This window comes from Helicoverpa zea, chromosome 18 (genome assembly GCF_022581195.2).
Source record: "Helicoverpa zea isolate HzStark_Cry1AcR chromosome 18, ilHelZeax1.1, whole genome shotgun sequence".
NCBI lineage: Eukaryota > Metazoa > Arthropoda > Insecta > Lepidoptera > Noctuidae > Helicoverpa > Helicoverpa zea.
In genome coordinates this window covers 10701516-10941256 of record NC_061469.1, presented here as the reverse complement: position 1 = coordinate 10941256, position 239741 = coordinate 10701516, and the positions used below count along the sequence as shown (strand labels likewise).

General features: G+C 35.7%; 2 protein-coding genes and 1 non-coding gene across 4 annotated transcripts; 2 read left to right on the top strand and 1 right to left on the bottom strand.

The window, feature by feature from the left end:
- Nucleotides 1-36657: 36657 nt before the first annotated feature.
- On the top strand, nucleotides 36658-230573 carry LOC124638915. 2 transcript variants are annotated; one of them, XM_047176068.1, is made up of 11 exons: nucleotides 36658-36940; nucleotides 41399-41432; nucleotides 103916-104125; nucleotides 115924-115969; nucleotides 211289-211497; nucleotides 213343-213515; nucleotides 226607-226779; nucleotides 227640-227859; nucleotides 228083-228422; nucleotides 228643-229777; nucleotides 230269-230573. In XM_047176068.1, exons 3-11 carry the CDS (start codon nucleotides 104060-104062, stop codon nucleotides 230463-230465), a joined length of 2559 nt encoding a protein of 852 aa, XP_047032024.1. In that variant the 5' UTR covers nucleotides 36658-36940; nucleotides 41399-41432; nucleotides 103916-104059; the 3' UTR covers nucleotides 230466-230573. The 2 variants fall into 2 exon arrangements, with proteins under 2 accessions (XP_047032024.1, XP_047032023.1); XM_047176067.1 differs by lacking the exons at nucleotides 36658-36940; nucleotides 41399-41432 and adding an exon at nucleotides 73058-73306.
- On the bottom strand, nucleotides 109908-112636 carry LOC124638916. The gene is made up of 2 exons (XM_047176070.1): nucleotides 112386-112636; nucleotides 109908-110921 (listed from the first exon to the last, which is right to left on the bottom strand). Exons 1-2 carry the CDS (start codon nucleotides 112567-112569, stop codon nucleotides 110368-110370), a joined length of 738 nt encoding a protein of 245 aa, XP_047032026.1. The 5' UTR covers nucleotides 112570-112636; the 3' UTR covers nucleotides 109908-110367.
- Nucleotides 230574-235338: 4765 nt separating the features above from the next.
- On the top strand, nucleotides 235339-235410 carry Trnad-guc. Its single transcript has one exon. It is a non-coding gene; the product is annotated as a tRNA-Asp (tRNA).
- The last annotated feature ends 4331 nt before the right edge of the window (nucleotides 235411-239741 follow it).

Genomic DNA, 239741 nt, shown 5'->3' with positions numbered 1-239741 from the left:
AAATGAATTTTCCTACCACACTTAGCTTTTCAAAAAACTCCTTAAATACTAGGAAAACTTGGTGAAAATTTATAAGTAAAGGAGATTGGGCAAGAATGTATGAAGTTTGGTCCAAATGTCCACCACGAACGAGACCTATATAATTAAATAGTCCACTTAATTTAGAGTAACTTTTACTAAGAAAGTAAAAAAAAACAATGCCAAAAAAAGTTATAGCCAAAAATGTATTCTTAATTTTCGGTAGTTTTTGTATGTTATCATTATTATTTTTTATTTTATTCCACTTCCATTTCCGCACTTTATCTAAAACTAAGATGAGTTATTTAATTTGCATATAAACAACCCATATTTTTTGCCCGATGGATGACGAATCACTAACCAATTGAGGCGCCAGAAGTGCTTGAATATACTCAGCGGTGCCTGGATCTAAGAAAGTTCGATGTAACTGGCGGTATCTTCTCTCTAATAGTGAACAATTGTATTTTGTCAGAAAATACGAAAATCGAACATTACGAAAAGTAATTGAAAAAATGAAATTGATAAAATCTATGCAATGAGTTTTTTGATTTTGCTATAATTTTTTTCTGGCATTATATTTTTTTTTACTTTCATAACAAAAAATGTTCCTTATTTAACGGGCTATCTAGCCATATAGGTCTCGTTCGTGGTGGACATTTGGACCGGAATCGCCCATTGTCCAATTTAAAGACCTTATCTTTGTTTTAGTAAAAGAAACTTTACATCCGCTTCTATTCCGCATACGATAACCCCATACATTTGGGAATTATGAACGCTTGAACCTAATTGTTCCTGGGGCTGTGTCGCTACATAAATCAATTTCAGACACGAATTATAGTTTCTCAACGACTTAACGAAATCCTGCCATTAACATTGAAATTACAACCCTTTGTCTAGCGTCATAAAGTGCATTTTTAACTGCCGTCACAACAATGGAGAGACTGAAAATGAAATGATCATTTTTCATTAAATTCAAAAGAGATGTCAAGTAAACACAGAGGGATATTATATGTATTAATTAATTAGGGTGCCATTTTTACTGGAAGGTTGAAAAGGGTGATGGTATTTTGGGAAATATGGCAGTTATTTCAGCTTTATCTATCAACATTTATCGCTTATTTTCTCGTTTGTCACACACCCAAAAAATACAGCTAAGAGTTTCCATACGAGTCTGTTTTCATCATTGTTTTCACACAAAAACCCTCTTGAATAGATTCAAAAACCCTTACAGACTGTCCGATGTATGAAGTGCATTGCACAAGTCAGTATTTGACCTACTTCCTTACACGACAGTCAGGATGCAAGCCTGTCTTCCACCCTACTTGTCTTCAATAAAGAACCTCACACGACCAGGAAACATCTGCAGTTCACAACGCCCTTATACCAAAGACATAAGGGTGATAATCCTCTGAGCGGCAAATCAGTAAGTTGGTAAAACAGAATTTAATTTTCGATTCCAGTTCGCTTTGAAAGGATCTCAATTTGATGCAGTTTACGTATTTTCGATTCGGTTTTAGGATTTTTCGGGTTGTAAAGCCGTTGTTTTTGGGTTTGATGAGTTCATTTTTGGGGGAATAAGGAAATGGGATTACGTCTACTGGAAATCTGTGAAGGATAAAAATAAAACTTGTGGCGTAAATTTTCACAGTTTTGAAAGGAGTGACAGGAATTGACGTAGAGCAAATTGTAATGAATATCATTAAGGCGTAATTAGTGCTCAGTGCTGTGTGTATTTAAAATAAGGCAAGTGTTAATGAATAAGTGTTTTATGTTCTGTGTGTTGTGTGTTGTGTTTAAATATGCTTCCGCTCGCAGCTTCGCCCGTACGGTGTGTTAAAAAAAAGGTAGGTACTGGTAGCCTATGTGTTAATCCAGGGTATCTATATAACAAATTTCAACCAAATCGGTCCAGCCATTTTTGCATGAAAGAACAACAAACATACATCCATACATTCTCACAAACTTTCACATTTATAATACAAGCAGGCAGTAGGATTAGTAGGATATAAGAATATTAGTAGGAAGTTGGATTTAAACATACTATAATGATGTGGCTATATCTGTATCTATGTATTTCTTATTTCCGAAACACCTTGATGTCCCATCCCACGTCCACTATAAACCATGTTACTTTACACCATAGGAAATAACATAAACATTTTACAACACCATTAAATCCCATGTCAGCTACCGTACTGGACTAATGCAGTCTTCATGTAACAATAATATGAATTAGGAGGTCAGTTAGAGGTCATCTTTATGGTGAGGCAATCCCATAAGCCGAGTTTATGGTGTTAACTTTTTGACAGATATGAGTTACATGGTGACTGTCCGTGGTGGGGTTTTGAACTGAATATGATACTAGTGTCCAATAGTTGTTTTGACTAAGTGGATTTTTTAATTCAGGCCAGATCTATGGGCTGCGGGATTGTTCGAAAGAGTTATCGCGACCCTGGTACCTACATAAAAGGCCCACGACGGAACACGACGGTTTTTTAGTCAGTAAGAGTCTGACACTCCCTAACCGCTGCTAACCCACAGCGGGAGGGGTCATTTGATGATTTTTGACGTCGTTAAAAAAAAGGCCAGATAAAGATCTATAGGTAAATGGGATATTGTTTTTTTGTTAATGCAAAAGATGATATCTTTATCTATGTGCACAGTCTGAACGTGATTTTAGTTTAAGTTCTGCGAAATTTTGATAAAATCATCTACTTTTGCTATCGTCATTAGTATATGCATAAAATATCTATACACACTTTAAAGACACAAATTCAAATAAAGAATTTGCCAATTCATCTACAATTTCAATGACTTAACTTGCATCTTAAAGGAACTAAACTAAATGCATCGAATAACAATTATACTAACTCCCAAGATTCAATCTATTTCCATCCCAAACTAAATTGCTTTAGCAATTTATCCGAGAGAGTATTATAAACACGTAGACAGTACCTACTACTTTTACATTAAATATTATATTAAAGTAACATTAAATAAAATACAGACTGAGCAAAAATAATCCAAAGAATTGCAAAGATAACAAGCTACGAGTACATTTTCAAAAGAGAAATACAAAACATTCAGTCAATTTTATCCGTGTGCTGGAAGATGCATGTTCCGACGTACACGCGACAAAATATAATTCTTTCTCATACAAAACTAAGTTATCGCGCTCCTAAATCGCATTACTGTCTCAAAAATGAGTGCGAGGCATAGGTGGAAAGCGATTTGGCGTGACGTAGTGATATTTGTTTTGGCTGTAAATTACTATACTCTTCAAGACAGTAGAATTTAGATGCATTTTTTCAGTTGCAAAGTTACATATAACCTATGAACCGTAAAATTTGCCTAGACACTTATGCAGATAGTCAGCCTTTTTATTGCTCCGTTGCATTTTTTACGTCTAACGCATTACGAGCCACAAACAATTATCTATCGCGGTTTCACGTATCGTTGTTCGAAACGGTAGCGGGTTGTACGGAAGGTCTCAAAAAACAAAGTGGAAATTCCACTAGTGTGAAAGTGGTGTAAGTTTTTCTGTATGTTCTTTATCTTAAACACAGACAATAGACACAACTTACGAATGAATCAAGAGTATAAATCGCTTCATAATTTTCAATATTTCTGCCCGCTGTCCGCTTGAACCTTAAACCACATCCTATTTATATACCGCCCAGCTTCTTCAGGCACTGCATACGAACATCTGTAGTCTGCAATACCGCGTTATTAGATCCCCAAGCCGAACAAACCTGGCTGCAGGTACTAGCGAGATTGAATGTTCGATTCAATTTGCGTTTTACTGCAAGCGTTTTAGTTAAGAATGCTATTGTGTGCATTGTGCAAATTGCGTGGATTTGTGAGTGTAGGTGTGTTGTGTTGTTTTAGAATTGGCTCGACTTTTCGACAGGTCTATCCGTTCTGGTGCCAAAATTCAATCTCTAACTTCAAGTTGACGGATTCATATTTAGGTTATAGAAATACACACACCGTCAGTTGCACAAAGCTCCATTAAAGTTAAAACTTCATTAAATCTGTTGCTGACACTTTTTATCTTGGTGACAAAGAAAGAGTCAGCAATAGATTAAAAGAAGCTTTAATTTTAATGGAGTGTTGTGCAACTGACGGATAGTGGGGTTAATTCAATCTTCGGCTTGATAATGTCATTGTATTTTTGTGTGGGTATTACAATTTATTCTAGGCACGATTGATGATTAAAAGGCCGTGAAGCAATTTCGTCTGGGTTGGGGAATTGAACCCGAGAACGGCACTGCATCGCCCTTAGATCATCATCTAATAACTGTGTTATATAGAACCTAACATATTTCCTCCCTAGTGGATTCCTAAACATTTCAATTTAAAAACTTAACACAAATAAACAATAAAAACCCAGCTTCCCCAATTCCCATTTTCATGAAAGAAATAAAATAATCTGTCACGTTTGACAATATATTTTGTCGGCAAATCAGCGAGCGAATGAACGAATTGAATGACAAGCAAACGTAAAAAGGCAATACAAATTCACCTCAATAAGCCTTCCAATAAATCTTACAAGTCTGCCGACCCCCGTTAGGAAAGGTTTTATGAAGGCAGTAACTCTTTATACTGGGTAAAAAAATTAACAGAATTACCACTCTGAAAAACATCTCTCGGCTAAGTAACAGCCACACGGGACGGAAGGTTGAGCCAGTCGGTCCGTAGATAAGTGACAATCTTGCCATTGCGAGTTCCTCTGTCTTTCGGAAAGCATGTTAAATTAGAGAGCTGGCTCTCTAATTTCTGCTGCTTGTCTTGGCCGGCTTGCTTGTGTGTGTGCTTTTGTTGGCTGTTTTGGTTACCATTTGAACATTTTTTGCCATCTTTGGAGGTAGAATTTCAGAAGTCAGAATTTCTTACAAAAAGTCTTAATAAGGGTTTCGGGTTGCCCAGGCTGGGTTGAGATCAGATAGGCAATCGTTCATGTAAAACACTGGTACTCAGCTGCATCCGATTAGACTGGAAGCCGGTCCCATTATGGTTGAAAAAAATGCGGATGATGAAGTTAATCGCTGATAAAAGTAGTGAACCTTCTGGCTTATCGAGTTATGTAACACAGTGACCCACATACGGGGTTACATAATTTTGTATAGAGATGCTCTGATTGATTTAGAGGTGACATTGATTGTAAGTATTTGAGTAATGATTTACTATTGTGGAGGTCTGAGTATTATGGGTCCCATATAATTGTTTTGAGGCCCTTGGTAAACGGGGGCCCTTTATTGGATTTTGGGCGAAAGCTGTCAACATGTTTGGGAACAGAGTTTTCAATTTATGATAGGTTGTGGTGGCCTTTTGGTTAAACCATCTTCCTCTCAAGCCTTCGTCTAAAGAAAGTACCGACCTTTCTAATTCATTTGTTAAGAGTAGGTATCTTTTACACCAATGACTGACTAAAACTGAAGGAAAACATACTTCTAAGGAAACTTTGTGTGACAAGAGGCCTTAACCCTTTTTCCTCGTAAGTATATCTGTTTTAATTTTATCAGAATCACGAAATAATTTATTTGCAGTCAAACGTTAAAAATGTAAACCAGCACAATCGATTAAATTTCCTGAATTTTCAATAAAGCACTACATACCTTCGAACAATAGGGTGAAAACCCCAGTTATAGACAATAGGTGCGGATAATCTTATGAGAGATTCTTGTCGGGGCGCGAATATTTCCCGAGCTGGCTTCTCGCAGCTCAAATATTTCCTATTTGAACGAATGATAGGAGAAATATGTTCAGTTGGATCACGTCGCGTCTGTGTTTTGTTTTTAATTTTTATTGGTTTGGAGTTCTGCGGGTATTACATGTGATTTTGAAAAGGTAAGATCATCCTTCAGCAAAGCCTTCTGCTTTAATTTCATTTTTAATCCGCTAAACATACATTAACTTGAATATAATGGAGATATACGTATTGTATCTGAATTAAAAAAGTTTTATTATCAGTTATGTTTAATATATAAAAAATACAAAAGCCAAGATCAAATCACAAAAAAACTATAATAACACACAAAAGATATAATGTACATACAATTCATAAATCTCAAGTTTCAAACAAGCGGATTTAGTACTCACTACCTAAATATTACCGAGTAATTACCCAACAATTCACCAGTCATGTACCTAATTAGTATAAAAGCTATCAAAAGTCGTAATAAATCAAAGCGCTAGACGTAATGTGACGATTTAATGCGCTTGTAATGTACGCGTCTATTGTTGCACTTTGGTTGCACGCTTGCATACCAATTAGTAGGGTGAGAGAGACTGTTGTCTTCAGTGAAGTTATAATTTGTTTATATTAATTGTATTTGTATGTAGGGTTTTGTACTACTGTGTTAAGTCTGAATTTATTGTCTTTTTTTTTAGTTTGGACCAAGTACTTAACTTATCTGAACAGGCTACTGAGACAAACAAAATCAAAACAAGGTCAATAAAATGTTACCGTTTTCATTATTTGTGCACAGTCTGAAATCGGAGATAGCTGCTATATTTTTTACGACAGCATTTGACAACGTAAACAATGATTGACAATATATTTTTTTATATCTAGACTTTACTTTTTAGGCTAGACTTTTGTCTAGACAAGCCATTGGTAGGTAATACATTATGTAATGAAATAAAAGAACCTGCAAAGTCTGTTTTATATCCTGCGAACATATTCATATTCAACCCTATATCTTTTGCTTAATACGTTTTAAAAAGAATTGGACCAAAAAAGTATAAATGTTTACCGGCCCGGAAGAAAACACAGAAAATACACCACCTGATTAAGAAAAATCACTCACATATCAAATCTGCATAACTTACAACTTCTACTCCACCAAAAATACAATTATAAAACGTTTCAAAAAATTTTGTCACCCTAAGGCCGACAACAGTGTCACCCACCCTATCTCCGTATCCCGCTATTACGACACCGGATGCATTTGTTAGAATCAAAGCGGGAAGGGACAATGGCGTTATAATATGATAATTTTGTGCATTTTCACCTTCCGACATCCTTTCACCATGGTCCAGGTGAAAAGAGAAAGACATGAGATCGAAGCGCCTGAATAAAACTTACCTTATGAAAAATATGACCTTTTTGGGGGGGGAAATCATCAAATCACCCCGCTGTGAGTCTTGTTTGTACTGTTGCCCATCAAAATGCAATCCAAATATCAGAGATTCTTTTAAGATTTAAGAGCTTTTTAAGACATTTTAGTTTCCACCAGCGATTTCATCAGCGTCCAGGGACAACTTTCCCGTGCACCAGATAAACAGCCTTCCTTCATGGATAATGGTTCCTACTAGTTATCTAATACTGAAAAAAATCAAATTAGTTCAGGATTTCCTGAGTAGCTCGTTCAAACAAACAACCTAATAGACTCTTCAGCTTTATATTATTAGTATGTCATTATGATTATGTATGTGTCACAGACAGACGACCTTATAAAGGTCGCCGGAAGACGCTGGATGCAGGTCGCTTCCAACAGGTATCTGTGGAGATCAAAGGGGGAGGCCTATGTTCAGCAGTGGACGTCCTATGGCTGAGATGATGATGATGATGATGTGTCACAAAATCGCTCCCGCTTATAACTCACACCATTTTCCTCTTGCACGTGTCTACATTTATGTTTAAAACATACATTTGTATCGAAGTGATATTAAGCTGTTTCTAACCGAACCTCTATATCGATGCATTATTAATGTCTGTCTGTAGTATTGTTTGTCTCATTACCAGTGAGATATAAAAGCTATTGTTTTGTATGGAGTATCATGGTGATGATGATTAGCAGGTATTAACAGGCTCCTCAGGCACGGTGGAGTGATGACTTGCGCAAGACGGCTGGCAGCAGCTGGATGCAAGAAGCCGAAAATCGATCCCAGTGGCGTGCACTTGGAGAGGCCTATGTCCAGCAGTGGACTGCGATAGGCTGATGATGAACAGGCTCCTATAAAAAAACCACTCGTTTTGCTTACGGATGGTTGTTTTGGATCAAACGACATGTCCATCGTGTGCGAGTATAGGTAAACCCACGGAGGCAGTAGTCCAGTAGTGGATCTCTTTCGAGTGTGACGACGATAGTAATATTTTTTGTGACAAGCCTCACAGAATAAGAGGGCACAACACCAGAGGAATCAAAAGTGCTTTGTATGGCTTTAAAAGTACGCTCATTTCTTAATCTATAGGTAAGAAGATAAGGAAGTAGCGAAGGCTACAATTAATTGCACAGTTTTTTTCTTTCTTGTAAAAGGAACGTTTTTTCAGCCTCAAAGCTAATGTAACTACATGGATGGAGCTAGATTTTAGTTCTAAAAGGTCATATAATTTTCTGGTCAAGAACAAAAAATATGCATTCCTTATACTACTCGTATTCTATAAAGTAGAATATCCTCAATATGTTTACATACTTAGTTCTTCTCTTTTTCATACTGAAGTCATTTCAGTCTCTCCACAGTGCAATTTAAAATCGATAGCAATTCCAACAGACAATAAAATGTATAGATCTGCAAATAACGACGGAGTATTCCGCGAATGAGTTGAATGGATGAACGAACTGAACGAATGAACGATACTTTGTAAATAATGTGGGCCTTTTTGTTCGATGACAGGGTTAAGCGGGCTCAATTTTACGGATGCGTTTTTTATTTTTTTTTTATATTTTTTGTTTTTGTCAAAAGTGATACATGGATATGATGCTGTTTATCAATAGGGATAGATTTAACTATTAAATGAAGATAAGATAATAGGTAGATAAGAGAGTATGTTGTAACATATCTTTTAATGCAGTAATTAATCTGTTGCTTCTAAGAAAAGTAAGAGAAAATTAAATCTCTGTAGACTTTACTTACTTACATGCCAGAAATCCAATACAAACCGCCATTTAGTTGTAATAACATTAACATCACAGCTAAAACTTTGACGTTATTATTTAGTAACAAGACTTTTATTCGTCAATGAACACTTCTAGGAAAGTGCATTATGACACACGATACTTTCTCCAAACATACCGTCCTATTTAAATTCCCCTACTTTAATATACTCAATAAATCTTCAATATAAACATAATTACAGTCTCAGATGGTTTCAAACAAGAAATCTAATAAGAAAAAGTTTCCGGAAGCTGTCTATCAGATCAACAATGAAGTGTTGTGATGGACGTGTAATAGGGGAGTGGAGATAAAAATAAAAGAAATAGATAAGAGAGATTTAGTTGATAAATGAGTAGTGTTTATTATGGATAGGTGAAAATATAAATTAGTTTCACTGGTTTTGCGTAGCCTTTCAATGTTTTTGCCAAATTTTCTACGACTATATTTTGTTGTTTAAGTTACCAGTCACTCTCTTTAAAATCTAAAATCTAGAGGTCAAAGTCAAATTATTTATTTGATTTACGCCTTTACAAGCAATTAATAAATAAGGTTTATTCTACAAAAGTAGCTAGCTATAGAAAATAACGGGCATGAAACTCCATTTAAAGGCGAAAAAGACTTGATTATAACTGTTGTAATTTAGTGTAAACTTTGATACATACATATGAATACAATGATTTGATTTGATTTTGATTTTGAAATTATTTGAACTCTACTTTCACAATCTCACTAAACACAACATTATTTCAATTACAGACTTTTCTAAAGATCTAAAAATATCTTTGGTAATTAATGAGACAGATTTACTTTATTACTGACTTAGACGGATGATCCACGATATCTGAAGATCAAGACATATGATTATCATTAATTATATCGTAATTAGATTTTATATCTGTCCATAAATTCCTGTCTGGCATTAATATGATCTAATTGTGTATCATCTACTGAAGCTGGGTCTTTATTGAAGTTATTTTTGGCTAACTACTCCTGTGGTTTATTCTCATAAAGAGAAAAAATGTGCGTTAATCACAAAGAAGTCTTCTAATATCTAAAGTAAATAACCGTGCTTTCTCATGTCGGATTGCAGTCTTACTTAAAGTCATGAAAATTACTATATGCGCCCATTATTTTTGTACTGAAATCTCAAGAGATGCTTAGAAGAAATAGGATAATCATTCACGTATAACCATTAAGACAATAAGTGGTAAAAAACGCATGTAAGTAAAGGCCGCACTTTCCTTATAAACCGATGAAAACTGAAAAAAAAATCTTGTAAAAACCTTTACTTGAAATCAAAGTTTTCGCCCACAATAAGTAGAAAGTTCAGACATAAAATAAAACACCTTGGAAGTTTTTAACACACCCTTCTATAGTGCCTGTATTTTATGGGATGATTCAAGTTTTTAGGGAATGTCATTCAACCCTTAGAATTTAGGCGAAAGTAAGAAATGCACGGTCATTTAGAAAGGTGGATGTTTTTATTCTTTTGTTATCATGGACTAGATGTTTCTGTAGCCCAGCACTATGCTTTGAAGTCGATTTATTTCATGAACTTGTAAATCTTTAAGTACCTGCGAGGTTCCATTTTTCTATAAAACTGCTAGTCTACCATTTCTAAATATCCATCTTTACTTAGAAAAGAATATGGGCTACTTTTTGTGCGGAATGTACATTCTTCAACTAACTAGTAAGTTTATAGGGCAGTAAATACGACTTTGCTATTATACACCCGGCCAGGGTAAACCCCCATTCAGATTTAACACCTGTTAAATTTTAATTGACTGAAACAGAAGAAAAATATATAAAAAACGGTCATGCTAAACATCATCTCCATTTATTTTATAGCCCGTAAAAAACACGCAACAAAGTATTTTACAAAGACCAAAAGAAACCTCAAAGAATGCACTTCTGAACAATAAACTAATGTGTTACAATTAGTTATAACAAAACTATTTTCACGGTACACCAATAACGATAAAGCACTTCCGTTTCACAGATGGCTGGTAGTGCTGAATGATCTCTTATAAAAACAGATTTAAAAACGTTTTATACTAAGAGCATTAACCTAGTGGACACGCCATTATCAACCTGCACTGAGCATTGAGCTCACGTGGTGATTAACGCTCAATGCTTCAAGTGTGAGAAGGCCTAAGTATGCCCCGCAGGGGGACGGTAAAAGGTCTAATGATTATGAATTGCTACCTATATGCCTTATCAACTGCCAAAGTTGGAGACTACCAGTCATATTCGTACATATGTGAAAGTTGAATTATACATGTATGTTGAAGATTGTGTTTGTCAATTTTATTGAGTCGTGTGCGTGCCTAAAGATGTGATTGAAAATGCAAGAATGAGCTATCACTATTTATTGCTTTACCCCACATCTACTCCTAAACTGGGAGACTTTTTTACGATAGAGATTTATGCTTACAACGGTTCCAGTCGGTTGAGTACTCTAAGGTTTTATGTAATGCATTTTTTGTTGTTAACTGCCAGTAGTTTGTTTATGCTTTTCAATGTTGTTACAAAGTACTCGCTTTAGTGTTTACTACAATAGCAGAGTGCTCTGTTGTTGTTTAGTTTTTAGTGCAGGAAAAACTGAAACTGCATGTCAATTGTTTTGACTACTACTTACTTGACTTTACGTGACTAGTGGCTAAGGTTAAATAGCAAATGGGATAAATAAACTACGGATTTTGGCTTTGTTTCTGCTTGCCAATGGTAATAATACTTTGTACACTGTTGTGAACGAAGAACGATTCCTTCAATGCCTTAAAACTTTGGACTAAAGATTAAGAAATCGATGACAATAATACAATACCGTGAAGACAACAGCAGTTGTTATAAACCACATAACTAACGATCTTAACATACTACAAAATATTATCAAAATTAACAAATACCACCACTAGACAAATTGTCCGTCACTATTAGATTTCTAGTCCCCAAAGCGAGTCTTGAATCTTATTGACTCCGCATAGCTAAGTGTAAGACGCAGACTCAGAAGGTACATTGATATCCCTAATCCCAGTCGTGTACTTATACACGTACTTGTACGTATTTATGGCAAACAAAAATAAATAAATAAATAAAACTAACCTAACCTAATACATAAAAACTAATCGAACTTAACTCATAACACTCAGTGTATAATGCTTATTAAAATCAAAACTAACACATCATTCTCAATTACAACGTACAGTCAAGCAAATAAAAAAGTTTTTACAAAAAAATAAAACCGTCTCCCAAAAACACTGAAAAGCAAAAAAAAACTATTCTTAGGTGCATCGGCCTAGACGTCAGTGTCTAATGGATGTACCTGAGTGTATACGCCACCGATTTCTAGGCCGATGCACCTAAGAATAGTTTTTTTTTTTTTGCTTTTCAGTGTTTTTGGGAGTCGGTTTTATTTTTTTGTAAAAAGTTTTTTTTTTATTTTTAGCTTTCCAGTGATAAGCATACTTTTAACTATTCGCATAAGTGGAAAGTTCTCATCAATACGAATAATATAAGCCCAAACACGAGGTAGTTTACATATTCAGTTGCCAAGTTCCCTCGACCTTCTCTGGTCTCCATCATCAGGTCAGCTCCAAACCTTCACCATTGCATAGTGTTATCAGACATACGCCTTAGTGCCTAGTTTTTACCCTGCGTATGCCTACAATTTTCGAAAGTTACCCTCGATTTCTCAGGGTTTCCATCATCAGATCCTGACCTGGTGATTATGGGACCACCTGGGAGGTAAACCCTATCAAACAAAAAAAAAATTTGCAAATCGGTCCAGGCGTCTCTGAGTCATCGGTGAACATACATAAAAAAAAAAAAAGATCCCGACGAATTAAGAACCTCCTCCTTTTTGGGAAGTCGGTTAAAAATACAGAACATCACACTATTACATTGCACATCTCCAAAGCTACAGTCTTGAGTCTTATTGACTCCGCATAGCTTAGGGTCCGTCTACACGGTGCAAGTAGCTTGCGCGTATTGAGGCACATGCGCAGGTTACATGCATTTTAAAAACATCCAGCGACTCGAGCATGTACCAAAGCAAGCTACCCACTCGCGTGCTGTGTTACGTGCGCCATGCAAGTAATAATGGCGATCACGGCCGATTTCGGCCACGGCGGCTGTTTTCATATAAGGAGATCAGCCAGCTACGCAGGACATATTATAGTGCACGAGCATTTGCGCAGACACAGGTGCACTCACTATTCCTTCACTCTCATAGCCCGATGGGACGGCAATCCGACACGACTGGAAAGAGATCAGGTGCAGGACCGACATTAACATGCTCTCCGATGCACGGGTGAATCAATCACCAACTTCCAGACTACTTTATGAAAGTTTGTAAAACCCATAAAGCGGTTTCAGCCCGACCCTGCAATCGGACACAGCAGCCGCGCTAGCAACAGCTAGACCAATGTGGCAGTTAGCCAAAGCAAGCTACCCACCCGCGTGCTTTGTTGAGTGCGCGCAGGTCACTTGCGCATTTTAACTTGCTCCAGCTACATGCACCGTGTAGACTCACCCTAAGTCTAAGACGCAGACACTAAGTTACATCGATATCCCTAAGCCAAAGGGCTGGTGCACACGGAACTAACCGCTGTCTGTAATTCAATTCCGACGGCTAAGGAGTATTGCATAAGACGGCACGATGCATGTGGGTACAGTTAGCTAGATATTAAGTGAACATGTTGTGGAAGGAGATTTTGAAATAACAATTTAAGTGGGATAAATGATATGACAATTGGTGGACAGTATTTTGTCTCATTTTATTAACTTTCAAAGGTAAAGTTGCAGCTTTATGTCTAACTCTAACACAACAACAACAAAATTCTTTAGATTAAACACATAGGAATTGTATGGGATTTCAAGATTATAGAAACTGCTGAAAGTAATGTTTCAACAGTGCCTTAACCTATTATGAAGAGCTCATAGAATCTCTGGACCTTCAGGACCAATAGTATTATTTATATGATAATTTACTTATGAGTCCAAAATTTTCACCTACGTCCTTTTCTTTTCTCTCGACTGTACCTAAACAGTATGTCGTGACGTTCTAAATGTCAACCGCAACAAATCGAATGTTAATGCCTTTTGAAAGTACAAAACTTCCTAATACTTCCTTATTTGAATTAACCTGTGTTGCACAAATATGTAAGCACAGCTTGACCCAGGACTACGTAATTTTATTCCTAGTGTATGTAGTTAAAAGCGGTTTTAAATACAACATGAAAGAACTTCTGAATATTTTTTAAATACAAATACATGTTCATATAGCAATATTAAATATGTACTTCTTTTCCCCTGAAATCATCCCAAATATGCATATAAAGTTATTTTCAGAGGACGGCATATTAATGGCCGTAACGGAGCCTCGAAAAACTTCTTCGATCTTCTGTATATCAATTATTTTTTTCCGTGTGTTATACGTTACCCCAATTTAGCCAATATTTTAACTATCCATCAAATTACAACTATCAAGTAAACGAACGCTGTAATAACCAACTGCAGCCTAAACTGTTAGACAGTTACAACGAAACCGAACTCCTAACTGCTCGTAGTTAGTAGCCGTTACCAGCAGTCAGTCTGCCAAGTTCCGAACAATCGACAACTCGGAGACAGTGGCTGTCAAAGTTGTATGGATATGAACTGTACCGTTTATACCAATTGCTGAATGAAACTCGTATGAGAGGTAAAATAGCAACAGTTTTGAAGGTTTTCCTTCACCATTAGTTAGTCGTTTAATCGTAGTGACAAAATGTCAGTTGCTCATATCTTAGGACTATATTGGCTTGAGTGATGACGTTGGTAAGTACATTAACAAATCCACAACATTTTTGAAGGTGCAACGCACGGTATGACAGATGGCGTTAAAAACCGCACGACCGATTTTTAATGGTCTGTACCGAGTGATACGGACCGGACGCCAAAAATTGCTAATATGATATTAAGAGTATGATTTCTTCTTCTGCCATATAATTTACTTACATCCTATAATCCTTATACCATCCTTATTTTCCTCCCCTTCAAGGTCCATATTTGCACCCAACCAAAGTTTGAGAACCCCTGCACTAAACTATCAATCAGTGTTTCAAGGAGCTTCGTGGTAGGAAAGTTTACGCTTAGCTTTGTAGATTTAAGCTGTATTGTACTTAAGTGTTTAATTCTAGTCTATGGGAGATGTGTTATTTAAGTTAGAAGCAGTTAAGTTACATGGTCTTAGACTTAGGCGAAATTCGTTGGTCCAATAATTGGTCATACTATGATCAAATCAGATGGCTTGAGTGACAATATGGCTATATGTTTTGCAGATATGCAATACATATGTTCAGGTCAAAAGCACTTTTGGTCACTATCTGTTTATAAGACTTTTAAGGGCATGATAATAATATCAGATATATTTTTACTAAGTAGTGCCTACTAGTATCTCTTAAATAATAATTTACATACATCTTAAAAAATAAATTACCCAGATATTGTTCGATAATATTTTATTTCACTTTTCATACTGATTGCCGAACATCTAAAATTAAATTAGTACTGCCAACAAAACAATAATAGCTACTAGCAACAAACAGTACGGTGTGCAAATAAAGCTAGTTTACATTAACCGGCGTGTAAATCTGTTTGTTTTGCCCCCATTACATGCGGAACCGTGTTGCTTGTGTTGTTTTTGTTCGGGAATACGGGCTCCTGATTTTCTGTTAATAGCTTTATATGTAGATATTTCATGGTTTTAATAAGATTTATATAAAATTGTACATTTAAATAAAGACACTTTATATCTAGCTGCTATTCTCCGAACAGGTCTTTTTTAAATTAGTAGTTTACTTATAGGCATATTGACTAACCTTAAATGTTAAAGATTTTTGCTTTATTGTTTTTACAAATTATATGTTATTTATTGTTTTATGTGATAAAGATTTCTCTTAATTTGATGGTAACCAACAGGCAAACAAATATTATTAAAACTGCTTTCAATGATTTTCAGTTTATTGATAGGACCTCAAAGATCTTTTTTTAAAGCAAATCACGTAAAAAAAAGAAAGCAACCACCCTCGTTTCGCCATTCTTCTTTCAAACATCAAACTGCAATCCAATATTTATATTCAGAAAGTTCCAAATTCAAACGCAATAAACCGGGCCGCAAGATGGCGCCCATAAAACATACGTCATAAAGTTCCGTTGAAAAACGCAATGAAAACTAACTTAGCGTCCTACGATATCGTAAATCAATAGTTTACTAAGTTTCTTTTGGTATACTTATTTTGTTGCTATAGCTTCCCAAAAAAATGTAGAAAGGCGATATAAATGGCTCAGCAGTCTATATGTGAAGCAAAAATACAAAAAAATCAGTCTGCACTTCGAATCTTCCTGTTTTTATTAGTGCTAATTCCCGCTAATTATTAAAAGCCTATATTAGTATTTGAAGGTCACAAACTGCGTAAGTTAGAACTTCAATACCAATCTGTGTTTAATAATCTTAGCAAACTCGGATTGGTCTCACATAGCTTAATCTCATAGTCACCCTATTATTAGAAAGAGACAAACGGCCTCCGTACTAACTGTTTCACTCGGCTCGTTTTTTGGTTAAAAGTGCGCAGTCCTGTTTACTATATTATGTCTATGCATAAAATGGATTTGGATTTGGATTTCTTGTTGTTAATTAGGTGCTGTTGCGAATTGAGTGTTCAGATACTTTTGAAAACTAGAGTTTGTGTGTATTAGTGTCTTTATGGACGCTACTTACTTAATTTTTTTTTTGGATATGTGTTCATCGACTTTTGGAGTTAGACGTAAGTTCATACTAAAAACTCACTTGTGCCTATGTACTAAATATTATCATATACTCTTGCCTGAGTTGAGCAGGTTGTCATATACTCCAAGAATCTACCTACCAGTCCATGATTAAATCGTGGATTACTATTAGTTTATTTTTTATGAATTTTCTTTTTAACATTGAATGAAGTTTCCCACACAGGAAGTTGTGCCCACGCGCAAACAGTACGTAGTAAGTATATCCTTAAGTAACGATAAGTAGGTCATTGTTGACTTCCTATATCCAAAATCGGTCAGTAACCCGAGCTGGGCACTTGGATAGTGATAACGTATGGTCGTATGCGTTGGTTGGTGCAACCGCTAACGGTTGTCTTTATCAATATTTTAAATAACGATAACTGTAGTAATGTTGATAAAAATAGCAGGTTCATTGATTTATTTGTGAATTCACTATTTTTTGTATATTGTAAGTAAATTCAGATTTTTATTTCATTTCATTCAGGTTTATTGAGCTTAAATGAAGAATGATATTTTTTTTCTTTTAATAAGAAGGTTATTTGAAGGGAGATCTGTGACGAAGAGTAACAAAAAAATTGAGCGATGTGAATTGCCACAAGCTTATAGGTAAATTATTCACTAATGAATTTCAGCCAAAGTATAATTTTAATGTGCATCCGAACACGAGTGTTATTTAAGCCTTTTAATTAACATAATGAATTTAATGATATCGTAAAACACGCGGCTTGGGCCTCATAAAATATTTATTCAGTAAAATATAAATTGTATGATGAATTACTGATGATAAAATGACTATGTAACATTATATTAGCATTCGGGAATAAATTAAAATGATGGGTTGAGTTGCAGAATGCCATAATTTCATACGTTTCATTGGGTATTATTTAAACGAAGAGTTTGTTTCTTCTTTTGCTTGAACGCACGCGCTAATGTCAAGTACTAGTGGTCCGATAAAAAAAAACCTTCAGTGTTAGTCAGCCCGTTTATTGAGGAAGATTATAGGCAAATGTAAATTATTCGAGTGAAGGCTGATTGGGGGCTAAAAGGAAAAACTATATAGAAAAGGCTAGCAAAGGCTTTTCCAGTGGTAATTGAATTTTAAATAGATTTATGAATAAACTAATTTCATCTCAATATTCTATGAGTACAGTCACGTACTATTAAACTTCGTAAAATTCAAAAATCATAATGCAGCAACGAAACAGCGCTTCAATACGGGACGATCATTTATCATCTCTCGCTGGTAGATGTCGCTTCAAGCGCCGGCGCTGTCAAAATATTATAATTGATAGATCGAAAAATGGAAGATACAGCTTTGTTGTTAGATGTCTGCTTTCTAGGATGGTTACGGGTCCCGAAAATTATCATCAGAAAGTTGTATGGGAAGGATTCTGTCATTTTAATTATATTAAGAGTTTATCTTCAACACCAGTGATTGGTAAAAAAGAACGCATCTTAAAGAAACCTGGATTTAAAAATTCTGAAATCACATGTCCGTCTTAAGCGAGGGTAGTGATTAAATTATTCGCTCATTCCATCTCTGTATAAGAGACCTAGGCTCTGCAGTAGGGCAATTTATAAGGCTTATAGAAGAACCAACTACCAGAACTGAAGAACCATGTTAAAATCTAGACAAGAAATTCTTAAGATTTTTTTTATTTTTAATGACTTTTTTTTACGCAGAACGCACTGTGTGGTCGCCCACACGGTTAACGATCTAACCAACAGTTAAGTTAATCCCCAGATAAGCGTCGCGTGTCACAACTACCATTGTTCTAACAGAATAGATAATTTACGCTGACAACGTTCCCGGATTACTGAGGTTAACGTTGTGTAATACGAGCACGGTGGCTTCCTAGCTAAGGAGAAATACGCAAACGATTACGGTTGTAATTTCTTGAGATTCAGGAGCTAGGAACAGGATAATGTGAAACGTGGACCGAATTATGGATTTATGATAATTAGTTCCGAAGCCAGTTTACCAAAACTGGGTACTAGGACTTGATACTGTTGTAAACGGGAATCGAAAACGGTAAACAACAAATTAAAAAATAAAATACAGATTATACAATTCACAACTAGAGAGATAGACAGAAACACTGTAGGTATACTTCATGAGGAATGAGAAATCTAATTTCATACTAGCCGTATTCTCGCTGTTTCACCCGCGCCTACTGCCCGTATCAGGATAAAATATAAGCTATGTTACTAAAGTGGAGCCGAACTGTATAGTATTGATGAAATTAGGCGTAAATAACCAGATTTATTAGTTAATAATGATAATGACTTCCATCATGCTTAAGACACCGTCAGTAATCTTACATCACAAGCGTCTCCATCTGCAGTAACTACACCTCAGCTTATCATGAAACAATGGCAGTCAAGTGAAATAAATTGATTACCTTCAGTGCACGGGGGCGATGTCACAGCTATCAGTTACTAATTCAAGGGGATGGCATATAACACAGACAGTAAGAAAGATGGACAAAGATAAACACTGAAGAAAAAAATATTTCCACCCTAAAGACTCCGAAACTATAGAAAGGATTTGAAAAAATTGTTTCATTGTTGAAAAGCAGCACTGTTCCCGAGTAACATAGGCTTTATTTTATCCCGGTACGGACAGTAGGTAGTTCCTACAAGACGCGGGTGAAGTAGGGAATACAGTATCAAAATAGCCAGTTTAGGAGCCAACAGTCAGTTGTTTACCCCTATCAATGTTAATAAGATTCAATATGATCACTCAATCTTTACAAGTATCTTCATCTGCAGAAACTACTCCCAAATAAGACAACAGTACGTTATCATGAAACAATGGCAGTCAAGTAAAGTAAATTGATTACCGTCAGTGCACGGGGGCGATGTCACAGCTATCTGTTACTAATTCAGGGGGATGTCTTGTGATGATCCCAAGCCGTTGCCGTGTCTATAATAAGATGGGTCACTTCATTAAGCTTTTGGGTGGAGGGTTTGTCAATTGTTTTGGTTTTAATCTGAGTTTTGTCAACTTTTTATTATGTTTCATTTCTATAAAGACACTTCTTAGCTGTTTTCACTTCTGTGCTCGGATATAGCCTATGTTACTCGGGCATAATGTATCTTGTCAACAGTGAAATAATTTCTTATCGGTTGAGTAGTTTCGGAGCCTTAACAAACAAAAAATATATCTTTTTTATTGTATAAATGTAGAAGTAAGTACCTAAGTATGTACATAAAGTATTTTTGTTGACTTATTTTGTTTTTGTTTTTCCAATCATTAGCTAACCATTTCTTCCTGCTCTTTTTCCAATCCGAATTCGTGTCGAACGTTAATACAACCTACACCATCATCCATGTAACAACATCCTACAGAATTAACTAGCCTGAAACAATGATATTATGCATATCTTGAAACCATTACAAAATGAAACTAGCAACTCGTACAAACAACATAAATCATTAAGCGATCGAACGCCTTAAAACGATTGTATCAATTAGCCGCCATTATCGTGACGTGCACAAACATGGCCGCCGCGCGGGAAAATATGCGACGCGTTCATATTTACGCGTAATACGTGGCCATCTTTGTTGTTTGAAGTTTGCTTCTTTGAAAAAATAAACATACCGGCTGAATTGAAAACCTCCTCCTTTTTAGGAAATCGGTTAAAAATAATTTGTGTATAGAACTTTTCGAAAGCTTGAAGATAAATCTATTGTATACTTATAAATCCCGGTACTCTCCTACTGGCTGTAGGTAATTGCTGTGCAAGTTGAAATAAATATACCTACTCGTATTTATCTACATATTTCTTGATCAACGAACTTACAGGTACCCAATATTATAAACACTCTGACAATGCGCGAAGGGATGTTATCACTTTTCTTTATTTAATATGTATTACATTTTTTCCTGTTCATTTTTCAATTTTATTCTATCATTGCATTACAGACACATAATTTTTTTTGTTACAAAGCATACAAGTTTGTTATATCCATAAACGAAATAGGAAGCAGACAGGGTATACCATAAACAACAAATTACAATTCCGACCACGGCATCTATAACGATTGACGTCTTTATTATGTTATTAGACAAACGCAATAAATCATTGCAACGATCAATTATCATAAAGTCACGCTCGATCAGTTGTTTCAATTAGTGGCGGCCATTACTGTGACGTCACAATATGGCGGCGAGCGGGAAAATTTGCAATAGCAATGCTGTCTATGCAATGTATATGATTTTCATTTTTAACCGACTCTTAAAAAGGAGGTGGCTATCATTTTGGATATTAGTATTTTTTGTCAGAGTTTATGTTCTTAACTTTGGAGTAATAACATAGATTAGTAAGGTGGGAAACGCTCGTAAATTTTAAGACCAGTAAGGTCGAAATCCACAGACAAAATAAGTACCCGATTTTCTTAAAACAACTCCTTACTTCAAAAATCTAAGATTCAAGCAAACTGACGTTTATATTGGTCGAAAACTTGACACGAACAAAAACATGAATCCTCAATAATAAAAATTGAATCAAAATATTAAACTCCCATAAAAAAATAATCCTTTGTACCACGGTAGTTGGTACACTGATAAATAGCTATAAAATTATCGTTACGGAAGCATTACATTCATAAAGTAGTATTACCTGAAAATATTTCAATAAATTATCTTTTTACGATGACACAAGTTAACGGGCACGGTAAGATTAAAGTCATTGTAGAAATCTGTTTCGAATATTTTGAGTGGTTAAATATGAAATATTTTGGTTTTGAAAAAGGAGTTCCTATTGATAGAAATAGGTGAAAGTTGGAATTACATTATGAGACAATTCTTGACTTTTACTATCACATTATTTACTATAACTTGTTTATTTTAATATATTCTATATTTCTTGAATATGAGTTATTGTCATCTTTTGCTAATTTCTATGGTTTTTATTTTTGACGCTTTTTAGTTTTAGTTTTTTTAACCGTATAATTTTTATTGTAACAATGTGTTTACACAGTAAATGTGTATGTTAACAAATAAATAAATAAGTAGACATTTTCTATGTACACAATAAAAAAACAAATTTTGAAATCCTAACTCAAAAATTTTAATCCCTTTTAAACACAAAACCAATTTCAACTTATCAAAATCACTTGGAATCCAAAGTTAACCGAACAACAAACCCAGTTGAACGGATTTGAACAAATGAGAAGCCAAAACTTGCGCAATAATTCAGTCCGCCATTTTGTTTACGAGTGTACGTCAATATTGGAACACCTGGTTATTGGAGCAAGTTTGTGGTCGACTGTACTTGAGGCGTGTTTGGTTACGATGAATTGATTACTATGGATAATAACTTGTTAGTAGTATCTATGTGTGTAGTACAGAAAGTTGACCTTTTGATATTAAGTGTAGGTTTCAAATATTGATATATATTCTTCAGAAGAGTAGCTGTTTCATATATCGGGTGTGTCGTTCACAATCACATTAAATGAAATGCGTTAATATACTGGTTAATATATGTCGATTAATACAAACAAAAAAGAAAAATACGTAAAAATAAAAAAAATGATTTTTTCAAACAAAGTAAATAGAATAAAAATGTGTGAAAATTAGAACACCATATAAAAGCCAATCATTACAAACAACTGAAATTCTGAAGAATTTCTAATTTTCTTTTGGGTACATTACCCAGTGACAGCGATGAGGAGCAATTTTTTGATGCACTGTATTAGTTTTAAGTTGTATATATATATATAAGTTTATTTTATTTTCAATTAATGTAAATATATTCTGAACAAATAAATCACAGTAGTTCAGATTTCCACACATTTTTATTCTATTTACTTTGTTTGAAAAAATATTTTTTTTTTATTTTTACGTATTTTTCTTTTTTGTTTGTATTAATCGACATATATTAACCAGTATATTAACGCATTTCATTTAATGTGATTGTGAACGACACACCCGATATATGAAACAGCTACTCTTCTGAAGAATATATATCGATATTTGAAACCTACACATAATATCAAAAGGTCAACTTTCTGTACTACACACATCTCACATATTGCAATATTTTCAAGGACTGGTCAAACCGGTCAAAACATTCGCTTCTCCTAACTTTATCTCTGCTTTACACATGATGTTGTAAATTATAAAAACGAAAAATGACTCCTGTGGTTAAACCACTGAATGGATTAGGTTATTTTTACAATTCGTCATAGAATATCATAAATTATATGCGATAGGATTTAATGTGATTGTGAACGACACACCCGATATAAGAAATCCTCAGTTCGCGAGGCCATCACTGAAATGAGCTATGCCCCACGGTTCCATCCAGATTTTTAAAGCAACTACTTCCCACGCCTAGATAAAAAGTAGTCTAGATCTTTTCACAGGATCTGTCTCTGTTACAAATTTCATTTAAATCAGCTCAGTAGCTTTTCGTGTGAAAGCCAGACAAACAGATAGAGCTACTTTCACATAAGTTATTGGCGTGGCGTGGTAGCTGTGATGCTTTTATGCTTATTTTTACACTTTTAGTCTATTTTAGCTTTACTCATATAAAAATACACAAAAAAAAAACAATAAATATTACTAAAATTGACAAGTAAACTGGCGTTACCTAATAAATTCAATCGACGGTTTAATACGATACGCGAACTATTAATTTTCGCGGTTCACGAATAAAAATGATTTTCATGTTGCGTACAAAAATCCATTTTGGATTTATCTTTTGGAAATTGAAATGAATGACGTTGAGGTCTGAATGTATGTAGATTAGTGGTGTTTATATTCCTGGTGATTGGTTCAACTCTTATCTTAAACATCTTGGTATAAATAAGTTGGATAGATGTTTAATTAAGCGAGAGCATGTGGGCCATACCTACCTACTTGTGTGTGTAAAATGTTCTTGCTTTGTACTGCGACTCGGCTGCTATTACTACGAATACAAAGACTATGTGCAAGTACATTTACGCACATAGGTGATATACACCATGTACCATCTCGTTCCCTAACCTTTCCTTTAACACTTATGTCCTTAAACTCTATCTACGTGATAACAATGATAACGTTATCAAAACAAAGACGTTCTAAAAATAAATCAACAAAGCTGCCTTTGGTAACAGTTTAACTTGTCAAAGTACTAACAAACGTATTATCTCATTTATCAACACGACCTACCCCAACATTGTTTTATAGCCCTTAATCATAATCAAAGTTACAACATTAATTCTAGTCACAAAAACTACCAATATTGTGCCTTATCACAAAGGCTTTAAGGTTGTAGTCGACTGCACTACAATGTTGGGTCAACACAAAATGTGACGATGTTTATATTTGTAACCGGGTCAAGCTAAAATAGACGTTATGAACTCTGGGCTAAGGTTGAAAACGAGATAAAGATACTGTGTTATTTTTTAGGATTACAAAAAATACTCTAAAACCAACATTGACATGTCATAAAGTATTTTATCCGACTAATGAAAAATAGTAGCTGTGCCACCCAAGTTTTCTTGTGTAAAATTGATTAAGTATATCTATACTAATATTACGAAGCTGAAAAGTTTGTTTTTGAACGGTCTGATCTCGGGAACTACTGGACCATTTAAAAGCATTCTCTCCATAATAGATAGTGGAAAGCTACAGACTACTCTTTTATCCATGTGGGTAAATTATGCTCTCGAAACACAAGTTAAACCGCAGGCACCAGCTAGTATTGTATAATTTAACTCTTATTTGATAATAAAACATCCAGAATCAAAAGTAATCAATCACAACCGACTTATAAAATGATTGAGCAGATTGATGATCAAATAATTACGTCGTTGCTGTCATGTTATCGTCAGCGTTGTTCGGTCAATCTGTCTTTACAACGTGTTGCCTTCATTGTAATTAATTATATATTAGGCCATGTTTTGTCTTTAATTTGGGTCTCTTGATTAAAAAGATAACAACGCTTCACGCGATCGCGTCGATGCACATCTTCAGGCAGTCAGGAGCCAGAAGGTAAGTCAATGTTAGTGAATACATATTGGTTACTTCTTCTTTTGATTTTATACTTAAACTTAAAAAGTGGATAGACTCACTTCTCTTCTTTATTCTATTTAACAGAACGGCGGTTATACATAAATTGAAAAATAAATAAATAAGGTATTATACAACGGTTCTTACCAAAGGGTAACATCGTGGAAGCTATACTACTTTTTATCCGAATGCGCGAAATAGTTCTCGCTCAAAGCTGATAAATACAGTTTTACAGTTAAAGAAATAAGTCGCGCCACCCAAAACATAAATCTTTTTTTTTCGAGATTTTACCACAGAGATATAGATTATCACAGAGAACATCAGTACCCGTATCTGTCTACAAGTTCATTAGGTTTAACTATAGATTGTCAATAGACACCGTGACACAAATGTCTCAATGTCATTACGTGTGAATGAGGTGTCGCGACAGACGCCTTGTAGATACATAGATAGTTTAATGGAAGGAGCTTTAGGATAATGGGGATAGTAAATGGATGGTACTAATAGATAGATGGTTTTAATGTGTGATATGTAAGGCTATTTATCATAGCTTTTGACATCTGGAATTAATACCTTGAACAACTATCAACCGTCTCCAAAAATATAGATGGTTATGACATAGATGATAACACTGCCACTAGTTGAACTATCCCAAGTTTAGCTTAACGTTTCATCGATCAACCCGTGTGGCTACTACTTAGCCATAAGTTCCTCAGCAGTGGCCAGGACGAAAATTTTCGGTCAGCGAGGGGGGCTTCCATTCCATTCCTTTCTGTCCGCCGTCGTACTAACAACTTTCATTTCTTTGCCTGTGCCTTACTATTCAGTCTTTGTAGCATACCTTACACCGTACCGCGAGAAACGCCGATCTTTCATTTTTTCCTTCTATTTTTTCTCAAGCTGAATCGCTATCATGTCTTCAAGTCGTAGTACTTAAGAAATATGCCATAACCTCCGGGCCACCATCACTTCCCATAGCTTACCATCAGTAAACACATCTTAAGAGCGTGTCATATGAACACTCCGCCTTATCTAGCGGGGTGAGTGTCATGGTGACTGATTGACACTTGTCTAGTCTTTATCTTCGTAGGTCCTTATCTTTCAGAGACGGGAGGATCTGGGGAAGAATGTGCTTTACTAAACATAGCTTATATATTGTACCTACGTATATGAGCTTTTGGTTTTAGGTGTTAATAATTTCGTAATATAGTGGACCTTCGGTATCTAAACTAATGTTTGCAGAGTATTGTTGGTTATCGAATTTGTTCGACTAAATGCTACTGAGCTGCAATGCCTTACTGTCCAGAATTTTATGAATGGAGTGTACATTATTGTAATCTGGCAAACTACAATTCAAAATAGGTACATAATGTTCTAGGAAAAATAAGCTTCTATTTAATTCAAGCTGAGCAAAAAAAAAAGTCAAATTAAACCTTTTTCATGTTGTTTAAAAAGTTATTACTTACAATTAGGAACGAACATAGTTATTATCATTTACCTGAAAATGCATGCATTAAAATAAACAATTAACAACAATTACTCAAAAACTAAACTTATCTTCCATATTAAACAATAAATAAAATATCCTTGCTTGATAGAACTCTGGCGCCCCCATGGCGTGCTATATAGCAGGTCGTTAAGATACAATACATTAGGACCTGATAGTGTTAACTATATGATAAGCTGGTTTAACGTTAATACCATGGCTTATGCACCACAATACTGTAATAGATTACTTGATGGGTGGTCTTGGGTCGAAAATAGGTCATTAGAGGTTCATCTAGGTATGTGTTAGGTAAGTCGTGGTGGCCTAGTGGGTAAAGAACCAACCTCTCGAGTACGGTGTGAGTTCGATTCCAGGACAGGCAAGTGCCAATGCAACTTTTCTAAGTTTGTATGTACTTTCTAAGTATATCTCGGACACCAATGGCTGATAAAAAGGCGAAGGAAAACATCTTGAGGAAACCTGGACTATAAAGTCTGAAATCACCAACCCGCATTGAGCAAGCGAGGTGATTAATGATCAATCCTTCTCCGTGTGAGAGGAGACCTGTACCCAGCAGTTGGACGATAAAAAGGCTGTAACAGTTACAGTCATAGTGTTAGGTAGCTGGTGGAATAAAACCTTAGCTACTAACGGCTTAAAAAAGGAACAACGGAAAAAGTATTAAGAGATCGACAAAAGCGAAACGAACGTAGTACAACATTGCTATTCAAAATTATTTAGGAGCACACCAAAAACGATATAGAGCAGTGAACATTATAATAATATGTAGGAGAAGTTAATTATAAGCGAACAGTTCAAATAATTTTTTGATGAAAGTATTTAAAACAAAATGCAAAGTTCTATATCTATATATTACTACTCTTATGTACTCTCTTATGTACTCCTCTTATTAACTCTCTTATGTACTCTCTTATGTACTCCTCTTATGTACTCCTCTTATGTACTCTCTTATGTACTCTCTTATGTACTCCTCTTATGTACTCCTCTTATGTACTCTCTTATGTACTCTCTTATGTACTCCTCTTATGTACTCTCTTATGTACTCTCTTATGTACTCCTCTTATGTACTCCTCTTATGTACTCCTCTTATGTACTCTCTTATTTACTCTCTTATGTACTCTCCTATGTACTCTCTTATGTACTCTCCTATGTATTCTTCTATGTACTCTCTTATGTACTCTCCTATGTACTCTCTTATGTACTCTCCTATGTATTCTTCTATGTACTCTCTTATGTACTCTCTTATGTGCTCCCCTTATACAAGCTGTTGATTTGCATCCGTGCCATATTCAAGGACGTATTTATGCTAATGATTCTCGATCCAAATCAAACGTCAATGTCTTCTAGTCGTATTTAAACTTGGCACGTGTGTAACTGGCCTTAAAACCGTGCTGCGCCCTCACACAAACGCAAACACAAAGTATACGCAACGATTATTCATAAATTTCATTCATAAAAATGGATTACTTCTGAAATACTACCACATTACAATGACAAAAAAAGCAGTGCATATTAGCTTTTTACCGTCTACTGTAGTTCCAATCGATTATTTATGTATTTTTATGTCCTCCTTCTGAAGTATGGCACAAATGCAAATCAACACCTTGTATACTCCTCTTATGTGCTCCTCTTATGTACCCTCCTATGTACTCTCTTATGTACTCTCTTATGTACTCTCTTATGTACTCTCTTATGTACTCTCTTATGTACTCTCTTATCTACTCTCCTAAGTACTCCTCTTATGTACTTCTGTACTCTTATGTACTCTCTTATGTACTTTCTCATGTACTCTCTTATGTACTTGAACATCAGGAATTTACATAAGACAGCCCCCAAAACGCCCACCCTTCACCACTTCCTATGTGTTTTGCTGGGAAGAAGTGGCGCAACAAACTCCCCAGCAACACAGGTCTGTCTGTAGGTTAGAAGAACCTTAAACAATATTTGAAATGTACATTTGTATACAATGTAATTTCTATTTTACAATAGAGGACGATACACTCTCCTATGTATTCTCTTATGTACTCTCCTATGTACTCTCTTATGTACTCTCTTATGTGCTCCCCTTATATACTACTCTTATGTACTCTTCTCATGTGCTCCTCTTATGTACTCTCCTATGTACTCTCTTATGTACTCTCTTATGTACTCTCTTATGTACTCCTCTTATGTACTCTCTTATGTACTCTCTTATGTACTCTCCTATGTACTCTCTTATGTACTCTCTTATGTACTCTCTTATGTACTCCTCTTATGTAGTCCTCTTATGTACTCTCTTATGTACTCTCTTATGTACTCCTCTTATGTAGTCCTCTTATGTACTCTCTTATGTACTCTCTTATCTACTCTCCTATGTACTCCTCTTATGTACTTCTGTACTCTTATCTACTCTCCTATGTACTCCTCTTATGTACTCTCTTATGTACTCAAAATCAAAACAAATAAAAAATCATTTATTCAAACTTAGCTGCAAGACAGCACTTTTGAGCATCAGGAATTTAAAGACAGCCCCAAAACGCCCATCCTTCACCACTTCCTATGTGTTTTGCTGGGAAGAAGTGGCGCAACAAACTCCCCAGCAACACAGGTCTGTCTGTAGGTTAGAAGAACCTTAAACAATATTTGATATGTACATTTGTATACAATGTAATTTCTATTTTACAATAGAGGACGATACACTCTCTTATGTATTCTCTTATGTACTCTCCTATGTACTCTCTTATGTACTCTCTTATGTGCTCCCCTTATATACTACTCTTATGTACTCTTCTTATGTGCTCCTCTTATGTACTCTCCTATGTACTCTTTTATGTACTCTCTTATGAACTCTCTTATGTACTCTCCTATGAACTCTCTTATGTACTCCCCTTATGTTATTCTCGTATGTACTCTCTTATGTACTCTCTTATGTGCTCCCCTTATATACTACTCTTATGTACTCTTCGTATGTGCTCCTCTTATGTACTCTCTTATCTACTCTCCTATGTTCTCTCCTATGTACTCTCTTATGTGCTACCTTATATACTACTCTTATGTACTCCTCTTATGTACTCCTCTTATGTTCTCTCTTATGAACTCTCCTATGTACTACTCTTATGTACTCTCTAATGTACTCTCTTATGTACTCTCTTATGTGCTCCCCTTATATACTACTCTTATGTGCTCCTCTTATGTACTCTCTTATATACTACTCTTATGTACTCCTCTTATATACTCTTTTATGTACTCTCCTATGCACTCCATTATGTACTCCTCTTATGATCTCTTATTTACTCTATTATGTGCTCTCTTATGTACTCCCCTTATGTTATTCTCCTATGTGCTCTCTTATGTACTCTCTTATGAACTTTCTTATGTACTCTCTTATGTACTCTCCTATGTACTCTCCTATGTACTCTCTTATGTACTCTCTTATGTACTCTCCTATGTACTCTCTTATCTACTCTCCTATGTTCTCTCCTATGTACTCTCTTATGTACTCCTCTTATATACTACTCTTATGTACTCCTCTTATGTACTCTCTTATGTACTCTCCTATGTACTACTCTTATGTACTCCTCTTATGTACTCTCTTATATACTCCTCTTATGTACTCTCTTATGTACTCTCTTATGTACTCCTCTTATGTACTCATGTACTCTCTTATGTGCTCCCCTTATATACGACTCTTATGTACTCTTCTTATGTGCTCCTCTTATGTACTCTCCTACGTACTCTCTTATGTACTCTCTTATATGCTCCCCTTATATACTACTCTTATGTACTCTTATGTGCTCCTCTTATGTACTCTCTTATGTACTCTCCTATGTACTCTCTTATCTACTCTCCTATGTTCTCTCCTATGTACTCTCTTATGTACTCCTCTTATATACTACTCTTATATACTCCTCTTATGTACTCTCTTATGTACTCCTCTTATGTACTCATGTACTCTCTTATGTGCTCCCCTTATATACGACTCTTATGTACTCTTCTTATGTGCTCCTCTTATGTACTCTCCTACGTACTCTCTTATGTACTCTCTTATATGCTCCCCTTATATACTACTCTTATGTACTCTTCTTATGTACTCCTCTTATGTACTCTCTTATGTACTCTCTTATGTACTCTCCTATGTACTCTCTTATGTACTCTCTTATGTACTCTCTTATGTACTCCTCTTATGTAGTCCTCTTATGTACTCTCTTATGTACTCTCTTATGTACTCCTCTTATGTAGTCCTCTTATGTACTCTCTTATGTACTCTCTTATCTACTCTCCTATGTACTCCTCTTATGTACTTCTGTACTCTTATCTACTCTCCTATGTACTCCTCTTATGTACTCTCTTATGTACTCAAAATCAAAACAAATAAAAAATCATTTATTCAAACTTAGCTGCAAGACAGCACTTTTGAGCATCAGGAATTTAAAGACAGCCCCAAAACGCCCATCCTTCACCACTTCCTATGTGTTTTGCTGGGAAGAAGTGGCGCAACAAACTCCCCAGCAACACAGGTCTGTCTGTAGGTTAGAAGAACCTTAAACAATATTTGATATGTACATTTGTATACAATGTAATTTCTATTTTACAATAGAGGACGATACACTCTCTTATGTATTCTCTTATGTACTCTCCTATGTACTCTCTTATGTACTCTCTTATGTGCTCCCCTTATATACTACTCTTATGTACTCTTCTTATGTGCTCCTCTTATGTACTCTCCTATGTACTCTTTTATGTACTCTCTTATGAACTCTCTTATGTACTCTCCTATGAACTCTCTTATGTACTCCCCTTATGTTATTCTCGTATGTACTCTCTTATGTACTCTCTTATGTGCTCCCCTTATATACTACTCTTATGTACTCTTCGTATGTGCTCCTCTTATGTACTCTCTTATCTACTCTCCTATGTTCTCTCCTATGTACTCTCTTATGTGCTACCTTATATACTACTCTTATGTACTCCTCTTATGTACTCCTCTTATGTTCTCTCTTATGAACTCTCCTATGTACTACTCTTATGTACTCTCTAATGTACTCTCTTATGTACTCTCTTATGTGCTCCCCTTATATACTACTCTTATGTGCTCCTCTTATGTACTCTCTTATATACTACTCTTATGTACTCCTCTTATATACTCTTTTATGTACTCTCCTATGCACTCCATTATGTACTCCTCTTATGATCTCTTATTTACTCTATTATGTGCTCTCTTATGTACTCCCCTTATGTTATTCTCCTATGTGCTCTCTTATGTACTCTCTTATGAACTTTCTTATGTACTCTCTTATGTACTCTCCTATGAACTCTCTTATGTACTCCCCTTATGTTATTCTCGTATGTACTCTCTTATGTACTCTCTTATGTGCTCCCCTTATATACTACTCTTATGTACTCTTCGTATGTGCTCCTCTTATGTACTCTCTTATCTACTCTCCTATGTTCTCTCCTATGTACTCTCTTATGTGCTACCTTATATACTACTCTTATGTACTCCTCTTATGTACTCCTCTTATGTTCTCTCTTATGAACTCTCCTATGTACTACTCTTATGTACTCTCTAATGTACTCTCTTATGTACTCTCTTATGTGCTCCCCTTATATACTACTCTTATGTGCTCCTCTTATGTACTCTCTTATATACTACTCTTATGTACTCCTCTTATATACTCTTTTATGTACTCTCCTATGCACTCCATTATGTACTCCTCTTATGATCTCTTATTTACTCTATTATGTGCTCTCTTATGTACTCCCCTTATGTTATTCTCCTATGTGCTCTCTTATGTACTCTCTTATGAACTTTCTTATGTACTCTCTTATGTACTCTCCTATGTACTCTCCTATGTACTCTCTTATGTACTCTCTTATGTACTCTCCTATGTACTCTCTTATCTACTCTCCTATGTTCTCTCCTATGTACTCTCTTATGTACTCCTCTTATATACTACTCTTATGTACTCCTCTTATGTACTCTCTTATGTACTCTCCTATGTACTACTCTTATGTACTCCTCTTATGTACTCTCTTATATACTCCTCTTATGTACTCTCTTATGTACTCTCTTATGTACTCCTCTTATGTACTCATGTACTCTCTTATGTGCTCCCCTTATATACGACTCTTATGTACTCTTCTTATGTGCTCCTCTTATGTACTCTCCTACGTACTCTCTTATGTACTCTCTTATATGCTCCCCTTATATACTACTCTTATGTACTCTTATGTGCTCCTCTTATGTACTCTCTTATGTACTCTCCTATGTACTCTCTTATCTACTCTCCTATGTTCTCTCCTATGTACTCTCTTATGTACTCCTCTTATATACTACTCTTATATACTCCTCTTATGTACTCTCTTATGTACTCTCTTATGTACTCCTCTTATGTACTCATGTACTCTCTTATGTGCTCCCCTTATATACGACTCTTATGTACTCTTCTTATGTGCTCCTCTTATGTACTCTCCTACGTACTCTCTTATGTACTCTCTTATATGCTCCCCTTATATACTACTCTTATGTACTCTTCTTATGTGCTCCTCTTATGTACTCTCCTATGTACTCTTTTATGTACTCTCTTATGAACTCTCTTATGTACTCTCCTATGAACTCTCTTATGTACTCCCCTTATGTTATTCTCGTATGTACTCTCTTATGTACTCTCTTATGTGCTCCCCTTATATACTACTCTTATGTACTCTTCGTATGTGCTCCTCTTATGTACTCTCTTATCTACTCTCCTATGTTCTCTCCTATGTACTCTCTTATGTGCTACCTTATATACTACTCTTATGTACTCCTCTTATGTACTCCTCTTATGTTCTCTCTTATGAACTCTCCTATGTACTACTCTTATGTACTCTCTAATGTACTCTCTTATGTACTCTCTTATGTGCTCCCCTTATATACTACTCTTATGTGCTCCTCTTATGTACTCTCTTATATACTACTCTTATGTACTCCTCTTATATACTCTTTTATGTACTCTCCTATGCACTCCATTATGTACTCCTCTTATGATCTCTTATTTACTCTATTATGTGCTCTCTTATGTACTCCCCTTATGTTATTCTCCTATGTGCTCTCTTATGTACTCTCTTATGAACTTTCTTATGTACTCTCTTATGTACTCTCCTATGTACTCTCTTATGTACTCTCTTATGTACTCTCCTATGTACTCTCTTATCTACTCTCCTATGTTCTCTCCTATGTACTCTCTTATGTACTCCTCTTATATACTACTCTTATGTACTCCTCTTATGTACTCTCTTATGTACTCTCTTATGTACTCTCTTATGTTCTCTCTTATGAACTCTCCTATGTACTACTCTTATGTACTCCTCTTATGTACTCTCCTATGTACTCTCTTATGAACTCTCTTATGTACTCTCTTATGTACTCTCCTATGTACTCTCCTATGTACTCTCCTATGTACTCTCCTATGTACTCTCTTATCTACTCTCCTATGTACTCTCTTATGTGCTACCTTATATACTACTCTTATGTACTCCTCTTATGTACTCTCTTATGAACTCTCCTATGTACTACTCTTATGTACTCCTCTTATGTACTCTCTTATGTACTCTCTTATGAACTCTCTTATGTACTCTCCTATGAACTCTCTTATGTACTCCTCTTATATACTACTCTTATGTACTCCTCTTATGTACTCTCTTATGTACTCTCTTATGTACTCTCTTATGTTCTCTCTTATGAACTCTCCTATGTACTACTCTTATGTACTCCTCTTATGTACTCTCCTATGTACTCTCTTATGAACTCTCTTATGTACTCTCTTATGTACTCTCCTATGTACTCTCCTATGTACTCTCCTATGTACTCTCCTATGTACTCTCTTATCTACTCTCCTATGTACTCTCTTATGTGCTACCTTATATACTACTCTTATGTACTCCTCTTATGTACTCTCTTATGAACTCTCCTATGTACTACTCTTATGTACTCCTCTTATGTACTCTCTTATGTACTCTCTTATGAACTCTCTTATGTACTCTCCTATGAACTCTCTTATGTACTCTCCTATGTACTCTCTTATATACTCTTTTATGTACTCTCCTATGCACTCCATTATGTACTCCTCTTATGATCTCTTATTTACTCTATTATGTGCTCTCTTATGTACTCCCCTTATGTTATTCTCGTATGTACTCTCTTATGCTCTCTTTTATGTGCTCTCTTATGTACTCTCTTATGTACTCCTCTTATGTACTCCTCTTATGTACTCCTCTTATGTACTCTCTTATGTACTCTCTTATGTACTCTTATGTACTCTTATGTACTCTCCTATGAACTCTCTTATGTACTCTCCTATGTACTCTCTTATGAACTCCCTTATGTACTCTCTTATGTACTCTCTTATCTACTCTCCTATGTTCTCTCCTATGTACTCTCTTATGTGCTACCCTTATATACTACTCTTATGTACTCCTCTTATGTACTCTCTTATGTACTCTCTTATGTACTCTCTTATGTACTCCTCTTATGTACTCTCTTATGTACTCTCTTATGTACTCTCCTATGTACTACTCTTATGTACTCCTCTTATGTACTCTCCTATGTACTCTCTTATGTACTCTCTTATGTACTCCTCTTATGTACTCTCTTATGTACTCTCTTATGTACTCTCCTATGTACTACTCTTATGTACTCCTCTTATGTACTCTCTTATGTACTCTCTTATGTACTCTCTTATGTGCTCCCCTTATATACTACTCTTATGTACTCTTCTTATGTGCTCCTCTTATGTACTCTCTTATATACTACTCTTATGTACTCCTCTTATATACTCTTTTATATACTCTCTTATGTACTCTCTTATGAACTCTCCTATGTACTACTCTTATGTACTCCTCTTATGTACTCTCTTATGTACTCTCTTATGAACTCTCTTATGTACTCTCCTATGAACTCTCTTATGTACTCTCCTATGTACTCTCTTATGAACTCTCTTATGTACTCTCTTATGTACTCTCTTATGTACTCTCCTATGTACTCTCCTATGAACTCTCTTATGTACTCTCCTATGTACTCTCTTATATACTCTTTTATGTACTCTCCTATGCACTCCATTATGTACTCCTCTTATGATCTCTTATTTACTCTATTATGTGCTCTCCTATGTACTACTCTTATGTACTCTCTTATGTACTCTCTTATATACTCTCTTATGTGCTCCCCTTATATACTACTCTTATGTACTCTTCTTATGATCTCTTATTTACTCTATTATGTGCTCTCTTATGTACTCCCCTTATGTTATTCTCGTATGTACTCTCTTATGCTCTCTTTTATGTGCTCTCTTATGTACTCTCTTATGTACTCCTCTTATGTACTCCTCTTATGTACTTCTCTTATGTACTCTCTTATGTACTCTCTTATGTACTCTTATGTACTCTCCTATGAACTCTCTTATGTACTCTCCTATGTACTCTCTTATGAACTCCCTTATGTACTCTCTTATGTACTCTCTTATCTACTCTCCTATGTTCTCTCCTATGTACTCTCTTATGTGCTACCCTTATATACTACTCTTATGTACTCCTCTTATGTACTCTCTTATGTACTCTCTTATGTACTCTCTTATGTACTCCTCTTATGTACTCTCTTATGTACTCTCTTATGTACTCTCCTATGTACTACTCTTATGTACTCCTCTTATGTACTCTCCTATGTACTCTCTTATGTACTCTCTTATGTACTCCTCTTATGTACTCTCTTATGTACTCTCTTATGTACTCTCCTATGTACTACTCTTATGTACTCCTCTTATGTACTCTCTTATGTACTCTCTTATGTACTCTCTTATGTACTCTCTTATGTACTCTCTTATGTGCTCCCCTTATATACTACTCTTATGTACTCTTCTTATGTGCTCCTCTTATGTACTCTCTTATATACTACTCTTATGTACTCCTCTTATATACTCTTTTATATACTCTCTTATGTACTCTCTTATGTACTCTCTTATGTACTCCTCTTATGTACTCCTCTTATGTACTCTCTTATGTACTCTCCTATGTACTACTCTTATGTACTCTCTTATGTACTCTCTTATGTGCTCCCCTTATATACTACTCTTATGTACTCTTCTTATGTGCTCCTCTTATGTGCTCTCTTATATACTACTCTTATGTACTCCTCTTATATACTCTTTTATATACTCTCTTATGTACTCTCTTATGTACTCCTCTTATGTACTCTCTTATCTACTCTCTTATGCTCTCTCTTATGTGCTCTCTTATTTACTCTATTATGTGCTCTCTTATGTGCTCTCCTATGTACTCTCCTATATACTTCCCTATGAACTCTCTTATTTACTCTATTATGTACTCCTCTTATGTACTCTCCTATGTATTCTCTTATGTACTCTCTTATCTACTCTCTTATGCTCTCTCTTATGTACTCCTCTTATCTACTCTCTTATGCTCTCTCTTATGTGCTCTCTTATGTACTCCTCTTATTTACTCTCTTATGTGCTCTCTTATTTACTATATTATGTGCTCTCTTATGTACTCTCCTATGTACTCTCCTATATACTCTCCTATGAACTCTCTTATTTACTCCTCTAATGTACTGTCTTGTGTACTCATGTCATTGTGTGCCACATGAGAGCACACGCACGCCATTAGGGTCGGGAAGTGGTCACCGCTACCGAAATCGATGTGGAAGACATTGCTTGATACCTACATCTACACAGAACTGCAGACCTTACTGGCGGATAGTGAGTATTCAATGCACTTTTTCATGCATCAAATACGTACCTTAATATGTTTCAGCTGTTGCCATCATCTAGATCGGTATATCGCTGACAGAAACAACCTATAAAACACAAAACAAACTTTCACAATAACCACCGTCTTTACGCCGCACGAATCCTTTCAATTTCGATACCACAGATAATATCAATCGCGATATAACTAATGGAATAGAGCTGCACTTTCACGGGATTACACGTTTTTTAACGTTGTTAGCAAAACCGTTATTTATCGAGTTCTGTCACGCTAGGAAAAACCGATGTGTTACGAAATTGGGAACGCCTCGATGTAAGTGAGCGTGATAATATTCGTATTAAATGCTGTTTTGTTTTCAGCGTCAGTTGTCTAGAAAATATATTTTTTTTGTTTGTTTGTTTGTACCACAAAGTCTCCGAAACTACTGAACCGATTTGGAAAAATCTTTCACTGTTGGAAAGCTACACTCTTCCCGAGTAACATAGGCTATATTTTATCCCGGTAAGGTTACCAGTTTCCACGGGACCCGGGTGAAACCGCCTGAAATCGGCTAGCTTGACATATTTGTTGATATAAAAAGCTAATTTACTGAGTGGTGTGCTTGTAAAATGTGTCTGCGGTAATGTAAAGAATATCAGATTGTCATTGTGAACAGACATGCATGTTGGACATGCAAATATGCGTGACATGTTTATCGGTCGATGAACATTATATTTTAGTCATAAAGTCTATACTCATATTATAAACCGGAAAAGTTTTTTTGTTTGCTCGAAAGTGCTAATCTTAGGAACAAATGTGTTAGTTGTACCATTTATCAAGGAAGGCTTATTTAATTTGGGTTAATTCATAAACAAAATATTCTTGTCTGTATGTAGTGTGTATGTATGTATTTTAAATTGTAACAAATTATTAAGATCAAGAAACTCGTATTGTCGATTATTTTAAAAGACCTCATTAAAACTATTCCACAAATGATTTCAAACAAAAATAACCGAAACCATAACAATTAAACAAGTTCAAATATCCCATTGAACTAAGAACATCTGGTACTCTCACTACCCCACGGGGTTGGGGGTAAAAAATACCCCAAAAAGCGTAAGACAGATTACGTTTCAAATGACAGATAATTACTTGGGTAAGTTTTGAGTCTATATTTCTTTTATTTGGGGTTTTACACGTGATTTTTTTGTTGTTATCATTTGTATATGCACAAAAAAAGTCGTGGTGACCTAGTGGGCAAAGAACCAACCTCTCGAGTATGAGGGCGCGGGTTCGATCCCAGGTCAGGCAAGTACCAATGCAACTTTTCTAAGTTTGTATGTACTTTCTAAGTATATCTTAGACTCCACTGACTGTGTTTCGGATGGCACGTTAAACTGTAGGTCCCGGCTGTCATTGAACATCCTTGGCAGTCGTTACGGGTAGTCAGAAGCCAGTAAGTCTGACACCAGTCTAACCAAGGGGTATCGGGTTGCCTGGGTAACTGGGTTGAGGAGGTCAGATAGGCAGTCGCTTCTTGTAAAGCACTGGTACTCAGCTGAATCCGGTTAGACTGGAAGCCGGCCCCAACATAGTTTGGGAAAAAGGCTCGGAGGATGATGATTTGTATTTGCACAAACAAACAAAACCTTATTTATGTGGTAGTGCAGAAAAATTACTGTTTATGATGTGTAGGAGAAATTATAACTAAAAATATAATCATAATATTATAATTATATCATTCAAATCATACTGAGTCAACAAAAAATACTCATATTTACCTAAAATATTGCTGTAGTTTTTTTAACAACCACCTTCTAAAAAAAAAGTGAGGAAGTTTTCAATTTGTCATCTTGTTTTCTTTGATTTCCTTCAAATAAACCATTGTATCGTATTAGGGAAGCATAGATAAATAAACTAGAATGAGTACTTTCCACTAGTTTTACAAACTATCAGTAATATTATGATCTATCAGTGAAACACTGCAGGTACGGTTAATGTGCACATTACCCGGCTAATGTGCGAACTAATAGCTGGCGTCCATTTATGTTAGAATATAGTTTGACAGTTTAATTTCTGATGAACTGGTGTTGTTAGATATGTTTAGTTTAATGTCGATATCGTTGAGATATCGGTGAGATATTACTGCAAAACTGTATTATTTGATGATGAAAAAAAATTTTTTTTTACAAAAAATTAATAAAAAGTCTTCAATAATATACCTAAGGAGAAGGTCTCCCGAGTCTCAAATACTATGCTGAAAACGTGAGATAATCGTACATTTGAAGCAATTCTTGTCAATTATACAAACATGTACAGGTCAAATCGAGAACCTCCTTTTTGCAGTCAGTTAAAAATAGCCTATATGTAAAGTATGTAGCTTTCTTTTTATAAAATAATTTTCAAAATCAGCTCTGTAGAGCCAAAGATTATTTCTACAACGTCACAAACTCACAGAACCTCCATATACCTGCCTAGTATGTTTTTAATAAAAAAAATAATAATTGATGAGAATAGTGTAATCCATTCCTACATAGAGGTACAACAGTAAGTACATTCGGCATCTGTGTAGTTTGGTACCGTTGACAAAAAAATTCAATCAAGTGCCCTCGTCCCGGTATCGATTGCACGCTGCGCTCGGTAGCATTCATTGCCTACAGTTGCAAGTAGGGATAGCAAAAAAGTCACTAAACGTTTTTGGATTTTAAAATAGAGTTTAGGTATTAGGAAAAATTTTGTTTTGTCATCTTTGCCTGGAGTTTATGGGTATAAATAAAAAAATAACTTAAACTTTTAAAAATTACTTTTATCGACACTAATTCGTATAATCTATTATGTGAAAAGTACCCATCTGATTGGCCTAATTTCAATGAATGATTATTACTTTGACTTATTAACCTGCAAGCAATAAAGCATTTTTTTACGAAATAATGTGAAAAAATGTCATTGTTTTAAACAGCAGTTACTTGTACTTAAAAATCTACACTTAAAAACAGTTTTTTTTTTAATTGGATATCTAGCATATAACAAACAATTTAAATAATTCTATGAACAGACCCACAAAAAATTATAAGGAAAATATAAAAAGTTACGTATCAATACTAAAACATTTCTGTTAACGCTACAATAAAGGTTTAGTGGTAACGAAAAGCCGAAATGATTTATAAAAGGCTCATTTGAATCCGAATAGGCTATCGGCCTAACCACCCACCTTTGACAGATAAATAGGATATTTTTCACATGTAAAATAGGCAAGGTTATAAGATATTGAATTGTTGGAAAAAGTACCTACAGAATAACCACGGAGGAAAAAAAATAGTGTAGATGCCATAATGATGTCCTCCTAGCCGATTATCGGCTACGGCGGATGTTCTCATGTAAGGAGATCAGCCAACTGCGCATATTGTAGTGCACAAGCATTTGCGCAGACACAGGTGCACTCCCTATTCCTTCACTCTCATAACCCGATGGGACGGCAATCCGACACGACCGGAGAGAGATCAGGCGCAGGGCAGACATTTACGTGCTCTCCGATGCACGGGTGTATCAATAAGAAAGGTAGGTCAGGCTCCTTCTTGTAGGTCAAATAACTTACAGTAGGCATAATTCGTTTCTAGAACTAAAGAAGCAGTCGGGTTCCTAGTCAAATCAAAAGCAATCTGTCAAAGATTGGTCTTGATTGATAGGTGACTTTATTTTGAAAACATTGGGCGGGTTGCATAGAAGCGGTATGTAAAGTCGGAGCTATGTATGTATATACTAACGTTCCTCGTCCCCCGAACACCCTCATTTTGTGACATCTTTTTAACGACGTCAAAAATCATCAAATGACCCCTCCCGCTGTGGGTTAGCAGCGGTGAGAGAGTGTCAGACTCTTACCGTCTTACCACAAAAACTTTTTAACGTCAGTTTAAGACTTGTCTAAAAAAATGTCAAATTATGACGTTGACATAAGGTTCATTTTGGAGACACATTTTTTTTAGACAAGTGTAAAACAGTTGTTAAAGTTTTTGTAGTAAGGCCATTACTGACTAAAAACCGTCGTGTTCCGTTATAGGCCTTTTATGTACCAGGGCCGCGGTAACTCTTGTATGACATCTCTGCTAGTCATTTTGTTCTCCATGAGAATAACCCATCGCTTGGGATTACGGTGGGAGATTATGGGTATGGAACCTTTGCGAGGGTAGATTAATGGTTGTTTGTGGAAATATAGGATATTTGGAAAGTATTGGACAGTGGTATCTGAGGAGTTTCTATGCTCGTTGCTTATTGTAATTTTTTGCTAACGATATTAAGAAATGAATAGACGGCAATTGGCTGATATAATGATGATCGCGAAATATAAAGTTTTTTAGTGTCAGAAGACGAGTTTCATTTAAAGTCTCAATTTAGGCTCTAGGGACTTTGAGTACGATTTGAAGTATTTTAGAAATCGGCCATTAGTTAATATTTCGTTTTCGTCGTTTCAGCCAAAAGACGTCCACCGCTGAACAAAGGCTCAAGGTACGTCACTTTTCGTTAAAATATTTACAATATTTTGCAATATTTTTTAATTGATGTACCTAATATAATACCACATTGCTAAAACTTCAACCTCACCCCACACTACATACATTTGCCCAACACATTCACCTATCATAATAATACTCAACAATCCCCCAATACACGAAAAGACTTTTAAACTCAAAACCCAGACCATCCGTTCAATGGATCCGTAACGAGTGTTCATTTGACCACCAGTTATATAATGACGTCACGACGGCACGTGTTAGACGCACGTGCTCTGTCGACCGCAGTGGATGTGCTCTCCTAGGATTCTGAAACTAGGTTTAGACTGACTTCGGCTGTGTTTAAGGGAATGTGTTGACAAGGGGTATAAAGTGTTGTAATGAATGGTCTCCTATGTAATTAAAGTGTGTGTTATTGTTTTATACAGATCCGATTAATAGTTTTGTAGAGTTGAAATACCTTAAAAGAGACAAACAGTCTTTCTGCTGGGTTATCATGAAACTAGATACTTTACTTGCTAAGGCCTGATAATCTCAGATGATCTATTAAAATCCTCAATTTTATTGCATTCCATTTTGCAACGTTTTAGGTTAATGGACCCCTTAGATGGCTGCTTAAAATTGCCATTGGTGATTTAAGATATTTTATGTACCTAAATCTTCTTAATAATTCACCTACATTTTCTTTTTTTATAATAATTTCATTGATGACATATTTACAATTTATTTTTGGCTACCTTCTAACATATGTCAATGGGCCATCGTTGTCCCATCATGATGTAAGTTTGATGTGATCCTTGAAGGGATTTATAATTAATTCATAATATTTACCCTTTGAATAGTTAAATAGCTCTCATCGGCTGTCAAGAGTTCTTGTCCTCTCAATATGATGAACATAAGCTGGAAAATGGAGCATCTTAAAAATAGGAAAAAATAACAATAAATTTACTTTTCTACAGTTTATTCAATACTAGAATATTAAAGACTTGTAATCATATAAGCAAATCGTTTTGATGACAGACGATAGCACAGGCACAGATTTCTATATTGTAGTTATTTCGATTGTTTAAAAACAGTAGACAACTGCTATGACTAGAATGAAAGCCTTATCCTTTATTTAATACCTAACTTTTAAATTGAACCACTAGTTCCTTAGATAAGACTTCTCAAACAAATAACTTTACAAGAATACTTATAACTTAAATAAAAAGCACATAATCTGAAACCCTTTAAACTAGATCTTTACGAAATTGATGTTGTTTTAATCAGATTGGAACATCTGTTCTCGTACAAGCCCGTCCTTATGTGAGTACATCTTAGTCTTAGGATATTAATATCACAGGATCGAAATGTTTGTTATGTTGCACTCCTTGGCTCTGAGTGACAGACGACGTACGAGTATGTTTGGAAATACGAAATGATGGGGAGTTTTAATTAGAATTGAAATTGTAATCAGTTTTTTGTCAGAAGTTTTGTTATTGGATTCGAAGACTCTTGAATACGATGAAATACGAAAAAGGCTGTAGGCGGTTAACTTGATGTAGCTGATAACCTTTATTTGTGATATCTAAAAAGTTTACTTTAGTGCTTCTCTATGACTTTAAAGAAAACACGATAAATATCGTCAAATTATCACAAGCATCGAAATCAAAACTTTAAACCAGAAGCAAAGGGTACTTATAGCTCGAGATATGGCAGACTCTTTTGAGTAGTCTGCAGTCTCTTGTAAAACATGGCACTGGTTACATGATTCCAACGACAAGAAACATCAGAATCACAGAATGAATCTTTTTGAAGCAAATTGTACACTTGGCTTATAACCTTTCCTCTAAGACAGCCCAGACCCCCACAGGAAAATGTCTACCATATCTCCTACAGCCAAACACAGCAACATACAGTTCATGTTATTTATTTACAAGTAACTGATTGGCGCATATCTCCGTCTGGGCTGCACTTAGACAGAGACGCGTTGTGAGATGAGTATGCAATGTGCTGACTCAGCTGTGTCTGTAGTTTGTATGTGAGTTGGAGTTTCATGTTAGAATTGTAGTTTCATGTTAGATGATATTGTTGCGATGGGTATGAGAATAATCTTATGTATTTCAAGTATGTACTATCCTAATGTACTTTCTTCAATACTTCCCTTTGTAATCCCTCATGTCCTTCCTTATATACCCCGTTATGTACTTCGCTATGTATTTCCTTCTGTTCTCTCTCATGTCTGTTTAATGTACTTCCCTATGTTGTTCCTTATGTACTCCGTTTCGAACTCCCTTAAGTAGTAACTTATGTACTTCCCCTTTATTCGCCCTTGTATATAAGGGCGAATATGTAATATACAACATGTAAGTTAATTAACGCACATCCTGAAATTAGTTTGTTCAGAATCGTTTACTGAATCGATTTATATCATTTTTAATATAGGTAATTTTTTATCCCAAAAATAATTTAAACTACGGAAATTATTGTCATATTAACCCTGTACAGTCAAAACAAATTCAAATAGACCGTAACTCAAAGTAATAAGACTTCGTGTATTGTCGGCTTTTTCCGTAGTTTCGTTATGTTGTGTCGAGTCGAGCGGCGCGCGGCGCGATATTTGCGTGCGTAGTAGTATGACCAAAAAGTTCTCCAAGAATTGGTATAAATAATTTAGTAAATAACAATGCATATACATGTTAAATTAAAAATTCAGTGTATGTATTATGATTATAACATAATATTCTAATTGGCGTGTTTGAGGGTGTGCGTTAATTACGTTACATGTTGTATATGTCTTATGTAATTGCGACATACACACAGAACACAATATCATACAACATGTTATTTATTTACAAGTAACTGATTGGCGCATATCTCCGCCTGGGCTGCAAGTAGACAGAGACGCGTTGTGAGATGAGTATGCAATGTGCTGATTCAGCTGTGTCTGTAGTGTGTATGTGTGTTGGAGTTTATATTAGAATTGTAGTTTCATGTTGAATGATATTGTTGCGAAAAATGAGGATGGTGTTATGCACTTGCTTTATGTACTCCCCACACCTATCTTACCTTGGGCTGGTCCTTGTGTGCTTCCTCAAGTACTCTCTTATATACTTCCGTATGTTCTCCCTTATGTACTTTCTCCAATACTTCCCTTTGTAATTCCTGATGTACTCCGTTATATTATTTCCTTATATGTATATATCCGTTGGATATTCCCATATGTCTCCTTTATGTTATACCCCATGAACTCCCTTATGTAATTCTCTGTGTTCTTGCTTATAAACTAACTTTTGTAGTCGGTTATTTACTACTGCTATGTATTCTCTTATGTTCTACCTTTTTGTACTACCCCTATGTTCTGTAATGCCCTTATGTACTATCCTTTATGAAAATTTCACTAAAACATGAGCACACTAAACTCATATTGTAAAGAGATAGGCGCAGCAATTGATATAAGTTATTCAAGGCCTCCATTCCTACAGTCACGTATGATCGTTAACCTGAAATATAAATAGGGAGATGCAAATACTAGCCATTTTGTAGGTACTTGAATGTTATTGCTACTATAAAATAATGTAGGAAAATGTTGGAACTATCCGCTTTCGGGTAAACTACTTTTTCCGCGGGGTTTCACTTATGTATCTTGAGTCAATAGAAGAATTAACACACCTATATCACCCGTTAAGCATTTTCTCAACTATGTTTAGATAGGCTGTTTTATATGGAGCGACTTCTTATCTGAACTTAGCCCGATTACTCCGGTTTCCTAATACCTCTTAGTAAAACTGGTTATCAGACTTTCTGGCTTCCTGTAACAACCCCAAACCCCAAAGATAACCCGTATCCCACAAATTTACTGGCCTTCCGAAACACGGAGGAAGCCATCGCGCGACCTTAGGATACATTTACCTATGAGGCTGTTACTTAGCCACGAGCTCCTCAAAATACCTCAAAAAACTTAAAATCAAACGAAAAATCTCACCAGAATTCAGACAACCTTATAAAACGGTATTGATTCGTTTAGTTCCTCCTATATTACGTAGCCACGCCATTTGGCATGCACCCACACTCGCATTTGGCATCATATCGGATGCACGTGCGATGCAGGTTCGATGCCCGTTTCCGTACATTTGTTTAGGCTATCGGGATGAGGTTGGCCTAATATTGGTTTGTAATAGGTTTTTGGGATCCTGTTTTGGTTAAATGATTTATGGTTGTGTTTTTAATAGTTGAGTGATGTAAATATTTGGTATGATTTTTGGTGAAGGGTTGTGTTGTTAAAAGGACCACCATGTTCAGAATATTGAATGGATTTGTACAACTTCTGTTAAAGTATTATCTTTGTCAAAGAGTTTGTGGTAATCTTGCAACACGATATATTATTACTGCTATATTATTTTAGGTGTATACCCTCATTAAGGTAAAGAAATACCTGTACCTATATTTATAACATGAAATTGAAGTATAATTTTAAAGTCACGTGGGCGAATTTAGCTGGTTAAAGATATATTTAGAAACAAAGAAGTTGCGTGGTAATACTAAACAACAAACAGACTAATGAACCTCCTCCTGTTTTGAAAAAGGTTAATGTGGGCATGAAATGTGGCAGTTATATTTGTAGGTGCTTAAAAAAATTGTTGTAATTAATACCTACTGGATGTTTAACGTAGCGTCTTTCACATTTTTGTGGAAACTTCTTCGTAAGCGAAAAGAATTATATTTTTAAATTGCAATACCTATATCCTATCCTATCCACGATGTTTTGTGCCGTAATGTTGCCTTTAGGGACACACATATCCTCCCATTGTAATTGAAATTTCATTAAAAGTGTCAATCTAACAGCCTATCATAACCACTCCAATACAGTCATTAGCACACTCACCATCCAGGGTCCATAATAATTAAAATTGTAAATCATCCCTCTTCATCATATAATCACATCTGTAGGGGTGCCACGCCACCCAATTAGGGGTTAGTCGTCCGTAGCGAAAGATAAGCAACCCTGAAATGGGGATGAGCGTGACTGCTGTGCCATATGCTGGGTATAATGACATGACGAATATATATTTTGAAGACTTTCTTTCTTTTTATCTCGTTTTAGCAAGGAAGATTTCAGTTGTTTATTCAACGTCAGAGACTGTCGGGTAGATAAAGACAACGATTAAAAGTCATTTATTCAAAGTAGGCTGAAAATCAGCACTTTTTGAAGTTCTCAAAAGACAGCACCCAAAACGCTCGCCCTTCACCATTTCCTACGTGTTTTTGTTGGGAAGATATGCTGGAATAAAGTCCCCAGAAATTTGAGCAAACTCTGACACTAGGGCTTGTTAGGTACTTAAACTTGCAGCTCACTCATCAAGTGTTCGTTAAGTCGTCTTGTTTTCAGTTTGTTACTTCTTTTAAGGCACATTTGAAGCTTATAGAGTTCTTTAAATACTGCCTAAACACAATCTGTACTAATATTATAAAATCTGAAGTTTTTTAATTAAACGTATATCTCAAGAATTTGATACGGATCAGATTTAAAAATCTGTATCAGATATCCCATTTATCGAGACTACAATTTTCCACTTCTGGTCCCGGTCCAGCCACTGCCTGCGGTAATATCATCTGATGATTTCCCTATATCCAAAATCTTCTTTCTATCCGGTTGCGCAAAGTAGGACAAAACCACGAGTGGAAAGCCACTAGCAAATAATAGAATATATAATAGAAACAGAATATATCCTGAACAATATAACTATAATCCACTAGCACAAACTACCCACAAATGAGACGTGTTAGTCTAAGTCTAAGATAGCTTGAAGTCAATTTTAAGTTGAGCGCTTCCCAACTTAAGTTAGCAACTTGTTGGCTTGCACTTATGTGAGTATTCAATTCTACATAGTATCAATTTGTTAACTTGCTGTGGTATAGCTTTGTGTTGGAGTTGTAAAAACATTAATATATTCGTGTGGCTGATTGTTCTAACAAAATGATTTATGGTATTTCGTTTCTCAATTGTCTGTCTATCACACCATCTGCATAGCTTTTTCCCAGCTATGTTGGGGTCTCCTTCCAGTCCAACTGGTCTCAGCTGTGTACCAGTATGTTACCCGGGCAATCCCGTACCACTTCGTAAAATAGACTTTCTAGCTTCTGAATACCCATAACGATCGCTAAAAGTGATTGATCGATTCCCAGCTGTTAAGCCGGGATCGAGCAACTTATTACGGCTTCTGAAAGTCGCCTGTCTTCCATATCTCCCTATAAAAATAAAAATATTCTTATTTTCTTTGATATCTGCGGTATCTAGAAGTTTGTAATCATTTTCAATAGCAAGTTTCATAAATTCTGTAGCATATAAAACAAGCAGCTTCTTTTTTTTATTTTCGGTACTTATGAGGTCAAAATGTGACAAAATGATTGTTCGACCACTATATCTCAATTCCAAACACACTTTGATCCCTGCCCACAGTGCCCACCCCAAATTGGAAGTTGAACCGTGAAGATAAATAAAAACAATGTCATCTGTCCCCCATGTAGTTAATAAAGTCGTGACAGACAGACATTTGTTGTTCATGTCTTCATATTAGACATTTTAGTGATGTCGTACATTATGGTCATCATTGTTTTACGGGAATGATTGACATACCATTGTAGCGGTACTACATATAAACAAAAACCTGTTAAATGAGTAAAATAATTTGTAAATCCAACGAATAGTTGATCACACTTATTATATTTCAGACTGGCTTATTATTCAATAAGATTCACTCGCGATTCGTAAAATCTACTGCCCGTACCGGAATAAAGTATAGCCTATGCTATTTCCACACAATAATAAAACAGTGAAATATTTTTTCAAATGGGCTTAGTAGTTATGTAGGCTTTACGGTTCTAAACAAAGAAACAAAACTAAAACTTTTGAAAGTGCCTGTTTGACAAATATGCATGCAGAAACTGGACACTAGCCTACAGATTTTTAAAACACAAGTTAAAAAACTGGTTCTTTTAGGTAAAAATGGCCGTGCCTTTGTCTTCTACTCATCTCGTCGTCTAAAATGTGTGACAAAGAGATGTTTGTAGCTAGAAATATGCCTACATTTTAGACAACAGACGTATAAGGTGGCTAGGAACAATTTATTTGTCACTTGATGTTACAATTTCATACACACATTTATGTTCTTCACGAGTGGCTAGGCTTGGAAGGAAGCTGAAGACTCTATTGGAATCTTCTGTGATCTCTCAAAAGCGTTTGACTGTGTAAATCACGAAAAGCTTTTGCGAAAGCTAGAGCATTATTTACGGAATAAAAGATACTTCTCTCCAGCTGTTAAAATCATATCTAAATGGTCGGCAACTTAAAGTTCAAGTAAACGGCGTAAATTCACGAGGTTCAGTGATGGCAATGGGCGTACCACAAGGTTCTATATTAGGTCCGTTCCTCTTTTTAGTTTACATAAATGATTTGCCCTACTTATTTGATAATCAACCTAAAATGGTGTTGTTTGTCGATGACACTTCTCTTATTTTTAATATTGATCGACGTAGACGTATCTTAAACGACGTAAACAATTCCATTCTCCAGGTTCAAAATTGGTTCAACGCAAATAACTTGGCTCTTAATGCAAAAAAAAACAAAATGCATGCGATTTTCATTGCCAAATGTAAAAAGTAGTGAATGTGACATTATACTTAATAGTGAAAAACTAGAATTTATAAATCAAACAGTTTTCCTGGGAATCACTCTGGACAAAAAACTACAGTGGGGACCCCACATTACATCTCTTGCGGGTCGTCTTAGCTCGGCCGCCTATGCTATTAGAAAGATGAGGCAGCTAGCGGACGTAGAAACAGCTAAACTGGTATATTTTAGTTACTTCCACAGCATCATGTCGTACGGCATTCTGCTGTGGGGACGAGCTACTGACATTGAATGCATATTTGTCTTGCAAAAGCGAGCTGTCAGAGCTATGTACAACTTACGTGGTCGTGAATCTCTTAGGCAACTGTTTAAAAAAATTAATATCGTGACCGTACCTTGCCAATTTATTTATGAAAATATCATGTATGTTTGGAAAAATCTACATTTGTTTGATAAAATATGTGATAGACATAATTATAACACTAGAAATAAAAATAAGATAGCTATCCCGCAGTTTAGATTATCTAAAGTACATCATCTTTCATGGGATATTGTGTCAAATGTTATAATAAAATACCAGACAACATTCTGGAACTGAATGACATGCGGTTTAAAACTCGCCACACTTTGTAAGCAAGCATATTATAAATTAGAAGATTATATTCAAGATAAAAATGCTTGGAAACATGCTGGTCCTGCTCCATAGGACATACTGACTATATCTAATTAATTAACAAGTTAAAATTACACCAGCAAGTAAAATTGTATTCATCTTTTGATTATTTGTTTGTAACTTTGTACCAAAATATAAACCAATTTGTAAATGTGAACAACCTGTAGCATTTTAATTGTCATTTTATCCTCATTTGTCTTTGCGATTCTACATGATCTTCGCATGCTGTTACTGTATGTATCAATACATACAAACTGTAATACCATATTATTTTTAAAAAGAGTAACCATGGAGTTTCTTGCCCGTTCTTCGCCATAGGAAGCTACTTTTGGAATGGGCAACTAGAATCAAACTTAGTTATAATTTTGACGTTCATAAGTGCTTGTAAAGGCCTAAGTGAAATAAACGATTTGACTTTGACTTTGACTTTGAGTGGTAATGTGGGCTGTTGTCACTTCACAGTACAATTTTGGTTAGTAAGGGCTTGTCTCCACAGTAAGTACAATTCGTTATGATTTCTATACTAAAATCAGACTGTAATATAGTTTTCGTGCTATCGTGGTGTACCGGGTACGGTGTACCTAATCACACTACCATTTTACTTTAAGGCGAAAGTATGTGGGTGTGTATGTTTGCTACTACTTGACGAGCAAACGGCTGAATGGATTTTATTTGAACTTGGACATCAGGATACATAAATACGGTAATTTTTAGGTACGGTACGGTAGTGTTAGGTACGGTAGGTAATTTTTTATCCCAAAAATAATTTAAACTACGGAAATTATTGTCATATTAACCCTGTACAGTCAAAACAAATTCAAATAGACCGTAACTCAAAGTAATAAGACTTCGTGTATTGTCGGCTTTTTCCGTAGTTTCGTTATGTTGTGTCGAGTCGAGCGGCGCGCGGCGCGATATTTGCGTGCGTAGTAGTATGACCAAAAAGTTCTCCAAGAATTGGTATAAATAATTTAGTAAATAACAATGCATATACATGTTAAATTAAAAATTCAGTGTATGTATTATGATTATAACATAATATTCTAATTGGCGTGTTTGAGGGTGTGCGTTAATTACGTTACATGTTGTATATGTCTTATGTAATTGCGACATACACACAGAACACAATATCATACAACATGTTATTTATTTACAAGTAACTGATTGGCGCATATCTCCGCCTGGGCTGCAAGTAGACAGAGACGCGTTGTGAGATGAGTATGCAATGTGCTGATTCAGCTGTGTCTGTAGTGTGTATGTGTGTTGGAGTTTATATTAGAATTGTAGTTTCATGTTGAATGATATTGTTGCGAAAAATGAGGATGGTGTTATGCACTTGCTTTATGTACTCCCCACACCTATCTTACCTTGGGCTGGTCCTTGTGTGCTTCCTCAAGTACTCTCTTATATACTTCCGTATGTTCTCCCTTATGTACTTTCTCCAATACTTCCCTTTGTAATTCCTGATGTACTCCGTTATATTATTTCCTTATATGTATATATCCGTTGGATATTCCCATATGTCTCCTTTATGTTATACCCCATGAACTCCCTTATGTAATTCTCTGTGTTCTTGCTTATAAACTAACTTTTGTAGTCGGTTATTTACTACTGCTATGTATTCTCTTATGTTCTACCTTTTTGTACTACCCCTATGTTCTGTAATGCCCTTATGTACTATCCTTTATGAAAATTTCACTAAAACATGAGCACACTAAACTCATATTGTAAAGAGATAGGCGCAGCAATTGATATAAGTTATTCAAGGCCTCCATTCCTACAGTCACGTATGATCGTTAACCTGAAATATAAATAGGGAGATGCAAATACTAGCCATTTTGTAGGTACTTGAATGTTATTGCTACTATAAAATAATGTAGGAAAATGTTGGAACTATCCGCTTTCGGGTAAACTACTTTTTCCGCGGGGTTTCACTTATGTATCTTGAGTCAATAGAAGAATTAACACACCTATATCACCCGTTAAGCATTTTCTCAACTATGTTTAGATAGGCTGTTTTATATGGAGCGACTTCTTATCTGAACTTAGCCCGATTACTCCGGTTTCCTAATACCTCTTAGTAAAACTGGTTATCAGACTTTCTGGCTTCCTGTAACAACCCCAAACCCCAAAGATAACCCGTATCCCACAAATTTACTGGCCTTCCGAAACACGGAGGAAGCCATCGCGCGACCTTAGGATACATTTACCTATGAGGCTGTTACTTAGCCACGAGCTCCTCAAAATACCTCAAAAAACTTAAAATCAAACGAAAAATCTCACCAGAATTCAGACAACCTTATAAAACGGTATTGATTCGTTTAGTTCCTCCTATATTACGTAGCCACGCCATTTGGCATGCACCCACACTCGCATTTGGCATCATATCGGATGCACGTGCGATGCAGGTTCGATGCCCGTTTCCGTACATTTGTTTAGGCTATCGGGATGAGGTTGGCCTAATATTGGTTTGTAATAGGTTTTTGGGATCCTGTTTTGGTTAAATGATTTATGGTTGTGTTTTTAATAGTTGAGTGATGTAAATATTTGGTATGATTTTTGGTGAAGGGTTGTGTTGTTAAAAGGACCACCATGTTCAGAATATTGAATGGATTTGTACAACTTCTGTTAAAGTATTATCTTTGTCAAAGAGTTTGTGGTAATCTTGCAACACGATATATTATTACTGCTATATTATTTTAGGTGTATACCCTCATTAAGGTAAAGAAATACCTGTACCTATATTTATAACATGAAATTGAAGTATAATTTTAAAGTCACGTGGGCGAATTTAGCTGGTTAAAGATATATTTAGAAACAAAGAAGTTGCGTGGTAATACTAAACAACAAACAGACTAATGAACCTCCTCCTGTTTTGAAAAAGGTTAATGTGGGCATGAAATGTGGCAGTTATATTTGTAGGTGCTTAAAAAAATTGTTGTAATTAATACCTACTGGATGTTTAACGTAGCGTCTTTCACATTTTTGTGGAAACTTCTTCGTAAGCGAAAAGAATTATATTTTTAAATTGCAATACCTATATCCTATCCTATCCACGATGTTTTGTGCCGTAATGTTGCCTTTAGGGACACACATATCCTCCCATTGTAATTGAAATTTCATTAAAAGTGTCAATCTAACAGCCTATCATAACCACTCCAATACAGTCATTAGCACACTCACCATCCAGGGTCCATAATAATTAAAATTGTAAATCATCCCTCTTCATCATATAATCACATCTGTAGGGGTGCCACGCCACCCAATTAGGGGTTAGTCGTCCGTAGCGAAAGATAAGCAACCCTGAAATGGGGATGAGCGTGACTGCTGTGCCATATGCTGGGTATAATGACATGACGAATATATATTTTGAAGACTTTCTTTCTTTTTATCTCGTTTTAGCAAGGAAGATTTCAGTTGTTTATTCAACGTCAGAGACTGTCGGGTAGATAAAGACAACGATTAAAAGTCATTTATTCAAAGTAGGCTGAAAATCAGCACTTTTTGAAGTTCTCAAAAGACAGCACCCAAAACGCTCGCCCTTCACCATTTCCTACGTGTTTTTGTTGGGAAGATATGCTGGAATAAAGTCCCCAGAAATTTGAGCAAACTCTGACACTAGGGCTTGTTAGGTACTTAAACTTGCAGCTCACTCATCAAGTGTTCGTTAAGTCGTCTTGTTTTCAGTTTGTTACTTCTTTTAAGGCACATTTGAAGCTTATAGAGTTCTTTAAATACTGCCTAAACACAATCTGTACTAATATTATAAAATCTGAAGTTTTTTAATTAAACGTATATCTCAAGAATTTGATACGGATCAGATTTAAAAATCTGTATCAGATATCCCATTTATCGAGACTACAATTTTCCACTTCTGGTCCCGGTCCAGCCACTGCCTGCGGTAATATCATCTGATGATTTCCCTATATCCAAAATCTTCTTTCTATCCGGTTGCGCAAAGTAGGACAAAACCACGAGTGGAAAGCCACTAGCAAATAATAGAATATATAATAGAAACAGAATATATCCTGAACAATATAACTATAATCCACTAGCACAAACTACCCACAAATGAGACGTGTTAGTCTAAGTCTAAGATAGCTTGAAGTCAATTTTAAGTTGAGCGCTTCCCAACTTAAGTTAGCAACTTGTTGGCTTGCACTTATGTGAGTATTCAATTCTACATAGTATCAATTTGTTAACTTGCTGTGGTATAGCTTTGTGTTGGAGTTGTAAAAACATTAATATATTCGTGTGGCTGATTGTTCTAACAAAATGATTTATGGTATTTCGTTTCTCAATTGTCTGTCTATCACACCATCTGCATAGCTTTTTCCCAGCTATGTTGGGGTCTCCTTCCAGTCCAACTGGTCTCAGCTGTGTACCAGTATGTTACCCGGGCAATCCCGTACCACTTCGTAAAATAGACTTTCTAGCTTCTGAATACCCATAACGATCGCTAAAAGTGATTGATCGATTCCCAGCTGTTAAGCCGGGATCGAGCAACTTATTACGGCTTCTGAAAGTCGCCTGTCTTCCATATCTCCCTATAAAAATAAAAATATTCTTATTTTCTTTGATATCTGCGGTATCTAGAAGTTTGTAATCATTTTCAATAGCAAGTTTCATAAATTCTGTAGCATATAAAACAAGCAGCTTCTTTTTTTTATTTTCGGTACTTATGAGGTCAAAATGTGACAAAATGATTGTTCGACCACTATATCTCAATTCCAAACACACTTTGATCCCTGCCCACAGTGCCCACCCCAAATTGGAAGTTGAACCGTGAAGATAAATAAAAACAATGTCATCTGTCCCCCATGTAGTTAATAAAGTCGTGACAGACAGACATTTGTTGTTCATGTCTTCATATTAGACATTTTAGTGATGTCGTACATTATGGTCATCATTGTTTTACGGGAATGATTGACATACCATTGTAGCGGTACTACATATAAACAAAAACCTGTTAAATGAGTAAAATAATTTGTAAATCCAACGAATAGTTGATCACACTTATTATATTTCAGACTGGCTTATTATTCAATAAGATTCACTCGCGATTCGTAAAATCTACTGCCCGTACCGGAATAAAGTATAGCCTATGCTATTTCCACACAATAATAAAACAGTGAAATATTTTTTCAAATGGGCTTAGTAGTTATGTAGGCTTTACGGTTCTAAACAAAGAAACAAAACTAAAACTTTTGAAAGTGCCTGTTTGACAAATATGCATGCAGAAACTGGACACTAGCCTACAGATTTTTAAAACACAAGTTAAAAAACTGGTTCTTTTAGGTAAAAATGGCCGTGCCTTTGTCTTCTACTCATCTCGTCGTCTAAAATGTGTGACAAAGAGATGTTTGTAGCTAGAAATATGCCTACATTTTAGACAACAGACGTATAAGGTGGCTAGGAACAATTTATTTGTCACTTGATGTTACAATTTCATACACACATTTATGTTCTTCACGAGTGGCTAGGCTTGGAAGGAAGCTGAAGACTCTATTGGAATCTTCTGTGATCTCTCAAAAGCGTTTGACTGTGTAAATCACGAAAAGCTTTTGCGAAAGCTAGAGCATTATTTACGGAATAAAAGATACTTCTCTCCAGCTGTTAAAATCATATCTAAATGGTCGGCAACTTAAAGTTCAAGTAAACGGCGTAAATTCACGAGGTTCAGTGATGGCAATGGGCGTACCACAAGGTTCTATATTAGGTCCGTTCCTCTTTTTAGTTTACATAAATGATTTGCCCTACTTATTTGATAATCAACCTAAAATGGTGTTGTTTGTCGATGACACTTCTCTTATTTTTAATATTGATCGACGTAGACGTATCTTAAACGACGTAAACAATTCCATTCTCCAGGTTCAAAATTGGTTCAACGCAAATAACTTGGCTCTTAATGCAAAAAAAACAAAATGCATTCGATTTTCATTGCCAAATGTAAAAAGTAGTGAATGTGACATTATACTTAATAGTGAAAAACTAGAATTTATAAATCAAACAGTTTTCCTGGGAATCACTCTGGACAAAAAACTACAGTGGGGACCCCACATTACATCTCTTGCGGGTCGTCTTAGCTCGGCCGCCTATGCTATTAGAAAGATGAGGCAGCTAGCGGACGTAGAAACAGCTAAACTGGTATATTTTAGTTACTTCCACAGCATCATGTCGTACGGCATTCTGCTGTGGGGACGAGCTACTGACATTGAATGCATATTTGTCTTGCAAAAGCGAGCTGTCAGAGCTATGTACAACTTACGTGGTCGTGAATCTCTTAGGCAACTGTTTAAAAAAATTAATATCGTGACCGTACCTTGCCAATTTATTTATGAAAATATCATGTATGTTTGGAAAAATCTACATTTGTTTGATAAAATATGTGATAGACATAATTATAACACTAGAAATAAAAATAAGATAGCTATCCCGCAGTTTAGATTATCTAAAGTACATCATCTTTCATGGGATATTGTGTCAAATGTTATAATAAAATACCAGACAACATTCTGGAACTGAATGACATGCGGTTTAAAACTCGCCACACTTTGTAAGCAAGCATATTATAAATTAGAAGATTATATTCAAGATAAAAATGCTTGGAAACATGCTGGTCCTGCTCCATAGGACATACTGACTATATCTAATTAATTAACAAGTTAAAATTACACCAGCAAGTAAAATTGTATTCATCTTTTGATTATTTGTTTGTAACTTTGTACCAAAATATAAACCAATTTGTAAATGTGAACAACCTGTAGCATTTTAATTGTCATTTTATCCTCATTTGTCTTTGCGATTCTACATGATCTTCGCATGCTGTTACTGTATGTATCAATACATACAAACTGTAATACCATATTATTTTTAAAAAGAGTAACCATGGAGTTTCTTGCCCGTTCTTCGCCATAGGAAGCTACTTTTGGAATGGGCAACTAGAATCAAACTTAGTTATAATTTTGACGTTCATAAGTGCTTGTAAAGGCCTAAGTGAAATAAACGATTTGACTTTGACTTTGACTTTGAGTGGTAATGTGGGCTGTTGTCACTTCACAGTACAATTTTGGTTAGTAAGGGCTTGTCTCCACAGTAAGTACAATTCGTTATGATTTCTATACTAAAATCAGACTGTAATATAGTTTTCGTGCTATCGTGGTGTACCGGGTACGGTGTACCTAATCACACTACCATTTTACTTTAAGGCGAAAGTATGTGGGTGTGTATGTTTGCTACTACTTGACGAGCAAACGGCTGAATGGATTTTATTTGAACTTGGACATCAGGATACATAAATACTTTTTATACAGATGTGGTGAGAACACACTTCCCTCAAAAACAGAAGCAAGTCCCAGAAAAAATTGTTCACCTAACACAATATACCACAGCCTAACTCCTCCTAAAACATTATGGGTGATTTTCTCACAGCTGGCCATCGCCACTGCGTCTAGGAATGCGGTCTCTTCCGTCCAGACGTGTCTAACTTATAGCTAGGACTAGTTTCCCAGTGGCGCCACCTATGGGAAAATTGATGGCGATATATGGTAACTGGTTGGGAGATAGTCTAATGTGATGTGTTCACTGATTTGTGTGGTTTAATGAATGAAGAAATGTACCTATTACCTATTCAATAAAACATCAGGAATTAAAATAGATACTTACCTACTAAATACTAGCTTTTTCCTGCGGTTTCGCCCGAGAAAACTATTTGCTTCGCTTAGCCGGAAAGAAAATAAGTAACTTTAAACTTAGCTTTACGAAATGGGATATATAACACAGAAATATGTTTATAAACTAACCCTTGCTTCCTTAGATTAAAACGTTCAACCAAACTAACAATCTCTTCAACTTTATAATATAGTAAACAATGTATTAACATTAATCCTGAAAATCCAATGACCCGAAACTAAAATCTATTAAGTTACTGTTACTGTTACAGCCTATTTATGTCCCACTGCTGGGCACAGGCCTCCTCTCACGTGGAGAAGGATTGAGCATTAATCACCACGCTTGCTCAATGCGGGTTGGTGATTTCAGACTATATAGTCCAGGTTTCCTCAAGATGTTTTCCTTCACCTTTTTTTATCAGCCATTGGTGTCCAAGATATACTTAGAAAGTACATACAAACTTAGAAAAGTTGCATTGGTACTTGCCTGACCTGGAATCGAACCCACACCCTTATACTCGAGAGGTTGGTTCTTTTACCCACTAGGCCACCACGGCCAATCTATTAAGTAATTTAACATTATTTCCATTTAATCTACTGTAGAAAACTACTTAAGTACATACACTACAAATTAATGGTATACGTCTGTCGACATGCTGTTCGTGTATTAATTTACCGAACAAAAGCACCCCACTGAGTTATTCATTAAATGTCATTAAGTTCTATTAATTTGTTCGACATTTATTTATTTGTGTTCAATGGTAGAAGTGATACGTATCAAGTTGCTGAGGTCAAGGTCAATAAAAACAGACAATAGACATGTTTTTCTGAAGGGTAAACTTGAAACCGATTTAGTAGATCTGTTCGAGCAGAGGTTGTCTGAAAGAGAACTCCCTAACGGCCAGTTTCTTCATCAAAAGTTAAAGTTAAAGTAATGTCTAAAGTAAAAGTAACGGTCAAATTCGTTTTTTCATAGCTAAAGTGACAGCAAAACTAATAGAAAAATTGAATTTAACCGTTACTTTTACTTTAGACATTACTTTAGCCATAACTTTAACTTTAAAGGTAGAATTCCGTGGGTCGCGGCTTACGCAGCCGCGCGCGGCTTACGACAGTCGTCGGCCGCGCGCGACAATAGTCAACCTATGAAAATGTATGGCGCCGCTGCCGAGGCTCGCGACAGTCGCGCGCGGCCGACGAAATTCGTAAGCCGCGCGCGGCATTGTGTTGAAATTAGTAGATTTTGTTCGTCCGTTCCCTCTAGTCGAAGTGCTAATTGATATCCTTGAAGAAGAAGAGGATGACGTATTGTTGTGGCTGTATTATGAAAATAGATTACCAATCGACCCTATTTTTAAAAAGTAGAAATGATGAAGGATACTACCCAATACTGATTCAAAAGCATTTGTATTGTAATGAAAACAAAAGGAAGTTTTGCCGACTAAATAAAAAACGATTCAATTCTGGTTTTACTAAAATTATATAGATGTTACTAAGCGCTAGACCATGTTGAGATGCATACGGCCGCGCGCGGCTTACGAAATTCGTCGGCCGCGCGCGACTGTCGCGGACCTCGGCAGCGGCGCCATACATTTTCATAGGTTGACTATTGTCGCGCGCGGCCGACGACTGTCGTAAGCCGCGCGCGGCTGTCGTAGCCGCTATCCACGGAATTCTACCTTTAGAATGCAAGAACATAAAACACTTAACCAAAATTCAATAACCGAAGCAAATGCACTGAAATTTTCAAAATTACTCGAAAACCATTAACAAAAGAGCCGTCACATTACTATGGACATCTCGTCTTCCGAACGTGGCTAAACACAATATTATAACAGAATTCCTAATCGATTTAAAGAAGTATTTACATTTTTACACAACATCTTTGCATTCAGTAATCCAACTTTTAACAACATTTGTATTATTCACTGTTGGTTAATCTAAAGGAGAACAGCCGCCATGGCTGATAAATAGACTAGAAACTACATCATCATCAAGTCATAGTACAGTCACCGGCACAAAACTTGGCAAGGGCTCATCTTATTGTTATTATGAGAACAGGCGCCATGGCTGATAATCGGCTAGGAGGACATTATCTTCATTCATATTATAGTCACCAACACATAACTTGGCAAATACACTCTTTTGCAAAAAAAACGGGCACCTATGCGAAATCATAGTTTTAAGGACTTTACGTGCATTTCAAAGGGTTTTAACGATTGTAGTATGTTTCTAGCATCAAAAGAGTTAGCCGAGCATGCGTGAGAGTGTATTCTAAATTTGAATTTTGTACAATTGCTAAGAAATTGGTTTAACCTTGTTTTGGACTAATTGCTGGCAGAAAGTTCGTCGGTATTTTGAAAAGTTTTTGAAGTGATTTTCAGGAAAATGATAATACAGTTTTAATTAATGATTAATGTACCTACTTTTTTGTTAGATCAAAACATTTTTGAAAAACTATGCGTATTGGATTAAATTTTCACCTGCTCTAAATGGGCTATACTGATGATTGATGGCAATGTTAAGAGTTTCGGTATTTTAGTGTAAAGCGTTCTATTATTTAGATATTGTACCCACGTGTTTTAAAATATCGCTTTTTCATAAATAAGCACTATTTAGAAGAGTATCAGTACTTTGAGCTGCTACAAAACCAATTTAAAGTAAGCAGTGCCCATCACAACTCGCCTCCTATCGGACTTTGACATTTTTAAAAGTCTTGTAATTCTACAAAATACAGGAAATAGACTTTTTAGATAGCTTTAACCCTCCTCATCATTTTTCATATGGTTAATTTTAACATTTATCAAAAAGTTTGGTATTTTTTAAATGTCAAAGTCCGATAGGAGACGGCTTGTGATCGGCACTGCTGTGTCCTTAAAACTAAGATTTCGCATAGGTGCCCGTTTTTTTTGCAAAAGAGTTTATTTGGAGTTTTTGAATGACAGTAAGTTCGCGCATCCTTTTATTCATGACACAGAAAAGTGGTCCCTTTATTGACCTATACTGGTCATTCATTTTTAGTCATGTCTATTTGGAAGAAATACGACTTGATTTCATCTAACAAATCTTGCCAAGTTATGTAGTAGTATTAGTAGTTATGTAGTAGTATACTTGTTAGTATGTAGTCTTCCAGTAGTCTTTTACATAGCAAATGAAACAAGATTGAACTCACCAGATGTTTAAAAAAAGTCCTGAATCGTTTATTTGTTTATTTGTCAAGTTCACCAAGTTGCATATTATTACCATGTCAACATAACAGTGGTACTTCTGACCACATTACTCATTATCACCAAGTACGTTATGCTAACATATTCACGGCGTCTAACTAAAGGGACGAGCAGAATACTAAGACTTGAACATTCCTGCGTGTGACTAACAGCTTAGGATAGTAATCTCACTGACTGTCCCTGTGTATGGACCACATAGTTCTCAGGTGAGGTGGGAGCAAGATCTAATAAATGTATTAGATTTGGATTTAGGAACAATTACATTTGCTGTTTACGGAAGATATTAATAAATTCGCAAATTGTTTCAGAAAAGGTGTATGTCAAGTAATTGATAGCTGTTATTATGCTGACGATGAAAACTGTCAGCTTCCAGTCTTAGCGTTTACAGCTGATCAACTGTGTTTTGCATGAAGCGACGTGCCTGTCCAAATTTTTTGAAGTGAAAACTGTATGTTAATCTGTATCAAATTCCTAGAATCAAACTCGACTATTATTTGAAACCACTAACGCGCATTGAGCAAGCGTGGTGATTAACGCTCAATCCTTCGGTGTGTGAGAGGAGGCCTGTGCCCAGCAGTGGGCCGATAAAAAGGCTGATAGTGATCATGAAGTTCCTAGGATTATCACCTGCCTTAGAATAGAGCGTCTGAACCCTCTTTTAAATAAACTTTAGTCCTTATAGGATAAACTCGAAACTACAAAGCCTTATACAGCCTATTCTAAAAATCACTACTAACATAAAATCCTTGCAACAAACAAACAACGGCTAATGCATTTACCTTGTATCCCTTAGTACCAACATAACGGCTCACATCCGCTTCCTGTATTTAACTTATGCTAATGTTGGCAGTCCCGAATTAGCCACATTTAATTGCAGTTAACTAAATTTTGTTTTTGGTACGTGAGTTTTTTTCTTTAATAAGTTTTTAGGACGAGTGTTTTATAAGGTCTAAAGGCTTGGTATTCTTTTGAGTTAAATTCTGTCTAAGAAATGTTTTTTTTTTTGTTTGTTCTTAAATTCCATTAATTAAGTTTTTAAGCGATTTTACGTCGCTGCGTTCATTACAGACAAAGACTATGTATATAACCCTTATATTATTGATGACATATTAATTATCCGTCGTGGTAATTTCTCCGTTTGTAGAGTTTGCTAATGTTACATTTCACAATCGTTTCACAATTTCAAGGATACATTGCTCTGGATTCTCTTATATGTATAAAGATAAAAAGTCATTTGTTTGTCGGCCTTAAATTTTTAACTTATTAAGGTCTAGACCGCCACCAATGCCTTCTCCACTTACCATAGATTTTCGCTAGGTAATATAACTCTCCGGAAGATTTGCATAACCACAGCTGACGTTATTCAAATACTCATACTAATACTCTAATACTCATAGTACTCAAATACTTGATTGGCTTGGCTTGGCTTGGCTTGATCAGCCACACTTAACAAAAACATGAACCCTGCATTTACCAAATCGATACAAATACATTTCAATTTAATAACATCAAAGTTATGCCTCCCTGGGCGCCGACACACAACAAATTAATTGCTAGTTCCCCTTCTAATAAACAAACGTACAGACATCAATTAATTTCTTTGTGTACCACTTTATATGGCTCGAGTGATGTGACTATTTGGTTCGCTAGTAATTCTTGGTATAAGCTTGATCAATACAATACTTAGTAAGGACACTTTCATCTATATTTCTATAATTATACGTAATAATAAAGAGGAAACTTTTTGTTTGCACTCTACAGGTTCCGAAAGTACTGATACAATTTGAAAAATTCTTTCATTGTTTGGAAGGACCTCACAGTCAAACCATTGCAACGGTTTTGTGGGGCTTACCATATAAGATGATTACTATGTGCCAAAAGATAAATAAATAAATAAAGTAAATTATCCCCGAGTAACATAAAATATACTATCTTTAATGCGCGTGTCTCGGGGAAACGGCTTGTGTGTAATAACAGCCTATTTGTCGTCCTACTGCAGGGCACAGTCTCTTCTCATACAGAGAAAAAATTAGCTTTATCACCATCCATTACTAACACAAGTATGGCTCACCTGCTTTCATGAAAAAAAAAAAACATCTATAAATGCAATAAAAAGCAACAAACCAGAAAGCCATAGAAATTAGAAACGCTTTGAAAGCGGGGACCATTAAGCTTATTAATTTATTATTTAACACGCCCTTTAAACGAGATATACCGCCATTAGTGACAAAACCAGACGCTGGAAGTCCTTAAAATTATGTATCTTGGTGAATAACTCCCAGTTTTACTAAACTCTACAAAAGTAGATTATTTGACTATATCTAAGCTAATGTTCTACTTAGTATAGAGAATTATACATATCCCTAATTAAAGAAATCATACTCATACGGAATAAAACAGTCAGATTTTGTTCAAAGGTTCAAAGGAAAGGACAAAGAATTTAGTTTTAACTTTTTACTATCCTGCACTGAAATATTTTTCAGTTGTATGGTTACGACAACATTATGCCTTGGTTGCCGTGAAGAACAAAAACCGCCAAAGGCCTTTACACATTTCAATTGTTCTTACAACGAGCTCGATTTTCCCATCAAAACAACATGAAATTTAAACAGCAATTCTACTAAAATAGGCCCTCTACATCACACTATACGGCACGCGTCCGTCACAGTCGGAGTGACAGACAAACGAACAAAAACAACGGATATTGGTGACACGTGCCCTCATAATTTGTTCACCCCCACTGTTCTGCTAGAGCAAGGGGAACTAGGTGCATGGGAAACCAATAAACAGTCTCGAATGGGGTGGAAATTAATATTGTATTGTGAAGTTTTTGATGTATTGATATTGGTTTAAAAAGTTGAGAAATAGCCACATCCACTGATCCTTCTTATCCTGCTTTATGCCAAATGGTGATGGGGTCAGCTTTCCTTATCATCCTTCTCCATTTCCCTCTATCTATGAACTCTTAGTATAAAGGCAACTTATAAATTATAACAGATAACATACGGGCCATTCGGGTACGTACTTTCTCTAAATGCAGAAAAAACTGAGGTCTGGTTAATGTAAAAAATAAGTTTTTTTTTATATATTCCTTCATTTTTTTTTTCGTTTTACTTATCGAAGTCTTCGAAAACATAATCACTTCGATTGACTTATTACATATTTCCTGTCAAGTCAAATACTGGACAAACTCCTCTCATGCAAATAAAATCCCATGTAAGTCGGAAATTGCTAGCTACCCGATTGGACACAAAGTCAGACTAGGAATTATAACATCGAAAACTCAATTACACTTTGCCTAATTCGGAAGGCTGAAATGGAGCTTCATTAGTCGAAGTCATCCCTAGAATCAACTGATACTCGTAGTTACCTCTAGAATTCAGTTGAAACTATTTTGATACCTACAAAATATTGCCTATTGCATACTGTATGTATTTCCTCAATCATGTTGGGGTGGCTTCCACTCTAATCAGATGCAGAGTACTAGTGTTTTACATGGACTCTATCTGAATTGTGGATGTCTATCTGAATTCACTTAGCAGTAAGTTACCGGGGCAGTCTAACTCTTTGGTAAGATTGGTTGTAAGACTTTCTGGTGGTTGCCCAGGTCAGTCGCTCCTTGTAAAAGACTGGTACTCAGCTGCATTCAGTTAGACTGGAAGACGACCCCAACATAGTGGAAAATGCTGAATAGAAGATTCTGTTGTTGTCTTATTTATTCAATCTCAAAAACACTCGATATACAAATTTTCCTTTGATGTGACGTCAAGATTTGGTTTTTCCGTTACAGATCTTTTGACGAGGACGTAAGTAGGTGAAATTGGCACGTTTAAGTACTGGAGAAGTTTTGCAAGCCGCCTATTGTGTAGCAATAAGTAGGTATTTTTCTACTGTTTTCCTCATGGGGTGAAAAAAGTTTTTAATAAAAATTCTAAAAGTAGATACTTACTTGGCTATTTTTGATTATCAAAATATTTATTGTTATGAAAATTACTTTATTGCGACTATTTTGGTTGGAGGAAGATGTTGTCTTCAGTTATCAGAAAATCTATAAGTATCTTCCTCATCACTTTACTACACTACCCTCTTCCAAACTTAAAATTAAAACAAAAACCATTAGTGATAAATACTCCCTAAAACAAAAGTAAATCTCAAGCATTTCTTTTCAAAATAATTTAAAAACGTTCTACTAATGGAAGTTCTAAATTTGAACGACAATGGATGCGCACGAGTCATCACAATTGCGTTCTATTTCTGTCGTGCGCAAGCGCATATCCGCCCGATTGTTTACGAGGGTAGCTAGGGTTGTGCAGTGTCGAATATCCGCAGCTGGCGGATAAAGTATATTGGAATGATTAGCGGATATTTTGTGTTACCTGGTTATTATGAAAGGTGAGAGGTCGTATAGTCGATAGGAAGTTAAAGCGATTTCTAAACGGTTTATGATCGAAAGTTCAGTCCGTTGAAATTGAATGGCTAAACTAATATTGACTTCTATTTTTAATTATGCTAGTCTATTTTATCCATTCTGACTGATAATCGATAGGAGATGATTAAGAATTTATTTGTAATTAAGATTATTTTCTGCCTTTCACAATCGCGAACTTATTGATACCTAGATTGCTCTTTAATGTACATAGGTATCCACAGCTTAATTATAGACCACTTAGACATAAACAAAAATGGATTTAATACTACTACTATGCTTGTGAAATCGAAGGTAAACCGATATCGAATAACTGACAATCCTTCCACATATCTTCACGTAACGATAAATAACATATTACATTGACAACTTCCCTGGTTTCTTTTAATTGATCGATTATTTAGAAAATCGATAATTCCTTATTAATCGATTCTGTGATTGCATTTCAAGCAATATGAGCTCTTTAAATAGCTACATTAATACCTCCGTCCTAGCTATTGATAAATACAGTAATATAGCTTCAGTAGAATTTAACTTAAAGTTACAACCATATTTCTTTTTAAACAGATTTACTTTGTCAATCTTCTTCTTCTTATCGAGTGAGCAGGATTAATCACTTAACAAGCCCTAGTATCAAGAGTTTCCTCAAAACCTCTTGACGTGGAATTATAACAACGACCGCTACTGAGTAGCATTCGGGGACGCCGGCTTTACGAGTCCTCCCAGGAGCGGAGGTAAAACACCGCCAACTTCCCGACTCCAGGCTACTTTGAGAAAGTTTCTAAAACCCAGAAAGCTATGTTGTGACCTGGGAATCAAACCAGAGACCTCGATATGCGAGTACGATGCTCTGTCAATGACGATTTCGAAGTGCAAATTATGAGTGCCCATCAATACCCATAATTTCTTGAACCCCCTTTGTCTATAAATAACAAAAAATCATTACAATAATCATTAGAGCCACATGTAAATGCGCACGCGACGAATAGGGTGCGTGCCCCATTCATACGCCCGTAATTAGGGTTCCGTTTGACCAAAACAATTTATTATCGCACACCTGGGGTCCTTGATAAATAGTAGTATTGTAATTAGTTTTAATGATTAACTAAATTAACGGGATCGGGTGAAAATGATAGGGTTGGTGAGTTTGGTGAATATGTGGTTGAGGTGAAGATGGTAATTGGGAAAGTTGGCGACAGCTGGTTTTTTTACTATGTATTTGTTAGTAGGTGAAATGGGGTTTTTCGTTTGCTAATGTTTGTGGGCGGTGGAGGGTTAAGTGTGCTGTATTATTTCAAATTTGAATCGACGTTGAGACCGGTAGGTAGAAAGATTATAATACAAGTTTGCATCTCTCTTATTTTTCTAACTGCCAATATGTAGGTATCTCTATGGGTGATTTCAATTCTGTACTGAAGTTGTTAGGATGTCTATTTTGATAAAAAATGTTATATTCCGGAGTAAGCTGTAGACTAGGTCCTTTAACCCTAAAATAAAGACCTTACTTTTTTATAATTCTTTTGGCACGGTACATGGGCACGATAAGAATTTAGTTTCCAACAACTCTCCAAATGTACTTAAAACTTTTATTCAGGAACAAATACATCCCCAGGATAAAGTTAATAATGAATGATGTAATTTCAACTACCATAAGCTTTTGACATAACAGTCATTGTCTATGTATGCGAATTAGTTATTACTTACTAGTTAATACGTGTTCGCATCAATGTGCAATTAATTACAAATAGTCATCTACTGGTAATCCCACCATAGTAAATTGGATATGCCGTATCATCTACATCACCTATATAATATTAGCTTCTGCGGTTTCGCCTGCGTTCCATAGAAAGTAAAACGTGCATCTGGATTAAAAAATGTGCAGCCTTTCTCGATAAATGGACTAGGTACTTATCTATCACTGAAGGATTTTTTAAGACAGTCCAGTAATTAGCGCGATCACACAAACAAACTCTTCGGTTTTATAGTATTAGCCCTATATTTGCAGTAGACAGCTACGCAGAAGGCAATATTTTGCTGATAAAAAAATTCTAAGTTCAATAACTTCCTTCTTTATTTTGGGTTATAGGTTTGACAATAATTTTTACAATGATACAGAATTTTACTCTTGGCTATTTTTGTTATACCGTAAAAGTATATGTATAACTGGTAAAAAAAGGTACCTTAAAAGTTTTAAATTGCAAAGGTCTAAAAGATTTTCACTCGAAAGCACTCGATTTTCTTACTTAGGTATTAGTAGAATATCCTAATCTTATGTCGATATATCACGCACCAGTCTTCAGTCACCACCTCGAAAGCAAAAGGGCGTAAATCTATAATATCCCGATGTAGCCAATAATATCGACTACAGATAAACTCCCCGAGGGATATAAGTCATTATTACTATTAGATAGTTTTATGGCTTTTCTTATTGTGGCACTTCGGCTGCATTCGGGGATGTTCGGCAGTTTTCATCGTAGTTTTGTGCTGTAAGTTGGTGTTGTTTTATATAAAAAATGATAGAAGTTTTTAATCCTTGGGAACTTATTTCATAACACTTCGGCAGTAAAGCTTGGGTTTCCTAGGAAAGCGGTGCCGTCATATAGCGGCCGTAATAAAGCGGTGAATGACGTCACTAGAACGTTGTCTATGTAAACAAAATGGGGCGGTTTCCTAGAGAGCGGTAACTGACACCGTAACTTCAAACAGCGGAGCCGCCATTTGCATGACGGCCGTCTTGACGGTGTCAGATAGTTTGGTGAACGTTTTATTGAAAGCGGTGAAGCTTTTTTATACGCACCTGTGTTTTTTTTTTTCAGAACAACGTCAAAAATGAGTTCCAACTCTTGGAGCAGCGAGGATGACGAAATTTTAATAGATTTCGTTCGTTACCACGAAGAAATATATAATATAAAAAGTAAAGATTATATAAAAAGTCGACTAAAACAGAATTGGTGGCGTGAAATTGGAGAAATATAAAATGTTTATAATAATTTAATTTTCATTTTACATTACAGTACTTAATTAGCTACATTTATCTTATTTAAGAACAGCCTAATGATGTGACGGTGTGTTAAAACGGCCGTGGAACTTTCCACATGTCATCACCGTGAAGACGACCGTCTAATTGCGCCCGTAATATTACGGCCGCTATATAACGGCACCGCTTTCCTAGGAAACCAAAGCTTAAGGGGCAGTAAGTAGTTCTATTTAAAACGAGTGAAACGGTATTTATTAAAATTTCAGCTGAATGTTTTCCCTTCGGATTATTTTTCGGATTATTAGTAAATCTGCTGAATAGATATGCATATGTAAATAGATTCATTCATTCTCCTAGTCATTATTTTGTAACAACAAGCAAAATGAAGATGAAACTTATTCATTTGTTTTTTGACTGCACATACATTGTTCAGTTTTTCCCCTATCAAATCGGACACTTTAGGAGAACTGCTGCTCATCCCATGCCATGAAAATTTCCTACGATAAAATTGACTTTGCAATACATATTTGGAAAATGCTTTAAAAGAGGCCGGACGCTTCACTGAGCTGCGTTCGAAAGCACTTGAAACTATCCATTCAAAATATACAAAGAAAATTCAACCTTATCTATATGCATTTTAGAGGCCTTTTCCCAAATTTCAGGAATCTAAACTTGTCCAATACGCATTGGATTTTGTATTCTATTACAAAGCTCGTAAGGTCTATTTTCAAATGTGATCAAGTTTATAAGCTTTTCGACGCTTTAAGGCCTCACTTTAGACAGGATCAGGTTAATTTTACATTTTCTTATGTTTAGATAGTATTGGATTTGAAATAGAACCTGTTTGCTACCAGTTTGAAGAGAATGAGGAAATTGTTTGAAAGGAAAAGTCGCTTCTAAGAGTTATTGTTCAGATACATAGATTTAAGTTTTGTTTAAAGAACTTACTCTAATTGTGTGTGTAAATGAAAATTATTTGTAATATGACGACTGATGTTTTCCCATAGATACCAGTTAGACTACTAAACCTTTCAATTATTTCTACGAAACAGTCTGATATCAAATTCAGAAGTATAATAGAGTCAAACTCAAAAACGTTTATTAAAATTAAGCTGATCAGCACTTTTCGAACATCAAAAACAAAAGACAGCCCTAAAAACGCCCACACTTCACCACCTCCTGTGCTTTTGCTAGGAAGAAAAAGTGGCGCAACAAACTCCCCAGCAACCAAAAAATAGAAAACCTACCTTAACTCAATCAACCTAAAAAACAAGATCTACTTACATCACTCAAAAAGGACAAGTTTCTCTTTGAATCTGAAATAATAATTTGAATCTAAAAAAACAAGAAAGCCGTGACTATAAATATCTTCAACTTCCAGGCTATTTGACTAAACGGATAACTGAAACCCGCAAAAGGAAAGCCTACAAATTGATACATCAATAATTACATCGTTAGACTTGAAAACACAGGCAAATCTCAACCTTGTGTCCTAGGAAATAGGGTTTGAAATCGAGGTGATGTTTTCGATGGTAGAAAAGACATTATTCAAGTAAATAGCGTGGGAGAGACAAAAAAACTTAGCAATAAACAGGACGCGGAGTAATAAATTATTTTCATTTGCTCTCACAAACGATGAAAGTAGAAATGTTTTCTCTACAAGCAAAAGTGGTTTTAATGTCTGTCTGTATGTGCAGTTTTTTAACCGACTTCTTCAGACGTACCGACGTATAAATAGGGACTTTTTAAAATTGTTACCCAAATGTAAGAGAATTAGAAATAACGACTTCACTACATATTAATAAACAGAGACAGAGAACACTATGTATCTCTTACCCCCGCACTCAGAGACATTTTAGGATTACTTAAGTCACTCCTTAGTGACAAATTCTCATAGAAATTCTGCATTAAGGAACGGCTTAAGTAACCATCAAATGTCGCTGAGAGTGTCCATAAATCTATGTAATAAACTCAAAAACTATTGGTACATATTACCAGCTAAGTACCGAATCCGGGATCAAATAAGTGCTGGAAAAACGCTCACAAAAAATCTGATAGCGAAGTCGGGTTTCATCCTAGTGTTATCAGTACTGGGTTCTTAAGAAACTGGAAGATTTGTGTACACACACTCGTATTGGCCCGCCCTTTCCTTTGGTTAAAGCAGAAAATATTACTCCTGTACCTAGCACAATAAATACGTAACTTTATCAAGAAGTACTTCAAGAATTCTTTTCCAAGAGAACCTCCAAGTTTCAGGCAGACATTATGTACTGTGGCTTCTTGGTATTATTTTTTTCAGGTATGCCTAAGTTATTAGTAACCTCTCTTTGCCATATTTTTTACCCTTTGGAGGTTTAGACTCCTTTGAAAATGTCTTTTCCTTACCCAGTTTTTTAACGACATCCCGTTATATTTTTTTTAAGGAATCTAGGATTACTATTTTATATAGAACCCTTACCACTGTAACTACATATATAAGTTTTTAATAAAAGTCCAATTTAAAAGTTTGCATTACCAATTCTTCTAATAACCTTGCAGGCCTTCTTACATTTATATCGAAACTATGAACTATAACACCTCTATGTAACAAGAACACGATACTACATAAGCGTGTGAGAGTAACTCGCACGCAACACTTGCACACTCTAGTACGTACGTAACGCTCAAAAGTCTGTGCAAAAAGCTTTAAACGACGTACAGTTGGGGTGAGGATGTGTTGATAAGAGGTAGCGATTTGGTTATACCTAAGTTAAGTCCTACTTAAATATAATCTCTTTTCATTTCAGACGGGAAAGACATAGCTTGAGATGAAAAGAGAACCTCAGAAAAATAGATTTAGTTTCTTGCCAGTTCTTCTCCATGAGACTTACATTTTGGAACCATATACCGTGCCTGTAACGCTTCATCAAAACCTATGAAATGTTTGTTTCTTTGCTATATAGAGCTACTACTTGTCATTGGTGATTTGTCATTTTACATAATCCATTTCTTTGAGGAAAGTTACAACCTAATTCTCATACAGTGAGGAATAGTTCCCATGAGCCCTGTTGAACTGGGCTGTAGAATGCTTGTTTGTCGTAAAAATCTTTGATTTAGCCCGCTCCCGCTCTGCTTATCACCAAACCCCGGTTCCATAGTAAGAGGCTGAAGCTTTGTTTCAAAAGGCTCGCCTTTGAAGCTAGTTGGACATTGTTCTTTTGAGAATGTCACGTCACTAATCACATAGTGATGTACCTACTTTTGTTTCTACAAGCCTTTAATTAAATATTATGTTTTAGAAACTTTAAGTTTAATTTACGTTTATGTGGGGGTATTTGAATAGAAACGTTATATCTTGATGTACTGTTAGTCAAACATAAAATACTTTATCTAATTGATAAAGCATCTTAAAATAATGTCGCTTTCTTCTATCGTTTCGCATCTTAGAATATTATATTTAATTTATCGTTTCAGTGAAGAAAATGTATTTCACTTATAAGCAATACAAAGTAAAGTACAATGCAATCGGAAAATCTGTGATGTCATTCCGTTCGCATTTTCATAAAATTGTATAGAAGTGTTCGTTTTTGACACCTCATTACTAAAACTATTATTTGACTGGTTGTAAACTACCGTATTATAGGCAAAAACGTGTGTGATTCATTCAACACAGAACAAATTGTAACAGAATATTATCGAGGTAAATCGCTGTCATATTAATAGCACTCAAACTATTCTAATATCAATGTCATTTGCATAATAACTGCGGTATGTGCGCGTCATATGCATTTACAATGACACACATAAATAGTTACCAAGCAACATTACAGTTTTATTTTTAACTATAGGCAATTGCACAAAAAAAACTCATGATTTTTCTCACATTTTCACCAATTCTAGCAGTGTAGATAAATATACATACCTAGTTTGATATTGAAATCGTAACTAAGTGGTCGTAATTGTAATAATATCTACGGTCATATAAATTAAGTTAAATAGGTCAGCCATTACCAATCCCAAACAATTTTAATATCAAAAACACAAAAAAAAAACAATGTAGGTAGCACAGCAATTCAAAACATTTTTCAGCCAACAACAGAAGTTACACAACTCAGAGATTCAAAAAAACTCGCCGTCCCGAACGGACTCGAAAGCGAAATAAAAACGTACATAAAACTTTTTTTTTCTATGTTTTTGCCAACGATCTCCCGTTCCGTATAATATTCATGGGCCGTTTTTTACACCTTACGCCTTTTACCCGGCATAAATGTGAATTATATCATTTTTACCAACATTTTTGTGCAGAAATATCGGAAAATTGGGCCGCTTGGGACTGGTAGGAATGACCTGTAGCTCGTCTATTTTATTTGGCAAATACTTTTTTTGTTCGTACCCCTTTGTTTGTTCAGTATAGATAATAATAAGCCTAATTTTTAATCAATTTTCCATCTTCTTATTACCTAATTATGAAAATGGAAAATTGTTACGCAATAAAGTAATTAAGGAAATATAAGGTCAGAGTTTACTTTTTCCCATAATTAAATTGTTCGGAGGTTATGCCAACATTTTCATGAAGAACAATCTTCAACAGGAAAGTCCTACGGTAAAGTGAATGCATGAAGGAAATGAGCTCAGATAATATGACGACGCATAATTTTGTACTTATATTTTTTACTTTATCTTTACGCGTTTTATTAAAAATATGTAAATTAAAAATCCCCCTTGCTGCAGACATCGTAAAAATTATATGAAACGCTTTTTATACGCATTAAAAAGCCCAAGAGACTTAAGTATCCACTTTGACAAACAAAAAACACTCGTCGAAGTAATGTTTTTATTTATAAAACATATTTCAAACACGTGGCCCTAAACAAAAACGCGCCAACTCACAATTTGTGCAATGATTGTACTAAAAGTAAATGCGTGCCATGTGGTCATTCCCGGTCAGACCGTCGCGGCTCCGCTAACTTCATTCTGATCTCTCCATCTCTCTCACGCCAATAGTTTCCCATTCAAATGTTATCTGTCGTTTCTCTCGCTCTCGCGTGGCCGCCAGTTCGCATCGGAGCGTAGAGCACGGTGGACGTACGTCTCTTTGCCGGCACACGTGACAACTTTCGTAAAAAAACGTTGTAAATACTTTTTTTGAAAGTACCGCGGTGTTTGCGCGAGTGTCAACACGGTTTCTGTGTTCAGTGCATTGAATTTTCGTGAGAAAAATATTTTGTTTGTGTGCTTATTTTGGAATGTTGCAAAGATCACAGGTAGTCGCGCGGTAGTGAGCGCGAAGTGAACGGATTTCTATACGGTTGGTATTATTTTTCTCTTATCAATCCATTGTCAGTACTGTTTCTACGTGGCTGTAAAAGTTTTTTCGATAAAACATACGGTATTATCGCTATCGAGCGAATTTTTTGATACGCTCTGATGTAAACTTATCTGTTTGGACAACTGCACGATACGCAATACAAATGCGAAGGTACCCGCATAATGAGTAGGTATTATGAGAAAATCCAAGGTTTTCCATCAATCGATTAGTGGTTTCACACAATTGTGTAAATTGTTAACTTGATTTAAACATTAGATTTGAGTTACAAAAGTAACCGCTGGTAAAAACTTCAAGGTTGATGTAAAAAGCCTTATTTGTGCCTGTTCACGCAAAAACTCCTGGCCATTCACGATGAGACGTTCCGAACTAATTGGCTGGTATAATATTCACGTCATTGGGTATTAGTAAAAAGTAGTTTATTGAGTGTCTATGCATAATATTAATCTATTAAGTACAAGGGTAAATAGTCTGTGGAAGTTACCCAGTGCCCACCTGTTTGTTTGTTCGTAATGACATTGACTTCTGTATTTAATAAACAATAGCCCATGCTGAAACCATTTTGCTGACTTTCGTATGTGCTGAAAACACGCAATAGTTATGTAGTAAGTACCTTCTACATATACAATACCTTACTAGGTAAAACTTCTATTATAAATACCTATTGTATGACTGTATGTACCTACTTAACATTTTCAACACAAGCAATCCTGAAATATCTAGTTGCAACTAGTTTTACGCTTTTGTTTTCACTAAAATATTGCAACATTAGCGTAACTGAAAATAAAAACAAAAGCTAGCTTTTAATTTCAAATTACAACATTTTATTTTTCGCGGCACTGAAATAAAATCGACTGCAATGCAAATGGCGTAAGTCCAATTTTGAAATATTCGCTCACTTGTTTTTTTTTTAAGAAAAGTAACCATTATGATTGTTGGTATGTTTAGAAGATTGATTTTTTACACCATCATACTTACACAGCTTTACGGATGTTAATACAGTTTTGCATACGTTTGTTTTCTCAAATTACCGAGCTGCAAAGATTCGAAGATTATTGAATAGCCGCTTATAATTGAAAATTCTTTGTACCTTGTTATTATAACACACGTTTTCTTATTTTGTTTTCATATAATTAGAAGAGATTACTACATAGTCACAGCCTTGTCTATTGATTTGCGATAGGCACGTCTTATAGATAACATCGGCGCCGTAATTATGTTCTCGTTAGTTTTAATTGTTATACGATATAAGTACAACGGGTAATTGGATGAGAAATTACTACAAAATGGACACCTGTATACTTTTATGAAGATTTTCTAAAAGACCAGCAGTAAAACTTCAAATGGGAATGTAATGAATACTTAAGCTTTTAAACTGATATAGATTTATGAGTGTTTTGGTTGAAAGTTGAGTAATTGCTCATTGTACCTATGTAGGAAAATTACCTGTACATATATGTTTTTTTTATTGTAGACTAAAGCTAATGTAGTTTTTAATTGCCATAATTATGTTAAAGACAAGCAATTTCTTCGCCGTCCATTACAGAGATGATCCTAAGAATAACTTTGATAACACACGAAAGCAGAATAATCTGAAACAAGTTATTTATCTTAAACCCAAACTCTCAAACCCTAACTTAGTCCCTAACCACGCGAAATTGAAACTTCACAGAATCCTACCAAGATACACACGTACAAAATCTATTTAATAAAGCAGAGAAGCCAAATACTAAGTCCTCATATTAGGGTCTACGGCCATAATACAGGAGCCGGCTTTGTAATTAGTTTTCTTGCTTCCCACCCATATACGTAGGTACCATGGAGAACAAAATGACTAGGCATAGACTAGCCAGAGGTGTCACAGCAGAAAATCGTCTAAGAAAGTAGCGCCCCAAAATGCGGGACGAGGAACGTTACTGTTTTCGCCCTACTATTGGACCCGACAATGTTTGTAATACCAAAAATCGTTGACAGATGTCTCAAAGAACCTGAAAGCCTTGTTAGTTCACTCGTAACTGCTCGTTTTGGTCATGCCCACCGTACGAATTTGACCTAGGAAGAGGCGCCTAACCTACCTGCATTATGGTACCTCCGCCCATCTTTGCTTACTCAGTGGAAGGTACCTAGTTAACCGTTGTAGTGAAATAAGGAACAGTCAGGGGCTTACTGGATGTCAGTCAAAATTTACGACTGGTGACAAGATGGTGTCTTCAGTGTTTATGTTTTGGGTCGGTATTTGCAATTTTTGATGAGAAATGCAAGATGATATGGAAAACGGTTGCCTCAGTGGGACACCTTTTTGATATTCTTGGTAAATATGAGTATGAGTACTGACAGAAATAAACTACCACCTTTAAAACGAAAGACTGAACAAAGTTGAAATTAGAACGATTTTCTCAAATTGTGAATGCTTTTTTGCACTGGATATTCTTTATGGTAATCAAGTGTACGCCATAATTTAAGGAACCGCGTTGCAACTAGAAATAAATAATTTATTGGCTAACTTTTCAATAACGTTTTGCTTTCCTTAAATATTGAGGTCTTGAAAGTTAGAATTCTCGTAATTTATCCTAAAATATCGAAATCTCGTAACATCATACCTACAGAAATAGAGTTGCCTAAGGTGTTAATATCAAAGAACACACCTTGAATGTTGTATTCAATTAACCACAGAGGTTTTGCGGTCAAATCGCCGATCAATATGTAGTACCACTCCGAGAGGAAACTAATATGCCTTTATTGCTTCTCTGTTATTGCACTTTACATAATATGCTATGGGATGTCACTGTTATGTAAGTACTCAGTTGAATCTGCAAAGTACTCGAGCATTTCAGTATATTTGTAAACGCTTCGGTTTTGGTCCAAAAAAGTTGAGTAACCCTCTTTAAACTGGATATCAAAATGCAATGGAAAATGTACTTTCAATAAACTACGAAATGTTGAAATGAAGGTACTTAACTGAAACGATAAAAATATCCGATCTAAAGTTGAGATATAATAAAGTTTGAAAAGTTGATTGAAAAAGATTTGAGAGTTGGCGAGATGAACTTAAAGATTGGTCCCAGATGGCAGTGGATAAAAATAAGTGAAAGAATAGAGGGATTTATGCTGCATTTCAATGATGGATTATTAAAGAAAAAAATGGGATTTTAATTTACTAGTAAAGGACCAAAGTTCCAGATACTTATTTTTAATGTTAGATCCAATAAACAGTCCTTCATAAATTCCTGACTACACACAATCGTGTTACAACTCGAACAGAATTACAAACAGCTGATTCGAATTCTACAGTTAAAAGAAAAAAAAAACATAAAAATTACATTATAGGCATTTGCAAGAATTGTGACGGACTTTTATTGAGTGTTTTTCTATAGAAACAATATAATAACAGTTCTTTGAAACAAGTGGTCAGGTAGGCGTTCCGAGAATCTCACTCGGGTCGTATTTCTAATGTAAATGTGCAATGTAATTTATTAAGTCCCGACTTTGTTTGGTTTTTGGGCTAAGCTAGGGACTTTCCTGTGGTCTCGTTGGTAGAAGTCCATTTTGTTTGTAACTTCATTAATAACGGTCACCTTATATTAAATGTCATTTCGCCCGCGCCAGCTTGCAAAATGGCATAAGTGTTTTTCATATTTTTTCTGTTTTGCATTTGTTTATATAAAATTTCAAATGAATTATGTTGTTTTTTTTTTATAAAGTATTAAAGTGCAGTTGCTTTCAGTTTTATTCACAAATAACACGTAACGTGAAGCATGTATTACTGATAAGAAGTTACTCGTGCGCATACAATTTTACGGCTTTAACACTTTTATTTTATTTTAATTTCTGATTCAATGCTATATGTTATTGTCTCATTTAAGCCTAGTTTAAGCTGATGTAAGAAATACATACTTAAAGAAAATAACACCTGTAGGTAATAGCAATTTTAAACACGGACATATGGAAATTAATAGGTAAGTAACTGGTAATATTATACCTATATAGATATTTCCTTGCAAATAACCTCAATAACTCTTTGAAAATAGTACATTTCTTTGATAAATAGGTATGTAGCTGTGTAAGGTTAATTTTTCCTCTAGGATAATTCATTGGTTACGTTTTATGATTTAGGTGCGTTCACCTCTTTCTCGCCATTGTTTCACCGAAATGACGTTGTTCGTTCCTTATCGCTGATTGAAAGAAAAACACACTTTATTAGGAGTTCATCGCCCTAAGTCATGGTCTGTCGACTTATTTCGAGTAATCTTTAAATAAACACCTTATTTAAATAATAAGTTAAAACCGTTTCTACCTTCATCCACTTGTTACCTCTTTGTACAGTGAACAATCTTTTCTTTTTTTTTTCAAATACTGTTGAAAGTATTTAACTTGAGAGTAAAGTAGGTGACATGAGTATTCATTGAGTAAATACAGACGTCCTCATTTACATAATGTGGTCTGATAGACTATAAACATCACTTTTAAATTGTGTCTCGTGTTTCGATACGATACAATCGAATTTAATGAAGTTTGTTAAAACTGCTTGTTTTAAAAAAACGTTGTTCAATATTAGTTTTAAATTCAGTAGGACTTACATAATATCATAAAATACATTTTACTTTCTTTGTTATTATTTTTTTGCCCAGTATAAGTCATCGAACATAATCGTGATTCTCACAATACCTAATCTCGCAATATCCACGTACTGTTTCACAAACACAACGCTTATCGCTGATACAAAAATATAACTACACTCGCTTATCTAATGGCTTTGATGACGTCACATAACATGACCAAAGGTAATGAAGGTCACTTAATTGTGAGACCCACAAAGGTTCACGGTATAATCGCTGCTACATTTGCTTTTCAAAGGGCTTACAGTACCCATCACTGCAAACTAAATAGTGGGCCCACAGTTGACCCGATAGTAACCAAAATATTTAAAAGAAAATCTTGATTAAGTAGACTTAAAGTTGTCAGTCGGTCCGATACCGGCTAAATACCTGATCTTTGTAATGTGCGTACTACCATTCATCTTCATACTGATTTATGAGCCCAAGGTATCGGCCGACTAAAAGTTTGCAGTGTGTGTACTCTAGGCCCTTTGAAAAGCAAATGTAGCAGCTATTAATACTGGATTACGAATATATGTAGGTATAAGGATTTGCATATGGAGGAAATTGATTCCGATATTTGTGGATACATATCAAAATATGGATGCCATGTCAAAACCATGTTTTTCGTGTGTTGGTATGTTGGGTACACGAAATTGGTCTGCTTCTTATGCTTCTAAGAAACCGTTGACCTTTTTATATCAGCTTTAGAAATTGTGAGTAATGCGAAGTTGTGGGTTTGTATCAAATTAGTTCATCTAAAGTCTCGTTTTACCTACTTGCTTTATAACATCAATGCAATTTCAAGACTGCAGTTGTAGAGGATGACAAAAGCTATGCAATAAATGCATAATAATCTTTAATTCATTTTTACTCGATTGCAGGAAATGGCTCTCACAGGGACGTGGGTAAAACCGCGGTAAACAGCTAGTTAAATACTAACACGATTTATCCATATGTTTGCCAAAGACAAACTGAGCATTTAATCCTTTAGTACTTAATACAGTTGTTAAACATAATCCTAACAAAATAGTAACTATACAACTAAGTTCAAGTTATAAACTAGACTTAACAGTTAAGTTCTAAGTAAATATCGCCTCGGTATCTGTCGGATATCTATATAAATCTTTCAGATTATACCGTTTACCTACCGCAGAGAGAAGCTGCGAAGACGGCTATTAAAGATCGTCAATATTTAACTGGGATTCTTATTGATAAACTTCTGAAGTCTGAAAGAAAAATATTTTCAATTTTGAGACGCTTTTTGTCTTGTTCCGCGTAATGGACACCATCTTTGAAATAATTACTTCTATTACTTATTTAATTAGTTTCTTTTTTATTCGATCCGTGCAATAAATACAGTCCAGCAATTACAACAGTCAGACTCAAAGCCAATTCTAGCACGTGGAACATTAGAGGCATAATTAATTCATCCTCATTACCATAACAAAAGAATTAGCCAATAATTACCATCTTACACTTAGACTAGCGTGAAAAATTTAAAAGCAATTTGATGAATCGTCGTTTTAAGACTTAAACATGCGAAGTTTAACAGACGAAGACATAAAAACAATTCATTGAAGAGGTTCGAAGCCATAACCGGTTTTAGCGGAAGAAGCAAAAAAGGCTAGTACCCTAACTGGTTGGGCTAAGTTAATTAAGAAATGACATTGAAGATTTTATGCAATCAACGAAAAGGTTTTGCTGTTTCTAGATAACGTGTTAGGAGTTTTTGCTATGGCTATTTTTGGGATATGAATTAATTTATGACATGGAATTGCTAGAATTTTCCTTAGCAATCATTAGGGTCCACTAAGTTGTTTTAGTGACAGTTACAACTTATTATCCTGAAAAGGTACACAATTTTACAAACTTTTCATTCCTCCTAGGTGTATGAAAAAACGATGAAACTGAATTATTTTTAATTTACTTTGTAGCACCTAACAGCAGGCTGGGTTTCGGAGCGGATACGGCACCATAGACCACATCCACACAGTGCGGCAGATTATACAGAAGACCGAAGAGTATAATCAGCCCCTGTGTCTAGCATTTGTGGACTATGAGAACGCCTTTGACTCGGTTGAAATCTGGTCTGTTCTGGAGTCCCTGCAGCGTTGTCAAGTAGATTGGCGATACATCCAAGTGATGAGATGTCTCTACGAAGCCGCTACAATGTCCGTCCAAGTACAGAATCAGCAAACAAGGTCCATACCGTTGCATCGAGGAGTGAGACAAGGGGACGTTATTTCCCCGAAACTGTTCACTAACTAATGCAATGGAGGATATGTTCAAGACGCTGAACTGGAAAGGACGCGGCATCAACATCAATGGCGAACACATCTCTCACTTGCGATTTGCTGATGATATCGTCATCATGGCGGAAACGCTGCAGGACCTACAACAGATGCTGAACGACCTGGCTGAATCTTCTCTACGCATCGGCCTACGGATGAACTTGGACAAAACCAAGGTCATGTTCAATGAACATGTTCTACCGGAACCGATTGCGATACACGGCGCCGTTCTCGAAGTTGTTCGGAAATATGTATACCTCGGGCAGACATTGCAGTTAGGTAGAAACAACTTTGAGGACGAGGTGAATAGGAGAATTCAGTTGGGTTGGGCTGCATGGGGAAGCTACGTCGAGTCCTAACATCGTCGATCCCACAGTGCCTAAAGACAAAAGTCTTCAATCAGTGCGTCCTACCTGTCATGACTTACGGAGCCGAAACGTGGACACTGTGTCGGTACGGCTGGTTCACAAGTTTAAAGTCGCTCAGCGGGCTATGGAAAGGGCTATACTCGGCATTTCTCTGAGGGATCGCATCAGAAATGAGGTAATCCGTCAGAGAACCAAGGTCATCGACATAGCCCACCGAATCAGCAAGCTGAAGTGGCAGTGGGCTGGCCATATTAGCCGAAGAACCGATAACCGTTGGGGTAAACGAGTTCTAGAGTGGAGACCACGCCTCGGCAAACGTAGTGTAAGACGTCCTCAGACACGGTGGAGTGATGACTTGCGCAAGACGGCTGGCAGGAGCTGGATGCGAGAAGCTGAAAATCGATCTCAGTGGCGTGCACTTGGAGAGGCCTATGTCCAGCAGTGGACTGCGATAGGCTGATGATGACCTAACAAAGTAGCAGAAACAGTTACTAGAAAAATGATCTCATAACTCTCGCGCAAATGTTACTTAGTACACAATTATGTGTATTAACGCTATATTATTCAGCAAAGTAATTACGAAGCTCATAAACTCGACTATTTAGAGGCTCCAAAGGCTATGTAATTAATTTTCTTCTTTATTGTATTGTGCAGAGAAAATAAAATCGAAAATCGTAAAAAAATACTTGGGCCGTTTTATTTCACGGCTGGTCGTTAGACGGAGAATTTGTTTGCATAAAAATGGCAACATTTAATTACTGTGCAGGCAATTATTTTGTGTGCTTAATAACTATGGGTTTAAGTAATAAATTACAATTCATACTTAGTGATAAAATCACACATAAGATTTTCTATTTTAAATCGAAAATAACATGTGAGACCAATTTTTTGGTTATTAGAGAAATCTTAATTACCAACTGAAATATGTTAAACAAAACATTTAATACCAACCTAATTTGTATAAAAAATGCACTAGTTTTCCAACATCCTGTTACCTACGGAACAATTAATTACGATTAATTAAACACTACATTTTAAACTTAAAAAAAAAAAAACAAATTAACCAACAGCTGTGTGCTGAAAATATTCATTAACAATACACAAATAATTGCCGCCGTAATTAGAGACAAACCCGGATATCAAATACTAGAGTATTATTAACTGCTTATTATATAACGATTGATAAGATTGAGCAATCATTGTTGATTGATTGACAATATCAATCGTAATAGAAGCTGTTAGAATTGTACCAGGCCTCTGTCACTCGACGTACTTGCGCGCGATAAATGCCTACCGCTCGCTGGGTTACCGGTAGCCCCACGCGGCTCAGGGCGCACAACAGTCACACGCGCCGCGCGCGCTCCAATATTATTATTTTTATTTCGTGGCATGTTATGCTGTTGGTTTTTATTAGGTTTTTTAAGCTACCTCACAAACTGATGGATTATTTTGAGTTGTGTTGGTTTATATGCGACTATTGTAATATTTAGAAACATTTTATATGTATGAACTTATCTAGTAATTCTATTTTTTTTTAAATAAATTAATACTTATCTACTTTATGATTTTAACAACAGAGATCATTAGGTACTTATTTTACTTTAGATACCTACTTAGTTATATGAACTGTATTGTGAGTTTTGTAGCTCAAAACACATCTCGAGTGTAAGTAGGTATAGTTCTGGTCCAACTTAATGACGACTCGGAACATTACGCGTGTCGCTAAGCAGAAACCAATTTTAGGTATGTATCAACACTCGACGGAGTTGTACCATATGGGGTATGGCATTTGTGCTCGAAAAATAGTTGAAAACCGCCTTTGATTTTGACGAAAGCTTTACTTAAGTACTTACCTATGCGTACGTATTAGGTAATATTTAGTAATATGTACCCATCCTCCATTTTAGTAGGCAATACAATAGTTAACTAAAGAAAAATATTCTTGATATTACTTTTTATTTAAAAACTCAGTTTTAAAAAAGGCTATCTTAAAATAAGCGTAACTTTGTTTTCCTACTTAAATATTAATAAATTGTAAGAAGCAACCCTAAGCACGGCCACGGCACGGTTGCGGTCACTGAACCGTGCGCTATCGCATTGGAATAACAATCAAGCACTCGAGCTTTTAAGGTTCATTTTATAACGCAGCTAGGAATTTGTAGGTAGTTGGGGAACTTGTAGGTGCTTATAACAGTAGGTATGGATTTTTATGTATGGAGTGATTTATCTGTTACGTAGTAACTATTATATAATCTGTGATTGTACTATTTGTTGTCTGTCTTGAACAATATACGAGAACATTCATGATAGTTTTGGTTATGTAAGACTGTTTTGTATGGTCGAAAATTCTAGACAATATCCCCTGATGTCATTTCTTGTAAAAACACTGGTACGCAGCTGCATCTGGTTAGACTGAAAGACGACCCTAGCTTAGTTGGAAAAGACTAGGCAGATGACGATGAAGGGTAAAATACTATATGCCCTTGATTTTAGATAAAGCTTCGTCATCCGTCTTTTTAGGGTTCCGTAGCCAAAATGGCAAAAACGGAACCCTTATAGTTTCGTCATGTCCGTCTGTCCGTCTGTCCGTCTGTCCGTCTGTCACAGCCGATTTACTCGGAAACTATAAGTACTACAGTGATGAAATTTGATGGGAATATGTGTTGTATGAACCGCTACAAAAATATGACACTAAATAGTAAAAAAAAGAATTGGGGGTGGGGCCCCCCATACATGTAACTGAGGGATGAAATTTTTTTTTTCGATGTACATACCCGTGTGGGGTATCAATGGAAAGGTCTTTTAAAATGATATAAAGTTTTCTAAAAAACATTTTTCTTAAAGTGAACGGTTTTTGAGATATCAGCTCTCAAAGTCGTAAAAAGTATGTCCCCCCCCCTCTATTTTTATAACTACGGGGTATAAAATTCTAAAAAAAATAGAGGTGATGCATGCTAATTAACTCTTTCAACGATTTTTGGTTTGATCAAAGTATCTCTTATAGTTTTTGAGATAGGTTGATTTAACTGTAATTTACGGAACCCTTCGTGCACGAGTCCGACTCGCACTTGGCCGGTTTTTTTCATGATCTTTTTGTAGCCAAGTTTCATGCCAAAAGGGTGCTAATGCAAATGGGTGGCGGTCTCCTGATGTGGAATTAAACAAATTCTTTATTACTTATAGGCTACTACATACTCCTAAAATCTATCAGACAGCATCCTCTTTCAGCATCATCTTTTCCAAAGCTTTTCTACTTCAAGAAGCTAGAAAAACTTCTACCTTCTTACACTAAGATCCCTTAGAACAGCCATTCGCTGCTATAAAGGTGGAAACAGCTAAAAAGTCCGGTAATGACCTCATTAGCACGTGCACGACTAAACTTAAAGAAACTGCTCGTGAGCTCATTATCGACATGACACTTAATCAAACAAAAGTCTTTTAGTTGTTTATTTTTACTATTAGAAGGGGACTTACCTAGTTGCTTGGAAAAATGGTTTAAGATCTTCGTTTTTTAGTGTGAAATTGGCCAGACTTGTAATCCGTAATCATAATGTTTGTTACACTTTAATCGCGAAATTTCGCAACCGGTTGAGCTAAAATGTCGAGTAAACCTACAGCCTTTTCATACTGGTAGATTCCCAGAGCAGGAAACAATTGACAACTGCAGGCACAAAAATGACGTTAAAAATGGCGCGAAAACGCAAAAAAAATGCCAGTGTGAAAAGCCAGTTACTGCAAAAAGTCTTAATGCAAAGGCAAACACGACTGCGAAGCACCCATTCCCGGAATAGAGCTTACACTAAACGATTCTACATTGACAAGGCAAAAACAATCTCTTGATTAACATAACATATTCAATACACAGCTTTGTGAAGGAAATAAAATTACATATGTATATCATAATAATGTCCGTATAAGTAACATCGATGACGTCATCAGATCCTAGTATTCTACCTGAGGTCTGTTTGTTGTTACGTCATCAGTCCGTTGTAAAGTCCTTAGACCTTGCTTATGATGAATTCATAATTCCCTGTAATTTGGTTCAAAGGAAATTTTATTATGCGTTTGTAACTCTTATATTGTTCTGTTTTGAAGGTTTTTCCCCTGGACCAAATCTGGTGGATTTTAGGAGTAGGTATTGTAGCTGACATTGTACATTTTTAATTTAAAGAGTTGCATTTAATTTGCTCCAAATAACTTTACCGAGTCTGTTCAGCTTACTTTAGCAAAGCGTACGTATGTTTGAAACCACAGAGGTGGAATTCCAAGTACAGACCAATGTTGTTCGCGAAATATACGAAATAAAGTTGTTTAATTAAATCAAACATCTTTGATCATTCATGTGTACTAAATAAATAATACCTTCATGATACAAATGCTACAGAAACATTTGATAGTCAAACAAACAATGTCGATAACATTGCAAGGTAAACTAGGACATTATTAAAATGTCAGTCTATCTAACGGTTATCTATCTAAAGTGAAGGCAAAACTGCAAACCCAAGTCCCGGAACTCAGGTAGAATATAATAGATTTGTCATGGGTATTATAGACACCGATTTCTATCAAGCTGGTGACAATGAAATTTGTCTAGACATACACCTTGTGGCTAATTAGTTCCTGGTCCAAAATAGACAAGTTTTTGAAAAGGTACCTGTGATATTGTTACTTGTTAATAATATTGTTTTTGGTAATTAGAATATAAAAGCAGATTAGCTCCAAAATATTACTACTTATTAGCACTTTATAAAACAGGTTTCAAATGATCCCGCTGAGAAGGATGACTAAAATCTAGTTATTTAAATTGTTAAAACCAAGGTCTTGATTATAATGAAATATTACTAAGGAAATGAAATGAAGACGACCATATCTTTTTAAACACAAACTGTAGAAATATGTAAATAGGAAGAAACAATGCGTCTATACATAGATTGAAATCCCACGAAGGTCGTTTAGACTCCCAAACTGGGAAACGATCGAAAAACTATAATTAACTCGATAATTGTAAGAAACGAAACAGCAATGTGACACCGAAATAACTCCCTCACGCCTCGACTAATGGGTATGCACAAAAACCATAAGATCCTCACTCAAGGTAAACCAAACCCTAATTCTAGCAATTTAAAGTACATTATCAAATGGCTGGTGTTACATTCTTGCGAGGAAGTACAGCTCTTTGAATACCAACTCTATTCTTGAGCGGCTAAAGTTGGAATTTGATTGTTGTGATAAAAAATTCTCATGGGAGAAATATCGCCGTTTCCCGAATCTTGGTCTCCAATGTTTAAGTAAATAAAACATGGCGAGCCGTGTTTGATCATGTGTGCCATGGTATACATGTGTCGCTATCGTATTTGCTTTTATTGGCTACCTGTGTAACCGGAATATTTATGGTATACTTACTAGAAAAACTGTTGGCAAATATTTTGTTTGAAAAAGATTGTTTTGGCTTAACTTGTCTCCATTGCAGGGAGGGTGGCATCAGTTATTTTTCGCATGCCATCAAGGGATATATCTCTATAGACTATTTTACATATAAAGCTGTTGTCGTCAGAACCGAAACTATAAAAAGCATAAAAGATGGGAGCTTGTATGAAAATACATTGAGCTCCTTCTGTCTCCATCCTTGCAGTATTCAACATGAATAACCAACTCTTTTTCTTTCCTATTGTAATGACCGTTTTACAATTTACAATCGGCCTTACTTAATTAATAATCCCACCGATCCCAAAATCTTAACACATTCCCACAATGTAACAGAAATGAAGCATAAAGGCCTTCCAGTTATGCCCACATCGCTCCCATGTCTTGGCAATCCTAAGTCAATAGCAACAGCCTTGGAACTTGGCTGTTCAAACACCCAACAGGTGTAACGAAGCTATACATAAATATCATGGAGAACAAAATGACTAGCGGAGATGCCATAACGGAAAATCTCTTAAGAAGATAGCGCGCCAAAATACCGGGTGTTGGGAAGACGAGGAACGTTAACGAACGTCGTCTTCGCCCTCGTGCGCCTTCCTTGGACCCTCCCATTTTTTGGAATACCAAAAATCGCTAACAGTCTCAAAGAATCCTAACGCCTCGTTAGTTCACTCGTAAATGGTAATTTTGGTCATGCCCATCGTACGTATTTGACCTAGCAGAAGGGGCCTGACCTACCTGCTTTAAGGCATTTCCACTCATCATTCCTTATTCCGTGATACATACAAGCTATGCTATGCAAATTGTGAGAGAAGTTACGAAAATATAACATTGTTTTTGTAACGAATGACGCCGGATTTCACCCTTCAAAAATTTTGGATGAGAAATGCTGATGGATGGGGAAATTGTTTGCTGGGACAGAAGGGTTTTGTTAATGATCCTTATACATATGTACTGATTTGGAAGGTTTGGGTGTGTATTTTAAAACATTGAGCTTTATAAAACCCGTTGTAGCTGAGTTGTCAGAAATTTTCTGGAACCAGTATCAACTTTTAAAGATCCCAGTTTTACTCAATATTTTAGCAGATTTGGTTCAAGTAATACGTTGACATTACATTAGAAAGATAAATTGGAAACATAGCAGAGATTCAACAAATGCCATTACAAGAGTACTATTCGATCCACACATTACAATCTCAATGCATTAAGTAATTAACGAACCATTCCATAAATTCGCTTCTTTACTCACCAGAGCGGTAATTACTCCATTACTGACTAAAAAACAAAGACACATCAATAAATAAAATACCGAAACGTGCCATTTAATTGTCCAAAGAAGCACTTTCACATATTTTCACGTAATAACCAGCGCAACTGTTCTCGACGTAATTGATGTAAGAAATCGAAAGTGATCAACATTGGTCGAATCCGTTGCAATGTAAATCAAACATAATCTTAAGCTGTATAATTTAAAAGATCTAACCAATTCTAACTTCATAAGTACTGTTTCCCCAGGAACCTAACTATAACATCAAAAGTAGGCTGACATCTTCATACTGATTAATAGCCTCTCAAAGAATTGCCCGATTGGAGTTTGTTATCCGTAAAGAGTCTAAATATTCTTTACTGCAAAAGAAAGTTGGTGATTTAAGATCTCAGACACATTAAGTTAGGTACTTCGCCGATAGCTATAAAACCTTTAGTGCCAGTGGGTGTTGCTCCGAATACGACCTTTAGATAGACTTTATCTTTAGTTGTAATAATTATAACTAACGAGTACATAAATGTCTGTTATGTCCTCTTTAAATAACTTACTAGACTTTAAAGGCCTGGATTGGAAAACGACAATATTCTTCCTGTGATAATATAGTTCAGACGGAAAACTTCTGTCTAGATAGTAAATCAGAAATGTGAGCAACTGGCATACGTAAATTCCGTGTAGGTATAACCTTCGTTTTAAAGAATATATTTCTCAAAAATCCTTCTAAGCGAGCTCGCACAAAACCAGGAAAAGACATTAAAAATATCACTTTTAGGCTTCTTTGAGGCCATTGTACCATGACGTCACGAAGTTGACTATATCTTCGTAATATAATTAGTCTTTTATAAGCAAAAATAATGATCAATTCAGACCTATGTAGAAGTGAAACTGCACATTATAACAATAGGGACTATTCTGTAAATTATTATGAAGACATAAATCACGTTCTTGATTTGATCTCTTTCAATAGTACTAGATAAGCCAAGATCTTTGTTTCAAGGCTGCATCATAAAATATTCATATTTACCTGTATCTATCTACATCTGAACGTACCGATCGTTTGCTAATCTTGTGGGGGACAAACCTGGAATGTAACTAAAGCAATCACTTTTTACACCCAGACAAAGTAAGTAACTTTTTAGTAGGCTCTTATTATCGAAAATTCTGATGTTTCCAAGAAACTGGCCTTAGGCTAAGATGATTGCGTCTGATAAGAAGGTCAGAGGTGCAAATCCGATTAAGTTGAATTATATGGCCCAAGCGTATTCAGCTTGGAGGCCAAATGTAAATCATGTTCCTAGGAAATTATGATAAGTATTGGGAATATGGTAAAGAAGTAGCTGTTGTTTATGTTACAAACCCAGAGAAGTCCGTGAAATATATTTCTGTAGGTAATCTACCTATAATAACAGGTAAAATCAAAAGAGAAAAATGCAAAGTCTCGAAGGAAATTTACCAATAATTCATGAATTCCAAACAATGCAAATTGCAGATGTAAATGATAGTCAAACAAAGCCGTCTGTGTGACCTTAGCTACCAAATAAGACTTTAAATGGTTCGTTGATAAAATTGACACTTTTAAACATTACTTTAAATATTGATCAAAAGAAGCATCATATAACTAAATTGCCCATCACCAATAAAGCCAAAAGTCAATCCCTTACAAAGCAAGCTGTTGACTCCATAATACATGAAGTCACAAAGATAAAACAAAAACAAGAAAACAGCATCCAAAGTACACCTGTTGCCATAAAAACGACTACCATCGCAGGTGTTCCTCAGTGTCGACTTCGATGCAAAAAAAGCCTACCACCTGGTCACAGTAACCGGTTATATGGTGGTTAATCTGTGACTACAGTTAACTTGTGAGCTGTTAAAGGTAAATTAAGTGTACGAGATGTTACTGGTGTTGAGAAAGTTTTGTTAGATGTACGCGGTGAGACTAGTTTTTTAACTGCAATGGTTGTTTCAATCTTAGTTAAGACATCTTCATCTGTATGTTGACGATTTCATTGAGGTTTAACAACTTTTGTCGTGTAACTTTCAATACCATTTTAGTCAGCTTTGAAAGGACTTATTGAGAACCGAATTTATTAAAAGCTGTTCTGAATCTTATTATCATCATCATTCTCCTGCCCTACTTATCTATGTGGGATTATGTTTTCTACTTTCATACACTTGTATCTGTCATCATCTTAGAATTATGTCCTTGCTAGTCACACCTATTTTCACACAGTAATATGTTTATTCTGTTCTGAGCTTACCATTGCATAATATACAAAGTGTGATACATGATAATGGCCAAATGTCAATACCCTTCTCATTCCGCACATTATTACCAATCTATAATACTTTGCATCAATCACGTTCGTATTACGCTCGATCATATATCTATCAATCATCATCACATTTATAGCAATCAGCTCGCTTAAACCTGGGACATCTATCTTGCGAACTAGAAATTATGGAGATATAAACATATCAATCATTGAAGTATAGCTTTAATTAGCTTTGCTATTAGGATTTATGAGATAATGGAAGATCTTGCTAGATGTTCTAGCTAATATACTTAGTATAACCAGTTCTGTATGAGATAAAGAAGCAGGTTTTCTTGGTGACAAATAGTGGTCATCATTTAGTATTTTTACACGCTTTTTATTAGCTTCACCTGTATGTTTGTATGTTTGTTTGTAACCGACTTCTTTGGGCGCGATTTTGACCCACTTTAAACGGCCAGATTTCGTTCAAACTTTGTAGATTTATTGAGGACCGATGACAATACACTAATTTGATAAAATTATTCCATTTTAACCGACTTCCCAAAAAGGAGGAGGTTACACATACACATCGATTACTCCGAGGTTTATAGACCGATTTACGTGATTCTTTTTTTGTTCGACTTGGAATAGCTGCCAGTTGGTCCCATATTCATCAGGTCAGGATCTGATGATGGAAACCCTGAGAAATCGAGGGCAACCTTCAAAACTTGTAGGCATACATAGGGTAAAAACTTGACACTTAGGTGTACGCCTAAAAGCACTATTCAACTGTGAAGATTTGGAGCTGACCTGATGATGGAGACCAGAGAGGGTCAAGGGAACTCGACAACTGAATATGTAAACTACCTCGTGTTAGGGCTTAAATTATTTGTATTGACAAGACCTTTGCAACAGTGAAGGTTTGGAGCTGACCTGATGATGGAGACCAGAGAAAATGGAGGGAACTCGACAACTGAATATGTAAACTACCTCGTGTTTGGACTTAAATTATTCGTATTGACAAGACCTATGCAACAGTGAAGGTTTGGAGCTGACCTGATGATGGAGACCAGAGAAAGTCAAGGGAACTCGACAACTGAATATGTAAAATACCTCGTTTGGACTTATATTCTTTGTATTGATGAGAACTTCCCACTTGTATGGATAGTGACAACTATTCGTATCACTGAAAAGCTTTAAATAAATAACCTTTTTACAAAAAAATTAAACCGAGTTCCCAAAACACTAAAAAGCAAAAAAAAAAAACTAATTTTAGGTGCATCGGCCTAGAAGTCGGTGGCAAAATTAACATAGTAACATCCATTAGACACCGACTTCTAGGCTTTTCAATTTGCAAAATATGATCTTTGTTAATTTATATAATTTTCATCTGTAGTCGATAAGGTAAGAAAATTAATTAAAATTTTCTAGAATTTTTCTCTACAGTCGATAGGCAGGACTCGATGTTAATTTTTATTTCCAATAATTATCTTTAGCCGTTTTCTCTAATATTGACAAATTTTTGTATACTAAAGAGAATTTTAATTCTACAAAACAAATAATAGTTTGAAAACAAACTAAAAAGTAGAAAATAAATAATAGTTTAAAAAACCTAAAAAACACGCTTTTTATAGAAAAACGAACTAAAAAATAGGAAATAAATTTTAATGAATTTAAATTAAGAAAACAGTGTTAAAAATTTCAATGAATATAAATTAATAATAGTGTGAATACAAAAAAAAATATTTAAAAAAAGCGTGGGGTGCTTTTTAAGATATTATCGAAATGAAAATCACTGTACTCATATCTGTCAATAAAATATTTATAACTATTGACACCATGCACCCCACGCTTTTTTTACATAATTTTTTTTGTATTCACACTATTATTAATTTATATTCATTGAAATTTTTAACACTGTTTTCTTAATTTAAATTCATTAAAATTTATTTCCTATTTTTTAGTTCGTTTTTCTATAAAAAGCGTGTTTTTTAGGTTTTTTAAACTATTATTTATTAGCTTTGATATAGGTATTTTTTCTTTAGATTATAATGTTGCCTCACTATTGGTTGTCTCTATTTCAATCATAGCTATGAGCTGAGCACTTGGCTTTTAAGTAAAAGAGACACCATAGTTTAATGTGAGACAGCTTCGTAAAAGTTGCGAACTTTAGATTGACAAAAAATATTCAAAACACACACTTGCCGAAGTGCAGAAAAGTCACAGTATCACATCAATGGAAGGTCATCATGAAATGAACATGATTATCTCAGCTTTACCTCGATCAATTATCTGTTACTATGTTCTTTGTTTATAAATACCCATTCCACATTACATCTAGACACACGGCAGTGTGTCCGCCAAGTTCGAGCAAAAAAAGCGACACACCGGCCGTGGGTTATATTACACGAACCATTTCGGGCCAAATTCGACCCCCCTGTAACTCAAAATCTATTTTATTTACACATATAAAATTTCTAGTATCTGTTGAGACCCCTTCACTTATCTAAAATACAAAATTTCATTAATATACCTATTGTAGGTCTTGAGATATTGACGTCAGAAAATCGCTATTTTTACTATACACTCACTGACTGACTCACTCACTCATCAAAAACCTAGACCACTTCCAATGGTCGTATTGACTTGAAATTTGGCATGGAAGTAGGTCTTTATGTCAAGGTAAAGGAAAAAATCTGAAAATGGCCAAGTGTGAGTCGGTTTCAAAATAATGAAGGTGTATACCCCTAAGGAACTAAAACGAACTAAATTTATCTATATTTATATAATATATCTTCGAATGGTCGTACCGATCTGAAATTCGTTACAAAAGGTTTGTATTTAGTCAAAGTAAAGTAAAAATCTGAAAACGGCCAAATGTGAGTCACTTTCGAAAATAACGAATGTGTAACTTTGATCCACTAACATAATATATGATAACATGTCATGTCAGTCAGTCGGTAAATCTAGTCCATTTAGTTATTCTAGTTCATTTCTTTGTAAGAAGCATAGTGCATATTCAAAAATCTGAAAGATAGTATAAATGAGACATTTTCTTAACTAACTTAATCATAAGAAAAAAGTAAAATAAACAACCTTTCAAAAATAAATGAAATCCCACCCAAAACAAAAATGTGAAAGACTGCCAAGTTCGATAATATGGGAATGCTTCGCCTATAAAAGAAGTGAGATCTGAATAAGTACCAAGTTCCATACACATACCTCAGTCAAAAATAGTTACTTTTTAATGATGTTACTTGGCAAGTTTTAATAGAAATTAAATACTTGATTCCCTGCGTTTAGTAGGTTTTTTAACAAGGTGTGTGAAAACTTGCCAAGTAACATCATTAAAAAGTAACTATTTTTAACTGAGGTATGTGTATGGAACTTGGTACTTATTCAGATCTCACTTCTTTTATAGGCGAAGCATTCCCATATTATCGAACTTGGCAGTCTTTCACATTTTTGTTTTGGGTGGGATTAATATCTAGCTATCATTGACAGTTCACATACTTCTTAAATGACGTCTTCTCTTAAGCTTGGGTTTCCTAGGAAAGCGGTGCCGTCATATAGCGGCCGTCATATTACGAACGCAAATAGACGGTCGTCTTTACGGTGATGATATGTGGAAAGTTCCACGGCCGTTTTAACACACCGTCATAAACTTTTTGTTAGTTGTATCATACTTACTAACCTTTTATTTAAATAAAACTTAATATTTCTCAAATTTCACGACACCAATTTCTGTTTTAGTTGACTTTTTCTATAATCTTTACTTTTTATATTATATATTGCTTCGTGGTTACGAACGAAATCTATTAAAATTTCGTCGTCCTTGCTGCTCCAAGAGTTGTAACTAATTTTTGACGTTGTTCCGAAAAAAAAAAACCAAAATACGTATTAAAAAAGCTTCACCGCTTTCAATAAAACGTTCACCAAACTATCTGACACCGTCAAGACGGCCGTCATGCAAATGGTGGCACCGCTTTTTGAAGTTACGGCGTCAGTTACCGCTCTCTAGGAAACCGCCCCATTTTGTTTACATAGACACCGTTCTGGTGACGTCATCCACCGCTGTATTACGGCCGCTATATGACGGCACCGCTTTCCTAGGAAACCAAAGCTTTAGCGTCCATAAATTATTACCTCAACACAAGATTATCAGGTTTAGCCAGTTTTTGCAGTGTTTAATACTTAGCTACAATGTTAATAGTCAAGTTCACATCGAGTTATGTTTTATTTATTTTTAATGCATAAGCTAGAAGCTAGGTAAGAAGAAACTTTTGTATCTTTAGGAATCGAGAGTGCCGAATACCTATCTTAGAAAGGAAATAGACAAAGAAAAACAAATATAGGTGGTAATAATCCTCCTCCTTTTTGGTCGGTTAAAAGTCTTCGGCCGCGACTGTCCATTTTCTAGTAATATAAAATTATAATATCCCAATTAAGTTAATGAATAATAGTTAATTAAGAAATCTTACTTTATTATAAAAGACTCTTTAATGCTCAACTGTCTGATAAAATAACCCATTAATAACCAAAACCTAATCAATGGTATTGAATAAGACATCTTAATATTAGAAAACCAGACATGTATTATGCCTTTGTATGTATGTCTGGTAGCATTATTACCGACAATGAATCATATTAGTTTATGATTTGTGTTCCGGTGAGAGTTGCATAAAAACATACGGTTTCTAAGCTCTCATTATATATTTATTAAGGTCAAAATGATATAGGGGAATTTATGCATGATTTATGACATATTTCATGTTTATTTTCTTTTATGATTTAGTTATGTGATTGATAAGTGAAAGCAGAAAATTTGATGAAAATATAATTGGGATGTTTTTCTTGATTGGTTTTCTTAATGAAATTGGCGTATTACAAATTGGCTATTCTATAACTGGTGAAAATCTTTTGAAGGCAACTTGTATAATTTTCCATTAAAATGGAACTACAATGGAACACTATCCAAAAACTTTGTTAAATCCTATGAAATCGTGACACTAAAACAACATAACTCGTGCAAATACATTGACGAAATCAATTTCAAAATTCCGGACAAAAGTCGTGACGAACAACCATGCTATAACTTGTCATAATTTCTATATCAACCCGATTCTGACGCAACCATAGTTGGTTTAAACTATGAACCAACTTCCATGGAGAACAAAATTAATAGCGGAGATGGCATAACGGAAAATCTCCTAAGAAAGTACCGCGACAAAATGCGAGTGAGCGGGGGACGAGGAGCGTTATTGTCTCCGCCCTTTGTAAACCACCCATTATTTGGAATACCAACAATAATTGACAGATGTCTCAAATACACCGAACGCCTGTTTAGTTCGCTGGTAACATCATGATCGTACCACCCATAGCTATTTGACCTACAAGAAGGCGCTCGACCTACCTTATGGCATCTCCGCTCTTTCTCTACTCCGTGGCGATCTTCACACCGGTAATGAAGGGTTAAGTCCGTCGAACCAATTCGTCAGTGAGGTAAGCATAGTTAATGGAAAAATATCGCTTTTATGGTGTTGAGATACACGCCATAATAGTGCTATCGGTGTTGATGTTGTAATTAATGGGGTTTTAATTTTATTTGATGTTCTATAATCATAACAGTAGATAATGTTATAAATAAACGGTTTGGATGTGTGGAGATTAATAACTAAGTATATAGTTACGGAATGGGTTTGATGAATCTGAGAATATAGCTAACATATTGGGTACTTTCTTATCCATTTATTGGAAGTAGTTTCCTTAGGGATTGTTTGGGTTTGAAAGCCTATGGTCCTATCTCATTTTCTGGTGCTGTGTAATCAAACATCGCATCGGTTCAGTAGTTTTCTTGTAAAAGCGCGACAGTCGGACAGACAGACTGGTACTTAAGTATAATTATAGTATTAGTAAGGATGTTGAACTTCTAAAAGTTATAGTAACATCGAAGACGTCATAAGCACGTGTAATCACTATGATTAGCTAGTTTTTGTTATTGCAAGTAGCTTTTAACATGTTACATGTTGTACTTCAACTAACTGAAATAACCTTTTATTAAAAGCATCCATCATATTTATTAACACGCACCAAAAAACAAAGCCTGTATATAAAAAAGTAGCATAAAAATATTATCATTTTTACGAACAAGCCAGCGAAAAAAACACTCAAAATGATTATTGTACATTAAAACATTATGACTTGCCCAATGGGTGCTAGCTAGCTTGCCAAATCGTTTTCTTACACAATATCCCTGTTTATTTCTGCTCCAAATTTTGTATTTTTCACGTAATCTCGAAAACTGCTGGGCCGTTACGTGCGATTACCTCGTTAAGATTGGTAAACTTTGTAAAAGTTAAAAGTTTTCTTATAAAATGTTTGGTGTTTTTCTTCCGTTTCTTGCAAACTTTTTGTTTGTTTTGTTTCAAACTGTGTGAAAAGTATGGGGTGAAAATTGGTGCTTGGATAAAACAGAATATACTTTTAATTTGGAGTTTCTTAGAGCGCTATCAGACTTGCTTACTTTCGACAACAAGGTATGAAGCTTCCTCAGAAAACTAAGAGGATAGGTACCCAGTAAACCACCGAAAAGTATCCATTACAACCATTTGTGATAAAACCAATTACATAAGTACTTTTGAAATGAATACCGTATGTACGTACATACTAAATTACCAAGTAAGTACCCTTAGATATGTTTGTGTTAACTTTTTCTTCAAGGGCTCTATTTAAAACTGCAAAACTTCTAATCCTTTGTACCCACTATTACTAATTCACGATTGAGTAGAGGTAATGGTTAGACCCTCTGTAAAACGCCAGTGTCCATTATAATGCACTCTAATTATCCTGTGGCTTGGCTCGCTTGCCAAATCGCTCGCTTCGAACATCTGTGTGGTAGGAGTCATAAGCGTAAGCGATTTAGGATGGGATATACCGATTTATTAAAAAGGAAAGCTTTGTTAAATTCGTATTGTGTCATGAAAATGAGTGAGTGCAGGGTGCGGCTTCTCACAATCACTCATACTGTTGATATTTACATATTGTGTAATTCTAGTAGATATACCAAGTTCTGACCTTTATATTTGTTAATCTTTTGAGCTGTGGTCAGCTGTGTTTGAAGATGTTATTAGTCGATGGGATATTATCAAATCCGTTGTGGGATGGAGTACTGCGAGAGGATCTAAAATCATGTCTGTTCTTTCTAGGGTATTACCACAGATTACTATAATAGTTGTATTACTCCCTTTGAGTATTAGGGCCGCGGTAACTTATTCGAACAACCCCGTTCGGACATGCAATCCGAAGAATTTCCTTCAGATTCTCTTACAGCCCAAATCAACCAAGATTTCTCGCTTAATCTTCTGAATGACACCACAAAAACGAGCATAGACATGTTTCTGCAATGTCTGTCAGTTAATGAGGTGTAACGCGGATTGCCAACTTAACTTCATTATGCAGTCGACAATACACAACATCATTACTATAATGTTGCCTTTTTGTTCGTGTAATAATGATCTTGATATTGTCTATGAAGGTTTTTGAGTGAGATCGAGTGCTTGTTTTGTTAGAAACTGGAAGTTTTGGTTTAGAAAATTGCCTATGTATATGGGTCGTACGTAGAATCTAGTATATTTTGTCTCACCAAAGTATTTGTGATACTAGTTTGTCAAATACTTTTAATGGTTCGTTTGTTGTTCTGATACTATATCTAATTGTATTTTGGTATTTAGATATTTTGGTGTGAACCCAGTTGTGAGAAATCTAAATATTTGCAGCTTGTGTTTTCCAAAATGTATGCAAGTCATAACAATTCCTAAGTGCTTCGATTTTAATTCATGCTGTCAGTTGTATAATAATTTTGGAGTATGTACATCAGTAATTTTATTTGCTTTTAGAAATTTTCTTATGAAAAAATCGAAGTAGGCACCTACTCGAGTTGAGTGCCTAACCCGAGAATCGAACTTATAACATCATGCCCATTACAATGTTTTACAGTCCACTAATCTGTCTTAAACGACACAAAATACATCCACATTTAACGAGCTTCAATCTACCCACAGATTGAATCAGTAATAGTTTCAACTGCACCACCAAAATTCAATATCCGGCAACCAAGAGCTGGTAACCCGGTTAATTCCGGATACCACCCGGGTATAGACCGCAGACGTTTAATTGACGCCCTAGAATATTGCATCTATGACGACATTTTGTAATTGGCGCAAAGTTGCATGGTGATTGATTAAAGGTGATTGATCAATTTTTGCGGTAGTGGATTTTTGTTTACAGGTAAACTAACTTCATCCGAAAATAAACTAATCCGCAAATGGATGAAAAGCCTATAAAGTATATTCAGCCATTCACTGTCAAGTTTCATCAAAATCGATTCAGAAGTTTTTGTGTAAAAGAGTAACAAACCTACAATACATTCACTGATCCTTCCAAAGTTTCGGTTTCATAATTATTAGTAGGATATTGTTTTAGGGAATCGTGTAGTTACCTATATGATAGTTATTGAAGTCAATAATATCGTCTAAACAGCTTGTTAAACCTGGCATTACAGATGAGATAACAGAATTATGAGATTACATACAAATTCCTATACCTATGACAGTATCAAATCAACTGAAAATCAACCCTATAGACTGTCAACAAAGTCCAATTTAGGACAAACTAATCTGATCCTGACCGCAGAACAATTTGATCTGCCGACGGCATATGGTTGACGGGTCGGATTTTGTATGGTTTTCGGTTTTTGATTACAAAATCATATTCAGTACATTGTATTGTGTGACCAGGTAGGCTTGGATAGTTTCTGAATATTGGTTACTGGTTAGTCATAGAAATCTAATATCGTTGTTCCAAGGATAGAAAGACCAACTGTGTGAAGAAAAGTTAGAATTTTAATTCTTTCAACGATTTCATGATACCTATCGCCTACAATCTTTAGAGCGCAAAAAAGATGTATCAGGGCTATGTGTGGTTTACATAGCACAGATAGTTGCCAACCGTTCTTCCGGCGTCTAAAGATTCTGACCTTGCCATCGTTGTATATATACGAAACAAATGTATTCGTTAAGTCCAATTTATCGCTTTACAAAATCGCTACCAAAAGCTACTACAGAAAATTACGGGATAAAAATAAATCAGAACTCGAAGTGACCTACGGCAAAACAGCACTAATGAATAAAAGTACATTCGTAATGGCCGTCAAAATATTTAATAAACTACCTGAACAAATGAAAACGCTAAACATGGACAATTTCAAAAAAGTGCTTTTCAAATTGTTGATAACAAAATGCTACTATTCAGTTAAGGACTATTTAGATGACAATTCTATAATTACTTCCCCTGACAATTTTTGGGGGTGAAAGTTTTGGGGGTAATAATTTATGATATTATGTTATGTAGACTGGGATAAGAGCAGGGGAATGACAATTATGTTAAATAAATATATTTGTACACCTTTGGGTAAAACATAGAGACACTAAATCGTACTTGTAACATCTCACATTGCTGTAATTTGACCTATGTTTACAAATAAAGCATTCTGATTCTGATTCTGATTCTGACAATAATAATAATCCTCGAATCTATTTTTTTATTGCATCAAGCAGTAAGTAGGTAGCATATTTTCTAATTGCTTTCCTCTTCATATCCATTTGAAATTAATGAAGTGGCAAAATATTATTTCTTCAAAGTTATTTAAAAGAAAAAATTTAGCATCCCAGTCAGTAAAGGTTCAACTAATAACATTATTAGTCCTAAATCCTAAGCCAATAAATAAAATACCCCAAGGGCTACATTATACATTATACCAGATACTTTAGAATCGAAAATGTATAAAATATTAAATAATAATATGAAATCGGTACCACGCGCCGGGCAGGTGGTCTTTGTGAGCGAATGAACAGCCTACGAACGTTGTAGGGTTGTCAGTCAAAAGTTTTTAATGTACCACGTGGTGTTTTAATGAGGACATTGCCTATTGACTATTAATACATTATTTGTAGGTCATAGGCAATGTTCCTATTGAGAGGATTTTTGTAAAGATTTTACTAGGAGTATAATTGAGATTTTTAATTAGGTAAATTCTTTCAGAGTTTGTTGTTCTAACAAACCGATTGATCGTTAAAGATTTTGATTAAATTACTAGTGGTTATTTTTCAAAACTACAAAGTTGATTTAACGTCTTGTCATTAAATGACTGTATTTTCACCTAAAGGAGTATTTATCCAACTCACAAACCGATACTTAATTTCTTACTTTTCGATACACAAGACGCTACAGAACTGTAAATTACCACTCTTAATTTCATAACCACCAACCATTACTGCTAAATATTGCAAAAACTTCGATTACGGAACATTACTTCGCTCTATTAATCGCAAGTGAAGCGATATTTCATGTAAAAAAAGCAGAAAATTGACATTATATTTCTTATCTCAGCCGTGACAGCCCTGGACATCTGCCTGCAGTTGCAAAGGTGCCTTATAAAAGGTATCTTTGTACCAAAAGTGGGTGCGAAGTTAACAGTTAACCATTGAAAAAGTATCTACCTCTTGTGAGAAGCAGATGTTCGAATCTTCGAGTCCAGAAAAAATATTGGCGAGCCAATTATGTACAGGCTTTCAACTTGGTTTTGGTTTTTGGTTTTCAATATTCGGTCCCTTTTTTGCTTAGTGTCCCGTCTTAGTGATATTTATTTATTGTTTTAGGGGATATCTTACTTTCATAAATATTGAATACGATAAACAGTTTTGTTTTATATTTGTTCTTCTACATCCAGGTACATGCTATCAAATTAAAATTAAAGTTAGTATCATACGTATTAATACCATCTACAGTCTTCTATGACCTTATTTAAAGCATATGGCCTTAATTTATGACCTTAAAAGCGATGAACTAAAGCTGAAAGTATTATAATTATTACAAATGGCATCTAGCCGTCATTATCCTACGTCCAAATGGCCGAACGTTAGGGGAAAATTAATATTATAAATGATATTAGGGAAGATATTAATAATTTCGTCGAAACGTTAGCCGAATATAAATAAAGTGCTAAATATTTTATATATACAGGGTGTCGATTTTATTCACTTATTTCTGCCAAACATTTTTTTTTTCTATTTAAATTATTCGCCATTTTATTTTTTATAAAAAAACTTGTGAATGCTGCATTTTATTACTGTAGAGGTATTGTAAATTAATGTTGGTTTAACAACAAAAAGAAACATCTATCCATTATGTTTTTACGGGCATTTCGAGTATCGATCGATTTCCCATAAACACAAATTATTTCCCTCTTGAGCGCGTGATACACGCAAATGTTGGACTTTTTACAACTTCCCTGACAAGAGAAAGTTGTACTATTACGTGTATATGTAGATTATCGTTTTGTGTTCCAATTTATTGTTTGATATGATAGTCCTGTGGTTATGGTTGTGGCACGAATGTAAATCGTGCATCGCCATCAATTTTATTCGTTTTTAGTCACGACCGATCCGACTGTACCTAGGAATTTGAGATTATAGATTCCACTAAAATATAGCAATAACTTATTGCTCTAATTCACTTATTCAGTAAGTGTTAACATATTATCGAATATTCCAGAAGAATCCCCAACAAGTACGCCAATAAAAAAACTGTAATTAAAACGCCGTAACGCAATCGCTCATTACTCCAGTGACACATTTACACCAATCCTTATGAATACCACATGGCTATCTGTAATTAAACTTACTGTATAAACATTATGTAATTTTTACTGGCAATAAAACACCCTGTATGTACAATCAATAAAAGCAATATTTACAAAGTGTATTAATGATGGAAATCCCCCTGTATGTGAGCCCATCTGCAATACATTTTATTGTCCACATGGGTAACATTTGTGTATGTTATTGAATCCGTGGCATTTTAGCTGCCCCGGGGTGTGGATTAATTTTTTCTCGCCCCTTTTGAGGCGATTTTGTGTTTGTTTGGGTGAAATTGTAGCAAAAAGGTTGGGCTTTGTTTTTCTGCTTGATTTTGTTCATGTTAATAAGAAACATAAGCCAGCTACGATTTTACCCATGTGACTGAAAGTAAATCTAGCTTCAAGTTGAAATACTATGAATAACTTAGACATAACGTTGAAAGCTAACGTTGCAGAAGAAAATACAGATTCAAGTTTCGATTAAGAAAAAACTTAGCGTGTACTTACGAAGTCACCATTCCTTTAAGCGTTAATACTTACTTGATTCCATCCCAGTCAGTTGTTTTTCTTTTACTACTTAGTTCTTCGTTCACAGCTGTTAAGTGTCTAGACGGGAATTTATTATTCACCAGGGTGAACAAACCATGTAGATTTTGACTTATTTTCATCCAAAAAGGTACTGTTTGCTCCCCTCGATAATCCAAAAAGTTTTTTTAATTTCAAACTTAAACGCTTTCGCCAGGTCAACATACGCTAAACAAATCTTCTTGCTGTAAATTTAGAAATTTTCAAACATTGGTTTCAGGGGGTTTTATTTCCAATTTTGAGTTTTATTAAAACTAGTCGTAAAATCCTTGTGAAAGGATAGATAACCCTCTTGATATTAAAAATGGAAAATATTTGTAAGTATCTCACCTTGAAATTACTGTTGGGAAGATTCCAAGTTTTGATTACAAGATATCCTGCAAAATTAAAATATGGGCTTAAGGCTATTTTGGACAAAATAATGGAAGAGTTTTCCCTCACCAAAACGTGTGTCTGGTTTTAATCGTTGAATTACCAAAAGACAGTACCTATTATCCTTATGGATCTTTTAACGAAGTCTGCATACCTGAGTGTTTATAAGTCTTTTTAACCATAATAAAATGCTGATCACAGATGTGCAATTTGGGAAAACCTTGCAAAATACAGGACTCAGATAGTTGAAGAAGTAAATAAGGAAAGCAGTTGTGTGGAACCTAGTCTTCCGTGCCATAATTTTTGTTACTATGACATGTTACAAAAGAATTTTCCTTTATATATTTTTCTACGATTTTCACAGGTGTTTAAAATTGTATTCTGCTTGATGTAATTTCTTTAATTGCCAGCCTTTGATTGTTGTTGTGTCAATTTTCCGTCTCAAAGGACCAGAAAGCCGTCTTTGCAGAAACTTCTTATAAGTAACAGCACTGAAATTAAAAGTTATGTTAAATGGTGCCCGCATAAACCCGAAATAAATAATTCAAAGTGAAAACTTTGACGGGAACCGACCCCCACGTAACTTAACCTTTACAGTCGCTAAGTTAGAAATACTTAACTAACTCCTAAGTTAGGGCTTACCTAAGATTTTCGAAGCTTTGAACATGTCGACAATATCTTGGGTACTAGATGCATTTCAAAAGCAACAGAAAGTTGCAAAATGATTTTCGTTTTTAAACTGCAGACGAACTTCCGACAGTTATTAATATTCTAAAAAGTACAAGTACCTATATGGTTAAGTTCTTTTTCCACATTGGTCTTTAGATGTTTAGTAAGTCTTCTTTGGACCTCACCTGGCCATCAAGACCGTAGTTGTGAATTTGGGTTAACTGGTAAGCAGATGGAAACGAGTCGTTGTGGATACTTCTTCATTCGCTCATTCAATTTATTTCCAACACTTAAATTGTCATGGGAACCTTTTCTAACACGATTATCACAGTCCAGATTTTTTATCGCGTCATAAAACCTCAAAAAGTTAGAACGAAAATAGCCACCAATTATTTTGAAGAAAAATTCGCCAGTTACCAGTTTTTTATAGACATTTTAACAATTAGGCTGTTGTTGGCGTAAAATCGTTTGGAATAAGGCTTAGCCAAAAAATCTAGACGTGACCAATGGCTCTTGAAGGTCGACTCTCATTGCGTAACTCTTTATTTAGCTCTTATCTTCAGGTGATAAAGTTCAAAATTCCTTGACAGTCGTCGTCATAGTGACCGAGTGTAACATTTGGTAGCAAATTGATAACATTAATCACATCCTTGATTTTTATAATTATACATGAATATTATTTAATGGGATTTTATTTACGAGTCTATTTTATATTTATTCTTAAGTCTATTCAAAAATGCACTGTGTTACTTGTACATAAGGTTGATAATCGCTTCGTGGGTCCATATAAGTCCTTTGGACCAGTTTTGCGTTCAGATAGTCTTTTGTTGAGAACGTTTTGACAATTGACAAAATGGCTTTGCCCTCGTATCAACGCGATGTGCAACTGTCGCAATGCAATTGTGACAATGCAGCGCAGTTTGACAATCATTCGCCGAATACGATGACTAACTATTCAAAGTCTAGTAAACATTTATTAACTTATCATACAGTCTATAACCACAGGCAATACACCCGTACACGTATTAATAGTTAACTTTTAATTAATAGAAACTTTTTCTTTGTTACAGATTTAAGTGAACCCAGTGTACAGTGGTGAATAAGAGTTTTAGTTCCGAATTAATTATTATAAATTGAAAATGTGTAAAATGTGCTAGTTCACGATGTCAACACGGCGGCGCTGCGGTCGCATTACGTGACGTTTATAATCCAATATGGCGGACTTGGGTCCCGCCAATTCTATCATCGAGGGTACTGTGAAGTTTCGCGATGGAAAAAAGGTGAGTTACAATTTAAATTAATCAAATTACTGTCTTTTAACATTGAAATTTTAGATATTTTTTGTGATAAAAAGAATTTCGGGTCTGTAGGATTTATTCTGCCTTTATCAGGTCACGTTCGGAGCAGCAAAGATTTCATTAACATTTGAAATATAGGTAACATTAATTGTCATAATCAACTTCTATAAAGCAAGTTTTAGTAGCTTATTTATCGAGGAAGACTTCTTATAGGCATACGTAGGTAGAAATCAGTTGTACTTTCTATGTACCTATTTCATAATTATTTGATTAATCCATTTATCACCTCGTCATAGTTCTCAAATCTAATATTAGATATCAAAATTTATCGGAACATTCAAACTAAGTAGCTAATAGAGACGCGCCTATCTTATCGATAACCAGAAAATGTGTCATGTCGATAAAATGTTTACGCATTTTTACTACGAGCGGTAGTTTCTGGGAACCTCTTCACGGATATCCTTATATGCCGACCGTTATTTTAAAGGTGATACACATAGGTTATAAATTAGTGGGGGACAGGAGAAACACGTTTAATGTCTAATCAAGTTATAGGTCTGGACTGACTGTTCTAGGACAGACAAGAGCTTTTAGCTTAGAAAACTTTTAGTCCGCCTGTAGTTTGATCGGGCTTATAAATCAGTAAAGAGATGAATAATCAAAGATTAGGTTTCCAACGATTAGGTATCAGACCGACAAAAAGTTCGATGTTAACCAACGATCGGGCTAACTATCGGCCGACAATTTGGTATGCAACATACTCTAATTGTACTAGTTTTTAGTATTTTTTTACTTTAATAAAGCGGCTGTTCTTTAGCCTCTATGCAAAACTACTTACCATAGCTGGAACATCTTGTCCCCAACTAATGAGTGTTCATTATTAAGCAAAAGTCTTTGGCTATAAGCCAACGAGATCTTATAGCAGACAGCCTATTATTACTCAGGAATGCATTAACTTATACAAATATTATGGCTACAGTGTTATGGGAATCTTCGACGTCTTTAATAATATCGTTATTAGTGGGAAATAACTTTGTTTCGCTAAAGCTATTAAACCGTTTAATAGATAGACGTAACATTATGTACAGTTCTCGTGTATAACTTTTCCGTTCTAAAGTTTGCCTTTTGCGTGACTTTTGAGTTGGTAAAAATTCTGTAAAACACGTGAGATGTCAAACTTACTTACTTTGGAGCCGAGAGATTGTTATAAAATATCACCAAGTTCGATAGTTCTCTGTGCTGTGGCGTTATTAAAGTACATCTACTCAATAGAAATGGACTCGTGGACCTTCTGTTACCCATAGCATTTGGCAGATGAATATTTAAAAAAGCCTCAATTGACACTTACGTGTCAGTAAAATTCCTGCGGATTGACCATGATCTCCAATTTCTTAATCATGCCTGTAGCAGGTACATATACCCGTACATATAGGAAGCCATAATAAGCGATAGATATTTTTTTCATCTAGTACTAGGAAACGGTTCACAGCATACGAGTAAAACAGCACGTCACCCATTAATGATAAAACAATGTAATTTGTTTTGACGATAGTGTGAATCAGTCACATTAGTTCTAATGCGCCCTTTGATCATATCTCTATGCAAATAATTATGAGTCATAACTTCCTGGCTATGAGTGGGATGCTATACTAATATGTCATTATTGTTTTGTGAGGACTTATTTAGAAAATAATGAGTTATCAAAACTATCAGAATACATTGATTAATAAAATAAAAGATTCAATTACGCAATGACAGATAGGTAAAATGCTTTCAATGTATGGTAACTTAAACATTATTTCTTGTCCCATTTTGAAATCTGGTCGTTTCGTACGTAATATTGGCCCTTCTGTACATAAAATTGGTCCTTTTCTGTACATAAAATAGTTCCTTCTATACGCATACTTACCACTTTTTCCGAGTTGTGCTATCTCAAAAAATATTCGGCAAAACATTTTCATATCAGTCGAGAGCTCGGTGATAACATGATATCAACGCCCTACATACAAATATAATGCATTACTTTCGAGTGACGATTCACCTATGTAGGCGAATGTACATATACATACGTAGAAGTTACCGGGTTAGGTAAATTACACCATATATTAATATGTAGCAAGTTTAATAACTAGATGTTTCCCGCGGTCTCAAGTCCCGTAAAAACTCACTTCCCCGATAAGTAGCTTGTGTCATCTGAGGATTAGTGTAACTTCACAACATTGAAAGAATTGTTCAAAGCGGTCCAGCAGTTTTGGAGTATTTTGATACAATCAATTTTAAAAAAAGTTTCCACTTTATAAGTATAGATAACATTATAAATCTTTACGCCTACTTTTCCCGTAAGATCAGGCAAAAAATGAACTGGTATGTCCAGTTCACACCGGACAAAAGGTTGTCAGATTAAAATGCCATGTACTAGTGACAAAGTTATTGCCACTTCTCATGGCAAAAGTCCAACAGCGCAAGAACTGAGAATCGTAAGTTCTTAGGACCTAATACTTATTCATATTTACTTGTAAGCAAAGGACTAGGAACACTATACATTCCTTACACCCGGATTCAGCAGAAGTTTGTAATTCTGATTAATTTGACAGTCCGTCAATCACTGTCTGAAAATACAATTTGAGAATTAAAAATATAATTGACTTAGGAATTTCCGGAACATCTCGTGTTGTGATGATTTAAATGATATCATATCCGGATTCTTGATTTATTTCCGTCTACAATACTAATCCCTTCATACTATTGTTCACGCTTAACGGCTGAACCGATTGTGATGACGACTTAAACTACTTAGGTATTTTTTTTTATCCAGGGGTCCCATAGTTCTTTGGAACGTGGACGCCGGACGTAGTCGCGGGCGACATGTAGTAAAAAATAGTTTTGCAAAATTTCGCAAGTTTGTTTGAAGCAAGTACAGCAAATAAACTAGTACGTCTATGAGTATGAGATCAATCTTAGTGGAGAAATGAATAAAATAAAAATTTTACAAACCCATTTCAATAGCTTACTTAAAACCTTCTCGCAGAGTACAAATGATGATGATGTCCTCCTAGCCGATTATCGGCTACGGCGGCTGTTCTCATGTAAGGAGATTAGCCAACTACGCAGGACATATTATAGTGCACGAGCATTTGCGCAGACACAGGTGCACTCACTATTCCTTAACTCTCATAGCCCGATGGGACGGTAATCCGACACGACCGGAGAGAGATCAGGCGCAGGACCGACATTTACGTGCTCTCCGATGCACGGGTGTATCAATCACCAGCTTCCAGGCTCCGGGCAGCTTTGTGAAAGTCTTCTAAAACCCACAAAGCGATTTCGGCCCGACTCGGGAATCGAACCCGAGACCTCGTGCTCAGCAGCCGCACTAGCGACAGCTAGACCAACGAGGCACGTCGAAAACCGCAAACTGAGAACTCCTGTTTTCTTGAAGTCAGTTAAAAATTAACAGAACTTTCCAATAAAAACAAAGAAAAATGGCCACTACACCCATAACTCTGCAATTTTATCAGGCAATTCACTACGACAAATTATAATGGCAAAAAATGTTTAATGGGTACCAATTTGCGGCGATACGAAACACGAACGCAACAGTACGCCGTTGTCATCGCGTTAATTAAAACGCCAGTGAGCAATACGCCGATCCGATACGCCGAACGGTCAATACGCCCGTGGCTATTAATTTTGTTACGGTCCGGTTAAATAGAGATAAATAGGAAGAGAAAATTAAAACGTGGTAGTTTTAAAAAGAGAAGTGCTGCTAGATTGAAGACTTATTTATAACGTACCTATGTACCTATAGCGGTCGATTCTGTAAAAAATATGTAAACCATATAGGTATTATTAAGTATCTCATTACGATCAAACAAACTTAATTTTATAGGCGTTATGAGTCCCTTGTGTAAATACATAATATTTCGTTATTTCCCAAACAGTCTTATGGGTGGGTAATCTTACTTTATTTATTAAATCCTTAACAATTGTATGAAAACGTCTAACAAAAGCCTCTAGGTATTCCAAACTCCAAAAGGACCCTAAAGGCTAACCAAAACTTGGCCACAAATGCACAAACACCCGAAAAGTAATTTCCTTAGCAAAACCAACTCTTATGCTAATGCGCATTGAATGCACTCATGTTTACATAGCCAACACAGAACTAAAGCGAGTGGAAACCCACGGCGCTGTGTGATCATCACGCTGAGCGCACTTGGGCTTTGATTAGTAGATTAAAGTTGCAATGTCTGAGCTGAGGATGACAATGAATAAATTAAATTAAAAAAAAAGTTTTAGATCTAAAAGACTTGAATATTTTTTTATAGCAAGGTCATTGGTAAAGCTGAGATTAATAAAAATATTTTTATTTCGTCTTCAAGTTCACTGGGGGCACTAAAGCTTTGAATACTAATTTAACATTAATTAAAAATTAAACTTCAACTAAAAAGTTATTTTATCTTAAAAAATATATTCAAAATTCTTGATTCATTTAAGTCCATCCATTAATTAAAATTCTATCGTTGTTCTATGAATAAATTAATATTAGTATCGCAAATAGCTCTTCTAGCTAAGCCAATCCAATGTCGCGATTTAATTAAAATTTCGTATCGATTTTCAGTTGTTCCTTGAAACCGTAAAAAGTTTTATGTTTCAATTTCATCTTATAATGGACTGAGTAATAACTGTGAAGTACTCGATACAAGTCGTTTCAAAGCAGCTGAAGATTAATGATACAAGCCATGGAGAACAAAATGACAAAACTAAAAATAGATAATAGGTATAATATTTTCTGCAAAGGCATCAAATATATATATGCCAACTTGTAAGTCTGTATGTCCAAAATAAATCAAAGATACTTAGTTCACTCGTAACTGTTCGTATTGGTCATGCCCACCGTACGAATTTGACCTAGAAGAAGACGGCTGACCTACCTGCATTATGGCATCTCCTCTCATCTTTCCTTACTCCATGGTACCAACACACTGCAGACTAAACAGTCGGTCGACAGTTCATGCAAAGGATGCCAAAAATGTTTTAAAGAAAATCTTGGTTCCAATCTTTTGAGTCGGTCTGATACCGGCTGAATATTTACCTGATCTTTGTAATATGTGTACTCAGTAGGTACTTTTATTATCTTCATACTGATTAACGAGCCCAAAGTAATTATCAGCCGAAGACATGTTTGTAGGGTGCTTGCTGGTATCCCCAAAGATACATTGAATTTGGAATTGTTTTAATTTTTTTAGAGTACACAATCGTTCTTACCTCTAACCACATTGTTAGTGGTAACAGCACAACATGTACCGTATTCACGAAGGGATAACTTACCTAACCATTGAACAAGTGAATTTCTGAATTTGATCCTCAACCAGAGACATACAAACAAATTAACTTTCCATCACTCGTACAATGACAGTAATAAAAACTTTATCTTTTTATATAAATGGTCACTATTTGACAAAAAACCCACTGCGGTTCATAAGTTCCGTCTAAAAGGACCATAACTCGTTACACAAAACCTATTACACATTCGGAGTTACAACTTTAAATTTTTCGGTGTACAAACGATTATTTAGTTTCCCATTTGGCGTTTTTAGTGTCAGTACTAAACTGAAATCACGTGCTCAGTTTTTAGAATGAGCACTATCATTTTTACGTGCATTGGGTCCAGTATATTAAAGGGTGAATAAACGGGACCATAAAACCTTATGGCTTCAGGATTCCAGGATATACGGGACGGTATTGGAATCAAAAAACACTAAAGTCAAATTACAATTTCGGTTTTATTTCAACAGTTTTTTGAAAACATACGTACAGTTTATGAAACAGGTGTTGGGTTAGTAAAAAAATATTATATGCTTACCACAACCAGAAATGTTCGTAGCAGGTATTTCATAGAGGATTAAAAAAATATGAAAACATTTTCAAGAAGAACTGGGTCATGTTACTACATGACCTAATTTCCAAAGCAAATACTCTAAACTTTTACCCAAATGCTAACCTAATTAAACTGAGTATCTGTACAAGTTTATTTCACACTTCTGTAACTCTTGGAGCAATTATCAAAACATTTGAATTAGGTTTTGATAATTTACTCATCTCTCTAGGCCTAAAAACAAATAAACAACAAAATAAAGAAAGGAGTTTCTTCGTTATTCTAAAGATAACAATAAAACTTGTTAATTATCTAGAACTTTACTTAATAGTTTATTACATCTGAAGAGTTAAACTTGTGGTGGATTGTAAGTGTTCGCCTTAGTTTCATCTTCGTTTCGAAATGTGATATCCTTCAATAACTTCATAATCTCAATTCTAGCTTCAAACTTCTGTTTAGCTTTCAACCTCTTAAAAGTCGGAACTAAAGATAACATGAACTGTCTGTCCTCATCACCTTCGTCCTTCTTAAGTTCTTTAAGCATATCCAGTACCTTATCTTCTAGATTTTCACTACGTTCAAACATCGGTCTTAGATAAGTTTCATTTCTTTCCGGTTCCACTTCTACGTCAAAATGTGAGGAGTGGCTAACATGCGTTGTTTCAAAACCTGAAGGTTCGTTTTTTATGCTTTCCAAAGGATCTGATCTTGAATCATCAGAATCCCTTTCTCCATTATTTTCCTCTGGCTCTAGGAGAAACAACATCATGTTGAAATATTCGTATCTCTTTCTCCTTTTATAAGGTTCATTCCGTTCTCTTTTCACCTGTTCTTTCTTCTGCATCCCTAGCTCTCTTGTGAAGCATGTTCGGAGACTCTTCCAGCGTCGCTGAAGCTCGTGGCCTGAAATTTAAAGATTTCCTTGGAATAAATGCATGAAATAACACTTATGGTCTTTGTAAATGGTAGCAAGAGCTTCGTAAATGCTAAGGTACGGTTGCAAAACATGTTTAGAGGACTCTCTAGATAAGGCTTGATTATTATTGATAGTTTATTCAATTTTACTGTCGGTGCAATAGGTAATGTTGTGTTCATTGAGTTATTTGTTCATAAAGCCAATTCAGTTCAATTGTTTTGAGTTCTATGTATCACCTTGATATGCCTAGGCGTTATATCAATTAAAGCAATGTAAGTAGACTGATGTAGGCTGGCTAGTGTTTGCCCTCTGGGTGCCCTCTTTGTCCTACTTTGCATGAACTCCTGAGTACTCCGCACATATAAAGCTTAACAACACATTTGTGATTTACATTTGTAATGTCAGTCGTATTTGTGCCTAAGTATTAAAGATCATGAAGCAAGTTGACTTTATTTATAATGATTTTAGTGAAGTAATGTGGTTTAATTAAAATGGATACCTATAGCTTGAATCCAAGACTATAGTTCATACAGTAAGGACGAAGTTCATCGACAACTGTTTACTATAAATCACGTTCAATGTAAACAGTGGTGTAAGAAAACTGACGTTTAGTCGGTGAAAATGGGCCAAAGTGCTATTTCTCTATTTACATCAAGTTTATTAAAGACGCGAGTAAAGCCGAGGGAAACAGCTAGTCGTTCTACAAATTGTTTACTACTGAAACACAATGGACTGTTTCTAAAACATTTTAGAGTCTAAACTTTGACCGGAGATCGAACCCGCTACCCGTCTCAAAAGTGTCGGACTGTCTCATTAGGGAAATGGCGCGGACGCGGGTTCAATGAATTCCATCAATACTCAATTATTTGCTGATGATGTTTGTTTCCTTCTAGTTAAAGGAATATTTAAGATAAATACTGTTTATTACCATTTCAATGGTTATTGTTATTTATTTTGCCAAAAAAGACCACGTGTCTCTTGCAGTACACTTTTTGCGTTGAGACCTTTATAATTGAGTTTTGACCACTTTTAGATGGCTAGATATTCTTATCTACTATCTTACCACATAATTTGCATGATTATAATGCAACCTTTGTAATTTTGTTCCTACAGATAGCATACTATAAAAGATACCGGATCTTAACAAGTTGTAGTAAGCGCAACCCAATTAAATAAAAGCTAACGGATTTTTGTCAACAACAATACTTTTTACCTGTCAAATCTACTAACAATAACATCTCCATTTCAACTCATTCTCTACGTTGTTACCAACACAATCCTTAACTTTAATTTCTAGGCAATAAAGTTCAATTTGCAATACCCGTTAGCTAAAGTTGCATTCGCACACCTAAAATGTACAATACAAACGAATCTCACTTTTATTTTAGACACACATAAGTAGCAGTATTGCTTGAATAAGTGTTATGTTATTTACAGTTGTGATTGCTCACCGTTTTCCACTTTATCTTGCGGTCTGAATTGCTCCCAGCCAGCGTAGACTTCTCTACACACTTCGATCCACAGTTTAGACTTATGTTTCTTATTACTGTAGTAATTGGGATCATTTTTGGTGTACAAAGCCGGGCGTTTTTTCACTGCTAATATCAGTTTTTCTGGGTCAATTTCTGCTGCCATTTTGGCGCGAACGGGCGTGCGGTTTAGTTGAGACGCGACGGGCAACTGAGGGGCGCCGCAGTGGGGCGACGGTTGCGCGATGGGTCGGGCGAGCTGGCAACGTGTTCAACAAAGTTTTTCGATCGATTAGGGTGTCTGTGATTTATGGGCGTTGTAAACTTATTCGAAATGTGGGAGGATTTTTGTTGAATTATTTGAATTTTGTTAGAAAGTTAGAATGTTTAGCATAAGTATACCTAAGCACAGTAATATTTAGTAAATAACTACACGTTGAAATAATATTTATATGAAGTTATAGGAAGTAGTTAAAGTGCTTTGTTGCAGGCTTTGTTGCAGGCCTGAATAGGTACCTACTTATTTATATAAAACACTTATCTATTTTACATGTATATAAACTGCTACTATCTTTACTTAAGCTTAGCTATTACCTTCTATTCTTAAGACACTTAACTAATAAGACATTACTAGATACAAACCTAAAAATGAAAATAAATCTCAAAAAAATCTATCCCACTGCAGTCCACACACAAAACAATACACAGACACTCTACTCAGACTTTGCTTTGGCGCGGTCGTCGAGCGCGAACGAGACGGCGATATACAAAAATAGCACAGTTAGAGCGAGACGAGTATATTGTTGTGTGTTTATCGCGTAACCGCTCGCTGACAGCTTGTGGCGTGATGGTGTGCCGACTTCAGCGTTGGGTTGTAGTGGCTGAGCAGCAAACTATTTCATTGCCGAATTACATATTTTTTGTTTATTGCAATTTACGTTTGTGCTTAGGTATGTTATTAAACAATTTTGGCAGTCGTTACTTGTAGTCAGTGGGTCTGACACCAGTCTCAACAAGGGGTATCGGGTTGCCCGGGTAACTGGGTTGAGGAGGTCAGATAGGCAGACACTCCTTGTAAAACACTGGTACTCCTGCATCTTGGAAGCAAAGGCTGGGGAGATGATGATGATGTGTAAACAATAAATACGACAGCCATTTAAATAATAAAAACATAGTGAAATTGTAAAGTATAATTGGTTTCGCTGACATTACAAAGCGTTCAATCACAGTAAACGAATAAAATGCTGTACCTATTAGCGTAAACAGTAACTTTCTAACCCTTAAAACAATATATTTAGGTACTTAAACTTAATTTGTTCTTGGTTTACACTTCATTTACCTATAGGTTATCATTGGTGGCTTGGTATACATTACCCCTTAAAAATACGTAATTCATGTTTTACAAGAAAAATCTAAAATACTAGGTTGGTGAATAGTGAGATTTACTCAATTTTTACATTTCTGATCTCAAAAATACACTGGACCACAAAATAGGCAAACTTCAGACAAACTTAAGATTAATTGAGGCTTTATATTTTTTTACGTAAAATGCTTTCGAATACTTCATTGAAAGACAAACCTTAATAAAACCAGTTAAAAAAGGTAATCACAACTTGTCCTAGACTGACACCTAATCAGTTACTGTAAGAACGTGCATTTCAATTTCATAATATCTATAACACTAGTTTACAAAATCAAACTTTTTGCCTGTTGCCGTGGATTTAATGGCTGGTAACATTCACTTATGTTTAGTTTTTATTAATTACACCCGAAAAAATTTTTTTGTAGCTCGACTTTACTTGTTATTGACTTTCTCTTTTCTGAACCTTTTTCAGTCGCTAAAGTACGTATTTTATTGTAATTATACAAATATGTGAAGTTTTTACAACACGAGTAGTTCAAGGAGGCGTTGTTTGAACAATCCAAACCATGTTTGTTACTTATGTGGAGAATATGTGTTTGAGAAGTCTAGAAATGTCATCAGAGACGCTTAAAAATACTTATTTTTTATATTTTGGAATGTTGTTAGATAAAAATGACAGATCTTGGGCTCCTGATTGTGTTTGTAAATCGTGCGTTGAATACTTAAGATTATGGAAAAGTGGTAAAAGAAGTACGTTTAAACTTAAAACACCAACTATTTGGAAAGAATCGGAAAATCATCTCGACGACTCTTACTTTTGTAGCGTGAACATAAACAGCTTAAACACCAAAAATCGAGCTAAATGGCAAAACCGAAGTAGTACATGTGTTCAGCGTCCAGTGCAGCATTCACCTGAACTTTCAGAGAACAAAAATTATATTGAATTTTGAAAAATTATAATGAAAATTATGTTGAACTTGTCGAAGACCTGCTCTTACAATTAAGAGATATGGGATGCAATTTGAGCATAAACTCACTTCCTCTTCAGTCATCTGGACAGATTTCCGGAAAATTTAGGAGATATGAGCGAAGAGCAGGGAGAACGTATGCATCAAGATTAACGTGTCATGGAAGAACGTTATCAGGGTTTCTGGGATGTAAATATGATGTCTGACTATTGCTGGTCTCTGATACGCCATTTCCCAAAGTCTACACATAAGAGAAGAGCTTTAAAGCCAAGTTTTTTGGAACTTAACAATTAATATAATTTTTAAACAAATATTCTTTTAAGGTAAATACACGTTTTTTCTCTTTAAACCGCACTTAGCTGAATCTCAAAAACTAGAGCTGATAAAAAAAAACTACTAATGGTTTTAAATATGGTTAAATATGAGTAGTCAACAACAGCTTAAAAAATCCCAGCAACAAATGTACTGTAAACTAGTGTAATAAATTCATAATGTCTAGTTAGGTATATGCAGGTCATTATGTATCTAATTATAATTAATAAGTACCAAGTTACTGTTCACTTGTAAATAAGCTATTAGTTTTTACCATATCTGCATAGTGGTTACGTGTTAAATCTTAAACGTCTAATTTAATTAATTGAATAATATCAATTTTATGCACTTTACTATTACTACCTGATATCCTTGGCTTCTTCGTTCGCATTTATTATTTTAAATATCATGTTTATGATAATATTATTAAGTATATTAAAAGACTTGCCGTTTTCCCGCGGTTTCACTGGTGGGAACTAGTGCTCGTACCGGGATAAAATAAAACCTACTTTATTCGGATACTTTATAAGAGTGTGGCTTTCCAACAGTGAAATAATTCGTCGAATCGGTTCAATACTTTTGGAGCCTTTTTGGAACAAAAAAAATTTTTTTCTCATTATTATATTAGTATAAATTAATTGACTGCACAACGTTAGTTGCTAGATCAATATTCTTAATTATTGATCACTTTGACAGGTCATTTGCATAAAAACCAGCTTTTGCTCGTTTGAATGTAACTGTTAAATAAAAAAACAAATATGTTTATTTAATATACGAACATGTTGATTTTTTTTATTTATTAATATTAGGTGCTGTCATGTTTTAGTTAATTTGATTAATTTTTTTGTAATTAATTTTGTTTTTATTTTGTTCACAGTGGAAATCGCGATGGTGCGTCATGCGAAAGTTGTCACCAGTTGCAGGTAAATTATGGACACCCTATTCTTATTTAATACCGTTTTATTTTCTGTAATTCTTAAATATAAGTTGGTATACCTACTACACTTTTATAAGTTGGTCAATTACTACCATTTCGTTAAAAAATCTGTCTTTAAAGTTTCATATGCACAAATTGATTGCAATTCAAAAGCTTCATAGTAACCGGACAATTTTACAAGACGTTGCATTCTCCTATTTTCCAAGAAAGACAGCCTAACTCAATTGCAAAAAAAGGAAGTTCTCACGGACACCACAAGGCCACTATACCATACTTTTAACTTACCTGTCCACAACTTACCATATACAAGACAATTTAGACCTTATTTCTTTCAAAATAAAGGTTATTTAGGCTCTGAATATTAATTGCATGAGGTACTTGTATATTTTTCCATAGAAATGATGAGTCATCGAAGGGAAATTACGTCCATTCATGGCGTCTTGCTAGGAATATTGTTGTGTTGTATTTTGTTGTTAGTAATTATGGGACAGAGGATCGGTTTATTGTACGACTAAAAATACTGAGGTAGGCTTTTTTTCTACTTTCATAACTTAGGAACGATCCAACTCCATACGATCCAGTAAAAAATGATGGAAGCACCTATGCTAAGATTCAGACAATTAGGTATGGGTTAAACCGTGGAAAAACTGATGTTTTACTAAACATAACCTAATCATTGATAAACATCAGTACTTATTTGAAATTAAATAAAGGCTTGATTCTAAAACTTGACTATACAACAGCTAGTAAAAAAATAAAATTTCACAATGATTTCGCTACAGTACGTACCTATGAGTAAGTCTATACTTAATCTATTGTCAGTTACCAGACTAACTACCGACTGCTAACTAGAATATTAATATTAAAAGATTAGAGCCGACAATTAGTGTCAAGCCGTCAACTTATTATCTCCAAGTAAAAAAGAAATAAATAACTGTAATACATTACAATAATGACAGCGTCTAATTAGATGAAAAAACTACAATCGCGAACTCGAAGTATCTAACACGCGTGACCATGCTACAGTTGAGAAACAAAAGGTACAAACAATACAGATATCATACAGGAAAATCTTACTTCGTTTGTTCCTCTTTGTGGCTAAAACTTCTGGATGGATTTTAATGAAGGGTAGTAGTGTAGCTTATTAGAGAATAACATATCTGTAAGTGGGCTACTTTTTATGCATACGACGAGAAATAATTTTGTTGTGTAGTTGAAACTGCCTCGTTGGTCTAGCTGTCGCAAGTGCGGCTGCTGAGCACGAGGTCTCGAGTTCGATTCCCGAGTCGGGCCGAAATCGCTTTGTGGGTTTTAGAAGACTTTCACATAGCAGCCCAGAGCCTGGAAGGTGGTGATTGATACACCCGTGCATCGGAGAGCACGTAAATGTCGGTCCTGCGCCTGATCTCTTTCCGGTCGTGTCGGATTGCCGTCCCATCGGGCTATGAGAGTTAAGGAATAGTGAGTGCACCTGTGTCTGCGCAAATGCTCGTGCACTATAATATGTCCTGCGCAGTTGGCTAATCTCCTTACATGAGAACAGCCGCCGTAGCCGATAATCGGCTAGGAGAACATCATCATCACGCGTTTGTGGACAAATAATGCTGACCGCACATCAAAATTTAATATACCTACCTATAATGGGTTTTCTTAATCACTAGCGAGTTCTTAGGAATCTTAGGAGCTGCTAGTGCGATTTCAAAAATTCCTACAGTGATAGATAGCCCATTTATCGAAGAAGGCAAGACTACATTATAATGCGATATGATAGTTCCCGAGTGAACCGCATCTCTATCGTTAATCGTACCTACTTGGCAAATAAATCATTACGTTACTTTTAAGTTAGTATTCTGCCTATATTACACGTTGGTAGGTACTCCTTATGTAGGTATAGTTTGATATCTAAATATGACGTCACGCTCCCAGTTCAGACTTCTAAGAAAGCAACCAAGGCGAACCGGTCGACTCACTTTAAACTTTGTCTCCTTGATATATCTGTTACGGGTAATGCTAGAAGGTGGAGTAAACCTAGGTTAGCACGGGTTTACTTAGTATTACCCAAGCTTCTTGGGTAAAGTCCGGATAATAAGTAAAGTAAATTTTAATTCGGGGTTTACGCATGCTCACCTAGGTCTACCCAACTCTGACTGGGTAATGTTAGGTGTTGCGTAATTTTCGAGCCCGTGGCGTAATTCTAGGACGAACGTGGTACTATTGAGGACATGTTCTCAAGGAATCAATTTTTATTAAGTTTTATAAACTTTTTGGCGCCTTTTCTCAAAATAGCGTCTGACTATCTATAACTGCAATAATAATATTAAAGTTCTAGATATCCAGATTATTATTAAGAATTAACTTAATAAAGCCGTCATTGACCTGAATTACTTTATATCCAAAAAATTTCATTGTGTAGAGTGCGTAGTCAGGCGCCCGGTTCCTATTTACAAGTAACGTTTACTTTTCTTTAGTAATAGAAAATTACAAGACCCTCATTAGTATTATATCTAGAGCATTTTGCCTTGGAATTATATATTAAATATTATAAATATACTAGATAAGCTGATATCATCAAGAACAAGACTTAACTAGGTTAATGCATTCAAATACGCATATGCAAAACAGAATCAATAAATACTATTTCTTAATTGTACCTAAGATTTAATTATATTTATTAAACCAACATACAAGCTAGTTAGTGTCATGTTATGTAAGCTAGAATATTAATTATTATGGTTCTAAGTTAGAGCTAAGTTGTTTGCAGTGCTTGTTAAGTTATAATCTGGGTAATAGAGATCAATTGGTTGGTATTTAGTTTAAAGTTATACCTACTAGTAACAATTAAGTAGTCTGTGGGTATATGCTGAGGATTTAGATGAGTTTGCAGGCTTCTCGAGAAATAGACAGGGTTGTCCTTTAATTACATGTTAAGTATATTTAACATGGATATTTCATTAAATAAAACCTAGCCATTTCAGGTGTATCTTTTTTAATTTGAACTTTTTAATCCAATTTCCGATGAAAATCATCAAAGTGCCCATTATTTTTAAGAACTGCAGTAACATAATCATGACTATCGCGTTTCCTATGCTTTTATTATTTATTTGTGTAACAGATAAGAACTTATGATTTTTCTTATAAATATACGCAAATCTTCAAGACAATCTGCTCATCATAAATTCACGCTCTAAACTGCAAACATTTTGCCCCGGTAGGTAATATCCTAACGGTTATTATCTTTCAGCCAAATCTTAATTACTAAAATATCATAGTGAGCTCATCTCGCTAATTAACTACAGAAATGAATTTTATATTAAAAACTTTTTCGTGTATTTTTATTTTATTACATTTCGCGAAATTTTGGTGAAAGTTAAGTTTGTGGCCTAGATTTCGGTAGGAAATATATTGTGAAGGTAAACGGTAGGTGTAGTTAACTACTTATATTTCACTACTAACCTGTAATTTTACAGAATTTTTATACAACGAAACAAAAACATGAATCTTGTAACACCAGAACCACAGTTGACTAAAAAGTCGCCATTTTGTCTCCACACATATCGATCTTTTGAGTGAAATAAAAAAAGTAAAAAAAACACCAATAAAATATGAAATTATTTTCCAAAGATTAATCACGACCGGACGCAACACCAGACAGGGCACGGGCACCATTACTGCCTAATTACCATAAATCCATCACGCTGTGACGTTTTACTATAATTCCTTCGTATTTACGGAGCAAATAGATGTGTCAAGTTGTTTGCCGACGGCTTCACATGGCTTCACCCACTGACTTGTTCCGACAAGATGCGGGCTTGTTTGAACAGGCTTTTCGGGACAATTTGAATGGAACTTTTTGAAATGTTGGTTTAGCTGTTTGTAGGTTTGGGTTTTCTGGAAGTTTGGGCCACATGTGGGTTCTGAAAGACGAGGCGAATTATGAAGGCTTAGTGGTTGTAAATGTGATAAAACTAACTTTTCCCCGCGTCCAGAGAGAACACTATCGCACCTGCATAAAAGCCTATGTCTTTTCTCAGATCTGTGTACCTATTTTTTTTTTTTCAAATGGTTCAGTCGTTTTGATATGAAAGCTGAACAGACTGACAGAGATACTTTTGCATTTATAATATTGAGTAACCATTAAATGTGTGCACCCATCAGACTGCATTATCTACATGTTTTCTTTCGAGTTTCGTCAAATAATGAACCACTTTTGTCATTGTTATTGCTGCTCGTACAATATTAGGCTTTGACTGTACTACAGTAAAGGAATTTTCTACCAAACTAAGCATACAAGTATTCTCACAGTCCTCCAGCCAGGTCAAGTCATAGAAAGTGCAACAGCCGATAATTGCAGTGCAAATAAACGGCGACATTTTACCGACGCCGCAGTTTCGCAAGCTCGCCCGACAAAATGACAGCGGCTCGCACTTGACACGTTTATGCGCACGCAAATACCTGCGGGCCATAGAGTAAGGGGTGAAGAGGGGACTCGGACTGTTGGTTTACTGAATAGTTTATGTAAGAGAATTGTTGAAATACTGTCTTTTGTTTTTAGGTACTCGTTGAATTGAATGAGCGAAAATGGGTCGTGACTGTTTTCGTTTAATATTTTATTGTAGTTTTTGTTCCATTTCTGTTTCTTTTTTGACGTATTGCTGGCCTATTTTGTAAACGTTATTTTTTTATCTTAGTAGTAATGATTCTTGTTCCCTTAAAATAACGATCTCTAACACTAACAATTCTTTAAAAGACCATAGATTTACCTCCTAAATTGTTGAACTACTTGTTTCATTAAAACCAAGAAACTTATTAGGTAAATCTCTTTTAGCTCACATTCTATCCCCACACCAAATTCCATCTGAACCAAGTTATCAATTCTACCGTGCAACTGACGAACAATAAGTATGTAATGTAAATAAGCATAGCAAGCATGAATAATTCGAGCCAATAAATCAAACCGCAATATTCTACCTACCTTCATATCTGCACTAACTGATCTATGATCTAATAGGGCTAATACTGAGAAACATGACTGACATCAGATGCTAAGAATCTGTGACATAACTCTCAGCTGAATAGAACCCAAGTTTCAACTGATGCAATGGTAAACGTAATTGTTTATTTATAAGTTTAACTGTAAGAGGGCAAAGATTATCTAGAATTCAAGAACATTCCTTTAATTTAGGAATCTGTTATATATTTATGATTGGTTAGTATTTTATGTTGTATCAAATCCTTATGCATTAGCAAAAAGATTTTTCAATTATTTTTCAAGTTTGTAAGTGAAAATGCCTAACCCGTATTTTGGTTCGGGTAATAACCACGCTATCACTATATTAAAGTTTTCGGAGTTCGTTTTCGGCTTTTTGTGATATGTATGTCAAAGTTTCGTTCTTAACCGACTTCCCATAAAGGTAGCTGTTACTAACTAGTGTAAATAGGGTTCATCGTTAGAAATAACAATAAAACCATCACAATATCTTCATTAACTTACAATCGTCCTTATAAACACTAATAAAATGATCTAAGACCTTATAATACATAGTTATAATAACAGACTTGAAGGCGCTGCAGTAATCTATGTAATTGCTCTGTTTACATTAACGAGTGACCTGCTGGTACAAGGATATATTATTATGTACAATACTTATTACATTTAGAGCATATCGACTGCATTCCTTAGGTTATATCTAACAGACAGACAGACGTGGTCATTGACATTTATGAAGGACTAGTTTCCGACCGCAGTTTTGCCTGTGTCCCGTGGGAACTCTGTATAAGAAGTCTTCCATGATAAATGAGAACACAGAAATATTTTCTGTAATCGGTAAAGATGTTCCTGACATAATATTCGTTTAAGAATCTTTCAAATTCTAGTTTTTTTTTATGTCACTGAATGATAAATCTAAGAGACTTTTACCTCTATATAGTCTATAAAACTACATACTTTATCTTTTCTCTGTTTATCTGGCCATAAAAAATAAAGCATTTAAAAGGAAAAACGCGGAAATGTAATGGAACAACCTTGCTTCTAAACATTTTCAGTCAAGAATAACATACGAGTACATACCTATTTAACTAAGTATATCCTGTCTAACTTTTGTTTATTTACAATGTACCTGTACTGTATGTGTAGTGTCTGTACCAATACAATTGGAAATCGGTTAAAAACGTTTCCGTTCAGACTATCACATTACATACTTATTAATTTCACTACGTAATTATACTGCGAAACAAAAAACAAACAAATAAAACAAAACACGATCGTTTCAAAAGCTTTCTCATATGACTCATCAAAAACACTAAGTAATTAAAACTGCTTTACTTCTCAAAATAATTACATTTAAAACTGCGCTTGCGCATTCAAATCACACGCTTATTTCGATCCCTTTCATTTGCAAGAATGAGATAGTATTATTGAGAAGGAAAGGTTTCCAATTAAAGATATTGTTTCAGAAGGCACACTAGTTATATTATTAGACTTGAAGATCAAATTGAAGACAATGTTCTAATATTTTAAAAGAATTATTTTACCCACTGCTTTCATAAGAAAATATATTATTTTAATGTACGGCACAATGATTTGGCGAGTTGTATTGACGGCAGTTGTCAGATTTTGGGCCAAATATTTTGGGGTTCTCTTAACTTCCTATGAAACCCGCGTAGTACTCATAATTTAGGCAATAGTACTCAAATAAAAATCCTGCTATCTTTGGCGCCTTGCACTCTTAAGAGGACGAATTGGAATTTTTGGCGCCAAGGATGTCAATTTTTCTCAGTAAATACAAAACGGATCAAAATACAACTTGGTTACCTGAAAGTTCATGATATAAACCTTATTTTGTTAGTTGTAGAAACATGATTAGGTAACTTTTATAACAGAGAAAAATATATCAAACATACCTCTTTTTAAAAAGAGATTCACATATTATGGGCAAACGGGACCGATTAAAGCCTCTTAACTTTTTTAGTAGTTGAGTATATACATACTCTTTAAAATTGTAGTAGGATTTTTTATCAAATTATCATTTCTAAATAATAAAATTACAAAACCATTTTGTCGCTTACGACTTTTAGTTATAAGCTAGCGCGCGTATTGTTATCCTCGCCCCGCTCAGACGCTCCGACCCCTTTTGGCGCCTTAGATGCGCGTGCCGGTTATGGAATTATTGTTGACCACTTCCTCGCCTTAAAGCAAAGTATTGGAGGGAACTTGCATCAAGAAAATATTTTGTTTCCCTATTTACTTTCTTATGACATTGTGGTCTTACACAAGAAAAACCATCTGAAATACAACAAATTATATGAACATGACAAGAGTCACATACATTTAAATTCACTTTCCCCATCATTTTCACCATACCTCAAGAATGGTCCTTCTGCCCACCAACACGGCGGCAGTCCACTCGAGAGCGCATGCGCGGTGCAGCGACCGCTAATGAATGCACTCCTTGTCTGTCCGTCTGTTTGATAGATACCACTCGTTCTGATGCACGATTGATGTTTCCGTGTGAATATTATGTGGGACTCGGCTATGGGACTGAATAGTTTATGAAAGAGGATATTCAGGTACCTGTACATTATGTCTTTCATCGGCTTTCGAATTTGGATAGTGAACTTTAGCTGTTCCATAGAGGTTGAGTTTCTTCCAACTGTTGTAAGATAGAAGAGGGAGAGAGAAGAACGAGGTATAAGCAACATATTTTATTCACATTTTAATATAAAATTAATATAATATATAAATTTATATAAAATTATATAAAATTAATATAATATATATATTTTAATATAATATTAGTATATTATCTAAAAAGTACTTTGAGGTATATTATCAGGCCTGAAGTGGAACTTATTCAAAATATGTATAAAAAAATAAACATTTTGTATTTGAAATTCCCGCTAACATTCACCTTAACGAGTAATAACCAATTCATAAAAGCAAGCCAAGCTTTTGTCTTTACGATCGCCTCGTCAGAATATCCATGATCTTAATATCCACAAACAGATACACAGACAGGCAAACAGTTACTGCTATCTGCTAGTATCATAAAAATAAATGCAAGCCTCTCCAATTAAAGTTTATCGGCACTGTAATAACGCTGGGCCACGAAAACAGCTGAAAGCGATCGTGGAACCAACTTTTTGCTACAAAGTTGTTTGTTGCATAAATATCGTTACAAAAATTCGGCATGGATAAAAACATAAATACTCTTTATTCAGTTATTAACACCTGAACCCATTAATATAAACGACTTTTAAAACCTATCAGGATTAAAATTCACATTGAATAAATATCAAGAAATTGAATTGTAATAAATCTATTCTATGAATGACAATTGTGTGAGTCTATTAAAAATAATTAAGTTAAACATATTTTAAGATCGTATCAAAATTCAGTTTTAGAGAACCCTAAGTTTTAAAAATACTTTAGAGGAAAAAATTGCCTTTTATGGAAAGCAAATTGCAATAGTGTTGTGAAATGCCTACACGTATCACACATTACAACAGTCGCTTGTTTTGAGGCCCCAAACACATTCATCCCACATAAAAAAGTAATTCGCCAAATTTTTGCTAAACTAGCCTCAACAATGCAAAACAAACTCTATTTTTACGTAAATAAGATATTTTTTGTAATATCGTTTCTTTTGTTTTATTATTAACGGTTTTTTGTTTCACATTCGCACACGGAAACCCAAAACGGTAACGTTGGTAGTGATGGGGCAAGATTTTATCGATATGTGTTCAAGTTTGTTCAGTCAAGTTTTTCTACCGTTCTCTAGAAAGTGTTGGGACAATAAATACTTAGTTGTTATACGACATTTTTTTCGGGAACAAATATAATGACCACCATAAAATGCTTTGATACCCTTAGTTTTGCAACCAGAAAAATCTACTGAACACCAGAAAAATAAAGTCTAAAAATGTAATAGTACCAGCTATTTTAGTCACGACTTCACTTTAAATTGTATTCGACCACCAAATTTAGTAAATGATCACCAACTCTTGACGACCAAATTAATGTATTATTTTTGCCTAAATAAGTCACTGTGATTGCCATAAAATGTAGGCTTATTATCAAATAAAGTATTATGATGCCATATTAAGTTATGTGTCCGGCTTGCAATGCATGCGTGAGTGTCAGTATAACGAGTGACAGGGGAAAATGGAAGAAAATGACATATTGCGCCGACCCCAAGTAAAATTGGGAACAGGGCAGGAGAAAGAAGAAGAAGAATGTGTTTCTCAATACACTCCCTCGAAAACACACTCTTATCGCACTGTTTAGAGGCATGCAATAGACAATTTTCCACCCTAGTGCAGGAAAAGGGTCCCCATAATGTAATTACATTTATTGTATCAGGCCGAACTTATTTTTTTGGAGTCAGTTTACTTAAACAGGATAGCAAGATGTAAAAACTTTGATTATCATTTTACTTTAAAATGGTGGTTTAATTTTGGTGATCATTTACTATTTTTGGCTTGCGCATGATTTATTTTGGAGTAATTTCACTTAAATGGGATAGCAAAGTGTTAAAACTTTGGTTATCATTTTACATTAAAATGCGAGTTTCATTTTGGTGATCATTTACTATTTTTGTCTGCTATTTGTTACTATTTCTGGTGATCAGTTAAACATAAGCCATTTTTTTCTAATCTTAGATCAAACCATTAGGAGACTGCTTGGTACAATGTTGCGAAATTAAATACAAGTTTTTGTCGTTGTCTGAAGTCTAGTAGTTTCGTAGTAAATTGTATAAATATGTAATTACATGTTTAAAAAAACTGTGTTTTAATTTAGCTTAATACTAATCAGACTGCTATAATTTCGCCATATGACTTGCATTTATCACTTGCATAAATTAGTTGTGAATGAAAAGTAAGTTTCACAAAGATTTATCGATAAAATTATTAAGTCGTGGCTCCTCACTATGGCTGTATAAACACGTTATAGTGTTGTTGACTTGTCGACAGGTGGAATCATGTAGGACAGTTTTTGTCTTCCGCGAGCACACAGACTAAGAGATTATAACCTTTTTTGTGAATACCTTATTTGTTTTCCAACTGGCTTTTGAGGATATCTATGAGATTAGTGTTTTGTTTTATTAACTTAAAAGCCTAGCCTTTTCCCAACTATGTTGGGGTCGGCTTCCAGTCTAAGCGGATGCAGCTGAGTACCAGTGTTTTACAAAGAGCGACCGCCCTTCTGACCTCCACGACCCAGTGCCCCGGGCAACCCAATACCCCTAGGTAAGACTGGTTGTCAGACTTACTGGCTTCTGACTATCCGTGAAAGGGCTCCAGTAGGTACTTACGCTTTATAATATTAGTACAAATCCCAGTAGCTAAAACTAATATGTAAACAAACCATTCTACAGTACGATACCCACGCGAATTACACTCGCATCTATTCATAAACTATGACTACTCTTGCCATATTTAGAACTCCCTACTCAAACCATATTTATTTATGTCCCGGTGAAACGACTGGTAATCAAAACTACATTTAATAAAAAGGCCAAACTTCACTAACAACATAAACTTTGTTTATACAGCTTTTTTATATGGGAAATCATCTTCAGACCCTTCCCGTGTCAAACTGTTACTGACTTAAACCCACCATGTCCCTTATTTTTAAACCCTTTATGTACCAGGGCCGCGGTAACTCGAGCGAACAATTCTGTAGCACCGGCTAGCTTTAACTAATAAAGCACATTAAAAAATTGGTCCTCATCTAGACACACGGCAGTGTGTCCGCCAAGTTCGAGCAAAAAAGCGACACACCGGCCGTGGGTTATATTACACGAACCATTTCGGGCCAAATTCGACCCCCCTATAACTCAAAATATATTTTATTTACGCATATCAAATTTCTGGTATCTGTTGAGACCCCCTCACTCATCTAAAATACAAAATTTCATTAATATACTTATTGTAGGTCTTGAGATATTGACGTCAGAAAATCGCTATTTTTACTATACACTCACTGACTGACTGACTCACTCATCAAAAACCTAGACCACTTCCAATGGTCGTATTGACTTGAAATTTGGCATGGAGGTAGGTCTTTATGTCAAGGTAAAGGGAAAAATCAGAAAATGGCCAAGTGTGAGTCGGTTTCAAAATAATGAAGGTGTAAATTTATACCGCTAAGGAACTAAAACGAACTAAATTTATCTATATTTATATAATATATCTTCGAATGATCCTACCGATCTGAAACTCGTTACAAAGGTTTGTATTTAGTCAAAGTAAAGTAAAAATCTGAAAACGGCCAAGTGTGAGTCACTTTCGAAAATAACGAATGTGTAACTTTGATCCACGAACATAATATATGATAACATGTCATGTCAGTCAGTTGGTAAATCTAGTCCATTTAGTTAATCTAGTTCATTTCTTTGTAAGAAGCATAGTGCATATTCAAAAATCTGAAAGATAGTATAAATGAGACATTTCCTTAACTAACTTAATCAAAAGAAAAAAATAAAATAAACAACCTTACAAAAATAAATGAAATCCCACCCAAAACAAAAATGTGAAGGACTGCCAAGTTCGATAATATGGGAATGCTTCGCCTATAAAAGAAGTGAGATCTGAATAAGTACCAAGTTCCATACACATACCTCAGTTAAAAATAGTTACTTTTTAATGATGTTACTTGGCAAGTTTTAATAGAAAATTAAATACTTGATTCATTGCGTTTAGTAGGTTTATAACAAGGTGTGTGAAAACTTGCCAAGTAACATCATTAAAAAGTAACTATTTTTAACTGAGGTATGTGTATGGAACTTGGTACTTATTCAGATCTCACTTCTTTTATAGGCGAAGCATTCCCATATTATCGAACTTGGCAGTCCTTCACATTTTTGTTTTGGGTGGGATTACTTTTACTGGATAATGCAACCGGAAGGCTGACAGCATTGCCACGTTGGGATGGCAATGCTTAATCATACAAAAAAAATCTGCCTTTGGATTACGGGAACATAAAAACCTGTTTGCTATGAATTTTCACGTTCAATTTTCAATCTAAACAGCTGTTATAAGAAGACGGGCGTTTATATTGTCGGTGAACTACGGTTTCGGGTCAGCACACGTCTGGAGCTCATCAAACTGCCGTTTCTGCTGATACCCTTAATGATAGGGTTATCGTTAGGTAAGTGTTCGCTTTATCAGCGCTGGTGCTGTGCCAAATTCCGTTTGTTTTTTTAAGATAGGTATTAGGTAATCAGTTCTTTTGAAACTTAGGTATTATCAATTGAAGATTGTAAAAAATCTAGACAACACAAAATAAAAAAAAAAAACAAATCAGTTAAAATGGCAATTTTTGCATCTTTTGAATATTGAAATATTTACATCCAAATTGTACCTTCTCCTTTTTTTGAAGTCTTTTAAAGAAAAATTATATTTACTTTCCAAATCGCAAAGCATGCTTTGTAGCCTGCGGATTGAAATCTATGAAAGGACATATCATTTTTTTTCATGCAGGAAGTGTCCCTCACAACAGAAACCAAACTCCAAAAACCCACCAGCAACCAAGTCAACTATAAAATGAACATTCCTTTATAAAGTTCTGTGGGGTCCTATGATCCGTTCCCGGATGCTCACCGGACTTGCCGTCAGGTGGTCAATAAACCGGAGTTGTCCTCAAGGATTACCGGATTAACGGATCACTGAGTACGGCTTTCGGATTCCGTAATGTGTTTTGAGAAAGAAGATCAGAAAAAACATTGTCGCTTCTTGTACAATGGGTCTTTAGGTCTGTGTTTATTGGTCTGAGAATATTATGGTCTATGGGTACCTAATATTTTTTGTATTGAATATTGGTTTTAATTACCCTTCATTAAATAAATAAAAAATAAAAAACTTTACATGTCGATTTTCTTATTGCTGAATTACAGTGAAGAAGAATGATGAAAAAAAGTTGATAAAATACGTATTTATGAGCGAAGTTGCCTACTTTAAGTACATCAAACAGTAATAAAAAGCTTCATTTTCAAATTAACACAAAAGTACATTTACCCAACATCTTGTAACTAGGACAGAAAAAAATGTCGTTTTGTAACCCTACACTTTGATAATCACTTTATTTTTATTAAGAAAAAAAATCTTACAATATTACACTTACAGTCTTACTGAGCCAAAACAATCCTTATTTCTTTGCAATAAGGAATATTCGATGATATGTGTGAACTTTGTTTTTGGATGTCACGGCTCAAATCACTCGGGAAGTGAACTTTTATCTTTTTTTAATGGATCGACTCACGCGCCGATTGTCACAGATTGTGTTACAATATACAATTATTATATCCGATTTCTTTAGGAACGCCTTTTGTATAGGAATAACTGTTTCCCGCGGTATCATTTGCATTCTGTTAGAATGGCTGAAAAAAAAGCGTTTGATCGATTTTAGGCAAAACTTTTTGCAACAAATCAACTTATCGCTATTAAAATTTGAAGAGTTTGTTTGCTTAAATGTCCATATTTCAGGAACTACTGGATTGATATTAAAAAGCCCTCTAGCAGGCCTCTGTCACTCGACGTACTTGCGCGCGATAAATGCCTACCGCTCGCTGGGTTACCGGTAGCCCCACGCGGCTCAGGGCTTTCAACAGTCACACGCGCCGTGCGCGCTCCAATATTATTATTTTTATTTCGTGGCATGTTATGCTGTTGGTTTTTATTAGGTTTTTTAAGCTACCTCACAAATTGATGGATTATTTTGAGTTGTGTTGGTTTATATGCGACTATTGTAAGATTTAGAAACATTTTATATGTATGAACTTATCTAGTAATTCTATTTTTTTTTAATATTTTAATACTTATCTACTTTATGATTTTAACAACAGAGATCATTAGGTACTTATTTTACTTTAGATACCTACTTAGTTATATGAACTATACTAGCTTCCGCCAGCGGCTTCGCCCGCGTGTTGTGTTGATAAAAAGTAGCCTATGTGTTAATCCAGGGTATCACCTATCTACATACCAAATTTCAATCAAATCGGTCCTGCCGTTTTTGCGTGATTGAATAACAAACATACATCCATACATTCTCACAAACTTTCACATTTATAATATAAGTAGGATAAGTAGGATTGTGAGTTTTGTAGCTCAAAACACATCTCGAGTGTAAGTAGGTATAGTTCTGGTCCACTTTAATGACGACTCGGAACATTACGTGTCGCTACGCAGAAACCAATTTTAGGTATGTATCAACACTCGAAGGAGTTGTACCATATGGGGTATGGCACTTGTGCTCGAAAAATAGTTGGAAACCGCCTTTGATTTTCACGAAAGCTTTACTTAAGTACTTACCTATGCTTACGTATTAGGTAATATTTAGTAATATGTACCATACTCCATTTTAGTAGGCAATACAATAGTTAACTAAAGAAAAATATTCTTGATATTACTTTTTATTTAAAAACTCAGTTTAAAAAAAGGCTATCTTAAAATAAGCGTAACTTTGTTTTCCTACTTAAATATTAATAAATTGTAAGAAGCAACCCTAAGCACGGCCACGGCTAGGGACACGGTATCGAAGCAAAAGTATCGATATCGTACTCATGAGTAGAATCGATAACAAAGTATCGTACTCATTAAAGTATCGAAACAAAAGTATCGATACTTCAAGGTATCGAGTACTTTTTTAGATCAAAATTTGCTTGGTCAATATCAGTCAGTAAATAATGTCAGTTTTACTTCAGTTCAGCAGGACATAAAAAACAAATGGTATTGGTACACTTTAATAGAATAATAGAAAAATGGAAAATGGAATGAATGAAACAAATCGAAAATGTAGCAAAAGGAAACAATATTAAGTTATTTGAGGTATACTAAAAACTAGCAGTGTCCCACAGTTTCACCCGCGTAGTAGATTAAAGATCCCATTCCTCCTCCGTACAGTCACTTAAAAATAGAAGTTTGTTGAGCCTTTTTGGAGATAAGCGGTTTCGAATTTTTGTGATGGTACTTCCTGCTTTAGAAAATAATTGTTCTGAAGGTACTGACGTCGCAGGGATTGATATATATTCTCGTGCCAATTTATATAATTTTGGGAATACTACTTTCATATCTTCCCATTATTTTAAGGGATCTACTGAAAGTGGCGAAACCTGTGCCGATAAGTAGTAGCTTATAAGTCGTAGTGAGCTAGAAAGCGCTGTTAAATTAAATTCTTCATTCGATACGATACCTGGAAAAAAGTACTTATTGAGTAAAAGTATCGAATGCAAAGTATCGAGTACAAAAGTATCGGTATCGAACTGGAGTGTACTCGATACCACAAAGCATCGATACTTTTTTCGTGTCCCTAGCCACGGCACGGTTGCGGTCAATGAACTGTGCGCTATCGCATTGGAATAACAATCAAGCGCTCGAGCTTTTAAGGTTCATTTTATAACGCAGCTAGGAATTTGTAGGTAGTTGGGGAACTTGTAGGTGCTTATAACAGTAGGTATGGACTTTTTTGTATGGAGTGATTTATCTGTTACGTAGTAACTATTATATAATCTGTGCCTCTAGTGTTTCATAGCCCATTTATCGAAGAACGCTATAGTCTATTTTTTTACCCGGGTGCGCTTAGTAGTTCCCTCATGACGCGGGTGAAACCGTTGGCTAAAGCTACATAGTATTCTAGAAAATCTGTCTTTAAGATTCTGCGCATAAATCGTTACGAAAATTTTCCTCTACCACTCAATCTAAGATAAATATGCCAGTTAACAATGATAACATACAGAATTGCAACTGATGTTATCAAGATAACAACATATGATGCACTAGTGTTGTTTGTCAGATAGTTATGATAAACTAGAATTTTCCTAGAATAATGTGACGACAGTCAGCTGTTTGGTTTTGTGATTAAAAAGTAATCTGTTGCAGTTATTTGTGGTCATGAAGGTCGTAATATTTTAATGAATGGATGTATGTTTGTGATAAAACGAGAAATCTATTTGAAAAACAATGCGTGGTTACATTTAGCAGAATAGTAATACCTAACGCTATGTTTAGAATAAGTTGTCTAAACAAATAGTATATGGGAATACTTAATGTAAATGTAGATATTATCTATGTTTTAATAACTTCGGTTCATCCTCGTCCCGTGCGAACTCCGCACACCTGGATAAAACGTAAGCTTCCTCAACAAATGGGCTCTCAAACCCTGAAAAAAATTGTTAAATCGATTCTTTACTTTCAACTAGTGATGTGAGAGAAAATAAATAACCTAGGTTCAGCTAGGTAAAGCCTAGGAACATATCGTGCTTCGTGCCTAGACGACCTTTAGCTAATTCTAGGTTGAAACCGCTGCAGGGTAGGCAGAGAAAGCCATATTTACTTTCACTGAGTTTTCTATGAACAGATTATTGCGTTCGTGTTATTACTGCGTCAAATATTTACTATTCATAAAATATATTACTAGATACTTAAGTTTAATACCGTTACTTATATTCTCAAGCTGAAAGGTTTGTTTAAACTCGCTTTAGAAACTTCTGCATTGATTTTTATTTTTGTGTTATAGCATATTTATCGAGGATGGCTACAGGCTACCTTTAATTGGGGTGCACTAAGTAGTTTCCTAGGGTGGCAGATGTAACTGCTGATGGAAGCTGGTTAGTTTAATATTGGGCAAAGTTGTAAATTGTATAGCCTTTCCTAAGAAGAATTAACTTCAAGATCAGTGACACTTATATAAGATTATCTAACTATCAAAACAATTGTTAGAAGCTATCAAAATAAAACTCTTTTAAGACTAGTTGAAAACCAATGAAAAACAAAAGAGATCTCAATCTTGCCCCTATCTCCAAGAAAAATGGTTATTTCACCTAAATCCTTACTTGAAAGAAAAGCGAAAGTCTAGCCTCAAGGGAGGCTAACAACGTACATGACGGCGGTTACCAAAAGGTCATGATTGAAGATTATAAGTGCTGAATATAAAGCTTTAAAAAGGTAGGTTTTACTATTTCAGAAGAACCGATATCTATTTTCGAAGGTGGTTTTCTGTGTCACTTTGATAATATTTGCTAGACACTATACCGTAGTAAATAAGTTAATAAGTTAAAATATGTACAAACATACCACTATTGTGCATACCCGATGTGGTTATTCAGAAGGGCAAAGTTGTTTGAGGAGAATTTCTTTTATAATTGATATTTTTTTTTAATGTATTTCTATGTTATGTAGAGTTTTGGAATTCAATATGGCTGTTTGCCACGGTTTTTCTTAAATCCAAATGTCATGTTCCACATAGCCTATCACGGGTCTGAAAATTATCTTTTTACCGTACTAAACATCATTTAGTCACTGCGATGATTACTCAAATTATTCCTATACTTTTATTAACTTCCACAGCCCTCGTAAACAACACATTTTCGTTGCTCCCTTTACATAATAGGTTCCGTATTAATATTGGAAAATTTTCGCAAATGTTGCCTCTTATTGGTAAACATGATGTTTTCGCCAAAATGCATGTTATTAGTCTGAATACAAGTTGATGTACAACGGTACTTTCAAAACATATTTATCGTTGTCAGTTTTCAGGTCGAGATACAGCTGAAATTGTGCCTGAAAATTAAAAAGGGTAATACACAATTACCCTTTTTAATTTTTGTTAGGCTTTTGTAGTGTTCAACTGATGTTGGCCTATTTTACTCTTTGTTAAATAGCTACGTTTTGCTCCATTTATGTGACTAGTTTAAATGGTAAATTAGTTAAACTAACAAAATTCTCTATCAAGTCGATTGAGAATACTATCAACGTAGATATCAAGCTAAGTAAATTTTCCTTTACACGCCACCAGTTTATTGACCAAGAGCGAAAATATTTGTCAAAAAATCTTCGGATTTTCGAAACGCATGACATATTGAGTTGTTATTATCAAATAAATATTAGTATGGCCTACTGCCAGTAGTTCCGTTTCTGTTTGTTTGTGTGAGATTTGTTTGTATAAGCACCCACGATACGATACACGAGAAAAGTTAAGATTTACCTTATAAGAAATTAGTAAAATTAAGGTGAGAAGTGACTCAGTTTAATAGAAATGTGAAAAGTAGTATGGGTTTCCGAATAAGGAAATTTTTGACCGGCTTCCCAAAAAGGAGGTTCTCAATTCGGATGTTTGTATTTTTTATGTTTATTAGAGAAAGCAACAGGCAGCAAAAGGTTTCATTTGACGTGTTGTCATGCCTGAAAAAAAAAACTTATTCGTAACTTCAAAATCGTCAAAAAATATTATATTATAATTTCTTTAAAAACTGAACAGCATAAAAACACTCAACTAAATATGAAGGGCTATTAAAACCCAAAATTGTCTTCCAACACCACACAAAAACTTCACAAAATACCAACAACAACAGTGTCCCAATAAGTTGTCAATACAGCGTAGGAACAAAAAATAGCAATCTGTTCGTTTACCACCTGCCATCGAGTACAGCTGTTGACCATCGCAAATACGTTACAAAATACCTTTTTTCTGAACACTTCGGATGCTAAGGTTTTTATGAAAAGAAACAAAGTATTACGAAGTTTGAAGAATGCAATTTGATTGGTTGTTATTATGTTGCGTATTGACAAAAGGGTTTCCTGATTGGAAAAGAATTGACAGTTTTTTTTTTTTGGGATGTAAGGAGTGCCTTTTTAATTAATTCAAGAATTTTTGCTGCAGGCATCTGCAATGATTCTGATCTTGCAGCTGTCAATAAGTGGTTTGGGGTACTTAGTACCAGATGGGCCGATTGACTTGGTTGCCATATAATGTTACGAAGGAGTTTAAAAGCAAAACGATTGTGGAACAAGATAGGTATGTAGTGCTACAGAAAGAAATGGGTGAAGCATTATTTAGCAAGAAAAGAGTTGCTAAGTTTATTGTAGAACTAGCGCATGGAAAAGTACATAATAATAGTCGGCCATAAATAAAGTATAAACAATAGCAAAGTCGCTTAAACGCTAATAAATGTCGTAACGTCAATAATAATTCAGTTAACAAAAGGATTAGAGCATTCATGGGGAGTTACATAAATTGACTGGACATAGACGTAAAACGGACAATAGAATTCACCATCAGTTTACTAAACTCTGTAACAAGTTTACAACTCTAGTAAGACGCATAAAGCTATGTCTACACGCGCGAGCGGATTTTGCAAATGGGAAAATTCTTTGTAGATGCATCTGACGTTGCTACTGACAGCTGTCAGATGTTGTATAATACAGCGTTATATGTGGATAGATACATGTTTTGTACCGGTGTCAAAAGGCAAATCGAATAAATTAAATGCCTTGCTTGGATATGGTAGAATCTCCGAACCTAAGAAATATTCCACACTGCGCTTAAGTACATCCATGCCCAGCGCGGGGAATTCCCCCAGCTTGGGGAAGTTTTGTACGACTTTGTCCAGTAGTTTGTTAAAGCTTCGACAACGATGATGGTATGTGATGAGCCTGTAGGATAGTGATGAAATCAGAGGGGCTGCTTATCTGCCAGTGCTTCAAGGTTGTTTGAAAGAGTTACGATCATTGCCGCGTCGACAAAAGACCCGCGCGTTACACTCTCATCCCATGAGCACTCACCCTAATGTCTATGGTAATGGAATAACAAAGTTGCGCCGTCCCCCCCGAGGCTAAGTCGTGAAGATACCGTCACGAACAGATTACTAAGCTCAAAATAAACTGGGAGTCGACAATTTGTTGTAAACAGTCAAGTGCGGGCTGGCTTGTGACGTGATAAGACGTAAACCGTCGCATAGAATTAAGTAGAACAATTATAACTGGTATCTAAGATTTTGTGGTAGGCCTGAGTTAAGTTATTCAAATGTTTGTCTTTAAAAAAGTACTAAACTATTATTTACATTAATGATTAAGACAAAAATAATTGTTATACGCGAGATTCGATCTCGCGTCACACGCTATGAACAGTCTTACATTTTGAAAAGAGACATTTTTTTTGCTCGACTGAACGAAATTATGCAAATAAATATTGACTCGAACTTAACCAATACAGCGTAACTAATCAACAATAAATATTGAACAGCATAAAGAACAAAGAAATAATATTTAATGATTAAGCAACGCTCAGAGGGGTCATTGAAATTGACCTAGAATTATGACAATGGTAAATATTATAAGAGGTAGTTTGTCTTAGCTAATATTTAAGTTCACATCTATACATAGCACACTTTTGCGGTCAAACCGTTGAACTTCTGACCTCCATAGACAATACGGCTAGACAGAAGTCAAGGTTATTGAGACAACATCTTTTGTCTTTAATTTATGTTAATCTAATCTGAGATTCTTGGAAATTCTCTTTTTAACAATGTCGTAGAGTCTAGCAATTAAATGTTGGTATAGTGACATGGTTTCTCAATCGGTCAGTTACTCTCGTATTCAATCTATTACTTTGCCTTCCATTAATTTAGTCCATAGCTAAACATTTGTTGAGTTTCTATCTAAGGAACAACATAACTGGCCAGTTTCTAGCAAATTATTTAACATCAGAAATTACATTATCATAAGCAATTTTAAGGACAATTTCCATATCGTCGTCTTAGAATGAAAACTTCGGAAATGCATTTTTTTTCAATATTTTTTTATTGCATTTCTTGGAAGATAATCGTAAAAAATATCTAATACTAATCCTTATCCTGAAAATTTATCTTTTGCACTATCGAGGTTTTCGTAATTTTTGTATCAAGCAGGTTATAAATAAACCTATCAATAAATAAAGTTATGGTTGACTAATTTGTAATAAGTACCCAAACCCAGTTCACAGTCGCGTGCGCACCTTTATGACAGCAGCTGTCAAGTGACCCTTTGGATTTTATAACATTAAGCCGTCACGTATTCAGGCCTTGTCGGTCACGAATTTATATTTGGAGTTATGGACCCCTAATATACAGGATGTTTTAGTAATTGATAGCTTCTGATAATAGTAAAAATATATTTCTTTTATAATGTTATTAAAATATAGTATTATGTATTATGTAAAGTAAATGGACCCTCCATATACTTGCCCTTCCTAAATGTCACTAAAATAAAAACAAGTAAATAAAAAGAAAAGAATTTCTTTCAAAGTTATAATTCCTTCAAAATCAATACCTACCTAAAAGCTGTAAAATTAATAAACGATGGTTGGAGTCATCCCATTCGCCTAAAACCCAACGACATGACTAATTTTATAAAAATAACATGAAGAATGCAAATTTATCAGACGCCATAATCGACCCCTACTTTATTAACATGTACTTACAAATCCCACCTGTTAAATAATCCCTTATACTTTTTTTTTTGTATTACATTCCACAACCATCGTTTTACAATGTTATGGAAATGTATTACAAGATAAAGTTCCCCCCAAAACTGACAGCCCTTGCGCGTGCGCTTTCAACACCACCTGTCAACTGACCTATTATGCTCAGACCGACTCATGCACTGTTGTTTGTATGAGCACTCAATGTTTAGTTGTTGAAGATCTGTTGTTGAATGATGGTGTCATCAAGTCATCTGGGGGTTAGGAAGTGAATATGGTGCATTAGAGAGCTAGAGGTTTTTATATGTACACATGGGTAGATAAATTAATAAAAACAATCGTGTTGATTGTTAAGAAAATGATTTTAAAAACCCATAAATATCCGTAAAAAATATATTTCTATTCTTTATAGTTTTTTAGGGAAAAGACAAATTAAACAATAGAAACTGACTCTCCATGATTATGTCCTGCCCTCATTACCCAACATACTAAAAAAGAACTCATGAAGATACAAGATACAAGATACTACACGATCCAAGATTTCTTAAACTGTTGACCAAATATTAATTGTAGTGCCAATACCTACCCATGTAAATTATTGTATGCCTATTAGGCAGGACATATTGATACTCAAATATATTGTTAAGATCTGTAACTTACATATGCCCACAATAAAGATACTTTGACTTTGACTTTGACTTTGAAGACAAGTTTGTTAACCTTTCTTCTCAACCACACGAAACCCTATAAAACCCCACTCTACAACAAAGTTATTTATAACCAAAAGAAAGTAATTCTTTGTGCACCAAGTTTACATTACGATCTCCACTTAATTATAAATAAATCAACGTGTGCGCGCGCGCCGTATCCATCGACAATATCTGTCATCCAGCGCATTATGGTAACACGATTATACCATAGATACGGTAATAGAAAACCGTGTTTCTGTCACGATTGGTAATTTAGTGAGATTTTAGGGTATTAATCTCTTTTTCAAATATTTGTTAGTGTATAGAATGGTATTAGAATATTTTATTTGTGTTTGGAGTTTAGTACTTTGAGGCTATTTTGGTCAGAAAGGTTGTGCTATGCTTACCGCTGTCGGTAGATAGATGGGTGGGTGAGTGGTGAGACCGTTTCAATTATCAGGTCCCAGAACCATAACCGAAGCTTGTGATCTGAAAACTAGTTTTTAATTGTGTTATCATCTCGTATTATACGGTGGTTCGACAGGCACGCCAAAAAGAATATAAAATATTAATATAAATGACTCAAAAAGTCAGCGTATTCTATAGTTGGTGTAATTTACTTTATGTAAGTGATTAATCTTGAGTTTTGACCTTAGTAAGTAGCATAACATTAAATGTTAGCTAGTTACTATAATTATTGACTATCGGACTGTCTAGTAAATCTATTTTAATACTCATTTATCTAAACAAGGTTATTTAATAATATTCTTTTGTTTTGACTCTATGCAGCTTTATTCTTGTCTTACAAAAGGACCAAGACTAGAAGGACCAACAACAATTTTATTAATGACCTTAATTAAATAGATGTGTAACATGCTTAAATAATTTATATCCGTAATTAATAAAAACCGTTTTATTTTGTTACAGGTATGCATCGTTTTATAAGTTTTTTTTCTAACTAAGCTATCTTGGTAAGTTACGATACTTAATTTTTTAAACGAGTTTACTTTTAATGACATGGTTGTACCACAACTGGTTTAGTTTATGAATTTATGACATCGAGATCCCGAAGGTAGGAAGACAATTTACTGCTTTGTTATAATTACTTGCTGTGTCCTGCGGTCTTACTCAATTCCTATGGGAATTTCTTTAGCTGAGATGAAAGTGGATACGGGAGCGTGGGGCGTGTTGTTACAATTCTTAGAAAAGTTAATATATTTTAGAATTAGGTGGGATATGTAGTGGAACTGAAGTCTGATTTCCGCTAAATAAACATTGATTGATTCGCTGTTTTATCGAGTAAAAAATATCTGTTGAATCATCAAAAGGTATTTTTTTCATAATTAAGTCATTTTGCTACAAACCCACGGAAGTTAGCCCGTGCTCCTTTCATATTACATTAGTTTGAAAGGCTAGTGTTTAAGCTATTTATTTTACTTCAATACAGAGACAACACAGAAAGGCAGGAAAAAAACATTATTGTTTATTTTATGATGTTACTTAATTAAAATTAAGTAACATCATAAAATAAACAATAATGTTTTAACAATAATGTTATAATTTACGCCACTAACTAAACTCTTTAAAGCCTATTATTTTGGCCTAATCCCTAAACACTCTTTTAAGCGCAAACTAAGCGAAGTAGAACATAAATAGCGCTTACTTACCCAACATAAAGTATATTACTTAAGTATATATACTTAAGTATAACTTTGAGACAACTTGCAATAAGTTTAACTAATTTCTTAACTTGAAGTTGAACGGGAAAGTTGTCGTAAATCTCTGCGTGTGGTCGCATTCAATGCTCGTAAATATTTTACGGTGGTGTATGTTTATTTTGAGATGTAATAATATTGTGTCGTGGTGGCCTAAAGCAAGTTAATGATACAGTACAAAATAGCACATTTTCCGTTATAATCTAATATTATAAAGATGAACAGTTAGTGGACAGACGACCTTATAAAGGTCGTCGGAAGACGCTGGATGCAGGTCGCCTCCAACAGGTATCTGTGGAGATCTAAGGGGGAGGCCTATGTTCAGCAGTGAGATGATGATGAACAGTTAGTTTGTTTGGCTGAACGAGAAGGGACTACTTGTCTGACTTAAAAAAAATATGTTTTAGTGTGACATGGCCTATTTATCAGAGAAGGATGTATGCCATATCTTTTACCCGGCTGCGCGAAGTAAATTTCATCAGGCGCGCGTAAAACCACGGACGGGAGGTCATGAAAATATATTGTCTTCCTGAAGTGTCGAGGACTTGAATTCAAAACTAAGCTCTGTTTTAAAAGTTCATACGTGCATAATATATCTTGGTCACCGCGTACTTACACTGAATAAAAAAAGTGCAGAAAAACTTCGCGTGGAAACTTGGACTTTCAAACTAGAAAGTTTAGTAGAAAATCTTGAATTTTATTGTTATATCGTACTGTAGATTTAAAACGAAAGCAACATTTTTTACACGAAACTGAAATCAGATGAAACAAAAGCCTTGAAAAACAATATAAAAATATGTATTAAGCAATAAACGTTTTTGACTGATTACCTTTTTACTTTGAAATTCTACACTGTATTTTTTTCATATATTTTTCTTAACTGAAAGTAAATAAAAAATATCGGTCGTGTCAAAGCAATACCGACATTTCGCAACTCCGTTAAAAAATCCATGTCGACACATCAATTTGCATCAATCAACATCTATCGATATATTTCCATACACACCTATGAAACAAAAATAACCTCTATTCCTTTAGCGTTAAGGTTGGTTTTTGTTTGTAAATGTTGGATGTATATAATTCGTCAAGCCACACTGTAATAAATGATTGAGTTGAGGCTTATGCGGTTGTGGTTCCGTAGGATTAAAGTTTGTTTGTTTACAGTATTAGCAAGTTATTGCGTCGTTATCGGATTTTGTACTTACCTACAGAGAATTGTAGTTACATGGTAAATTAATTATTTGCGGTTTTTAATACTTACTGTATCCTGCTAATATATTATGCTTGTATTTTCCAAATAAGATTGCTGATCTGTAGTCCTACAATCGTATGTAGATAGGTATATGGAAGATTTCTGAAAATATTTATTGTTATATGGGTTAAACATGTATAAGCCTAAGCAACATCCTTATATAATATACAATATACTTTTGACAAATTAATCTGCACTAAATTTATCAGATACCTAAAATACCATCACATATATTTCTCTGTATTTTATCATTTACTTATTACCCTTTACAAAATATAGAGTCATTAAACTTCAACTTTTCTTCCCTAAGAGTACTTACGGAACCCTAACTCAGGCGCAGATGTCTGAACTCCCAGCTCCCACTTCCCACCTGTTCAGCTTCACGTCCAGACCTGTTCAAAGTCACTTGTTTTTGTGTCTTTTTCATTTTAATATTTTTAATAAAAGAATAAAACGACTGTATAGTCACGTAGACAAAGGAGCATTAATTGGGATATACAAGGCAAAAGCACAGGTTCTTATCAAACTGAAAGACTAATATTTTTGGAATAATTTAATTTTGGTTTTTAAAATATTGGATATGTATAAAAGCACCCTTCAAAATAAAAGCACCTCTCCACCCAGTCAGGTGTTCTTTTTATTTCCAAAACTCAGTCCTACAATTTCAAGAGTGTTTTTAAACAATAAATTAATCCAAATAAGTCATTTTTGAGATACATAAAAACAATATTTTTAACACATAAATAATACCTTTTAATTTCAAAACACTCATAAAGTATGTAGATATCCTCGAAAGTCGGCAAAGTCATAAAAAAAAAACTTGCAATCTTGACTTGAAGCTACCGACTTTGACAACTAAAGAAGTTGAAGGCGAGGCGAGTCACATAATAAAACCAATTGATACCTTCACTGCAAGTTGATGACATTCACCAAATACCTGTAATATTGGAAACAGTTACTGAGATCATGAAATAGGCAGAAAGAACAAACATTAATGGGGATTAGTCAGTATAAGCCCCCTTGGGTTACAAGGCTCATTAGAAGATCATCTGCCTAGCTTTTTCCCAAGTATGTTGAAGTCGGCTTCCATTCTAACCGGATGCAGCTGAGTACCAGTGTTATCAGGACAACCCAAGGGTCATTAGAATATGTCTTCAAAAAAGACAATTTCCATAAACGTGCTGTCTTGGAAGAACTGCTATTTCCCTGAACAAAAGATATATATTTATGTAATTTTCGAGGAAATCTTTGTTATCCCAATTGAGCCTCCCAGGAACTTTACAAGGAGTTCTGGGTGTACTTATGTTTATAACATACTATCCATACTACTTATTAAGTACATGACTAAAATAACTACGCAGCTTGTCACTCATACGTATAAAGCTAATCTTTCAACAGATAGATGTATTCTCACAGATAAATTCCTTTCGCTGCTCACGCGCACCTCTTGTTAGCGTGCTCAAGGTCTCGTTATGTAAGTCTAATAAAATGTACATATATGTACATACAATATACGTTTTTATGTTATTTCCAAGGCCATTGTAATTTACTAACAAGTTTTATTTGGGTGTGTTGAAAGAAACAATTTCTTTAAAGTTTGTACTCGATTAACATGATCATCGTCATGTATCTGCCCTTATGCCCTGCCCTTATCATAGTTACATCTTTCATACTTTTCTATCTAACACCATCTCAGAAGAAGCCTTTCTAGCTTGCTTGCACACAATCCTCTCTTCTTATCTTTGGTCCTATACATATGTCTATTCATCCACGTCAATTGTTAAAGTCCTCCCTACGATATATTTATTTACGTAATTAACGGACAGTCTTTAAAATCCTAGGACGTTTTATTTCATAATTTTAAATTAATAGACACAACATAAGCACAAAAACAAAGAAATAACCTTCAAACAAAACTTCAAATCACGGCACTACCAACATTACCAAACAGACATAAATCTGATTTAATTACAACCACGTCGGCCATTGTTACTGTTTACCTGCGCAGGAGTGGCTAGAAGTCACGACCACAGATAAAGGCAGCTCTAGATGAATGTTGCAGATTATACCGACGTGATTAAGTAGGTAAGCTGTTCATGTGAGTACTTAGATTCTGCTGATGTTACTTAACTTAATAAATAGGCGTTTTATGCCGAGTAGATAAAGTGGGGTATCTAGCTTTATAATCTTTACTTAATAATGTAGATGCGAATGTAACTCCGTCTGTAGCGCTTTCACGTCAAAATTACTGAATGATTTAATTGTTTGGTACACTGATATTTTAGAGCCTGTGAAAGGACCTGCTCATCATCCAGATGCCGGAAGTAGTTCTTGCAGGACGCGGTTGGAACCGCGGGGGACAGCTCGATCTTCTTTCAGTTCATCTTCAGTTTCATCTTTAAAATAACAGGGATATTATCTAAAGAAACTTAATTTGTGACGAAAAAACAAAAACTTATTCTTACAACTCATAATAATACCAGTATTTTAAGTATTAATTAATTTCTTAGAATATTGTAACACTTAAGTTATTATAATAAGCATGATATCCTTTAGATCAGTGATGCGAAACGTTCATTCAAGATTTTTAAATGTCAGGGACAGCTAACGACTTCTAGACACTTGTACCTAGGTATCTTTTACATTAACTACTCTCATTAATTTGCATTTAAATTGTAACACTATATCAGTGTAATCTAAAATATAAAACATTTAATAATATCTTTATAGTTTTCTATTTCAGTTTTTAAATACATTTTACTGTACCAATGTTATAAAAGCCAAAGTTTGTTTTAAAAAATCGAAATAAACAATCACATACAAGTAGACAGGAAAAAGTATCGAATTGACGTTATATTTACCTCACGATAAATAAGGCTGATTTCTACTCTTGCAAATTACTTCCTGAATTTCAATTCACTTTGTATAAATGCTATACCTTTCATCTTATTACTAATTAGCGGTCCAAAAATAAAACCCAAAAATGTATTTTTTCAAAGTCAGTCACACATACTTAACAGTTAATTATCTACTTGTAAACAAACAAATTCTCACTTACAATAAGAAGGGCTAAACTTCAAACAAGTTTTCGAGTTAACTACAAAAACCTGCGGGATAAACAAACTTACAACTATTTTAACGCCTCCATAACTGAGTTTAAACAGTCATCAAAGGAAGTTAACTGTTTATAGTTAAAAGTTATTTTTAGGTTGGTTGGACAGTGGGCCTTTTCGGTAATGGGCCGGACAAAAATGTTGAAAGTGTGAATGATTTTTTTCGTGTGTAGGTAAATTGTTTTTTTTTTTATGCACAAATCGCGTAATCAGTTCCTTTTTTTTCTAGGTTAGTTTTAATAGAAAATGCAATTTTATAAATGGTTACTTATCTACATCACATCTTAAAAAAGATTAAAGTGGCGTATGTAAGCAAATCATTAATTATATATTCATGTAATTCAAAATAATTACAATACCTACACTGTACATTTCTTTTAAAATGTTAATTATCTCTATTTTAAACAATAGGTATTTAAATAATAATAACAAGTTTCGACGACATGCGATTCCACTCAAAACAAGTTAATTAAATAAATTCGCTTTCTATGAGAACTGTTACAATATGACAACTGGCAAATGAAATTATTTCATTGTTTGACAGAAACAGTGCTGTGTTTGAAAAAACCAAAAACATCAACACTATTGTTATTCTTTATTCCCAAGCTCCAAATTTTCGCAAAGAGAGTAGATTTGGCATACATTTGCTGAAATGTCAACTGATCTTTTTCTTCATATGTCTGCTTACTTGGTACTCAAGTCGCTCAGGAGTGGTACTTCAATTTTATACAAACTCTCTCACAAATGCTCTTTGATGTTCCTTTGATATTTTATACTTCGTTAGACACATTCATAGTTAGAAGTTTCTTAGGAAATAAGGTTACGTAGTTTATGTAGCTGTTGAGAAGTTATAAATAAATAATTTTCATTAAGTGAACTTTTATGTTCCAAATCATTCTTTACTGAACATATTCTGGGCTCGGGATCGAATACTTTAAAATTAGTTCGGAATTTCATTTTTATAAAAGACAATTCTCGTATTTTTTTAAATTACGTCAAACTTATTGATCGTCTCCCCACAGACATATGAAATAAAAAGCTTGCATTTTCCGTGATCCTGCAGTTTTCTCAGCCTACCGCTACGTGCCCCTGCTTACAGAAACTAGTCGTGTACTCATTATCAAGTGTGCGACCGATGCCAACACGGAATGAGATGGGGTGGCCCATTTAACGGGAAATGTACGGGGAAACTAAGGACCTATGTACTGTACCTATGTGTTTGTAGTCAAAAGACACAGCCATTATTGAGGTATTATACTGACAAAGATATTAAATGACAACCAGTACCTACAGTTTATCGTGCCCTCCGAAACACAGTCATTGTTGTCCAAGATATACTTAGAAAGTACATACAAACTTAAGAAAGTTGCATTGGTACTTGCCTGACCAGGAATCGAACCCACACTCTCATAATTGAGAGGTTGGTTCTTTACCCACTGGCCACCACAACACCTTGTAATGTTATGAAGTATAAACTAAAATCGATGCTATGCAGGTGTAGAATTTTAACTACGTCATGCAAATGATCATAAAACTATTGATAGTAATGTGTCCTACTTGCGTGGAGGCCAAACCTATTTTAAAGCGTGATGAATTAAACGACCCTATAAACACATTTACATTTATTTAAGTGCCATCAAATAATAATAATCATAACTAACTTAGCAAAAAATATCAACTATAGGTTGCCAAGTTTTGCTGTTCTATCAAGCAATCCTCAATCACAAGGTATTTTACTCCACAAAATAATGCTTTACTCACTCTTTCCCGACTGTTATTGATACTTACATAAACATACCACGTTGCATCACTTAAAGGGAATAAGATATTTCTAACCACTGAACAGTGCATATGAGGTCAACTTCGACTATCTACATGCGAATACACTTCTATTGATATGTTAATAACTAAGCGAGAAATGTAGAACGGACCCACTATTATTGTCTTTACGTACAAACGTACTGTAATGCTAATTTCGTCCTAGATAAACACTATTTCAGACGTGAGTCTGTCATTTTTCGTTTATTGAAGTGGAGATTTGTCATTATTTTTGTCTAGCTTCGTTAATATTTGGCCCACTGTGCACGGTTATGAGGAACTGTGTTTTTGTTTTAGTAGTTCAGCGAATTTCACTTTTTGATGGTAATTCGTGTTTTGCTAGTTTGCGGTTTACTATTGTTGTAGTTTATTGTATGAACTGATTTAAGTATAAACTTTTATATGTTTATCTTCGTTTGCTTTTTTCAGTTACTTTCTAACGTTGTTTCCTTTTCGTTTCAACCTCCGTGTTTATTAAATTCATGCCATTTACACGCCCGTCATCCAAACCTTCACTCCCTTGCTACTCATAATATCCTTAACGAAATCCATCCATCTTGTTTGGGTGTTCCCTTTTCCTACTTACATTTTTTTTTTCAAATACATGGTAGAATATCATTTAGTAGATAAATAAATAAGTATATTTCTAACCGACTTCGAAAGGAATGAAGTTCTCAACTAAGCCTCGTATATTTTTTCACATCTACATATACCTATATTATTTTCTGAAAGACAAATGCTTATCTACCCCAACAGTGACATTGGCAATAACGACCACTGTAACAAAACTTCGAAATTCTGGACAAAAAAAAAACGAATAATGGCCCATTAGAAATAATAACCAACAATAGTAGGTATTTAATATTCCGGGCAGACGGTCACATTGAATATTCTTTACCTTCCTTTTACGTTTCAAGGAAATTGTAAAATCGCTTTTTGGCGACCAAATCGTTGCCCTTGGGTAAAGGCTAATTGTGGGGACGACAAAAAGGAGAATTTGATCCTATTGTATTGAATTTTTTACTCAATCATAAAAAGTTGAATGTTTTCAGTCAGTCTATAGTTCATTCATTGTGAAGTTCTTTTATTTATATAGAGATCTATTCATAAGACACGCCTTTCAAATAAAATTTCGTAAATATAAGACAATTTCATAGACAAAAAAACATTACGTTGTATTCCATTGTTTTAATGATAATATAAAGTGGATGAAATAAAAAAACAATAATTACGTAATTTAAATGCAAATCTGATACATTATTTGACATTCAAGGCGGAAAAATGGCAATCCAAATTGATTTCGATTACCATTAAAATTACATTATTATATGTTCCTTTCCTAATGGCTTTCTTCTTTTTATGAATACTTCAATTCAAGTAACGATAGGTCACGTAAAACGTAGAAATCGTGTTTTTGAGAGGATTTGTTGAAATTAGATTGAAGTATGAAATGCTTGGTGGCCTTAAGGTAAAAAACATTAATTGCGATTGCGTAAATTATTCACCTGAATATAATCTATCCCTGAAGATTTTTTAAAATTCTAAACAACAATCCTTTTACAGCAAAAAAACTAAAGCAACCAAAAAGCTCGAATAAAAATCTCCTTATCACGCAATAAAAGGAACAGATTTTCCTCAATAAAGTACATAGTCCAATCAATAAGGAGGCGATAGGAAAAAAAAAGTAATTACCATCAGACCCGCGATAAAACCTCGTTGGATAACGGTCCTTTTGAAACCTTTCCTAAGTCCCTATTGTTTCAAATCCCCGACGGTCTGGCCAAAACATTCTTACAATGACTGCGTCGTTTGGGAAGCAGACAATAGGCACAAATTGTTGCGTTTTAGACGAATTTTCGACGTTTCTGAATGTCTGGGGAAAAATTGCGGACAATTTTCGTTGTTTTCCCTGCATGATAATATTTGGGTGCGAGTATTCGGGAAAAAGGTAATGGCATTCACTTATGTGAGGTTTGACGGTGCGTGTTCTTTTGTTTAATGCTTATTTCCTTAATCAGTTTTATTGGACATTGGACCCTGAATCACCAAACACAACAAACATTATTTATTACATTTTGTGACTGCAGAAAATTTTCCTTTGTTTATATCCAGAATTTTGCTATTGCAACTTACTACCAAGACTTTAGTTTAATTGCAATTATAGACAGTGCCACAGTATTATTCTTCTTTTCCAAATAAGCCAGGCCTGCGATTTATCCCAAAACCCATAAATACGCCAGACGCTATTAAACCCTCAACCGACTCAATTTCCGTCCATCCTGACCTCAGTAAACACTATTAGCCATCCAAAAGAGGTCTTAAACTAGTCTATGAATAAATTTCTTCACATCATTATCGAGTAACAAAAATCCTAGAAAAATATATTCAGTATCCGTCCATTCAGTTCATTCATCATGTTCGAACGTGGAGTGAATGTGTTATTCAAATTCGGAACGGGTGCCGGCAATTTGGTGCTGTCTGATTTGAGTTTTTTGACTTCGTGAATATTTCTCTCGTTCTTCGTGTTTATCTGGTTATGTCAAGGTAATTTCTGTAGTTTACGGCGTCTTTTTGAAGCTTAAAACTGGAACTTGTTATCAGAATTTTTCATCATATTTCTTGGAACGTATCAGTTTTACACCTCAGAAGCTTCTTTGCGTGTGGAGAACGACGTCTCTCGATTTTTAAGTAAATCACGAATTTTATGTCTGCATCGACGGCAGAAAAACATAAAACTACGAACTTTTGCGAAAGAAGCCTTAAAATGTTTCATAGAACTGTTGCAATTCAATAATATCTTGAAGATTTCTCCCTATTGGGTTTTACGACGGGCGTATTTTCTATACAGGCAGTAAAAGACTTGATTGTATCGGAATGGATTCAGACTGGAACTACTTTCGGCTTCGTCCGGGTAGATGCGGAAGTAACCGATAAAACACGAGGCGTTTCCTGCGTTTACGAGCCTTCCGATGGCTTGCCTTGTGTTAAGTACGAACGTAACTAAGTATTGTAAGGGTTTTTTTGGTAGTTTGTAGGAAAACTAGGGGTCTTACCCACGTCTCGCACGGGATAAAATATAGCCTGCGTCACCACGAAATAGTGTAGCTTCCCAATAGTGAAAGTATTTTTCAAATTGGTTCAGTAGTCTTGGAGCCTTTCAGCTACAAAATAGAATTCCAGGAGTACTTAAAAATCTGATTCAAATCTGACTCATAAAAATAAACAAAAAAATATTATGACCTCATAACATTTTGTCCAAAAAGTCAACCTTTTGACCCACCGTGCGACTCGAAGGACCAAAATCCGTTTACTTAATATTCTCAAGTCAAATTTTCCAAACAATATTAAACTTGTTTTTGATAAGAAACTCAAACAGAATAAATTAATTACTCTGTAAGTACTGTTTATTAACTGTTAGTAGTATACCGAGTTATTAATAACGGCAATGGAACGAACACTAATTATAATTATTTATAATTAAATGCTGGCTTTGGGTTTGCTGAACCCAAATTTTGTATTAGATATTAGCTATAATGGGAATAGATAACGATCAAACGGCTGGTTAATAAAATAGACGCCTCTTTTTGAAATTGTTCTTATTACTGAATAAACTTTGGAAATGATAATGAGAGTTCATTGAACCCTTAGTTTCTTAATAACTGAATAGGTTTGGGATTTTTCAATAATGTTCAGCGTCACTATAGAACAGAAAACCCTCAAAATTCAACGCGTAAGACTTTGCAAGAAGAGGGTTGATGTCTTGTCATCATCAGCCTATCGCAGTCCACTGCTGGACATAGGCCTCTCCAAGTGCACGCCACTGAGATCGATTTTCGGCTTCTCGCATCCAGCTCCTGCCAGCCGTCTTGCGCAAGTCATCACTCGACCGTGCCTGAGGACGTCCTACACTACGTTTGCCGATGTCTAAAGAAAGAAAGAAGTGTAAAGAGAATAAAAAAGTAAAAAAATGTGACTTAAGCACACTGAAAAGCTTTTGACGTGGCTCTAGAAGTCTAATAGACTAGTTTTTAAAGTCAATTTTTAAATACTGGTATAGATAGTAAAAAATGTTCTACAAAAATTGTTCCAAGATATTTGAAATATGAGAATTAGATCATTGTAAGTCCATGAAAGTTCGTGGAGTAGTTTTAGCGTGATTGTGATCCCATTTGGGGGTCGTTTTAGGGCCCCCACTTCATTTTATGATCGTTTCGGGGTGGGGAGGAATGTGACTTGATGGCATCGGATAGCTTCGTAAAAACTTACTACGTAAATATAGGGATGCATAGCTGTTTATGAGCTTGGCGTGTAAAACGTGATGGTAGGTACAAATTTTGTGGGTCCTTTGGGAGTTTAGTCTGTGTCTGCTAAATATTCCTTATAATGAGAAAGTAAAGTAACTCTGTCCGTCTGTCTGCCCGGTGTTTTATTTAGAGCCAGGACCAAGGCTACTTTTTATCCAGATGCGAGAAGTAGTTCAACTGGGAGACGGTTAGAACCGCTAGCGGAAATTACTATTTACATAAGGAAGATCATAACATATTTCAGGTGAATTTATTTACAAACAAAATCGTTCAAATCCTTTTGTCATATGTGTCCAAATCAATTTAAAAACACATAAAACTCAGCGATAGCCGAAACGTTAGCATTCCAATCGGAAATTGGAACAAAACATTGAATTCCAAATCTAAATCGATTCCAATGTTGGCATTCAATGAATCAAATAAAAATAACAGTCAAACGAACTTCTAAATTCCTAACTCCACTAACAGGGTGAGCTACCCAAAAATCGGTATCGAAAACGCAGCAAAAACAATTCTCCCGTCACAGCCCACGGCCCAATCGAGCGAAAATAGTTTATAGCCGACATTTGGTACATTCACCTCATTCGGTAACGCACAGCCATTGCGAAATCACTGCTACGCTTCTTTCAGTAATCTAGTAGATTTAGTGGGTAATGATATGTACTGAATAGTGTAAATGTCTCCTTTTTCTAGGTTAAATAAGCGTTGGAAATAGGCTGAGGTTGTTTATCGCGAATTTTGTGCTGTCAAATTGGGTTGGAACTAAAATATCTTAACTGTAGTTAAATAAAAGTATGTGTAAACTAAATTCTTATGTTATAGAATGAAGATATCTTAATTAATATTATAAATGCGAAGGTTTGTATGCTTCGATGTTTGTTCCTCTTTGACGCAAAACTTGGATTTGGATTTTGATGAAACTTGGCATTGATATATGTAGAGGCTCTACACCAGAGTAGGTAACATATAGGCTACTAACTGTGTGAAACCGCTGTAAGCGGCTAGTGATAAATATCAACTTATTAATCACTAGCTGCTTCCAACCAAATTACCCATTTTGGTTATATTATAAAAATACCTATTACATAACACTCTCAAACGAAAGTAAAAAAAAAAACTGCAGATTCAAGATAGCAATTTCAAAAAGGAAACACTAATGACACTAGAGTGTTTCTTGAAAGTACTAATCGATATATCTGGCACAGGAAGTCGGAAGTGCGATGTCTTCAATGTGCCGGCGAGACTGTAACTAAGAACATCTATGTATCAGACTAAAGGGCTTTTGTTTCCTAATACCCTATACAATATAATGTGCTGGGATTTTAGTTTAACTACCTATTAGGGAAGATAGACTTAACTAATTTAAGGCATGGGGCGTGAAAAAGAGTTATTAGTTCGTCCCTTAGATAAGTCAAAAATAATGGACACGTATTTTTTCTTTTCTCTCACCAACAAATTGTAAAATTCAAGGAGTTTTTAATGTGAAAGTAGATATGGTATGAAAGCATGTTACTTGTGAGATAATGTTGATCATGAGATGATGAGCAGATAGAAGAGCATGAAAGGAGAAAACATGCTGCGCCGACACCAAATAAAATTCGGATAAGGGCACTATTTTTTAAACTTGTGATTACTCCTAATATGTGATTTCTGATGGTGAAGATTGACAAAGCGAAATACTTCCATATCTTAGTACAAGTTCATAACTCTGTCTTCAAAAGTGGTGATGAAAATGAGATTCATCATGACACGCAGAATTTTAAAAAGCAAGTGTGTATGATTTTGCATAAACAGCATTAAAGCTATAATTTATAACCTGATCTTCAACTCAGTCTAAAATCCAATGTCCAAATATTTAAGTCATAATCACCGCAGCATAAATGTGTAACCGAATAAATATGGTCATCGTCTGCCTAGCCTTTCCCCAACTATGTTGGGGTCGGCTTCCAGTCTAACCATATGTAGCTGAGTACCAGTGTTTTACCTAAAGTGACTGTCTATCTGACGTCTTCAATCCAGTTTCCCAAGTAATCTGATTCCCAGTCACCCAGATACGGTTGTCAGACTTTCTGGCTTCTGGCTCCCCGGAACGACTACCAACGATGTTCAAATGACAACCGTGCCCCAAATTATCGTGCCTTCTGAAACATGTAAGAAGTCGTTGTGATAAGACGGTCACCCATCCATGGACCGATCGCGCCAAGCGTTGGTTAACCTTATGATCGATCAATTTAGCCACGAGCATTTTACATGCAGCAGACATTTATCGGAATAAAAATAGCCGTTTCAGCGAAAATCAAAACAAAGACATTTTTGGTCCAATCGTAACAGCGTGTAGGGTCGTTTTCCAATTGTGTTATTATTACAATAACACCTAACAATAAGCCGGTTATACGCTGAAACAAAACACGCTGTAATATCGTGACGTCATATGTTATGACGCCTGAAATGTTTTGTAATAATATCTTTGGGTTACGCGATAAAGTAAGACTTTTTTTCAACATATTTTAGAGGTGTTTTCTTAGAAGTGTTATGGGTTTGAAAGTAAGTTAACATCTAACATTTTAATATAAAATTGCAAAATGCAAACCAATTCATTATCATCATCATATCAACTAATTTACGTCCACTACTCAACGTAAGAAAACCAATTTGCTTGTCAAAAATATTCAGTGTTCAAGCATGTCGAAAAGAATGAGTTGCTCTAACGCTTGGAATTTGGTAAAGAAGTATTGCAAGTCATTTAAATACTTGTTAAGTAAGTAAACTTCCTCAAGAATTTACTCAGACACCGTAATCTCAGTCCAAATACATTATTCTGCACTCAAAGCACGCTAATCAGGCAGTGTAAATAAAAATGAGATAGCTTAAATAGACATCACAACATTCGAACATGTTTAAGCATGCGACTATGTCTGTAGCACGGAGTAAGGTAATGAGTGGAGATGCCATAATGCAGGTAGGTCAGGCGCCTTCTTGTAGGTCAAATATGTATGGTAGGCATGATCAAAACAATCAGTTATCAGTAACGAGAAGTTCGGGTTCTTTGGGATATGTGTCAATGATTTTTGGTATTACAAAAAATGGTCTGGTCTTAAGAAAGCGTATAAGGGCGAATACGGAAACGTTCCTCGTCCCCTAATCACACGCATTTTGCCACGCTAGTTTCTTTATTTTCCGTTATGGCATCTCCGCTAGTAATTTTGTTCTCCATGGTCTGTAGAATTTATTACTTCTAAATCCAGTCGTCGCGTCGGACTACACAGGCGGAATCCGTGAGTGGTCTTACAGTTTTCTTTGTTGCCTAAAATAGAGTAGTGTGGTGAGGGCCTCGGGTTAACTTTAAATACACTGCACTTAGTTGGTGCACATGTTGATTTATGAAGAAGATTTTTAAGCTGGTAATTCTTATTGTGAACGCTTTGTAAAGTGACAGCTTGGTTGATGGTTGAACGTTTTTCTGTTATGCAGTGTATATTTTCTGCTCAGTTACACATCAATAGTTTTGGCAGTCGTAAGAGTGAGGACGATTAACTACCATACGAACCCACAAAGGGTTCGTATGGTAGTTCTCTGAATTAGTATGAAAAGCTCCTCCAGCGATCTGATTTATTGATATTAAGTGTGACAGTACATTATGCATTTATAACCCTTCGATACGAAAGTAGCATAAAGGACCAAAAATTAATTCAAGTATGTAAATCAGTTCCAAAGTATGCGTTGAACTAAAGCCTCCCCAGACATCCAGCGATTAAACGAAAATAATATCCAGAATCCAGACAAACGGTGTTATTCTTCCATTTCATCCATTTCCCGCTATGGTAATTAAGTCTTCTATTAATAAAGACGAAGTACAATAAGGACTTGATCGCAAATGGTGAAGTCTTGTACAGTTGAAACAATTCGGTCCTCTAAATCTGGACTGATGGGGACGAAGTTGGCAGACGGGGGTTATGTTCCCCCCTCAAGTTTTGAAGAGTTCAGGATTTCCTTCATTGGTGCTTTAAATAATTTTAAATATATATTTATTTAAATTTTTGATTCGTATTTTAAGGATGGAAGGATCAATTGTTTTTTGAAGTGTGAAGTGTGAATTGTCAATTTTTGTTCGTTTGTTGTTGAATTGATGACTAGGTACTTGAATTATTGAATTAAGTTATTATACCAAGTGAAACAAGTACATAATTAAAATATGTCTGATCAAAATAAATAAGAAGGGTATTTACGTAACTTTTCCTTCATAAAATAAAAGTAAAAATATATGCAATAGGTAAATATCGGGATAATTACTTTTTCACACACGGTCGGGTACCCCCAGAAAACCTATTGATTTGCTTATGTTATGGGTGCTAACATAACTAGAAAAAAAATATTATTTAACTAAATAAAGCTTTCAAAAAACAGTGCCTAAATGATGGCAGTTACGCAATAATGTGGTTATCATTTCGCTCACGAATGCCATAAAACCCATGATATCATGATGGATACATTATGTCATTCAAGTCAAATGCTATCACACGGGAAGTAATTCAATAACATACTGAACTATTATTACATCAGAAGCTGTATATACAAAATTATTTGTTTGTGTTTCTTGAAAACATTATTATAATTCTCCAGTCCTTATCCCAATTTTTTTTGGGATCGATGCACCATGTTTCTGTCTTTAATACATAGGTACGTTATTGTGAAATCATTTTTTATTTAATTTATCTCGAACATACGTTCAGACACGATAATTATAATCCCTTTTAATTATTAAAGAGTTAAATCACTCTTTACAGTTTCCTAGAGAGATTAAACTGTGAAAATCAAAATATTATATTGCCTTTTCAGCATTAATCTGAATAGTTAAAAATAGTGTAGTAAAATTGTGTACTTACTATATACCATTACAATGCCCAACTCTTTTAGGACCTAAATAAATAAGAAACAAGCAGTACCGCGGCTGCATGCTAGTTAAATTGTAATTGATTAATTACAGGGTTATCAGTATTTCCTGCCATTGTGACCTTAACTCCGGCACTCTATGATAAGTCTCTATTTTGATTGAATGCTTCACTAAAAACTACTACGTATTTAGTTAACGCATATCACGAGGTTTAAAAATGTTAACAAACAATTAAAATATGAAAAAAAAAACCGTGAAATACGTACACTATTTTTAAATTGTAAACTCTGAACCATGAACAGAGTCCATCAAATTATTGCAACCATTAATATTGGTTGTCTTCTGAAATCTGTTGTTGTTAACAAATCTGTTTTATGCTTCCTAAGTTCTATGGCTAAGGTCTTATCTAGCTAAGAGGTCTCCAGATTGCGATTGTTGCTAAAATCATTGAATAAAAAAAAATCGCATCAAAAACAATTGAAACATATTTCAACCAAAACATCAAAACGACCAGGCCACCCATCTCAAATAAAACCTTGACACCTATCACTTGCCCCCACTAAATCTCACCTGACACCGCATAATTCAAAATGTCACCCATTTACTACTACTAATAAATAAATGACGACAGTACTCGTGAACTTGGGGTGTGGATGCATTTGAAGTTATTTCTGGTCCTTCTGTGCAAGTATGAATGTACCCAAGGGTGCAATAAGTGGTAAGCTGCGTCCTATGTTAGCGATTTGGATGCGAACGCGAAGCAGCGCGAAAACAACAAACAGTCATTTTCTTTTAAAGTATCCTTCATACTTGACATTTGGCAGCGTATATTCTTGAATTCGCTTCGGATCGTAGGACGCACCCTTATGCATCAAGTATTATGTGTCATAGCTTTACAGGGTTTTAGTTCAAACTTAAATGGAGGTTTTGTGTTTCAAACTTACTTGATAGATTCTAAGTAACTCATACTTTCTATATTCTGAATAATAAACTGTAGAAGTGCTATGCTTAGTTATTTTAAACATGGAAATAGTCCGATTAGAAAATAATCCTTCAGTGTTAGATAGTCCATATATTGAAGCAGAAGCTAGCCAGTCTCTATTGGCCACCTATTAAAATATATTTTTTTATATTATTGAAAATAATGTTTGCAACCCTGGTTTGCGCGGCTGTCATAGAACATCCTTGGCAGTCGTTACGGGTAGTCAGAAGCCAGTAAGTCTGACACCAGTCTAACCAAGGGGTATTGGGTTGCCCGGGTAACTGGGTTGAGGAGGTCAGGCAGGGCAGTCGCTCCTTGTAAAGCACTAGTACTCAGCTACATCCGGTTAGACTGGAAGCCGACCCCAACATAGTTTGGGAAAAAGGCTCGGAGGATGCAACCCTGGTTTGCTCTAGCACCAGGTCACAGAAAATTACCCCTAAAATATTTTCACGAACCTCTCCGTTTCAGCTTTCTCACAATATATTACATAATCCTTATCCTTATAACATAAATAGTGAAACTAAGGAAGCCGGCCAAATGGTAGGGTGAAATCACCATTTATCATCCGGCCGCTAATTTTATGTTGCGTCATATTCTGATGGGTAAATCTGTAATCTACCACGCTTCCACCTCCCGTTGCGTAACTACGGTAAAAGTTGCAACATTAAAGGTAAGGAAATAGTAAACTTATAGGTCGATATTACAGGCGTTAGCGGAGTTTTTGAGAAGTTAATGGGGTAAAAAAATCTTTTAGTGTTGTTGATTTGTCTAAAAAAGGTGAGTTCGGCTTTATACATACTAAAGTAAATGTCAGTGATGATGCTGTAATCATGTGATAATAATGGCGTAATCATGTGATAGAATGATTTAATTCGTACGAGTAAAATATGATCATAATTATGGAGTTTATTTTATTTTATTTTATTGGGAAGAGACAACAAACAGCTACATTGTTATTAGTGAACACAGGCATTATAAACTAAAATAGATGTAACAATGCAACCCACAACGTTATCCACAAATTAATAAAAATATATAGAGACATAAAAAATTAAGCTAAAGTTAAACTAAAAAAGACTAAAAAAAAATACAAAGACTAACTATACATACTCAAACAATACTGGGAATAAACTATGTGTTGATGTTAATATTATTACTGAGTGATTTACGAATAAGACTCTTGAACTGGCCCATGGTACAAGTAAATATGTCAATATGTACAATGCCTGAAATAATTTGGCCTCATGATAACAAAAGCACATCATCATGACTTGGATATTACACAAGACCAATCAAAGTCTATGTTATTATTTTATCTACTTCTAAAAGAAATAGCACTATCGTATGACTTGAACCTCAAACTTACTGCGCGTAATTCAAACTGGTGCGTTTCGTTGCGCACACGCCGCCCGGTAATTGGCCGGTCCAGGGCTTTGATCTCGCCGCGCACGAATTAGCACTCTCGATTCGAAATCCGAATGATCGCGTTTCCGTTTCCGACGTCTTTTTGTTTTAAATACTTTGTGACGGTTTTTCTTGGTAAGTTGGGAAGTTAATGACGCTTTACCCTAAAAATGGGACATAAAGTTGTTTTAGATGTGGGTAGGATGTTTTATGAACTTTTGGGTAATTAAAGACTGTTTTAGTAGGTATTCTTAAGCGTAAAGCTTTAACTGGCGCTGTATGTTGAAACCAGAAAAGCCTAAGAGGATATAGCGCAACATACTTGCTAGTTTTCACATTTTCCTAGAAACCGTTACTTGTATAACTTCAAAGGGAAAATGGGTTCAATTTCAAACAGTATTTCAACATTCCGTTGAGGAAAAATATGAAAGAATAAAATGTTTTCAAAGTCCTGTTATGGAAGAACATGGCAAAACTCAGAAACATCGTAGACAGACATCTTGAATAAGGAAACAAACATAAATATCCTTATTTACTAATGTTATAAATGCGAAAGTATCTCTGTCTGTCTATCCAGCTTTCATGCCAAAACTACTGAAAAGATCTAAAAAATTGGGATACAGAACGAGTCTTGAACATCCTTGGCAGTCGTTACGGGTAGTCAGAAGCCAGTAAGTCTGACAACAGTCTAACCAAGGGTTATTGGGTAGCCTGGGTAACTGGATTGAGGGGGTCAGATAGGGCAGTCGCTCCTTGTAAAGCGCTGGTACTCAGCTACGTCCGGTTAGACTGGAAGTCGACCCCAACATAGTTGGGAAAAAGACTCGGAGGATGGGATGCAGAACGAGTCTGAGAAAGGACAGTCTACTTTTTATCCTGCTACGGAAAATAGTTGCCTCAGAACCAATTTACTTTCTTAATTTAATCAAACTGATCCTAACTTCAGTTCCCCTAAATGTTCTACCATGAAAAAATCAAATAAACTTTGTACGCATAAAATATTCTATACCTACATAGATGCTTCCGATACGTTTTTCATTACGGATGACACCGCACGTCAATCGCAGGTTTGTTCCGTTTTGAACGTCAATACCACACCCTTGTAAATCTGATATGAATTCAATATACACTGCATGCGTGTGAAAAATTCTGTTAAATCGAACGCGCCTTTTTTGGGGGCGAATGTCAGTTGGTGATTTATAGATTTTATGATTATTTATTTCTATTAGATAGTCAGTAGTATTGTTGACTGCTATATTAAACTTTCGAAAAAAAAATGCATTTTAATATAAACGCCTCGCGTATGGGTTGTATTACCTACCTATTTTGTTTGGACAACTTTGACCATCGTTAAGTCACTACAAACTTCGGACTGCCAAAGTTATTTATCAATTTTTCCATGTTGTTTTACTTCAAACGCACCAATATTTTCTTACGCAAGTAATTCACATACTTTTTTATTGCGTACAAAGTTCACCGATTTATATCTGCCACCACCACCCTACAGTTTCAAATTCCATTTATTTATTCCCCCAATACAATAGCGATATCAAAACGAACCAGATTTGCATTGGCACTCTATTTTTTTAAAAGTAACCTCTTTCCGTTAGCTGTCAGTGAGAAATGGCGGGCAATGGCTGATTGACGTGCCAGGAAAGGCGGGAAACGGTGGTGTTGCCCGAGCGAAAAATGGCGCGTCATGCTTGTGGCAACACTGGCGTTTTCCTTGCTCGCCGTCGTGTTTATCATATTTTTTTCCTAATGTTTTAAACATTAATTCGTATGAATATGAAATGTGATGTGTATTTCGGTTTTCGTATAATTTTAGTGTTGTTTTTCTTATCTTTTGGCAGTTTGTTTTCTACGGCTAGTGTTTTGACGTTTCCATAGCAACAAATAAAGAAGATTTTAACCGACTTCAAAAGAAGGAGGTTCTCCGTTTGATCTGAATGTATGTATGTTTGTGAGCGACTATGACACCTTAGGCTAAACCGATTTCGATGCGGTTTGTAAATAAGATTTCTCGAAAACATTTTATTGAAGTAATCTTATGCATTTTTAAAAACTTTCCCATTAATTACTTTATCTCAAATTTTAAATCCTTGTCGTAATTTTAGAAGTAACAAAGTCAAGCAAAGCCTGTATTTTACTGTAGTGTTCAAAGCATTGTGTGGGTCTCAAGCGGCGTGTTACAAAGCCTATTTGTAACGCTTACAGCCTTCTGCTCCCTTAAGGGATAGACTTGAACAATGTGGAATTATTTAGTTCGTTGTATTTGTAACCAGGGACCTAGAATTACAAGATATGTAAACCTTTGTGGTTGTACGTGCCCAATTACTACTACAACATGATTATGATCCTAATTTCTTACCCTTGGGCCCAAAACATTTTGGGACGGTCAGATAATTATTTATTTAATTTTATTGTTAGTAAAGAAAAGTAATCTTTATTATTGTGTTGATTGAGTTGGTTAGGTACAGGTGTTAGGTATTACAATACAACAATCAATGTTATTAAGTAAGAGCCTAAAAAGCTGGGCTGCGGGGTTGGTCGAAAGAATTACCGCGGCCCTGGTATATAAGGAGTTAAGAAGGAACATGGTGGGTTTTAGTCAGTAGGAGTCTGACACTCCCTCGCGCTGTAACCACAGCAGGAGGGTCATTTGATGATTTCCCACCAAAAAGTAAAGGTCTGGAGGATATGAAAACCGTTGTTTTTTAGATAGTTACCTGTAAAAGAATAAGCATGGTAAATGAGATTGCTTACATAATGATCTTATGTCTATTACTAGTTAATGTATTGCAATAGAGAACGGAATAGTATGACCTCTGCCAAGTCATGTTTGATTAATCTGATCGTGCGCACCGTTTGACATGTAATGTCATAATGGCTACTATTTGTGGCTAACTAATCGTGTGGTTTTAATACTTATATGGTTTTTATTTGCCATGCAGTGATATATTATAATGTGACTTGATAATCTATACTTTAATTTTTAAAGCTGAAGTATTAGTTAATCTCAGGAACCACGGGACCATCGATTTGAAAATTCTTGCAGTTTTAGACTGCCTAAGTATGTATCGATGCAGACTATGGATTGCTCTTAATCCAAGTGTCTGAAGTAATTCTTCGCGATACGGGGAAAAGCTATTGTTTATTATCCTCCCATTACTACTTAGAAACTTCCCCAAATAAAATGCTTTGTACCAGCTGAGATTCTGAGGCTTAACTGTCAATGATTTTCACCATTATTTCGCCATTTATTTTCAAAACGCATGGCACATCATTCGCATTCACATCATCGATCACATAACATAACTCAAAACATTCAATCAATCATTTAAAATATTACAAACATATACCTACATTAGGTAGGTACTCGATTCACCTTGCCATTTGCACTCGTGAACTAAATCGAGTGTTTGTATCGATCTGTCATCGTTATCTTAGTGACAAATGACGTCACTCCACCGATACAGGGAAATGGACCATGATCGATAATTTGATGCATCGAATGATAATGTAAGATGTACTTGTTAGCACTGGATAATATAGTACCTATATGGTCCCATATTTTTGGCTTAAAGTGTAATGTCTCGCACCAAACAAGTGTAAGGCCCATTTACACAACCGTTTTCTCAGAATTTTCACGTTTTAAGAACAAACAGTTAAAAAAAGTTTACTAAAAAGTTAGTTTTTAATTATTGGAATCGGTTTTAAATAACGCACTAAGCGCATGTAACCAGCTTTTTAAAATAAGCATATTTTAGTCGTACTATTTGTGTGTACAATGTATTCGTCAGAGAGAATTGAAAAAGAATAATTTCACTCAAAACTCAAAATGAAATAGCGTTACAAAAATCCTTATAAATAAATTCCAGCCAATGGTTCATTTTTCACGTGCTCGTCTGAAAATTGTTTGTCTTTATTGTTTGTACGTCATTTCTGATTTATGAGTGCACCAGGAGTTCTGACATTCGCGACACTGGGGGACCAGAACTTCGTGATGTACTTTACGCGCTTATCTTGGGGAGAAAAAGGGGGTTTTTGAATTCAAATTAACATTGAAAAGACAGGTGCTTGATTTGGTAAATTGCGGCAAAAATAAAAGGGTATCGGGTATCTGCAAGATGTTGAAAACTCAAATGATACGTAAAGATTTAAAACTCGTCTATAGAAATGCTATAATGTTTACAGAAAACTTACCGTAACGACGACCATCCAGAGCGCTCGGTCTTGTAAAGCAAAGTAAGGATGATATAAAAAATAGTTTTATATCATCCTTTTAATTACCTATAAATCTGAAAGTTTTTTTGAGGATATTTTTTACAAAAACGAATAAATGGATTTTTATGAAGCTTTACAACAGAATGTTAGTTTTCTTGCTTCATTTAATTTTGATCTCTCAGGCTAACAAAAGCGCTACTATAAAATAAAGTAATAAGATAACCTAGAATTAATAAGACCCGCTGTCCGATTTCCAAAAGGAATATTTTAATTAATAATTGTGTTTTTCTTGTTACAGGTAAGGATCGCAGCCGTTTTGGGTTACAAATATTCCTAAAATGTAAGGAAGGAATTTTATGAAGCGTATTATGATTTTTCTTACTTTCGGAATAATATTTAAGTTAATTATGAGCTCAGAGTAATTAATTATAATAATTTCTTGAAACTGGGGAAAGTAAAAAGGTAATTTGGTTTCATCTTATAGGAGATTCTTGGAAATTCTGAGCGGTTACTGTACCAAAGAGTGGTAAAAGTAAATCTAGAATTTTAAATAAAAATACCAATCAAAATTGTAACGCCCTTGTCTAAATAGACTCCATTATCTTACCCTTATTTTGCACTGAGAAGTAAAAAGAACTAATTTTGATTAAAGCCTGTATTATGTACTAAAAACCGAGGTAATAACGATAGGTTGCTGTATCCTCAACAAAATAAATCAAATATGTCAAAACAGCCATTAAACGGCAAATAAGATTGATATCAATTAGCCGTATCGTACCTGCGAACTAACGGAGATTGGGGGAGTATGTCCCCCAAATTAGATATTCATTTTAAATTCTCCCCCATCCCCCCTTACAAGGAAACGTGATTACGCAAAATCTTATGATGAATTTGATTGAATAACTCAACAGTTTAAGTCATTTATAATCTATGGGCCAACTCTTTACTTAGGGGAAAAGCGGGGAAAGAGATTTGGGCAATTTAGGTAATTTTGCGATTTTCCAAACATAGAAATATTATGGTATATCTCCAGCATCCAAAGAAGACTGGTGGAAAACGCCTAAGGCAAAGTCTGCCGTTGTACAATGAGCAAAAAGGATTTAATAATAATTAAGTACAATATAAAGTTTTATGATTATTTCTTTAATTTTGTATCAGTAGGTATGAGAACTAAAAATATGTAAACCCACAAAACAATTTAAAAGCAACAATAGCAAATCGAGAATAAGGCTAAATAAAATACGAAACCGCCTACCACATTTTCACAGCTACAAATGTTAAGGAAAAATGGTCTAATCAGGTTAGATCGATCAGACCTTGTCAGTGATGGAATGCCAGATTAGAAGGTTCTCGTCAGAAGATGTCAGACGCTTTAAAACAACCATTTGTTTAGCTTCAAATGTATTTAAAGCTTTAGGTACTAAAGGTAAATTAATTGACATGGTCCTAGGATTAAAGTCGGTATGGGATTTAAAAGTACTTAAGTAAGATTAGGGCAAAGTGTAAACATATACCGTCTTACCACAAAAACTTTTAAACGTCAGTTTATGCCTTGTCTAAAAAAATGTCAAATTATGACGTTGACATACGGTTCATTTTGCAGCCAAAATTTTATTAGACAAGTGTAAAACAGGGGTTAAAGTTTTTGTAGTAAGGCCATGTGTATTTATTCTGAAAGGGGTAGGTATTAATTCTCTTACTCTCCATAGTTTATTCGATACAATTATTTTCAATATCATGTAAAAATGAAAGAATTTCGAAAGCTATCGTGTATCATTTGGTGTGGACTCTATATTGCATAAATTGTAATAATCTAGACATCCGCGATTCAAAAGAAATCACTTCTAAACTATAAAGAATAACTTAATAATGACAGTAGAAAGACTCTACTTACCGCGTCGTTTTTTGCCGATAAAAGTTATCAAGCAGCGACTTTTAGTTCCAAGATTTCTCTAGTCAAAACTTATGAAAGTGAGAGAGGGAACTTAGCTGGGAAAACTTTAAATCCACACTTAAAGTGAATGAAATTTTATATTTTTCTATAAGCGGCAGCTTTATTTAGACACCACGATTAAAATACGTTTAAATTAAAAAAATCTATTTTACATGACTCACCCTTACGAAAATGTCATGTTTTTTTCAAACCATGTTCCAAAACCCTGTGCACTTTGTGTCTACGGGAATAGCCTACTAACTAATCAACACAAATTCTTATTATTTCCATTTTTTTTTTAACAAAAACATTCCCCGAATGAAAGCTCTTTAAAACATAGCCCAAAATATTATAGTTAACTGTGACTAATATTTTTATAACCCGCACTATAATAAAAGTGGTTGATATAACGGGTAAACGTAAATTGAGAAAATATCTCCCAAAAACGGGTGCGGCCGGAAAATTCAAGTTTAATGCACTGTGCATTTCATTTTAAGCTCGATACACCTGACTGTGTGCTACAAGTGGAGAGACTCAAGCGATTCATAAAACAAACAAAACAATATTTTTATTTGCTTTTCGCTAGCAAACAAAGAGTGGTTTATACTTGATAGTGGCGTATTAGTCGATTAAAAGTAAGTTTCTGAAGAACTAATTTTATTATACATTCGAAACTTTTCCTTACAAGTTCATGTCATCGCTATTTGAGTTTTTAAAAGTGGTAGAGGCCTCTGTCTCTCTAGTGAACGCGTTGATAACGTAGTTTGCCTTACGCGTTTATACCTTAAAACCTCAAGTTATCATTTTAATTTTTATAACAAAGCGATTTTATTCATACTTTACAATCAGAAATTTTGAAATCGCTCTCGCTCATGATCAATATGCTCAATATTAGGAACCCCTTCTTTCAGACAGGGGTGCGAGCTCAAACCCTGTAACAGTCACAGACAACTGAGCAACCATTCTGCCCATAATTAGGGTTAGCCCCAAAATATAGGTACAATAAAGGTTTTCAAAAACGATGTTTCCTTTTCAACCGAAACTTTGGGAAAATAACATGGTTATATTATATACAGTACCGCATTTAAATAAATCTATACTTATATTATTTAGAGAAAAAAATGAGTTTTTGTTTGTTTGTAATGGATAATTTCGAAAATTACTTGACCGATAAAAAATTTCACTGTTGAATAGCTACACTCTTCCCGAGAAACATAGAGGCTATATTTAACGGTACGGGCAGTAGTTCCCATGGGAAGCGGGCGAAACCGCGACCGAAAAATGCTATTTTTATAAATATTAGGTACTATTTCCAGACTCGGTACCGCTTATGACTCAAGCCAAGGTACTACAATTCACACGTTGGCCGTCAATTCGGTTATTACGTGACCTACCTTGCAATTTACGTGTTTCATTTTCGAGGTAACTTTAACGTTTTTGATAAAGTTCGTATACGTAGAACCTACCTACATTGTTAATCGTTCCACGTAAGGTTGGAGCAAGAAATTATGTTGGGAATTTTGAATTTTCGCTGTATTTTGTGTAGATAATGTTTTTTTTTTTTAAATTTAAAGTGAATATTAGGCTTGATTTTGCGATTTTGTGTCTGGAATTTAAACTTTTGGTTTGCACTTTTAACTCGAATAAAATATGTCAACGTTGCAGTCTTATTGAAAGCAATTTCGATGGTTTGCGAAAATACGTTTTTTTCATGAATGTATTTTACTACAGAGTGCTTAGTGCGAGTTTTCGTGAATTTTTTTACGGACTCACATGAGAGCGCGTATACTAAGATTTGTATGGAACAAAAACAGCTCCACCTAGTGTCAAAAATTGGAACCTGTTTTTGTTCCATACAAACAGTGTTGCCAACAGTTGTAGAAGCTTACCACCAGAGTCAACTTTTAAAACCACCAGAAAACCACTAACAAAAATTTATCCCACACTTAAAATCACCAAATTCACCACTAAAAAAATATTGTTTATATTTTATTGTAACCTAAAACAATTTAATCATCCAAAGATGTAACTCGGCAACGATAGAAAATTAAAACAGACAAAGCATTACATCTGTTTAGCAATTCATCCGACCCGATCCGAATCCTTCACAAATTATAATCGGCGTAGTAGTTTCACAAATTGTTTAGTTACGCATTTGACCAATGAATGAGTACTTAATATAATTATATAGTAGTCGTTCACCTTTTTGTTTTGTAGATGCTTTTTTGACATTCCGTGAGACTTCAAATCTCCATAGTAACTCCTTAAAGTTGTACCACAAAACTTACATTTCGCTACTTGACCCGCAGTACTTTCAACATTTCGCCACTAAATAGGGGACTTAAACCACCAGTATTAGTGGAAAATCCACTAAGTTGGCAACACTGCATACAAATCTTAGTATACGCGCTCTCATGTGAGTCCGTAAAAAAATTCACGAAAACTCGCACTAAGCACTCAGATACCATTGCATTTTGCCTTTAATGTTGAAACAACTATTTTGGGCAGAATTAAGTATTGTTTTATTTAATCTTTTGTAGTTTTAACTTTCCATGATTCTTATAGCTTGGACCACTTTCCACAGGTAGTAAGGGCGAGGGTGCGAACCCTAACGCACCCTTCTTGCCCTCAGCACACAGTCTAATATTATTGTAGTGATACGAATAAATGTTCCGTTTCCATGTCTACATGCGATCGTCAACAGTTAACTGCTTGTAAACAATTTAGTTACAAAAAGTTTGTCATTCTTTCTAAACCCTGAAACAAAGTTAAACTACTTGTACATTTAGTAAGAGCTAGGCAACAAAAGCACTGCTTCTAAACATACTGAACTATGAATTTCCCTCTCAGAAAAAAGACTGACAAAATCCTCCTTTTGAGCTCCAAAACGAGGGTCGTCCGATTCTTCTTGAGGTCTTCGCCTTTATACTAAGAAACCTTCGCCTTTATACCTTTAAATGGCCTTTAAATGGTATCTATGTAATTCTTCTAAAAAACGTACGTAAAACAGTCAAAATAAAGAACAATACACACGTTAGAAAAATACAAACCTTCAATTCCAAGCTCCAATAACCATATTCCCAAAACAATTCCATTACAAAAACAAAGAAAAAAGGTACAAAAATAAAATCATAACAGTGTTAACATTATTTCGTAACAATGTCACCCACGCGTAACCCTTCGCGCGCCGACGCCCTGGTCGAAAAGACCCTTTATTTACATATTTACTATACGCGGTTATTGAACCTACTATCGCTTAGTGTATTGGAAAAAAAATTGTTTGCTATGCTTAAACAAATATGCTTATTCGGTCAACACAAACTAAACTCGATTATGGGTGTAGATAATGCTTGTGTAATTAAATTTTATCGGGTTCAAGTGGTCGGTAATGTGAATGGCTTGTTAATGGAAAAAAAGGTATTGTTTTTTCAGTTTTCCCTAACTTGCTTGAAATTTATGTGTCCTAACTCCTAAAATAATCTTTGTCTAAACGAAACTTTGATATTATTTCCTTTATTTTATAAATATCTTGTATTGTTGAGTGAGTTCACAAAGTAAAAACAGGCCTAGCCACATGAAAGAAAGTTATCGATTTCAGAATAAATTACATACCAATACGTCCAAAAATAAAAGGGGTTTAGCGTATTGCAATACAGAAGCAAGTTCATCAACATTTTAATCGAGAAATTCGGGCTTTGTTTGTTAAAATGGAGAATTTTCGTAATGGCTGCGAAATTTCGGTAGCTCGGTGAATAACACATTTGTAACCCGTTTCGAAGTGTCACTTACAACCGTACTCCGGCTGTCGTCTGATGTCAATCCTTGGTGTTTGAGGTTTCTTCATCTTGGACAAGTTTTATTTGATGTTGGGTTTCTTAATGCAAGGTTTCTGGTTTGCAATTCAGATTTCGGATTGTGGTGACCTACCTCTTTCGCCACTTATTGGTACTGGCCGGCTGGTTTGGCAGCTACGTTCGTAAAAATGAAGACTTGTCAAACCAGTCGGCAGTCGGTTTTTTCTCTTTGGTAGGAAGAAAATGTATATTTTTATTGTCTCAATTTATCTTGTAAATATTATGTAAATATATCGATGTAAATACCAAACCCATTTATATTTCTTCCTACATTTGGTGACCCCGTCTGAGCACGACAACAATGTCGATCAGCAAAGCCGACGTTGACGGTGCTGAGACTAGCAAAGTCGGCATCGACGCTGCGGAGGCATGCCGCGTGGGCGTGCGAGTTCCACCGTTTTACCCTGAGAAGCCGGCGCTTTGGTTCGCGCAGATGGACGCGCAATTCGCGCTGGCGAACATCAAAACCGACGAGACGAAATACTTCTACGTCACGGGTCACCTCGACCCGAAATACGCCGACGTCGTCGAAGACATAATCGCCAACCCGCCCGCCAGCGATAAGTATGAAAAGCTCAAGGCCGAGCTCATCAAGAGGCAGTCAGCTTCACGCGAGGAGAAGGTGAAGCAGCTTCTCATGCACGAGGAGCTCGGCGACCGGAAGCCGTCGCAGTTTTACCGGCACCTCCTCAACCTCGCCGGTCCAGGTGTTCCCGAGGAGTTTCTGCGGACGATGTGGACGAGCCGTCTGCCAGCAGGTACGCAGACCATAGTGGCGTCGCAATCCAAGCTGGACTTGGCCGAGCTGGCCGAGTTAGCGGACCGTATCCACGTCATCACCGGTCCCGCGCAGGTGGCATCAACAGCTGCCGTCGCCACTGCACCGTCGTCGTCCACCAGCGGTCTGCACGCCGAGATCGCCGCGCTAAACCGGCAGATGCAGAAGATGGCGCTCAAGCTCGAGAGGTTATCCCGCAACAGAAGCCGTTCCCGTAGTCGCTCACGTCACCGGTCCAGCTCCAGAAGATCGCAGTGCTGGTACCACCAGCGGTTCGGTGATAACGCTAAGAAGTGTATTAAACCGTGCGACTACACAACGTCGGGAAATGCGCGGGGCAATCTGTGATGGCGGCCGATGATTGTCCGAGCGCTGGTCGCCTCTTCGTCACCGACCAAAGGTTGAAGATACAGTTTTTGGTTGACACCGGCAGCGACCTCTGTGTATACCCCCGGTCGGCGATTCCGCGACGATTAGGAAAAACAGAGTATGAACTGCGTGCAGCAAACGGCACTGTGATAAACACTTACGGTTTTGTGAGCTTAACATTAAACCTAGGGTTGCGCCGCGACTTCGCCTGGCGATTTATTATTGCAGACGTTACAAGGGCGATAATAGGTGTGGATTTTTTGTCTTATTATAATTTGGTTGTCGATTGCAGGAACCAACGCCTCATCGACAACCATACTACGCTCTCCACCCCGGCGTCGCCTGTCCGCCGCTCTGATGATGTGTCTTCGGTGAGGGTGAGTCTCGGTGATTCCGCGTTTACACACATACTGCGGGAATATCCCGACATCACTCGACCTCGCGGCATACACGACACATCCAAACACAATACAGTACACCACATTCGTACTACGCCAGGGCCACCAGTATCTTCATCCCCACGCAGATTAGCACCGGACAAATTAAAAATTGCGAAGGCCGAGTTTGATGACATGTTGCGGTCCGGTATCTGCCGTTTATCCGAGTCACCGTGGTCGTCGCCTCTTCACCTCGTTCCTAAAAAGGGCAATAGATGGCGCCCTTGTGGCGACTACAGGATGCTGAACGCACGCACTGTCCCGGATCAATACCCTATCCGGCACATCCAGGACTTCGCGCACAGCTTGTCTGGCTGTACCATCTTCTCGCAGATTGACCTAGTTAAGGCTTATAACCAGATTCCAGTGCATCCGGATGACATCCCGAAGACTGCGATCACGACTCCGTTCGGGCTTTTCGAATTTCCGTTCATGACGTTCGGGCTTCGAAATGCCGCACAGACGTTTCAGCGCTTCGTGGATGAGATGCTCAGGGGTTTGGACTTTACATACGCATATCTTGACGATTTTTTGGTGTTCTCGAAAGACCAAAAGACGCACGAGCTGCACCTGCGTCAGCTGTTCACCAGACTGCGAGAGTATGGTATGGTCATCAACAGTGCTAAGTGCGTCTTTGGTGCGTCGGAGGTTAATTTTTTAGGGTATCACATCTCTTCCAAAGGGACGAGACCGTTGCCTGCCAAAGTTGAGGCTGTCCAGAATTTTCCTGAGCCAAAAACGGTCAGGGAGCTGCGCAGATTCCTCGGGATGCTAAATTTCTACCGCAGGTTCATCCCGAATGCCGCAGCCTGTCAAGCACCTCTCAACAGCCTGCTCTCCGACTCCGTGAAGGGTTCGCACCCTGTCAATTTCACAGCGGACCAACGTGAGGCGTTCCAGGGCTGCAAGGACAGTCTGTGTCGAGCAGCACTGTTGGCGCATCCTGACTGCACCGCCAAGATGGCGCTGGTCACGGATGCGTCTGACAAGGCTATAGGTGCAGTTCTACAGCAGCGTACCGGAGGAGCATGGGAGCCTCTGGCATTCTTTTCCAGGAAGCTGAGCGACGCGCAGGTTAAGTACTCTCCTTACGACCGTGAACTGCTCGCTATTTACGAGAGCGTGAAGTACTTCAGGCATATGCTGGAGGCTCGTGACTTCGTGATCTACACGGACCACAAACCTCTCACATTCGCCTTCACCTCTCGTAAAGAAAACTGTTCCCCACGACAGTTCCGTCACCTGGACCTGATTGCTCAGTTCACTACTGACATCAGGCACATCTCCGGGAAGGATAATGTCGTGGCGGATACCCTTTCGCGGGTTGAGGAGATTACTCAACCTGTGCCCGTCGAGAGGATCGCTGCAGCACAAGAAGATGACCAGGAGCTGCAGCAGCTGCTCGCCGGGGACAACTCACTGCGTCTGCAGTTGGTTAGCGTCCCAGGTTCACAACAGCAGCTGTACTGCGACCTCAGCAGCGGCACGCCTAGACCTTTTGTACCCAAGGAGCTGCGCAGGTCAATTTTTCTCAGCCTGCACTCCTTGAGTCACCCTGGTACTAAGGCGTCTGCCAGGCTGATTGCAGCCCGCTATGTGTGGCCTGGGGTTAGGAAGGACTGTCGTAACTGGGCTCAGAGTTGTCTGGCTTGCCAGCGCTCTAAAACCACACGGCACGTCTCTGCACCACTGCAGACCTTTAAGTTGCCCCAGGCGAGATTTGCCTTCATCCACATTGACCTCATAGGACCTTTGCCGCTGTGTCAAGGTTTCCGGTATTGTCTCACCGCCGTCGATCGCTTTACGCGATGGCCTGAGGCAATACCCCTGGCAGACATCACTGCAGAAACCGTGGCAAAGGCCTTACTGGGTGGATGGATTGCCCGATTCGGCTGCCCATCGGATATCGTTACCGATAGAGGTAGGCAGTTCGAATCGGCCCTCTTTAAGTGCCTATCCGGCATTGCTGGCTTTCAGCATCGTAGGACCACTGCCTACCATCCAGCCTGCAACGGACTGGTGGAGCGATTCCACCGTCAACTGAAGGCTGCAATCACCTGCCACGCAGGCAGCAGTTGGGTGGAATCTCTTCCACTTGTGCTGTTAGGAGTGCGCAGTGCCTTCAAGGAAGACGTACAGGCTTCCGCTGCCGAGTTAGTGTTCGGCCAGCCACTGCGCCTTCCAGGCGAGTTCTTCGACCCGCAGGTCGAGGAAACGGTCGACATGACCGATTACCTTTCTAGGCTTCGGAGTATTGTCCGGAGTTTGCAGCCAGCACCAGCAGTCAGACACAACAGCCGCTTCAAGACATTTGTCTTCAAGGAGCTGGCTACAGCCACGCACGTGTTCCTTAGGGACTGCACTGCTGGTGGTGGTCTGAAACCGGCATACTCTGGACCTCACAAGGTGCTCGAACGAGGTGACAAGGTGTTCAAACTACTGGTGAACGGTAAACAGGTCACAGTATCGATAGACCGCATCAAGCCGGCCTTCATACTGCGTGACCCTGACACCACAGCACACTCACCACACAACACTATCGCACATAACTCACCACAGTCACCACTCGACAATAACACTCATCACTATTCACCTGACGCGGATAACCGAGGCTTGCCTTCGGCTGACGATGGCGTCATCAGAACGACGCGGTCAGGACGTCGCGTCCACTTCCCAGCTTATTATCGCCCTTGAAGGTCTCTGGGGGGGGGTGATGTGGTGACCTACCTCTTTCGCCACTTATTGGTACTGGCCGGCTGGTTTGGCAGCTACGTTCGTAAAAATGAAGACTTGTCAAACCAGTCGGCAGTCGGTTTTTTCTCTTTGGTAGGAAGAAAATGTATATTTTTATTGTCTCAATTTATCTTGTAAATATTATGTAAATATATCGATGTAAATACCAAACCCATTTATATTTCTTCCTACAGGATCTTAGATTTCCAAATCCTTATTCATAAATAGATTTGCTTCTCCCTCATCTTATTAATATTTATCTTACATGAACTAAAGTATCTATCTCCGGAGGAATACCAGTGCTCACCAAGATCAAAATTTGGCCATAAATAACGACTATAATAAATATTACCACACGACACAAAGGTTTCATTTGTATAACAATCAGATCCTGCTGGTTTAAACGCTTGGAAGCGGATACTAACCATCAATATAAGAAATGTTTAAATTCAATCTTGAAACGTATATTGTCAGACAAAGTTAAAAAAAAATCAAGTTTCCTCAGCTATCATTTAGTTATATATCCCACCCACAAAAAACGGTCCCACCAAGCGTAAATAAACGCAATGAAATGAAATTTTATTTTTCTCAGATATTCCCTCAATCGCCTCCACACAAAAGCAAGCTAACTATAAAATTCAACAATGTTATCAGTTCTTTGCATGAATAAATAGATTTGGAATCGCGCACTGAGGCGGGACGGTCCCTCACATTCTGAAACTTGGGAAAATGGGAACTACACTGCTTCTGCCTCAGGGCAAAAGTTTAAAGACGGATTCTGAAGTCCGGGAGTTCTTTTGGGAGCTTCAGAAGTCTTTGACTGTTCTTTAATAAGTATTTAAGCTGGTTATTGTTCTTCGCATTTAATTATAAAGAGCTTTTTGTTGTAAAAAATTGTTGGACCCTTATTTGGTTTTGTATTTTTTGGGAGAATCTGTCCAGCGAACATTTTTATTCCTTTATTTTACAAAAAATCGCTCCAACAGTTTTATGCGATAACGTTTCGATCAAAAATGTATAAAATGGAAACGTATTTTCTATTGTTTTTTTTAGACCTTTGTGAAATGTTATAACCAGACTTAAACATTTTAACCCTAAACAGACATAATGATACTAACGCAGAAATGGACCTATCGTCACTAGCACACTACATAAATTGATCGAATTCTCTCTTAAACGTTTAACTACAAGTTACGAAAATCCAATTATCATTAACGAATATGACGTGATCCGTATCTTGAATAATGATTATGCAACTGTCTTTAGAACTTGAATTGTCCAGTGAAATGTCAATATTTAATGAGACAATGACCCCAGTCTTGTTTGTATATAGTGTAGGTTGTATATCGAGGTGCCAGTTTAAGCTACAATGCATCTATAGTCTACCTTGTGTTGGGTTACGATGCCTCTGTATGCATTTACGGGTTACACGTTAAGGCTATGCTAACACTGCATTCTTAGAATTAATGAAGTACGTACAATTTAGGTGGTGAACTAAATTGATGAGTACATAAAGTTATAATTAATTTATAATTTATAAACAGCTATCCAATTGTGGATAGGTAACTTAGCTTTAGAAGGTCGCCTGATATTGTTCTGATTGTCTAACTAAGGTATACGTTGATGACCATATTAAAAATGTTTGAAAGATCTATAAAATACCAGCTGTATAACTCAGCAATTTACCCACATCTTTTGGAGACTATTCGCGCGCCCAGAAAATAAGTAGCCTATAGTCTTCTTCAATTAATAGGCTATCTAACACTGAAAGAATTTTCCAAATAGGACCAAATAGTTCCTGAGATTGGCACGTATAAACAAATAAACAGCTTTATAACATTATGTACTATACATAGATCCCTCTTAGATTTACCAGCAGTAGTTTCAGCATTCCTAAAGCATTGTTAGCAAATGACAAACAGGTTAGTTAGTGCACCTGTGAGGTGCAACAACCACTTCCTACTATTACTCTGGTTTAGTTAAATACGCGTCTTAATATTATGCTCTACGTGTAACTTTGATTAGTCATAAGCATAACAGCTCTGTCATATAAGCTTAGGTACTTATATGATATTTAGGACGGATTCTGCCACACCCTCACACTGCACCCACAGTAGACAAAAATGCATTACATCATAGAGACCTTTATTACCTTTGTATTTAGTTTATGAAGCACAAATCATTTTTTTAACTTGACCAAAAAAAAAAAAGTTACTTCATAAGTTTGTAAATAACCCCAAAGGTTCAAACAAAAACTTCACTGTAATTTAACACTTTTCAACATTTTACACACACCATTTTAAAACGTTCCCTCTAAAACAGATTTAAATCCCTTAAACTAAGCCCCCCACTCCACGAATCACAAACGCATTGACCAACCCTCAACTGACTGGATGTCCTCTTCATCAACAACTCAGTGGGACAAACCCGACACACAAATCATGGCCGCCGAGGATTGGCGCGAACCCTCACATCCCGCCACAGACTATCAATTTTGGACCGTCTAGCTAGACCATAAGTTATCGAATTTGTACCTCGCGTTTGGGGGTTAGGTATTGATTGCTGGACTTTACACTTTTGGTATATTGTTTGTTAAGTGTTTGTTTTGTATTATAATTATAAATAAATAAAAAATATGAAGAAATAACACATGAATAGGAGCAATAGAAGCGGTCAATGCTAAGTTTTCCGCAAACAAAATTGTTTGAAATTAGCCCATCAATTTTGGAAACTATTTGATAAAATTGAGGTAAAAAAATCTTTAAAAACAAGCTTTTATTTAAATGCGCTAAAAATAAAAAAATAAACTTTTACTGTAACTTTACTGATTTATGTTTTAAAAGCTTGTCGCGACATTTAAGTACTCGTATTTACTTTCTTAGTAAAATCGCGACAAGCTTTTAAAACATAAATCAGTAAAGTTACAGTAAAAGTTTATTTTTTTATTTTTAGCGCATTTAAATAAAAGCTTGTTTTTAAAGATTTTTTTACCTCAATTTATTTTGTACTTTTTAGTTTTGATTTGGTAAAGTGCACTTTATTTTACTTGCCTGTCATTGGATACCTATATGGATGGGATTGAAAAAAATAGGTTATTCACCATTTTGTAGCGGCGGCCATCTTGGATTTTTATTTCGTAAAGTGCAATGTGTTCTACTAGTCAATCCCTTTCATTTGATACCCATATTGTATAGGTACTTTAAAAATAACTAGTCCGCCATCTTGTATATTTAGCCATGTTGGATTTAGGATGACGTCACATAGCTTAACATGCATTGTCATCCAAACTAAACATGTATGCAAAATTGCAGCTCAATCGGTTGAGGGCAAGTGCCTTAAAATTGAGTTGTAAAATTCCACCCGAACACACATAGTTACATACATACATACATACATACATACATACATTGCAAGTTAAATAAAAGCTTGTAATAAAATACAAACCAATAGATTTTATCCCCAAAAATAAAACAAAGATAATGTCTCCAGACTTTGATCTTTCTCTCTTCAGTAATTTGCAGATTATAATAGACACATGGTTTATTACGTACTGAAATTCAGAAATAAGTCAGGATTCTGCAACAAGCTAGCTTTATCACGCAGAACCTAATTACGTAATTACTTCATTAGCTAAATGTAGATACTAGGTTGAACAACTCGGCTTTAAAGCCTCTAGAAAAGCGTAATTCAGTAGTATCCAAAGCCAAAAGTAGATTCTCATAATTACTTTAACGAGTTTTTTTACGATCGCGTTGTAAATAAATTTCAATTATTATGAAAGATTTTTCATTATTTTTAGTCCACATTATATGGTTATGGTTGGTTGGTTGGTATGGTTATAACAGTAGTAGGCATCATACTTAAAAAAACTACCTGTTAACTATTTGTTATCGCGGAGTAAAAATTAAACTGTATTTTTATCATTTAAAAAATCGTCAAACTTTGTTTCCTACTTCAATAAAACGCCATTTAATTATAACAACGTAAATATTATCAACTGTAATTTAGTTCGTGGTTCTCATCTCGATATAACAAAACGTGTTTGATACTCAAAAATATTTAGGATACACCTTTTAACGAGCGCAGCGTCAAACAAATTAAAATTGATTACTCAAAATTATGTGTACGTTTTTTTGGCCACACGTGTAACATGAACGATGGTGTAATAAAATATGTCACACCATAAAAATATGGTTTTATTAATAGGTAAGGATGAAATTATTAGGGCGGACACGAGTGTAACGTATAGCTCATATCAGATTGGAATAGCTATATAATTACGGTTAAGCCATATTTAAGCCTGTTTTTCTTTTTAGTAATGGAGGATAAAAATGATATTATATATTGTACGGGCTGCTTAATTAAAAGGCTTTTATAAATTATGAATAGAACTGTTATTTGTGTTGTTTTATTGGAGTTTTTTGAAGTCTAAAAATGTTTTGATCTTTGATAGTGATGATTTGTTTTTTTTTATTTTTATTGTTTTATCCACTTACAAAAGTGAAAGATATTCTCAGAATAATGTTATTACATGACAATTCTTTATCGATAGGAAGATAACTTTTTTTGCAACTAGCGTTTACATGCGTCCCGAAAGAGCTAGTTCCTGCACACGGTAAAACGTAGCAAAGCCGCATCTCGTGCACGCCCTCTACTTAGTTGTGTACTTGTCCATTAAATCTCTTCAGTAGTCGCTGAGACACAAACAGATTGACAGACAGAGTAACCTTTATAAGTATAGATTAGATGAGTGCAATCAATTAAACAGTACATCTATTATAATAAACTCCTCTAAATCCATTTCGAGGAACACTCGTGAAATTGTCGTCGTTGTCAATAAATCACAGAACACATTACAGTTACTTCGGTCACAACTTCACTGTAATGATAATCCTGAATACTTCATCTATGTAACGACTAACAAGCTCTCATACATCTGGCTTGTGTAACTTAAACAAAATTGATCCTTATTGTTAAAGGAAGAAAGGTGGAATTTCGTGTGTGTGTGATGTGGCGTCTATTTTTCAAACGCTTTTAAAAGGAGTAAAAGCTCTGGCTAGTTTGCTACCATTCTTAGTAACAGCGTTTAGTTATGTTCAAAGAAATAAATGAATTATAAACCCTCGTATTTTGTTCTCTATTTTTTCCATAATATAGATATAACCAATACTCAGAAAATAATTATAATTCAGAATTTCCATTCAGAACTGTATAGGTTACCAAAATAAAATAAAAAATCAACCACCAACAGCCACATAAAAAAATGCTCAAAATTGAATTAGTTGAAACAAAAACAGTATCCATAAAATGCATTTCGTAACGAGTCCCGTTGCCAAAACTTCCGACTTATTTAGTGAATTTGGCCTTTTTTGTGAGTGGCTTAATTTTTTGGCAAGCCAGTGTAGCCCAATTGGAGTAGAGTCGTGTTCGTTTTTCACAAGCGCGTTGAATGTTAAAACTTGAGCGTTTTGTAGTCGAGTAAAAGTGCCAAAAGCGACAAGCTCTTCATATTTTCTTTGAAACAAATCTAGACACTTGGTAGAAGGTTAGTTAAGTGTATGTTGCTATCAGAAATAGTTATATTAATACGATTGTTCGTATGATAAAGTGTGCAAATAATGACTTTATTCGTAAAGATGGATGATGTTTTTAAACAATTAAGAATCAATTTTGATCTGTGTATAGAAAATTGTTTCATCCCTCGCTCTCATCTACATGAATAAATAGTCTTAATTAGTCAAAAGATCTGAAAAAAATATTAAATTCTCCGTGTTATGTAGTTTGAAAATGAACACTAATATTCAATTCATAACTTCCCAATACTTATATCAAATGAAAGTGTATCAGGGTGCAATGTTTATTGTTTACCTTCCCACGCGTGTCAAAGTGTCGATCGTCGGAACTGATATTAGATATTATATCAACTATTTAGAAACGGGAGAAGCGGTAATATACACGCTTTACGTATTAAAACTGTGTACATTTTTATGTTTGTAGAAAGGTCTATAAAAAAAATATAATATAGAAGTATTTGTTTGTAAAATCAAAAACTCCATACAAAATTCAAGAATTATAATACTTAATAATGTTTGCACAGTACGAAATAAAAGCTGGAAATTCCCGTTTAAGCATAACCATCTAGTTAAATAGATTTTCTATAGAAGAAACAGCAGATTTCATAAAGTATGTCAAAACTAAATTGGTTTAGAAGACGTCTTCGCGGCCTCGTAAGTAACCTACCTGCACACGTCATTACTTCGAGAGATATTACAGTCAATAAAACAATTTCATCTCAATTTCTCAAGTACCTGTATACCACAGACAATCATGAAGAAACTGCAAGCTCACACAGACAGACAGACAGACAGACGTACATATGTCTTTTCGCCCAGTTATAGTTAAACTCTGAGTAAACTGTGCTGGAGTGGATCGTCTCCATTAAAGTCAATTGAAGGAGTAGTTCGGATGGCACGATGGAGACGGAACCACGATTTGTTTGTTCTTTTAATAAGAGAATCTATTATTCTTTTTAATATTACTCGTAGGCTTAAGGTTCTTTATTTCCCATCAGTATGGTATATTTAAATAGGCGCAAAACTCGTAGTTCGTACATCATGCTCTTAGATTGCAAAAGTCCATGTCCTGCAATTTCATAGAGAATGCACTATTGGTCCAAAAGTCTAGATAACTTGTCCAAATGTCCAAAATAACTGCTGATGTAGTATTCACAGTCCTAATGACTTAAAACACTCTGTAAAGTAGTTTCAGTATATTAAAAAAACTCATATCTAATAAGTCCGTTTTGTCTAACTACCCCTAACAACTAAATTGGTTTAAAATTCCCGTCCAATCTAAAAACTGTTTCCAACGTCCACTGACATTTATTTAAAAAACCCCTTTTTCCGAAATATTTTTTACCAAAAAATATATGCGCTATTTCTATCCCGGGCTGCGTCTATCCCACGTTTCCCATCCCACCGTCAAAGCTGTCTGGTTGGAACACGTATTCTCATGGGAAGCCGGCTCAGGCCATGTAATTAAATTATATACTACCTACTCAAACTGATTTTATTTACACCATACAGCAAATGTGAGGCCTGTTGTGTTTGCAATTAATCTGTAAGAGATATTTAACGAAGAGGTATTTATTGTAGAGCCTTGTTTAATTACTGTAAAGGATATTGTGTTTGCTTTAAAATATTGAAGGAATTGCAAATGAATTGGTCGTTATTTTGCCATTTTCTTTGTTTTATTTTCACTCATGTAGGTAAGAGTATCAACTCATATTGCGTGAAGATAGAAAAATAGCGTTCACTCAAAATAAAATATGCAAAAATATGTCTAAAAATATTCCGGCACAACAAAACGGTTTGCCTATCACAGGCAGGGCAGCTCGATATTTATTGTGCATTGAGCGCCACATACGAAATATTTTTCACTACAAAACCACAAGTTTGACATGTCCAGCAGTGGATGCAAAACAAAAACTGCAAATAAAAAGACCCAGTATTTACGTTGCTAACGTACCGACCATAAAAGTCGGGCCAAAAAATTGTAACAGTGCGAGCAACAAAAGAAATAAATACTACGTACACTGGAGTGCAAAAAACTGTATTGACGTAAACTGATGAAATGCTCTACAGCGGACGAGAACTGTTGGGCACTGTTCCTTTTTCGATGCACTGCAGTGTACACTGTTGGCCATAGTTAAGTACTACATACAAAGAATATCTATTTGTTTACTTGTCAGGCATATCGTTCAGCAGTATTTATTTTTATTTACATCACGTTTTTCTATTTAAATAGATTTATAACGTGGCTGAGCTGATGTGGATAAATGAGATACTTAGATTGACTCGTAGAATAACAACTTCGTTTTGAGACGTAGTATCGCCCACAATTTATTCTTAGCGGTGTGGGATAAGTAATTGCTCAGGATTTTCTTTTTGAAGTGTCGACAAAATACACAGGGTTTTGTAAACCAAACAGTTTTTGAAAAAGCCATTTATTTTATGAGAGAGTATTCGCACTCAGTATTATTGTAAAGATTAAAAGATCACAATATGGCTTCATTTTTCTTAAAACATTATTCACGATTGCAACCAGGGGTGTTTAGTAGAACACGCTTTTTATCTGGACAAAAATAAAAATACAACCCAAAGGTACACCTTATACAACATGAGGAAACATTCCTTATAACTAACGCTACACCGCATAACTAAAATATTCTCATCACGAACGCCAAAATTCGCCACAAACCATCCAAAAAGATACAAAAACATCTTAGATCAACAATTTAGTACGCATGGTAATAAAGTGGTAATAACTACATTCGCTGAGGACGTTCAACCACTGGGTCGTTTTTTGTGGCTCGCCGCGCAACCGTGATTGGCCTTCTGCGGGAAATAAATATATCGCGTGATGTTTTCATGCAATGTTACTATTAGTCCATTATGTGTGAATAAAATGGCTATAAAGAATGTGGATACAAGGCCGTTTAGAAAGAATGGATGTGGTCTGACTGACAGATGTTGTTCATTTTTATTCGCCTTTACATTAAATTGCAAAAAAATCAACTCACAAAAACCTTCATTGTTTCTTCTTTTATTTTTATTTTATAGTCGTTGGAATATTTTTATGCTAATTATAGTGCGAAGACGGCGTAATTATTATTACCTATACAATAGAGACTATTATATAGGTATAACTCAATATATTTTAATATTTTCGTGTAATAAAAGTAATTTACATAAAATGCGTGAATGTTTCTTAAACTTCTTTATTTCAGTACATTGTACCGTTTATCCTTATCGTGTAGCACAGTCATGCATGTGCAATGTGCAATAAATGCAATCAATTTAACACAAAAACTTATCAATTTTGCAAATGAATCATTATTACAATTAGTCAGTCGGATGCTGGGTGCACTCTTGTCTCTTGTGCTTTGTGATGTTTTTAATTAGTTTTGTTTATTTTGAAATTAATTCTAAGTGATTGAAAGTGTAACATAGTGGTAAGTAGTTGTTTTATTTTATGCAATATTTGTTTCCTATGATACATCAAACAAAATTGATGTTTTTATCTGCATAAAGAGATTAGTGAAGGTTTTTTCAATAATAACACCTTGACTTAGTAATTATTTCTTTACCGTTATTAATAAAGAGAATTAAAATTACGACTACAATTAAATGAAAAAGTTGTCACCTTGTTCTTTTTTCTCCTATCTAGTCATGCAAAGATTGAATTTTTCAGAAATTGTATTTTAAAATTCCGTAAATTAATCCGACATCAGATCCTGTAGCAAAACTCATCACCGTTGCCCAAACCAAGCTCAATATTACAAAAAAAAAGAAAAAAAATACAGAATCATGGATCGCGTGTCAATAATCAGTGAGCAATCACGTACTTCCGATAATGAGAAGCAACGTGACAAGGCTACGCTCTTAGAATGTGTTATTACGTTGATACATCCTTCGTTTCTTGATTGCAAATGTCGCCAATTTTGTAATGAAATTTTCGGCTCTGATTTCGAGGAACTCTTTATTTTTTTACTCGAAAATGTCTGTATTTTTTTTTTCTTTATTTTTGGCTTGTGGTACTCGTGGTTAAGTAATAGCCACATGAGTCGATGATAAGGTTAAGCAACGCTATGCACGGTTGATCTTCGTGTTTCGGAAAGCATTTTATATTTGTGGATCCTAATTGTCTGCCATTTGAAAATTTTTAGCAGCAACTTTTCAAAACAATACGTATCAAAAGGACAATAGACATATATTTTTTTCTCAACGAACATTATGTACCTTAGTTTGGTCCTTCCAGCCTCTGTAATGTATACGTGGTCTTTACGACCGATCACCTATATTTTAAATCACCATTGTGAACCTAAACTGTAAGTACACCGTATGTCCTATTTAGTATTAGTCACATACCTAACAAACCTATGTAGATTCCACTACATACTCGGAATGCATAAACCATGAAACGAGATCAGTATCAGCACAATTTGCAAATACTTGAAGGTAAGGAAACCAGCCGGTGCTCACATATTCCAACTGCGTGCTTTGTTAACGATCATAGTGTAGTGGACGTATGTGGAAATATAAGGTACAATGAATCACAGGTTTATATAAAAAATATGAATTTTCTGGAACAGACGAAGCTGCAATAAGGTCAGTCTATGGAAGGGGAAAATCCAAATAATAATAAAAATTACAGCATATTTTATACATTGATATTTATAGAAGGCCCACACAATTTTTTGACAATTTTTTGCGAAAAAGAAATATGTACATTCCATTATTTTACAAAAAAGTATAATTACAGATAGTCATTTGATTTCATCTACACATTCAAGATAATTATTAGCACAGATATCCAGGCAACAAAAGGCAACTTACAGAATAAAATATCCCAACTGACCCGACATTATTGCACGTTAGTGTACCTACATAATATTAAAATGGCCCATTTTACACGTAATAACTGCATCCTGTTTCCAATTACCAAAATTAGTTATTTAACTCACAAAACACTATATTAAAAGTAATTAGCATTCTGATATCGTGCCTAAAACAATTGTTCACAATAGTTATTAAAAGAGCTTAACTCCCTATAGCTCATCAACATGCTAATTTCGACATTATTTCAATGAAGTTAAGGTTGGTTTTTGTTAGTAGTGTGCACCTGTAAGGGACGTTTTACATGTACGTTTTAGCAAAGTACTAAAATGTTATGCATGGGTACAGAAATGAATAGTTGCGGGTTATGAGGAAGGATTTTATTCAAATAAGTCGCTTCTGTGTGAAGCTTGCTTGTAATAAATATGTATTTTGGCTGGTTTTACTAGGAAGTTTGATGTTATTGCTTTTTGTATGGAAATGTGCAGTAATTAAGAACTTGGTACTTACACAGTACACTAGTGTAAAATGTTCAATATTATAAGTAAGCTTATTCAATAGTAGAAAAGGAGACCTACACTTACTCATAGGCCTATTTGAAATAAAAAAAAATTGAGTTTGAGTTTGACTTTTTACTGCTTGGTTTCACATAAAACAGTTAACCTTAAAACAGCCCGACACAGGAACCAAACTCCGGCCCTCACACGTCACAGACGCATTTCCAACCAATATACCAATGAAAAGTCGAAGACACTCGTATTGTCTTTTTACAAACCGTTTCCTTACATTATTCTAATAACTTAACAAAAGAAAAACAAATAAAACAAAAGATACCACTATTTAATCGATCGAGCTGAACGAACGGATAAAGGAAATTCGCACTTGATTACATTATTCACGCATTTCACACCATTTTACTGTAATTTACCATGTAGTTATTATCTTGTCAAATGAGGTACAGTTGCTTTATTTCACGAAAGCGGGTGTGTAAATGTACATATACTGATAAATCAGCTCATCTTATGACCCTGCGAAGGCCCATCTGCAGCATAAAATTCAGCTTTCTTAAAAAAAAACTGCTTACTACAAATGATCACGTCCAATTTTCAAAGTAAACAGATGTTTTAAGAAAAAGGGACGTCTATGATGTCACTGAACTATGTACCAAGGTGTCAATCTTAACAGTTGCCTACCTACATTTTACATAGGCCTATTAATGGCTGGTTCGTACAAAAAACATTCACAGAGAGACAACAAACAGATTTCAACATAAGCTTTTCAAGACAAATTGTCCACCAAACGTAGCAAAAACCGTTTAATTTAAATAAATCGAACACTAAACATAACGACTTCCGATCGCAGTGTCAGACGCCCTTTATGCGCGCGCGCAAGTCCTGAGCGCAAAATAGGCACTTGTCACGTGCCGGGGCAATGCCCTACAAGTTAGATCATACGGTTTGAGTACTAGGGTATATAGAAGAGGGCTTGAATTTGCAGGGAATAATAATTTTGCTTAGTATAGAGAGTATGTGTCAAGTCCTGTGTTATAATGGGTGAGTCATCATTTTCAAACACGTATAGTAGGTTTATCTAGAATCTAGACAAAAAAGAACTTCATAAATATCCTAATACATAATATGTCATATAATATAACGTAGTGGATGATCCGATGAGGCCATCCAAAATATTAATACGAAAACTCAAACACAGACTCAACACAGTTGCTTTTACTCATAACTGTAGCAAAATAGGATAAACACCAACAATCTTGCTTTTCTTTAATTCCACAAATTAACATACGCTGACGTTATTCCGTAAAACCTATTAAAATGCACCTGTAAGGGGGCTCCCTTACATAAGTATTGTCAATGCAAATGTAGTGCAAATTGTCACTTGAATGTGGAATGTCAATATGGAGTGCAAAATGATGTCACTGAATGCCCGACGGGATGAATCTAAATAAAAATGCAAGTTGTCCGATTCAAACCACGTCTAATTGAACACTAAAATATAATAAAATTACGATACATAATTTGCATCGAAGAATGCAATATGTTAGTGTCAATGCACTGCCAAATGTAGGTTGCGTCCAAAGTGCAAATGCACGAGCCTACTAGCTAACTTATTTATTGCAATAAGTGTATTTTTAAAAATTCATGTACGTGCACCGTACATATTGCCACACACAGAAAAAGACTACTTAAATAAACAATAAGAATAACAGCAATAACAAATAAGAATGTAAAAGAAAAGAAATGTAGAATGGTTAAGTAAAGACTAATGTAAATAGAATTGAACTATGACTACTATGCAGAATTATATTTAAAGTCTATAAATGTAATATCACTATAATAATAAATTAGCACACGTCACTATGAATTTCAGTGTCAAATTTCACTTCACTTGAGGTAGGGTTAGCACACGACATTTTTGGGTCCCGATTGTCGATTTCACAGGTTCTGTCCTCGATGTCTTGATTTTCTTTTCGTCTGCTTCTGCTTCTCGCGTCTTGCGGACCCGCCACTTGTCTTTGGGTGGCCATCTTTCGCCAAAGGAACAGAGATGTTACAAACAGTGCAATGCTAATCGTAACAACCACATAGATTGCGACGTAATGATGAACGTCGTGAGAGGATAAAATGTCTAGCTTAGACTGTTCTTCTATCGAGCGTAGTTGCGTGTCAATCTTCTTGAATCTCTCTTCGTGCGTTTCAATATGCAACGATGAGTTACGAATCGAAGTATTGATTATGTTGTTAATTGGAGAGATAGTGGGCGCGAGTATCGCATATGGTTCATTCACTAAAATGTTACTTGTATGTTCCATATATGCATGCAATGTGAATGAATCGCCTTGCAAGGTGCATCCTTGATTCAGCGTTATCAAACCCGAGTGACGTAATGTCTCCGATGTCATTTGAGTGCCGCACACTAATTGTACTTCGCACGTGCCACAACAATAATAGAACCAGGTGTTTTGCTTATGTAATTTGACCCATTTGTCAGCGCATACTTTTATTTCCGTGTGGCAATAAATGCTGTGTTCTTCATTATCTCGAATCAGCTGTACGTCGCAGATAGATTTGTGACGATCACCGGTGTTATAAATAGGGTGATTTAGTTTGCACAGGAGAGATTGGTCATGTAATTTCTGGCATGCATTAATATCAGACTGGTCTAGGGGTATAAATGAGTATTGGTTGGCATTAAATGCCATTAATGCAGAGTTGGGAATAACATACATTACCCGATTTATGTCAATACGTTGAGGAATGCTAATAAGTCTGTTAAGTTCGTATAGGGCATCACTCAAGATCGGGACCTTTATTTCCATCAACAGGTAATGCTGTGTTATGCGTGCATGAATTCTGAACAGCTTGTAGATGTCTCGAATGTCATTACGGACTTCAGGTAGTGTAGAGTCACGAGGTAGTAGTCGAGCTATTCTATTTAGTTCGCTTTGCATTTGGGTTGGTGATAATAGATGTACGTCCATATGTCCTTGATACATATTTGTCAAGGTATTGATGAGTGATTCTTGAATATCTTTTAAGTTTTGGGCCATTCTTTCTGCAGCTATCGCCGATGTAATAATGTAGAATGCATGTGAAGTCTCAAGTTTATCTTTGAGCGTCTTGTTCTCTAGGGACGTGAGATGATCGTTGATTAACGTGAACTGCTTCACCATTGTTGCTTCGTTACGCTGTACAATGTTGTTTTCGGTTTCCAAAACACTTGTCTGGTTTTTAAGCAATTGCAATAAATGATTTTCATTGTGTTGGATTGTGTTGATATCCTGTTCGTATTGGTCGGCAAAGCGTTGATCTAACACTCCAAATAGCGAATTTGCAACATATCCTACTCCGTCGACCAATCCTCTTTTGAACCTGTGTTGAATTATTCGCTGGGACCTCAGTAATTCGTTATAGTAATTCAGTTCACTCGTGCTTTGTTCAAGTTGGTTAACTAGAACATGGAACTGCATCATCCAATCTTCACAACGAGCTTGCTTTATATGAGCTACGAATTCTTGCAAGGTGTCCACATTGCGCCAATAGTTTGTCATGTTGTAATAGAATACCAGTTTCCATTCATCTCTAATTTCTTGCAGATCTGCTATCTTGTCAAAGTAAAGTGTTTGATTTTTTGTCAGTTGAGTAAGTGTGATATCTTGTTGGACAGTAGGTGTTATCAAAATTGTAACTAGCATCAGCATATAACATACTAAGCTGTTCCAGGTAAGTCCTTTGCCGCGGTTTCGTCTGGTTTTGGGTAGTCTGTCAGTGTCAGGGTTGTGTTGTTCGTCATCCTCCACTAGGGGGACCAGTTTTGTAATAGGTCGTTTAATTTCGCCTTTTGCCGTTTGTAATGTCACAACTCTAGTGTGGCCGTCCTTTCCAGGGTGTAACTCCGCTACACGACCCAGTGCCCATTTTCCTGCAGGTAATTTTTCATCTTTGATGCATACAATGTCATTTTTCTTTATGTCAGTATTCTGTCGTTTCCACTTTTGTCTTACTTGTAGTTGTTGAAGATACTCTTGCGACCACTTCTTCCAGAAGTCCTTGCTAAGTTGTTGTACCATTTGCCATCTCGTGTTTAAACGGTAGGTTTTGTCAGTGTCGGGTTCTGGAATTGTCATGAGTGATGTACCGGTTAGAAAATGTCCAGGAGTCAAACAGTTGATATCTTCGACGTTCTCTGAAACGGTACACAGTGGTCGCGAGTTCAAGCAAGCTTCTATCTGACACAGTAAGGTGGTAAATTCTTCGTATGTCAGACGTTGATCTCCAATGACCCGTTTGAGATGATATTTCATGCTCTTCACCGCTGCTTCCCACAGTCCGCCTGCGCTAGGCCATATCGGGGCATTGAAGTGCCATTGAACTCCCATTTCTGATATTTTGCCTAAGAAGAAGTTGTCAATGTTTTGTATAATGCATTTGTATTGTTGGCGTAGGATTCGATTTGCACCCACAAAATTCGTGCCGTTGTCGCTGTACATGTCCCGTGGCGTACCTCTACGTGCACAAAACCGTTTGAAAGCCGATAAGAATGCTGTACTGGAGAGTTCTGATACCAGTTCTAGATGAATGGCTTTCGTTGCTAGACAAACAAATACTGCAACGTATGCTAGCAATGTTCTGACGCTTCGGCCTTTGCTTGCCTTAATTTCGATGTGTCCAGTAAAATCGACCCCCGTATGTGTAAAAGGGCGAGATACTGTCACTCTCGGCTCCGGTAGATCAGCCATAATCTGATTCGGTTGTTTAGCCTTAAATCGGCGACATGTTACGCATTTATGTAAGACCCTTTTGACGGCGCGATGTCCTCCTACGATCCAAACTCTTTGTCGTAGATGTGTCAAGGTTAACTTAGGACCTCCGTGCAATGTTCTTCTGTGAGCTTGCCAAATTAATAACTCCGTCAGTTTATGGTTATGTGGCAGTAGAATTGGATGTTTAGCGTCTTCGGGTAAGTTTGAGTTACTCAACCTTCCACCTACTCGTAGAATGTCATGTTTGTCAAGATATGGATTTAAACTTAAAATATTACTTTTTGTGCTCAAACCTTTGTTTTCTCTCAATTTCATAATCTCGTCATGGAAGGCATGCAATTGAATATGTTTCATTATCAGGTTTTCGGCGTTTTGTAGTTCTGTCGATGTCAAGTAAGCGGTAGTACGATGAGTGTCAGGTTTCGAACAGCTGTTTATGAAACGTTTCATCCAGGCAATGACTCTTGTAATATGACTCAAATCGCTGTGTCTGTCTAATAACTCAATTACGGTTGTAGACGGCTCACATTTCACAACATACGTTTGCATTTGTTTTTGTTTTGACTCGCATGTTGTCGGTGTAATTGCAATTTTGTCAAAAGTATCTTCATTGTAATTTTTCATCCAGTAGGGACCTTGCCACCACAAAGAATGTTGCAATAGTTGGGAACAACTGATTCCGCGTGATGCACAATCTGCAGCATTTTCCTCGGACTTGACATAGCTCCAGTGCTGTGTTGGAATCACGTCATGCACTTGCTGTACTCTGTTGCTGACGAACGACTTCCATTTTGCGACGTCCCCGTGCAGCCAACCTAGTACAATCATGGAGTCTGTCCAGGCATATGTATTTTTGTGTACGTTGTTCCATTTAAAGGCCATCAAGACTTTTTTCATAAGTCGAGATAGTAGTAGCGCTCCACATAATTCGAGTCGCGGTAGAGTCAATTTTTTGTTGATAGGCGATAATCTCGATTTTGCAGCGATGAGTCTAGTCACAGGCTCGTCTTTGTCATTTGTTGTCACCAAGTATATAGCGCATGCGTAGGCCTTTTCGGACGCATCGCAGAACCCATGTACTTGGAACGATTTTGTTGTATCTCCCAGCCACCTTGGTATTTGATATTCGGTAATGTTGTGTAAATCGCTCGTCAATTGCTTCCATTCTTCTTGTACGCTGTCAGGTAAAGTTTCATCCCATTCGCATCCCGATAACCAGACGCTTTGAAATAGCAGCTTTGCTTTTACTGTGAAAGGCGTCAGCCAGCCCAGTGGATCGAAAATTTTTGAGATTTCAGATAGTAGCTTTCTTTTTGTTACTCGTTTGTTGTTGTCAGGTTGTATTTTGTTTGTAAATGAAAATGTGTCCGTTGTAGGATTCCACTGGACCCCCAAAGCCTTTGTCATTCCATCGTTTGTAAAATGCATTGTCGTTTGATTAAGATCTGACGAAGATAAGCTTTCAATCAGCGTCGGGACATTGCTTGACCACTTCCGTAGTGTAAATCCCGCTCCACTCAGCATGTCAATGAGTTGCTTTTGCAGTTCTTGTGCTCGTTCGATGGAGTTGCTGCCACTTAGGACGTCGTCAACGAACATCTCATTAGCAATGACATCAGCTGCCAATGGATATCTTTGTGCATCATCGTCTGCAAGCTGTTTCAGCGTTCGAAGAGCTAGAAATGGTGCTGCCTTGGTGCCATAAGTCACTGTGCATAATTGGAACTCCTTTAAAGGGTCCTGATTGGAGTCCCTCCACAGGATCTTTTGCAGGTGTTGGTCTTCATCCTGGACACTGATCATGCGGTACATCTTCTCACAATCTGCAGTAAACACGTACTTGTATAGTCGCCAACCTAATAATAGGGTCAATAGATCTTGATGAAGCTTAGGGCCACACTCCATCAAGTCATTCAGACTGTATCCTGTGTCAGTTTTTTGAGAGGCGTTAAAAACCACCCTCAATTTTGTTGTCACTGAGTCCAGTTTTAGGACTCCATGATGCGGTAAATAGCATTCCGTGTTGCAGCCCGGTCTGCTCTCTTTCATATGTCCCATTTCTAGGTACTCCTTCATAAATTCGATGTAACTATCTGATAGTTTGTCATCTCTGCCTAATCTCTTTTCTAATTGCATAAACTGTGCTACAGCTCGTGGCTTTGACTTGCCCAGTAACTGATTAAAATTAGGCTTCATTGGCAACCGAACCGCATATCTACCATCACTTAACCGCTTGGTAGTTGCAGTGTAGAACTCCTCACAATAGCGTTCCTCTGACGTCATAGAATTGCATGCATCTCCATTGATGTCTTCCACTTCCCAGTATTTTGACAGGTCGCTCACTTCATTAACTACGACGTTGCAATTAAATGTTTTTGTGACGTTGCCAGACAATATCCATCCCAACCGAGTTTGTTGCGCCATGGGTTCATTAGCTTCCCCTTTGACCAAGCCATTCATAAGTATTTCGGAGAATACGTGTGCATCCAGAAGTATGTCAATAGGCCTAGATAAGTTGTAATCTGGGTCGGCTAGTGTGATGTCTGTCACATGAGCCCAAGGTTTCTTAACAAATGTGACGTTAGGTAGGTTGTTTACTACTCGTGTCATGATTAACGCTTCCGTTGTAAACTGAAAGTCGTTATATAGGGATTTGCATGACAGACGGACCTTTCCTTTGCTCCTGTTGGATAACGTACCGATGCCGCTTATGTTTGCACTCATCTGTTGACGCTTTATGCCCAATCTTTGAGCTGCATTCTCCGTTATCAAAGTAATTTGTGAGCCTTGATCCACTAGAGCCCTTAGTGTAACGTAGTCACCCTCAGCTGTGGCTACTTGCAATAATGCTGTCGGCAGTAATATTTCATCATCATTATTTGATGCGAAGTTGTTTTGCAGACTCTTATTTGACCTCGTTGAAGTCGATGTCGACGGTTTCGGTGCTGTTTGTGTTGCTAAGGGCGTTTGCGCTGACTTCACAATATCACTGTGCAGAAGTGTGTTATGTTGTTCGTTGCAATCTCTGCATCTTTTCTGTGATGCACAGTAACCCTTAGTATGCACATACAAACAATTTTTGCATATTTTATTGTTTTCTATAAATGCCATTTTTTCCGGACTCAGCATATCAGCGAATTTAGAACATTGAAATAATGCATGATTCGTATTGCACAATGGACAAATAATCTTGCTGAATTGTCCAGCGTTTGACAAATGGAAATTTCGAGAGTAGTTCGCTGAACTTTTATTTGGTTGTGACTTGGAATTTCTTACGAACGAATGTGGCGTCTTAAAATATGGTTTTGATGCAGGTTTATCGACGTTTTCTGGCTTTTTCCTGTGCAGTGGTTCCAATGCCATAAACTTATTTTCGACGAAATCCATGAAATGATTGTATGTCGGTATCTCGCGCGGATCCGACCTGGATTGCATGTACTCCGAATACGTTTCGGAGTCTAATTTCTCGCATAACACGTAAACTAGCATTGGATCCCATGAGCTTGTATCCACGCCCAAATTATGTATCGCGTTTATGGTTTCGTTGGTAGTGTCATATAACCGCTTGAGGTCGAACGCCGATTGTTTTTGCAAATTAGGTTGACGCATAAATGCCTGGAAATTTTTGGTAAACAACAGGAACTTATTATTGTATCTATGGTTCAAAATTTCCCAACACGTGTCATAATTTTCGGGTGCTATGTGTAAATGCTGCACGAGCTTTTCCGCTTCACCGCGAAGTCTACCCTTTAGATGCTGCATTTTTTGGGTTTTTGCAATGGTAGGATTATTATGAATCGCTTCTACGTAAAGATCCATAAAAGTAGGCCATAAAGCATAGTTGCCGTTAAAGATAGGAATGTCAATTTTTGGCAATGTTTGCTGTTGATGTAGGGAAGTGTTTAATTTCGTATTCAGCGCCCGTTTTATGTTTATGAACGCATTTTCATGTCGGCAGAACTCGTCGTAATAGTCCTGTGAATTACCCTCTAATATGCCATCAATTCGTAAATGCAGTTTGTCAATCGCAGACCACCGCAACTCTACAGTCTTAAGCATATCCTCAATTTCCCATTTTTCCTTAACCTCGTTTAGGTTTCGATTTACTAACCTAGTGAATGCACGGAAGTTAGCTTGTTGCAACTGCTGTAACTCGAGTAGCTTATCCTCTGCCTCTTCATATGTCTCGAACAGGGTATTGTCGAACTCAATGTTCAACTTACCACGGCCGGTGTTACTCGGTCCAGCAAGAGTCTTCATCTCGAACGCTGCAATTTCCTGCCGCGTTCCATGGTACCAGCCCTTCATGACCTCATAAATGCTACCGGTGAAATATTGATGATCTTTCACCTCTGCTGCACTCAACTCACGGTTCTTTTCTTCACACTCCGCCCATAGTACATCTAACCTGTCAAGCCTTTTACGAATGTAATCGCTGGTCTTCCTGCTCACTGAATCCTTCTTAAAATTAGAATGGATTCTCTTAATTTCCTCGAGGATCTCCGCTTGACGCACGATTAAACCCTCCATTGCAAAGCCGTACGAGAAATAATGAACGATCTTACTTGAAATTCAGGAACTTTCCCTGTATGCAAATGCAGTGCAGTGCGACGCTCTGGACCCTGGACCGCTGTTTCTTCCCCGAATGCTCCTGCACGGCAACACACGTGGCACGGTATGACGCGACACGACCCAGATCCCGCGCGGCGACTTATCGAACAACGTATCGGACTGTATCGTACTTGCAATAGTTACGAAGGACCAAAAAACTATGTAAGGGGGCTCCCTTACATAAGTATTGTCAATGCAAATGTAGTGCAAATTGTCACTTGAATGTGGAATGTCAATATGGAGTGCAAAATGATGTCACTGAATGCCCGACGGGATGAATCTAAATAAAAATGCAAGTTGTCCGATTCAAACCACGTCTAATTGAACACTAAAATATAATAAAATTACGATACATAATTTGCATCGAAGAATGCAATATGTTAGTGTCAATGCACTGCCAAATGTAGGTTGCGTCCAAAGTGCAAATGCACGAGCCTACTAGCTAACTTATTTATTGCAATAAGTGTATTTTTAAAAATTCATGTACGTGCACCGTACAGCACCTCCATTGTAACGGACCACAATATGTATTTAAAGCACACACTAGCATATTTATGATAAAATTTACGTCAAAAAGTCATTTAAAACCAAAAGAGCAGCAGACGTAAGCAAAACAAATCTGTAACATAAACACTACCTAAATAGTGCTTGCAATATTAAAGCAAAATCCCGGGTTGAAATGATAGGAATCGCGGGATTTGTAGCTCAACGGGATTTTTGCCGTCAAAGTTAACAAGCGTGTCTGTGTCATGTGCAGATGGTTAGTTAAAATTTGGAATCGTAATAATTTAACCAGTTGCATAAAGCGCAGGTTTATTTAAATTCGATAGACGTGTTGACATTTAGTGGATTAAACTTGTTTTACACATAATGTGTAATAATCTTGTTTTCATAAGTGATAATAAGGGTAAGTATGTTCGATAGTTGCCAAAAATGTTAGCGAAGTTGGCTGCTGTCCAGGATAATCTAGACATAATTAAGTCTCGTCACTCGAGGTTCGTTTAGCAAAATTCGATCCGTATGAGTTTCCGAGCGAAGTAACACAATTAAGTAGCTATTACTCAGCCTTTCTGCGTCCTAAAACTACATTTTATCGGCCAAGTATTGAATAAAAATCATTATCTTAAACCTAGAAGGAGACATATGCAAAAAAATCACCAGATTCCCTCCTATTCAAATTTTACGACTTACCCTAAAATCCACAATAAAATTCCGGGATACCGAGCCCGCAATCCGGGACACGCAACAACACTAACCGTTGCATAATACACCCGGGATTTGAATCGTCAACTAGCTAGTTATTAGAATTGCAAAATTTTGCAAATCCCGCTAAATATTCCGGGATGCGTCACTTCGTTTGACAAAGTTTCGAGTTCTCGTTTACATGTATACCGGGGTTTATTTAGTCGCAAAGTTTAGGTGTTGCAGTCGCTACTCAAAGGTCGCTATTTTAATTGTTTTAATGGACTTTCTAATACGTAGTCGTTTCTAGAACAAAGACATCTAAGCTCCGGGTCTAGCCGGTGAAATTGTACTTTTGTCGAACGTAACGGAGTTTTCGTAAACTCCGTTACGTTGTGGTAGATAGTCTAGATAGCTAGAAAAGTAATTTTCAGTTAAAACATATACTTACATAATATGTATCCCTAAACAATCAGTAAGTATCAGAAATTTTTCATTTCTTGTTCATAGAAATCAAGCATTAATGACCATGAACACACAACTTTTCCCAAATCATACAAAAATACACCACAAGAATTCTCAATAATCTTATAAAACAACTTGAGTACGGAATAAGGGCACGATCGCATGTTAGGAAAAACGCAACGTAAGGGCGTCTGATGTGCTCTGTCATCCCTTAATATTGGGTACTTAGCCCTCCGAGGGAACATTTATGTTGATGACTATAACATCTCAGATAGACACAAATTGTTAAAGACATTTTTGGGAAGATGGAAAATGACATTTTAAGCAACCAAGTTTGTAAAAACTTATGCCCTCACACCTGGATAAATAGCCTAGACTCTAGTCTAGACTGTGTTCTTACAGCAGGTACAGCAGTTAAGCGCGATAAAAAGACAACTAAAGTTACTATGCGCATATCTAAGGATGTACGAGTATGGACGTAAGTAGGCATACATGATATAAAGATCATGTAAGGATCCTCAATTCTGTATTAACTTTACGTAATATGTGTTATACAAATGTCTATTTCTTGTTACAAACAACATGAACACTATAAGGGCACAGCATATAGGACACATATATAGTAAATTTTAGGAGATACAAGATCTATGAAGTTTCATTGTAATACAGACTCTAACCAGTCTCGTATATTCAAATACTTAATTTAACTTTTCACACGCAAAAAAGGAATTCTGTTCCTTTTTTCTTTTCAAAGGAAAGGTTTTATTCAATTGTGGTAAATTGTTACTTATGGCTGAAAACCTCTTAGGGTTGTTCCCTAAAGGACCTGGTGCCGTCTAATATGAATGTATGGGTGGGTATTTTGTTCTTAACTAGTGTATTACCATGGATTTGTCCGTGAATTTAATGGGGAAAGGCTTATTTTTTTATTTTCTGTTGGGCTGTTTAGAATCCAATCATTGTAAGTATTTTGTCAAGCTCTTTTATTTATTTTTTTATCTCAGAAACTGGACTTTGAAATTATTTGAAAAATCAAAACCTTATATCTAACGTTACTTTGAGAAAAAAAGAAAAACGAGTATAAATTTTTCCAAATTATTTAAGTTATGTAAGTTAAAGTTACTGTTAAGTACAAGGAATAATATAATAAGTAACAACACAATTATATTCAGCCCATTTATCTATCCCCTTCAAAACCATAAATCTTCATAAATATTTAAACTGTTTTCAATATCTCGGTGTTAGCCCGTCAACACAGAAAGTGTTGGGCCATTGTATGCTAATATTGAAGGTCAAGGTCCAAGGTCAACACGCCACGAGTTTCATGTAAATAAACATCAAAGTAATGTTTTTAAAGTGGAGGAATTGAAGTAGCACTTTGAGTTGCTTTTCAGGGTATATTTTAGGAGAGATTTTTTTTTGTCTGGGGAAAACTGTTGATAAGACAGGATACTTATTGAAATATTGAATCGTTTTTCGTATTTTAAATTGCTGATTTGTTTTTTTTTTACGTGGCAAATTGATATTCTCCAAATACATCGAACAATAATAATTTTTCTAAAACCTTCTCCTAAGTCTAAAAAATACGATACTAAAAACCGCATTAAAATCGGTTCAGCATACATATGTACACATAAAATTAAATATCGGGTGTGTCGTTCACAATCACATTAAATCATATCGCATATACTTTATGATATTCTACGGCGAATTGCAAAAAAAATAACCTAATCCATTCAGTGGTTTAACCACAGGAGTCATTTTTCGTTTTTATAATTTACAACATCATGTGTAAAGCAGAGATAAAGTTAGGAGTATCGTATGTTTTGATCAGTTGACAGCTGTCAGTTTTCAAGGGAGAATTTCAGTTGTTTGTAATGACTGACTTTTATATGGTGTTCTAATTTTTGCACATTTTTATTTACTTTGTTTGAAAAAATCATTTTTTTTTATTTTTACGTATTTTTCTTTTATCTTTGTGTTAATGGACATATATTAACCGGTATATTAACGCATTTCATTTAATGTGATTATGAACGACACACCCGATATATGTATTACATAACATAAAGTTGACATCCACAACTCCAAAATATATACATAGTGTGGATGATACCGTCGCATCCTTACATCAGCAGTGTTCATAAATCCAAAACTTTGCAGATTAACTCCCTCTTCGGATGCGCTACCGAACTTGGGACGTATTTATTTTCCAAATACCCGCTTGTGAAGAGATTTATCCATACGAACGTCGCATTAAGCATCCTTTGGCGACGGCTAAATATTATGATTCATTAAAATTGAGCTGTGATGGTTGTTTGTCTATCTAGCTTTAATTAGGGGACGTATTAACAGCTCTGTGTCATTCATTAGGTTTGGCAAATATTTTGTCTGTAAATAGGTGAATATATGTAGAATTTTGAATCTGCCAATAGAGATTTAACTCAAATAATCATTTTTCAGGATTGACTAAAAACTGATTCCTTCGTCCCTATGCGTGGTAGAAGTGTTCTGTATAGAAAAGGTTTTTGTACGCAGCAAGAACATATTGAGCTAGAACATTTTATTTATTTATTTATTTATTTATTTAAAAACATACACACTATCATTACAGTTTACAAACCAATTCGATAGTGGTGTCCACAATAGCTATACATACAAAAATAATAAAATTTAACTTAAATCTACCTAATACAAAAACAAAACAAAACAAAACTGGAAATCAAATAACTACTATACAAAAATCATAAAATTTAACTTAAATCTAATACAAAAACAAAACAAAACTGGAAATCAAATAACTACTTGCCTATACAAAAATCATAAAAAATGTACCCTACAACAAAATAACACAATAAAACATCCTAATAACTATAACTAATAATATTTAACAATACTATTGCAAATTCCCTCAGATTGCACGAAAACAAATCTATCCTCGCATGCACTTCATTTAATACCCGTATTGTGCGGGTGAAGGGTGCCTTCGCCAGCAGATTGGTTCTGGCTGCCGGCACTGCCAGCAGTGGCGGCCGCCGCCGTCTCCACACGTACCTGTCCGGCACGCACAGCTGCAGGTGACGCAGCACACAAGGGTTGTGCGCTAAACCTCGCAGGAGCTGTACCGCATACACCGCGAGTGTAAATTCCCTGCGCACTCTTAGCTGGTTGTACCCTACCATACCCAGTACAAAAAGTGTAGGATACATCAGCAGGTAAAATGGGTACACCCCATAAAGTTTGAAATACAAGTGTCTGGTAAACTTGTTTTGTACTCTTTCAAGCATGACACTGTATTTCGCTTCATGAGGCGCCCAAATCACCGCACTGTGCTCCAGGTGACTCCTTACCAAAGCGTCATACAGCACCCTGAGGGTAGCGATGTTGGTGAATCCCTGCGACTGTCTCAGTACGAAACCCAGGTTTCTATAGGCCTTCTTGCAAATCCTAACTATGTGCTCCCGGAAAGTTAGATCAGGGGTAAGTAGTACACCTAGGTCTCGTACCTGCGAAACTCGCTGCATCGGCTCTTTATCCACATTGTAGTTGTAGGCTAAGGTAGACTTCGCGCGCGTAAACGTCATCACTGAGCATTTCGCTGTATTGAAATAGAGCTTATTTTTATTGCTCCATTCAACCACTCTATCTATGTCTTCCTGCAATTTCTCACAGTCCGACTCACTCCTGACCTCGAGCAGCAATTTGAGGTCATCTGCAAACAATAAACATAAACTGTGCTTGACTACCTCTGGTAAGTCATTTATCATTAAAATGAATTCCAGAGGACCCAAATTGCTGCCCTGGCTTACGCCTGACCTGGTGTAGTATGGCTGGGATTCGAAACCGTTGTAGTCGACGTACTGCTGCCGGTCTTCCAAGTAGCTGGCGAAGAACTGTAGAAGGTGTTGAGTACAGCCAATTTTTGCCAGCTTCATTAGCAGAACATCATTATCAACGGTATCAAATGCCTTTTTAAAATCAAAATATGCCGCGTCTACCTGTACACCAGCATCGACTGCCGGCCCCGCTCTCACCATAAAATTAAGCAAGTTCGTCGCAGTGCTGCGCGCCGGCCGGAACCCGTGCTGCGCGTCCGATAGCTGCGCGCTCACTTGAGCCTGCACACAGCGTTGTATGGCAGACTCGAACACCTTGGCAGGCGTCGACAACACCGCCACCGGTCTATAGCCACTGACATCCGGCCCGGACTTGCCTTTTGGAACCGGAATAACTCGCGTGGTTTTCCATCTAGTCGGAAACGTCGCCTGTTTTAAACATATATTAAATATATGATGCAAAGGCTCTGCTAGCACCCGGCCACAGTCGCGGAACAGAAATGCTGGAATACCGTCGGGGCCGCATGAGCGCTTTGGCTTGAGCTTCGTGAGCGCTTCCCTAACATCGTGCAGAGTGAGAGTGTCGACGTGTACTCGCGCACCGGTCGCCGCCGCGTCCGCCGCCGCCGCGCGCGCGTCCAGCCGCGGCCGCTCTCTATTGTACACCGATTCAAAGAACGACGCAAAATGTCCCGCACACTCCTCATCCGAAAGATGTTGACCATTTCTTACAATAACCTCCTTGTTTAACCTGCTTCTTTTAGACCTAATATACTGCCAAAAAGATTTAGGATCTTTTGAAAATTGATTTTGTATTTTAAACTTATGTTCTGTATGTGCAATTTCTATAGATTTTTTAATACGAGCTCTGTATTTAGAAAATTCGGTATAATCACTTTGCTGTTTCGTTTTTTTGAAAATTTTATGTAAACTGGCTTTTTTCTTTATGTCCCTTATAATGTCTGATGTATACCATTCAGGATAAACATATCGAGAGTTTTCACGTCTAATCTTTTTCCGGGGTACACACCTATCTAAAATGTCATTAAGCTTGCCATAAAAAATATTTAATATATCCTCCACATCATGCATGTCATAAATCATACTCCAATCAGTGGAAACCAGCAAAGAGTATAATAGCTCGTAGTCCGCGCGATAGAAGTTCCACTGCGGCCGAACACTGCGCGCGGCGGGCATAGCGGTGGCGGCAAGCGCGGGCGGTACGGACTCCGCGGGCGCGAGCGGGGAGTTGGCGGCGGGCGCGGGCGGGGTGACGGTGGCGGGCGCGGGCGGGGCGGTGGCGGCGCATCACAAACATCATTTGATGGTATGCATAACTAAAAAATCTAGCTTTTTGAGTTAACCCCCTTTGGGTTTAGGTATGCGATATACACATAATGTGTGTATGTATTGCGGGTTTTACCAGCAAACGTCGATAAAGTCTGAAATAGAAAGTGTTATCGGAATTCGATCACGTTATCTTGAAAGGTTGACGTTTACACGAACTGTCATGGCGGGAATTAGGATTGATTTATTGTTTTATCAATTTTTATGACAACCAACACGTGTAGATATTATTGTTCAGTGTTTTATAAAAAAAAAATATTGGGTTGCCCGGTTAACTGGGTTGAGGAGGTCAGATAGGCAGTCGCTCCTTGTAAAACACCGGTACTCAGCTGCATGCGGTTAGATTGGAAGCCGACCCCAAAACAGTTGGGGAAAAGGTCGAAAATGTTGATGAAGATTGATAAAAAAATACACAATGTACTTGTTTAGCAGGGCTTCGCCACCATTATGTTTGTCATTGTAGATTGAACCCCATGATAATCAAACAGAAAAATCCCCACCTTCTAACTGTAATTACACTTCAATTTTAACGATGAAAGCTGACAATAACAACGGAAAAATAAAGAAATGCTTTCGCTAACTGGAATCGTGAACCATGTCGACATAACGAGACGGCTGACAACTTAGAGCTTTAACCAACTGGAACTGAAAATGTGAAGCAGTCCACCAATTTATACGCTGGGGGTGAAGCAACGCAACAAATAGTCACTATATTTGTATCTCACTAATGCATTTTCGGTCACATCGTTACGCACACACTCGACAAAGTTGAGACACTTGAGACAATTGAAGGTATTAACTCCAATTATTATGTAATTTGACTTGACACACACATTTACCCACGAATATGACCTGTTAGTAGACGTACCTGTTAGTAGACGAGAAGCCATGGCAATGCGTGTCTTGTTGGTTATCTGGTCTAACACTGACAATCAAGCACAGGTGACGCTGAAGTGACGTAGATATTGCCGATAAAAATAATGGCGGGAACAAATGAACGCCGGCCGCCATATTGGAGTTGTAAATTGTAGGTCAGGGGAAGATAACTGTTAGAAGGGATCGTTTGTGGAAAAAAATCAAAAAATCTCTGTAAAACAAGTCAGTTGGTCTCTAATACATATACTCAAACGATTATTTTGATTGATATCATTTTATCATGATACATACTATCAAACATGCACTACATAACATGTGACACTAATTGACGTGTGCACAGCAACTGTCACTTTTTAATAATGGCCGATAGTCGTTTTATTTGATAAATATAAAAATTGCAAGATTAGAAAATGCGTAAAAGTTAACAACTTCTAAATTCTATTTTTGTATTGGTAGCAAAACTGTGAGATGATTATTTTTGCGATAATTTGAAAAATATTCTTGCATTGCAAGCTTAGGTACTTTCTTATATCGGGTGTGTCGTTCATAATCACATTAAATGAAATGCGTTAATATACCGGTTAATATATGTCGATTTACACAAAGAAAAATACGTAAAAATAAAAAAAATAAATTTTTCAAACAAAGTAAATAGAATAAAAATGTGCGAAAATTAGAACACCATATATAAAAGTCAGTCAATATAAACAACTGCAATTCTCCCTTGAAAACTGACAGCTTTCAACTGATCAAAACATTCGATACTCCTAACTTTATCTCTGCTTTACACATGATTTTGTAAATTATAAAATCGAAAAATGACTCCTGTGGTTAAACCACTGAATGGATTAGGTTATTTTTTTTACAATTCGCCATAGAATATCATAAAGTATAAGCGATAGGATTTAATGTGATTGTGAACGACACACCCTGTATGATATTTAACTTTTCTTTGTAATTAGTAAAATTAAAGTCATATCTTCTTGAATTGCATATTCATTGTTCTGTAAATAAATGTTCTCGAGAAAAAAGTTGCTAACGACTTGAAAATATCTCTTGGTAAAATGTAGGATACCTATTCTTTACATTTCTTCTTGCTTTCTCCATTAAGACTTTCAGTTATAAAATATGATTCTTTATTATGAAGACACGTTGGATTACGTATATTGTACATTACTTTTTCGTGAATGTCGCTGTCATCATCATACTTAATATGTTACGAAAATAGAATTATTACCTCCTCACTTTCTACAACATTTCAAAGGTAATATATTACATAAGTCTGTATTTCAGGAAAAAAAAGATCTTCTACTATAAACAATCACGAAATAAACGCCTTTAAGAATTATTTATTTAAAAAAAAAAAAACTATAATTACGTTTCCGCCATCTTGAAAACAGTTAGCCTTATAATTAATAAAAAGGTATTTTTCCTCGACAATACATTCTTAGAATATAATTGTAACCTTTCAAAGGAAGGTGACTATTTACAGCTATTTTCACAAGAAAGAAAAAGGACTGTTAAGTTTCAGGTCTTTCGGGGACATTATTTAATACAATTTATTGTTACTTACCAAGTTTTTGTTGTGAGCGTTCTTTGTTTTAATTTTGCGTCGTGAAATGAGGCTAATTACTTGTAGGTATTATAACAAAGATGGACAGCCTTTGTGTAAATGAAATTAGGTTTCCCGCATACATAAAATTTTATCTACAAGTACACTTTTAAATAACGATTAATTCATACCTTCTTACTATCTTGTCAGGAATTAAGTTTGGGTGTAATTAGTGCATTATTTTTGTTAACATACCGTATCCGAGAATTACCATAAAAGGTCTAGATTTTACGAGAAAAATAAACTGCACTAAAATATGCCCATTAGTCATACAAATCCTTCACAAACATGTACAAAATTAGGATTTCTGCAAACTCCGTAATCGATACTCGTATTCGTAATGGCGTCTAATTAATCGAATAGTGCAGCTATCGAGTTACGCAAGCGAAACGGCACGAACTGTTCGCGACTGTACGCGACTGCGTACAACCCTGACATATTGCGATTGTCGACCGCGTAATAACATGTTTGGTAATTTTGTTACTAGGGGTAGTGTGCGGATAGGTGGCAGAAGTCTCAGTTGAGACTATCATTGAAATGAATCGATGGATGTCAATCGATAATAGTGGTAAGTTTTTTATAGGAAATGGACTAAATATTTTAATTGTTCAAAGTCCCAAAAAAACTAAATATTTCACAATTGCGTACGCAGGGATTGATTTGAAATCCTACCGAGAAAAGGTCAGAATACAAAGTTATAGCTTCCACCAAACTTATTGGCGGCTCGCAACTTACTAACTTACTTGCGAGCAAACTTCTGCCTCCCGCAAATATCTAAATGTGATTTCTACGCAACACCACTCGTAATTAAATTAAACACGAAGTATACCTAACGATGCCATTAGCACGAAAGCTAAGTGATAGTAGAAGGTAAGTTAGAAATCTGAAATATAATACACTAAACACTTGACCTACTGCAATACACCCGTAAAGTGACGACAAACACAGTGGATAATTAAACGGTGTTCTACGAGAACACATAGTCGTTAATTTTATACGTTACCGAGTTTTACTTTACAATATTTACTTACACTTGATTCTACGTAAATATGTAGAGTACATGTATCATTAATTCCGTAGCTCTGTGTTCAATTACGAGGAAGAAGTCGGGCTAATTTAATTTGGATGTTGCCAGTGGTTTTTACTTAGTAAATACCAAATTTTTAACTTCCTCATTTTTCCGAATATGGCTGATCCATACAAGCAGAGTAACTTTATATAAATCTAACAATATCCTTAGACGCTTAACTTATACAAACACAAAAAAAACCTTCTTACAAAAAAAGTCAAGAAAAACGTTACGACTTAAACACGAAAACAAAACGAGGAAATGTAGTCATTACTGGCACAAAACAAAAGAGAATCGGCTACCAGTTTAAATTCAGAACGCCAAGTTGCACGGTTCCCGGCAAAAAGGCGGGAATATTTAGAAAACAATAGAGGAGCGCGGTAAATAGATAAAATGCGTGCCACCACAGTTTAAATATATTCTCTTGAAAACAGTTGTGAAGCTACGTAAGTACAAACGTCCGTAACAATGTCACCCACACACACGTATATGCTTGATTCTCTGCACTCAGTACTGACAGCACCGATAGAGCCGGTAAAGGTTGTCGATACACATGCGTCTATGTGTGTCATTTTTACGAACGTCAGTACGTAGCTTCACAACTGTATATCTTTATTCTGTGGTGCCACCAAGGAGTGCTTGCCGTTTTCACAAATTGTACCGCTATGAAAATGTATGGTATTGTGTGGCGGGGCGTAACTTGCTTTTTAGTGTCACAATTTAGAAATAACGTCATGTTATTTTGATACGCTTTGTATAGAATTTATGGTCTTCTAGTGTGTTTTACTATATTACTCTAGAAGTGCAATGTCTTGAATATTTGTGATGAAATCTTACTAACACTTCCAGTTTAAGTTTAATTTTAATACGTCTACGGCCTTCTTTCACTTTTAATTCAGTGTCATCTATGATATATTATCTCATCTTTTCATGACATGGAAATGTCCTTCACAATAACAAGGGTGAAAACTTTTTTATATACAGCAGGGAAATCCCCATAGACAACTACTGACGTGCTACCATAAACAAAATTATTACTTTTGTAAACACCTGTAGTAAAGTGAGTTAGGAACTTTTTTTACCTGTCTCATTGGTTATTCTTTTGTTATTTATTCTGTGACATTGGGGAAAATAGTTTTTCCTTTTTTTCTTGTAGTTTGGCTTATTCGATTTAGTAATAGGTACATGTTATCATGTATCAATGAATAATATAGAACTTATTGAGAAAATAAAATACACATAACGGTCGCTAAGGTAAATCACAATTCTTCTAACTTTTTTTGGAAATATTTTAACTGAACTAAATCTCCTTATCTAAATGTTAATCAGTTGAATTAAAATACACTTGAACATCAAAAATATATATATATTTTTCACAATATTTTTTTTTTACATAAAAACTTTCAAATCCCAATCAGACCAAAATACCACAATAATATAGTTTACACACAGACATTTGGTCCGTTTCTCCTAATCTTAGTCTTTATCCCCAAAACATCTCGAAGTAAAATTGAGCAATACAGTTCGTCCACCCTGGGGAACGCTAAACTGTCTTGCAAACCTTCAAAGAAAATTTCCTTTTGAATTTCCAAAGAATTTTGTATTATTTTGGCCGAAACTTTGAATAGTTCTCATAATAATGCCATCATTGACAGTATGACTATTTCTCTTGAGAGTTTGGACGTAGTTTTTTGTTAAGTGTACGTATAATTGACGAAGGAAGCATTTGTCTTATACGTAAACTGAAATAATAAAGAGGGAAAACAATATTGATTGAAAAATAATTTCCCTGTTGGAAAACTACACTCTTTCTGAATTACATACTTACCTTATCCTAGTACGGGCAGGTGTTCCTACGGGACACAGATGAAATGCTAGTTTAGGTATAATAAGACCGCATAAAATTAGGGCTTAGAAAAACTGCCTACTTAAGACATCGTTAGCAACAATTTTCATAAAATATCAGGGCCTAGAAAAAACACCTACTTAAAAAATTGGTTAGTAACAATTTTTTCCTTTTATATTAAACGAAAGTAAATAATATACGTATGATAATATCAAAGTCTTTTCTATTTACCAAGCTAAAAGAAACTGTACAAATGAAAAAAAGTAATGGAATCTCCTTGGTTTTGAAGTCAATTAAAAATGTAATACAGTTTTGGCGTGTGGTCTGTTATTCCGAACCACTGTTTGATGAAAAAAGGGAAAGGTCGATGAACTTTTGTTGAAATAATATTTCTTTGTTCAATTTTCCTTTTTTTCAGCCTTTGCCCTAGGTAACTAAACCTAACAAGAGGAGTTAAGAATAGATAAAATAGACAAAGTAAAATCATTGGTATTTTAAACAAGATTGTTAAATAAAAAATATTTTGCCGAATTTCCTTGCTTGCACACAACACTTCAAATAATAGAAAATCTACAAAGAAGTTCCGGATCCATTCTTTATATTATTAGAATGATAACACTCAATTTTCTGCTCAACCCCTCACAGATACAAGGGGTGAAACTCATTTAAAATCACCTTCAAAGCTTTTCAATATCTTATTCAATACAACGTTAAGGGTTGCAAGAACAAAAAAAATCTACCCCCCAAAAAGGGTGCGGGGGGTGAATTTATTCAATTTCATGTTTCAGTATTTCTTTTGTATCAATTTCTTATTTGCTTGTATCCAAGTAAAGCCTGCTGGGCAGAAAATCATAACTAATTTTATAAAGGAAAAGTTTTTTTGTAGTCAGCGAAGGGGGAAACCTTTTTGATCTGTGTAAAGATGAATTATTTGTTTTATATATCTTGAAAGGATGTCGTTTTAGATAAATTGGCTTTTTGTAAAATGAAAACTTCAGTCGGGATAAGTTTTTAACTATTTACAGTCCGTACCAAATAACTTGCGTGTTTCTGAAGTGAGCTAAGTAGGTACTCTTCTTCACAAAATAAAACTGGCAAAAAATATTGTAGTATAAAGGCGGATCTACGCTAGACGAAACGAGCACAAGCGAAGCACAAGCGGAGCCGTCGTTCGCGGCATCAAGTGTGGACGTACAACGAACCTACAACGATCACTGTTCTCTAACGTAATTTTCCGCAGTGAGTTCGCGGCTCTTGGCGAATACGATATTAATAATATTGCAGTAGCCGCTGCTGTTGCAGCCAACCAAGCCCTTTTTATAAAGGGCGTCACAAGAGCAAAACCGATAACAGGCGGAACGCAGCCGAGCACGAACGAAATGCTCGCAGCGCGCTCGTTAGAGGCTTATAAGTTGGTCCACACTAGACGAATTGTGTTCGGCTCCTGCTCCCCTCGTGCTCGGCTCTTCTAGCGTAGACGCAGCTTAAAATATCCAGGTTCCCTTTCAAAGAAAAAACAATAAACATGCAACTTTCAACACCCAAAAATATTTTGAAAAACACCGACTTTTCTGAACACTACCACTCCTGCCTAGTAGCCCCTGCCACAGGGTATGTTTCGAAGATACCCGACCATCCAAACTTCGGTCGTCATACGAAACCATGATTAATTATATCCTCCTATCATTAGTTTGGACTAAAATTGTGAACTTTAGTTCCTTAATAGCAAAATAAAACTAACAAAAATTAATATCATTCAAAATATATGACTCTATCTTTTAAAGAAAAAACAACATTATGCAACTTTCAACACTACGACTCCTGCCTAGTCCCCAAAGGGTCTCTCGCAAAGATACTCATCCGAACTTCGGTCGTCATACGAAACCGTGATTGATTATATCGTATCAAACATCGTACAGTGCTGATATGAAAAAACTTTGCCGACTGTACCAAACTAATATTATCGGATTGTGAGCGCTTTTTGATGATAGTAGCTTTGAACTTCGGAGGGTATTTGTATATGTGTAGGACTGTAGGTAGGTAAATGCCCTTTTGGGTAGAGCTGTGTTTATTCTAGTTTTAAGACACAAATGTTTTTGGAGAGGTTTCAGTTTTGTTGCTGACTCGATTTTTTTGCTTTCAAGTGTACGTTATTTTTTTGTTAGTGTTTATATTAATAACTGGCTGTTTCTCGTGCTTTTGTCCTCGTCTCAACTCAAACAACTCCATGCATCCAGATAAATAGAAGTGTATAAACTTCATCACTAAATGCTTATTTAACACTGAAATCATTTTTATAATCTATCCAGTAAGTACTACTAAACAGTTTGAGTATCTTCAATCACGTTTACCAATTAGTTTTTGAACATATTAAATCCGACCAGTCTACACTCTACAGTTGGAAAAATAATCAGAAAATCTTATGTTTAGCAAGTTTACCCTACCGCGTATGACTATGTATTTGATAATATTAGTCGACTCACTAATCCCAAAGTAGGCTTCATGCAATATTGAGCTAAGTCTTCGTGTTTTCGACCCCAATTCTTAAATTCCGGGAAAACATGTCGTATTGTGCCCGGGTATCAGAGCCGAGATATTAAACGTATACATACAATGTACATAATATTACATATTCTGTACATAGAGGTCCCTTGGGTAAATAGAATTCGGCGTCTTCTTGAAACGGTTTTCCTCGATAACAGAATTTTTGGAATGTACGGGCGGGGATTGTGTTTTTAGGCGCTGCGTTTTTGTAATGTGAAGATAGGCTTTTGAATTCAGTATAATTTTCGCCTTTTGTACATAGTTACTTAGAACATTTTCAGTAGAATTCGCATCTCTCTATCGCTCTAAGGTTTGCTGTTAGAGAACCCAGTTCTGGGTTAAGCTCGCCTTTGTACATGTCTTCTCTGTGTTGTGTGTGTTTTTTTTAATGTTTTGTGTACAATCCAAACTAATATTATAAATGCGAAAGTAACTCTGTCTGTCTGTCTGTCTGTCTTTCTGTCTGTCTGTCTGTCTTTTCTTCACGCCTAAACTACTGAACCGATTTGTGTGAAATTTGGTACAGACATAGTTTGAAACTTGAGAAAGGACATAGGATAGTTTTTATTACAAAAAATAAAAATAAAAAATAAAATTTATTCCGGACATATAGCGCCATCTATTGGTCAAATCAAAAATTTGCCGGAAGTCACTATTCCATGCGAACGAAGTCGCGGGCAAAAGCTAGTAAAGAATAATAATAGGAAAGTCACATTTTAATGATAAACTTCATCACACCTGATGATAAATGTCAAATGTATTTTATTGTATGTATTCAGGACATCATGATATACTTTAGAAGAATAAAATTATTTTGATAAAATGATTGATAAGAAACAGTTGTTATTCTTATTTATATTCGCATATCAACCGGCAAAACAATCAGCAAAAAACTTACTATTCCCGAATCTGCCACCGTACATTTCCAGCGCGGGATTCGGGGTGCAATGTCAGCAAAAGATTTAGGTAAATTGACACGAGCCCGGGAACTTATTGTGTATTATGGAGAGGAACGTGTTTTGTGTGAAACGACATCGAATCAGTTGTTCATGTAGTCATCTGGGTTTTTAATACTAGGGGAACACGGATTGAGCGAAAAAGCTTTGAAAAAAGTGGTAGAAAAGTAAAAAAAAAATATGATTTCTTTACTAGTGAAGTTCTTGGTGCTTTAAATAAGTGAAAACCTCAGATTTCAGTTATGATGAAATCTAAAAAGAAAGAAGTGTAATGTTTGGCTTAAGTTTAAAAAAAAGCTGTGCTCTTGATGAATATGAAAAAGGATTCTTTTAACAATCCAAATCGTATTACAGATATAAGTTATCGACTCCTTATCGTCAATATACTCGTACATATTTTTAAGCTCAAAATAAAAAGTTCAACACCCAAAAATGTTCTCAAAATTATGACATCAAGAGCTAACAACAAAACAAAACAGACAAATAAATTCTTCGTGTCAACGCTTCACTTCGTAAAAACTATATCGCTCGCAATTCAAACGTACGGATGGCCGTTATTTATGGCCAGTGCTGTTACCGTTCGTATCGGCTTTCTGAATCTACTTGTATTCGATCGACAGCCTTGTTTTGTCCTTGTGAAACATGGTGGAACCTAGAATTAAGGTATTCGAGTTTCCAAATGGCAACTGAATTGGACTTATTTTTAGTGGAAACGAGTTTTTCAACCAAAATCATCAGCCACATATAGCCTTCTTCGTTGGATTTCTCTTTAGCTGTAACTATTTCCAAGAAGCTTGTTCATAACTTCCAACTCATTGTGCGCACTCCATAAAATTATGCAGAACTACAACAAACAAAACTCAAACAGGAAGTTCCAAATCCAAAATTTGGCGCCATAATAACATTCATGTAACGCTTCTGTGTCATGTAAATTCAAATATCGAAACTACAAATAAAGCGCGGGAACAATCACAAAAACACTATACACAAATTACATTCCAAATTCAAACATACACTGATTAGAACAGAACAGAGCCGAGTCACGTTGCGCCAATTAGAAAACGGTCCTGAATTAATTTGAAAATGGAACACTCGATTTTGATGTAGTGGAATCTGTCGCTGTGGGCTTTGTCTTCTGCAAACAAACAAATACCAACTTCATGTTAACATATTAAAGTCTAATTCCGAACGTGATGAAATTCGCCCAAACTCATGAGATAATAGGTGAAAGACTGAATGTCATTCGCTGGTTTTTGTGTCAATTAAATTTGTACCTTATGAATGCAGCATAAGGTTGCCTTTACGTCGTCACCTGAAATGTAATTAGTAAATGTGTTCTGCTTGGGTCCAATTTGTGTGATATTTTGTTCTAATAGGCAATTTATAAATGTCGTTCAGTGTCATTTCGTCTTATTTATTATTATTTTTATGAGGAGCCTTTCTGGGCCTGAGGAATTTTTCTGAGGGAAAGAAAGATATTTTAGGAGATAGCAATTTTTACCTTGTCCCTTATAAAGTATGGAAGTACACATAAATCTGGTAGGAAAGTAAGTTATCGGCGATAAATCTTGCGTCGGTTGGCTCGTAGACTGGCCATGTAGTAAGAAATTAATGGCATTGCCATCTTTTAATTTCTCCTTTCTATCCTTAGGTTCTCGGTCTAGTGTTTTTATCTTTTGCACTACGTTGCTTTTGAACGTGAAATATGGTTTGGAGATAAAATATTTTAGAAGGCTGCAGATGGATTTAAAAGATTTTTTTGATGATTAGGTGAATTATTATAAAGTTAAATTTTTTTACGTTTCAATTTTATTTAAAAGTATTATTTATTTTTTACCCACATTCACAAATATTTAAATTATAAAAAAAAAAACAGTAAAAAGCTTTCAAAATAAATACAATAAATATTAATTAAAACAAACCAAAAAGTGACCACTAATTTCTGCACGTTGTGTACTAACATAAGTCTCTTGCCAAACTTATGTGCACGCCAGTGTACTATCTAACAAGTCGGTCGAAACTTGACATCGTTACTCCTCATTAAAGGGTATCGAGTGGAACAAAGCAGGTACCGTCGCGTTCATTAGACAGGACCGACATTTCTGAGCAAAAGACATTTTTGTGTGTAATATAATGTAGAAGGAAAAATAGAAATGTCATAATGAAGGTAGGTCAGGTGCCTTGTTGTAGGTCAAGCAACGTATGGTAGGCGTGATCAGTTACTAGAACTAATGAGATGTTCGGGTTCCTTGTCAAATCAAAACTAATCTGTCAAAGATTAGTCTTGATTGATTGGTGATTTCATTTTGAAAATATTGTGCGGGTTGTATAGAGGGCGTGTTAGGCAGAGCTCACATTCCTCGCATTTTGGCGCGCTACGTTCTTAGGAGATTTTGCGTTATGACATCTCTGTTAGTCATTTGTTCTCAATGGTATGGTACTGGCAGCTACAGTCATTTTCTTGATTACTGTACTCGAGCGTACAATTTCTGTCAAGAATTCGTTCTGAATGCGGAAAATTCTTTTTTTGCCCTCCTTTTTAGGGTTCCGTAGCCAAAATGGCAAAAACGGAACCCTTATAGTTTCGTCATGTCCGTCTGTCCGTCTGTCCGTCTGTCACAGCCGATTTACTCGGAAACTATAAGTACTACAGTGATGAAATTTGATGGGAATATGTGTTGTATGAACCGCTACAAAAATATGACACTAAATAGTAAAAAAAAGAATTGGGGGTGGGGCCCCCCATACATGTAACTGAGGGATGAAATTTTTTTTTTCGATGTACATACCCGTGTGGGGTATCAATGGAAAGGTCTTTTAAAATGATATAAAGTTTTCTAAAAAACATTTTTCTTAAAGTGAACGGTTTTTGAGATATCAGCTCTCAAAGTCGTAAAAAGTATGTCCCCCCCCCTCTATTTTTATAACTACGGGGTATAAAATTCTAAAAAAAATAGAGGTGATGCATGCTAATTAACTCTTTCAACGATTTTTGGTTTGATCAAAGTATCTCTTATAGTTTTTGAGATAGGTTGATTTAACTGTAATTTACGGAACCCTTCGTGCACGAGTCCGACTCGCACTTGGCCGGTTTTTTTGTAGTACGCTTTTCATATAGTTCAGTCTTGTTGACCTAGAAAAAAATGGCGGGAATTTGTGAGTTAGCTTGAATAGGCTTGTTATGTTCATACTCGTATTAATTGTATGATACTTGGTGAAATTGGTGAAATTATGTCAATGAGGGACTTAATGATGACCGAAGTGTAGAAAGTGTTGCTAATTCGCAAAACACAAGGTTTTTTTTTCCTTATCTTTGGGGAACCGCACGGGATACCCATTTGAAATGTAACTTTTTACTCGTTCGTAGTTTAAAGTATAGGTATATCTTTTGGTACAAAGTGTAGGTAACTAAACTACAGCGTTTTTGTAATACAAATTAAACAATGTGCGCTTTATAACATCTAAATTAAATAGTTTTTATTTCTAATAGATATAAAAAAAATATACTTCTAAATACTCAACAATTTCTAACATCCTCTCTTTCTTTTTCAGACTGCGTCCACCTGCAACTCTACAAAGACTTAAAAGAACGTCAGAAGAATGGTCAGACGAAGGCTTCACTCTCTCTCCAGCAGTACCTGGGCATAGAGTCAGGGTTCACCCTGGACAAGGAGTCCAATACCCTGGCAATATTGTGTGAGGATGTCGTCCCGGTGCTGGCGTTTGATACCAGGGAGATCCTGATACAGTGGAGGGTCAAAGTGAGTATGGGTTTTGTACCTCAGCTGTCTATTTTGATATTAGCTCTAGTTGTAAAACAACACATGGATAGGTTATAGAGATCTGCAGTTAGTGGGTTAGTTCGTGTTTTAAGAAAATTTTCATCATCATCTGCTGTGTAGCCTGTTACCAACTATGTTGGGATTGGGTTCCAGTCTAACTGTATGCAGTTATCTGTGTTGAGCCAGCTGAGCAATAGTGTTTTACAAGGAGCAACTGCCTATGATCTCCTCAACCTAGTTATCTGGGCTTCATGATACCCCTTGGTAACACTGGTTGTCAGACTTTCTGGCTTCTGATTACATGTAACGACTACCACAGCTGTTCAAACTGAGACCCCCCAATTAACGAGCCTTTCGAAACACGGAGGAACTAGTCACGACACGATAGTCATTCTGCGGACTGCGCCAAGCGTTGCCTAACCTTATGATCGATCGACCCGTGGAACTGTTATGTAGCCACGAGCTCCTTACTTCTGTTACCTAACCACGAGCTCCATTTACGACCAACAAGAGAATACAAAAACTAACAAATAAATACCAGTGCACACCGTTGCTCTATTTGTCTTATTGTGTTTAACAAGCTTTATTTACTAGACTTTAAATAAAACTCCAGAAAGGAACTGTTAGCGTATTTACTTGGAACAATACTAGCGCAGTTTTAGAAGAAATATGGTCTTACTACAAAAACTTTAACCACTGTTTTACACTTGTCTAAAAAAAATGTGGCTCCAAAATGAACCATATGTCAACGTCATAATTTGACATTTTTTTAAACAAGTCTTAAACTGACGTTAAAAAGTTTTTGTGGTAAGACGGATAATGTTTAACTTCGAAGACAATTGAAGGTATTCTGTGAGTTACTAACATTGATTGGCAAGACATAGAAAGAACAAACTCTTTTCTGAGTTAAAAATATATTTTTAGACTGTGCAATTGACCAATTGCTGTAAACTACTGCTCATACCAAAAGATACATATATTGCAGTACATATAAAATGATAACTCCTTCAGATAATATTTAAGAGACAAGTCTTACATATCATTCATGCTAGTAATCTTCAACATCTCACCAATAAGAAGTCCAAAATATTATGTATTGCGCGGCATGCAAACATCAATGACATTATACGTCGAGCTCTTGTTGCCGTCGGGGTACCAGCTGTATTAGAACGAACCGGCTTGGCACGCGACGACGGTAAGATACCAGACGGCATGTCGTTATTCCCATGGAAGATGGGTAGGCCTTTAGTATGGGACGCAACCTGTGTCGATACTCTTGCGCCATCACACCTTCCAAGTTCTGCGTGCTGTGCTGCTGCTACCGCTGCGGCTGCGGAGAACCTCAAGCGGCGGAAATATAGTGGCCTTGTCGGGAACTATATTTTCGAACCGTTTGGGGTTGAAACCCTCGGGTCGTGGGGTCCGAATGCCCACATTCTATTTAAAGATCTCTCTAGGCTGCTGGTTGACGCTTCTCGTGACCAGAAGGCTGGCTATTACCTCGGACAAAGAATCAGCATGGCGATCCAACGAGGTAATGCTGCCAGCCTCTTGGGCACGCTCCCAGTTTGACAGCGATGGGGACGAATTTTTTGACGCTTTTTAGTTGTTTGTTTTACTAGGATAGTTTTTGATATTTATTGTAAATAAATATTATGTTATTTAAAAAAATGGAAAAGGCCCGAAGATGATGAAATCCCAAGTACCGGTTTGTAATTCAACATAATGCAGTAGTAGCAACACTTGATGCCACCAAAAAGGCCCAAAACACCACACAAAAAAGTTTTTTTTCTAATTCTAATTTTCAAATATCTCTTCTCGCAGGTCCAACACAACCTAGGTGGCAGCAAAGAGTTCGCAGCGGTCATCATCTCGTCGCCCACCGGGGCCAACATCCGCGCGGGCCCCGTCAGATTGCACGCGTGCGGGCCCCGGCTAGCGCTGTGTGCGTCGCGCCCGCCCGAAGTGTTAGCGCTGTGGGACGTCAAATTGCTCAGGTTAGTGTTTAAAAATAACAATTCAATTAAAATATAAATCACTGACTAAATGCATTATTAGTCTAAGTAATAAATTGTTCTAATGCAATGAATGTGTTCCGCAAGTAATGGCAGTTATGATAAGAAAAACGTGCATAGTACAAAGCATCAACCTCTAAGCGTCATAAAAAGAACTACTGCGTTTTAGGGATTGCAGGGCAGCAGTACCTATCGCTTATCGCGAATTTGCAAAAAAAAATATTTTTTATTATCTTTGTAAACGGTAACTTTGCCTATAGGCAAATCATAACCGCCCCACCATTAAACCTTCAAAAAAAAAAGAGACAAAATTTCCAAACTGCAAAACTCCAATTAACTTAAGATAACCCAAAAACTCACACTCCACCAAAGAGGAAAAAACTTAAAAAAAAAGATGGCCGACAAGAAATTCCCGCGGTTATCATGCTTCCAAAGTGCGTTTAACAGGTACACCCGTAACTTTGTTCACGACTAATCTTTACGCGTTTTCCTGAAAAATGTCCTCGATAATTTACCTTTACCTGGTAACTTTAGTTAGCTGTCAGTTTGAAATGCGCGAAAGTTTGACCCAGTTTGTAGATTGAAGGGATTAATGTTTTGAATTTGGTAGTTAATCTTACGATGAGCAGGTAAGGTTAGAATATGTGTTAAAGATAAGGGAATCTTTAGGTCTACAAGAATATAATCTTGAAGTCTTTGTCTTATTGATGCAAACATCAGTCTAACTTCAGTTTAAATTAGAATAAAAACAAATCCATTTTTTACACGCTAAAAAAATCCCCTTAAATTTTCCCAGTATTTCCAAAACATAACCAATTAGAATGTCCTCATCTTACATTTACCATCTACAACATTTTCTAGATAGGTACTTGCACAGTATGCAAATTAAGCAGCTTATTAAAGATCAAATACGTCATTACATAGGCATTTACTCTTAAAGACAAATGTCCTAAGGTTAGATTAGGTTAGCATACATTAAGGCAATTCCATCGCTACTATTGTAGTGTTCTCTAAGTGGCTTCGTCACGAACACTCGATGTAAACTAATTAATTATAATTATAGCATAATGCTATCTGTACGCAGGTTTAATGGTAACTAAGCTGAGGTATTTATACATTTAAATACCTCTTTCTTGGTTTTCCTCATAAAACTATTGTTAGAGTAAGAATGACTTGAGAGTCATCTGTTACAATTAATATCTTTTCATACTTATATTATAAACTCAAACGTTTGCAATTATGTATACCCAAGTAAGTATGTACGGGCATTGCATCCTGTTTACATCATTTTAGTTAACTTCAAATTCTTTTATCGGTCAAGATATTGAATACTTAAAGTATCTAAGTAAAAACTAAATATAGCCATAACACAGATAAAATAAATCAAATAAACCCTCAAAACCAGTAATAAAGCTCCCTTCACCTGAAAGATTAATTCGTCCAACAACCGCACTCAACCATTAATTTAATGAAGACTGAATGTAATAGCCTCAACAGTTGTTACCTTCACGGGGACATACATAAAATGTAGACCCATAGGCTCCCCTCGCTCATAACTGAGTCCCCTAAAGGGGTCTAAACCTCGCACCACAGACAGTCATTAAAAATACATACACTAGAGTACTCCATTGGATTATCGAATCACATTTTTATCGACACCGAAGAGATGAGTGTTTAACTTTTTTTCTACTTTTAAATCAACCTTTTTGGAGACATTTAAGTTGATACAACTTTTAGTGGTGAAGGGTTTATTTTACACAGCAAGCCCTAAAGTTTTCAGCTTATTAACAATGCAAGAAAAGATATACCATTTTCAGTGCAACGCTGCCTACACACAAAAGTTCTCTATTCAAAAACTCTTTTTTTTAAATTCCCTACCTCCGGCTTAACAGAAAACAAGCCAGAAACAAAGACGGCTAAAAAGGCAACTTAACATTATGATCAGCTATTAAAAGTCATTAAAACTCGTATTTAACTGAACAATTCCGACGATTAAAACCGAGCCATTCCGCTATATTTTTACGGATCTCCATTTTGGATATTTTTAACGACTTGAAGAAACTTGGTCGAAATGCGAAATCTAAGAATTGTGCCAATGAATTATAAAAGAGGTTGGAATACTTTAATATTTCCTGGATTGTACTTTTGGCATGTTTAAAAATAGCAAACTGTAATATTTCAAAAGATTAATTTATCTAGTCGGTTTTTTTTTTTGATAAAATGTGGGCTTACTTTTTGTTCTTTTTTCTGCTAACAGATTACGTTCTTAATGAGAAATTGATGATGTCATAAAAAGTATCATAACGTACATTTTAATGTAAAACCTGCACGTATCGTGGTGGTTAATACTTTATTGGAAAACGTTTTACATTACAACGATCAAATATTTACTTTCTGAAATTACTTTGAAGTAGCTAAGTTTTAATACGACGTGTAAAGTTCTGTTTTTCTTGGAAAATCTGTGTTTAACCTGCGGCTGTAGATTTTAATTAAAAAAGAAATATATTCAAAGAAATTCTATTATAATTTTTTTTTTCACTAGAAAATTAGACCTCGGCGCAACATATTTTCTTCTTCCAAACTCTTCTATCTCACAAGTAATATTTTTTTCTTTTTTAACCCTGCACACTCCACAAAGGCTTGACCACACTCGAGCCTCCTTACAGACATAAGTCGGCCATTTTCCCCCTCTCCAACAAATCATCTCATAATGCCGTGATGTCACTAATAACAGGGGAATTAATAACTTGCTGTAGTGTGTTCTCGATGGTATATTGTGTATCAAGCGAAAAATAAATTGCTTTTCGCTTCGATAGTGTGATACAAAGAATGCACGTATCAGTTTTGCTTTTGGTCAAATAATGTTGCCATAAAATATTTTTATATTTTGCGTTATATTTTTTCAATTCTTAGACCAACGTCCAATAGACCAATTTTCTATTAATGGCGTTCAAATTACGTCTCTATTATACTCTTTTTATAATTTTACTTCCACTATATGTTATTATTACAAGTTACCTAAGCCCCAACAATAAAATAAATAAACGTAGAGCGATAGGAAAAGGGAATTTCCAAAAAGAAAACCTTTAAATATATGTACATGTAAATAAAAAACTAAAACCCACAAAACTGTTTGACTTGCCTGCTTTTCTATTCCTTCTACAAATACCAGTACCTACATATTCTTTTTCATAAAATGACCTACCAGTAACAACATTGAATAACGTATTGAGCTTTACTGATATGTTTCTACGTACAATGTATTTTCCTTTCCTTAGATACATATATTTATTCTATTTCTTATTTCCAGATAAAACTACAAGCGGGTCTTATATTTCTTTCCGAGACCTTCTAGCTTCATGGTTCATAAAATAAGCCAACCCACTTCATACAGTTAGAGTAACAGTAGACTACAGACTTTTTAGTTGGCCGATAGTTTGATCGGGCGCTTGATAACTACGAAGTTGAATGGTAGTACGCATATTACAAAAAAAAACAAGTACTTAGCCACTATCAGACCGCCTGAAAACTTTGATTGGAATCAAGATTTACTTTTTTTTAACTTGCCGTCTGTTTAGTCTGCGGTGTGCGGATCCTCTTAAGGTTATGTTTCTAAGAAGGTTACAAGTTTCCTCTACAATATCATAATAATAATCCAATTATGTTAGCCGCTAATATAAATTCCAAGAACAGTGTTTAGCGTAAGTTTTCCCACAGCGAAATTCCTCACTAATAGTTTATTCACAGAACCAACATTCATTCTTCGAAAAAGCGGATATGTTTAAATTTTCATCCGTTTCTCTCATAACTTCAGCCTTAATGAAAAACCGGTAAACCATGGTTACATAACCGCTATAACCCAACAAAAGCCCGGTGCGTTTACCGCATAAAAATTAAACATGGTGCCCAACTTTCATTTCATCTTAAATTAAATAATGCCCTAGAGCGATGCACGTTGGGCCAATAATTTGGCCAATATTGGCCGGCGTGGTTGGTGCGCCAACGGTGGCTAATTTCATTATTAAGTCGTGTACACACTCGTGCCTACAACTATTCCTTGTGGATTAAGTCGCAGTTTGATGCAATAAGCCCAAGTTTCAGGCGGTACTTTCGTAATAACAATTTTGTTCAAACTTGGCTTATTAGAGGCGATAAGGAAAGTGGCTTTTCTCTACCGCTGGTTATTAAGTGTTTAGATTTTTACTGAATTTGAACATTTGACATTATTGATGACAAGTATACACAAGCAGGTTGCGGGGTAAAAAATGTAAAACAATGTAAACAGTAAATTCTATTTAAGCTGAATTACAGCAAAACATGTAGATCACTAAAGAAAAAGGTTAAGTACGTTTATTAAAAATATTCATTTGTACATAAACAAAAAACTCTTAATCCAGTACAACATAATAAATAACTCAAAAAACTTTCACAACACAAAAGACACACAAAAAGAGCTCAAAAATCCCAACCAAACAAAAAATAAAACTTTCAAAGAAGTTTCCGCAATTCCGCTGGAAGTTTACTCCGTTACCACACAGCGCGTGCTGCCGCCTCGAGCGATATTCCTTAACTGTACAAACAGCGCCCTAATGAGCTTGCCAGTGCGAAATAATACCAACTACAATTCGTTGCGATGTCAACACTTTGATGTGGCGCCTCCTTTATTTGCGCGCGGTAATTAATAATTACAAAGCTTGATTGTAATCATGTGTTTTGTAATTCAATATTGATTCGGAAGCTGTACCGTTCAATGTGGGATTTTGGTATTGTTATACCTATAACAATTTGTTTGTACCTACCCTAAAGGCTTCGAAACTACTGCACCAATTAAAAAAAAATATTTCACTGTTGGGAAGCTACATTACCCCCGAGTAACTTAGGCTATACTTTATCCGGTACAGGCAGTTGTTCCCACGGAACGCCGATGAAACCTCGAGAAAACGACTAGAAACAAGAGTTTTCATAACGCCATCAAGTTTTTATTTTAATTTCCAATTAATTCAGTTTCAAACCTACAAAAAATGTACCCTTATGGAGACGATATAAAAATATATATACGAGTGGTGAAATTGCTGTCAATCCGATGACAAAATTGCTCCAAATACAAAATAAAAGAAAGCATATGATATTAATGCATCGATTAACAACATGCCATCGTATTGTCTGTGCCCGAGCGTTCAATTTCCGCGCCCATCGAATATACATGACATTGCATTTTTCACCCTTACTCTGTAAAGTCTAGTTGATCGGGTTCTGAAAATTGTCTGACGGCTTTGGGTGGGTGTATTTTTCTGTGAGAAAGAATATGAATATTGCTTTCCTACAAATACGAAATAGTACCGATAAAGCAGTGTACTTAATAATGTGCAAAAAATAATAGGCATCAAAAATATTTTTTTCCCCGTCAACCAAGAAGAAGGGTTATGATTTTTTTTTACTCATTAGGGCTAACTTGTGGAAGAAAATAATACTTTGATTTTATTTACACATTTCACCCGCATTATGGCGCATAACCTAAAAAATACTTTGTATTAAAAAAAACTAATCAACAAAACTGGGAAGTCAGTCAAAAAGATTTTTTGAAGTTTTACAGATGAAATAGAATATCTATTATAAACCCATTAATTTCCACAATTAATGCAACTGTAAAACCTTTTAATTTGAAAACCAAGCCACATTTCCTTAACCCCAACAAAGATGTCCATTTATACTTAACAGTAACACATTCAATTACTTAATGGGCGAGCGGCAACTATAAGATTTAACCAACAGTTAAACTGAACCCTCGCGTCGCTAATAGTTGACTAAACAAAGATTAACGTATTACTTAACTTAGTTAAGTGATGCATAGCTTGCTTGTAGACGGAGAGTCGGAGGGGAGAAATGTTTTATCAACTAAGTTAAGTTTAAGGAAACGGAAAACATAAAGTACTATCCATTAAATTGGCAAACATATTTGTTTTGTGAGTTTTCTGAATAACTTCATAATATCATTCGTAATAATAGATTTGCCAATAGTTCAAGTCCTTCAAAATTTGCAATATTTTTACCTCATAAATGTACAAACTCGATAAATATAATGAATCTCATTCATAAAATAAAATTCTTCCGCCAATAAAAAAACAACGAACAAACACCAACATTCAATAAAAAACTTCATTATTTCCTCATTAAACCAAATTGAAACAATCGAAAACTTGACAGAACGGTTCAACATTAATGCAATATGAAATCAAATAAAACATTAATGAAATACAATTTCAAAGGCGTCAAAATTCGTAATTTTATTTGATGCTAACCATTTCAGGGACTGGGAATTACTGCCCGTACCGGGATAAAGCATAGCCTATAGATAGATAGATACTCATTAGGCGTATACTTGTTAGGTACACCAATTTTTAAATTTTTGATCTTAGTAATCAAATTAAAGTAGGTGACATAATGGGCGGTGTTATCGAATCTTGTCTAAGAGCGATCTCTTCCAGGCAACCTATATAACTCGGGAAGAGTGTACCGTTCCAACAATGAATGATTTTTTAAAATCAGTTCAGTAATTTTGGAGCAATTCCGATAAAAACAAACAAACTAAAAACATTTTCTCTTGTTAATATTAGTGTAGAAGATATAGCAATTGTTTTCGCCACCGTCTCCTCAACTATATTACTTTAACTTATTGAATGGAACCCTTACATAAATAAGTAGGTAAGTACAAAGGGCAGGCTTAGTTAACAGACGTTGCATGTTTTATTCAGTATTCAGGTGTTCAGACGGGGTAGGCAGACAGGTAGTGATTGAGGAAGTTTAGGATATTCAATTAGTATTATTGGAAACTATCTTCTGTCTATAACTTTTCCTATATGAATTTGCTTGTAGCTTTTCCTGCATTATGTTTTTGTTTTGACAGTCAGTGGGAGGGCCAATTCTGGGTGCAGCGTGAGGAAATGTCAGTTAGACACTTGTCTCTTACTGACTAAAACTAAAATGTTTCTTCTGGAGCCTTTTATGTACCGGGGTTGCGGTAACTCTTTCCAACGATCTCACAGTCCTACTAACTTGAATATAGCAAATCCAATAGAGTCAGTTAGGTATAATATTTCATACTTATGTAAAATCAGCGCAACATTGTCTTTCTCTTTGTGTATGTATTACTCTAAAAATTTCCTATATAACCCGGTCTACAAATACATATGTATAAGTTGAGTTACAAACGAAGCTTACAAGACAAAATATAAAGCCAAGCTCACCACTTAAAATAAACAAAAGAAGCTCGACGTACAATACATAATTTTGCATTCAGAATCCTATTTTACCATTCTTGGCGTGCCAAAGCGATCGCCCCTTAGATTAGAGCAAATAACCAACTGGGACCGCCACTTGTCTATGCGAAAAGTCTATCACTTTCATTGCGTTTTCAGGTAGTTACACATGCAACACGACGAAATTATTTGTCATAGGCCGCCTTTACACTTGTCAGTTTCACTCACATCAGAGCTCGTGTATATAACTTACTATAAAATCAATGTAAAACCACTTCATAAGTCGCTTATAGTAGTTTCTTACAACTTACGGAAGTTACTTACGTATTTTTAACGGCAACAAATTACGGGTCTTAAAGCCCGATACGTAAACACAAACTTAACTCACATGAACACAATAGTATGAACGCCACTGTCGTACTTTTGGCCGAGATAGCTCGGACACAGCTTCTCCGGTTGGTTTCATGCTCTAAGCGATCACCCCATCCCGTCATTTTAATAGGAAGGGGCGGTTGATAATCTTAGCCGATGTCAGTCTTTCTACTAAACTAGCATTAGGTTTATTGCAAACTGTGGAAATAATGTGGCATAACACCCTTGTTTTGGTAATAAAGGGTATTTAAAAGATTAAAAGCGTGAAGGTAGCTTTATCGATTTCTCGGTGCAAGATTTTTAACAGTCATGCTATCTAACAAGGGTATTTTTGATGCAATTTTTTAAACATTTATATTTATAGTAATTGTATATATTAGGTAATAAGTTAGTTGTATGTTGTATATATATTTATTATTAAGATATTGTCTATTTGTAACTGATCTTGAAATAAAAAATAACGTGTAAATAGCAGATAAAAGTATTATAACAATTTCTTCAGTTCAATATCAGATGAATAAAATAATGTGTTTGGGATTACAGAATTATTAAAAGTTGAAAGATATTTTTGAAGAACACGGGTATGTTTTTTTAAATATTTTGGTAATTAGTTCGATGCAACCGTCTAAATATGTAAATTACTAAAATACAAAACATATCCTTTTGGTTTGTTGTGTCCAGAGAAATAAATCTCAAATGAAAGTATGGTTAAATGTTGTATTTATTTAGGTATCCATAGAATTTAATGTTCCTGTTTTTCTTATATTTCTATTCATATTTTCTATGTGATAGACAGGACAAATAAAATTCAAGCAGTTTTTATGTATTGTTATGTAAAGCGACTAGCCGATGCCTTTCAGACAACCTTTTTTGACCCAAAATTTGTTTTCGCTACAGTTTTGTTTATTCCCAAAGTAAGCCATTAAGTATGCCAAAGTAAGCTGTCTGAAATTCCTTTGAGATATTATTTTTCTGTTATTTTTCGATTCACCCTAAAGAAAACTCGATAACTACGAGTTTTGTACCTACGGGCAATGTAGCCTGAAAATACTTCAAGATTATGACTTTAAACATAAAATCCCTCTTTCTTGACGCTCTGATTAAAAGGAAAACCAATTATTTTTGGACACATATTAAATTAAGCCTAAGTAGTTGGTTTTTTTTAAATATTTAATTCTTGCCCGCTAGGAATAGCTCGTTTCATCCTTAGTTTTTTATATTTGTGGGCCCATCTTTTTAAAAGATACGTTTGTATGTACAATGCTACAAGTCTTTCACAATACCTGTTCTGAAGTACTAGTATACTTATGATCTGTCTTTAAGTGCAGGCAGTATAAAATTTATAGCTGTATTTCCACGAATATTATTCATCGAAATTAAAGTCACTTTATTGATTTGGTTTATGGTTTAACTTTGACGACCTCCTTTGATTGTCGCCAATAAAAGTTCTGAATAATATTCTGACACGACTTAATTTGTTTGTGGTTTTAAAAGCACTTTGTAAAGATCTTTGAGATAAGTACGTAAAAGTAAGAGTGTTTCTTTTTATCAAATTAACATTCAAGAGAACGATCTGGGGAATCGTGAATGTCTGTTCTCGAAAAAAGTTTAGAAAGAAGACTTCCGCGCATAACATTTTATCTAAACGTCTCTATTAAATCGAAGACATAATTTTAAATGCTATTTAAAAACACACTCTGCCGACTTCCTTATTCATACGATGAGCTCTCTAGTAAAAGACCTACGTGACTGGACTGCAAACTCCTTGTTAAAACGCTAACCGACCGAATAGAAAATACCTTTGCCCCATTTACTAAACGATCCGAACAAAGACTTTTGAATTCAGCCATCTTTTATTTTGGAATTCAAATGCTTTTTGAACTTGGAATTCCATTGGAATATTTTCTGGTGCGAACCGAATTTGACATTTTTTTTTAATGACGTTAACACGTGTCGCGTTATGCCAGGAAGCTGTGTTAGTTTTATTCGGATATAAAACTTTTTTAACTGGGAAATGCCTTTGTTGCGGTAATTTTTACGAGTGAAACACGCGACACGTTTTCACAGGTTTTTATTGCAAGTTTATTGTTGTTTTAAGTGGGAATGAGGATGTTTCTTAAGAAAGTTGTTTTATTTTTTATGTATCATAAAAATAACTTTCCTTAACAATTATGATTGGAATGTAAACACCCGCATTATCTAAACGAACAACACTCATAATTTAATTATTTTTATCTTCCTTTGAACTAAAAAAATTCTATTAAACAACTTTCCCCAGAAAATAAATCTGAAATATTCAAAAGCATAAGTATTTCAAACAAACGAAATGACATGGCAATACCAGAAATAAATGGCGGGACCGTTCAATTTCCACAAAGAAAAGGGCGAATCAAAATAATTCAAAGGCGATCTGTCGGATGCAGCTCCACCGACATCGTTTGTGGCCCAACTAAGTCTGTACCAGGATATAAGATCTTTTAGAAGGTACTCGGAAGAAAAATAATGAACTCGGGAGCGAAACCGCTTTTTTTGGGTTTTCAAAGCCGTTTAAAGTGGTAGAACAAATATTAATCTGAGTATGTGTTACGAGAGACTGAACATTGGTTTGTTGTAATAGTTTATGACAAGTACTGAAGGAAAGCGAATTAAGTTAATACAAGAATGGAGTACATAAAAATCAACATAATAATAGTATTTTTCTTATATGTAAAAATCTTTTAGTTGGGAAAATCTAGTAGGTATGAAAACATGTCGAAGATTTATTTATTAATTTTCTCATAGTCTATGCGGAAAACATTTTCCCAACAAAATCACTGTTCACATAACCAAGAGGGCTTTATTAAAAATAACAAAATATTACAGGCTGTCCCATCTAGCCGTTTGAGAAGACGGTGCCTGAATCTTGGCTGCATTCATGAAATTCGCAGCACCCGTCCATCTAAGGCATTTGCTGTCAAAATTAAATTCCATCATGGCCGCCGAATATCATTGCTTTGACTTAAAACCTCCTTTGATCAAATTATGATGCAATTTTTTTTTAATCTTTAATTTGTTCTATATTTAAATTGTTAGTGTTTTGTTTTCGGTATTTTGTGTGTGGAAAGAATTTTAGATGTTGTTTTGGAAAAAAATTGTAATAGGTTATTACGTATGAGAGTTCCAATATCTGGAACTCTCTTAATTAGTACGAGGTTTTTTTTTCATCTATCATCAGCGTAATTTAATATCGATGTGGAATTATAAAGACTAAACGTATCAATGAGGAAAAATATTTGTGTTCTATACCTAGTTATTATACCTGTAACGTGAGTAAATAACGATCGGTTGATATTACCGCGCCTATAAATAATTCAATATTTACTTACAGTACAAACTTAGCCAACCCACTTAAAGGGAGAAATTCCAATAAATAATATTTTACCATGTTTATTAAGTGGTATTACTTACTTCATAATTTTCTTGATAGAACTTGAAATACAGATTTAATGAGTCGACTTCGGAAACTCGAAGTCAAAATTAAAATCCACTTTGGTGTAATACGTAATCAATTTTGACTAGAAAAGTTTTAGCTTTTAAATACAGCTTAAAATTAAAGTTTTTGAATGTTTTTTTTTTTCACTTAATATTTCTCAGTAATTCCTTCTTTTTTTCTTTTTTTTTTCTTTTCTTTTTTTTCTTGTAGGTACCATTTAGTATATTTCACACTCTTACAGTTATCAACTAGGTATATTTTGAAGGTTTAAACATTTACTTGTAATAACTTCAATTTTGATTGAAAATATCTGTTTTCCGCCATTTTTTTTTTGATAGTGTGATGACGTTCGTCAAGTTGGTAAATAAAATAAATAAGATTAATAAGAAAAGCGTGTAAAATAAAATAGTCTGCTATAGACAGGATTAATTACTAACTTCAATAGAAACGCCAACTAATTCGTTTTCCAATTTTCGCGTTTTATAGTAATAAACCTCTTTGCTACGTTCGGATGGAAAACACGAAATAGGTTTATTTCAAATGTTACTAATGAATCCTTTCATGTCTTGATTTACAACATTGACTTTCCAATTTAATGGATTTTGTTTTAATGTTTACATAGTTTAACGAACCTACGAATTAAACACTTATTACCTAGTAAACAGAAAAGTATTTTTGGATATTTTTAATATAAAAATCTCTTTAATACTAATATTCGGCCCTCAGACAAAGATCGCCCCGCCCTTCAATTTTAAAGACAGCTCAAACATTTTATATCTGTGACACACTGACATTAATTGCTACAAAAAATACTTTATTTAAGACTTAAAGCTAAGTAACTTTTGAGTATTTAGAGGTCAGACTTTCAGTCTAGTCTAACTTTAAGTTGACTCATGATAAGCGTAATAACTTCGACTTTCAGACTTTTGAAGTCAACACTATTTAAAAAGTCGCTTCACAAAATAAAAGCAACTACACGTCGGTCCCTCATCATCAATCAGAATTAATCACCAACTTAATGAATCCTGATTACAATTACGTTAATAACATGCGGGCCACCCAAGTAACGACCAACTGTTCGGGAGCTTTATTTACTAGTAGCTGTGCCCCGCGGTTTCACCTGTGTCTTGAGGGAATTACATACTACAAACTGCATCTGAATAAAAAGGAGCCTTTGTCCTTTCAAAGGCTCTTAGACTATCTGTGCTCTTAGACATGTATTTTAATCGATTCAAAAGTTTTAGCTAAAAGCTTGACAAATAGAAATACCTAGTTACTTTCGCATTAATCGGTTCCCTGAAAAAGGAACGCAAAGAAAAACTAATATTAAAAAAAAAAAAAAAACATGAGTACCTTGGTAACGATTTACCCAGAGTCCAACGCGTAAAAGAGCAGATAGCATCATCCTTTTTACAGTCCACAGACTAGGTATAAAACTTTGACAAATTACTCCACTTTGAGTAAAAAGTCGAAAATAACGAAATTAAGTAATTACTGTAAGTTATCGCGTGGCTGTTCCCCTTTTTTTGATCGGATCGCACGATTGGGTGGAAAGACTTTTTTTCCCCCGTGTACGTGTAAGTAGGTATCTGGGAATCATCTGCTTTTCAGTGTCTGATCAATTTAATTCGTGTTGGATTGGAATACGTAGATACTTTTAAAATAGGGTTTTTTTTAAATTGACCCCCGTGTAACAAGGAAACGTCTACTCTACAGGGGCTTGGGATACACCCTAGTGAGCAAAACTATTGAAAAAGATGTGTAACTATTATATTACTGTATTATTAACCCATTTCTGGGTTAAACTCCCCTTTGCATCTATCCAAAATATTGAAGAATAACTAAGACAAAAATCTTTCGATCCATTTTATGTGCGTGCCATAAGTGTAAAATAAGAGGTTTATTAAACTGAATTTACGTATTCTATAAAAATCTACAAACTCACATTTATATTTTCATTATCTCTCCCACAGACGCTACGGCGTGGTCGACAAACGTTTCTGCGTGGAAGGTGGCTCTCGTTGCGGTAAAGGTGAGGGCCTCTTCATCTTCGCGGCGGAAGGCGGCCGGGAGTTGACGGAGCTGCTCAACGTTTACAGCCATGAGGCGCAGTCCAGGCTTAGCATAGCTTCTAGAAGTGGATCAGGTAACTAGAATCTTTCTATCTTTTCTTTAAGATAAGACGACATAATATATAAATTAAATTCATGTATTCAAGTGACCATGACTCATTTTGCTAGTAACAATTTTTACTTAATTACTACGTTAGTAAATTATAAAACAAAGCGTCTTAACCTAAGATAATAAAATTCAAAATAAGTATCTCTGACTAAATCCGGGATTTATTTTCGATAGTATATTCGTAAACTACTCTCATCATCGTTGAAAAACTAATCTTTGTGTAGTCACCTTAGTTACGAGCAGAATTAGCCTACGATATTTCAAGAAATATGAGGGGAACGTGTTATTCAGACTTTTTTCGTATCTGTTGGTTCTTATATTCATACGAATCGATCGAACATTATGAAAATAGTAGAGACAAACACTTCACAAGCTGGTCCTATGACGTCAAGAGTCACCTTCTACGTCATTTACTTTCAAAAAAAGGTGCGGCCTGTCTGCGTTATCACTGTGGACCATACAAACATTGCAGTGTAATCGAAAATATCTTATCTTTTCACGATAAAAATATAGACCACTCTCAGTCTCACACGTTTTTGCAAACACCTATGTTTGTTTAGTGGGGACTTGTTAAAAATCTGCCATACTTTATTGCGTACCTAGTAAATTTTGGTAGCAGCTGCAACTGCCTTCTCTCTACAAGTAACAAATAACACAATATTTGGTCGCTAGATATAGACACTCAAAGGTTGATCCTATCACTACATTACTAACAATTTGTTTATTCACTTTAACTATTATCTAATGATGTCATAACAAATCGTACCTACACGTTCTTCTACCCAGTATTCCTTCATCATCTGAACCTTTAAATTCTTCTTGCAGTTCTAGAAAAGCGTTTCTCAGACGCCAGTTCGTGCATGGACGAGTGTTTCCACACATCCATGAGGTCTGTGTCTCCGTCGTGGGCAGGCCCGGCGAGTCAGACCATGCACTGCTTGTCAGACCTGGACTCCAGCATGGACAGCACCGAGGAGAAGTTCAGACGACCCACCTCGCTGCCACGGTGTTCCAGCTGCATTGGGAAGATCAGTCATTTGACCAGGTAAGGGGTATTGTATGGTAAGGACTTAACTGACTTACTTTTGTAAGTTTTTGTCTTTCGGAATGAAGGAACACTAAAGCCAATATTTGTAACCGTACATCATTTTGTTTTTCTCTATAATGGCTACAGAGACCTTTAAATACGAGGATTAGATAAAATAAATTAGGAAGCCACTTCTCTCTTATATTCAATTTCCTGTTAAGCTTTCTCTCCAAATTTCCAGATCATCAACAATGAACACGCCAGGTTCCATCATGTCCCCAGTTTGGACAATGGATAACATACTAGAAAAACGTTCAGACTCCGACCGAGCGTCAATATACTCTCGATCCAGCGGCAGTGCCTCCGAGTACAGTGTACCACGCAGTGCGTGCCTTCTGGACAAGAGTTTCGAGTCCAAACGAGCTAGCCCTGTGGCTTGCTGTACACCATCTGTGCCAGCCAAGACTGGAGGCAGTTGCCAGTGCTGGCAGCAGGTCAAACCTTGCTGCTGCAGAAAGAAGTCCTTCAGTGGGCCTTACGAGAACTACGACGTGCCCAAAACACCAATGCCTTTAATCCAGGTGAGATATTCTAAAATATCATGTCCACAAATAGTATAAAATCAAAATGAGATTTAATATTCTCAACGTAATTGAATTACTAATACAGAATTTCTAATAGGTTCAAGTTCAATTTCGCTTTTATTACATTTCAAGCGACTCTTGAATTATATATTATTCATTAACCTATTCCAGCTCTTACTTTATAAAGGTTAAAGTTAACATGACCATTTTCTTTCAGGAGCACCCAGTAGATTCTCAAGCCGACCCCTCAAGTATATACGACACACCAAAGAAACTGAAATGTCTGATCAACGGGCAGCCGTGCACCTGCACACACGAAGCCAAAAACGTAGAGAACAAACAAACCGACAATAACAACACAAGTGATAATAGCAATACTAGCGATACTAGCGTAAACAATAACGAAGCCGAAACACATTCCAACTATGTCAACGTTACCCCAGTTGTAAAGAAACCAGTACCAGAGATAGATTTCGCAAACTACGCGAATATAGATCTCTCGACTTTGGAGAAGTTCGAGAATTCCCTGCAGATCTTAAGGAGTGCAGGCTTCAGTCAGGAAGAGATAGATGCTCTCGAAGACATTCCTGAACATGACGATGATATATCAACAGCTACAACCAACACTGTTCATCCGTCAACAGAGTGTTGTAACGAACACTTGAACTACATGCACATGGAACCTCTAGAGATCAGCATTTCTAGTAGCAATAAGAATTTTTCAGATAATGTGAGTCGGATCAGTCACATGTCAGATCCTACTCAACATTCTGAGTCAGACACTACGATCAGTACCAGACGGTCGAGTTCTGCAGACTTTACTAAAAGACACGATGATGAATATGGTATCAACAGCCAAATCTGTTTCACGCCAACAGTACTACGAAAGGCAATCAAAAGCGATAGAATAAACGAAGGAGTCCCAATAAGTCTAGAAATAGTTGAACCCAAAGACAAGTTCAAAGTACCGGAGCAGAAAAGCGAGAGTTTGCTTGTAACAAAGTTTAGAGACGCCGTCAAAATAAGGCGTTCGTCTAGCGTTCCGAGCAAATCTGACAAAAATAGAGACTCGTCAAGTTCAAATGATTCTGGGGTCTCAACTGGTTCCTTAAAGCATCATAAGGGAGATTTCAATGAATTTGAGATGCCTATCACCAGTTCTAAGTCAATAAAGAAGCATATAAAGAATAATAAGCAGATGAGGAAGTCTCTGACCCCAGTGCATGCGTTTGTCAAGTCCAACTCATCGGATCCTTTGAAGAACTTGACATTTCAGTTTGAGGAGGTGGCGACGCTGACGAAATCTAACTCCTGCGATGTGGATACCTTGACCAGACGGAAGAAGAGACCTGGTAAGTTCGCACAAATCTTCATATCACTTGTACTAATATTATAAAGACTTTGTATATTTGTCTGTTTTTAATGGATAAACTCAAAAGCTACGAGACCTACTTAAAAAATTCTTTCACTGGTTGGAAAGCTACATTCTTCCCGAACAACATAGGCTATATTTTATCCCAGTACGAGCAGTAGTTCCCACGGCACGCGGGTCAAACCGCACGAAAACGGCTAGTGTTGAGTAAATAGGACTCAAACAATTTTTGGTCCAGTAATTCTGTGTTAGACCAATGAATAATCTAGTACTTTCTGAATTGAAGGTCACACGTGTACGCTCGCGGAACGTAATTTTAACTTATAATTGGCTCAGTATTAGCGAGAAAATCTACTTTTTTGTTAGATTTTTTATTAAATCAAATTAATTGCTCAAGGCTGTTTAATTATTAAGTGGAGTTTCCTTTACCTCATTTATTTTTCTACAAATTTTATTTCTTTTTTTTTGCAGTGGAGACAGACGCTACAGCGAGGCATAGTCAGATGACGACTAAATCTACGTCCAGCGGTGCTTCTGATACGTCAGACTACATGGAGTCCCTGTCTGTGTCATCATTCAGTTCCTGCGATGTGTCAGCCGATAGGCACGTCACTAGGCCACGGTCCGGCAAGGAGTATGCGAGCATCGATAGAACAGCACTAGTGTAGGACTTGCAATGTTGGTGTATTGGCCCAAAGCTGGTCTGATTGGTGATTCTGATTTATACAACTTGTACTTATTTTTTCTTGTTTTTGAAATAAACATTGTATTTTAAACTTATTTATTTCGATTCCTCCTTCGTAAAAAAGGTTCTATCAACAATAAAAGCCGATCCTAAAAACACAGTATATCACAAAAGCGCCACCAAAGCGATCATAAAAATATCATCTCGCTAATGACGTTGGCTCATGTCACCGAAGATTTATGAGTCAAACATTTGCCAAACATTCATCCAAATTATTAGTTTGAACAACGGCACCTACCGCGACTGTGACGCAGGATTTATGAAATCGAGGACGTTTTTACTCTTTATAAATGGGAATAAAATGTCTGTCATTTGTAAGGAAAAACTTATTTTATACTAGTGTCTATTTTATCCCGGTTATTACGTGTTGCCAGGGTAATGCCACCAAAAACTTACTGTAAAAAAGTAGTCTCCATTTAAATAAGAACAAAAAGACATCACTTCATTTAAACAAAAACATTTTTGACGACATTTTAAATGAAGTCATCGGAAATGTAACTTGTAAATAGAAATGTACATAAAACAAGTACATACAGTTCATACGTTTGTTCCTATGTACATAGTTTTAAGATATATAGAAAAGCAGTTATGGACGAATTTAGTTATTTAGTAGCGTGCCAAAAATAAATGTAGCTGGCTATAAACTGGTTTTGGGTATTGTAAAAATGTAACTGTACTTCATTTAAGAATAGTGTTTCAAATAAATGAACCTTCGATTTAAAATAAGTTAGTTTTGTGTTTCATTTAAAATGTAGCCGTGTATATTTTAAATGTAAGTTACATATAGTTTGTAGACATCATTTAATGTGTTAGGTACTTAAATTATTTGTGCCTTTACTTAAACATGTGTTGCTAAAATATCGTCTTTCATTTATTTCTGTTACCTTCAATTTATTTACTTTAAATGTAAGTTTTGAATAAAGTACTAAGTAGTTTTATAAAGCAGTATAAAAATGTGAATATTCATACTTAGTAGGAGTTGGTTAAAGTCGCCTGTACGCAATTTATAAGCAATAGACAAAGTTACGAATAAAATAGATTATTTAAAACTAATTAATCGTCACTTGATACGAAGTGTCGTGACAACATTTTGTACTAAAAGCTAAATTATATTTATCGGTTTTTACAACAATATGACTTTAAAATAAAATCATTCTTTGTAATTTATTGGAAACTTAGGGTTTTTAGGTCAGACATAAAATAAATTACTGGTAGGATTTTTATAAACATTGCAATCATACAAACATATTCCTGCCAAAAATAATTAATTCTTCGAAATAAATTCTTAGATTACTTCTCTTAAAATATTGTATGTTTTTCAGAGACAAATCGTTACATATTTTATTTTAAATTACACTATGAATAATATTTTCTATGTCTATCATTTCTAAACAAGAAGTACAATAAAAAGTTGTACTATAAAATATGTGGAATAGTTTTGAAAAAAAGTGTTTTATTTAATAACAGAAAAAAAGAATATATTGAGCAGCTAAGACATTTTCCTATAAAAATAATATGAAAACTTGAGCTTCCGACGCCCTACGGATGGCAGTTTTAAATTAATAGTAACAGATGCCAAAATCTTGATACAATACAAATATGTGGCCCCATTTGGAACATACCACGCAAATCTATGGCCAAAAGATGATCGAACTTAACCCTTAAATGCATAGAGTCCCAAAAATGAATCAATAACTTTTTGCGCGGATATCCGACAACAGTTTTGATATCGATACATTTGGCTGAATGGTAATGATTCCTTCGTCCATTGACTAATCAAAAATAAACTAAAATAATGACATTTGACTTCAATATTTGTATCTTTCTGACGTTTTACCAATTGGCGCGCATTTTTGATAGCGGATTCATTTACGTACTTTTGGAAGTGGATTATTTAGAAATATTTTGGTGTATTCGTTAAATAAAAAATATTTTCTACAGGTAAGGCTCTTATTTATTAATTTGCTAGTACTTTTGTCCATATTCCGTAACTATCATGTGTATGGAGGGCTTATTTCGTGTTGATGCAAAAATGGGACAACATGCACTAATGGTATTATTACGACATATATTTAGTACCATGCTTCCTTTTTTGGTTTGTTGCTTTTGTTTTGGTGTGGTATGCATGTGGTCTATAATTTTGTTATAGATATGTCTGAAAATAATCGGAGAGACGCTGAAGTTGAATTTTGGTTGCGGCAGTTGGAAGATGGCGCTATTTCTGAAGATGATTTGGAATCAGATGGCGATGATCTCGATTTTTATCCAACCCAACAAGATTTGTTAGATGTTTTGGAAAGTGATGATGACGGCGCTGCGGGCAATAATAATACTCAAAACAAAAGAAGATCGAAGAACAAAAGAAGTAAAGAAAAAGAAGATCGTTTGCCTAATGAGCCCGATATAGGAGTTGTGTCACACACAGTCATAAAACTTGCAAGAATAATTCCCCGAAAATGCAATCACATTATTTACCATGACAATTTCTATACTTCATTGCCCTTGATGTACTATTTTGCCAAGGAAGGTATTCAATGTGTAGGCACTGTGCAAAGAAACCGACTCGGTAAAAATTGTAAGCTACCTTCAAAACAGGACGTGATGAAGAAACAAGTGCCTAGAGGGTCGTATGTGGAATTTACTACACATGTCGATGGAGTAGATATTGCGTCTGTTAGTTGGAAAGATAATAAGCAGGTGGTACTGCTCTCCACTTATGTAGGCGCTGAACCAGTCGAGAGTATAGAACGGTATGACAAAGCCGAAAAGAAAAAAATCTCTATAGACTGCCCAAAAATCGTCAAGGAGTACAACGCCCATATGGGGGGCGTTGATCTCATGGATTCATTTTTGGGCAGATACAGAATAAAAGTAAAAACCAGAAAGTGGTATATGAGAATTTTCTACCATCTTCTAGACGTCGCAATAATAAACTCCTGGGTTCTATACAAATCGGTTGAGACCAAAAAGGGATTGGAACCGGGAAAACTCATGAATCTGGCAGAGTTTAGGACAGAGCTTGCTGATGTACTATGTACTTATGGTGACGTGAGTCCACCCACTAGAGGACGTCCAAGTAACAGTAGTATCGTTGCCGCAGGACCTCAAGCAAAAAGAAAAAAAGGATGCCAAGTTTTACCGGCTGTTGACGTTCGTCGTGATAATATTGGTCACAACCAAGTAAAAACTGAAAGTCGCATGAGATGCATGAGGCCTGGATGTAAGCTGCAAAGTTTTATAAAATGCACAAAATGCAATGTATTTCTATGTTCTAAGAAAGGGAACGATTGCTTCAATCTGTTTCATACCTAAAGAATTTTTATGTCTATTTTGCATACTGTCCCAAAAATGCATCATTAATATTTTTCAATAAAAACCCTGTAAAATATGACTTATAATTTTTTTTAATATTTTTCCCGATTTCCACTCATTTCAAATATTATAACCCTATTTTTTTTAATAAAATTCATTAATTCATGCATTTAAGGGTTAAAATGTATCTATCCTTCATGTTACAAGTTTTATTCTTTAACAAACTTTGTTTAGTTTATAAGGAGTTTATTATTAAAAGTTTTGTCTCTGAATATTGGTTAGCCGGTACATTACTTCGTCTAGTCAACGGATGTGTGGTGACCATGATCACTTGGATTTTTGGGACAAAAATATTAGCATTTCATGAAAAATTGCATGTAATACAAAAGAACCTAACACGAGACTGTTAACGACTTATAATTTGTATTGTTAATGACAAATTAAGGCTTAAATAAAATACGTACCCATTATATGCGTTCCATAGATAATCTAGGCACGCCATCTTGAATTGAGATACATTGTAAGGGCGGGAAACATGGTCCATTGTGTAAACACCAGTGATTGTGGTCATCACATTTAATGGTTTATTTTTGCACGGAATGGAATGTTAACAGCACACTATATTATACTTATATACATAAATGTATATCTACATAAGTACCATAGTTAATTTTGTGTAAAAATATCATATTTTCTTAAGAAGTTTTTACGTTGCAAACTGTATTACATTATAAAAAGGTTTTGTAATATTTAATAGCAACTGAAAATATAAAATATAGTGCATTTTGAATGAATATTATGTATTTTTATTTACCTGATGCTTTTGAAATACCTTATTTACATAAAAGCTGATAGTTTTGGTTTAACCACCAACTTATAATATACTTTCCATGGATTCGAATCCCGCATATCCAAAAAAATGCAAGACAAAAAAAGGTTCTCATTTCTATTCGAACTGATTTTGCACAATCATGATATTTTGTTAAATACAAAAGCAGTTTTGTTATTTTGCTTAACACCAGTCCCGTGGTAGGTAGTATGTAAAATACCTAATCACCAATTTACTAATCAATTAATAAATTAACTAATGATACCGCGCTGTCGGTATCATGGACGTTTTTGTTTGCGCTCCATGCAACCCCACGTAGGTAATTAATTACCTTTTCAACATTTGCATAAAAATCCTGCTGCTGGTAATTAAAGCTTTTGAAAATGGTGTTAGTAATCTATTCTTTATTTTCATTAGAACATCATTAAGGGCTGATTTTTCAACCATCAGTTAACTTCTATCTGAGGAATAAATATGGCGGTTTGACATATTTTCCATATAAAAGCTGTCAAAACGTTAAAAATATTCCTCAGATAGGAGTTATCTGGCGATTGAAAAATCAGCCCTTAATGTAGTAAAACAAAATACTAATGGTGATGTGTTTTGCTTAGTTTGCCGTAAGAAATAAACTTTAATTTCAACTTCAATGTCACGGTCTTCGGTAGTATAGTGGTCAGTATCCCCGCCTGTCACGCGGGAGACCGGGGTTCGATTCCCCGCCGGAGAGATCTCTTTTGATACATGCTTTTAAGTTTTTGTGTTTCTAGTAAATTGATTTATTTTTCTTTCGTTACTTTCTACCAATGGAATTTTTAAATATAACAATTTCTGTTCCTAATAAAGTCTGCCACATTTTTTTAATATGTAAAGAGGCTTTTCTTTTGTAACATTTGTTTATCATATTATTCCCAAAAAATAATGAAAGAGAACCAAATAATCAATGAAACTTTCCTACCCTTTCCAACAATATAAAAGAAACCCTTCAAAACGCTGAAATACGACCGTTTGAAACCCTCCCGTCGATATACATTTTCGATATTAACTGATTAGTGAAAGCAATTGAACTGTGTAAACGCAATACCGTCCCCTCTAAGCTCTGGTCCCAGTGGACGATTTAATCTGGACCCCAAAACATCCGGACAAAACAGGGATTTAGTTGAGCTAGAGCAGTGGTTCTTAACCTTTTAGTCATGAGGGACCACTTTAACTAAAGTTTGTCTTACCGGGGACCACCTCATCGGTTTACCTAAATTAGGCTAAACTCATGTCGGCAGTTGTGTAGGTAAGCAAATGCAAATAAAGAAAAACTTGCCTATGTAGTTTTCAAATGCGCGAGCGAAGGCGAGCGCGAAATTTTTATCGGACTTAAACCAAATATTACGTAAAATTTAGCCCAAACGTACTTATATTTTTGTTTAAAGTTAGATAACGTATAGCAACGTCGCGAAGCTAAGCTTCGCGGACCACTTGGAATGCCTCCAGGGACCACCGGTGGTCCGCGGACCACCGGTTAAGAACCACTGAGCTAGAGGGACTTACGGTAAAGTGAAATAACGAGCTTGAGTGAACAAAAACTGTAATTGGTTTTAGCGCCATCTTGCGGCAAGTAGCTATACTATCATAAAGTTGAGCTAACTTATATTGTACATGGTTCATGGTCTGTACATGTGAATGCTGCTTGCAGTTTTCTTGTGAACAAAGAATTATTATTCTTAGCAAATCTGATAATGACGGAATTATTTTCTGTTACAGAAAATCAATCAGGGTTGATTGAGTTTGAGTTTACGGTTGAACGTGTGTAATTTTTTGGGGTTAATAAAATAATATAGGTACGCTTTATTTTCACTGTTTTTTAAACGACTATTCAAAAAGAGGGGCTCTCAATTCGGATTTTTTTTTAATACCGACTGACATCTCAAACTAAAAATATTTATTACCAAAATCAGTTACCCATCCGCCCACCCCGTATGTCCCTTTAGTTAGAACCATTAAGATAAGGGAAGCAGGGACCCTTCGCATAAGAGATCTAAGGGCTAAGCACAACACATTACACTGTTTTTTCGCATCAGTTGTTGGGCGACGCACTTTCAGCAATCTCCAGGCTTAAAAGATTTACAGGTGTCCGTTTTTGTCGTACCCTCTGAAAGCCGGACTTTGCCAACGGAAATGGCTGTAAATCAGTGTGTATTACGAAGAAGGCAACTGTTTTAAGAAGGGTGAGTTTTTTTACCTGAATTATTTGGCGTCAATTATTTTTACGATTTTGAACCGACGACTTGTAAGTTGCAACTTGCATCATTCATAGATAGATAATCCGCAAGGTACCTCTACATAGGTAATTTGAAAAATAGATAGATAGATGCAAGTGTGTAGGTACAGGACGTCAAACAGCTTTCAACGTTCTGGAAACCTTTTTTGTCTATCATAATTGTGACCAGAAGAATTAGCAAAATAGCTTTACTTTTCTCATTCATCAATTCATCATTCAAGTGTAGATCTTTTGTGATAAACTTGGAAAGACGCTGCAGTTTCCACCAACTTTGTGCATTTCAAATGCCAATGGAATAACGGATGCGTTCCCGGAGCAGACACAAAGCCAAAATGTATCCCACATTTTAGCTTTGTCTACAAACCTGAATATACGAGCTGCCTCTGTGCTTAAACTAACTGTGACCCGCAGTTTCGCCCCTGAGTTTGATGCACCCAGATAAAACTAGCTTCTATCATCTCATCATCCTCCGAGCCTTTTTCCCAATCATGTTGGGGTCGGCTTCCAGTCTAACCGGATTCAGCTGAGTACCAGTGCTTTACAAGAAGCGACTGCCTATCTGACCTCCTCAACCCAGTTACCCGGGTAACCCGATACCCCTTGATTAGACTGGTGTCAGACTTACTGGCTTCTGACTACCTGTAACGACTGCCAAGGATGTTCAATGACAGCCGGGACCTACAGTTTAACGTGCCATCCGAAACACAGCCAATGGTGTCTAAGATATACTTAGAAAGTACATACAAACTTAGAAAAGTTGCATTGGTACTTGCCTGACCTGGGATCGAACCCGCGCCCTCGACTTGAGAGGTTGGTCCTTTACCCACTAGGCCACCACGACTACTTCTATCATCTCAATTGTTATAAATGCGAAGGTAACATTGCATGTCGCGCTTTCACGGCACCCCAAATCTGCTGAGCCAACTTAGGTAAATGAAAGGTTTAGCGCGGAAAGTCCACGGAAAGACCCCTTTGCTTCCGTGCGTGCATTAAGTAGGCAAGAGTAGCAAAATAAGTAGTAACATATTCCTTTCGCTGTTTTTATAACCTGTTTGTACGAATCCTCGTTTTCAGGTTCTGCGATTTATCTCTATGCCAAATGTTGTCTCAATCGCTTCAGCAGTTTTAGCGTGACAAACGAACACACTTTCCCCTTTATCCCGCCACAAGCCCCGCGTCTAGAGGAGGGCCATTTCGTTAAAAGTAGGCTAATGTTCATCTTATCTAACTAACTACTTTCCAATATGATCAATACACATCCTTGGAACTTCCGCGGAAGCATAAGCAACTTATATATAACATTGGTAAAAACCGAGGTCACTTTAGAATAGACACTGAGAGTTATGATAAAACTTCTCAGAAATCATTGTCATATGCATCGACGCACTGTGGCATGCGATTGCAGAGTTAACGGGAAATATTTTAATCTGTGTCTATTACACCTAGGACCAATTCTATAGCCTTCTCATGACTCCTCACTTCCTATGGTCCTTATGACTTTTTTCTGACTTCCAAGACATGTTATGTTTTATGTAGTAGCACAAACTTCTATCAGAATTTTTTTATTTATATTATTTATTATTTATTTATTTTATTTTGGATCTCCAACAAAACCACTAAGATGAGACAGGTATGACAAAACAATGGGATTTTTAAAATAAATAATATCACGTCTAATACGTAACTGGTTAGCCTCAATTCAATGTTTTATTGCACTTCATTAGTTTCATGAAGATGTTACATATGTTATTTTGGTACAATATGGACCTCGTAGGGCACAGCTACGTAGAAGAGAGGAGGAAGCTGGTTTTATAACTATTACTAGCTTCCGCCCGCGGCTTCGCCCGCGTAGAGTTCGGTTATATCGCGTTTCCAGGAGAATTCTTCAAAAGTCCGGGATAAAAATCCTATCTAGGTCTGCTATCCAGGTCAACTCTATCTCTGTACCAAATTTTATTAAAATCAGTTCAGTGGTTTAGACGTGAAAGCGTAACAGACAGACAGAGTTACTTTCGCATTTATAATATAAGTAGGATATTATTTGCTATAAATTGATAAGAATACTGAAGATTCTTTCCTTCGGACACTTTATATGTACGGAGAAAATAGGACTTCCTTAAAAAGAAAAGGTTTTCTAGTAATAATGATAAGTGTTTATAGCGTCAATGCACTACGACAATCTCGTTGGACGCGAAGAACGTAACGATCACCTGTGTGATAAAATACTTCAGCAAGTAATCTTTCCACCTTCTGAGCTTCTTCTTATAGTATTTCCATTTTATGATGTTGCTTACTTGCTTTGCGCATCCGGATAAAAAGAGGTCTATAACCTTTCACAATAAGTGGGCTATTTAACACTGAAGGAAGTTTTCAAATCATCCCTGTAGTTAATAGTGATGATTGTGCAACAAATTCTTCAGTTTTGACGCAATTGGCATATTTCGGGGTTTTCCTGTAAATTTTGCTAAGCAGATGCTACAACTGTTCCCAAATCAACCAATTTTTTCCTTCCCTAATATGACCCTTGTGGAACAGTTATCTAGAGTTACCTCAATACTTACATTTAATTCTTCTATCACTTTAAACATTTCGAATCATCAAATGATTTGCATTTTTCAAAAGATACTTTTTACTTTCCTCGATACCGAGTTTTCTTCATCCCGGTACCAACATTAAACGATCATTTTTAGCAATCTTATTTTCAAAATGTTCCCCACAATACGGTGAGGGGTAGGGTAAAGGTGGGACAGATGCCGCAGTGGGATAGATGCCCCATTTTTAAAAAACCT

What these genes read in the sequence shown, in the direction of transcription:
- LOC124638915 (XM_047176068.1), top strand. Translation starts at nt 104,060, where the DNA reads ATGGCGGACTTGGGTCCCGCCAATTCTATCATCGAGGGTACTGTGAAG. An exon ending in TGATACAGTGGAGGGTCAAA is followed by an intron (nt 211,498 to 213,342) that starts GTGAGTATGGGT and finishes CTCTTCTCGCAG; the next exon opens with GTCCAACACAACCTAGGTGG. An exon ending in TGGGACGTCAAATTGCTCAG is followed by an intron (nt 213,516 to 226,606) that starts GTTAGTGTTTAA and finishes TCTCTCCCACAG; the next exon opens with ACGCTACGGCGTGGTCGACA.
- LOC124638916 (XM_047176070.1), bottom strand. Translation starts at nt 112,569, where the DNA reads ATGGCAGCAGAAATTGACCCAGAAAAACTGATATTAGCAGTGAAAAAA. An exon ending in GCAAGATAAAGTGGAAAACG is followed by an intron (nt 110,922 to 112,385) that starts GTGAGCAATCAC and finishes TTTAAATTTCAG; the next exon opens with GCCACGAGCTTCAGCGACGC.